The sequence below is a fragment of the Bos indicus genome, chromosome 8 (genome assembly GCF_029378745.1).
Source record: "Bos indicus isolate NIAB-ARS_2022 breed Sahiwal x Tharparkar chromosome 8, NIAB-ARS_B.indTharparkar_mat_pri_1.0, whole genome shotgun sequence".
Taxonomy (NCBI): Eukaryota; Metazoa; Chordata; class Mammalia; order Artiodactyla; family Bovidae; genus Bos; species Bos indicus.
In genome coordinates, this window is record NC_091767.1 from 69,187,810 (window position 1) to 69,464,566 (window position 276,757).

The 276,757-nt window shown below is 51.1% G+C and overlaps 14 protein-coding genes and 1 non-coding gene across 37 annotated transcripts; 9 read left to right on the forward strand and 6 right to left on the reverse strand.

Moving 5' to 3' along the window:
• The first annotated feature begins 510 nt into the window (after positions 1-510).
• XPO7 (exportin 7) lies at positions 511-36,924 on the forward strand. 2 transcript variants are annotated; one of them, XM_070794857.1, is made up of 28 exons: positions 511-571; positions 1,110-1,256; positions 3,679-3,772; positions 4,541-4,707; positions 5,671-5,763; positions 8,135-8,239; positions 9,685-9,850; positions 10,445-10,518; positions 11,827-11,946; positions 13,366-13,512; positions 14,332-14,504; positions 16,431-16,624; positions 17,056-17,161; positions 19,309-19,444; positions 19,984-20,057; positions 21,219-21,299; positions 22,515-22,578; positions 23,259-23,367; positions 24,258-24,364; positions 26,581-26,669; positions 27,386-27,493; positions 29,362-29,444; positions 29,686-29,900; positions 30,136-30,274; positions 32,009-32,169; positions 33,563-33,661; positions 34,164-34,291; positions 35,307-36,924. In XM_070794857.1, exons 1-28 carry the CDS (start codon positions 551-553, stop codon positions 35,398-35,400), a joined length of 3,294 nt encoding a protein of 1,097 aa, XP_070650958.1. In that variant the 5' UTR covers positions 511-550; the 3' UTR covers positions 35,401-36,924. The 2 variants fall into 2 exon arrangements, with proteins under 2 accessions (XP_070650958.1, XP_070650959.1); XM_070794858.1 differs by having other exon boundaries at positions 520-571; positions 5,671-5,736.
• Positions 36,925-45,778: 8,854 nt separating this feature from the next.
• NPM2 (nucleophosmin/nucleoplasmin 2) lies at positions 45,779-60,774 on the forward strand. 3 transcript variants are annotated; one of them, XM_070794861.1, is made up of 9 exons: positions 45,781-46,241; positions 46,441-46,520; positions 46,667-46,752; positions 46,919-47,044; positions 57,726-57,816; positions 58,923-59,077; positions 59,213-59,247; positions 60,416-60,445; positions 60,568-60,774. In XM_070794861.1, the coding sequence occupies exons 2-9, from the start codon at positions 46,463-46,465 to the stop codon at positions 60,587-60,589; spliced, it is 603 nt and encodes a 200-aa protein (XP_070650962.1). In that variant the 5' UTR covers positions 45,781-46,241; positions 46,441-46,462; the 3' UTR covers positions 60,590-60,774. The 3 variants fall into 3 exon arrangements, with proteins under 3 accessions (XP_070650964.1, XP_070650963.1, XP_070650962.1); XM_070794863.1 differs by lacking the exon at positions 59,213-59,247 and having other exon boundaries at positions 45,779-46,241; XM_070794862.1 differs by lacking the exons at positions 60,416-60,445; positions 60,568-60,774 and having other exon boundaries at positions 45,779-46,241; positions 59,213-59,251.
• Positions 60,775-60,887: 113 nt separating this feature from the next.
• FGF17 (fibroblast growth factor 17) lies at positions 60,888-72,174 on the forward strand. Its single transcript, XM_070794859.1, has 6 exons — positions 60,888-61,922; positions 66,556-66,693; positions 66,859-66,895; positions 69,842-70,019; positions 70,186-70,292; positions 71,341-72,174. Exons 2-6 carry the CDS (start codon positions 66,659-66,661, stop codon positions 71,632-71,634), a joined length of 651 nt encoding a protein of 216 aa, XP_070650960.1. The 5' UTR covers positions 60,888-61,922; positions 66,556-66,658; the 3' UTR covers positions 71,635-72,174.
• A 6,342-nt stretch (positions 72,175-78,516) lies between these two features.
• On the forward strand, positions 78,517-104,525 carry DMTN (dematin actin binding protein). The gene is made up of 16 exons (XM_070794864.1): positions 78,517-78,703; positions 90,403-90,609; positions 90,855-90,929; positions 91,668-91,823; positions 92,770-92,814; positions 93,154-93,253; positions 93,656-93,712; positions 93,964-94,116; positions 94,579-94,703; positions 95,796-95,901; positions 102,259-102,323; positions 102,483-102,531; positions 102,707-102,714; positions 102,898-102,963; positions 103,238-103,318; positions 103,444-104,525. Exons 2-16 carry the CDS (start codon positions 90,592-90,594, stop codon positions 103,555-103,557), a joined length of 1,218 nt encoding a protein of 405 aa, XP_070650965.1. The 5' UTR covers positions 78,517-78,703; positions 90,403-90,591; the 3' UTR covers positions 103,558-104,525.
• Positions 100,539-100,611, forward strand: TRNAG-CCC (transfer RNA glycine (anticodon CCC)). Its single transcript has one exon. It is a non-coding gene; the product is annotated as a tRNA-Gly (tRNA).
• A 6,244-nt stretch (positions 104,526-110,769) lies between the features above and the next one.
• FHIP2B (FHF complex subunit HOOK interacting protein 2B) lies at positions 110,770-128,227 on the forward strand. 8 transcript variants are annotated; one of them, XR_011568128.1, is made up of 19 exons: positions 110,775-110,915; positions 117,520-117,598; positions 120,263-120,435; positions 121,050-121,154; positions 121,470-121,592; positions 121,807-122,031; positions 122,135-122,331; positions 122,859-122,967; positions 123,191-123,267; positions 123,619-123,808; positions 124,395-124,540; positions 124,652-124,780; positions 124,943-125,033; positions 125,355-125,498; positions 125,837-125,977; positions 126,198-126,298; positions 126,533-126,903; positions 127,489-127,608; positions 127,794-128,227. XR_011568128.1 is itself a non-coding variant. In XM_070794869.1 (17 exons), the coding sequence occupies exons 1-17, from the start codon at positions 110,871-110,873 to the stop codon at positions 126,669-126,671; spliced, it is 2,214 nt and encodes a 737-aa protein (XP_070650970.1). In that variant the 5' UTR covers positions 110,770-110,870; the 3' UTR covers positions 126,672-128,227. The 8 variants fall into 8 exon arrangements, 5 of the variants coding, with proteins under 5 accessions (XP_070650970.1, XP_070650967.1, XP_070650969.1 ...); XR_011568126.1 differs by having other exon boundaries at positions 126,533-127,608; XR_011568127.1 differs by having other exon boundaries at positions 127,489-128,227.
• A 1,787-nt stretch (positions 128,228-130,014) lies between these two features.
• Positions 130,015-132,997, reverse strand: NUDT18 (nudix hydrolase 18). Of its 2 annotated transcripts, none has more exons than XM_070794872.1 (3): positions 132,492-132,997; positions 131,324-131,603; positions 130,015-131,021 (listed from the first exon to the last, which is right to left on the reverse strand). In XM_070794872.1, the coding sequence occupies exons 1-3, from the start codon at positions 132,651-132,653 to the stop codon at positions 130,426-130,428; spliced, it is 1,038 nt and encodes a 345-aa protein (XP_070650973.1). In that variant the 5' UTR covers positions 132,654-132,997; the 3' UTR covers positions 130,015-130,425. The 2 variants fall into 2 exon arrangements, with proteins under 2 accessions (XP_070650973.1, XP_070650974.1); XM_070794873.1 differs by having other exon boundaries at positions 131,390-131,603; positions 132,492-132,988.
• A 5,658-nt stretch (positions 132,998-138,655) lies between these two features.
• On the reverse strand, positions 138,656-152,969 carry HR (HR lysine demethylase and nuclear receptor corepressor). Of its 3 annotated transcripts, none has more exons than XR_011568125.1 (18): positions 152,358-152,969; positions 150,798-151,578; positions 149,410-149,560; positions 149,143-149,330; positions 147,016-147,183; positions 146,074-146,163; positions 145,780-145,895; positions 144,640-144,721; positions 143,930-144,093; positions 143,558-143,812; positions 143,047-143,212; positions 142,771-142,840; positions 142,488-142,618; positions 142,246-142,365; positions 141,937-142,146; positions 140,041-140,205; positions 139,488-139,616; positions 138,656-139,348 (listed from the first exon to the last, which is right to left on the reverse strand). XR_011568125.1 is itself a non-coding variant. In XM_019966293.2 (18 exons), exons 1-18 carry the CDS (start codon positions 152,967-152,969, stop codon positions 139,286-139,288), a joined length of 3,564 nt encoding a protein of 1,187 aa, XP_019821852.2. In that variant the 3' UTR covers positions 138,656-139,285. The 3 variants fall into 3 exon arrangements, 2 of the variants coding, with proteins under 2 accessions (XP_019821852.2, XP_070650966.1); XM_019966293.2 differs by having other exon boundaries at positions 142,031-142,146; positions 147,016-147,180; XM_070794865.1 differs by having other exon boundaries at positions 142,031-142,146.
• A 1,466-nt stretch (positions 152,970-154,435) lies between these two features.
• HRURF (HR upstream open reading frame) lies at positions 154,436-154,540 on the reverse strand. The gene has a single exon (XM_070794877.1). The coding sequence runs from the start codon at positions 154,538-154,540 to the stop codon at positions 154,436-154,438; it is 105 nt and encodes a 34-aa protein (XP_070650978.1).
• A 6,914-nt stretch (positions 154,541-161,454) lies between these two features.
• On the reverse strand, positions 161,455-165,512 carry REEP4 (receptor accessory protein 4). Of its 5 annotated transcripts, none has more exons than XM_019966299.2 (8): positions 164,987-165,508; positions 164,081-164,153; positions 163,625-163,701; positions 163,416-163,536; positions 162,885-162,998; positions 162,347-162,482; positions 162,040-162,194; positions 161,653-161,943 (listed from the first exon to the last, which is right to left on the reverse strand). In XM_019966299.2, the coding sequence occupies exons 1-8, from the start codon at positions 165,016-165,018 to the stop codon at positions 161,878-161,880; spliced, it is 774 nt and encodes a 257-aa protein (XP_019821858.1). In that variant the 5' UTR covers positions 165,019-165,508; the 3' UTR covers positions 161,653-161,877. The 5 variants fall into 5 exon arrangements, with proteins under 5 accessions (XP_070650976.1, XP_019821858.1, XP_019821854.2 ...); XM_019966295.2 differs by lacking the exon at positions 164,987-165,508 and adding an exon at positions 164,259-164,778; XM_070794876.1 differs by having other exon boundaries at positions 161,725-161,943; positions 162,347-162,511; positions 164,987-165,512.
• A 4,336-nt stretch (positions 165,513-169,848) lies between these two features.
• Positions 169,849-177,778, reverse strand: LGI3 (leucine rich repeat LGI family member 3). Of its 2 annotated transcripts, XM_070794878.1 has the most exons (8): positions 177,480-177,778; positions 176,585-176,656; positions 175,734-175,805; positions 175,345-175,416; positions 175,169-175,240; positions 173,746-173,915; positions 173,449-173,613; positions 169,849-172,532 (listed from the first exon to the last, which is right to left on the reverse strand). In XM_070794878.1, exons 1-8 carry the CDS (start codon positions 177,683-177,685, stop codon positions 171,715-171,717), a joined length of 1,647 nt encoding a protein of 548 aa, XP_070650979.1. In that variant the 5' UTR covers positions 177,686-177,778; the 3' UTR covers positions 169,849-171,714. The 2 variants fall into 2 exon arrangements, with proteins under 2 accessions (XP_070650979.1, XP_070650980.1); XM_070794879.1 differs by lacking the exon at positions 176,585-176,656.
• Positions 177,779-177,800: 22 nt separating this feature from the next.
• SFTPC (surfactant protein C) lies at positions 177,801-187,144 on the forward strand. Of its 2 annotated transcripts, XM_070794880.1 has the most exons (7): positions 177,801-177,912; positions 180,366-180,562; positions 185,030-185,188; positions 185,778-185,900; positions 186,139-186,249; positions 186,597-186,744; positions 186,944-187,144. In XM_070794880.1, exons 2-6 carry the CDS (start codon positions 180,482-180,484, stop codon positions 186,732-186,734), a joined length of 612 nt encoding a protein of 203 aa, XP_070650981.1. In that variant the 5' UTR covers positions 177,801-177,912; positions 180,366-180,481; the 3' UTR covers positions 186,735-186,744; positions 186,944-187,144. The 2 variants fall into 2 exon arrangements, with proteins under 2 accessions (XP_070650981.1, XP_019821860.2); XM_019966301.2 differs by lacking the exons at positions 177,801-177,912; positions 180,366-180,562 and adding an exon at positions 181,657-184,326.
• Positions 187,145-187,863: 719 nt separating this feature from the next.
• Positions 187,864-235,276, forward strand: BMP1 (bone morphogenetic protein 1). 2 transcript variants are annotated; one of them, XM_070794881.1, is made up of 20 exons: positions 187,963-188,157; positions 196,316-196,429; positions 199,452-199,622; positions 199,807-199,924; positions 200,227-200,405; positions 201,134-201,239; positions 202,895-203,019; positions 203,565-203,680; positions 214,565-214,667; positions 216,394-216,510; positions 216,758-216,903; positions 217,015-217,210; positions 218,874-218,999; positions 219,833-219,993; positions 220,621-220,801; positions 224,737-224,862; positions 229,403-229,530; positions 229,874-230,087; positions 232,100-232,350; positions 234,530-235,276. In XM_070794881.1, the coding sequence occupies exons 1-20, from the start codon at positions 188,004-188,006 to the stop codon at positions 234,662-234,664; spliced, it is 2,967 nt and encodes a 988-aa protein (XP_070650982.1). In that variant the 5' UTR covers positions 187,963-188,003; the 3' UTR covers positions 234,665-235,276. The 2 variants fall into 2 exon arrangements, with proteins under 2 accessions (XP_070650984.1, XP_070650982.1); XM_070794883.1 differs by lacking the exons at positions 224,737-224,862; positions 229,403-229,530; positions 229,874-230,087; positions 232,100-232,350; positions 234,530-235,276 and adding an exon at positions 224,057-224,417 and having other exon boundaries at positions 187,864-188,157.
• A 5,666-nt stretch (positions 235,277-240,942) lies between these two features.
• PHYHIP (phytanoyl-CoA 2-hydroxylase interacting protein) lies at positions 240,943-253,410 on the reverse strand. Its single transcript, XM_019966303.2, has 5 exons — positions 252,904-253,410; positions 249,250-249,443; positions 247,668-247,842; positions 245,251-245,368; positions 240,943-243,088 (listed from the first exon to the last, which is right to left on the reverse strand). Exons 2-5 carry the CDS (start codon positions 249,412-249,414, stop codon positions 242,554-242,556), a joined length of 993 nt encoding a protein of 330 aa, XP_019821862.1. The 5' UTR covers positions 249,415-249,443; positions 252,904-253,410; the 3' UTR covers positions 240,943-242,553.
• A 14,188-nt stretch (positions 253,411-267,598) lies between these two features.
• Positions 267,599-273,905, forward strand: POLR3D (RNA polymerase III subunit D). Of its 3 annotated transcripts, none has more exons than XM_019966304.2 (9): positions 267,599-267,726; positions 267,967-268,136; positions 269,060-269,103; positions 270,310-270,461; positions 270,626-270,750; positions 271,160-271,328; positions 271,885-272,150; positions 272,836-272,988; positions 273,146-273,905. In XM_019966304.2, exons 1-9 carry the CDS (start codon positions 267,705-267,707, stop codon positions 273,266-273,268), a joined length of 1,224 nt encoding a protein of 407 aa, XP_019821863.2. In that variant the 5' UTR covers positions 267,599-267,704; the 3' UTR covers positions 273,269-273,905. The 3 variants fall into 3 exon arrangements, with proteins under 3 accessions (XP_019821863.2, XP_019821864.2, XP_019821865.2); XM_019966305.2 differs by having other exon boundaries at positions 267,602-267,778; XM_019966306.2 differs by having other exon boundaries at positions 267,602-267,736.
• The last annotated feature ends 2,852 nt before the right edge of the window (positions 273,906-276,757 follow it).

The following is a 276,757-nucleotide window of genomic DNA, read 5'->3' on the forward strand; positions in this document are numbered from 1 at the left end:
GTCCTAGCTTAATGAAATAAAGTGATAATGAAAAGCCTTGGGCAGACTGGCTGTGTGATATATTTTAGGCTATTTACACAGGTTGGTTTGCCTAATTATTATTTTGGTTCTTGTCAGAATTGTCATTTCTAATAGTAGTAGGATCCCTCAAACTATTTAAACCAGATCTTACTTGCTGCTGTAGAAGTTCAAATTTTCTTCTTAAAGTCCAAATTGGTCCTTTAAAAACTTAACAGATGTTTGCCCACCTCTCCAGTCAGTGAAAGGTGATAGTTACATGAACTCTTTCCTCTTTGCTTTTAAACACCACACTAAGTGGAAGTGAATTTGTATCCCTTTGGGGTTTTGACCAAAGCACACACCCATCCCCTTCCTGCCTCCCTGGAACTGGTTCAAGATTTGGAAAGTAGGGTTTGTTGGGGGCGTTTCCCATGTCTTATCTCTGCCTGAGCACATGCTCAGGTTGAATTTATTTTGACCCTGCGCTTTAAATTTGGAACCAAAGCAAGAGTTTAAAGTACAACAGAAGAGAGTCTCCTGAACTTTAGACATGAGGGACCCGGGGAGGAAGGTGCGTACTTGCATTCTGAAACTTAGAGGTTGGCCATCTTTGCGTGTACACATAATTATAAGCTGATAGCTACAGGCAAAAGGAGAATATTTCAACCTATGTAAAGATCTCTGTGACGCTTACATTGTGTGTTTATGTGCTTAATTTTACAGTGATGACTTAGTAATCATAATCTTGAAATTGATGGATGAGCAAGTAAATTCTGCATTTTTCTTTGAAAACATTTTGGAGAAGCTTAGGATAGATATTTGCAAGGAAAAAAATGTATCATTTGTGTCTGAACTTTAAGCAAATGACTGAAAAAGTGTATAGATTTTAGGCATTCTGTCATTTTGTCTTCTAAAGCATCAAATGAAGAGGGCTGTATGTGGTTATTTTTAGATAAAGGTCACCCAGATTCTCCTCCACATTGAGAAGCAAGTCTCTCTTCATTGATTATTATTTATCTCCATCTAGTAATTTCAAGCACAGTATGTATGTAGTCAACTTATGTATGTAGTAGACTGGACTGATTTCTTTTTTGACTGATCTTTTCCAGAGCCTGGCCCAACTAGAGAATCTGTGCAAACAGCTGTATGAAACAACAGATACGACCACTCGACTGCAGGCAGAGAAAGCCTTGGTTGAATTCACCAACAGCCCTGATTGCCTGAGCAAGTGCCAGCTACTCCTCGAAAGAGGAAGTGTACGTAAGATTTGAAAAATCCTAAAGAGGAACAGGTTTAGGAAGATATAGTCTGGTTCTAAGTTTAGGGGTGGATTGGGATAACTTCTGTTCCTTGATTCTTCTAGGTATCTCTGCCTTCTTAATTTTCACTTTTAAAACAAACCAGACCTGCCACACTAGCAAAAAAGGCCTTCGGAGTCACCAGGAAAATCTCACTGAGCGTATATTTTTGTCCTATAATTTTTATTCTTGAATCAAATTTCTGGGACTCCTTTTCTGTTTTTTACACTTATGTATCACTTCACACCTTTTACAAAGAAGACACGGCTATATATAAATGGCCTTTCTTATCCACAACATTCTTGTCACCTTTCTGCTCTGTGTTTCCTCCCCTGTACCACAACTGCTGCTTTTTGTCTTAGATGTGCAGGGGAAAAATTTTCCTTCACAATGGAAATGACAGGAAGTTAGAATGTTTAAAATGAAATTAGAACTTCTTCCAGCTTAAAAATGGCATGCAGTGATCAAAATAATGCTTTCATGATACGTAATTTGATTAAGTTAATATTTTTGGCAGGATGGAGGTCTTAGGAAGGACAAGCATCCATCCAGGGTGTCATGAAAGGGCATCAAGAGAGTTTAGAATCCCAGCTAGACCAGCAGCCAGCACTCTGCCAGAGACCAGAAGGAAGTGTGAAACGGAGGAAAGCCATTAATTTATTGAGAGTATAGAATTCTCAATGGCTTCATTTTTAAATTTGCATTAATAGTGTTAGAGAATTTATGCAGTAAATAGAACAGACTACAGTTGGCTAAGTGATATCCTTAGTAGCTAAAGAAGTTGACTCTTTCCCAAGCGTCTGGAGGTTAAAGCATCATGGTCAGAGATTGGGTTGTGCTCTGTTCTGTTTTTGCATATAGTATTTTTATATTTCTTTTCCATCACTTGGTTCTGGTATTGAACAGTTTGGATTCGTACTGTGGGAGATTCACAACTAACTCTCAACTGACTGCCACCGAAGCCCCATTGTCATTTGTGACACTGTTAACTCCAGTTCCTCACACTGATAGTCAGCAGGCTGGAATAACACAGGGGTGGTGCAATAGTGAAAGACTTAATTATAGTGGATTCTTCCTCTTTGATCTCTATCGACTTCTTCATGATTTAGCAGATTTATTGGAGTCATATTCAGAAACCATTTTCATATTATGTAGTTTACTGTTATACACTGTGTTCTACAGTTATAGTAGCCTCTTGCATTATTAGTGATCTGACACACCTGCTTTAATCAGTTTAAACAATGTTCAAGCATTGAATAAAAAATCACATGTCAGAGTCACTTTTTTTGGTGTGGAAGCCATTAACATACAGTTTTTTTTAAGTGGAATGTAATTGCTTTACAATGTTGTGTTTCTGCTATACAGCATGAATCAGCTATATGTATACATGTATCTCCTCCCTCTTGAACCTCCCTCCCATGCCCTCCAAAGTCCCTTTTATAGATTTTTTTCATAAGCTTAAGTTATTTTTATATTTGATGGTATGATGTAATGCCTGTGAATAGCCTCTATAGATAGCCTACTGCCCTAAGGACTTACAGTTTCGTGGAAAATTATGTTCGACCCTTGATTAAATTATTTTGGTGATTCTGAGTCTATCCCTGTTATATGATGTTATATGTAACACAGCTGCATGGAGGAATTCGAATCTGCGTATGGCTCCTTCTTATATATTATGGTCAGATTGAATACTCTGCTTCTCCATAAGTTTAAAATTCATTAAAATCTACACTTGAGAATATGGTAATGCTATTCCTTTGCTTAGGGCATAGTTTTTTTTCTTTCTCATAAATAATTGTTATGAATTTACTACTAAAACCAGCATATACATTCCCCAAAGCAGTAGCTGATTGATAGTTGTACTGATGGAAAGATACAATTTGGGGATTAACTACACAGCATAAGGCGGTGGTTCCTTCTAATACTACTTCTATATTTTTTTTTTCTTCTTTCTAATGCTATACTACAGGAATATTATGAGGTGAAACTTTTTTAAACATTGTTATAACAAGGCTATTGGAGAAGATTTTTTGATTTTAATGAAAGAAGAGATTTGTCTTCTATAGAGCTTAATATCTTTCTGTAAAGATCTCTTCTAACTTCTCCTCCCTCAAAATGATACAGATACTTGTATTAGATTCAGTTTGATCAGGCATTCACTTTATCCTGCCCTTTATTCATGACTGAAGTCAGCTTAATGAGTACAGATGATGAATGGGCTCATTTTTCCTTAGTATGAGACCCTTAAAAATCCAGAGGATCAAATGTAACAAAGCTGATTAATTTTTTTAAATCTGAACTCAGATCTCCAAGTTAAAAACTTTGACTGACTAACTTAATAAAATTGAATCCTAAGCCCTTTCCCCCTCTCTTTTCACAGTCATCTTACTCCCAGTTACTGGCAGCTACATGCCTTACAAAGCTTGTATCGCGCACAAATAACCCTCTACCATTGGAACAACGGATAGATATTCGTGAGTAGAAAGTTGTCTTTTCTCTCTTAAATTAGTTTGTTTAGTGATATTCTAGTAATAGTTACATTTATGTTGCTTGTTTGATAATGTTCTGAAGTTACTAGGCATACAGAATATCTAGAATATAGTTTCTTTCCAGAATTGGGCTTAAAAGTGAAGAGGGCCCAATATAATTGTTCCTAGATAAAGCCCAAGTTAGCTGTTTTGTTTTCAGAAAGTTTCTTTTACCTGGTCTTCACCATCACTGGTAACTAAGAAAAACATTGCTGAAGATTTTGAATTCTGTGCCAACCATGCTATTTAACCATCAAGAGCTAGATTCAAGGCTCCCTTACTTCAGGTTCTTCATTGTGACTTGTATACAATTCTGAGCTGAAAAGTTTGGTGATGGTGGTTTAGTTGCTAAGTCGTGTCTGACTCTTGCAACCCCATGGACTGTAGCCCACCAGGCTCCTCTGTCCATGGGATTCTCCAGGCAAGAATACTGGAGTGGGTTGCCATTTCTTTTCTCCAGGGGATCTTCCTGACCCAGGAATTAAACCAGGGTCTCCTGCTTTTGCAGGCAGATGATTTACCAACTGAGCTGAGGGAAGCCCTAATAGTTGGAAAGTTTAGTGAATGTTAAATTTAAAGTCCTGTTTCTCAGTAGTGTGAATAATTAAGGAAGTTTAGGGTAAAGAGTCTAGATTTACCACTTCTTAGACATTTAACAACACACACCCTTCCCTGGCAGAGCCATCTCCAATGTAGACTATTTCTGTTTTATAGGGAACTATGTGCTCAACTATCTTGCCACTCGGCCAAAGCTGGCCACTTTTGTGACGCAAGCACTTATCCAATTATATGCCAGGATCACAAAGTTGGGCTGGTTTGACTGTCAGAAGGATGACTACGTCTTCAGAAATGCAATCACAGATGTCACCAGGTTTTTACAGGTACGACATACATACTCGATGAAAGAAGTGAGGCAATATATGCTTGCTTAGATATTGATCTGCAAATGGGATTGTTTGGTACATTTTCTTCCGTATCTTTTTAATTCTTAATGTCTTGGTTTCACATGTTTACATGTCAGCACAAACCCTACTTCATTCTTTCTACTGCTTACATACTATTCCAGTTTAAAACACTATAATTCATTTAACTCTTCTAGGCGAGTATTTAGTTAGTATCTATATCTACACTGGTAAATAAATACTTTGGTGAATATTCCTTGTGTGTGTGTGTTTGTGTGTTTATACTTTGAGCTAAGTGTGTTTATAGTGTGAATTCCTAGCCTTTGAATTATTCAGTGAGAAGACATGTGTATTTTGGGTTTACATGGATATTCCAAATTACCCTCAAAAAAAGTTATTCCCTCCAACAGTTAATATGTCTGTTTCCCTGTACCTCCACCCTGTGAGCTCAGCTTTCTTATTTTTCCAGTTTCATAGGTAGAAAGAATTGGTAGCTTAGCATTTGAGTTATGAATGAGACAAACAAATTTTCATATGCTCATTTACTACTTATTTTTGCTTTTTGTGAACTTCCTGTTTATATCTTAGGTACATTTTTTTAATCAGTTCTTTGCCCTTTTTTGTATACAGCCTTTCATATAAATTATTTTACACATTCATTTGTCTTTTATCTCAGATGTGATTTGCTAATTTCTCTTCCTACAATATGTATAGTGTAAAACTTGTGGATATTTTTAACATACAAAAGGTTTCAATTTTGATGCAGTCAGATTTAGCAGTCCTCTTATATATCAGTTAGATTTTGTGTCCTGAAAAGCAGCAGTTTTAAAATACCAATTTCTCATACCTTGTCTAGGCAGTTTAAGTATGACTGCATTCCAGATGCTGAAATCAAGCTGCACAGGCCAACTCTTTCTGCCTTACCTTTTTTTTTTAAACCAGGATAGTGTTGAATACTGCATCATTGGTGTCACGATTTTATCGCAGCTAACCAATGAAATTAATCAAGTAAGTGCTACAGCCTTCCTCATTGAAGTAAGTGCCATATTTTTACTTAGTATTGGTGTTTTCTGCCTGTGTGTGGGATGATCTTTTTTGGCAGTTGTGTGCTTTTGCGGTAAGTGATTAATGCCCTTTTGAAACAAAATAGTTCCATGGGGTTTTCCTCTGTGAGTGAGGTCCGGATGCCCTTCCATCTCCAGAATATTTTTTCTCTCATCTCAGCTTTCCTCAGTGGTATTAATGTTTAATGTTAGAGAAGAGCGCAATGATCCTAAGTCAGAACTTAGGAAACCCGCATCACTGGTGTGCTCTTTCTGCTGTATAAGTTAATGTATTTATAATCATTCAAAAATCAATTCTCATTTGCCTTTATTAAAGATTTTGCTGATAATCTTTTCAGAATGCACAAAACATTCTGCTAAATATCAAATAATTTGTTAAAATAGTCATCGATGTCACAGATTACTACAGAGGAAACACCAGTGGCTTTCTTTTGCTCTGGCTATAATATTTTTTAGTCATTTACTTTTGTATCCAGCCAAAATGTTGTAATTATTGAACAGGCCTGAATTAATTGTAACAGCTCACCCTTCAGCTGTCAGCTATTAATTACATTGCATCACTGTTGCTATTGCTCATACTTATGCAGACTTTTAATTAACCCTGAGAAATTTAACTGTGAGTTGGTATTTTAAATACACTCACTAGCTTAGAGCCTATTAAAATCCGGAGTCCATATTGTATTCTCTGTCACATGCAATCCACACTACGATTGGTAATTATTAAAATAATAATTTATACTTTTGAGTGATTTCTGTGTGGCAGGCACTGTTCTAAGCACTTATATTAATTTTATTCTCACAGTAGTCCCGTGAGATAGAGACTCTGGTTATGCTGTTTTCTGGATAAGGAAACCAAGGCACATAAAGATTAACTAATTTGCCTATGATATCACAGTTACCAGGCGACAAACAGTGTATGAATTCAGACCCGCATAGGCTTATTGCAGAGCCTATGCTCTTAATTTGCTTATTATTTAACCACTGCTGTCCTTGTAGTAACTGGAATAGGAAATGGCAACCCACTACAGTATTCTTGCCTGGAAAACTCCATGGACAGAGGAGCCTGGCAGGCTACAGTCCATGGGGTCGCAAAGAGTCGGACACGATTGAACACACACACAAACACACACCCTTGTAATAAGAGAGCATGCATTAATTACGTACAGATTGTGGGGTTAATGCTCTTCCTTTGGAAGCTTGGCTCCACAAAATCCATCAGTGTTGGTATTTTAGAATCTTTTCAAAATTTTGTATTTATCTTTCTTAAGAAAGCAATAGAAATATGTGTGATGTACTTAAGATGTAATTATTCTCTGGATTATGATCTGTGTAACAGATTGTATACGGCATCTAGTATATAATCTAGTGATACCTTTTTATCTAAGACATTTGTAACACAGTGACACTGAGGCTAAAATCATAATATTTTTAACTCTGTGCAACTGAATTTTCTATTGGCTTTTTTTTTTTTTTTTTTTTTTGCTTTAGATTTAAATTAGAAAGCATATTTCTGTTATCATTCCAATTTGAACTTAGAAATAAAATTGGGGGGTGGAGGTTCCATAATGTGCCAAAAGGAAGATGAGCTCCCTCCTGCATGAGTTGATCAGTATATAGAAGTGACTTAAGCTTACAGTAAGTGGTTGGACTAAATATTGTTGGCAACCTTGAAATTCCTTTAACACTCTTATTGAGTATGTACTGTGTGTCAGCTATAGAGGACATACGAAAGAAGTAAGAGATTTAATCCCTGACCGCAAAAACCTTTAAAATATGACTGAAAAGACAAGGACAGAGGAGTGAGAGACCAGTACAGCCCCTTGATTGAAGTCCTCACTTCTGTGGAATAGACTGCATGTTGAAATAGGTGAGAAAAGAAAGGGAGTATTATACAGGCTATTGCCATTTATCTTAAGTTCATGGCTGTAGTAACTTCAGCTCTGACTGGATTATTTAGCAAAATTCAAGCCTTACGACTGTCTGTTTTTGAGACTCAGCCTCAAAAGAGCATGATAATAATTATTAACAAAGTCTTGCAACAGTTTGTTAAATATTACCTCCTTAAGTGCAGAGGAAAGGGAAACCTTGCAGTGGAGTCACTGTACTTTCTTCCTATCTTCCCTCTGTAAATGGTAGAGACATGATGTCCTGCGGAGCTGTTGCCGCTTATCGTCATCCTCATTCTCTCACTAGAGTTTAATAGTAACTTAAATGTTTAAAATGTATTTTGTTATTTTTGTTGATCTTATTGAAAAATCTTTCTACTTTATTTGAAGTCTACAAGAAAAATTTTTTCTTTGCCATTAATTTTAAAACTTGTGTTGGTTTGTTTTTCTGCACAGGCAGACACCACGCATCCTTTAACCAAGCACAGAAAAATAGCCTCTTCTTTCCGAGATTCATCGTTATTCGATATCTTCACACTTTCGTGCAATTTACTAAAACAGGTGAGATTGTGTGTTGGTACCTACTTCCTGGTTCCTTTTGAAAGAATCAGAGTAACTGGAGACTTGTTAGATGTCAGCTCTTCACTGACCCGTGAGAGTTTATGTATCTATTTAATTATCATCTCTCACATAATATATATGTCTGAGATGTTGATGACCTTCCAGTCTGAGAGAAAGAATTATTTCCTGATTTCTCATCTGTTCCCCTAGGTAAGGAGCCGAAAATGAACACTTATCCCATTCTCCTATTTTAAAGAAACTAGTTTGCCATGAAGCTTGAGGTTTTTGTTGTTTGGTCTTTTTAATATCCACATAAGACCTTCCTATATGGAGTTAAAGCATCTTCCTTTTATGGTGTTTGATTCTCAGTGCTCTGAACACAGGCTCAGACTGCATTGTTAGCACATTAAAACTAGGCTGGCTCCCCTGTCCCCTGCTGAGTTACAGGCAGCAAATAAACAAGCAGCATCTGTAAGGAAAAGCAGATTTTGAATTTTTAACATCCATTTAGATTTCATAACCTGAAGGGGCAGACAGTATCACCGAAGGAAATTAACTGTTTTAAAATAGAAAGTTGGTATTTCAATTCATATATTGATAGTCTTGAACTAAGGAAGAAATGTTAACCTGTAAATTGTACACATTTATAGCTGTGTTTGGATGTTTTGTCCATATAGAAAGCCAAATGGAATTACCCTCTGATTTTGTGTTCATTTGGGGTTTTTGTTTTATTGTTCTTGTTCTCATTTTCCAGTGTGTCTCAATTGTAATATGAGAAGCAAGGTTGGATTTTTCTTTTGTCCCAGTAAATGATGTCCATCCATCTTTTCCTTCGGCTACCTAGTTTTATTTCAGAATTCCCCAAAAGTCCTCAATTTGGGCAAGCTGCCTTGTAAAAACTGTTGTACCCTCTAGAGGGGGAAAAAGCTTGTGAGAAAACAGGATTGAATCCTCTTCTGATACTGATGCTGTCAGAAACGAACCAGCTAGTCCCTGAGGTCACAACTGGTAGAAACTTGAATCTCATAGTCACCATAGCTCTGGGGCATTACTGAGCTGTAGGCAGGTACACTGCTGATGAATAAATAAAAAGGATCTAACATGGAAATGAAGTAACCATTCATCCCATATTGCTTCAGAATTATCTGCGGCCACAATGTCTGCAGCCTGTAAAGAGTAAATGTCAAAGAGGGTGTTTCTTAAATACTAGCTTCATGTTTTTATGCACATGAAACATGTGTTAATAGTAAATAAGGAGCCAGGAGTTTCATGGTGATGGAAGGACTTTAAAGGTACTAGAAGTGCTGCATCCCCTGGCAGAGAACCACCACTCGACTGTGCTGAGCCACCTCCTTTTCTGGCTCAGCAGCCTCCTTGTAAGTCTGGTAGCAAGCTTGGAAGAAAGGAGTGACTGTTTGGGGCTCATTATGTGGTCATTTTTACAGGCTTCTGGAAAGAATCTGAACTTGAATGATGAAAGTCAGCATGGCTTGCTGATGCAACTGCTCAAGCTCACTCATAACTGCCTAAACTTTGATTTCATCGGCACTTCCACTGACGAGTCCTCAGATGACCTGTGCACGGTACAGATCCCCACCAGCTGGAGATCAGGTAACATGGCCACACCCTCGCACCAGGCTGCTGCTCCCCTCTACCTGGAGTCAGCAGAGTGGGCTCAGGATCCCCTGGCAGATCCCCTGCTTGCTGTCAGAGAAAACTTGGGAGACTGGTGTGGGTCTTTATAAAGTTAGGGAGCTGCACTTGGGAGGATCCCCCAGCTGGGGCAAACTCTTGGTTACCCGGTTTCTGATGGATGTGAGTTTGACCTTACATTTCTCACCTAGAGACTTCTGCTTTCTTGCTCATTTGAGAGAGTTTCTAGCTTTAAAAACAAAGAACCTGTGCATGTGCTTGGTCCTGTGTTCCTAAAAGATAAAAGTTCTTTCTATGAAGAATCCTGCTTGTCTTACATTGTTTGAGAATCAGAAAAAATGAATCCATTTCTTAGAGGAACTAAAAACTAATGCTTTTGTAAAAAAAAGAAAGGAAAACAAAAAGCCCCCATTAGTTTGTCACTTTCAAAGGAAATAAACATTCTGTAAGATAAGAAAGCAGGAAGATAACACTCCCCGATGACTATAGAGCGCCGGAGTGCACCGGCCCCAGTGTGCAGACAATTCAGTAATGTGCTCTTTTCTCTTTCAGCGTTCTTAGATTCTTCAACTCTGCAGCTGTTTTTTGACCTCTATCATTCCATCCCTCCTTCATTTTCACCTCTGGTGAGTCAGGACTACAGTGTCTGTTTCTGGAATGTAGTAGTGGCGAATGAGCCTTATGTTCATTGTGTTGTACAAAATCATAGAAGTAAAGTTTCTTCCTAGGAATACTAGGGTTAGTTATCTAGCCTGTTGAGATAAAGCTTGTCAGTTAAAGGTTCTCACTATAAAGCCTTGATTCCTTTTAAACTGTTCCTGTCTAATAACAAAGTGCTACAGGTGTCAAGTTCTTTTGGTCCCCTTTGTGTCTGACTTTGTACTGTACCTCGAATTGCCACAGGCTAGAATATAGGGAATTCATCTTATATGGTCTAGTAGAAGATTGTCAAGACTGAGATTTCTGAAAATCCCTCAGGCCTATGTTATATAAGTGATCAATGGAAGCTGTATTAGAAAGGCAGATTTGCATACTTGTCCTTAATAAAATTTGAAAGCTCTTGGGAATGCTGCATTTCTCCTTTAAAGCAATAATTAACCTCAAATCCCAAAATTCATTTGGGTCCTAAAAAGTCAGTGGTCTGATACTTCAGATTGTTGGTGTAAAATGTTGTTGTACAAAACTTACAAAGAAAGTAAAGGAATGTCAGTGGGTGTTTTGCACAGTGTTTCTGCGTAGACTGCTTTCCGGGTCACTGTGTCACTTTTCCAAATTAATGCGGACTTTCACTTTAGCAGAAACATGAATTTGTGTTGCTTGTATCATTACATTTACTCCTGCTGTTAGTCAACAGAGGTCCACCTCCCGGAGTAGAAAGTAGGGAGAAGAAGGGCAGAAAATAGATCAAGAGGGGCTAACAAAATGTAAATTTCTAGTGCAATGGGGAAAGGGGAAAATGTTTTCATTGTAAAACCTGTTTTCTTCTGAGCATAGCTCTGACTTGGTTATTTCATGATAGCACTACATAGCAAAACCTGATAGCCAAAAGGCCTTAATAAAACAGGAAAAAAAAAAAAAACCTATGTCTAAAGCATTGTTTACTGTCAGTTTCTTGGTATTTTCAAGTTTAAATATGTATCTTAAACACAAAGAAGCCATAGGGGTGGTTGAAAAATAATACCTGTATGAAGTTCCAAACTGTGGATTTAACCAGTTGTTATGCTCACTGTGAGTCTAATGCCCTTTATTTTTCTTTAAATAAAGCTGTTTCAGATATCCTCAACTACACCTTCCTTGATCTTTTTTTTTATATCATTATAATGATAGCAGAGGGTGACAAAACAGAGAAGAATATTTATAGCAAGGGAAAGAGTAATGAAAAGAGCTATACCATCTTTTCTGCTCATTTGTGTTTTGGTTGTGCCCTGCTCTAGGTGTTATCCTGCTTAGTACAGATTGCCTCAGTTAGAAGATCCCTATTCAACAATGCAGAGAGGGCCAAGTTTCTCTCTCACCTTGTTGATGGTGTTAAACGAATACTGGAAAACCCACAGGTATGACTTTTGAGAATTTACTTTTATTTTATGTGTATGTGTGTATAAGCATGTATGATTAGTATATACCTCTCTGTTATCATGCAAAAAGCTCAATCTAGAGGTCACACATAGCAAAAACCCTAGAAAACAGTTCAATCTGTTATCCTTCAGAAGATTTAAGTGAATGTCTGTACATAGATTTTTAACATTTACCCAGAAAAGGAGCTTGTCCCTAGATTCAGGAATGTTGAAATTATTGAAAGGGTCACTTCGAAGGAAAATAAGGAGAGAACTAGTCATTTTGTGTGTTTTTTGTTTTTGTTTCCATGATTTTGAATGTAAATTATTTGCCTAAGTGAACAGAGCTACTTTTAGCTAGGAAGGGAGATTTCTCATTCAAATATTATTCATTCCATAACTCAGTTGTCCTTCTTGTCTTTTTCAGTCCGAAAGATTCAGCTAACACCTCCTTTTTTTAAGTATCACTTCCCCACACTAGGAAATATCATAAATAAGACCCATTCACTTTTAAATATACTCAGTTCTGGGACTCCCGTGGCAGTCCAGTGGTTAAGACTGCATGCCTTCACTGCGGAGGGCGTAAGTTCGATCTGGGGTCGGGGAACTAAGATCCCTCATGCCATGTGGCGTGGCCAAAAAAAAGAAAAGAAAAAGAAAAAAAAAAACATTACTCAATTCTTTCCTTTTTAAAAAGTCATTTTTTCTGTCAGCAAATTGTATGGAGTCACCTACCACGGGCCAGAGATGTACTGACAAGCAGAAGAACCACCCCCCCCACCCCCGCCCCCACCCGCCTGCCTTCTCTAATGTAGGAGAACATGTGTAAGGAAGCAAATATACTGGTGTAGTGTGCAAACAAAAGTGTCTGATACAAGTAGATAACAAGATACATAAATGTACTAATACAGTGAGTTTGTTGTCATGAATGTGGGATAATAAAATACATGAAATATTTGTGTAACTTTGCCATTCTAGTTGTGCTTAATGATAAATTAGACAGCTGTGAAAATGAAAATTTCATTACTTTTCATTCGATCAGTGGGAAGCAAACAAACCTGTTAAATCTGAGATTGTGCCCCTTTCTGCCATTAATCAACATTACAGCCCTGGCAAGTAGTATGGTCCTTCTGGGCTTCTGTTTCAGACTCTGCCAACTGAGGCCAATAACCCCATCTTCCAACATGATTATTGTGAACAGATGAGATAATAGATGCAATAGTCCCCTTTAAAAGTGACTTTTTTAAAAATTGTTTTTTAATCATACAAATGTGTCGTTCAGAATGATGGCCAACATCTCAGAAGTTAAAGCACATCTCCCACCGCCTCCCCATCCCCCATGCCATCCCACATGTCCTTTGGGAAGCAAGTTAGTGAGTCATGTTTTACATTTTCTTTTCCTCCCTGTACTGTCACCAGAGTTTGTCAGACCCAAACAATTACCATGAGTTTTGCAGACTACTGGCCCGCTTGAAGAGTAACTATCAACTGGGAGAATTAGTGAAGGTGGAAAACTACCCCGAAGTCATCCGATTGATAGCTAACTTCACGGTGACCAGCCTACAGGTTTGTCGTGGATTGCTTGTCTCTTTCTTCCTAAACATTAGAACCTCTTCCCTTGCTTGTTGGTTTTATTTAACCTTATGGCATTACAAAGAGTGTGGTTAGGAGAACATGAGGGAATTGCAAGAATAATACTTAGATTCAAGGCTGGGAGAATTCTTTCATAGTCCCCCTAAAAAAAAACAGGCAGAAGAGTGAAAGGAGACTCAGCACCCTCTCTTTCTTAGCCGTGTGTAGGCAGGGGTTCTCTAAAGTGATGGCTTGTATCAGAATCATCCAGAGAGCTTGATGAGAAATGCAGGTGCTTGGGTCCTATTCCCATCATTTCTGGTTCACTCGGTCTAGGGGGGGAACCTTGGCACCTCTATTTCTAACAAGCTTCCTACGAGACTATCTTACATACTGATGTCTGAGAGCCACTTACTCAACCAGCTCAGGACAGCTCTTCTCACTGGACGATTAGTCTCTGAAATACCAGTAAACACATTAGACTGGTTCCAGTACATAGGACAAAGCCCATCAAAGTTTATCCTTTTTTTTTTTTTTTAATCCTTTATTCTTTATGTCAAGTGGCTTGAGACTAATGTACTGTGTACACAAATGAGAGCTAACATCTGATTCTACGGATCCCTTTAATAGACTTTGCTGTGTCCATCCACCCACGATTCTTTCTCCTCTTCCTTCCTTTTAGAGCATCTGTGGTTTGATGCTTCTGGGACGTCTAGGAGGTCACATCAGAGCATCTTAAGAGATACTAAATTTAAGATTGGACCTCTAGGCGATATGGTGGTAACAGAGGCCTACTCTCTTGGTTTTCTTTAGCATTGGGAATTTGCCCCAAATAGCGTGCACTATCTCCTGAGCCTTTGGCAGCGGCTGGCAGCCTCCGTGCCATATGTGAAAGCCACCGAGCCCCACATGCTGGAGACATATACTCCTGAGGTCACCAAAGCCTACATCACATCCCGTCTGGAATCTGTGCACATCATACTCAGGTAAGGAAATGGACAGCCTTCCTTTTTCCCTACACATGGCTTGGTGTCAGACTTGTGAGGGACCCGACACCCAGTTGGTAGACGCATCCTTGATATGAATCTTACTGGAGCTAACACCAGAATGGATATTTTTTCCTGTCAGTACAACAGCTGATGAGAGCATAATGTCTGAAAGAAGAGTCTTTTTCTCTTTAACATCCTGTTCACGTATGTCCCTTCTTCACCCACCATAGCAGCATCTTGGAATATGAAGCATATCCACTGATTTTCATTAAACATGAGAGAAGCATTTCTAAGCTGTAGGTGACAACAGTTATAACGTGTAACATATAGGTGCTTAATGTGAACTTCTCAAGAAATAAGTGGATAAATAAAGCATGCTGTCCAGAGCTTACTAGAAGATACAAGAATCCCAGGCAGCTGGCCACTGATTGCGTTAACCTGACACATGGGTTCTGTCTTCTTGACTGCCAACTGGACCAGAACTCTATAGTAAAGAAATGTCAGACCCTTTCAGAAATGACCTATATAAAATACAGTTATTCTTGGTGTAGAGACCTTTCTTATATATTTTTTCATTGGCTGTTTCTCAGGAGAATTTACCTGAACTCTGACGGTCTGGTTGTTTTTTCATTTTTAAGTTGCATGCATAATTTGCTCAAATCAAGTAAATTTGTCATAATAATTATAGTCTCAGTTGTGTATGACTTGAATCATTTCAGAATCTGGGTATTGGTGAAGCCTACTGGAAAGCATTGTTCTGTTAGTGGCATAGCTTTTATTCCTAAGGACTCAGCAGGTTTCAGGCAGGCCATGTTGGGGAGTGGGGATATGTATGGGCTCTGGGCCCAGTTACTCAACTAACAGCTGTGTGCTCTTGGGCCACATTATAATGGAGATTAAATTACTGTGTCCTGGCCTAGTGTATAGACCATGGTTAACACACAGCTCTGAGCTGCCCGTTGTAGTGGCAGTGATGCTGCTGGATTGTCATATAACCTTGTCGTAACAGTAGACAGCTTAGGATATGATCAGATTTTTAAGTCTAGGAAACCAGTGGATACGACAGGACATGGTATAGATCCACAGTGCCTTGTCTGCAGTTCTGAAACTTAAGATGTGAATGTTTAATTTTCTCATAAGTTTGACAGAAAACTCATTTGATGGCAAAACTTGACCTGTGCTGATATGAGACCACTTAATCTCAGGTGGTGCCAGTGGTAAAGAATCTGCAGTTCAATCCCTGGGTCGGGAAGATTCCCTGGAAGAGAGTATAGCAACCCACTCTAGTATTCTTGCTGGGAAAATCCCATAGACAGAGGAGCCTGGCAGCCTACAGTCCATGGGGTTGCACAAGAGTCAGACACCACTGAAGCAACTTAGCACACACACATAGTAGTGTTTTTAAAACTTTTATTTAGTGTGACTATTCATAATATTTATATATTTTGATGCAGGAATATTGTATATGACATGCCACAGCCCATGGAGGGTTCATGTCACAGCCCATGGAGGGTTCATGTCACATGTAGAAGCATACAGTACCTCCCTAAAATCTGAAGATTTCTGAATTCCAAAACCCATCTGATCACAGAACAAGTGGCCTCACAGCAGGGATAGGCCACTTGTAGTCTTATATAGTCAGGACCAAACGAGAGGCTGAGAGCTGGGAGCTTTCAGGGTTGAGAAGCATAGGACTGGGAAAATCACTGCAGACAAATGTTACAGGGCTAGGGATTGAAAGATACTTCAGGAGACTGATGCTTGGGTGAGACCCCTGCCTTCAGCCCGTTCTTACCTTCCTTGGTAAAAAGTTGTGTTGGGCCTCTACGATGGCACGTGGTGGCAGAATGGAGGAGGAGAGCTGCTGTGACAGGGAAGTCAGCAACACACTTTAAGAGGGCTCCTTCCTTCTGTTGGGAGTAGAGATGGACTGGAAGATCCCCTGGAGGATACGGGTCTGGTCCAGCAGCAGTTGGACCAGCTGTCTACCATCGGGCGCTGTGAATACGAGAAGACGTGTGCACTGCTCGTGCAGTTGTTTGACCAGTCTGCCCAGTCCTACCAGGAGCTGCTCCAGAGTGCCAGCGCCAGTCCCATGGACATCGCAGTGCAGGAAGGTAAGTGGACACCCGACTGCCGTCAGTACCCTTTCACTCACTGTCACCTCCCTTTCACCTCCCCGCTTCAGAAAACTTTCCATCCTCAGTTAGCTTCATATAAACAAGAATATTTGATAATAAATGCCATCGGGAACTAGGGAAGAGCAACTGAAGTCGTATCTGTAGTGGATGTGTTTAAGGAACTACTGCATTCTAAAACTAATGACCCTGTCTGATAGGGGAGCCTTGGTTATACTGAGTTTCGCCCTTGGTATCACCCTTACTAAAGCAGAGGAGTAGCTGTTCTCTGAAGGAACAGTCTGACTTCAGGGCCTTTTCGCTTTCTTAAGATTAAGGGAGTTCAGAGTAAGAAATGAACCTCACAGTGAGGAATTTCTTCTTGCAGTGATGACAGAAGGTGACACTAATGGGCCTTCTTCCTGTTGCAGGAAGGCTGACGTGGCTGGTTTACATCATCGGTGCAGTGATTGGTGGCCGGGTCTCTTTTGCCAGCACTGATGAGCAGGATGCTATGGACGGCGAGCTTGTCTGTCGGTAAGTGCTCGCACGGAGGCATCCCGTTTCACTGCTCTGACCCTCCCACCCCCTTTTGGGTCCTGAGACCATGGGAATTTGATATGCTTCTGTTAGTGCTTTTCTTCCCATTTACAAAGTATAATTTTATGAAGCTGATTGCCGGTGAAAATGAAAAACTGTTACAGGTCCAGATTCTAAAGTTTTTATAAAAACAGCAACAGCCATGCCTACAATCTTTACTAAAAAACCGTCTGCAGTAATTCAGCTAGAAAATAAATTGTGGATATAGAATTAAGAGTATAAGTAGGATACAGAGTGGAGAGTAGCTTTTAGTTCTGTTAAGTGCAATATCTGAGAGTTAATGAAAACGTGGACTGCTTTTGCCTTGCCTAATAGTCTAATAGGAAGTCTAATAGGAAACTTTGGGTCTTCAAATATCCCTAAAGATGAATTACAGAATTTCTACAGCTTTTCAGATGTTTTGACATACCCTTTTCCATCTATAGGATTTCAAGTTATTTTGTGTCTGTGTGATTCTCATCTTACTAAAAACCTGTAAATGAGCATTTAGTGATTTCTGAAAGTCTACTTACCGTTGAAATAAAAAGACAGGATTTTTAAAAATCTTTTTAAACCTCTGCAGCAGAGATTCTCAGACCTTTTTCTTTAGGACTCTTTACCATCTTAAAAAGTATAGAGGTCCTCAAAGAACTTGTTCATGTGAGCTATATCTATCAATATTTAACTATATTTTTCAGAAGAAATGAATGAGAAGAGTAGCTTTGTTTTAATGTCTGGCACAGTAAAAGTCAGCTGGATTCTTCTCTCTTCTGCATTCAGACTGTAGTGATATCACACGGCTTATAGCCTCTGGAAAAACCCCACTGCACCCTCCTGTGAGAATGCAAGTGAAAGGGCAAATAATGTTTTAGTATTTTTATGAAGGGCTTTCCAGGTGACTGACTGTAGAGAATCCACCTCCCAAGCAGGAGACTTGGGTGGAGAGGATCCCCTGCAGGAGGAAGTGGCAAGCCATTCCAGTATTCTTGCTTGGGAAATCCCATGGACAGGGGATCCTGGCGGGCTATAGTCCATGGGGTTGATAAAGAGTCAGACACGACTGAGCAACTAAATAACAACAATTTTTATGAATGTGGTTTGTGACCTTGCAAGGAACTGCTACCCTGAAGGGTTCTAAAGTTTCAGATGCTCTCCTTAGACATATTGGTCCCTAGACATTTCAGTCCATAATTTTTATTCTTATGCTGAAAATCCCCATTTGCCTCTTTCTACCCCCACCTTATTTATCAGATGCTCATCTGCCCTAACTGAACAAAGATTAATAAGGATGAAATCCAATACCTTTCTGATTCTGTAGCCTTGTGTAATACTGTGTGTGTGTCATAATATAAATTGAGTTTAGACAATTTCTTGTATACTGGTTCTCAACTTGAGTGTTCCAGAACAGTGACTGAGTCCAGTGCACTCATGATGTCACAAAATGTTGAATAGTTTGTTACCTATTTTCACATTATCAAAATGTCAGATGACTCACTTGTAATAACATCATTCTTACTCACCCAGCATCCACTCACTTGCATTCCAATATGCTTTCTTTTGGGGGAATGGGTGCAGGTGAAAGGGATGAAGTCACAGGTAGCATATCAGCTCTTGGTCCCTGGAAGTGTTCCCTGCCTGTGGGCATCGTCCTTCACTTGTCTCCTTTCCTTTTATGGCTCCGTGAGAAAAAAGATTGAGAGCCACTGGCTTAGTCCTGTCACCCTCATTTTATAGCTGTGGAACTGGGGCTAAGAAAATAAAACTGCTGTACTTGAGTTCTCACGGAAGTTTCAGGGATGACCATTACCCTAGTACTAGTATTTTTCCCCACTGTTTTTAAGCAGTTAAGAGTTCTGCCTCCATCTATAGAATCTCAGGGGACTGGAAGTTTTAAATATCTAGTCATTCATATTCCTTGGCTGTGGTTCCTGAGGCGCAGAAGGGGAGAATTTTGTTCCCTAGTGGAGCTTAGAGCCTGCAGAGAAGGCCTTTCCAATAGGATGATGGGTGAGGGGAGGGGGCGTGTGCCTGTTTCAGAGAGGTTGGTTTTCTGTGGTGACCAGGATATCCTGCTGTTGAGAGAATCATTGCTTTTCCTCCTCCAGGGTGCTCCAGCTGATGAACCTAACAGACTCTCGCTTGGCTCAGGCGGGTAACGAGAAACTAGAATTGGCCATGCTGAGCTTTTTTGAACAATTTCGTAAGATCTACATTGGGGACCAGGTGCAGAAATCCTCTAAGGTAACAGACTCTGAGTTGGCTCCATTTAGTGCTCACTTCTGCTTGTGGAGTTTCTGAGTAAAAGAAATGGCTGTTAACAGTTTAGATATAGTCTCCATTATCAGAATAATCCAAATAGTTCCTCTTGGTCTGCAGAATTTCAGAAAGACTCCTCAAAGACTCATGAAAGAGTAGAAGTCAGCTAGATTCTCCTCTCTGCTTCGCATTCAGTCTTCATGTGCTTAATAAATGACCAGTCACAACATCCATTGGTCTCCCCTAAATTGGCATTCTTAGTCCCTATGTACATGAATTGGATGTTCAAAACAGCAGAAGGTTTTGACAGTCTTTTTATCATTTTAGGATTGAAAATAACATGTACCCAGTATTTAGTAGTACTCAGAAACTAGTTCATTCCGTCAGTAAAGACTTCCCCAGGATTGTTGTTCATATTCTTCTTATGGTTTTAACCTCCTGCATGAAGACAGAAACAGTATTGGGATATGGTTTTTCTTATCTGTATTTTCTGGTTACTTTCTCTTCCCCAAACACACCACCAGCTGTACCGCCGACTCTCAGAGGTTCTGGGCCTGAATGACGAGACCATGGTCCTCAGTGTCTTCATAGGAAAAATGTAAGTGTTCTGGCTCGCCCTCAGCAAGAGCCCCTTGCAGTCCTGTTGCAACTGTAAAATGTGGTCTTGGCATTGTGCTGCCAGTGCCTTGGTATTCCAGCATTGATCGTTTGCGTCAGAAACTTGTGCATTTGAGTGTGTGACAAGCTGTGCTTAGAGATACGGCCCGGCCCCAGAGCATTCCAGGCTTGAACAGGCAAGGATTTCATTTTGTCCATATGGAATCTCATCGGCAGCCTCTGGAATCACGGGGAACCTGTTGGGGTGAACCTGTTGTGACATTAGCAAAATAGACCTTCCTCCCCAGCCTCTCACCAGGTCACCCTCCTGCCCAGAGGCCCCGATCCGGCTTTCGTTTTCTGAATCTGATTGCTACTAGGTGTGCCCCCAGGAGGGGAGCCCCACTCTAATTGAAATGGGCTTACTCCTCTCAGGAACCATCACACCCTTTCAGAGTCTTGAATCGCAAAAATCAAGTGCTGTTATATGAATTATCTTCAAAGTTGGAGCTCCTGATTGGCCCTTTTTGGTTCTTTTATTTATTTTTTTTTTTAAGTTATGCCGCTTTGTTTACATTTCGCCCTTTTTTAAGAGCTCAATTTATCAATGCACACAGTAGTAGCCAAATAAATATATCACCCAGGGCTGTGTGCAGTGCGCCATTTTGCCTCCTTCCAACCATCCTGGACCTAAACACTCGTATCTGTGAGCTGGTTAATCACTTAAGATGAAAAAAACAAAGGGGGTCTAAAGGACTCTGCCAGCCAAGAATCCAGAAGCAAGGGCTACTAGAATTCTGCAGCTGACAGTGGATGGTGCAGTTGCAGAATTGCATACGTCTGCATGTTATCACTGCCGCAGAAATCTCTTGCCCTTGCTGCAGAAATCAGCCCTGGAGTGCCCCAGAATTCCAAGGGCCTGGGTATGGGCCAGTGTAGCTTTGGAACCAAGTAGTGAAGATTATCTGAAGGATAATTTTTCTAGTCAACCAAATGTAAGTACGGAGATTTTATACCCATTTTTTGTGGTTGTGATGTCTGTGAATTGGTGATGCAGGTGTGTGGTGACTCGTGATGGATGATTTTCTTCTTCTCCCAACTCTCCAGAACACCAGGCATATCAAAAGTGTCTCCTGCTTTTTCTTTTCTTTTTGTCCTCCAGCATCACCAACCTGAAGTACTGGGGCCGTTGTGAACCAATCACCTCCAAGACACTACAGCTTCTCAATGACCTCTCCATTGGATATCCTTTTCTAAGCTGGCTTCTGGGTGAAACAGGGACCATGGTGTTACACAGTCTGAGAAATCAGGGCCTCTTCCATTTCTACCTTAATTTAGCTTTATGTAAACCTAAGTATGGGCTTGCCAGGTGGTACTAGTGGTAAAGAACCCGCCTACTGATGGAGGAGATGCAGGTTTGATCCCTGGGTTGGGAAGATCCCCTGGAGGAGGACATGGCAGCCCACTCCAGTATTCTTGCCTGGAGAATCCCATGAACAGAGAAGCCTGGCAGACTACAGTCCATAGGGTTGCAAAGAGTAACTGAAGCAATTTAGCGCACACAAATATTTAAGTATTTTCCATTCTCCTCAGAACCAAAGGCAATGCCCACGTACAATCCAGGACTAATTCCAGACCTTAAAAGTGAGCCAGCCGACAAACTAATCGTCTGTTGTTGTTAAGTCGTTTAGTTGTGTCATAGTCTTTTGTGACCTCATGGACTGTAGCCCACCAAGCTCCTCTGAAATAGTCTCCCAAAGATTTATTCCTGGCTATCTCTGAGATCTAGAAATCCCCAACAGGTCTTTCTGATAGGTACACACTCTTTGAAGCCAAGGTTTTAGCATAGGTGGCAGTAAAGTCCTTCTGGATTTTTCTATCAGCTTATAGGTAGAAGCAGCCTGATCATAAACTTTGCAGTAAAAGTAGTGGCTACACACCCTCTTGACTTGGATTCAGTCTACTATAAAGGTTGAATTGCTCCAAAACAGCTTATCACACCAGGGGTCTACAAGAGAAGTAAACCCTATAAAAATTACTTGGATGGCTTTTGTCATACAGAGCTAGTCTCATTCTAAATGCATAGGAGAGAGGTTTATTCACACCTACAGTGGGTGCTGTACACAGGCTTTAGCGCTTAATTCTCTTTCAGAAGCCCCGTTGAGAAAAGCTACTCTAGGATATCATGATTCTTGAGGGAAACTGCTGGGTTTTAGCTATTTTCTTACACATAGACTTCGAGATGGGTATTCTTTGATCTGTCAGTTAAAATGCTGTTTAGAAGAGAATTCCTTTTTCCCCAATTTGGCAGTGTCATATTCAAATGGTTAAGACAAATAGACTATCCAGGCATGGGATTCATAGTACAGGAAGAAACTGCTCTCACCTAGAAGGTGCCCATTCTGCAGCAGAGGTTCTTACTTTGCATCACACTTTCCTTGACCCTCTTCCTCCTTACATACAGTAGTGTAAGGAAGCTAGTGAAGCTGAGTGCGGTACAGTTCATGCTGAACAATCACACGGTGAGTGGTTGAGCCCCTTTCCTGGTCCTGCTCTCCAGCCACCTCCCCTCCCATATACTCTCAGCAGTGGACATGTTCACATTGAGCTCCTTGGTGCTCAGTCCCTCACACTGCCTTCATACTGCCAGATGATGCTTAACTGTCATCAGAGCTACTCTTTGGGATCCAGATAATCTGAGTTATGGTGAAGTCACCGACTATTGGAGAAGGCAATGGCAACCCACTCCAGTACTCTTGCCTGGAAAATCCCATGAGCGGAGGAGTCTGGTAGGCTACAGTCCATGGGGTCGCTAAGAGTCAGACATGACTGAGTGACTTCACTTTCACTTTTCACTTTCATGCATTGGAGAAGGAAATGGCAACCCACTCCAGTGTTCTTGCCTGGAGAATCCCAGGGACAGGGGAGCCTGGTGGGCTGCCGTCTATGGGGTCGCAGAGTCGGACACGACTGAAGCGACTTAGCAGCAACAGCACCAACTATTACTGTTACTAAAATAACTTAGTTGTAGGTAACAGTAACAGTTTAAAAAAAAATTTTTTTAATACTCCTCATTTACCATTAAGGAATGATGATATGGCCATTAACTTGAAAGGGCTCAGTAATTCTAAAATTACTGGCTTGCATTCCGCTTCTAACCCTGTGTTTTTATTTTTGTAACTTGTTTTCTTTTTTTCAATAGAGCGAGCACTTTTCATTCTTGGGTATTAACAATCAGTCCAACCTGACAGACATGCGGTGTCGAACTACCTTCTACACAGCACTTGGGCGTCTCCTCATGGTGGATTTAGGTACTGCAATAAACCCTAGTGGCTAGTGAAGTAATTTGGCATTGTTCTCAATTTTTACGCGAGGATAGAAAACTAAATGTTGGGAGAAGTCTTTGCTGTTGTTTCAAAAATGTCTGAAATTACAGTTTGATTTCACCAACAACAGATTGTGGTATCATGATCCCTGTAACTGGAAGAAAATTACAGTATGTGTCTGAAGTTTTCATCTGATAGGTTTTAAAATTCTATTCATGATTCTCATCTGTAAGATAAGGGAATTGAGAATTGAGATTCCTAAATGCATCTCATTGGCCAGATAATCCCTCCTGCCACATTGGGGTGCAGCCCACCTGAGACGGCCAGTATTCCTCAGCACCCGCTTCCCTGGCACAGACGTACCAGGAGAGCTTATGTATCTTTCTGGTTCTGGTTGTGATATTAGCAGTTTGGGCTCAGCTTACAACCTGAAGCTTAATAGTATCACAATTTTTAGCTGTTTAGGTTTATTCCTCCTACTAGACTTACAAGGTAAAACCTTCTGTGTTTATGAAGAATTACTTAAAAAGGGAGGGGGGTAATAAACTCCTCCACGTATGCCTAATTCAGGTTCAGGTCTCATCTAGTTCTCATACACCAGACTCGGTCATTTCTCATCAGAATCTTTGATATTGAACCTCATTGGGGCATTCCTGAGTTAGATGATTTCTGCTGTGATGATTTTTCTAGTTTAAAAAATTATCTCTGTACATAATTTTATTCTGAAATTACTACTAGTACCTACTGGGATAATCAAGAGACTGCTCTGAATTATCCCTGGATCTGTACTTCCTTTATAGCAACTTACTTTTCACACATACCACAGCCTTGCACGTTTTGTATTGGGGTCACAGCCGGGGTTATTTTCCTTACAGGAGAGGATGAAGACCAGTATGAGCAGTTCATGCTGCCGCTCACAGCGGCGTTTGAGGCTGTGGCCCAGATGTTTAGCACTAACAGTTTCAACGAACAGGAGGCAAAGGTAAGTCCTTCACACACTGATTGATCAGCTTCTGGTTGAGGGCTAGTCCCTGAGAGAGACTGGATTGGATAGCACTGCAGAAAATAGTGTTTTATCTGTAGATTTTCTACTGATACAGCTTTTTACTCAGTCTCTTGGATTCCTGGGATTTTTAAATAGAAGAACGAACATAAGTTTATAAACTCTTAAGTGTTTATGTTCTTAAACAGTTCTTAGGATTTTTTATCTTTAAGTTTTCACATGTGTTAGCATAATATTAACATGTTTTCTCATTGCCTTTTTAATCTCTGAAGTATATTTGGTCATGTCTCCTTTTCATTTTTAATACTGCTTATTAGTGCTTTCTTTCGTTTTTCTAGATGTCTTGCGAGAGATTTGTTAGTTTATTAGTCTGCTCACAGCACACAAAAGAATTCTTTCTTTTTTCATTTTCTTTGTTTTATTTCTGTTTTATCTGTTTTCTATTTCATTCATTTCTGCTCTTAATCTTTATCTTTATACCTTTTACTTGAATCTTTTCTGTGGTTGCCACTTCACTTTTCAAGCTCTTCTTTCCTAATACGGTCATTTAAAACTATAAATGTCTCTTTAGGTGTATTATTTCATAAATGTTGTTTTGTTTTGTTTTTTTAATTAGTGTAAAAAAAAAAAAAAAACATAAAACTTAACATCTCAGCCATTTTTAAGTGGTTTAGTAGCAGTAAGTTTTCACATTGTTTTGAAACGGGTCTCCAGAATCCACAAGCTATGATATATAGCATCTTTCATTATCATTCAGCTTTTTGCATTTTATTTCCATTAAGATTTCGTCTTTGACGCATGAGTCATTTAGAAGGGTTTGTAAATTTCCATATAAATGGAATTTTAAAGTTACCTTCAGTTATTGATTTCTAGCTGTCAGAATAGCCATCTTTTTTTTTTGCTTTCCTCCTCTTCTTGTTTCTTGCACACCTGCTCTCTTTACCTATAGATCTCTGTACCAAAACCAGAAACAATGGACTATTAATATTTGTAGGACTTTTCTGTAGTGTTCATGGCACTAATACTGAGTTTTAGAGCCACCAAATAGCCCAGTGATACTGCCCTCTAAAATGCCATACTTTACCTGACATTATAAAATTCTCCTTTTTCATCTCTAGAAAGCCTCTTGGTGTTCTCTCTTCAAATTAACAAGGAAGTCAGAGAGCAACGCCAGTTACCAGACTCTCTCGTCTTTACTCTGGTGTACTGGGGTCTGAGATGGGTACTACTATCAAGGATAACTGAGGGATAGCAGCCCCTTCCCCGTCACATTAGTTCTGTACAAAACAAGTAAAATTAATGAAACAACCACCTTGGCCATGAACTACAACCATCACTATATCTTTGTCATGTCTCATGTAACAAGCCCATGTCTTAGACTTAAAGTTGAGCTTATGGTATCAGTTTAGGAATAGAGCTGTAAGCAGACCATTAGCAAAAATGCAGACATTTTTTACAAACGAATCAGGATACTCAGTGTGCCTACTCATGGCTGTTAGCTTTTGGAAAGTGGTTTCATTGCTCTTCAGGGCCCACTAGTCAATATTCTGTTCAGAAAGAGTGCTTTGGATTTGGAATCTTGGTGTCCTAACCCTGGCCTCTTGCTGCCTACGGCAGGACTGTAATTGGGTCACAGGCTCTTATTCTGTAAAGGCATAGTATTAGTACTTTATAGATCCAAGATCCATCAGTCTTCTTTCTAGATAACCCAACCAAAAGGCAAATAGTCTTGCAGACTTCTGTCTTGCTCCTGGCAGGGTCTGCATTTGCATTCCTGTGGTACTGACCCCTTTGTAACTAGATGTGGTACCAGACCTTTAGGGATATGACTCTTCTCCGTCTTCTTGTATGTGCTTTTTTTGCTTTTTTCTCCCCCACCTTTTCTTGAATAAGCTTTTTTGCTTTTCCATTTTTTACATACAATTTATCACATTAATGTCTTAAAATCTTATCATCCTCTGTTTTTGCTATGATGGGCCAGGAAACTATCCCTTTCTCTGGATATAAAAAGCATCCAAAACTAGTTTTTTCAAGAGAAGAGATTGCATTTCTCTCTCTAGTATGGGAGAGATCGAGTCAGAATACTTGCGAAGGAATATTTGTTGAATGATGGGAGAAGGAAGATGAAATTCCCATCGGGTGGTGATAGGTTTGGTGTTTCTTCCGTCTTAACATATTTTTGCCTTCTACCACAGCGAACTCTAGTTGGCCTCGTAAGAGACCTGAGAGGGATAGCTTTCGCCTTCAATGCCAAGACCAGCTTCATGATGCTGTTCGAATGGATGTATCCTAACTCAAAGCTAGGCGTGCACCTCCACAAGCTTTACCTGGAGGGTGAATGGGTGATGGAGTCACTGGAGAAGGTGGGAGGAATGAATTGTGAGGCTGAGAAGGTGGAGAGTTACCCAGAAGGCAGCCATATCTTTCGAGTTCTCATTCCTCAGTGATCTAATAATGTGAAGCTGCCTGGTCATTGAGATTGAGGAATGAGTGAGGTGGGGCTCCTCAGTTTCTGTTTGGGGTCCCAGTTATAAATCCCTTTGGAATTCTTGCATGTGAATTTTGCTACACTGAGAAAAGAGACTTTTCAATCTACTAATAAATAAGACAGCTGTTCTAGGAGTTAGAAAGGCTAACCTTACTAACTTCATAATCTGTAACAAAGCACTTAACATCTAAGTGCCTCCGTTTCCTCAAAGTTATGTACAGTTATGCTTCCCTGTCACCCCACAGAAGTGGTAAGAGGACAGATAACAGGATGAAATGCATTGTGCTTCTCAGAAGAAAGGCATTATGTAAGTTAAAGTGTGTCTTTAGATGCCCGTTAAAAGGTAAAGGACACACAGTTGCTCTAGAACCTTCTGTTGAGAAAGACGCTAAGATTAGCAAGCAGGAGACAGGGGATCAGAGAACTGTAATTTGGCAGTTCGTGCCTGACCAGTGCTGAGAACTTCTGTACCTTTCTGGATTCAGAATTCTCCCTTAGCTTTTCATTTACAGCTACCCCTCCTACATGCCCATCCTGCAGCGGGCCATTGAGCTGTGGTACCACGACCCAGCTTGCACTACACCTGTGCTCAAGCTGATGGCTGAACTGGTCCACAACAGGTAAGCAGGGAGAGTCTCAAAAGGCCCCGCCGCCCTTCATCTGAGCGGGCCCTACGGTTGTTTGTTTTATCTAGTGTTTTCAGCAGATTATAGAGGGTACGAAGATTCACTGCTGTCAAACTTTGAAAACCTCTGATAGACTGTGTTCTGTTTTTGTTTGTTTGAAAGAAGGATGTCCCCACCCACACAAACCCATAGCGGCTTGCAGGAAGTAAGTCACTTTTTAAAAAGCGTCTCAAGATACCCACTCTTAAGTGTGACCAAGAGTCTCATTTATAAATTTCTTTTTCATTTATTTATTTTTAATTGAAGGATAATTATAACGGATCAGCCATAAGTATACATATGTCCCATTATGTGTTCATTGTTCGGCAGATGACAGCTGAATCAGTGAAGGTTTATCTTAAATTAAGAAAGATTTCCAAAATACTACGTTTTAGATTTGCCCAGCAATTTAGGGGCGTAAAGAAAAGACAACTTCAGCACCTTGACTGCACTAGAGCTTCAGCTCTGCATCTGCCTTGCATCTGTACCAGCACACCTGAGAGAATTAGTCATTTTTACAACTACCTTAGTGAAGAAGTGGGTGATAGTCACAGAAGCTGTAGCCACCTGTGAGGCTTATAGTTAAGACTTACTTATAAAATAAACCCTGAAGAACATCTGCTCTTTGCCAGTTAGGCACTTTGATACTGATCGTGCCAGACAAAACCTCGCCCACTTAGATGTTACATTCTGGAGGGACAATAGTCAGTAAAACAAGTGTGGAAGATCATTTGACAAAAGTAAGATAATAAAACAAGGGAGCTGAAGAAGAGAAGGATTCTCAGAGACAGTAATATAGATGGACCAGAAGCATTCTGGTATTCCCTGCAAGGAGAGGGAAAAAGCAGTCAAAACAGAAAAGAACTGCAGTGGTCCTGAGACAGAATGAGCTTGCTGGCTGAAGCCTAGGGAAGGAGGGGAGACCATGGTGGGCGACCAGTCAGACACATCGAGCAGCAGCTCAGTACAGCAGTAGTGAAGCATGGTGTGTACTCTCAGTATATGTGGGAAGCTACTGGAGTATGTTAAGCAGGGATTAAAATGATCTCCTTGACATTATTTAAAGGTGTCCTTCTAGCTTCACGTGGAGAATGAGACCCTAGGGGCAAGAGCGGAAGCAGAAGGACCTCACAGCAGGCGGGTGGGTTCAGGACATATTGGAGAGCTAGATCTTGACGGATCTTGACCTTCTCTGTGGCGGGGGGTGGGGGAGGAAGAATCAAGAGGACTCGTGTTGGTCTGAGGCCTTACCAGCCATGAGGTCAGCGACCTCATTAAGCAGTAGAGGAGCAAGCCAAGGAGGAGAACTCTGGCCTAGGGGGCAGTCAGGAATGCAAAACTCAGGTTGATGACGTTGTTTGCCTTCCCGGCTTGACTCCCCAGGTAGCGCTTTCAGTCCCTTCACAGCTTTTTTTCAGAAGTAGGGACGATGCTTGTACTCCGCCCGCAGTTGCCAGTGAATCTAGAGAGGTAATATGTAATAGATTAAAGTCTGCAGGGCTGTGAATGAGTACAACCAAGCAATGACTGTGCTAGAACCCATACTTTAAATCAAATTGAGAATTTTTTAAAATAATTTATTTCCAGCTTCATTTCCCTTGTTTCTTTTAAATGTTTCTGGTTTGAGCAGCAGAACTTGAATGTATCATGTTTTTCTTCAAGATACAACAAGCTACATCACTGGTTATCTTGTATTAACTTGGTTATTTCACATTAGGATAGGTAGTCTGTGTCTTCAGGCTAAAAGTATCACCTAAGGTACTCAGGCAAGAGTAAGTCTTCCAGCAACATCTCTGACTTTTATCTCCTCTGTGTTTGCTCAGATCCCAGCGACTCCAGTTTGATGTCTCATCCCCCAATGGCATCTTACTCTTCAGAGAAACCAGCAAGATGATAACAATGTATGGTAAGCAGTTAAGAGGAGCAGAACCCTGGAAGTGAATTCTAGCCCAGTCACCACACTCCGCAGTGTGGGTCTCAGGCCAGCCCTGGCAGTATCCAGGACAGCACTGCCAAGGCATGCTGTGTTGTTCATGCACTCGTGTTACAGCGCCACCCGGTGCCAAGGGCTTTTGGACTAATAGGTTGGGTTGGTGTGTAAACTGTCAGCTACCACGTGATTGAATAAATGTATCTTGTCTACTCAGGCAATCGCATCCTGACACTAGGAGAGGTCCCGAAGGATCAGGTCTACGCACTGAAGCTCAAGGGCATCTCCATCTGTTTCTCCATGCTGAAGGCTGCTCTCAGCGGGAGCTACGTCAATTTTGGAGTCTTCCGTCTCTATGGGGATGATGCCCTGGACAATGCTCTACAGACCTTCATCAAGCTGCTCCTCTCTATCCCCCACAGCGACCTCCTGGTAAGCTCTGAGCTTCATCATTGACCGAATCTGAGCCCCTCATCATGTCAGTCTTTTTTTTTTTTTTTTTTGGCTGAGGCCATGATTGAATGTTTCTCTGAAGAACTAGAAGCTAGCTCCACTGGGCCCTTCTGTCTTCCCATCTGAAGGGCACTAAGCTGTTTATTTCTGATCGTGCTCACACGTGCTGAGGTACCCATGACCTCCTCTGACTCTAACCCTGCTTCTCCCACAGGATTACCCCAAGCTCAGCCAGTCTTACTATTCACTACTGGAAGTCCTCACCCAGGACCACATGAACTTTATTGCAAGCCTGGAACCTCATGTCATCATGTATATTCTCTCTTCCATTTCTGAAGGACTTACTGCACTTGGTAAGCACCTGGGTGGGTGGGTGGGCTGGTCAATTGGCTTTTACCACCTCACTAAGCAAAAGGGAGAATCTTGCCTCAATAGGATTACTGCTTTGGGGAGTTGTCCCTCACACCAGAGTATATAACTCTTGAGAACATTCTCCTCCAGCACATACTTACTGATGCCCTCCTACAGACTAGGCACTAAGGACCTAGTAATTAGTCCCTGTCCCTTGGGAGCTTTTCATCTGGTAGATGAAATAGACTTGTAGACAGATGACTGCCTGTTCCCGCCCTTACCTGTGTAAGCACAGCAGTGGGGTGAGTACAGAGTGTGTAGGAGCACCCCGGAAGAATACCTGAATTCCTGGCCTTGAGGAGGGTGTCCTGCAAGGCGCTGAACGGGCATCATCAGATGAATTGGGGAAGAAGCCTGGCAGCAGGAACAGCAAGTACTAGCCCCCAAAGGCAAGGAAGAACCAGGAAGTCCAGATGGCAAGAGAGGAGTGAGGCGAGGCTGGAGGGAGAGAGGAGGCAGGGCAGATCTGGAGGTCATGGAGGCTGCCCTTCAGCTGGATCAGGGTGCTTGGATCCTAGCCTTAGGGCAGTGGAAGCAGTGGGGCATTTTACTCAGCGTACTCCGTAAGTCTTTTCATCCTACTCCACCTGGCTCTGGTCAACCATTTTGTTACCACACTGCCCGCCAGCCACCTGTCTTAGTTGGTGTGTATGTGTACAGAGAATAAAATACATTTTTAGACTAAGCTGAGCAAAACATAAGTCAACTAAAAAATGATCATAATTTATTGCAAATGCATAGAGAATGACTTTTGAATTGTCTGCCATGGTGAGTTAGCCACACTTCTGTGCCACTTCCTTGATATGCACTTACCCCTAGCAGGGTGCATAACCATATCTAGAACCATCCAGCCAGGTATCAGATCCTGCTTTAGAAGGCTGTTTTTTAGCTTCTTGAAAAACCTTGGCTTGCACAGAAGCAGCATGGTTTACTCGTTTAGGCCTGTGGTCTGAGCCTCACCAAGTCAGTGCTGTCTGCAGGCTGCACTGCAATGTCCCCTTTATAAATGCACAGACACCTGCAGCTTTACACCACACACTTCCCCAGAAATGCCAGAGAGAAAAGAATGTTTCAGCATCCCACTCTTAACAAACCGTAGTGTCGATAGGCTGTACTAAGCTGGGTTCAGTGACATCACCCAGGTAACTCGGAGCACAGGCTCACGTCGCGTGCTTGGATTCTAATCATTGCTCTTCCAATTACTTGCAGTTACTAGACCTTAAGGCAAGTCACAGAACCTCTACACACTTCTGTTTACTCATTGGTAAAATGGAACACCTACCTCCTGGCGTTCTCTAAAGGATAAAATAGAGATAAAGTCCCTAGCACAGTATCTGACACGATAAAAGCACTTGCTCTACTATAAGCTATTTGTTACTTTTTATGAAGCAGAAGACATAAATCCACATCATATGAAGTCAATAATTTCAGTAGTATTTCTATTATTAGCTATTATGAAGAGCTCATTTTCAGATTTGGCATTAAACCCGGCTGTAAGATGAGGGTGAGAGGTTAACAGACAGCATCCCCATTGGTAGTCTTGGCTACACCAGCCACGTCCCCAGTCCAGCTAGGTGCCTCTGAGGGGTCTGAGCTTGGCACCTCACATTGAGCTGCATTGCCAGTGGCAGCTCAGTACCCCTGCTCTGTTCCATCCCTGCCCTGCTCTCTTCCAGACACCATGGTATGCACAGGTTGCTGCTCCTGCCTGGACCACATCGTGACATACCTCTTCAAGCAGCTTTCACGCAGCACCAAGAAGAGGACGACGCCCCTGACCCAGGAGAGCGACCGCTTCCTGCATATCATGCAGCAGCATCCAGAGATGATCCAGCAGGTGAGGAGTGTGAGGGGCAGGAGGTGGCATGGGAGAGAGAACCTCTCTGAGAGGGGGAGGCCCAGCAAGATAATGAACTTGACCAACATCTCACCTGGTTAATGCTGCCAAGGAGAATTTTATGCCTTAAAATGACAGCAGATTTTTGAGTTTGCTGAGAAATCACTGAATGTGGATATAGAAAATCCGAAAAAATCAGGTTTTGAATTTTTCTTCTGAGTGTCACACCAGCCCCCGTGCCTTGGGCCTGTCCCATGAGCACCGTCCTCCTTCCATGGCAGTGGCTTTGCTCATGAGTACCCAGCTGTAAAACTCGTGCTGCCACTTGCAGAATAGAAGAGTGTAGGACAGGGAATTCCCGGCAGTCCAGTGGTTAGGACTCCAAGCATTCACTGCTGAGGACGTGGGTTTGAGAGTCCCTTGGACTGCAAGGAGATCCAACCATTCTGAAGGAGATCAGCCCTGGGATTTCTTTGGAAGGAATGATGCTAAAGCTGAAACTCCAGTACTTTGGCCACCTCATGCGAAGAGTTGACTCATTGGAAAAGACTCTGATGCTGGGAGGGATTGGGTGCAGGAGGAGAAGGAAACGACAGAGAATGAGATGGCTGGATGGCATCACTGACTCGATGGACGTGAGTCTGAGTGAACTCCGGGAGTTGGTGATGGACAGGGAGGCCTGGCGTGCTGCGATTCACGGGGTTGCAAAGAATCAGACACGACTGAGCGACTGAACTGATCTGATCTGATCTGGGAGACTAAGATCCCTGCAAGCCACACTGTGCAGCCAAAAAACGTACATGTTGTTCTACCTTTCAAATAAAGCTCTCGGTTTAACAAAAAGAAAAAAGAGCACATGACAAAAGGAGATAACTGACCACACATGGAGATCAAACCGTATGCCTACCATTATTTAATTTGTATGCAACATATTTTCAAAAATAAGATTTGCAGAAATACACCAGATAAAAATAGATAAGGAAAAAGAATGGAATAATTTAAGATTTTAGCCAATAATATTTTAACCAACCTCATCTTTATCTATGTTTTTCTCTTAAGAAATCGTGAACATCCCCAAAATGTTATAAATCTCTCTCTTCTGATACAAGATCCTGAGAGCTTTAGTGCACGGTGATTTTGCTTATTATAATCATTTACTTGACCGATCCCATTACCCACAAAAACCAGAGTTAACTGGAAAGGTCCATTTTTAAATGAATGATCAAACCAATTCCCTGGAAAGGGAATATCTTGTAACTCACCTTATAATAGATTTAAATGAAGTTTCATGAACTCAGAAAAGGCTTTAAGCCTAATAAACTCTGTCTGGGATCTGTAGTTCTGTTTTGGGTAGCCACACACCAGGTCACTGCCTCCGCTTCTCTGTTTCCAGATGCTGTCAACGGTGCTGAATATCATCATCTTTGAAGACTGTAGGAACCAGTGGTCTATGTCCCGACCCCTACTCGGCTTGATACTACTTAATGAAAAGGTAGGAGAACCAGCTCCTTGGTATCCAGGGCACTGTGGGAAAGACAAAAACACCCCCACAGTGGTGAGAGAGAGAAAGTGGCCCATTTTCTGAGCATATCCTGTTCATGCGCTGAACAGAACATAATCACTTAAACATTAGAAGTGAGCACCTATAGCAGTTCAGACAGAAGGGGAAGGATGAGGAAGTGTGACAAGGAGAGAAGCCTCTGGAGATCCGAGCACCTGAGGCCTACATTCTAGTTCCAGTTCTGCCATAAACAGACATAAATCTAAAAATTCTTACAAAAGAAGAATCTGCATCAGGTGACCCTCGTAGCATTTATCACTTTAAGATTCTAGATTTTTAAGTAAGATAATGATAGCCTACAGGTGCTTGCATGAACTTAAAAAAAGTATCCAATTTTGTTTCTTCTAGAACACTCCTGTTCTTCAGGTGATGAGGGGCTAGTCAGCCTTTCTGCCTCTTCTCTCCTTACCTTCTCTCTCTCTCTGCCCTGCAGTATTTTTCTGACCTAAGGAACAGTATCGTGAACAGCCAGCCACCAGAGAAGCAGCAGGCTATGCATCTGTGCTTTGAAAACTTGATGGAAGGCATCGAGCGAAACCTTCTAACGAAAAACAGAGACAGGTGAGTGTCGAAGGCTCTGCCAAGAAATCCTGGGCAACTGTTAGTTTTCAGATCATTGAAACATAGGAGACTCCTTCAAAGTCTTCTAGAGGCCGTCTAAAAAGAAATGCTTCCCAATAGAAAAGCAAGCCACAAAATAATTTTAAATTTTCTAGTTGCTGTAAAAAGAAACAATATTCATTTTAATATCTTTTATTTATTTAACCCATGTGTCTAAAATAATGTTAATGTGTAATCAGTATTTTTAAACTGAGAATTTTAACATTCTTTTTATTGTGCTAAGTCTTCAAGATCTTGCGTATTTTACAATTAACAGGACATCTCAATTCAGATGCTAAATTTTCATCGGAAATACTTAATTTGTATTTAGATTTCCTAAGATTTACAGTTGACAAAGTAGACTCCCATACGTAAGTTGTTCTAGACATACTTAGTTATCCAATAACTGAACTTATTCAGGTTTTTCTAAATTGATTTTTTAAATTTTCTTTCATTTTAATTAATTTAAAATAGAGCTTTTAACTTCAAATTAATTAAGGTACAGTTGGGGAACTGAATTTTAAATGTCTTTTCATTGCATTCAGTTCCTCAGTTGCTCTGAGCACTTCAAGTGCTGTACAGCCACCTGTGACTAATGGCTACCATACTGGACAGCACAGGTCTCTTGGCATTAAGACATGAGACAGCCTCATTCTCGTCAAGCCCTCACCTCGTGAGGGTTACTTCCTATCTGACAGAGATGAGATTGAGATTCCTTTTGTGCTGCCATGAGCCTGAAATGATCCTCAGAGCCCTGAATTTAACCAGATCTTGAGCTTGCCTTGAAGTTGTCAGGGAGAAAGGGGTGCAAAACTAGCCCAGCTTCTCCTTAGTTTTAGGACTGAAATAAACTGACCTGAGAACCTATTGTTTCAAACATTCTGCCTCTCAGTAGCCACTTGCTTGCTAGAAACATTTTCGGCAAAGACCTTTTCCTTCCACTCTGCTCCCCCAACTTACATGCTCCTCTCTGTAGGTTCACCCAGAACCTGTCGGCATTCCGTCGAGAAGTCAACGACTCGATGAAGAATTCCACGTATGGAGTGAATAGCAATGATATGATGAGCTGACACCTCCTTGGACTCTACCTGTACAGAGCAGTGCCCCTTTGGTCTGACCCAGGGGGCGAACAATTACAATGGAGAGGGCTTGGCTGATCCTGGCCCCCTCCTCCAGGGGTATGGGGAAAATGGCAGAGGTCAACTAGCTTCTTCCCCAGGGAATAGGGGTGTGCGTGCACTCACTCGGGGGGCAGGGCGCTGCTGGTTCCTGGGGGATTGGGTGGGAAGGGTGGTGGGAGGAGATACGGAGATAGAGGCACAAATGTGTGAGTCTCCAGCCCCTCTCCTCCTGGGGCCACCCACGGGGAAAGAACCCCCAGTGTCCTGCCACAACCTGCCTTGTATAAACATGTACATTTTTTCATAACATTTTGAACAAGGTTTATATTGACTCAAGTTTAAAAACAAAGTGTGACTGAAAAATTTTTACAGAGTCTAGTGCACCAATGCTGATGTGAGGGGTTGTGTATGCGAGTGAGGAAAAAATGTGTATTCTGGTGGCCTGAAGCTTTACTGGACAAGGATGTGTGAACGTGCAGAGATATATTTAGTGACACAGTGTAGAGAGGCAAAAAGAAAAAAAAAGTAAAAATTCCAAATGTATATTTTTTCTTATTGCCCTTCCCTTGGCCCCCAAATTATCACTTCCTGTTACTATATTACCCTTGTTATTAGGAACTCTAAGCCATGCGGAGCACCACCCCTCTTCCCCCGTCAGCCTAGATGCCGCCCTCGGTTCCATGGCCTCTTGCAGTGACCGTCAACTCCAGCTAAAAGTGTTTGGTGTTCTTAGCTTCATCCTCTTTCCCATTTTGCCGATCCCCCATCCTCAGACATATGCCTCTTGCTTTTAAAAGTCAGATGTAACTCTATAATTTAGGGTTCTTGGTCTCTGTTCAAAGTGGAGACCAGAGAAAAGGAGTTGAGCCAGTGGCTCTCCTGTCGAGCAATTTGGATGAGTCCACCAGAGGCCCAGTCACGTGTGGCCAATAACTTTTAGTCTTCCCCAGCCCTCGAGGCAGTGTGTGTGGATGTGTGCGTGTGGATATTTATATATGTACCCTGCACTCGTGAATGTATGAACTGGAGGACGTTACTACAGTGGAGGGGTTCTTAATAACAAGGTCTGCCTAGCATGAAGTATTTAACATTCTCCCACCCCTTTAAAAATATACATTTTTATAAAATGAAAACCATAATAAATGTTTTGAATATTAAAAAAAATTAACCTACAGAGGAAAATTAACGGAGAAAGCTATTTGCCTTGTACTTTTTCCACAACTGTTGCTGCTAGTTGTACGCATCTCTAGTTCAGCTCTCGCCCATGGGACACTCATCAATTAGGTTTTATTTTTATTTTTCTCCTCTACCCCCAGAAACAAGCCTGTTAATTTTTTTTTTTTTCCTTCTCCTCTGGCGACTGTGTGGTGAATCCTTTCTTGCGTGATCAGGTTGCGGATAGACTTGTAAGGGTGTTTGCTGCATACAGTGTAAGCATTGTGACCGCCAATAAACTTCAATGGTTTCTACTGACCTGGTTTCAGCAATCAAGTCTAGTGTGTTGGCAGGGACATGTCTCATTCTGAACACATGAAACATGCATTCCTGAAAGCCAGTGGGTGACAAGGGACCCCTCAACTCTGAAATTAGCTTGTTTCTCATTGGATGAAGTCTGAGTCTCTGTCTTTTTAAAAGCAGGACTCTTAGTCTATATATTCTCTATATAAAAAACATGCTGGGCCCACAGCTATAACAGGTGAAACCTCTCTAACTCTTTATGAGCTTCCAGGTAACAACAGGGTACCCAGGAGAGAAGTAGTAATTGCAAAGACCCCAGGTATTGTTCTGACATATATGCTCGTGGGCTGGGTGTCACTCATAGACCCTGACAAGTTCAAGGATAAATATTATCCCCCAAAATATTTGGCAGATTTCATGAGCCAGAATTGTCAAATGAAGAACAGAACTGTCGTAAAAGGGACTATTTCTCATCCCCTTTGCTATGTAGGACCCAGATGTAAAAGCATTTAGTTTCCAGGAACATTGGAAAGTATTAAAGTACTACAATATCTTCCTGTAGCTTAATGCAGAGTGACATTCAGTAATCACAGGCTCTAGAGAGCCACTCTAGTCCACTAGATATACCTTTGTCTGCTGTTTTGGTCTCTGGTCCAAAGTTATTTCACAGGCCAAAATATATATATATTCTAATACCTAGAAGGCAAGTAGAATTGATTCATCTTAGTCAAGTCTGTCTCTAAGCCTAATAGAAAATGGTCAGCCTTCATTAATATGCAGAACACTCCAGTCACATGCTCCCTTGACCTGGACTTCTAATTCTGCAGTAAATAAGGCAAAAAAATAACTTTCTCACAGATATTTGAAGAAGAAACCCTCTCTCCCAACTATCCTGAAATTCTGACTGATCAGCAAAACCCCATACCCCTCCCTTTCCTTCCACAAAAACAATTTCAGAGGCAAGAACCTCACTAGAGATGGTGTCTCCCCAGTGCAGTCCTAAGCCCAGTCCAATCATTACCAAGTGCCACAGTTAAAATTTCCCCAACCACATCAGACTTTTTAAACAGTGAAGCTGCTCCTTTCTTGATAGTTGTAAGAGGGATACCCCCCAAAGAGCCTTTTTTCCTGATCAGTTATCAGCAATTTCACATGTCAACCTAATAAATGCAAAAGCCAGTTAGTTATCTTTAAACTTTGATTTCTTCAAGAAATCTTGTGGAGCTTTTATTCAGTTGAAGAATGAATTTCTTTCCAGGCTATCCTAGGCATCAAGTCAAATGTCTCTGGACAGTGTTTCCTGACACAAAGTTACCTTACATTGACAAAAACACCTAGAATCTTTACTGCAGATCATCAAACTGTATGTCTGTATTTGTTGTTGGCTCTGCCAACAAATAGGGTTATCCATTTTCACTAAAGTATAATTCAGACAAAGGAAGAAAGGTCAAATTTAAGTTTTTAGATTTTAAGAAGTACTTTCGGCCAAGTACCAATTTTCTAATAACAAGTGACAGCCTACTAAGAAGTAATAGTTTTATGTTCTGCAAACTCAAACTTATTAAGAACTTGCTTTTTTCCCTATCAAGTGGTAAAATGTTCTAGTAACTTACAAAGTTTTAATCAAGAGTGGAAAAAGGACCACTTTTCAAAATACCCATGGTTGTGGGGTAAGATGAATTAACTCCAGAGAGCCAAAACGCTTCTCTGTATCTCAACTACCACCAGCCAACCCGTCCTCCACCCAAGATTTTTAGCTAGATCTACAGCAAACCTACATTGCCACATGAAGTGTTACCCAAGTGCTAAAGCAGAAAGGGAAAGCAAAGATGATTACAGGGAGACTGCAAAAACCATAACCGATAACAAGGGCTGGAAAAAATGTAAATGAGTGTTACTTTAAAAGTCTTAGTTCTTTAAACCTTTCATGTTTAAAATATACTCACCAGCCATAATTAATACAACAACCAATCAGGTGCTAGATAATGTCTAAGAAGCTTCTTGCATCAGTAGCGTGTCTCCTGGGTCGTCTATATTTATCTTGGGTTTCTTAGATAACTCTGGAATTCACTAGTCAGCCAGTTTGGTTTATTTCAGGATCAATGGGTCACTAAACAAATGAGCCGCCAGATAGTGGGACATCAGATGATCAAAAGGGAGGATGAAATCAAGCCTCGGATATTATCCTCTTCCTCAGAAAACCTTAGGGTTCTCAGGACTGTCTCACCACTGCTGCTGTCTGTTCCTTCATCAGAATCTACTCTAAGCCATATACCTTTTTGAGGGTCAGCAACAGAAAAGGAAACTAAAAAGGAAAACACATCATTTGCAAGGCAAATTGGTACAAACTCACCCCAAAACAATGTAGTGAACGATACTTAACACAAGTACAGCTATACTTGAGATTCTTAACAATCAAGACAGACCACTCAATAAACAGGCATAACAGCACCACATGTATGGGCCAGAGCATCCTGTTATTGGGTTACAAATGAATGAAGAGTGTCAAGTGGGAAATCTAACCCCTCCTCAGTTCAGTTCAGTCACTCAGTCGTGTCCGACTCTTTGCGACCCCATGAATCGCAGCACGCCAGGCCTCCCTGTCCATCACCAACTCCCGGAGTTCACTCAGACTCACGTCCATCCAGTCATTGATGCCATCCAGCCATCTCATCCTCTGTCATCCCCTTTTCCTCCTGCCCCCAATCCCTCCCAGCATTAGAGTCTTTTCCAATGAGTCAACTTTTCGCATGAGGTGGCCAAAGTACTGGAGTTTCGGCTTTAGCATCCTTCCTTCCAAAGAACACCCAGGACTGATCTCCTTTAGAATGGACTGGTTGGATCTCCTTGCAGTCCAAGGGACTCTCCAGAGTCTTCTCCAACACTATAGTTCAAAAGCATCAATTCTTCGGTGCTCAGCTTTCTTCGCAGTCCAACTCTCACATCCATACATGACCACTGGAAAAACCATAGCCTTGACTAGATGGACTTTGGTTGGCAAAGTAATGTCTCTGCTTTTTAATATGCTATCTAGGTTGGTCATAACTTTCCTTCCAAGGAGTAAGCGTCTTTTAATTTCATGGCTGCAGTCACCATCTGCAGTGATTTTGGAGCCCCCCAAAATAAAGTCTGACAGTTTCCACTGTTTCCCCATCTATTTCCCATGAAGTGATGGGACCAGATGCCATGATCTTAGTTTTCTGAATGTTGAGCTTTAAGCCAACTTTTTCATTCTCCTCTTTCACTTTCATCAAGAGGCTTTTTAGTTCCTCTTCACTTTCTGCCATAAGGGTGGTGTCATCTGCATATCTGAGGTTATTGATATTTCTCCCAGCAATCTTGATTCCAGCTTGTGCTTCTTCCAGCCCAGCATTTTTCATGATGTACTCTGCATGTAAGTTAAATAAGCAGGGTGACAATATACAGCCTTGAGGTACTCCTTTTCCTATTTGGAACCAGTCTGTTGATTGGACAACAAATTAAAGGAGTTCTATGTATATCTGGATTCAAGGTCTGGAGAACAACCAAACCCAGAATACAAACTGATTAACTGGACAATGGACTTGGCCTTTTATGAAGATCAAAGGGGCCACGCCAGTGTCTGATAGTGAAAGGGGGGGTGAAGGTAAAAGCATGTCTCCCCTCAGCTCGGAAAGACCGATGACAGGGCAATGAAGATAAAGCTCTGCAAGGCTCCATTAGTTGAGCCGGAAAATTAGTGGAAATGAAACCATTCTTTGATCTAAAAATATGACAGGACTTCATCATTTCTCTTTAGCAAGAAATCAGTTCCACACCCTTTAGTCTGGGACATGTGTCACAAAACCAAATCATAAACTACCAGTCAAGCTACAAACGCTTCAAGGAAACCCTTCTACTTATAGAGGACTGCCACTGCCATCTCTTCCTCCACATTGTACCTTGTGCCTTTTCCGAGTCTGCAGGGCTCTCTCTTCTCGGTGTAAACTTTTTTGTTCTTTACCCACCTTTTCAAACTCAGAGTAGAGCTCTACATCCTCTTTGAAGTCCCCCTACTGTCCCTAAGTCTCACGGGATTATCTGAGGCATTGCTAACCCCACTCCCGCCCTGTCTCAGCAACTAGAACGTGCTCCTTACAAGCCGGGCCTGACAGAAGAGATTATAATACAGAAGAGATCATAATGAACGAAGGGATGTATATCAGGGGCGTGGGAGCGTCTGCAGAACGGGGGAGTGGAGGGTAGTTGGACCTCCTTTGGGTGAAGCCCCTGCGGAGAGATCCCGGGCTGCCTGCATTGTGCGATTAAGCTCACATCATTACCATAGGCCTCTACCGAAAGGAAAAGGGAAGAAGCCTCTGACACTAGCCCCGAAGCTCTGCGAAGGAAAGCGGGAAAGAATTCACCCCTGACCCAGCACGACTTCCCAACAAGCCTCCGCGCCCCGGAGGCGGTTCGGTGCTGTCTTTCGGTCCCCGCCGCGCCTGCGCACAGAGGCCCGTTCCACGGGCGCGTGCTCTCAGGGCCGCCGCTCACCCCTACCTCCGCCTCTCTGCGTAGGAGTAAATCGTGACTCCCCGCGTCCGCTGGCTGCGGTGGCGGCTGGGAGCAGGGCTGGGCTGCTCTATGGTTGCAGAGCGTTCCTCTTAGGGAAGGCCAGAGCTGGGCACTGTACTGGGGAGAGGTATCCACAGTGACAATCACAGAGGCACTGTTCAAGGACTTGATCCCTGGCTGGGAAGAACTCAGTGGAATGGGCAAACAGGCTGAAAAGGATGATTACTGCATGCTGTTTGCTCTGGGATACAAAGGAGGAGCCTCCAAGAAGGGCAGTAACAGAAGCGAGTTCATCGAAAGAGGGCAAGGGAGAACATTCAAACGGCGTAAAAATCCTGAGGCACGAAATGCCTTGTACCTTTGTGGGGGCTGCAAAAACAGCATGACTGGAAAAAAAAAAAAAAAACAGCATGACTGGAGGGAGAGTGCAACCCTAAACAAGTCTGGATGAAGGGTGGAGCACAAGAGGTTGGGATTTGATCTTAAAAACCATTAAGTTTGAAAGCAGCCTAGTGACCAATCTTTAACTCACCACTGGTGAGTAAAAGCCTTTAATTCACACTAGTGAGGAGCCTGGCATGCTGCAGTCCATGGAGTCACAAAGAGTTGGACATGACTTAGTGACTGAACAACAAATGAGATACGGAGTTCGAGAAGGTAGGAAATATTGGAGGTGAGGGGTGGACTCAACAGGGCTTTGGGAGGGTAGAGAAAAGTAGATTGTAGTATGATTTCCCCCCAGGATCTGGAGTAGGACAGCAATTGAGTCAAGGCGGAGGAACCGTGGGACATTATGGGAAAGAGTGCTTGGTGAGCCTGAATGGAACTCTGATCTAAGGAGACTTCCCTGCTTTTGCAAGCAGAGCACTTGGAATTCAACAAGAAATTAGAAAATAGAAGAGGAGGGAACAGTACTCAATCATAAGATATAAACAATCAAATCCAGGAATATGTCAAAAAGCATAATACATCATGACCAAATAGGATTGGTCCTAGAAATGCAAGGTTGGTTTAAAACATTCAAAAAATCAGTAAATGTAATTGACCATATAAACAAAGGTGAAGAAGGTGAACCGTCCAATGAAGAAAAAGCGTATGACAAAAATTCTCACGAACTAGAATTTAAAACATTTTTAGTATGTAGAAATATGAAATATTTCATAAAATATGAAAATCAACTATATACTAATTTTGAAATATATTACTATTTGCTATCGCATCCAGAAGTATAAAATACATCAGTATAAATTTAACAAGATATGTGCTGGATTGGAACACTAAGATCTCTAAAACATCACTGAGGAAATTAAAGATCTAAATAAATTAGATTAAAACATGTTCATGGACTGTTGACTCAAAACTGGGATGGCAATTCTCCCCAAACTGAACTACATTCTACAGGATCCAAATAAAAATCCGAGAAGGCTTTTTTCTTTTTTTAAGAAACTGGCAAGCTGATTCTAAAATTTTTATGAAAATGCAAAGAACCTGGAAGAGCCAAAATATCTGTGAGAAAGATCAGCATTGGAGGATTCAACTGCCTGATTTCAAGGTTTACTATCACGCTACAGTAGTCAAGACAGTGTCGTATTGGCACTAGGACAGACAGACCAGCGGAACAGAATAAAATCCACAAACAGACAAACAGATATGGCTAGCTGACTTTTGACAAAAGTGCCAGTGTAATTCAATAGAGAAAGAACTGTCTTTTCCAGAACTGGTGCTAGAAGAATTAAATATCCACTTGAGGGGGGAGGGGAATGAACCTCGACCCTTACCTAACACCATGCACAAAAATTAACTTCAAATGGATCACAGATGTAAAAGTACAAGCTAAGACTACAAGGCTTCCAGAAGGAAACTTAGGAGAAATTTTTCACAACCTTGAGTTAAGCAAAGATTTCTTAAAATATCAAAAGCATGATCCACAAATGAAAGAAAACTATTTGACTTCATCAAGTTTTAAAATTTCTGCTCTTCAAAAGATACCATTTGTTTTTTAAATGAAAAGGCAAACCATAGACAGGAGTGAAAAATAATGTATGCCTAACACAGTCATCCGAGTATAAAGAACTGCAATAAGAATAACTGAATTTTAAAATAAAATATTTGAACAGATTTTATTTCAAAAGAAGATATACAGATGACCCATAAACAATTGAAAAAATATTCAACATTTTTTGCTATTGAAGAAATATAAATAAAAACCAGAAGAGATGTCACTATAGACATCTACTAGAATGACTAAAATTAAATGACTGACAATGCCAAGTGTTGACAAAGATGTGGAGCAACTGGAATTTTCATACATTTCTGGTAGAAATGCAAAGTGGTACAGGAAATTTGGAAATAGTTTAACAGTTTCATATAAAATTTAATATATGCATACCAAATAACCCAGCAATTACACTATGTATTTATCCTAGAAAAACTAAAACATATTTCCATGCAAAGACTTGCTCTCAAATGGTACAGCATTTTTATTCATAATAGTCTACAACTAGAAACTACCCAAATATTCATCAACAGGTTTATCAGTCAGGGATGTAGCACAGGGAATTGGCTAATGCAATCTTGAGCATTGGCTAGGCAAGTCTGAAATTGGTAGGACAGGTTGTCAGGAAGAGCAGTCTGGAAGCTCTAGCAGGAGCTGAAGCTGCAGTCCAGGCAAAACATCTTCAGAGAGACTTCAGTTCTGCTCTTAAGGACTTTGAACTGATTGTACCAGGCCCACCCATGGTATTGAGGCTAATCTTGACCTAAAGGTAATTGATTGTGGATGTAAATCACATCTATAAAATACCCTCAGTAGAAACTGCCACATAGAAGGTGTCAGCCACACCCTCATTTTGATCAAATAACTGGTTGCAATAACCTAGCCAAACTGACACCTAAAACTGACCAGCAGGTGTCTGCATATACAAATTATGGAGTATTACTCAACAATAAACAGAAACAAACTACTGATACAGCAACAATATGAATAAATAAATCTCAAACACATTTTGCTCAGCAAAAGAGGGCAAAAATACCCTGTATGAATCTGCTTATATGAAATTCTAGAACAGTCAGTACAAATCTACAATGTCAGAAAGCAGAGAAATGTCTAATGCCAATTAGTAAGGGGAGGATATTGACTGCAAAGGGAAACAAGGAAATTTGGTGGAGTACCAGAAATTGGAGAAGGCAATGGCACCCCACTCCAGTACTCTTGCCTGGAAAATCCCATGGACGGAGGAGCCTGGTAGGCTGCAGTCCATGGGGTCTCGAAGAGTCGGACACAACTGAGCGACTTCACTTTCACTTTTCCACTTTCATGCATTGGAGAAGGAAATGGCAACCCACTCCAGTGTTCTTGCCTGGAGAATCCCAGGGACGGCGGAGCCTGGTGGGCTGCCATCTATGAGGTCGCACAGAGTCGGACACGACTGAAGCGACTTAGCAGCAGCAGCAGCAGCAGAAATTGTAACTTGGCTGAGGTGATGGCTACCTGGTGTGTTGGTGGTAGTGTTGTTGTTTAGGCACTCAGTCGTGACCAACTCTTTTGTGACCCCGTGGACTCTGGCCCATCAGGCTCTTCTGTTTATGGGATTCTCCAGTCAAGAATACTGGAGTGGGTTTCCATTTCCTCCTCCAGATCTTCCTGACCCAGGGATGGAACCCTCGTCTCCTGCATTGGCAGGTGGATTCTTTACCACTGAGCCTGGTGTATACATCTGTGAAAATTCAAATTATATGCTTTAAATGAGTACATTTTTGTATATGAGTTATTTCTCAATAAAGTCAGTATTTTTAAAAAATAAGCTCTTTCCTGCACAGTAGAAGCTCCACTCTAATCCAGGTTCCAGAGGGATTCCTCCAGCACCATTTGTGGAAAAGACTATGCTTTTTCCTTGATGCCTTTGTTGAAAATCATTGAAGCTTATATGTAGATGAGAAGTTTCCAGGATAGAAGTGATGTAAAAGAACACAATGAGAGAGGTTCCTGTAAGTAATTCTGACTCCCAAACAGAGGTATCACTTGGAGGAGGGGGTGTCAACCAAAAACCTGCCTCCTGTTCACTACCCCCACCCAAACATTTCAGTGCTTCACTGTGCCATGTGAACTGATGTTTGTTAAATGAGTGGCCCTCGTAGTCACGTGCCCCATGGTGTATTGCTCACCAGCTGCGTCTGCTGTCCCCTTCCTCATCCCCACTCCTTCCTGGCCTTGGGAGAAGTAAGCCTTTTGGAAACTGGGCTCTTCATCTTTGGGGACCACAGCCCTGGGGGTCCGGCACTCTGGGCCTGGGGAGAGGGCCACACTTGGCATGGAGGGAAAGGAAACAATCAAACAAACAAGGCAAAGGAAGGGCGGACAAGGCTATGCTTCCTACCGGGTGGCAAAGCGTCTCCATGGAGGGCGCGGGCGGGCTCCCGCAGCAGGCCGCAGTCAGTCCCCATTAGTCAGGACCGCGGTTCTCACGGTACGGTCCTAGACCCGCAACATCCACCTCACCTGGGCACCTGTTTAGAAATGCTAATTTTCTGGATTCCTCCGTAGGAAACGGTGGAGGTGGGGCCTAGCGCTTGTTATTTTAACAAGCTCTCCAGGTGCTTCTCAGGCTCCAAGGGGAGGAAAGAGTGGAAGAACGGGATGGGGGCTGATTATACCCCTCCCGTGGCCCCTTCCCAGGCTTCATAACGACCCGCTGTGGGCCGGGCCCTCAGGTGAGGCCGCGATAAGGCCGGAGTAAGGAAGCCAGAGAGGGAAGCGATCTGAGGAGGAGGCGATGAAGTGACTGGAGTTAGGGACGGTGAGCTGGAGGAGAGGTTGCGAGAGGGCTCGGTCCCGCGGTAGGGTGGACCTGAGGCCGAGCACCGAGCCGCCTTCCCCGCAGGTGCCGGGCGCTCCACCTCGGGGTGCTGGGAGGGCCGGCGGGGCAACCCTTTCGCACGGGGCGCTCCGCGCGGGGGTCTCCAGCCAGGGGATTGTAATGGGCCTTTCCTCGGCAGCTGCTCGGCCCCCGCCCGCATCATGAATCGCAGTCCCATTAGTAGCACCTCCGAAAAGGAGACACTAAGCCTGCTCTGGGGTGAGTGAGGCCCCAGGGTGTCCTCGGAGCAGCGGGCGTCCTGGTGGCGGGGGAATGTCTTGGGGGTAAGAGAGAGGGCTGGAGGGAGAGAGAGGACGCCTCTCTGGAGCCCGCCCTCCGCCATCTGTCTCCGTCTCCCTTCGCAGGCTGTGAACTAAACCAGGAGCGGCCGACTTGGACCTTCAAACCCCAAAAGGTGGGGAAGCAGGACTGTGTGCTGTTGCTCAGTACGGTGGGTACCGCTCTTCCGAGGAGGGGAGAAAGGGTGGGACAGGGAGGAGCCAGACACGCAGGAGCAGGTGGCATTGCCTGGTCCCCACAGCTGGAGCCAGGCTTCCCTCCTCCGCCCTCGCCCTGGGGGTGAGGAGGCGCCCTGCCCCTTTTCCCACCCCGCTCAGATTTCCCTGGGGGAGAAAGCCAAAGAGGAGGTGAACGTCGTGGAGATCCTGCCCTCGGCAAGCCCGGACGACAAGAAGAGGAGGCCCCTCACCCTGGCCTCGCTTCGGGCCTCGGTGCTCCCCATGGTGAGCTTCCCCGAGGGCCTAGGAAACCCTGGCTCCAGCCCGCGGAGGCCCTGCTCAGGCCTCACCCCTTGTGTGCAGACGTACACAAAGGTGAGGTACAGGCTCCTGCAGACCTACGGTCGGTGCCGGAGAGAAATACTTTTTGTTGTTTAGTCGCTAAATCGTGTCCCATTTATGTGACCCCATGGACTGTATGTAGCCCACTGGAATTCCCAGGCAAGAATACTGGAGTGGGTTGCCATTTCCTTCTCCAGGGCATCTTCCCAACCCAGGGATCAAACCTGTGTCTCCTGCATTGGCAGGTGAATTCTATACCCATGAGCCACCTGGAAGGCCCTAGAGAGGCATATAGCCCAGCACTAAAAGCCTGGACTCAGGAGCAGGGAGCCAGGTTTCCATCCTAGTCCACTCCCTTTTAGGGGGGGAGAGGGGTGCTGTGCGCATTGAGTCCTAACCACTTGACAGCCAGGGAATTCTAGTCCACTCTTCACTAGTTGTGTGACTTTGGGCAAGTTAAATAACTTTTCTTCAAATCCCATTTTTCAACTGTTTACTGCTGGTGATCGTATACTGTTGGTAATTTACACACTGTTTATGTATCCAGAAATCCTCACTTCTGGTCATTTGAGTTTTCTGTGTAGATCTTTGTGAATAATGGCAGTTTTTGTATTTGTTTTTTTTAATCTGGTACACGGGCTAGGACCTCCAGTATAATAATGGATAAAATGATAATGGTAGATATCCTTGTTTCATTCCTTTAAAAAGGAATGCTTCTCACATTTCTCCATTCAGTATCAAGTATGTGCTAGATACCCTTTGTCAGGTTAAGAAAGTCTCTGTCTAATCCTACTCTATTTTGAAAAATTGACTTTTCTTCTTTTTAATCATGATTGGTTATCGAAAGTGTTTCTATTCATATGATTAGGGCACTCTCTCCTTTAATCTGTTAATGTAGTAAATTATAGTAATAGAATAATATTAAACCAACTTTGCATTCCTGAGATAAACATTACTGATTGTATTATAAACTTCTAGATTTGCTGTGTTAATAAGACACTTTTTTAAAACTTACACATACTCATAAGTGAGCTTGGCGTATAATAAATTATCTTCTTTGAATGTCAAAGCATGTTAGCCTTATGAACAGAGGCATGAAGTGTTCCCTTCTTCTCTGTGGACAACAGTGATTTGAAGACCAGGGTTATCTGCCCTTAAAGATCTGGGAGGTTGATGTGTAAAACTGCCCTTAAACCTATTTTTTTCTCTATCAAGATCTCCCTAGATCTATCCATTCCCATAGTTTTACAGACCACCTATACAAATGAAACTTGGAAATTTATCCTGTAAACCCAGCCTCTCTCGTGCTCCAGATACTCTGTCCAGCTCAATACGTTAACAGTTATCTGATAGTTATCCCTGGTGGGTCAGCCAGTAAAGAATCTGCCTGCAATGCAGGAGACCCGGGTTCGATTCCTGAGTCAGGAAGATCCCCTAGAGAAGGAAATAGCTACCCACACCAGTGTTCTTGCCTGGGAAAATTTATGGATAGAGGAGCCTAGTGGGCTATAGTCCATGAGGTCGCAAAGAGTTGGGCACAACTGAGCAACTAACACTTCAATAGATATCACAAACTTAACCTATTAAATCCAAATTCTTAATTTTTATGTATGACCTCTTCCCCCATCCCCAAATCTGATATCCTCCCAGTAAATAGCTATTTAGAGTAGCCATAGCTAGGACTTCAGAAAACTATATTGAATAAAAGTGGTGAGAGTGGACATCCTTGTCTTGTTCCCGATCTTAGAGGAAATGCTTCCAGCTTTTCACCATTGAGTATGATGTTAGCTGTAGGTTCAGAAATGGTATTTTAAATTTTTATTTTATTGTTCAGTACTAGCATATAGTTATATAAGTGGCTTTTGTACTAACTGACCTTGCTAAATTTGCATATTAGTCCTAACAGCTTTTTATGATGCCACCGAATTTGCTATGTGCTTATTCATGCCATCTGTGAATAAAAGCAGTTTAACATCTTCATTTTCTATCTCTATACCTGGCATTTCTTTTTCTTGTCTTACTTCACTGACTAGGACAGCAAGTACAGTGATGAATAAAAGTGGTAAGAGCAGGACTTTCCTTGCCTTTTTCCAGAGGGCAAGTATTCAGTCTTTTACCATTCGGACAGATAAAAGATTTTTGTAGATACCCTGTGTTAGGTTTAACAGTTGTATTAGTCTTTTTCAAGACCCAGATCTTGGCTTCATCAGTCTTTCTCTATTGTTTATCCATTTTTGTATTTAATCTATCTGTTGTTAATTTCTTTCTTCTGTTTTAATTTGATCTTTTTCTGGTTTCTTACAGCATAATCTTATATTATTCATTATGAATCTTATATTATTTTTTAGACCTTTTTTGGATATAAGCATTTCATGCTGTGATTTCCTTCTGAGCATCTTTCTGGCTTCATCCTACCAATTTTGCTAAGAATATTCATTTTAATTTAGTTCAAATTATTTTCTAGTTTTATTCTTCACTCCCTGGGGTACTTAGAAGTATGTTTGCTTTTTAATTGCCAAATAATTAGAGATTTTCCATTATTCATTCTTTAATTGATTTCTATTTTAATTTGATTGTGGTATGAAAATATACGTTATTCGATTTCCATCTAAATAGGGTTGTGACTTATTTTATGGCCCCTAATATATTCTGTCTTGGTGAATATTTATTTATACTTGAAGGACATGTGTTCTCCTGTGGTTGGGTATATTGCGATGTAAATGTTGATTATAATCATCATGTTGGTTGATGATTTTGTGTGAGCCTTCTATATCCTTACTCATTTTCTGTCCACTTGATCTCTTAGTTCCTGAAAGAGGAATATTGAAGACTTCAACAACAATTGTGTCTTTTTTCTATTTCTCTTTTTGATTATCAGTTTTGTTCCATGTATTTTGAAACTCTTTTGTTAGGTACATCCTAATACATTCTGTGTTTCTAAGATTATTAAATCCTTTTGGTTAATTGATCCATTTATCATTATGAAATGTTCCCTTTTTCCCTGACAAATATTTTGAAGTCTACTTAGTCTGATTAATATAGTCAGTCTAGCTCTCTATATTAGTGTTTGTGTATTTTTCCTATTCTTTTATTTTGTTATTTTACTGAAACCTCTGTATCTGTATGTATAAATTGGATTTCTTTTCTATAACAGATAATTGAGTTTTACCTTTTGTTTTTTTTATACTTTGATCATCTGACTTTTAGAGCATTTGCAAACTTTTGAGCATTATTTCTTCATATATTTTTTTTCTGTTCCATCTCCTCCCTCATCTCTACTGAGGAATCCAATTATCAATACCTGCCCCACACTTCATTTCACTCTGTGTTCTTAAAGTATTTTTCCTGTGTATTTCATTTTGGATCAGTTCAGTCCAGTCGCTCAGTTGTGTCCGACTCTTTGCGACCCCATGAATCGCAGCACGCCAGGCCTCCCTGTCCATCACCAACTCCCGGAGTTCACTCAGACTCACGTCCATCTAGTCAGTGATGCCATCCAGCCATCTCATTCTCTGTCGCCCCCTTCTCCTCCTGCCCCCAATCCCTCCCAGCATCAGAGTCTTTTCCCATGAGTTTTGGGTAGTCTTTATTTCATTTTGGATAGTCTTTATTCAATGTCATTTTTCTTTTCTTACACAGTACCTAATTTGCCGTTAATCTCATTAGTGTATTTTCATCTAATTAGATGATAAATCCACAGATCTAAGAAATTCTATGAACCACAGTGTGTCTTATAATCAAATTGTTCAAAACCAGTGATAAGGAGAAAAATCTTAAAAGCAGCCAGAGTTAAAAAGGCATCTCACGCAGGGGAACGAAGACAAGGATGTGAGTAGATTTCTCCAAATAATGCAAGCTAGAGGACAATGGGAAAATATTTTCAAGTGTTTGATCTTAACTATCTGTTATTATATTCCTCTTTTTAAAATTGTTAGTAGTGCTTATCATCTTTCCTTTTTTCCCTTTGTTTCAATCACTGGGTATTATCCTTTTTTTCCTTTTCGAAGAATAAGCTTTTGATTTTGTTGATTGTTTTCCATTGTTTCCTTATTTTCTATTTCATTAATTTCTCTGGTTATCTGATTTTTGGCTTGCTTTGTTCCTTTTTCTTACTTCCTGAGTTAGCTATTTAGTCCATTCATGTTCTAGCTTATTTTTTCCAAGTACATTTTGTTTATTTATTTTGAATACTATAAATTTCCCTCTGAAGATTTTTTAACTGCATCGTTTAATTTGTGTTTTGTGATATTTTCACTATTTTATTTTAAATGTTTTCTGATTTCCATTATGATTCTTTTTTGTTTTGTTGGGGTTTTTTGTTTGTTTTGCCCATGCCTCAAAACTTTCGGAATCTTAGTTCCCTGACCAGAGATCAAACCCACACCCCCTGCAGTGGAAGCATGGAGTCTTAACCACTGGACTGCCAGGGAATTCCCCCCGTTACAATTTCTTATTTGATGCATGAGTTACTTAGAATTTTTAATTCCCAAAGATATATATATATACATATATATATATATGTATATATATAAATTCTGTGGTATTTGAAACTTGATTTGTGGTCTTACTACAAGGTAGTATTATAGGATTATATGTATGTCCATTAAATCAAGCTTATATAGTCAAACCTATATATTTTTTTTCTCCCTGATCTGTTGATTACCAAAAGAAACGTGTTAAAACTTCCTACTGTGATTGTGAAGTTTCAGTAGATTCTTCTCATAATTTTGTTTACTTTGTATATGCTTATTCTTCAATTGAAAAAATTTTTAGATAATTACAGATTCACATGCATTTATAAGAAAAGATACTGAGAGATCCCTGTATGTTTTGCCCAGTTTTCTCCAGTGGTAACATTTTACAAAACTGTAATATAATGTCAGAGCCAAGATATTGACGTTGATACAATGCATGGGTATTGTTCTATACTACTTTATCACCTGAGTTTCTTTTTTTTAATTTTATCTGTCTATTTTGGCTGCACTGGGTCTTTGTTGCTGCGTGGGCTTTTCTCCAGTTGCAGTGAGTGGGGTTACTCTCTAGTAATGGTGCACAGGCTTCTCATTGCCATGGCTTCTCTTGTTGCAGAGAAGCCTGGGGTGCACAGGCTTTACCCTAGGTAGTTCAGCTCTTGGGCCGTAAAGCACAGGCTCAATAGTTGTGGCCCACAGGCTTAGTTGCTCTGCAGCATGTGGGATCTTCCTGGACCAGGGATCAAACCTGTGTCTCCTGCATTGTCAGGAAGGACTCTTCACCACTAAGTCACCAGGAAGCCCTCACCTAAGTTTTATATCCACTATCGTAGCCAAGATACAGATATCATAGCCAAGTTTCAACAGCCCAGAGATCCCTCATGTTTTCCCTTTATAACCACACTCACCTGTCTCCTGTTTCCTCACCCACCCTCAATCCTGGCAACCACCAGGATTTCTAAAATATGGCCATTGAAACATAATCAGACATATGTAACTTCTTAAGAACTGGGTTGGGTTTTCCCCCCTCCTCAGCATATTTCCTGGAGATTCATCCAAGTTGTGTGGTATTTTTTATTGCTGACTGGTATTCCATGGTACAGAAGTACCACAGCTCAACCAGTCATCTGTGGAAAAACTAGTCTAATTCCAGTTTGGGGCTCTTAAAAATAAAGCTTCTATGAACATTTGTATATAGGTTCTTATATAAGCCTGTTTCCATTTTTTCCTGGGATAAAAGTCCAGGAGTGCAATTGCTGGGTCATATGGGGTGGTTGCACATGTAATTTCTTAAAACTGCCCAACTGTTTTATAAAGTGACTGTACCATTTTGCATTTCTACCAGCAACGCATGAGTGACTGAGTTTCTCTGCATCCTTACTGACATTCATGTTGTCACTATCTCTTATTTTAACCATTCCAATATGTGGGCTTCCCAGGTGGCAAAGAACCTGCCTGCCAATGCAGGAGACACAAGAGACATGGGTTCAGATCCCTGGGTTGGAAAGATCCCCAGGAGGAGGGCGTGGCAATCCACTTCAGTATTCTTGCCTGGAGAATCTCGTGGATGGAGGAGCTTGGTGGGCTACAGTCCATAAGTGTGCACAGAGTCAGATACAACTGAAGCGATTTAGCATGCAATATGTGTGTAGTTATGTCTCATTGTACTTTGATCGCATTTCCTGATGGCTAATGACGTTGATGGTCTTTTCATGCAGTTTTTGCCATCTGTATGTTCAGTTAAATGTTCATGTCTTTTGTTCATTTTCTAATTGTATCGTTACTGTTGAGTTTTGCTAATTCTTTACATACTGTAGACCCTAATCATTTGTCAAATACATGGCTTGCAAATATTTTCTCCCCAGGTTACAACTTGTCTTTTCATCCTCTTCATGCAAACTTTTACAGAATAAAAGTTTTTAATTTTGATAGGGCCCATTGTATTAATTTTCCCTTTTATGATTTTTGATGTTAAGTCTAAGAATGCTTTACCTAGTTTGAGATCATGAAGGTTTTCCATGCTTTTTGTCCAAAAGTCTTACAGTTGTACGTTTTACACTAAGTCCGTGATTACTGTCACATCTGCCATGAGGTTTCGGTGAAGGTGCATTTCTTTGCCTGTGGACGTTCAATTGCTCCAGCTCCATTTGTCAGAAAAGCTTCCTCCCTTTCATTGATTTCGCACTTCTGTCAAAAAGGTTGCAAGTATTTGTGTGGATCTATTTCTAGGTCTTATGTTCTCTTGGTGTCTGTGTCTATCCCTCTAATATCACACTGTCTTGATTACTGTAGTTTTATGTATGTCCAGACTATGTTGATGCATATAATTTACAGGTTTATCTTTCTTGTAAAATTGTTACCTTCCTTGTATAATTGAAAATATTTTCCTCATCTAATTCTTTTCTTTATGTGGTGATCTTCTTTATCCCTAAAATGCTTATGGAATTAAAGCCTGTATTGTTGTTGTTGTTCCGTTGCTAAATCATGTCCAATTCTGCCACTCCATGGATTGCACCATGTCAGGCTTCCCTATCCTTCACTATCTTCCCAACTTTGCTCAAACTCATGTCCATTGAGTCAGTGATGTTATCTAATCATCTCATCCTCTGCCGCCCCTTCTCCTCTTGTCCTGAATCTTTCCCAGCATTAAGGTCTTTTCCAAAGAGTCAGCTCTACCAGGAAGAGAACCCTCACCAGAAACTGAAGTGGTCAGCACCTTGACCTTCCCCTTTAAGACTGTGAGAAAAAAAATTTCTGTTGTCTAAGCCCCACCCAGCCTATGGTATTGGGTTGACCAAAAATTTAGTTTGTTTTTTTTTCCATAAGATGTAAAAAACAAAACAAAACAAAGAGTCAGCTCTTTGCATCAGGTGGTCAAAGTATTGGAGCTTCAGTATCAGTCGTTCCAATCAATATTCAGGGTTGGTTTCCTTTAGGATTGACTGGTTTAATCTCCATGCTGTGCGAGGGACTCTCAAGAGTCTCCTCCAACACCACAAAGTCTGTATTGTCTGATAATTATTTTGCTTCCCGGGTACCATTAAAACATTGACAATGTCATTCCATTCTTCTGATTTCTGATCTTGCTGTTGAAATCCTCAGTCTGTCTGATTATTGTTTCTTTTTTGAAGATGTGTCCTCTCTAGTTGATGTTAAGATCATCTCTCTGTTCTTATGTGTCATTTCACCATGATATGTTCAGGTGTGGGTTCATTTTTATTTACCTGTTCATGGCTGAGGATCTGTCTTTGATTGTTTCTGGAGAACTCTTGGTTGTTATTTCTTGGAACACTTCCATCCTCTCCAGTCCCTAACTCTGATTGGATGTACAGTGGACCCTGTCATCTGTCTGCCATGTTCGGTTCTTCATATTTTATTCGTCTCTCTCTCTCTCTCTCTCTCTGCTGCATACTGGGCTTTCTATCCAGCACTTCTCCAGCTTATCAATTCTTCTTTCAGCTGGTTTACTCTGCTTTTTAACCATTTGTTCACTTGATTTCAATGCATATGTTTTTTTATTTAAATTTATTTTTAATTGGAGGATAATTACTTTATTGTGTTGGTTTCTGCCATACAGTAACATGAATCAGCCATAGGTATACTTATGTCCGCTCCCTCTTGAACTTCCCTCCCACCCTCCTTGCATTCTGCCCCTCTAGGTTGTCACAGAGCACCAGATTTGAGCTCCTTGTGCCATACAGCAAATTCCCACCAGCTATCTGTTTTGCAATAGTAATGTAAGTGTCAATGCTGGGCTCTCATTTCGCCCCACCCTCTGCTTCCCCCACTGTGTCCGCAGTCTGTTCTCTCTGCGTCTCCACCGCTGCCCTGCAGTATTTCAGTGCTTACGATGTCTAGAAGCTGCTTTTGGTTCTTTTTGTTTTTGTTAATATCTTGTTCTTATGGTTCTGATTCCTATTTTACATTTATATAAATATATTCCTACTTTATATTTATATTGGTTTTCATCAAACTTATCTCATGTTGCTTAGGTCGTTATTCTTTCTCAGATTCATGATTGTACTAGGCCGTCATTTTGTTTCCGTCTGGTACCTCCAGCAGCATTGTTCTTCGTGTGTTTTGTAATTTTAGATGGTGAACTCATCTTCCGGTTGGGTTTGGTTCTGTTTTCTGAAAGAATTCTGCATGAAAAGAACTCAGTCTCCCAAGAGACGGGTTTCATTTGCATCTGCCATTTGCCCCAGATATATCACAAGCCTAGGATTTTTATACAGCTCTTTTAACTTGGCAGTCACCACCAAGTAAATTCAGACTTGGTGTAAGTGAGAGGTACAACCGCAGCTCCTAGCTTCTCACAAGAGACTCTGTTATCTCACATAGGAGTTCTTGCTTCCCTCCTTTGATGGTGGGTCGTTCCTTGTTGGATGGCTTGGGGTCCTTCAGTCCACTCTCCTCAATCCTTTACTGAGATGTAGCCATTTGAGGATGCCAGCCTGCATGAGGGGGCTCCATTACAGCTCCCCTCTTGAGCCCAAGCCCTTTGTCTCCTGTCCACACGAGTGTTACAGCCCAAGGACGTTTTCCTCTTTTGGGAGCCTGTGCTGGGTCATCTTTCTCTAGTTGTGAATGGAGGTGGCTACTCTTGGCCATGGTGTGCGGGCTTCTCATTGCAGTGGCCTCTCTTGTTGCCACTTGGCTCTAGAGCACAGGCTCAGCATGGGCTTAGTTGTTCTGTGGCATGTGGGATCTTCCTGGACCAGGGATGGAACCAGGATGCATTGCAAGGTGGATTCTTGACCACTTGACCACCAAGGAAGACATCTTCCCTTCTGCTGCGGCATCAGCCCCTACAAGGGCTGCTCTTCTTTCTGACCATGGGGAGCCTCTTTTCTGTCTTACTGTTCAGGCAAGCAGCAAAAACATCAAATTACATTTTGTCCACCATTTCTAGGTGTTTGTGGCTGCAGAGTTTGTTTTCACTTATCTGCTCCCTATCTGAAATAGGAACTCTAATTTCTCTAAGCCTCAACTTCCTTCTCTGTAAAGTAATAGCACCTCCTTTCTGGGCTCCTTGTGAAGATTTAAATAAGATAAATGAGGTAAAATGCTTAGCATGGGGCCTGGCTCATAGTAAGAACTCAAGGAATTTAAGTATCATTATTGTTACTCTAGAAAACTTGCAAACTTTGGAAAAGTAGAAAGAAAATCAATACAGTATTGTACTGTGCTTAGTCACTCAGTCGTGTCCAACTCTGTGATCCCATGGACTATAACCTGCCAGGCTCCTCTGTCCATGGAATTCTCCAAACAAGAATTCTGGTGGGTAGCCATTCCCTTCTCCAGAGGCTTTTCCCAGCCCAGGGATCGAACCCTGGTCTCCTGCAGGTGGATTCTTTACTGTATGAGTCATCAGGGAAGCCCTTTAAGACAATAGTAAACTATAACATAACTTCGCATCTGCTTTTCTCATTCGATCAGTGCTTTAGTCAGCTTGGCTACCATCACAAAATACCAGAGTAAGTGGTTTAAACAGCAGACATTTCTTTCTCACATCTCTGGAGACTAGAAGTCTGAGATTGGGGTACCCACATGGTTGCTTTTTGATCAGGGACCTCCTCCTGGCTTGTAGATGGCCACCTTCTTTCTGTGTCCTCACACAATCCAGGGAGAAAGCAAGCTCTCTGGTCTAGCCTTCTAAGGGCACTAATCTCATGATGAGGGCCTTGCCCTTATGACCTCATCCAACCCTGATTATGTCTCAAAGGCTTCATCCTCAGTTACCATCACACTGAGGGTTAGGGGGCTTCAGTGGGAGAATTTGAGGGGATGCAGTACAGTCCATGGCTATAAGATTTCTCTGTTTAACAGCTGCCCCCTAGCTTGGAAGCCCACCTATGATCTTGGCAGGAATGAAATGATCAGATCCATGTTCTTCTCTGACAGAGTCCACCTCAACAGGGAAGGCCAGGGGGTTTGAGAGTGCAGAAGGGTTCAGGGAACCCCTGAAGTGTGTTGGGGAGGGGAGGGAATAAATCGAGTATTTCTGCCTGAGGCAAGCTCCCCCACCCCCCATCTCAGGTGCCAGGTCTCAGTACCTTGTCCTGTCTCCCCCTCCTCCCCTCGCCCTGCCCCTCTTCCTCCCCCTTCTCTGCCTCTCCTTCCCTCCCATGCCCCTCCATCTCCCCCTGCAGGTCGTTCTGGGGTTGGAGTTTTCCCCTCCAGTCACGTTCCAGCTCCGGGCTGGCTCTGGACCTGTATTCCTCTGTGGCCAGGAACATTACAGTAAGTCCAAGCTTGGACCCTAGAAAGGTCTTCGAGTACAGTGCCCAACACAGGGACAAGGACAGATGTAAGAGGTCCTCAAACACTTGATAGATTCTTGAATGGTTAGAAAAGATTGCCAAGGCAACAGGATCACCAGCAGCCTCGACCGAAGGCGTGGGCACAGGTCTTAGCCCTGGTTCTCCTTTACCTCTCCACCACATCCTCTGTGGACCACGGACCCCTCAGCTGTAACACCAGGGAGGGTGGGGGTATACTTGGTTTCATCTTCCAAGACTAGTTGTAAGGAATACATGCCGTATTCAGGAAAAGCACTCAACATAATTCCTGGTAGCAGCACACATTTAAACATTACCTGCAATGAAGTATTGTTGTTTAGTCCCTGAGTTGTATCTGACTCTTGGTGACCCCATGGACAAAGCCCACCAGGCTCCTCTGTCCATGAGATTCTCCAGGCAAGAATACTGGAGTGGGTTGCCATTTCCTTCTCCAGGGGATCTTCCCAACCCAGGGAGCAAACTCACCTCTCCTGCATTGGCAGGCAGATTTTTTTACCACTGAGCCACCTGGGAAGTATTGAGCTGGTCAAAAGTTCCTTCAGGTTTCCTGTATGCTGTTATGGAAAAACCCAAATGAACTTTTGGCCAACCCAATGTGGAGCTGTAGCAGTACCATGGTCCCCAACAGATGGCTTTGTTTGTCACGTCCCTTTAACTGCCTTCTTCTCTGTCCAGTGGTGCCTCTTTCATCAGGGTTCTCTCCTGCTCCAAACCCCAGGCAGGTTCCACCTCCCTCAGGATCAGACCTGAGCTCCTTGGCTGCTGTGTCCCCACCCTCCCCCTCCTCCTCTCACATGCTCCTTCCTGGCATGCATCCCCTTCCTGCCACCAGAGCTGTACCTCACCCCGTTCCCCCACCCTCCTGCCACGGCCTCAGCCTCACCCACTTGAGCTGCGCTTTGTCAGGGAGGCCAGAGAGTGTCTGCGGGAGGCGGGTAGGCAAATGCTTCCCACTCCCAAACTGGGAGATCTGGGAAGGGGAGCTGGGCAGAGATCCCAGGGCCCCGAGGCCCTGCCCCATCTCCCATGCCATCACTGACATTTCAGATCGATTCTGGGAGGAAGTGGAAGAGGAGGATGACGACCTGGAGGAGGAGGAAGATGATGATGACGACGATGAAGATATTGATATGTTCCTGGAGGAGACGCCCGTCAAACAAGTGAAGAGGCTGGCGCCCCAGAAGCAGACAAGTGCTGCCAAGGTGAGGGAGGGGTGCCCCAGGGCTCCCCAGAAACCTGGGCAGAGGCTCCAGGCAACCCCTGCCAAGTGCTCAGCCCGAGTCTTCTCTGGCCCTGGCCTCGCCCAGACTCCCCCTAATGCTCGTGTTGGTTTCCAGGAAAAAAAGGTGGAAAAAAAAGAAGAGGCAGTAAGGTAACTCTTTCCATCTATTAAATTAGCCACAATTAGTATCTCTTTTAACTGAGATACACAGTGCTTGAAAGAGAATGCTACACGTGTGTGCAGGTGTGTGGTACGCGGGGGCACGGTGGGCTGCTACTGTCGGTTGGCAGAGCCTTTTTGAAAGGATTAGCAGTTCTCTTCTGATTTCATTCCACTTATGGCAGTTCCTTCCAAAGAACCCCATCTGAAATATGGGGGAAATTATTCCCAGGTGGCTCTGCCTGCCAGTGCAGGAGATTTGAGTTCCCTCCTTGGGTCCGGAAGATCCCCTGGAGAAGGAAATAGCAACCCACTCCAGTATTCTTGCCTGGGAAATCCCATGGACAGAGGAGTCTGGAAGTCTACAGTCTATGGGGTCACAAAGAGTCCAACACAACCTAGCAGCTAAACAACATATGCACTAAGAAACTTATCACTTCATTATCCTAATAATAGTATAAAATGGAAGCATTCTAACATCCGTCTATGTAACAATTGCTTAAACTGTCGCGTCTTCTCAATGGAATGCAACATAATGCCCACGAAGAATATAGCAACCTGAAAAGTGTTTATGGAATTCAGAGAACAGGATATTATTTTCATTTTATTTCACATGTTTTCAGAACAAAAAAGTTCTGAAGGGAAACAAAATGTTAATATTCGTAGGAGGTAAAGAAAATTATAGGTAGTTTATTTTCATCTCTATTTGCTATATTTTGTGCAAGGTGGTTAACATCTTTTATGATAAAGAAATATTTATGTCTTATACACAAATAAAGTAGATAGAAGTTTAAGAAGAAAAAAAAAACATCCTGTTTGAAAAGAGTCAGGAACTTCTACTGGTGGTCCAGTGGTTAAGACTCCATTCTTCCACTGCAGGGAGCACGGGTTTGATCCCTGGTTGGGGAACTAAGATCCTGCATGCTTTGTGGCACAGCCGAAAAATAATTAAAAAAAAAAAAAAAAAATAGAGAGTTGGTCCCTGGCAGGTGACAGGTGGAGAAGTGAACCTCTAAATCACAGTCCCTGCTTCCTGTAAGTGTCCAGGGCTCAACTCTGCAGCCTGGGCTCTAGTACAAGGGCCTGAGGCTATTGGCATGGAGCTGAGTCTCTCTCTGATCCATATTCCCACTCCGTGTCCAACCCCACTCCATTCCAGACACCATCTTAAAGGGAGCCCTGCTGGAAAGTGAGTATTGCTAAGAGGCTGTCCTCCTGGGGAAGTGGGGATGGTCTCTGGGAAGGCGCTAGGATCGGGAGGGGGTGGGACACTGGAGCCCCCCTTCTCTCCTATGCCAAATCCACACCCAGACCTAAAAAGCCAGGACGTTAAAAAGAGATGAGGAGCCAGGAGCGCCTGACTGCAGTGACCAAGGGAGGGCCCGTGAGACCACCGTGCTGAGTCTGAATGTGATGGACACAATGGGGGGGGGCAACTCAAGAGCCTCTCACCCCAACTCTCGGCTGCTGCAGGAAGAGCCCTGACTCACAGTCACAATAAAGTTTGCTTTGCTAGGACCTTGTTTCTGCAGTGTCTCCCTGTCCTGAAAGTGAAGTCGCTCAGTCGTGTCAGACTCTTTGCGCCCCCATGGACTGTAGCCTATCAGGTTCCTCCGTCCATGAGATTTTCCAGGCAAGAGGGCTGGAGCGGATTGCCATTTCCTTCTCCAGGGGATCTTCCCGACCCAGGAATCGAACCTGGGTCTCCCGCGTTGCAGGCAGATGCTTTACCGTCTGAGCCACTAGGGAAGCCCTCCCTGTCCTAGCCGGCTGCAATGAGCCCACATGTCCAGCAGAGGGAGGCCTTGTGCCAGCACACCCGGGCATGCCCACACCAGCCAGCTGTGCTCTGCTCTTTACCTTCCTGTCTCTCCTTGGCATCACCCCCATCCCCACCTTTGGGGGGAAGAACCAAGTGCCTCAGTCCCTTCCCTAGCTTTGGGAGAAGGAGCTAGAGCTGGGGTGGGTCTTTCTGCGTCCATAGTCCCTTCTGGCAGGGCCTGGCTGTCCAAGATACACAACTGAGGGGTGATAGCTGCCCACCACCCCCCACCAGGAAGGGGCCAGCCTGCATCTCAAGGGCCCGGCCTAGACCTGCTCTCCCAGGTCTGCGTCCTGTTTGAGGGGAGCTGCTCACAGGGTGAAGGTCTGTGTCAGTCTGCACCTTCAAGGGAACCTCCCAAGTAGGGAGACAGGCAGGCTTCCTGAAGCCTATAGAAAGTCTCTTCCAGAAGGTGGGCATTGAACACTTTCAGCTCCCAGGCTAGCATTCCCTGAGGGCAGCAGCCAGAGCCACAAGAACAGGGCTCAGTAAATTGCTGGCTTGAGGCCAACAGAGGATTGGAAGGGGGGTGAATGACTCATTGCCTGGCTCTGGGCTTCTGCTCCCAGCAGCCTGCAGAGCCACTTTGGAGCCAGGTTCAACCATGGTGACACGCAGGTGGCTGTCCCGTTGGGGCCTACTTGCACAACCTCTCTGAGCTGCTCCCTGCCTCAAATCGGCACCCCACTGGCCAGGCTGAAGTGGACCAATGGGAAACTGGCTCTGCCCTCCCTCCCTAGGACCCCCCAAGTATGGGTCCCAGGAGGCTAGAGGTCTCTGAACACCTGCATCAGAAGGACAGGCTTCAATCTCCCTATTCAGCTTCTCTTGATGCCAGAAAGAGGTAGAGGTGGGCAGGGCTGGCGTTGTTTTTTTTGGCTGTGCTGGGTGGGTGTTCAGTGCTGTACGGACTTTTCTCTGGTTGCAGCCAGTGGAGGCTCCTCTCGTTGCCCTGCTCGGGCTTCTCCCTGCAGTGGTTTCTCTTGTTGCAGAGCGTGGGCTCTAAGGCATGTATGCTTCAGTAGTTGCTGGTCACAGGCCCTAGAGCACAGGCTCAGCAGTTGAGACACATGGGCTTAGTTGCTCTGCAGCATGTGGGATCTTTCCGGACCAGGAATCAAACCCATGTCCCCTGCATTGGCGGGCAGATTCTTCTTCACTATACCACCAGGGAAGTCCAGGGCTGGCATTCTTGCTTCTGCTTTCTACACCCCATGAGGCAGATGCGAATTTTGTCCTGCCTTCTAACAAGGGAGAACAGGGCACTGACCTCAGTCACCCAGAGTGACAGGGGACATCAGGTCTGGCTTCAGGTAGGCAGCTGGCACTGACTGTGGCCTCATGCCACCAAGATATGGGGTGGGCAAGACAACTTCCTTCAAGTGGCCTAGAGTCTAGTGGAAATAAAGAGCCAACAATGTAATTTCAATGACCAACAAGCACTGTGGAGGAAGTAGAACAGGCTAATTTCTATGGTGGGGGTAGGCTGTTTAGTTAGATCTGAGAAGGTGCCTCAAAGGAGACCATGGACAGGAAAGGGATGATGGGTACATGTGGAGCTGGCAGAAGGACATTCCCAGGAGCAGAGGGTGCAAAGGGCCAGAGGCAAAACAAGCACAGAGATATGGGCAGAAAGAAGGCTGATGTGATTGCGGTGATGACACTGTTAGCTGGGCACTGCTCTGAGTGCCTTCAGTGGATTCATGCCTTTAATCCTCACTACTCTGCCCAGAGGAGGGTATTATTAGCCCCATTTCTCAGATGTGGAAAGTGAGGTACAGAGAGGTTAACTTGCCCCAAAGTCACACAGCCAGGATTCAGGCTCAGATAGTCTGGCCCTGTTTTTAACCACCCTGTGGGTGAGAGGGAGACATGAAACTTGGAGGGCATTAGGAAGTCTCAAACTGAGAACAGGGGTTAGAGTTGAGTCCGTGCGTAACTGGAGCCCAGGACGGGCAGCTTCAGAGCTCAGTTATAGCAAAGCCCATGTTCCCCTCAGGGCCTTCTCCCCTGCTCCAGCCTCAGGCAAGTGCCCCTGTTCTCCTTTCCTCTGACTCAGCCACAGGCAGTCAACAGCTAGACTGCTGATATTTGATTTCCACGTGCTGGCTGGTGGTGGGGATCAAATAGCAAAGATGGGGGGATCCGCATTGCTGCAGAGGCCTTTGCCCTTCACCCTTCCTCAGCCCAAGCTCTTCTGTTTGTCAACAGGAAAGGGGTGGGCTGAGGTCGAGCAGGTGGTGACGAGGGGCAGGCCTGCAGGTGGCCGCCTGTCTGCACAAGCTGGGCTGCTAGTGGCAGGCGTGAGACGTCCCCGCTGGGGGGTGTTGAACTTGGCACTAGGGGATGGGATTAACCACCAGGGCCCAGGCTACTTCTCACTCCCCTTAGCACCTCCTGCCACCCCCCATAAATGTTAATGAACTCTACCCTTCTGGCCCCTCCCAGCTCCCTCGCATTAGGGGAGAAAGTCAAAGTTTAGGTAGACTCAGGCTGGACTACATAAGAGGGTCTCTGCCTCTCTCTCCCTCATTCCTGTAGCTCTTGACCCTTTGCAGGAAGTGTCCTTCCTCTTAGCTGATGTGATGGATGGTAGTTTTGACATCATCGCTTGTGGCCATTTCCTTTTGAAAAATTAGGAAGCTGAGACCAGAGAGGTGAAGGAACTTGCCACAGGTCACACAGCCTGGAACGACCTGGGCCAGGGAAGAGGGACAAAATTCAGAGGCTAGGCCTGAAAGATTCCTCACTTGGGGCCCATCACTAGGGTTCCCATGGGGTAAAGAAGCAAACAGAGTCAGAAACCAGGCCTGCAGGTGCAGAATAGGAAGGGACGAAGAGCACAAACAGGCTACCCAGCAGTGCCCCAGAGTCCCTGGCACCAGCCCCCTGGCTGAGCCCCAAGGCCAAGCTTGACAGCGGGCATCTGTTACCATGGAGACCCAGGCTGGGCTGGGGGCTGGCCAGTTAGAGCAGGCCCTTCCCCCACTGACAGGAACCAGGCTCTCTGGCTCAGAGACCTTGGACCTGGATGGAACTCCTCACACCCGGCTCTCCTCACTGCCTTCCATTCCCCGAGCTTACCCCACCACCTCAGACCCCAAGTTTAAGCCTCTCCGCTCTTACCTGTGAGTCCTAGGGATTGAGGTCAGAAGAAAGTAGCTCTTAATACTCTTCCAGGGAGTAAGAGCAGGTGAGGATGAGGGCATGGCTTCCATAGAGGGAGCCGGCACCAATCACAGTGGAGAGTTAGAATCGGGATGTTGCCGTGGGAGAGACAGAGTTTAAATGGGGCCCCCAGTGATGGTGCCAATGTGGAAAATGGAAATAACCAGGGGGACTATTGGCACCTTGTCTAAGGTACTGCGCTGCTAACTAGCTGGGAGACCCTCTCTGGACCTCGCGGGTGAATGAGGAGGTGGGACCAGATGAAGAATCTCTTAAGATCCCTTCCAGTTTTGACATTCTTTCTGATTGCTTCCAGGGCTTCCCAGGTGGCACAAGTGGTAAACAGCCCACCTCTCAACACAGGAGACATAAGAGACATGGGTTCCATCCCTGGGTCGGGGGGAAGATCCCCTGGAGGAGGAAATGGCAACCTCTCCAGTAACCCTCTCCAGCCTGGAGAATCTTACGGACCGAGGTGTTGGGTGGGCTACAGTCCATATGGTCACAAAGAGTTGGACACGACTGAGGTGACTGAGCACGCAAGCACTCATGCTGACTGCGTCCAACCCGGGGCACATAGTTAGAGACATCAGGGCCGGGGACAACACTGCACCACCCAGGCCAGCTCAGGCTCAACTCACCCTTGAGCCCCCAGCGGGGTGCCTGGGGTGGAGCTGGGAGTGAGCATGGAGTTGGACCCGAGGTGTCCCTGCTTGTTGGTGAGTGGGGAGGGGTGGCAGACAACTTTGTGGATTGTTCCAGCTCAGGAAGGTGAGAAGGAGGCCTGAAGGTGAGAGTTTCTCCCTCTGCCTCATCTCTTTAGGTAAATAAATCCCCAGCCAGCACTTCCCCTTCTCTTCCCAACCTGGGGGCACTGTGACTTCCAGGGAGCCTAGAGCTGAAGTGTGAGCTTCCCCCAGAGATGCCCCCTAAGCACTAGCCCCCTCCCACAGCCACCATCAGCCAACTTCTGCAGGGAAGGAACCCTGGTGTAGAGTCCCTGCTCATCAGCTTCCAGGACCGGGGATATTGGGTCATCTTGAATGGGTGCTGTGCTGGGCCGGGAGGGCGTGGACACAGTAGAAAGAATGCATGTGGAAGAGAAAGAGCAGGGACTTTGGAAACCTGACCACATCATTTGCTAGATGGGTATGTGGATGCATGTTAGTCGCTCAGTCATGTCTGACTCTGAGACCCCATGAACTGTAGCCCACTGAGCTTCTCTATCCATGGGATTTCCCAAGAAAGAATACTGGAGTGAGTTGCCATTTCCTTCTTCAGGGGATCTTCCCAACCCAGGGATTGAACATGGGTATCCTGCAGTGCAGGCAGATTCTTCACCATCTGAGCCACCAGGGACTAGCTGGGTGATCCTGAACAAATGACCTATCCCTGTGCCTCAGTTTTCTCACCTGCAGAATGGGGTGATACTTGGCATGGTACTGGGCAGTGTGGGACCACTGGGAGGTTGCTGGGCACTTTATCCCAGACAGCTGCTGGGGGATGAGAGGAGGAGGCAACAGGCTCCTCTCAGCTCCCAGAGGCACTAGAGATGGCTTCTGGCCTGGGGGGAATGCCAACTGGGGCCCAAAAAATATATCTCTGGCTTCTGCTTAAGCGTGACCATCTCACTGGGTCCTCTAACATCCCGAGGCATCACTGTGCCCATCTCTCAGAGGAAACTGCGGAGACCCAGAGGCAAGTGGCTGATGCCTGCTCTCCTCCAGGGGATCCACCCAGAGCCCCAGCTGTGCGGTCTCCCTGCCCCTGGCTCCCAAGTTGGAGCACCCCCTATTTGCTGCTAGTCTGGAGAGCCTTAACCCCTCCTTCCCCGTGACCAGACAGCAGATAGGGGGAGCAAGGGGTGACAGAGGCAGTGGAAGCGCCTAGCCAAGCCCACCTCCTGCCCCCTGGAGGGAGGTTCCTCCTTTTAAGGCTGCTCCTGGTAATTTCCACCCAGAGAGCCAGAATCAGCGACCCCAGGCCTGGACTGATTGATACCTGTGGCTCACCCTTGGGGAGGTGGGCCAGGAGGAGGAGAGAGGAGGAGGGGCCCTGCCGTTGAGGTCCTTGAGGGTCTGGAACAACGCAGGAGCCTGTCTGCCTGATCCAGGAGCCCCCATCAGCTCCATCCTCTGCGCTTGGGTAGCCCCCCCAGAGGCTGGCAGCGCCCCGCCAGTGGCTGCTTTGCAGGGAAGGTGGACTCCTCACACCTCAGTCTCCCAATTATACCCTCCTCCCCCTCCCCTCTCCGCCCCTCTCTCCTCCTCCCCTCCCTCTCCTCTTCTCCACTGAAAACCTGTGGCTAGAAGAGACCTTGGCTTCTCTGGGACTCTGCCCCTGGGGACTGCCCACATCTGCTCCTGACTTTGGGGGCAGGAGGGCAAACGGCCCCAAGAAATCTCTCCGGCAATGGGAGCCGCCCGCTTGCTGCCCAACCTCACACTGTAAGTGCACTGCTCTCGACCCCGCTGTCTTGTTGCCATTTCCAGCCTTGGGGGCAGACTTAATGGTCCCGGGACTGCCACGAGGACTGCGGGGTGGGCACCTGGTGTACCCTTGGGCTGGCTGTTTTGGCACCCACAACCAGGTCCACCTTGTCTCCCACACAGGTGCCTGCAGCTGCTGATTCTCTGCTGTCAAACTCAGGTAGGTGGGCATCCCCCCACTACCCCCACCTAGCTTTTTCCCATCTCTCTCACCCTACCAATGCGGGGGTGGGGGTGCAGTCTCCTTTCGGTGGACAGAGGCATATCCTAGCCTCTTCCCGGTGCAGGAGTCTCTGAGGTTTGGGGGGCTGGAATGGCATGGGGTAGGAGATTTGGGTATTGACAGACGTTTTCATTTCAGCCCAGTTCCCCTGGGGTCTCTTCCGCTCCCTCCATCCCTCCATCCCTCCACACTGGGTTCCCCCTAAGGCTAAATGCACAGGGGCAGCCAAACCTGAGGGATGGAGCCTGGGAGTGGTCGGAAGAGGGCGGAGGTGATGGCTCAGGTGAGGCTTGTATCAATACTTGCAAGTTCCCCAGAAAGGACAGGTTTCCGTGCAAAACCACCTGTGTGCACCACGCACCCCACCCCACTCCCACCAACACAGATGTCCTGCCAGTCATAGTCCTGGGGGGCATCTCGTGGGCACTCAGAATGCCCAGCCAGGGCAGGCGACTCCTTACCTATAGGGCAATGAGGTCAAGCCCAGAGGTTTGTATGGCACAAGATTCAAGGGTTTGCTTCTCCACACCCCCCAACCCCAAGTCAGCCTCCCCCCAGCCTCAGCCCCCGTGCAAGGCTCGGTCCCTTTTTGTGATCCTCCATAAAAGTGCAGCTATTAAAATGCACTGGTCCAGAACCGCTCTGGGGAGACATCTCTTGGCTTTCCCAGGCCAGAGGCCGGCTTCCCTTCATAGCCAGTGGGGACTTTTTTTGAAGGTAAATGCCTTTTCTCTGAGCGAGGGAAAGGGGCTGCCTTTGAAGCGGTGGGGGGGTGGGAGAGAGAGAGACACCCCCCCTTTTCCTTCCCCCTTTTGCTCTAGCCCCCGTTCCAGGCCTTTTGCTTCACACATCCAGGGAGAGCAAGAAGAAAGCCCCCAGCCCAGCCAGGAGGGGGCTGGGGGTGGGCCCAACCTGTTCAGGAGGGGGAATTAGCACAATGGTGCGGCTGGCCAAGGCGTTTATGGCCTGGCTGAGGCCCCATTCAGGACTCCAGGAAGGTGGCAAAGCTGTCCTTTCCCCCTTGAAGTGCCCCCTCGCCCCCCTTGGTGGGGGGCCAGCAGGCCGGACCACAGCCATGCTTGAGGAGCCGTCTGACAAGCAGCTGTCTGCGGCAGGGGAAGGGGAGGTCCCCCACACCCCCACCCTGCAGCGGGAACATGAAAGGGACAGGCCAGGTCCCACGGGGAGAGCGACTTGTGGGCTGTGGGCTGTTGGGGGGGCGTGGGGCTGCTTTTGTGCAGGGCTAGAAGGGGGATGGGGAGAGGAGGGGGTTTTGGGGAGGGGGCCCCCTCTCTGCTCCTGACCTGGAACAGACAGACAGAAGGAGGCTGCCCGCCAAGAGGGGCGGAGGGTCTGAACCTGGGCCAGGAGGCTGGGGCTGGGGACGGGCCGGACCCCCTCCCCCTGGCACGGAAGGCAGGTCCCCCACCCCAAATGCTGGCCTCAGGTTTTCTCAGGGCCGTGGAGAAGTGGGATGGGCAGACCCTGCTCTCACGGGCTGGGGTCGTGGCAACACTCCCGGGCTGTGGGGAGCTGGGGTCTGCCCTGGGCAGTGACACACACACATGAAGGGTTAACCCTGCGCAGGTTCCCGAAGGTTCCGCTGTCAGCCTGGAGCTGCTCCCTCACCTCCCGCTTCCTCCAAGCTGATACTTCCCACCCCTTCCTCCAGGAGATACAGGCCCCTTACAGATGCGGGGGCTGGGGGGTCTAGCTCTGTCCAGATGGTTGCGATTGAGCTGGGATCAAGGTGGACTCAGGAATCGGGCATGGAAAGGCTGTCCCAGCACAGGCCAGCAGGATCCATGTGGAGAAACATTTTAGAGCTAGAGCCGGAGCTGTCAGCTGGGAAATGTCGTCCAGGTGTGCACCTTGCCGGAGAGTGAGCAGGCAGGAAGTGGTCTGCTTCTCTCCCATTCAGCGCTGCAGATGGATAAGGAGAGACCAGGCTGGAGAAGGCACTTGTCCTGGCTTTGTATGGAGCACAATGCATGGTGGCAACAGCCCCTTTCCCCGCTGGGGAAGCAGTGGGAGGCAGTATCACCCCCGCCTGGCAGGCGGCCTCCCAGAACATCCCCTGGGCCCCCACTGATAGTACCTCTCTGCCTTCTTCCACGAAGGAGGCCTCTCAACCCTAGAGCAGGGAGGAATGCTGGATGGGGCAATGGCTTCTCCAAGGGCCCTGAGCACCCAGGGGGAGTGCCAGGGGAGATGGGTGTGAGCTCAGGAGTTCTTGGTTAGCAGTGTAAAGAGGTGTAAAAGAAATGCTTCCAGGGGCCCAGCAGGAGCTACAGAGAAGAGTCTTAGTGTCCCCACAATGGTCCATAGACCAGCTGCTGTGTGTGCACATACATGTGTGGGAGCGTGCACACATCTATGTGTGTGCATGTGCTAGGCATGGGCTGTGCAGAGGACTGGGGAGAAATCTGGTCACCCTGGCTAACAGAACCAAGCCCCTGACATTTTGGAAAAGGGACAAGCTCCCATCCTAGAGGCAGGGCAGGGGTCTGTCACTAACCAGCTATGTGGCCCCATGCACCTCCTCCCTAGATCATGGAGATCATATAGCACCAGCTTGAAGCTTCCTTCCAGCTCCCAGGGTCACCATTCCAGACCTGAACTGTGTCCCCAAGTGTCCCTTGAGCCTGGGCAGCTACCAGTCCTCTGCTTCAGGGCAGATGAGGACCCAAGAGGTCATGATGACTGGCTTACACACTGGCCTGGGAAGGTCACGGCCAAGTGCCCCCTTCCCCCACCCCCCCTACTTCACAGGGCAAATGACCTGCCCCCACCACACTCACCTCCGCACCCCTCCCCCGGATGGACCTGCGGTGGTGTCACCCAAAGCAAATTGACACTATTTTTCCCTTGGTAACCGCAAAGGGGGAGAATCACCCGTCTCCTAATTTTAACCAGTACGTGAGGGACCAGGGCGCCATGACTGACCAGCTGAGCCGGCGGCAGATCCGTGAGTACCAGCTCTACAGCCGGACCAGCGGCAAGCATGTGCAGGTTACCGGGCGTCGCATCTCCGCCACCGCCGAGGACGGCAACAAGTTCGGTGAGACCCAGCCCTCCTGGGAGGCCACCCACACCCCTGTCTAGCCTCGCCTGCTCCAAGGGCCTCCCCATGCCCCTCACCCCCACCCAAATTCAGAAGTCAGGCCCCCTGCTGCACCCCTGGGCTGGCAGCCCCAATGGACGGAGGTTTCTCCCCCTCCCCACAGCCAAGCTCATAGTGGAGACAGACACGTTCGGAAGCCGGGTGCGCATCAAGGGGGCTGAGAGTGAGAAATACATCTGTATGAATAAGAGGGGCAAGCTCATCGGAAAGGTGAGGCCTGGGGGACAGGGAGTAACAGATGAGTCCGTCTTCCTGGGGTGAGGGCAGGCCGGGTCCCGCAGCATCCCACCACCCTCTGCTGGGCCCCACCCAGGACTGTGACTTCTGCTCTCACCCCACCATTCAGCCTCTCTCTGATCCCTTTAGTCCCTGTGGGTCTAGAAGCCCTCTGAGAACACTGGCTGATCCATAAGGATCCTTGGCTCTGGTTTATGAGGTAATTTCTCAGTATAGTGAGGAAGAATTTTAGCACCTACATCACGTGCCAGCCCTCGTGTTGAGGGCTAAGGGCTGATCAGTGTTGAGAAGGCCAGAAGTTCCCATCTTAACCCTCGCCCAAGGTAAGTGCAGTCCACAGGCTCCAAGTGGCAAAATTCATACTAACCACCTACTAGTGTAACCGCTAGTCACTCTCTCTGTAATGGTGGGTCCAGAGTTGTGCAGGGAGAATTCCATTTCCTTTTGCATCAGCCCATCCTGCATTCTGATTCTGGCTGTTCTCAAATATTTGCTTATTTTTGTCAAGTCTCAGTCTTCTCATCTGTAAAATGGGCATAGTGTCAAGATTATCTACAGAGCCAGATGGGTGGATGCCTGGTTCTTGACATGGTGTTCTACACACGTTTACCCCTTCTTTCCATCACACTGTTGCCTACCCTCCCTCCACCCACCAACACCATTCACCCAGATCGAGGACTGTTCTGCTTTAGGAGTGCCCACTGAGTATGCACTGAACTGCATAGTTACCTTGATCATTACACCCAGCTGGATAAACCAAGGCTCAGTCTGGCTACATACCTTGCTCAAGGTGTACAACTTAAAGGACAAGGTTGTATTTAAGTTCAGATCCAACATCAGCAAAGTTTGTTCCTCCCTCCACCTCTGCCTCTCCATCAAGGGTGCCCACCTCACCAGGCAGACATTCTTGGGCTCCCAGTCTCTGTGGTTCTCTCCTTGGTCCTATAACACAGGCCCATAAGGCAGACGCCAGCCAGGGTGGGCAGACAAACTCCCCTTCTCTCCTTCCTACCCCCGGCAGCCCAGCGGGAAGAGCAAAGACTGCGTGTTCACCGAGATCGTGCTGGAGAACAATTACACGGCCTTCCAGAATGCCCGGCACGAGGGCTGGTTCATGGCCTTCACACGGCAGGGTCGGCCCCGTCAGGCCTCCCGCAGCCGCCAGAACCAACGAGAAGCTCACTTCATCAAGCGCCTCTACCAGGGCCAGCTGCCTTTCCCCAACCACGCCGAGAGGCAGAAGCAGTTTGAGTTCGTGGGCTCGGCCCCTACCCGCCGGACCAAGCGCACGCGGAGGCCACAGCCCCTGACGTAGTGGGGACCGGGGCTACCGCCCCTCACTCTCGGGCTTTCCCATTCCCCTCCCTTCCTAATCCAAAGACTGGGCTGGGGGTGGGGGCCGGGGAGCCAGAGCCCCCAAGGGGGATGCTGAGGACCACCGAGCATCACAGCCACCCTCCCACCCCACCCCCGCTGGAAAGGGGCAGGACTGCCACTAACTAGGGCGGCTCCCCGAGGCCCACGCTGGAGTCTCCCCTGAGGGTGGGGCGGGCCCCCGGGAAGGAAGGTAGAAAAGTCAGGCTCCCTGAACCGAATGGGAAAGTCAGCGGATTCAAGGCTCCTCAAATTCTCCTCCCCGCGTCTCCCTCAGTCTGCCCCCAGCCTCCGAATTCCTCCTGGCCAGACGGTAGGAAGAAAAAAAAAGAGGGAGAAAAAAAAAAAAAAAAGAGGGCTGGCCATTCTTCACATTCCACTACCCAGGCCTGCACCCCATCCCTCAACTCTCAGCCCCGGAATAAAACCATTTTCTTGCAAACAGGTTATCTGAAGGGGCGCGGGGGAACGGCAAAACTGAACTGGGGACAAACTGGGACAAACTTCTCTCCGAGAGGAGAGGAGGCGAGCGCACAGGCCCGGGCGTGGTGCGACAGGTGGAGGCCGGCTGGGCCCCACACGTCCCCGCAGGGGCAGGGGACACGGACAGGGGCAGCCAAGAGGGAGGGATGGCCTGCAGGCCCCGCACCTCCACCCCGCGGGAGGCTGGCGGCCCACGGCGCGCCCCTCCTCCGCGGGCTCGAGTTTCCTGGCTGGCACCGCGCGTCCTGTGCGACCTGCTGGGGCGCAGAAACCCCAATCCTGGGGCCGGCCGGAGCCACCGGGGCCCGAGGCCGCTGGCCGGGCAGCCGCGGGCGCTGCAGCCTCCTCGCCGGGCGCCAGATTGCTTTTTTCCGGTGAGGAGGTCGGGTGGGGGAGGAGCGCGGAGGGGCAAAAGGGGAGGGAAGGCGAGCCCGCGTCCCGAGCGCCCAGGTCCCCGCGGGGGGCAGGGCGGGGGCCACACCTGGGGGAAAAGGCGATTAGAGGCTGAGGCTAGAGAAGGCGGGGTGTGCCGGGCGGCAGGGGCAGTCCTCCCCCGCCTTCCTCCCAGCCCCGAGCTCCTCTGGTGGGCTTTCCAGACGCCTCCAGGTGTGCATTTGGGGAGTGGAACTAAGAGGCCATAAAACCCGCCCCTTTCCTCTTTTGCCACGGCTTTTAATCTTGTCAAGGGGGGAGGCCCTTCCTAGCTATGGCCCCTTCTCTGCTCTTCTCTCGGAACACTTCCATGAGCCTTCTCTTCTGCGGATGGACCCTCCCCCCCCCCCCCCCCCCCCCGCGCTCCGCCAGCCTCAATTTCCCTTCCCTTTCTGCGAAAATGTTAAGAGGAGAGGGGGTGTGGATTTTGGGGAGAGAAGAAAGGATGAAAGACATCCCTTTTTCCCCCTCTTCTCCCAACAGTGGCCTAAAAATAAGGAAAGAATGGAAAGTGGGTGGGGGATGGGAGCTGGTTTAGTCAAAAGGGGAGGTGAGTGGAGTGTGGTCCAAGTGGATGGGGGTGGGGGGGATCAGTCACCTTTCCCTGGGTGAGAACTGGAGCCCAGGCTGACACCCCCAACTCCTGGGGAATTTAGACTGCCATAGCCAAGAGGGAGGTCCCCAAGCCATTCTCCCTCCAGCTTGTCATAATTGCTTTTCACTAGGTTGCTTTTTCCTCTTCCCCCCCAATCACAAAGAGTCTTAATCCTGGCGGGGACTGCGGGAAACGTGTAGGGGTCGTTTTCTGCGGGGGAGAGTAGGGAGGGTGGTCTGGAACTACTGCACTAACAGGCGAGTTCAATGGGATTTTCAGGGAAGGGGCAACGCCCCGCAATTACCTGAGGACAAAGGGTTGGGGCCCCAGGTGTGGAAGACTGGATTTGGGGGGCTGAGGGAGGGGGCTGAGAAGGAGGTGTGCTGGGGAGGGGGAGTTCTTACAATCCCTCTGATTTCCGCAGGAATTTGAGACATTCTTTAAAACTCTGGACCATTTCCCCCCAGCCGGGCTCTCAGGCCCACCCCCACCACTCCCTGGCTGGGGTTAGAGAGAGCTTCAAAGGTGCACGGGGCCCTTTGTCTTGCCTCCCCTTTCTTCTCTGCCTTTCTCCGGCCCCTCCCTCCCTCTCTGTGACCTCCCCAGCTCAGACAGGCCTCTGGGGGCCGGCTCCAGAAAGCCCTCACTGTTTCCTTTCTTGCTTTTTGAGGTGGTGAGACCTGACGGGGAGGGACAGGGAACGGGGAAGGGAGAGAGAGGAAGGCAGCTGGGGAGGCCTGTACCACCTCAGACAGTGCCCTAGCCCCACCCCCACCCCAAGCCTGGCAGGTCTCGCCCCCACTTGTGGTTATGAGTCCCCGGCTGGCTGGGCCCTTGGAGCCATCTCACCACACCTTTTCGTGCCTCTGCGGAGTGCAGGCTCTGCACTGGCGGGGGGTGGGGGGGGCCTCTTCATGCTCTGTAGAGATACAGAGAGTGCGGAGAAAAAAGAGTATGTTCAACTCATTCCCTCCTACTTGGCAGTGATTTCCAAGATGCTAAAAGGAAGAAAGCAAAGGAATAGGTCTCTAATAATGGGACCTGGTGTGGGGGCGTGGGGGGGGTTGTAGAGGTGGGATTGAAAGTATCTGTGACTGTGGCAGGAATTTGAAGGAGAATTCCCACAGACCTCCGATGGCTGCAGCAGCTCTGGTTGCTTCTGGGTGCGCTAAGTATTCCAAGCCAGTGTGAGGGTTGGAAGACACTTAGGGTGAGTTGAACACATCCGCTTCAGGGAGGGTGTGGCAGGAGGGGGTTGGTGGCAGCTGGCCTCAAATCCTGTGCTCCGTTTAGGATGCCCAAGAACTCTGGCTAAGAATAGCCTACCTATTGATCTCACCTTTTCTGTCCTGTCCTCCAAACAGCCAGCTGAGGCAAGAGGGCAGCTGAGGCAGGAAGTCAGGGCAGAGATCCTCTCACGCTTTAGCCCTCCAAGCTGGTTTCTAACTAACGTCTGTCTATTCAGTCTCTCTGACTCCCCTGGCTGTGACTTCCCAGTCACCCAGCCCCAGTCTCACTACCCTGGACACCTGGAAGGATCACCTGTCCTGGAAGCTCTTTCCTCCCCGGCCCCTCCAGACCTTCCTTCCTTCCTTCCTTCTCTCCTTCTCAGACTGTTTCTTTCCTGGCCCTGCTTCATAGAAACGTGCCCTGAGATTTGCGCCACTCTCTTATTCCCCTGTCTCTTTCTGAGAAAACCAGTGTGTCAGCCTTGCACCCAGCTGCTTTCTCCACCAAACTCTGCACCTTGGCTGGACTTCCCAAGGTGCAGAGACACTGAGCTCTGTCTCAATGACTGCAATGGCTTTCCACATGGTCTCTCTCCTACACACACGTTCCTCAGGACATCACATAGTTTGTTCAACTCGCCTTGCTTTCTCTTACACCACAGCTCTGCCTCTATCACACCATCTCTAGCAGACTCAGCATGGCTTGCAAGCCCCTGCCCAGTCCTGCCCAGGCTCCCCCTTCAGCCCTATCCTTCCAGCTCCCCTTCAACAGTGCTGGCAAAACTACAACCCTTGCCATCCAACAGGCACACTGAGCCTGTCTTGTTTGGTTTTTTTTTGGCCATGCCACGCAGCTTGTGGGATCTTAGTTCTCTGACCAGGGATCAAACCCTTTCCCTCTGCAGTAGAAGGGCAGAGTCCCAACCACTGAATTGCCCAGGAATTCCCGCTGGACCCATCTTTGCTCATGAGTTTCCCATTGCCCAGGATACCCTTCGCCAGCATGCTGGCATGTCCAGACCACAGCCATCTCCTCAGCTCCACAGATGCCCTTCACTCCCCCAGGGACAGTGGCCATCTCTGCTGTCCCTGGTTCCTCTGGCCATAAACTTGCCCTGGCTTTAGGGCACATATCACTGCTTTTCCAGAACTGTACTTACTATGCTCGTGTCATGGTTCTGCGGGACAACAAGGGACTCCGATGTAGATTTAGTCAGTCTTTGGCTCCCCCATAATACCCAGCACGGTATGTCACACAGAGTATTTATTGAAGAAATAAACCAACTGGAGACCCAGAAAGAAGTCCAGCACCTTGTGGTCCTGAAGGTGGAGGTGGGATGAAAAGTCAGAATCCTGCCTCTAAGCTCCATCCTTAGGTGGACTTGAGCAGGAGGGGCCCTAAGCAGTTAATCCAAATATTTATGTATTTCCTACAACATACAACCGCTGTGTTAGTCCTTCAGTTACTAAAAAGATGGACAGGACAGTGTGTCATCCTCTGTCAAACTCAAGATGCTGAAAATTTAATTGAGGCGGTGGTGAATAAACCTATGGGGCTTCCCAGGTGGCCGGAATGGTAAAGAACCCACCTGCCAATGCAGGAGATGTAAGAGATGTAGGTTCAATCCCCGGGTTGGGAAGATCCCCTAGAGGAGGTCATGGCAACCCACTCCAGTATTCTTGCCTGAGAAGTCCCGTGGACAGAGGAGCCTGGCGGGCTACAGTCTACAAGGTCATAGAGTTGGACTCAACTGAAACAACTTAGCACATAGGCTATACCTATAAAAAGGCAGTTCTTTAAGGACTGTGGGAATCTGTCTCTTACCCCTAATGGATGTACCAAAGATTGCAAAGTGGCATTTGGTACATTCGTGGGAATTCCCTAATGGTTTAGTGATTAAGGATTCGGGCTTCCACTGCAGGGGCGTGGGTGTGATCCCTGGTCAGGGGACTAAGATCTCACATGCCAGTGTGCCAAAAAAAAAAAAAAAAGGTGGTACATCCCCAAAGAGTGAAAGGGGAGGAAGTAAAGACATTGATGGGTACTGAACTCCAGAGATGTGCCAGGCAGCACACAAGGCCAGCTCACATGGAACCCCTCATTTAGTGGGTGAGATTATTCCCATGTCATGTGTGGGTGGGCTCAGATTCCGAGATGTTAACTCACCGACGCCCGCAGCCAGGGAGGAGGACAGTCCAGATTCTCTCCTGTCTGTGACATCTATAGTGCGATGTCCTCCACTCCTTGGCCAGGCACAGTGGCTCCAGGGATGTATACAGGGGGCCGGTGCTGGGAAGGGCTGGGGTTTGCATGATCTTGAAGAATGAACAGGATCTCTCTTAGCAAAGAGGACCCGCAAGGGGGAAATATTGAGAGTGAAAACAGCAGGGGAAGAAGGGCTTCAAGACAGGGAAATGTTGAGATTTGTTACAGGGCAAGGAGGAGCTGTGAGCAGTGAATGGGTTTGGCTGGCACTGAAAGTTTGCATTCAGGAAGCAGCAGGAAAGGATTGAGCCACAGATTAGGTCTCTGCTGCGGCAGGAGGAGATGGTGAGGGGCTTTGAGAAGGGAGGTGACCAGGTGCAATTGTGGGGTAAGGGACTGGAGGAGAGGGGCTGGTCTGGGGCAGCCGCTGGGACTAAGGTTCTGGGGTCTGACAGTCAGTCCAGTGCTTGGAGATAGGGGATGTATCTTCCAAACTGATGAGAAAGGCTCACTCGGAGGCCCTTGTCTTTCTTTTTGTTCCACTGGTCCAGTTCTCTGGCACTGGCCCTTCTTAGCCACCTCGGGGCCCAGCTAGCCTCTCCAGGAGTTAATGTTTAGACCTCCTCAGCAGGTCATGCAGAGGGCGGGGCAAGGGGTACTGGAGTGAGACCAGAGGAGGGCATAGGCCCCAGGGAAGGGGCAGGCTGCAGGGCCAGCATCCAGTCAGGACAGCTGGCACCAGTGACCTTGCTGGGGAAAGAACCAAGAACTAGGTATCTTGGGCCTGGGACCACCCTCCTGAGAGGGGCAGGAGCCCCCATCCCCTTCTGTGGACTCCAGCACCCATCCTCAAGGCCTTGAGGCACTGCTGAGCCTAAAGGTAAGCTTGCTCCTCCTGTTAGCAGCCTCCTGGGTGCAGCGCAGAGGTGCCCAGGAATCCTGCCCGGGCCCAGCTCACAGGTAACCTGGTGTTCAGGGGTGCTTGCTTTGGGATTGAAGCTTTTGCCTCCAGTCTCCTCCCAGCCTGATGTGGTGACCAGCAAGCAAGGGGGAAGATTGGACCATTCTGCTGGCCTTGAGGAGTCTGGGGCCTCCCCAAGAGGAGAGGGCTAGAGGCAGAGCAAGTCTCCCCGTAGGGCAAGACCAGAGATGAAGGGAGGCAGACGAGGGAAGGGCCTTCTGGCCTGGCTGTGCCCTCGCAACACACACACACACACACACACACACACACACACACACACACACACACACACACATCAGGATCCCTCAGCAAGGAATGACCTTGACAGCTACCAAGCCTCGGGTCGACAGAGGGAGCCCTAACTCCGCAGTCCCCTCGGCTCCAGGGCTGGCCCTCGGGAGAGTTTCACCCATGGTATTGGCCTGCCCCTGGATGGACATTCCTACGGACTGAGGGACAGTGGGGATGGGCCCTTTGGGAATGAAAGAGCTCTCTTTCTAGTTCCGACCTTCCTCTCAGTCGGGGGAATGAGAGGATCTATGGCTGGGAGGAGGTGCTCAGAGACAGTGGAGGGGTGGCACCGGGAGGCTTCTGAGCCCCGTGGCCTGCGTGCCCAGCCCCACCCACACCCAGGGCCTCTCCTTCCTGCCAGAAGCCGCCCTCTGACCCTTCAACAGAAGCCATCCCTCCCTTGTTCCTACCGTTCTTCCCAACTCCAAGCTGAGCTTTCTCCACTGGGGGATGTTGCCCAGTGCCGTCTCCCTCCCCAAGACGGGCCTGTTATCTGGCCCTGAATTAAGGTTCTCCTGAGGCCGCCCCCCGGAGCCAATCCCAGAGCCTTATGGAAGGAGAGGGAAGGGGAGAGTGGTGGGGCTCCTGAAGCTCTCCCACCCCCACCCCAGCACTGAGGCCCCCTCCATCACCGAAGAGGAGGCAATAGGAGTCACAGCCGCCTCCTCCCCCCTCCCTGCCGCTGCTGCCTCCTCGGCTGAGCTGGCAGGTTGTCTTGGCAACGGGAGGCGGAGAGGAGATGCGCCGAGGGATGGAGGTGTATGTCACCGAGGAAGCCGCTGTGCTCCTGCCCCAGGCCCCAGGCCCTTGAAGGTACCAGAGACCCCCCCATCCCCTCCCCCTCCCCCTGCCCTTTCCCCTCGGCCCCCCTACTCTCTATCCAGTGTGCTTTTTTTCCCTGGGGAATGCTCCACTCCTATCCATTCCTCCTGAGCCACCTCATTCCAGGCCCCTGGCCCCAGCTGTCTTTCCTGGCGACAGCTCATTCCAGTCCTACCTCTGGGGACCCTGGCACCGGAAGGCGAATCTCCTGGAATGGGGTCTGGGGGAGGGGGTAGCACATGAAAACAGAGAAGGAGCCGAAGTAGTGGGAAAAAATGAAGAATTCTAAAGGGCTATCTGACATTTGGTCTCCTGGAGTGGGAGATGGAGGCTGTGCAGGACTAGGGTGGGGCCAGGGCAGTAAGGGTGGGGCTGCAGGGTCAGAAAGCTGAGAGGCCAGGCTGGCTGTCTAGAAAGGCCTGTTCCCCTCTGCTGGGTGTGTGGCCTGCTCCTGCCACATCACAGGTGCACCTCTTCCTGCAGCATCTCCTGGTCTTTTTCTCATGGTTCCATGGATCCTGTGTTTCTCCCTGTCTTCCCATTCCGCAGTACATCCAACAGCTAAGCCCAGATTCTTTCCACTCTTCCTCAGCCACTCAGCGACCTGTCGTCTTAATTTCTTTCTTTCTGGAGCCCATCCTTCAGGATTCTTTCTTCTCTGTCTCCCACTAACCCAGACACATCTCTCCCTTCCTGTCCCTACCTGTCCTCTCCTGCCCTACTCTCTTTGAGAAAGAAGTCCCAGAGCACACTCTCACCTGTCCCCTCACGACCCTCCCCCTGTGATTTTTCCATTCTGTTACCCCAGAGCCCCCTCCCCAGATTCTAGATTTCCCCAAGGACAGCTGATAGCATCAGCTGAACGGCTGTGGGCAGTGGTTACCAGGGCAACGGTAAGGCCTGCCTAGGTACGCAAGTGCACAGAGGTGGGGAGGGGGCAGGGCTAGGGCCAGGGTCAGCTGGCAGGTCTCCCTCACCTGCTCCCGGGGGTCACACGTGAACCAGACTCTGCGCTGAGCCCAGAGGGAACCAAAAGGCCAATGACAGGGTCCCAGAGTGGGGGGTGGTTTTCCCAGTGTCTCTGTTCCCACAGTTCTACGCAGGGGCCTGGGCATGCCCTAGCAAGAACTTCTCTTTTGAAGACCCTGCCCTGGAGAGAGAATTGCTTACTTCCCACGAACCACCGCTGTGCTCTATCCCCCAGAGATTTGGGTTATGGAAGGGCCAACCTGGTCTCTTGTCCTGAGGACCTGGTCTCCTGAATCCTCCCATTCTGTCCTCCCCAGGAGAGGGTTAATCCTCGGGTAACCAATTCTGGCATCCAGCCCACACACCCCTCCCCTTCGCCATCTATGGGCTTTCACACCCTGGGGGGTGGGGGCGGGGAGGGGGAGGCTGGGACCCCAGAGGCCAGGCTGGTGGTGGGTGATGAGTGGGAGAGACAGGTGCTTGGAGAAACCAAGTGTCATCACCCCTTCTGTGATCAGTAGAGCCCCCTCCCCTGTCCCCCACACAAACACTGGCTGTTTAGGAGGCTTGAGGGGCTGTGTGTGTGAGCGTGAGTGTTGCTGGGCAGGGGGTGGGTGTGGGAAAGGGAAAAAGGCCAGCGGTTGGCCGTGTCTGCTTCCGATTCTGCTTCGTCATGATGCCTGGTTAATGCTCCTCTTGTCTGAAATGGATTGAGCTGCAGCGAGCAAGCGAGGTGGAAGAGCCGACACACAAACACACACCCGCAGGCCAGCGGCCACACGCTATCAGCTGGAGGTGGGGAGGGTGCAGGAGTGGGGAGCTGCGGCCCGCCCTGCCGCCGTCTGCCTGGCCTGCCCACCCGTGCACACGCCCTCTTGCCTGGCCAGGGATCGAGATCCGGGATCAGCGGAGGAGTAGGGTGGGGGTGAGGGAGTGGAGGCCCAGAGGGTAGGTCCCCTCCTTCACCAGCTCCCCACCCACTCGCCCACCCCAAGCCGGCTTTTATCTGGTTATTTTTACTCCGGGAGAGCACGCTGGGTTCCTGGAAGAGTCTCCTATTACCTGAACTCTGAGCAAAAGCTGCAGCCCCGGATCTGCGTCTGCCCCGGCCGGCTTGGGGCCTCAGAGCATCTGGGCCTCAGTGTCTGGGAAGAGGTAGGTGGCAGGACCCCCGACATCTCCCCCGCATTCCCCTCCCCGCCTCTCTTCTCCTCTGTGGGCATTTTGGCCACAGCACCTGCCTAGAAGTGAGGTTCTGAGTGGGGGTAGGAGTCCCTGGGGAGGGGTCAGCTGTGGCCCCTTGTTCAGTGGGAGAATGGGCTGGACCCCAAGGCTAGCCGGGTTTGGTCTGATCTACCTCCTTCTGATTTGAGGGCCTGGGGTGAGCCACGGTATCACTGAGTAGCCCCCTTCCCCTATCTATGCTGGCCAGAAGTCCCAATGATGGTGGGTTGTAGGGGGTGGGGTGTCGCCTGGTTGGGTTGGAGAGCTTTCTGTCTTTGCTGAATGTTGGGAGGGGAGTGGGAGTTGCCGGTCTGCCAGTCTCCTGCCACCTTGCCGCAGATGCTCTTGAGAGGGGAGTAGTTCACTCAGAGACCTGAGTGCCATTGGTGTAGGGCCTGCTCCTTGGGGGAGGGGCCCAGGGAGCCCCCTTCCAGCCCTTAGCTGGCCAGACTAGGTGGCAGGGCGTGGCCACAGGCCTGACTATGGTGCTCTCTCGGTGGTGCTCTCTCAGTGCGGGCTGTAGAAATGCTTGAAGGGGAGGTGGGTGCGGGGGAGCTGAGCAGATGCAAAGGCACCCAAGGAGGATCAGAAGTACCCCCTTGCTAGCTCTGCCCCTCCCTCTGCCTGGCAGGCCAGGCTCCCTGCCCTTTAGGGGCAGAGTGTTTCCTTCCCAGGGGACTGGGTTGCCAGGATGCGAGAGTCAGGGGAGCAAGGACAGGTATGGGAAAAAGCAGGCAGTCTTGCTTTGGGAAGGAGGGGACGCGGGGAGTGCCCATGGGATGGGTAAGTGGGGGCTCTGTGTGCCTTGCCATGCACATGCTTGGGGAGGGGGTGTCAACCCATGGGGCGGGTGACTGTGAGCATGGAGAACAGCAGACAAGGTGGGGCGTGTGAGCGGGTGTCAGAGGTACCGCATGGCAGCGTGGGGGGGCCTTGCTGGGAAAGTGGGGGCGTGATCTTGCAAGCAGCGTGTGTTTGCTTTGCAACTGTGTTTCAGCGGGGGCTGCCTGTGTAGGTGAAGTGCCTGTGCCCCTAAGCGGGGGTCTGCGCTCCGTGCTGCCAGCCTTGCCATGGCCACATGTCCAACACCTGAGCCAAATTGTCCACCTGGGGGTGCAGGTCTGAGGAATTCCTCCTTCGGAGCTTATGCGTGTATGTAAAAACCAGAATAGGGATGCCCCCAGGATTCAGGAAACTGAATTTGGGAGCCCATCTCCCTTGCATCTCCCCCAGCCCTATCCATCCAGCTGGTTAAAGTGACACCACCACCTGCCAACAGGACCAGCTATAAATAGAGGCCAGAGCAGGAACAAGCTGAGGACCAAGCAAACCTGAGGGGCTGGGGAGCATAGAAAGAGGAGCCTCTTCAGAGCTGGGGGTGTAGATTGAGGATACAGAAACCCAAGAGAGAGCTAAAAGAAACCGGAAGATGAGATGCATATTTAAGGGAGGAGGAGGAAGGGGGAGCCTAGGGCCGGGCCCTGCTGTCATCAGAAGTAAGGGGCAGCAGGACCTTGAGCAGATGGGTTCCCAAGACGGGACCCAGATTTTGGGCCCTCCTGCCCCCGTGTGATGATGCTTCACCAGAGTGTGAGAGGGTGTTGTTGGGGGTTGGCATTAGAGGAAGCTCAACCCTACTCCTAGCAGATAGAGCAGGGCTTAAGAATAGGGTGGGGAAGAAGGATAAAATGAGAGGAGGGGAGTGGGGATTCCAACAGTCTTAAAAAGGTGCAGGCGCAGGCTTGGCCAGGATGTTTCTGTGAACCACCAGCCCAGGGTAGGGGGATTTGAGGGGCGACTGTGGGTGTCCCGCGCTACCCAAACACAGACACAGACCCCAGCCTCAGGGCCTCCCCTGTAGGGCCAGGCTGCTCTGGCCCACCCTTCCCCTCTCCACCCTGGGATGCTGTTTTGGAAACTGGTGACCTAGCTGGATCCTGCCTTTATTTCTGGCATTGAGTTGTTGCCACAGTAACTGCGGGGGTGGGGCCGGGAGGGGGAGAGGGTGAAAGGGAAACAGAGCCAAGGGAAGAAAGATGAAGAAAGGAAAGAAAAAGGGGATGGAAAGCAGAAAGAGCGGGATGGGACTCAGAAATGGGGTGAAGCAGGCAGGGACACTGTAAATGAAATTGGTGAAAAAGGAGAGGAGTAGAATCATGCCCACCTGACCCCCAACCTACGGGGACAGCCTGCCCATTGCGTAACCTGTTTAGCCCTTTACTGTCTGCACAGCCAGCCTCTAGCCTGGCTTCTCCCTGCCCCAGGGCACAGAGCCCGTAGGCCAACCTCCTCCCCCAACCCCCATCCTCTCTGTTCCTTGTCCACAGGCCAGTTCAGCGAGCCGGATTTTGGTGGCTCCGCAGTATAAGGTAGCGCACGGGACCCCAAATCCCAAGTCCATATTAAAGTGGGATCTTTGGGGACCCACGGAAAAGAGCATTCATTGGCTTTGACGCGAGATAGACCTGGGTAGGAATTCCAGCTTGACTTTTATGGGTAGGTGCGGGGGTAGGGGCGGGGGGAGTTGGCAAGTCAATCTCTCAGCCGTATTCTCATCGCCTAATGGGGAGACGTAAGCGTGTGTGAAGCTAGAGAGGATGGGTGCAAGTCCCTGGCCCAGAGCAAGTGGTGGTTGGTTTAGAATGTGGGCGGGGGAAAGCTGACTAGAGGATCCAAACCTCGGGTCGAGCCTCCGTTTCTCAAAGTCCAGGGAGCCGAGGCAGGTTCAGCTACTACCTGGAACCGGCCCCCGCGAGGATGGGTGGGCGGGCCTTATCACCCAGGCCAAGCGGCTCTAGTTGCTATGGAGACGGGGCGGGCGGTGTGAGGTGGAGCCGGGCTGGGGGCTCAGATAAGGCGCAGCTGCACAGCTTGGGGAGGGTGGGGCGGAGATGGAAGGACTGGGAGCCGCGGCCCAGCTGAGATGGCCCTTCCGCCACCTGGGCTGGCCTTCCTCCTCGGCGCTTTCCCTTTCCTCTCATTGCGCCCTCCCTTCCTGCTGCAGCCTGCCCTCTTGGTCTGTACACCAGAGGCAGCCCGGACCTGGGAGTGCACGTGCATAGACGAGGGGTGTGCACCGGTTGGGAGCAGGCGCCGATCGAGCAGGGGCAGCTGGTGCGGACGCGCGAGGAAACTGGCTTTGGGAGGGGCTACGCGTGGGTGGAGTAAGCGGTTCGCGGTCATAAAACGTGATTTGAGAGAAGCTACGAAAACACTCCCTCCGTCCCTCCCTTCCCCCTCGCCCTTCCCTCCCCCCACGCCCCTACTCCACCCCGAAACATTTTCTCTGCTGGCTTAATATTTCACTAGTAAGACCTTCACTCCTTCAGGTTAGTCCCGAATTAACATGCCAGGTTCCCGAAAGGGTAAGATATTAACCATTGCCGCAGGGTGCTTTCCAACACACCAGGCGCTGTGGAGAAAGAAGGTGACTCAGAGCAGAAAGCGAAGAGACCCAGCCCAAGGGATGAGGCGGATGCTGTGCAGAAGGGGCTGGGGCCAGAGCGGGGACATCGTTATTCTGAATCATTTGAGTGGCTGCGCCTGTAGGACCGTGTTCGTGCAGGGGAGAGTGGGGCGTCTCAGTTCAAGACCTTGTAACCTGTGACCTGGTTCACGGTGGCCCTCTTCCCTCCCTCTCTGGGCAGTAACCACTCTGATGGGCAGTCACTGCCCCATGCTGTAGCCACCCGCAAATGGTGTTCAAGGGAAGGTTGCCTGGGCCACCCCCAGCTTCAGCCTGAGGCTCCAGGACACGTAGAAGGTCTGTTCTCCCAGATGCTCAGCTGTCCACAGGCCCCACCATGACCCTTACAGTCCTTTCTACTCTCTTCAGCCTCTGTCTAACCCACCTGGGCTTACCTGGTGGCTCAGATGGTAAAGAATCCTCCTGCAGTGCAGGAGACCAGGGTTGCATCCCTGGGTGGGGAAGATCCCCTGGAGGAGGAAATGACAACCTACTCCAGTATTCTTGCCTGGAGAATCCCATGGACAGAGAAGCCTGGCGGGCTACGGTCCATGGGGTCACAAAGAGTCTGACACTACTGAGAGACTAACACAACTGAGAGACTAACCCTTTCACTTTCAACCCTCGTGTTGGGTCTACATATGGCCTTCTCTCAATTTTCTTGGGAAAATAGAAGCCTCCTGATTGGGATCTGCTACTGCTACTGCTAAGTTGCTTCAGTCGTGTCCGACTCTGTGCGACCCCATAGACAGCAGCCCACCAGGCTCCGCCGTCCCTGGGATTCTCCAGGCAAGAACGCTGGAGTGGGTTGCCATTTCCTTCTCCAATGCATGAAAGTGAGAAGTGAAAGGGAAGTCGCTCAGTCGTGTCCGACTCTTAGCGACCCCATGGACTGCAGCCTACCAGGCTCCTCTGTCCATGGGATTTTCCAGGCAAGAGTACTGGAGTGGGTTGCCATTGCCTTCTCTGATCAGCTCCCTCTAAATGCCCCTAGGTTGCAGTTACCAACTTCCCTTTCTTCTCCTTTCAGAGGAGCCATAATTTCTTTCTCTCTACTCTTCACTCCCCACTGAGAGCCTTTACTCCTCACTCCCCACTGCTTACAAACCTTTTCCTGAAAAACCTTCAACCAGGCTCACCTCCTCCATAGTTACTGTCCTGCCTCCTGCCTGCCTATCACACTTCTCAGAACTGCCCCTCCCTGGCCTATGCCTCCTGGCCACCTGCACCCCTCCACCCTGCACCCCATTACTAACAAGGAGGCTTCACGCTTCCTTTGCGGATGCTCTCAGAGGCTGCCAGGCCTTGACAGCCAAACTGGTGAGCTGTATCTCCTGTACACACATCTTCCCTTCTCTGGGCAATGGACTCTGGGCTTCTCAACATTCTCTCTCTTAAAAAAAAAAAAAAAAAAAATATATATATATATATACACACACACACACACACTTGGCTGCACTAGGTTTTAGTTGAAGCATGCAGGATCTTTAGCTGTAGAATGTTCCCTGACCAGGACCCCAGCTTTGGGAATGTAGAGTCTTAGCCACCAGACTACTTGGGAAGTTCCTTCATGACATTCTTTCTCAACCCCTCTTTCCCTCCCCAAATGCCTTTCTTTCCAGGTGGCACAGTGGTAAAGCATCAGCCTGCAATGCAGGCAACTTGGGAGTCAGGGCTTCCATCCCTGGGTCGGGAAAATCCCCTGGAAAAGGAAATGGCAACCCACTCCAGTATTCTTGCCTGGAAAATTCCATGGACAGAGGAGCCCGGTGGGCTACAGCCCATGGAGTTGCAAAGAGTCGGGCACGACTGAGCACAGCACACACCACCCTTTCTCTCATATTTTTTGTACCTTCACTGTTTATTAGGTCCTTTACTGAAAACAAAGAATCACTAGGTATACCCCCAGCCCTCGTCTTCGCCCTCCCTTTCAGGCCATCTCCAGCTCCTTTTTGCTTCTAGTCCTCTAGGTACTTCCCAGAATGCTATTTTTGATCTTCTTTCTCCATTGGCAATCTCATGTGCAGACTACCACCTCTAGCTAAAATGGCTCCCAAATTTGTGTTTCCCGCTACTGCCCCCACCTCAATATCAACCTGGCAAGAAGTGAACTCATTGCCTCCCCTTCTCCTGTCACTGCCTGTCCCTCCTTCTGGTGGGGTTTCCAGATCCAGTTCTGTTTTGCACATTCTGCCTCTTCGGCCCCAGGCCCAAGTCTAGCGCCTCACCATCCCCTGCCTGGACTACTGCCATAACTTCCTGGCTGGTCTCTCTGTGGACCTGTCTAATCCATCTCCCAGTCTGCAGCCAGACTCATTTCCCCAAAGCACTGCTTAGATCTATCACTTCTTCATTTTGAAAAAAGTTCCTAAGCATTCCATAGCCCCAGTTGCCCACAGAATATATTCGGAATCCTCTAGTCTAAACTCAAGGCATCTACAGTCTGGTTCCCAGCCTCCTGCCCTAAAACTGTCTCAACCTCTTGAGCTCCACAGTTCAGCCATGTTTGCTGTCCCCAGACAGACATAGTGCTTCCCCGTGTCTCCAGTTTCCATCATGCTGCTATCTCTTCCAAGGATCCCTTTTTGGTTTTTCCAGGATCTCCAATTAGGCACCTTTCAAGGCCTGCCTTAAATACGTCCTCTTCAAAGAAAGGATTTTCTTTGTGGCTCAGTCAGCAAAGAATCTGCCTGCAGTGCATGAGATGCAGGTTCGATCCCTAGGGAGGGAAGATCCCCTGGAGAAGGAAATGGCAACTGACTCCAGTTTTCTTGCTTGGAAAATCCCATAGACAGAGGAACCTGGTGGGCTACAGTCCATGGGGTACCAAGAGTCAGATGTGACTTAGCAACTAAAACCACCAACACGTCTAAGAAAATTTTTTATTCCCCCCTCTTGATACTGATTTGTCTCTCCTGTGACCTCTCACAGCCCCTTATACCATCTTTTTTTGTTTTGGCTGCACTCCATAGTTTGTGGGATCCTAGTCCCTCAACTAGGGATTGAACCCTGGCCCTCAGCAGTGGGAGTACAGAGCTCTAACCACTGCATCACCCCTTATACTATCTTATCTGGCATATGTAACTGTTTGTTTGCAGGGGTATTATCTACACACATGGTCTCATTTCTAGAGGGGCAGCTTAGCTTCTTTGACTTATCATTCTATTCTCCATAAGACCACAATGGTCTGTGGTCATTGAAGAATAGGTGCTCAGAAAGTGTTTGGTGAATGGATGGATAAAACAATACACAACCCAGTGGGTAAGTGGATGTATGTATGTATGGGTAGGTGGATGGGTGGATGGATGGATGGGTAGGTGGGTGGATGGGTGAGTGCTTGCCTCTAGGACTAAGTCAAGTGTATGGCTATTTTGATACTGTCTGTTAACAAGGTAAAGATGAAAGAGGAGTGAGAGGGAGCTAATAGCTCTTTGAATATACACTAGAGTTTATTCTGGTCCTCAGACACCTAGTTAAAAGCATTACAAAGTAAATGTTAAGAAAGCAAGAGAAAGATGAAGCTCTGGAATGGAGTCTTTCCATGGGCACCAAATACCTAGTGTAACCCTGATGGTCGAGTCTCGTCTTAGAAACCCTTGACTCTAAAATTCCAAAAAGACTTAAGAAATGTGACAAATGCTAGCCTGTCCACACCGTGAACCTGACACAGTACTGGGAAGGCACTATGAATCATGCCAGTGCTGAAGACACAGTCATTTTCACCTCCACGATGCTGGACAAGTTTTTAACCTCTTTGAACCTCTGCTTTCTTATCTGTAAAACAGGTCAACCTTATAGGGTTGTTAGGGGGATGAAACAAAATAATCCTTGTAAAGCGCTTGTCAAAATACCCAGCTTGAGTATTCAAAAAAAATAATAGCTATTATTATTGTAGAAATTAGCAGTCATTCTATTTGGCAAAAATACATGTCAGGCAACATATAATCAAGGATTGAGATACATGGTCTCTTTTTAAGTTCCACTGGAATTCAGAGTAGAGTTTATCAGTGAGGACTAGAATAACTGGGAAGGTCTCCTAGAGGAGAAGTGTTAAGGATGACCCTTGACGGATGGGTGGGATCTGGGAGAAGAGAATAGTTCAAGGGCATGCACAAAAGTAGCGGAGTGGGAGTGAGCTGCCTATGCTCCAGGAGGCAGTTTGGTAGTGGAGAGACAGTGAGAAATAGAATGGCCTGATATAGAGTCACAGATAAGACTGGGAGCACTAATGACCTGTCTTTCATGACCTTCTGTGGCAGAATGGCTATGAAAAAGCCATCTAAATTCATCAGTCTTCAGGGAGATGGACATCATGCTGCTGCTGCTAAGTCGCTTCAGTCGTGTCCGACTCTATGCGACCCCATAGATAGCAGCCCACCAGACTCCCCCATCCCTGGGATTCTCCAGGCAAGAACACTGGAGTGGGTTGCCATTTCCTTCTCCAATGCATGAAAGTGAAAAGTGAAAGTGAAGTCACTCAGTTGTGTCCGACCCTCAGCAACCCCATGGACTGCAGCCTTCCAGGCTCCTCCATCCATGGGATTTTCCAGGCAAGAGTACTGGAGTCGGGTGCCATTGCCTTCTCCAATAGACATCATAATAGTTAACATTTTACATAGAATTTATATTTCAAACACTTCACATGTTATAACTTGCCTAATAATCAGAGCAACCCTATAACACAGATATTGTAACTATCTTCCAGTTTACAGATGAGAATATGAGTCACAGAGAGGGTAAGTAACTTGCTCAAGGTCACACAGCTTCTGAGTAGCCGAGTCTCCTCTCCCCAGTCATTCCAGTCCAGAGCCCACACTCTTAACCACTACGTGATTGCTGCCTCTTCCCTGTACCTTTTGTAGCCATCAGCTTTCTTCATTCTGTGGCTTACTGCCAGCAGCTGGAAGACAGTCTCACTGTCACCATCACATTGGAAACTCAGCCAGGCATTAAATGAATGGTTATTATGTGTTTGGTCCAGGGATGTGCAGGGAGGATGGGAAGATTGCTAAGAAAGTTACTGAGGAAGCAGATCTGGGCTGTGCCCCCAGGGGAACTCCTAATATTTGCAACAGATAGGACCCAGCTCCCCAGGATCCAGCCCAGAGGCCTTCCTGCTGAACCAGGGGGCTCTGGCTTGCAGCAAAGTAGTACCTCAGAGGGCAGCCTCAACTCAGGCATTCCAAGATGGTAGGCAACTGGGATGTGGCCTTGGTCCCCAGGCTGCTTTACCAAATGCCTGCAAGTGAGATTTTCGCTGTACCAGGACAGGCACAGGGGGCTGTGGCTCCCCTCCCTTCTCCACTGGTCAGGGATCCTACCCAGGGCAGAGAGACAGTTCCCAATCAGTGACCTGACTGCTTCCCATCAAGTTGCCTTGGCTCTGTCCTTCCTGCCTGCTGTAGCCACCTCATAGTATTACTAAGACCTTCTGTGTTAAAGCTTTCTGGGGTGGCAGGGGACTTCCCTGTCAGTCCATGGAAAGTTAAGCCTCTGTGCTTCCAACACCCGGGGCATGGGTTCCATCCCCTAGTGGGAGAACTAAGATACTATATGCCATACTGTGGGGCAAAAAAACAAAAACAAAAAAATCACCACACCTTTCTGGGCTATGAGAGGGTGTGGTACCTTGGACAGTAGGTTAAGAGGGAGAGGGGCAACGGCCCAAGAACAGAGCCAAGGAAAGGCCATGGCAAGGGAGTGAGACCCTGGGCCTGAAATTGACCATAGGCCGGGCAGGGCAGGTGTGAGGAAGAAGGGATGTGGAGACTGCCTTGGGAATGGCTGACCCCTGCCGTCATTTCCTTTCCAACCAGAGAACAATGGCTTAAAAACAAGTGCAGCCCGTCCGCTTTCCCGTCTCGCCGCCGAGGGCGACGGGCGGCTGGATGTCCCCGCGGGCTGAGCAAATGAGAAAGCCGAAGCCCTGCTCCCCGGAGATACGCTGGGCCAGAGGGGGCTGTCCTCGCCCCCGCCCTCGGAGATTACGGGTCCGACAGACCCGGCTGGCACGTTCTCCCTCCCCTTCCAGGCCCTGCACTCGGCCAGCAGCCTGGACAGTCACCGAGGGATGAGGGCGCCACAGCCCGGGGGAGCGCCCTCTCTGCTCTCGCGGCCCCAAGCGCGCAGCGCCCAGGAACCGGACAGAGCCTGACGCCTGCGTCGTCTCCCCTCGCGCACAGGATCCCGAGAGTGATCCGGCCGTCCACATCCTTGCTGCATGGAACGACTGCAGAAGGTGCGCGGGGCTGCACCCACGCAGGGGCAGTGGGATGCTGGAGACAGAGGGGCACGCGGTGGGGGCCCGGCTCCCTGCAGAGGGTCAGGTCCGGGAGTCAAGGGTGCCACCTGGTGGTTGCCCGTGGCACCGCACCCCGGAGCCCCGAGGCCTAGGGAAACCCTCCCCTTCCCCAGCCCGCTTGCTCCAGCCCGGCCCTGGCACCCACGCACATTCCCACCTGCCTGCCTTCTCGCTCTCCCCAGCAACCACTTACCTCCCCTGGGAGCGTCAGCTCCTCCCGAGACTCCAGTGTTCCCGGCTCTCCCTCCAGCATCGTGGTGAGTACCCGTTGGCCACCAGCGTCCTAAGGCTGGGAGGAGGGAGGAGTCCGGGACAGGCTGTGTGCTGGGCAGCTTCACTCAGACGACGATGGTCCTGCCAGGATGGCAAGCAGAGAAAGCCCCAGATCCAGAGAAGATTCCGCGTACCCCCTCCTGCTGGTCTGGTCCTGTCTCCTTGTACCCAAAGTGCTAGGTGAAGGATTATCATTGTTTTAAGATCACTCTAGCATCACCGACTAAATGGACATGAGTTTGAGTAAACTCTGGGAGTTGGTGATGGACAGGGAGGCCTGGCATGCTGCAGTCCATGGAGTCGCAAAGAGTGGGACACGACTGAGCGACTGAACTGAAAACCCCTTAGGGGCTGCCCTGGTGGCCCAGTCGGTAAAGAATTCGCCTGCAATGCAGGAGACCCAGGTTCGATTCCTGGGTTAGGAAGATCCCCTGGAGAAGGGAATGGCAACTCACTCCAGTATTCTTGCCTGGAGAATCCCACGGACAGAGGAGCCTGGTGGGCTTCAAAACATGGGGTCAAAAGAGTCGGACACGATTGAGTGACTAACACTTTCACTTTAAACCCTTAGAATGAAAACAATAGAAATGTTAACTTATAGGAGCTGATCTCTATCTTGGCTGCCCATCTTCTTCCTAATAAATTGCAAATCGGGCTCATAAGGTCAGTATTCTAGATAAGGCTTTTGGCTCCTCTGTTCCATGGGTACCATTTCCCTTCAGGCCAAGATGGACAATCAAGTGCTGGGCTATAAGGACTTGGCTGCCATCCCCAAGGACAAGGCCATCCTGGACATCGAGAGGCCTGACCTCATGATCTATGAGCCCCACTTTACCTATTCTCTGCTGGAACACGTGGAGCTGCCCAGAAGCCGGGAGGTAAAGGGTGGGAGGGTCCTCTTGGATGGGACTCGGGGCAAGGACTCCCCCAGTCGCACTGGGTGGGGGACAGAATCCCTCTCACACTTTCTTTCCTGGAGGCCAGATGCCAAAACAAGAAAGAGAACCTGTGCACGGGAATCACCAGTCAGCTGGTGACTGAGTGTTTGTACTACAAAGCAGGCAGAGATGGACTGGCCTCCAGCCGGTTCCAGGTAGAGAGCAGGAGAGGCCATGTTTGAGTGGTAGCAGCATGGAGTGGGGTCATGTAGGAATGGGGCGCGAGTGGGCAGAAAGTGAGCACATTTGTGGAAAGCATGCAGAAGCCAGCAGCTCAGAGGCCGAGTTTAGCAGCCTGAACTTGGAGGCCGGAAGTCCTAGCTGAATGTGACCAGTGGGATGATGAGGTCTCAGTTTCCCCTCCTCCAAAATAGAAGTGATACCTTTGCCGGTCCACCTCACCAGGTAGTCAATGCACGAGATAACTCGGGACAGGTACTTTGCAAACTGTATTGGAGAAGGGGACTGTGTCATGGCTGAGCAGAGAGAGAAGGCCAGGCTATGGGGAGACTTAAATGCCTGGTGGGGGCCCTGACTCCATCCTGGATACTGTGGGTCTTGTCCCTTCCCGTCGTTGCTCAGCTCTGGGATCAGGGCCAGAGCCACCTTCAGCTGGCCTTCGGAGCACACGGACACTGATCCAGAATCCTCAGCTTCTTCTGCTTCTTCATGGGTCCTCGGGAAAGTTTTAGGACCCTCTTCAGGAAAGAGAGGGTGGAGGGCCAGCCCTGAGAGCTGCCAAGGACTGAGAGAGAAGAGGTGGCCCAGAAATCAGCGGAGCAATTGCAGGATTGGGCGAGGGGGAAGAAGTAGCCCATGTGGGGTCCTAGGGACGAGGGTTTAATCCCACCCTTGTGGCTCTGACCAGCCTCCTCTCCATTCACAGCGCTCGCTGTCACCCAAATCCACATCCCCCCCACCATCCCCAGAGGTGAGTCTGCCCCGCGCCTGACACTGGTCCAGCCCTGCTCTGATGGGGCTAACCCCTGCCCCACACACATCCAGGCTGGGCTCGGCAGAACCTAGGGGGTGATGGAATCAGTGGACCTTGTCCTGTCACTGGCCAGCTCTGGGTTCATCTGTGTCTGACCCAAGATCTCACTTAATCCTTTCTTCTGGATCAGGCACCATTAGTAGATCAAGTCCTTGGACAGCCCTCCTCTGCCCTGGGGTTGGGGGCGTGTGGGCTGCTAGGGTGGGAACACCAAGATAGTGGAAGGGGTGGGGTGGGGGCCTGGGAGCTGCAGTGAACCACACTTCTGCTCTGCAGGTGTGGGCAGAGAGCCGGTCTCCTGGAACCATCTCTCAGGCTTCAGCCCCGAGAACTGCTGGGACCCCCCGGACCAGCCTGCCCCATTTCCATCATCCTGGTAGGTTTTACTATTAGCGTGGCTACATCCTTGCCCTAAGACCTCTTTTTTTCCTTCAGGAACCCAATTGCCTTACTCTTAGTCCCCTATTCTCTGGAGTATATGCACACCAGCAGAACTGGCTAATGCTGGAACCCAGGCAGAGCTCCCAGAGAGGGTGGACCTGTTGCATTTTCCCTCCCACCCAGACAGAAAAGTGTGAAACGTCCCAATCCCTGAGGGAGAGACGGTTCTAGGATCTCCAGTTCTGTCTTGGCTCTTGGCAGGCCCCTGAGAACTTCCTACCTCCTCCCAATCCATGTCTCCATTCCCTCCTCTGACCCAGCCTTCCCGTCATCATCACTAACATCCCTCCCAATCATCACCGCCTCCTTCTCATCCACTGTTGCTCCCTCTCCACAGAGACCACTCGCCCAGATTCCAATATCTACAAGAAGCCCCCCATCTACAAGCAGAGAGGTGAGGGTTCCCCTGACAGACCAGCACTCCCTTTCCCACCACCTGCTGGGAGGCTGCACTGAGGGTGGGAGGGCCATAGGAGCGGAGATGTTCATAACATGCCCTGTGCTCTTCCTCATGTATTGCTGTTGTATCCACGATCTTACAGGTGTGAAGAGGGAGATGTGAGCGAGTGGGGAGCTGGGGTGGGAGGTGGCCTGCTGGGCGGGGTATGCCCGGGGCTGACCTTGACCTCCCCCTCACCCCAGCAGAGTCCACAGGAGGCAGCCCTCAGAGCAAGCACCCCATTGAGGACCTCATCATCGAGTCCTCCAAGTTCCCCGCAGCCCAGCCTCCCGACCCCAACCAGCCAGCCAAGATCGAAACGGACTACTGGCCGTGCCCCCCATCACTGGCTGTTGTGGGTAGGTGAAACTGCTGGAGAGGGGAGAGGGAGGCCCAGACACTGCCTCATAGGCCCGGCTGAAGCCCCAGGAACCCACTCCCATCCCCTGCATGAGCCCTCCAGGCTCCTGCTCCCCCATTCCCAGCATTCCCATCCCTCTCAGTGTAAATGACCCTGCTTGTTAGTCATTAATTCACTTTGCGTTCATTTCTTTCACTGCTTAACAGATATTTGTTGAATTTCTACTGTGTCCCAGGCTCTGTGATGAGAGCTCTGGAAAGAGAAAGAGAAATGAGACAAGGTCTTGGTCCCCAGTGACTTTTAAGTCTCGTGGGCATGTGTGACCTACCCAGCTTCACTACAAGACTAGAAAACATTGCTTTTAATGATTTGCAGTGTTCCCTTCAAGGTGCAGCCCTAGGGAGCGGCAAGTTGAGTGCGTGTTGATTGACTGATGTGCCTGTTTCCCTCTGCTCCCCAGAGACAGAATGGAGGAAGCGGAAGGCGTCGAGGAGGGGGGCCGAGGAGGAGGAGGAGGAAGAGGATGACGACTCCGGGGAGGAGATGAAGGCTCTCAGGGAGCGGCAGAGAGAGGAACTCAGTAAGGTAGTGTCTGGAGACCCCCACCCGCCTCCCTGTGTCATCCTGGGCTTCCTTCCAACATGGTGGCTGGAGAGGAGCGAGGCAATCTGAGAACCCCAAACTGGAAGCTACCAGCCCTCTCAGAGCCTGGCCTCAGAAGCCACGGGGCATCCTTCCAGTGTCTTCTGTTCTGATCTGAGTGACTTCATGTCTGAAGAGTATGGTGGTCAGAACATGTGAGGAGCTCCCCTTCTTTGCCAGGATGTCAGGCTATGCTTTGACAGGGACACGGGGATTGCATGTCACTGTGGGGGATGCCACTTATGATTAGGAGCAAAAGCACAGAAAAGGGTGGCGTGGACAGTGCTAGGCTTCAGCAGCCACAGTAGTTCATGGGACGAGGAGAAAGGAGTGAGGAGACTGCTGGCCTCCAAGCAGAGAGAGGGGGTCCAGGGAGTCACAGAAAGACCACTGTTGGTGACATGGGCTTGTGCTCTAGGCATTGTGGCCTGGGATGCAGAGGCCCCTGGGGCAGAGTTAACACCAAGCAGCTCTGACTCCTTGCTCTCAAGGGTGACCAGACCCAATGTGGCAGAGCTTCCCACAAGAAGGACAGGCTCCATGGGCTCCAGGCTACCACCCAGCCCCTCAGGAACTCTGTCCCCACTCCTGCCTGTGCTATCAGATCAGATCAGTCGCTCAGTCGTGTCCGACTCTTTTCGACCCCATGAATCGCAGCGTGCCAGGCCTCCCTGTCCATCACCAACTCCCGGAGTTCACTCAGACTCATGTCCATCGAGTCAGTGATGCCATCCAGCCATCTCATACTCTGTCGTCCCCTTCTCCTCTTGCCCCCAATCCCTCCCAGCATCAGAGTCTTTTCCAATGACCCAACTCCAAACCTTTTGGAGATGAGAAACAAGTCCAGTATCAGGACTTCCCTGGCAGTCCAGTGGTTAAGACTCCATGCTTCCAATGCAAGCATGGAGTCTTAAGTGAATCCTTGGTCAGTGAACTAAGATCCCAGATGCCATGCAATGCAGTCAAAAAAGTTAAAAACAAAAAGAAACAAGTACTGATGCCGCCTTGGATCCATCTTCCTCTCTCCTTCCCCAGGTTACTTCCAACTTGGGAAAGATGATCTTGAAAGAAGAGATGGAAAAGTCATTGCCTATTCGGAGGAAAACCCGCTCTCTGCCCGACCGGACACCCTTCCATACCTGTGAGTGTCATCAAGGGGGCTCAGAATCACCTGGCTAGACCCTGAATCAAATACTCCGCTGAGTCTGTCACATGCCCAGCCCTGTGCTACTGTGGGTGTACGAGATGGAGAAGATTCCGGTGCTGGCCCAGGGTGCTCACACCCTCCTTAGGGCAAGAGCACCAGCTATGGAACAAAATTAGATGACAAATAACGGCATCAGTTAAAACAGAATTAGCATATTTCATTTAATTCAACAAGCATTTATTGGGTGTCTACCATGTTCTTAGGGCTTCACTGGTGGCTCAGAATGTAAAGAATCAGCTTGTAATACAGGAGACGCAGGAGATGCCGGTTCTATCCTGGGGTTGGGAAGATCCCCTGGAGAAAGGAATGGCAACCCACTCCAGTATTCTTGCCTGGGAAGTCCCATAGATAGAGGAGCCTTGTGGCCTACAGTCCATGGGGTCACAAAGCATCGGACACGACTGATTGAGCAACTCACGCTTCACCATATTCTTGATCCCTGGGGATATAAAGAGTAAAACACTATAGTGCTGCCTTCTGGTAGCTTCAGGGCATGGGGGAGAAGTAACATGGAAACTGGGGTTTTAGCACAGCATAGCAGGTGCTGGGAGATGAGAACTACATTTGAAGTGCTTTGAAAGGATGCTGACAGGGCCTGGGTTCCAGAGTTGGAGTCTTGCAGAATGAGACACAGTGAGTGGGGGGGGAGGGCAGTGAAGATCCTAGGGATGGTGTGGGAGCAAAGGCCAGGAGCAGCAAACATCCAGCCAGTGGAGAGGGCCTCTGGAAATCTGGAATTACAGAGCACAGAGCCTGTGGTAGAGTGGCCAGGGCTTTGGTGCCACGGTGCTCATCACCAAGGCTAGCCTGGGCTTCCTTCCAACACAGTGGCTGGAGAGGAGGGGGGCAGATCTGAGAACCCCAAACTGGAAGCTTGAGGCCTCTCACTGCCTGGCCTTGGAAGCTGTAGGGCATCCTTCCAGTGCCTTCTGGTCAGAGCAGGTCATCAGGCCCCCCAGACACAAGGGAGAGGAAAGAGATTCTGCTTCTTGATGATAGGAACCACCCAAGGGCACACAGGCTCAGAGATGATGTTGCAAGCCATCTTTGGAGACAATCTGCCACCCTTTCCAGTTGTGTGGTTAAAGGCTAAAGATATTCATAGGCCAGGGAAGAGGGAATGAGTTTGAGAATTATATAGATACAGTCTGTATAGTAATAACCCAGAACTTAAAAATTTTCAATTTTACAATGGTGCAAAAGCAATATGCATTCAGGAGAAATGTCCAGTTTTGAATGTTGACCTTTTCCCAGGCTAGTGATGTGCAGTATGATGCTCTCTCTCTTTTTTTTTTTTTTGCCACATTGTGCAAAAATGGAGATCAAACCCACGCCTGTGCCCTCAAGAAGCCCAGAATCTTAGCCACTGGACCACCAGGGAAGTCCTACAGTGCTTTCCTGAGATGCTGGGCAGCATCAGTGAGCCATAGCTCCCAGTCAGTCACACCATCAAGACAGGAAACAAACCGTACACTTAACAACCATTCTGTACCCAGGGAGCTGTTCTGTTTCTCACTTTCAGTACAGTATGCAGTAAACTACATGAGAGATTCAAAACTGTATTGTCAAATAAACTTTGTGTTAGAGGATTTTGCTCAGCAGTAGGCTCCTGTAAGTGTTCTGAGCACGTTTAAGGTTGACTGGGCTAAGCTCTGATGTTTGGTGGGTTCAGTGTATTAAATGCTTTTTTTAAAATTTATTTTATTTTTGACTGTGATGGGTTTCATTGCCATGCAGGCTTTCTCTAGTTGCAGCGAGCTTGGGCTAATCTGCTTGTGGTGGAAGGGCCTCTCATTGAAGTGGCTTTTCTTATTGTGGAGCACAGGCTCTAGGGTGTGTGGGCTTCAGTAGTTGTGGCACATGGGCTCAGTAGTTGAGGCTCACGGGCTCATCAGTTGTGGCCCATGAGCTCAGTTGCCCCGTAGCATGTGGGAATCTTCCTGGACCAGGGATTGAACCGGAATACCTTGCATTGCAAAGTGTATTCCTAACCACTGGACCACCAGCAAAGCCCTGTTAAATGCATTTTGACTTACGATGGTTTATGGGCTCGTGACTCCATCATAAGCCGAGGAAGATCTGTAGAGGAGTTGGAATCAACAGGACTGAGTGGCTGATTGGATTTGGGCAGTGAGGGAGAGATGAGTGGGGGTTTTGCCTTGGGTTCTGGGTAATGACAGACCTGGGGCAGGTGTCAGGGGAAAGGCGAAGACACTGTTTGAGATATGTTGGGTCTTAAGTGCATGTAGGTGGGATGCTGAGTTTGACTGAGTTGGAAGCTTGAGGGGTGAGTCAGGGCTCAGGTAGAATCTTCAGCTTATATGTGGTAATGGGACCATGAGAAAAAGTCCCATTGTGTAGAGATAGAGGAGAGAAGGACAAGGCACTGAGGGCTTAACAAGGTTCACCAAGGGCTTAAGTGCTTGAGGAGCACTTAACTATGATCCCCTGGGAGCACTGGCTGGGAAGAAGTGGGGAAAGAGACCCAGTCTTAGGATGCAGGAGGCTGACCTTGAAAGGGTCTGGGACTTGGACCTGAGAGCAGGCCACATGAGAAATTGGGCAAAGAATCCGCCTGCAATGCAGAAGACCCGGGTTTGATCCCTGGGTTGGGAAGATCCCCTGGAGAAGGGAATGGCAGACTGCTCTGGTATTCCTGCCTGGAGAATCCCCATGGACGGAGGAGCCTGTCAGGCTACGGTCCATTGGGTCGCAAAGAGTCAGACACGACTGAAGTGACTTAGCCCACACGCACGCTGAGCTCAGGGTGAGGCTCAGTGAGAGTGGTGAAGGTTCAGAACAGTTTCTGCTGGGAATGGGGACTGGGCAGAGGGTTTAGGGTCTGTAGTGATACTCACCCACACGGGGTGGTGCTTCCCATAGCCTGTGGGCTGAAGGGCAGCGCAAGGTTGTTGCAGATTAGAGTTTTTTGTTTGTGTTTTAACAAGAGTTTTTTCTTCATATTAAATGTTTAAAGTATTTAATTAATTTATTTGGCTGTGCTGGGTTTTAGCAGCAGCAGGCAGGATCTTCGATTTTCATTGTGGCATGCAGGATCTTTAGTTGCAGCATGTGGGATCTAGTTCCCTGACCAGGGATCGAACCCGGGACCCTTGCATTTGGAGCATGAAGTCTTAGCCACTGGGCCACCAGGGAAGTCCCAGGGTTAGAGTTTTGTAAGGCACGTGCTGAGGGACTAAGTGGCCAGAGGAGCTGCTAAGTGGATGGAAGTGTGAAAGTAGAAGTGTTAGTCTCTCAGTCGTATCCGACTCCTTGGGACCCCATGCACTGTAGCCCACCAGGCTCCTCTGTCCATGGGATTCTCTAGACAAGAATACCAGAGTGGGTTGCCATTCCCTTCTATAGGGGATCTTCCCAGCCCAGGGATCGAACCTGGGTCTCCTGCATTGCAGGCAGAGTCTTTACCATCTGAGTCACCAGGAAAATCCAAAATACTCAAGGTTATATGCCCAGTCCGGAGAAGGCGATGGCACCCCACTCCAGTACTCTTGCCTGGAAAATCCCATGGATGGAGGAGCCTGGTGGGCTGCAGTCCATGGGGTCGGGAAGAGTCAGACACAACTGAGCGACTTCACTTTCACTTTTCACTTTCATGCATTGGAGAAGGAAATGGCAACCCACTCCAGTGTTCTTGCCTGGAGAATCCCAGGGACGGGGGAGCCTGGTGGGCTGCCGTCTATGGGGTCGCACAGAGTCAGACAAGACTGAAGCAACTTAGCAGCAGCAGCAGCATATGCCCAGTCACAGGTTGAAGGTCAGGGGAGACTGGGGAATGCAGATGCTGGAGGCCCCATGAGACTGACCAGCAGACATGCCAGGAATGTGGCTGATGGAAAACTTCAAACAAAGAAGGGCACTGTGACCCCAAAGTGGGATACCCAGGCTTCAATGTCAAGGTGAAGCCGCTATGGACAACAGGATCCAGGAACTGACCATTGGAAGGGGTTGCCTGCTGTGGAGCAGAAGTGAAGGTCACTGGGTTGGGGGACTCAAGGAACTGTTAAGGCTCATAGATGGCTGGGACATCCACCTGGTCATCAAAGTGATATTTCAGCTGGATGATATTTCAGTGTGGGTGGGAAGAGTTATGGTAGGCTTTTTTAGAGAATGTAGAATAAATAGTTAAGGCCTGAAGAATGAAGCAGAAAGAGAGAAATATCCCGGAGGTTGGATTCAGCCCTCATGCTCCACCAGGATTAACTAGTCAGGCAAAATTAGCTCTTTAATGTGCATTCAGCCTTGCAGAGTTGAGTAGCGAAACGCCTGCGTCAGCATCATTGTTGGCATCCCTGAACTTGTATGGGACCAATGGTCACATGATCGAGTAGATTACGAGCATAGCTGATCAGCCTTGACAGTTGCAGAATTACGAACAGGCTTGTCATTCTGACTTAATGGTAACATTGAAATTAATGGTCACTTTCAAACATAATCTATCTAGAAGTAATTAGGAGTGAAAACCTTATACTTGAAATTCTACTGGTCCATCAAGGAAGAAGTGCATACTTATTATCACAAAGGTGAAGTACTTCAGTAATGAATGAAGGACTTCTCTGGTGGTCCAGTGGCTAGGACTCCACACTCCCAATGTAGGGGCCCCAGGTTCGATCCCTGGTCGGGGAACCAGATCACACGGGCCATAACTAAAGCCTGGCACAGCTAAATACATAAATATTATTTAAAAATAATTAATGAGGGTTGTTGGAGAAGGCAATGGCACCCCACTCCAGTACTCTTGCCTGGAAAATCCCATGGACAGAGGAGCCTGGTGGGCTGCAGTCCATGGGGTCCCTAAGAGTCAGACACGACTGAGCGACTTCACTTTCACTTCTCACTTTCATGCATTGGAGAAGGAAATGGCAACCCACTCCAGTGTTCTTGCCTGGAGAATCCCAGGGACGGGGGAGCCTGGTGGGCTGCCGTCTATGGGGTCGCACAGAGTCAGACATGACTGAAGCGACTTAGCAGCAGCAGCAGCAGCAATGAGGGTTGTGAAAACAGACAGTTCTCTATATAAAAGTAAGAAGTATCAAGAGGAAAAAAATGAGGTTGCCCTAAACGCATTTTATTCTCACAAATTTCCAAATAACATATCCTAGAAGAATGTTTGAAGAAAACAATTATTCCTCACAGTTTTGAGTCTATCCAGGTTAAACTTTCACGCACACACACACAAAAAATGCTGGTCAAAACAATTGCTATAGAATGCCAGCAATGTCTAGCCTCTGGAGATGAAGAAATTTTGACATTAGCCCAAACAAAGAAGCTTTCTAGGAAACCTGTTACTGAAAACCAATTTTCCTGAATTATAAGCTGTAGTTCTTGAAAGCTTAGTGATGTTGAAAGTGAAAGTTGCTCAGTCATGTCCCACTCTTTGTGACCCCACAGACTGTAGCCTGCCAGGCTCCTCTGTCCATAGCATTTTCCAGGCAAGAATACTGGAGTGGGTAGCTGTTCCCTTCTTTAGGGCATCTTCCCAAACCAGGGATCAAACCCAGGTCTCCGGCATTGCAGGAGGATTCTTTACCATTTGAGCCACCAGGGAAGCCCTTAGTGATACTATTAGAGGTCTAATTGCAAGTGACATCTGACTTGGGAATGTCAAGCCTAAGCAACTGCGGTGCCATCTAGCAGCTGACAGTGCTGGGAGAATGACTGCTTCTGTTTTATGACATCAGGCATTTGAATTTGATTACTAACATTGCTAAACATAAAACTGTAATAATTTGATTCTTTGGACTTATTTTAGACTTATTTTTGTATCCCAGAGGTTCATCGTATGATGGTGAGCCTCATCACCTGGGGCTTCCCAGGTGGCGCTAGTGGTAAAGAACCTGTCTGCCAATGCAGGAGAGATGTGGGTTTGATCCCTGAATTGGGAAGATCCCTTAGAGAAGGGAATGGGAATCCATTCCAGTATTCTTGCCTGGAGAATCCCATGGACAGAGGAGCCTGGCGGGCTACATTTCACAGGGTCACAAAGAGTCAGACGTGACTTAGCTCATCATCTGACTCTGAATTTGAACACTTGGACTTTTGACCCAAATGTCTATTTTGCGCACGTCCGTTAAAGAGAGGGGAGGTGTCAGGGGCAGTTCAGAACTGCAGCATGCTGTCACCTGCTGCAGGTAACACGCAGGAGCTGGAAACCAAAAGAGGTCCACTGGGTTCCCCTAAGTCCCTTCTCCATGGCCCTGCCCCTGGCAGGGGAGGCCAAGGAATGACTGTCAGGCCAAAGGGACTGAATCGGGGCCTCCTGCTCTCTTCCAGCCTTGCACGCAGGAACGTCTAAATCTTCTTCCCTCCCCGCCTATGGCAGGACCACCCTGAGCCGGGTAAGGTCCCAGCACCGAACTCACAGATTGCTAGGGAAGAGTGGGCATGTGGGGCCTGTGAGGGACGGGGTACTCGGGCAGGCGGGGCAGCGGGCAGGGGGTGAAAGGGAACGATGCAGTACACTCCCATCTCCTCTGATCCTTTTGTGTCCTCTCCAGCTCCAGTCTACAGACTTCAGCCCATCTGGGAGTGAGGCTGAAAGCCCAGGTGAGAGACAGGGCTGACTTGATGCTGGGCAAGGGGCTTGAGCAGGCTCCATGGGCAGCCTGTGTGTGCGATGTGGGCAGGGCTCTGTGGCTGGAGGTGGGGGAGGCTGAACTGGCAGGTTGGAGGCCTGCTGACCTCAGAGCCACCTCTGAACAGTGACTCTTCTCTTCTGCAGGCCTGCAGGTGAGTGCCCTCCGGAGGGGAACATGTGGACCACGGAAGCCATGGATGGATGGGGAGACGGCAGTGCTGGGGGAGGGGGTTGTGGGGCCACGGAGTCACCTGGTGAGGCCGCAAGAAGCACATGAAAAGGCTGGGGAGGTCTCCTTGCCGCACTCTGGCTCACTGCGGCTTTGGTCTCCCCAGAATGGAGAGGGCCAGAGGGGGAGGATGGACCGGGGGAACTCCCTGCCCTGTGTGCTGGAGCAGAAGGTGAGGGGCAGGGGCAGAGGCAGGGGGTGGCGGGCAGGGGACAGAACCATCTCTAGCGGGGGAGGGCCAGCTTGGGGAGAAGCCAGAGAAGTGAATGCACTGAGGGGTCCTCTGGGCTGATGTTGGGAGGGGCAGCACGGAAATTGAATGGCAAGATGGCATGAGCCCCCACGGCCCCTTCAGGCTGATAAGGGGGCCTGGGGAACAGCAGGGGTAAGGTTGACAGGCACCTCTATGAACCTAATACTGCCCCCCTCTCCTCCCCAACCCCCAGATCTATCCTTATGAAATGCTGGTGGTGACCAATAGGGGGCGAACCAAGTTGCCTCCAGGTGTGGATCGGATGAGGCTGGAGGTATGCAGGGACAATGTGCAGGGTGGGTGAGGGGCTTCCTGCTGGGGAGGACCACCTCCTGGTCACTCGGCCCAGTCCCACCTGTGCCTCCTCCCCCTAAACTGCCACCATGTGTCCCCTCGCAGAGGCACCTGTCAGCAGAAGACTTCTCTAGGGTCTTCTCCATGTCTCCTGAAGAGTTTGGCAAGCTGGCTCTGTGGAAGCGGAACGAACTCAAGAAAAAGGCCTCTCTCTTCTGATCGCCCTCACCCACTCCGTGACTGACCCTCACCCCTGCCGCTTCAGGGCCCTGGAGCTGGGGTCCCAAGACCCCAAAGCATCATCTCTTGGTGGGGGGAGCAGGGAGGTGGTGCAGGGGTGGGCTTGGCTCCGTCACCCAAGTTGAGAGGGAGCAAGAAAGACCTCTGCCATGTTGGGGTTGTAGGATGTGGACTTTCTTTCCCATAATGAGCCAGGACAGGGGAGGGGGGGTCTCCTTCTCTCATCCCTGGTCCTCACAGTACAGGGCAAGCGCACGGACTCCAGCACACACAGAGTTAATGTTTGCATCCTCTCCCTGCCCCATGCCCACATGAATGTCCCAGAAGAGAGTGATGAGAAATGAACATGGCACTTAGTGGTCAGGCCTGTCTGCTGGGTGGGGAGATCTCTTGGGCCTGGTAGGAGGTCCCGTGAGGGTGGGGAGCAGCCAGGTAGGCAGAGAGCACCCCAGTACCCCATGTGTACCCAAGCACTCCTCTGCAGCTCACCTGGGACAGGTTCCCCTGCACCTGGGCCTCCCGTCTCTCAGCCTCCAGCAGGGAGGCCACCTGGTCTCCAGCTCACGCCCTACCCTGCCCTTGCGACCCCCAAGCTTTGAAGCCTCTTGCTCTAGCCCCGTGGCTTCCCCAGAAGCCTGTGGCATAGAGTGGAGATGTCGCCTATACAGACCCCCAGCCCACCATCAGCCTGCAGGCGCGGTTGGCTAGAATGCTGCCTTCTAGCATCCAGGTCTTGGGCGGAACTCATCTCCTTCGATGGGATGAGGAGCCAGGCTGAGAGTCCTGGCCATCGCTTCCGCCCATGCCCGTGCACGCCCCACCATGCTTTCTAAAGAATGTAATTTATTGGGGCACCCCCAGCTGCTTTCCTCACCTTACTTTCCGCCCTACCCTAATCACGCTCCCAGGTTTTCTTCTCTCCAAATACACATGTGTATATAATTATATATATTTTTTTGCCCGGGTCTGGGTTTTGTTCCTGCCCAGACCCTGAGATCCCTTTCTGCAGTGTGTGTGTGTGTGTGTGTGTGTGTGTGTGTGCGCGCGCGCGCGCGTGTGATCATGCTGAGGGAGGGGGACTCTGCTTGGAATTAAAAGGTTGCATTGGGGCCCCAAATCTATTTGTTCTTTATGAGCTTCCACATCGGGGTAGGAGGGACAAGTGATGCCAGGCTGAGAAAAGCCACGGAGCAAGGGTTCAAATGGGGGAAGGGGGAGGCAGAGCTGGAGGAGGGAGAGAGACGGCACACATACTACCCGCCCCCTATCAGGAAAGCGGGGGCAGGCTAGCAGTTCCTGTCTGCCTCCTCTCCTTCAGGGGCTGAGTGATGGTGGCATGGACAAGGGGCCAGCAAGTCACACTCTGGAGGGTGAAATAGAGGCAGCTGGGGAAAAAGGCTCTGCCCTCCACTGAAGCCCTAAGTGTAGCCTTTGCGAGTCAAGCTCATCAATAGTCAACATGGTTGTACCCTTCCGGGCCTGTGATACCCACAGTTTAATGGGGAGGCCAAACACCCAGGAAAGGTCAGCGGTATGTGAGTGGGCAGTGAGCTGATTGTCAAGGGTCAGGAGGGAAAAACTGGGGGGTGTTGTGTTTAGTTGTGTCCAACTCTTTGCGGCTCCATGGACTGTAGCCCGCCAGGCTCTTGTGTCCATGGTGGGATTCTCCAGGCAAGAATACTGGAGTGGGTTGCCATTTCCTCCTCCAGGGGATCTTCCCGACCCAGGGACTGAACCCACAACTCTTGCATCTCCTGCACTGGCAGGCGGATTCTTTACCACTAGTGCCATCTGGGAAGCTGGGTGAAGAAATGATGGGTGAAATCTAGCAGGAACAAGGGTCAAGCGGAGGCTGAAGGAGCAGGGGTAACTTGGTTGATTTGGCAGGACCGCCCAAGGCAACTGGGCAGAAAACAGGCCTGTTTGAGTGGGTGGAGGGGGTGAAGACTGCACTGGAAGATTAGAAAAAGGACTTTGGCTGTGGGTGCTGGTGGGGGCAGGCCCAGATCACCCAGCAGGATCAGAACCTGGGTTTGGGCACCTGAAGAGGTATGCAGTCTAGAGGACCCGGTGAGTTGGAGGAGGGCCCGAGTGTGAACCCAAGACTGTACCTGATACCTGAATCAACTCTCCTGCCCCCCTGAGTTTCTAGGCCCTTCAGCTGAAAAAAATCAAAGTGGGTAACAGTCACTCAAATGGGAATGATTACTTCTTTTTTTTAACTTTTATTCTGTAGAGTATTTATTTATATTTATTTCTTTTTAGCTGAACCATGCAGCATCAAGATCTTGGTTCCCAGGCCAGGATGACCAGGGATCAAACCCCAGCCCCCTGCATTGGGGATGTGGAGTTTTAACCACTAGACCACCAGGGAAGTCCCTGAGTGATTCCTTTAAATGGTAGCAGTTCTGTGACATCCAAAACGTTGTTTGATCCTCTTAACAAACTCATGAGGTCAACAACACACACAGGTTGTTTTCATCCTTTTCCAGGATGAGACAATTGTGGAATAGAGACATTTCACGTGAAGTTTTCGCTAGAGGCTACAAGCAACTAATGAATGCAGACTGGAGACACACATCCCAGTTTCTTCACCACTAAGCTGGGACCTTCCCAGTACAGACAGTTGTCTCTCCAAGGGCAGCAGAGAGAGGAATGGGTATTTAGTGAATGTTTGGAAGGCTTACCGTGTTCTAGCATGATGGACAGGAGCTCCCAGGATGCTTTGCACCAAGGGGTGGGAGGAATGTTTGATCCCAGGGCACTCTGGGAAATGTTTATGGTAGGGCTCAACTGGACTTGAGGTCCTAAAGGATTTGAAGTTCCCAAGAAATTTAAAGCAGCTCAAAGTGGAATGTGTTAGCCCAGACCCTCAGTCATTTCCAACTCTTTGCAACCCCACTGACTATAGCCCGCCAGGCTCTTCTGTCCATGGGATTCTCCAGGCAAGAATACTGGAGTGTGGTGCCATGCCCTTCTCCAAGGGATCTTCCCAACCCAGGGATTGAACCCAAGTCTCTTATACCTTCTGCATTGGCAGGCTGATTCTTTACCACCAGCACCACATGGGAAGCCCTCAAAGTAGGGATCTAAAATAAAACCTAAAATAAAACTTTGGTGATTATATAGTCCAGTGGTTTCCAAACCTTTTTAGTAGCCAGTCTTTTTTTTTTTAATTAGATCTTACTACTAGTAATTAGAATACATTTATAAGTGAATTTTATAGTCAATTATTATGAAATCAATCAATGAGAATAAGGAAGCTATTTGATGGGTATAAAAATTTTAAGCCAGGGATTATATATGACCACTGCCCTTTCAACAAGTGCAGGACCTAAATTACTCTTGTTTTTGGTTGCAAAGTATCAACAAAATCCTGATTCACATAGATTCAGATAAGGAGCTCAGTCATGTCCAACTCGTTTGAAATCCTGTGGACTGTAGCCTGCCAGGTTCCTCTGTCCATGGGATTTCCCAGGCAAGAATACTGGAGTGGGTTGCCGTTTCCTTCTCCAGTTTACATAGGTAAGTAGTTACAAAATTTCAGTGGTTTAAAAATGCACACAAGAGACTTCCCTGGTGGTCCGATGGTTAAGAATCTGCCTTGAAATGCAGGGGACTCCTAGTTAGGGAACTAAGATCACACATGCCCCAGGTGACTAAGCCTGTGTACCCCAGTGAAAGATCCTGCATGACACAAGGAATACCCATCATGCTACAGCCAAGACCCAGTGCAGCAAAATACATAAATAAATATTTTAAAATAATGACACACACAAATGGGAACAGCCACATTCCTAGTGTTGAGAGACAGCAGCTAAGTCCCTTCTCTTGAATCTGGGCTTAGTGACTTGCTCTTTCAAGCTGTTTCTTTTGCAACAGCCTTCTACCTTCGTTTACATTGACAGAAGGGGAGGTTTATTCAAACCTCTTCTCAATAAGGTAAACTCGCAGCAGAAGTTAGCTGCATCAGTAGGCTCTAGCACATACACAAGTGTGTCCACTGACTTTTATTAGGGCTTTTAAAATTAAAATTTTTAAATTAAACCAAATAAAATATTATGAAGTTCTTATAACTTCCCCTACATCCTACATTTCCTTGAAATATCTTGAAGGAAAAAAAGTGGATTTAACCTATCCAGCCTGCTTCCTTTACCTACGAGGAAGAAGACCCAGAGAACAATGTTGGACTACACTCTAGATTACTTCTGTTTTAATTTTTTTTAAATTTACTTATTTTGGTGGGATCCAAATACTAGCGCAGCCCGGGCTTGGCCGAACTCTAGCCTCTGCATTGCTGCACAGGCTTTTCTCTAGTTGTGGCGAGGGGAGGCTACTCTCTAGTTATAATGTGCGGGCTTCTCGCTCCGGTGGCTTCTCTTGTTGCTGCAGAGCACAGGCTCTATGGTGCGTGGGCTGCAGCAGTATCTGTTCCTGGGCTCTAGAGCACAGGCTCAGTAGTTATGGGGCATGGTCTTAGTTACTCTGACATATGTGGTATCTTCCTGGACCAGCGATCGAACCCTGGTCCGAAAATACTAAAGATGATCTTATTTGCAAAGCAGAAATAAAAAGACAGAGAACAAATGACTGGATACCAAGGGGGGAAAATGGGGGTGGATGGTGTGGGAGGTTGTGACTGACGTCTATACAATACTATGTATAAAGCAGATAACTAACGAGAACCTGCTGTATTTAGCACACAGAACTCTACTCAGTGCTCTGTGGTGACCTAAATTCGAAGGAATTCCAAAAAAGGACATTCCAAAAATGTCTCATGCATTGTTGTTGTTGTTCAGTCGCCAAGTTGTGTCTGACTCTTCGTGACCCCAAGGACTGCAACACGCCAGGCTTCCTTGTCCCTCACCATCTCCCAGAGGTTGCCCAAGTTCATGCCCATTGAATTGGTGATGCCATCCAGCCATCTCATCCTCTCCTGCATTGGGAGGCAGATTCTTTACCAATGAGCCACCAGGGAAGCCCTAGATTGCTTCTTAATACACAATACAGGCTTGTTTCTTGTCTTTGTTCTTATATTTTATACTTTTTAGCTTAAAAAGCCTCCTCTCATTTCCCATAGGCTTCTCACCAGGGACCAATTGTAGATGAACTGTTTGAAACATCTATTTTTCCCCAAGCAGCTGCCGGAGAACTGAGATCCAAATACTAGCGCAGCCTGGGCTCAGGGGAACCCCGGCCTCCCCATGACTTAGTCTGGACTTCAGGCTCCACAGCACACAGCCACCTCTGGGCAGGCGCTGCCTCTGGGGCCTCAGTCTCACTGGTGAATGGGGCCCCCAGGGCACGGCTGGAACAGTGAAGCTCCAGAACCCCACAGCTCCAGGTCCTCAGATCTGTGACAGGGGCTACCCCCTTCCTTCACAGAACCCCTGGTGCCTTACCTTCTCATCAGATGGTGTCAGGGGTCAGCAGGAATACATTCTGAACAGACATCAGCCCTGTAGTCGTGAAGAGTATCTTTCCATTCTGGGGAGGTGGAGGGGTGAGGCGGGGGAATGGGCTTTGACCTGGCAGAGCTGGCTGCTAGAAAGCCTCCTTCTTAAGGGCCCAGCTTTGGACATTATGGGAAAGTCTATTCTTGTTGAAGGTTCTGCCTGTGTGACTCTGGGGTGTACTTTTCCTGTGTGGCCCCCACTTTTCCGGGAGACCCACCATCTGTATCTTTCCTTGGTGTGTCTACAAGGGCAAAACGGGGCCAGTGTGACTTACTTGACAGGAAATATGGACCAGCACTGTAGCCACTTAAAGTAACAAGCAACAATGAAATTAATTTTTATAATGTACTTTGGTTAACTCAATTTACCTGATTGCATTTGAACTTGCAATCAACCTAAAACATCATTGTGTGTGTGTGTGTGCCAAGTCACTTCAGTTGTGTCCAAATTTTTCCGACCCTATGAATTAACTGTAGCCCTCCAGGCTCCTCTGTCCATGGGATTCTCCAGACAAGAATACTGGAGTGGGTTGCCATGCCCTCCTTCAGGGGATCTTCCCCACCCAGGGATAGAACCTGTGCCTCGTATGTCTCCTATATTGGCAAGCAGGTTCTTTACCACTGGTGCCACCCGGGAAGCCCAAAATACCCTGTGACTATTTTTTAATTGAAAAAAATTTTATTTATTTACGGCTGCATTAAATCTTCTATGCTGAGAGGGCTTTTCTCCAGTTGCAGCAAGCGGGGGCAACTCTGTAGTTGCAGTGTGAGGGCTTATCATTGCAGTGGCTTCAGTGCTGCAGAGCACGGGCTCCAGGGCATGCAGCAGGTGGGCTCAGTAGTTGTGGCACATCTGCTTAGTTGCTCTGTGGTATGTGGGATCTTCCCATACCAGGCATCAAACCCACGTCTCCTGCATTGGCAGGCGGATTCTTTACCCCGAGCCACCAGGGAAGCCCCGTTAGTGACTATTTTACATTCTTTCCTTTGTCCAACATGTCTTCAGCATGTGTCAGTTAGGAGTAACATTTTTCAGCTCCATAGCCACAAGTGGCCAGTGGCTACTGTGCTGGGGGATGGGGGGAAGAAGTCACCCTGGCTTGGTTCTGCCCTTCTGGACTCAATAGGGGAAGAAACAGTGTCTAACTTGGGGAAGGGGATAGCACACTGAGAAAATCAAGGCCAAGGATTACATAGGCAGAACCTTCAACCACGCAGGGCTTCCTGGAATGTTCAAAGTTGGGCCCTTTGGCAGGGTGCCTTCCAGCAGCCAGCTCTGCCAGTTCAAAGCCCATTCCCCATCTTCCCCCACAGCCCCCCGCCCCAGCCCCCCAGGAATGGAAAGAGATTCTTCATCACAAGGCAGTCAACCGTTCAAAATGTATGTCTGCTGATCCCTGACATCGTTACGATGCGGGGGCGGGGGAGGCGGGGGGGGGGGGGGGGTAGGCATAATGGGATCCCATGAGGGACGTCTAGAGACTTCCAGATCCACGGGTACCTTCTCCTCCCTCATGGGAAAAACGTGCTTGGTCCCACGCGCCCTTCCCTAAGGGTCGTTCGCTCGCTGCCTCCTGGCTTCCCCAGGGGCTCCGGAGGACTTGACCTTGTCTTTCTGCTGCCGCGGCGAGCGGCGGGGACCCCCAGCCTCGGGGCCCCTCCTCGCTGCCCGGCCGGGCCACATCGGCTGCCGGCCTCCTCTCCGACCCCGCGCTGGGCCGGGCGGGGGCTGCGGGGCGGGGCGGCCGGGGCCCCGCCTCCCTCGCTGCGCCTCCGGGTCGCCGCCTGCGCCCAGGAGCTCCGCCGCTGCCCCGGAACCGGGAACCGGGCCGCCGTCATGCTGAGCCGGCTCGGGGCGCTGCTGCAGGAGGCCGTGGGGGCGGTGAGGCCGGAGGGGGGCCGGAAGGGCGGACTCGGGGCCAGGAGAGGAGCCGGCGGGCGCGCGGGCGGGCGGAGGGCGCAGGCCGCCTCGGGGAAGGGACCCCTACCCGGGCCGCGCGGAGCCCTGTCCCGGGCCTCTTCGCTCCCCCACCGCGCCCCCTCCTGGACCCCTCCCTCTTCCCGTTTCCAGTGGCTTCTTTCTTGATTCGTCCCTCTTCCTAGCTTTTCTTCAGGTCGCTCCAGCCCCTAACCCTTCTCCCCGAATTGCTTCCTGTTTATTTTCCCTGCTCCCGGAGTCTCCCAATTCCCAAACTCCTCCGTGCCGAGTGCTCCCCTGTTACCCAATAATTTCTTCCCAAAATTCCCCCTAAGTCCCCTCCCCCAGCCTGTGGGCCTTCCTCTTCCCCCGCGCTCCTCCCTTCCTGGTCACCTGGCCTTAAAAAATAGCTGCCCCTTCCTCTGGTTCCTTGCCCTCCGACGCCTCCAAGACCTCATTCGCGCGGTCGGCCCTCTCACCTTCGACTTGGGAAGTGCAGGCCCCATCTGCCCAAGTCCCCAGGAAGGGTGCAGATACAGTCCAAGTGTGTGTGTGTGTGCGGGGGCGGGGGGGGGGGGGTGGTGGTGGTGGTGGTGGGTATTGTGGGGAGGGGTGGGCCTAGCCCAGGAAACAGTCTTATCCTGGATACAAGTGCCGTTTCCAGAATGTTATCTCAATCCCAGGCCACCGCAAGCCCCGTTGACCTTGAGTCCGGAGAGGCCAGCTCTGGTGGTGCCTGGGGTGGCCAGGGGGCCAAGGAATTTGTGTTTCTGCCATTTTCTGTTGGGTTTGAAGGCTGGTCAGAGGCGCCCACAGTTCACTCAGCAAGATAAAAGTGTGGGTTTAGATAGGGTAGGCAGGATGCCTTCCAGTCAAAGTAACCCTGCCAAGAATCTGCCTGTGAAGTTAACAATTCTTTTGTCCATAGTCTAAACTCTCCTAATTGATCAGTTGAGTGTATCAAATGTTCCCAGGAGAAGCAGCCTTGGTTTCTATCCTTTTCCTTCTCAATGCATGCCTGGGTGCTCAAGCTCTCAGTCCAGTCATTTCCTACTCTTTGCGACCCCATGGACTGTAGCCAGCCAGGCTCCTCTCTCTGTGGGATTTCCCAGGCAAGAATATTGGCGTGGGTTGCCATTTCCCTCTCTAGGGGTTCCTGGACCAGGGACCAAACCCACATCTCTTGCATTGGCAGGGAGGTTCTTTACTGATGAGCCACCAGGGAAGCCCCACCTCCCCAACACACAGCCCAGATCAGGGCTTATGAATGAGAACAGTCTCAGCCTTAAGCAAACTTGTGAAGAAAGTGAAAAGTTCCTGCTTTCTCAACTCTTTCACCTGCCCCAGCCCTGCCCTTGTAGGCACCTCGGGTCATCCTGCCTCCGGAGGGGGTTCCAGAATGATCTCTCCTCCCCTCCTCTCTGTCCCCAGTCAAAATAGCTGTCATGTTAGAACATAATCTGACACTCCTTCATACCTGTCTGGGAAAGCTCCAGACACAAGGTGGGTGAACTGGACAGACAGGACCCTAGCCCTGAGGAGTGAATTTCTAATGCTTCCTCTGTAGAAATGTTAGTGTCTGGCTGGAGGCGAGTTGGTGGTCACGGGAGATATTTTTAGGCAGGTGTCCTTAGGCCCCTCAGTATACAATATATAGTTGATGCCCTAGGAATTTGACTGGTCCCATGTGACCACCAGGGGAGATGGTCCCCTCTCCCTCCTCAACCCCAAGCTTGAGCACAGATATTCCCAGGGGTGGGTCACCAGGTTAAAACCGCCAGCAAGTGGCTTGACTGAACTTGACCCAGCAAGTGTTAAGGAGAAAGAGTGCTCTTTCCTGCCCTCTTCTGACAAAATAGAATAGCAATCTTTACAGTTATTTGCTAAAAAAAAAAAAAATATATATATATATATATTATCTTTAAAAAGAAATCATTTGGTACAGTTTCTTTTTTCTGGAGTTACAGTAGCTAACAATATATTCAGGTAAAGATTATCTAATGGGTTTTTTTTTAGCTCTAACGGTCTGTTTTGGCTAACTTTTGTTCTGTTTCTCCTTTTTTTTTTTTTCCTGGGTTGTTCTTTTTTTTTTTTTTTTTTCTTTTTTTTAATATATTTTATTTTATTTTAACTTTACAATATTGTATTGGTTTTGCCATATATCAAAATGAATCCACCACAGATACACATGTGTTCCCCATCCCCCTCCCTCCTCCCTCCCCATACCATCCCTCTGGGTCATCCCAACACACCAGCCCCAAGCATCCAGTATCGTGCATCGAACCTGGACTGGCGACTTGTTTCATATATTATATTATACTACATGTTTCAATGCCATTCTCCCAAATCATCCCACCCTCTCCCTCTCCCACAGAGTCCAAAAGACTGTTCTATACATCAGTGTCTCTTTTGCTGTCTCGTATACAGTGTTATTGTTACCATCTTTCTAAATTCCATATATATGCATTAGTATACTATATTGCTGTTTTCCTTTCTGGCTTACTTCATTCTGTATAATAGGCTCCAGTTTCATCCAGCTCATTAGAACTGATTCAAATGTATTCTTTTTAATGGCTGAGTAATACTCCATTGTGTATATGTACCACAGCTTTCTTATCCATTCATCTGTTGATGGCCATCTAGGTTGCTTCCATGTCCTGACTATTATAGACAGTGCTGCAATGAACATTGGGGTACACGTGTCTCTTTCAATTCTGGTTTCCTCAGTGAGTATGCCCAGCAGTGGGATTGCTGGATCATAAGGCAGTTCTATTTCCAGTTTTTTAAGGAATCTCCACACTGTTCTCCATAGTGGCTGTACTAGTTTGCATTCCCACCAACAGTGTAAGAGGGTTCCGTTTTCTCCACACCCTCTCCAGCATTTATTGCTTGTAGACTTTTGGATCGCAGCCAATCTGACTGGCGTGAAATGGTACCTCATAGTGGTTTTGATTTGCATTTCTCTGATAATGAGTGATGTTGAGCATCTTTTCATGTGTTTGTTAGCCATCTGTATGTCTTCTTTGGAGAAATGTCTATTTAGTTCTTTGGCCCATTTTTTGATTGGGTCATTTATTTTTCTGGAATTGAGCTGCAGGAGTTGCTTGTATATTTTTGAGATTAGTTGTTTGTCCGTTGCTTCATTTGCTATTATTTTCTCCCATTCTGAAGGCTGTCTTTTCACCTTGCTTATAGTTTCCTTTGTTGTGCAGAAGCTTTTAAGTTTAATTAGGTCCCATTTGTTTATTTTTGCTTTTATTTCCAATATTCTGGGAGGTGGGTCATAGAGGATCCTACTGTGACGTATGTCGGAGAGTGTTTTGCCTATGTTCTCCTCTAGGAGTTTTATAGTTTCTGGTCTTACGTTTAGATCTTTAATCCATTTTGAGTTTATTTTTGTGTATGGTGTTAGAAAGTGTTCTAGTTTCATTTTTTTACAAGTGGTTGACCAGTTTTCCCAGCACCACTTGTTAAAGAGATTGTCTTTAATCCATTATATATTCTTGCCTCCTTTGTCAAAGATAAGGTGTCCATATGTGTGTGGATTTATCTCTGGGCTTTCTATTTTGTTCCATGGGTTGTTCTTTTTTCGTTTAAGTCAAGCTTAAAGCTTTAGGAGACTATAAGTGAATTTTAGGGTTAGATGAGACCCCATCACAGGCTTGTGAGACGATCATAGTGTGGTTAAGGGTCAGAGGGTTTTCCCAGAACAAGGAACTGTGGGCAGGGCTTAAGGAGGCTTTTTTTTTAAGATGTATTCACTTGTTATTTATTTATTTTTATTTTGGGCTGCACTGTGTCTTCGCTGCTGCTGGCGGGCTTTCTCTAGCTTCGGCAGGTGGGCCTGTTCTTTGCTGCAGTGCTCGGGCTGCTCATGGCCGTGGCTTCTCTTGTGGAGCGCTGGCCCTAGGTGCTCGTGGGGCGCCGGCCCTAGGTGCTCGTGGGGCGCCGGCCCTAGGTGCACGTACTTCAGTAGCTGCAGCACTTGGCTCAGTAGTTGCGGCTCTTGGGCTCTTAGGTGCATGGGCTCAACAGTTATGACGCTATGGGTTTAGTTGCTCCACGTATGGGATCTTCTTGGACCAGGGATTGAACCTGTGTCCCCTGCATTGGCAGGCAAATTCTTAACCACTAGACCACCAGGGAAGTCCAGGTTTAAGGAGTTTGCTGAGATATTTTAGTAAGTATCAATGAGTAGTCACTCTGTGCAGAGCCCTTTAGGGACTCTCAGAGATAGAAACACAGAACCCTGGCCTTGAAGGAGCTCACAGTCTCCTACAGAGATGATTGTTCACCCAACAATAATAGCACCATATAGACCGTGATAAGATACAGTCACTCCATATGGCCCGTGCGTTTGGAATGACTGTGGGAGGTGCCACTTCCATGAAGGTTGTGGCCCCCACAGCTAACTCTGAAAGAAGACTGCGCAGGCCGCCAGGGCAAGGGGCAGTATCTCTGATTCAGTGTCATTTCTTCCTCCTCTTGTCATAATGGCCTGCTAAACCTTCGTTCTGCATTTGTCTCCTACACACCCACCAGATGACTCTTCAGGAGCTCAGAAGATGTCACTGACCTGCACCCAACTACCTGCAAAGGAAAAAAAAGGGACTTCTTGGTTTTGCCAAGAAGTTCAATGCCCCACACACTCATCTATCCATCCCTGTGCTGGACACACTTTGCAAAGATCCTTCTGCAGGAAACATCTCTCCTGCGTCCCTTATTGTTGAAATCAGACCCAGCTCTTCGGGTTTTAGTTCCCGCATGACCTCAGCGTAGCCTCTTCATTTCACTTGTTGGAACTGATCCTTCTTCGCCCAAAGGTCACTGTCCACCTCTCCTGTGTTCTCACACTACTACTACTTCTTTTCTTTTATTTGACTGCCCTGGGTCTTAGCTGCCACATGCAGGATCTTTGATTTTCATTGTTGCCTGTGGCATCTTCTATTTGTGACAGGGGGCATCTAGTTCTGGTCCAGGGATCAAACCCAGGCCCCATGCATTAGGAGCATGGAGTCTTAGCTACTGTACCAGCCACTATCTCACACTTTGCTGTAGTTGAGTGCATTTTCAGTGCGTTTTATATTCTCTTCAGTGCATTTTATATTCTCTTCTCCATGGCACGTTTCTGGAGGACTGGCTCTTAGACATCCTTGTGTGGCTCATAGCATCAGGCATGGTTTTCGTACACGGTGGGCATCAATAGATACCTGCTGAGGGAGTTATGGAAGAAGAAGACACCCCGTCCTGTGGTGCAGTAAATCATGAAGTTAGAGAGAGGTGCGTCCAGGGACCCCGGAGACAGCTTTGTGGAGGTGGTAGCTTTGAGCTGGACCTCACTGGGGACTGCTAGGACCTAAACAGGTGTAGGGGGATATATAATGTCTCCGAGGCAGAGGAGCGGCTAGAGGAAAGACCATAAGGTAGGGATGTGGGTAGGGACTACTGGAATATGCATTTTTCCCCTGGGAACATTTACTGTGCAAGAAAAGAGAAGAAATGCCCTTTTTGGAGAAGTTTTCAGAGGTAGTGGTTGTTACCAGTTCAAGGTTAGTTCCAGCTGGGGCGTGGGAATGGAGAGGTTGCTTTAGGAGAACGGGAAGGTTCGAGGGCTGCTCATGGAAGATCAGAATTTCTTGGGGTGATCAAAGGAGCTGGAAGTGTGGACAGGAGCAGAACTGAGAGAAGATGGGGTGCACACCCTGCACTGTTAACAAAAGATGGCACACGTTATAAGGTGGGCCTCCCAGGTGGCACAGGGGTAAAGAACCTGCCTGCCAGTGTGGGAGACCTGGCTTCAGTCCTGGGTCGGGAAGATACCCTGGAGAAGGAAATAGCAACCCACTCCAGTATGCTTGCCTAGGAAATACCATGGACAGAGGAGCCTGTCAGGCTATAGTCCATGGGTCAGCAGAGTCGGACATGACTTAAACCACCACCATAAGTTAGGTACTTTTTGGTGGGTGCAAGCCACATGGCACATGGGATCCTAGTTCCTGATCAGGGATCCAGCTGGTGCCCCCTGCATTGGGAGCACAGAGTCTTAACCACTGGACCCCCAGGGAAATCCCACTTGCTTCATATTCTAACATACCCACCTAGCAACTGAGTTGTGGTGGCCTTCAGCCCAAATTTTCAGACTCTCAAAGTGAAACGGACCTGACTGCTTTGTCTCTGCCACATTTTCCATTTAAATTTTGTTTTTTGGGGGGTGCTTTCCTGTTTTCCTCTACATCTATTGTAGCATAACCACGTTGTACAGAAATGATCTGTTTCTGTGCCTGTTTTCCCCACCAACAGTCTTAGCCACTCTGGGATGGGGGACAATCATGACATGTTTCAGGACCACAACATCTCAAGGAGGGAGGGGGTGTCTGGGGAGAGGACACAGTAGATTATTGGCAGATATGAAGACAATGTGGAGATGTCCTGGAGAAAATGTGTTACTAATTCAGTTTGAGAACCCAGGATCCCAAGTGCCTCCTCCAGGGCCCAGCAGCCATCCAACACTTAACAGATGGTAGAATGTCATAGTGGCAGCCACTTAGGTTGTCTGCTCTCTCCACAGCGGGAGCCCAGCATTGACCTGCTGGAGGCCTTCGTGGAACACTGGAAGGGCATCACGAACTACTACATCGAAAGCACAGGTGGGGCCTGGTCTCCTTCCCTGCGGGGATCCCTGGAGGGTTTGGGGAGCGAGGGGTGGGTGGGGGTCACCCCACAGCTCAGAGATGCAGGTGTCCTGGGGAAGGTGACATCCACTGCCCACTTCAGAGTGGGGGCTGCCCCACCCTGACCTTCCAGGAAGGGATCTGTGTGAGTAGGAGTAGGGGCAAGGAGGCTGGGTCTCACTGGCCTGACTCTGCATCCCAGATGTTGAACTCCACTTGCCCTTAGCTGGGCAGAGTGTCCAGGCCTTCAGTCCCCAGGTACCTGTGCCCAGGGCTTACTGACTAAAGAAAAGAAGTGGAATAAATTCCTCTTTTCCTTGAGCCAACTCAGAGGGCATTTCCCTTGCAGATACCTGGCACAGGAGGAGAAAAAACCAAGGCACATAGCGTGCCCGGTCCTTCTCCCTCAGCTGACACTCTAGCTCTGGTTCATCTGGGCCCATCAGGATCCCTCACTGAGGGGGCAGCGTCTCATTGGCTGCTTGGTAATCAGTATGCTGGGCTTGGTGGAGATGCACTGGTTGCTAGGTAACCCCTGCATTCCTAGCCTTCCACCTCCTAGAGCTCAGACTGGGGATTGACTCCAGTCTTGTTTGTTGTTCAGTTGCTCAGTCCTGTCCTGTCTGACTCTTTGTGACCCCATGGACTGTAGCCTGCCAGGCTCCTCTAGAGTTTGCCAAATTCATGTCCATTGAGTCAGTGATGCTGTTTAACCATCTCATCTACTATTGCACCTGCCATATGCCTACACCTTTCCTAAAGGCTTTACTTGCAGCCTGAGCCAGCCCAAAAAATTAAAAGTGGCCTTAGGACACTCTGAGGGACCCTCTGAGTGTTCTGTTAGACCAAGGTCCCCAGTCTTGGCACTGGTGACATCTGGACTGGATCGTTCTTTGTTGTTGGGGGTTGGAGGGTACACTGTATGTTTAGCAGCAACTCTGACCTCTACCCACTAGATGCCAGTAGCACCCCCTCCCCATTGTGATAAGCATAAATGTCTCTCCAAACATTGCCAGATATCCTGGGGAGCAGGGGCGAAATTGCCCCCAGTTAAGAATAATTGCTTTAGGTGGTGCAGTGGTTAAGAGTCCTTGCTTCCATAGCAGGGAGCAGGGGTTCAATCCCTGGTTAGGGAGATAAGATCCTCATGCTGCACAGCAGCAAAAAATAAAATCCTCATCCATACCAATAGGTCATTTTATGGGATTAATATAAATGTAAAATATATAATATTTTATATAACCTAAAATAACAAGCAATATTTTTAAAAATGAATGCTTTAGACTAACAATCTCTTTTTTTAAATTGAGATACAATTGACATATAACATTATGTTAGATTCAGGTGTACAACATACTGATTCGATTCATGGATATGTTGTGAAATGATCATCACAATAAGGTCTAGTTAACATCTGTCACCACCCATAGCTACAATTTTTATTTTCCTGTGATGAGAAATTTTAAGAGCTTCTCTGTTAGCAACTTTCAAATATACAGTATTATCAACTCTAGTCTCCATGCTGTACATTACATTAATCCCCAGGACTCATTTTACATCTTAAATTTTGCACCTTTTAGACTGAAGATCTCTTCTCATGGAGTCACAAGCAGAAAACTAGGAAAAGTTCTAGAACTGCCTCAGGTCCACTTGGGGCTTCCCCTGGCCCAGTCCATTAACTACCAGATGGTCCCTGGACCAGAGGTGCAGGGATGGGTGAGGTGAGCTGCCTTGCTCAAGAGCCTGTGCTTTCAAGAAAAGCTAGGGGGTGCCGCAAGGCCAGTCCCAAAGTACCAGAACTTTCTTTATAAAAATCCACTCTGTGAGACTGACTAAGAGAACTCCACTAACCAGCGGGACCTGGGCATCAGGCAGTGAGTTCGAGTCTGAACCCATGGTCATAAGTGGATTTTTTTTTCAGCTTTTTTTTTTTTTTTTTTTTTTTAAAGAAAATAGAGTACTGCCTTCCATGAGTATAAAAGAGACATAAATAGACCCCTGGAAGTTATCTGTTAGGAAGCTGAAGACAGCTTCTAAGTTATAACAGAGACCCCTGAGCCCATAGCTTCTCACTCAGGCCCAGAGCTGGCCGGCAGCCCACCAACTGTCCTTCCCCAGGGTTCAGAGAAAAAAATGCTGCTTGCTTTTCTCTAATAAAGTGCTGGGACCTGTACACGTGCCCTGTCAGATAGCTATATCCTGAGCTTCATCTAAAAGGTCTCGTCTTTTCAGCTAGCACATGCTAAATCAGTTCAGTCATGTCTGACTCGTTTGCAACCCCATGGACTATAGCCAGCCAAGCTACTCTGTGCATGGGATTTTTCAGGCAAGAATACTGGAGTGGGTTGCTATGCCCTCCTCCAGGGGATCTTCCCCACCCAGGGATCCAACCTGTGTCTCAGTCTCCTGCACTGGCAGGCAGGTTCTTTACCACTAGCACCACCTGGGAAGGGTTAGCTAGAGAGGTATCAACTGTAAACTTCCCTTTGCTGTAGTCTTTGAAGAAAACAGTTAACCTGGCCTTCTCCAGGTTGTTCTCTGTCTACCCCCCCACCTCCCCTAGACCCTGTGGCTTGACCCTTTAAGCCACATTGTTCCTGGACTTCACCCCATTTACCTTGTTTCCTGGATCTCTGTTAGATGAAAACACCCCCGCCAAGAAAACAGATATTCCCTGGCGGCTGAAGCAGATGCTGGATATCCTGGTGTACGAGGAGAAGCAGCAGGCAGCAGCTGGCGAGACCGGGCCGTGCCTGGAGTACCTGCTGCAGCACAAGATCCTGGAGACCCTGTGCACGCTGGGCAAGGCTGAGGTGGGCCGGACCTCGGGTGCCTTTGGAACCTTCCACCTGAGCCGGGGCCCCGGGGATCCAGGTCTTTCTACCTGTGCTCCTCCTAGTGCCCACGCTGGGGCGGGGGGTGGGGGTGGGATTAGGGTAGGGTGGGGTGCAGTGTGAGCTCGGTGGGGACGGGATCACTTGGGATGGCTCAAAACAGCCACCACCTTCCCCAGGCTTCAGGCCCTCACTGCTTTGCTTTGGTGGCATGTTCTCGCTGTGTTTGGGTTGAGGACATGCTCCCTTTCGTTCAGTCCGCATTCGTTCATCAGTGATGTACTGAGGACCAACCATGTACCGGCCGTGGCCTAGGCGCTGGGGACCCGACAGTGATTGAAACAGGCGAAAATTCTAGTCAGGCGCATCAAAGGAGCCCACGGATAGTATGTTCAATAACGATAAGGTTAGGGACAAAAATTAAGCGAAAAGGGGGCTGGGCAGCAGCAGGAGGCCAGTTTCCTGGAGTGAGACGAGGAGGCGCTGGTGGGTGGAGAAGGCACCAGCCCTCCCAAGCAGTGAGGGGAGGAGCGGTCCAGGCGGGGGCATTGCCTCGCCGACTGACTGACAGGCGCTCTGTCCCTGCCCCTCAGTACCCACCTGGCATGCGGCAGCAGGTGCTCCAGTTCTTCAGCAAGGTTCTGGCCCAAGTGCAACACCCGCTCCTGCATTACCTCAACGTCCACAGACCTGTGCAGGTGAGGGGCTCAGAAGCTAAGGGGTGTCCGGAGGTGAGGCCTGTGCTTTCAAGCAAAGCTGGTGGGGGTTTGGGTGGGGTTGCTCCAAGGCCAGGCCCAAAGCACCAAAACTTTCTTGACAAAACACTCCACTTTCTGAGACTCTAAAAGAGCGCCCCCCCCGCCCCAGCTTCTCCATCAGGCCCTGGGCACCGTGCCGCAGGACTTGAGTTTGAACCCATGGTCGTGCACAGATTCTGTTCCCTGCTGCCCCATTCTTCCATCTCTTCCTCGCCACCCCATCCCCCTCTTGTCTCTGTCCTGCTCCCCTTCTAGAAACTTCTCCGACTTGGTGGGACAGTTCCTGGATCCCTCACAGAAAAGGAGGAGGTGCAGTTCACCACTGTCCTCTGCTCCAAGATCCAGCAGGACCCAGCCCTGCTCACCTACATCCTAGAAGTGAGCGCCTCTGGGGAGCAGGAGGGGGAGGGCCCAGACCCCAGGGCAAGCCCCCCGTGGCCCTGCTGAGGGGGCAGAAAGATGGAACAGGTACTGGGGAGGCACTTGGCAGGCTCCCCTCCAGCTCTACACTGAGGCCCCCTTTGGACTCCCAAGGGGCTGTCATGGAGAATGGTCTGCACTGCGGCCTGGCCTTACCTATCCTCCCTTGCAGGGTAAAAAGACTATTGGTAGGAAGGCATCCAGAGAAGCCACCGCCCCTCTGAGAGAGGCAGCCAGTGTCAGGGACAAGGACCGCCCGCACATCAAGGCTCCCGACAATGGTACCTGCGGGGCCTGGGCCTCAAGCGCCCAGCTGCCTGCTGAGACCGAGGAGCCAGATGGAGCGATTGGGGAGAGCAGCCTCATTACCACCCTGATTGGCTTGTGCAAGAGCAAGGTGCTGGCAGCCTCCAAGACGCAGGGGGCGGGGATGGGGTGGGTGAGTTGCTGGGAGGTAGGGATTAGCCACAGGTCTCTGAAGTCCTACCTTTATCCCCTAGAAAGGTCGGGTGGCCCTGAAGGCCCGGGAGAACCTGCTGCTCCTGGTAAGCGTGGCGTCCCAGGCGGCCGCCACCTACCTGGTACAGAGCAGCCCTTGTTGTCCTGCCATCATCGAGTACCTCTGCCAGCTGTACCAGTCTCTGCCCAGCTCCCTGGACCCTGCAGACATTGCTGCTTTAGAGGGCATCAGCTGGAGGTAGGCGCTTAGCCAGGGAAGGCAGGTCTACATTTTCAGTGGCTGGAAGCCCTACCTGGCATATTCCTGGTAGCCTCTCTTGTTTTCCAAGGAGGATGGGGACCCCTGCTGGCCACCCTCCTCCTGAGGTTATAGCCCATGCCAGGGGCCTTCTCACCCTCCAGGAAAGCATCACTCTGGTTTCTGCCCTCAGGAAAAGTGTTAAGTTGCTTCAGTTGTATCCAACTCTTTGCGACCCCATGGACTATAGCCTGCCAAGCTCCTCTGTCCATGGGATTCTCCAGGCAAGAATACTGGAGTAGGTTGCCATTTCCTTCTCCAGGAGGTCTTTCCCACCCAGGGATTGAACCCAGGTCTTCTGAACTGCAGGCAGATTCTTTACCTGCTGGTCTGAGCCACCCATCTGCCCTCAGAGCCCCCTGTAGAACGGCCCTCTGGCAATGGAGGTTCCAAGGCAGAGGGTGAAAGAGCCCACTTCCTGGTTATACCTGAAGCAGGCCTCACACACCTCCCTCGCTCTCGTGCAGGTTACCCAGTGCCCCGTCTGATGAGGCTTCCTTCCCCGGCAAGGAGGCCTTGGCTGCATTTTTGGGCTGGTTTGACTACTGTGACCACCTCATCACAGAGGCACACACGGTAAGCAGAGTGGGTGCTCCACACCCCCTCCAGCCTCATGCTGCTCTGTACTGTCTCTACCTGGAGGACCCAGGGGGTCTCTTGGGAGCTGGGCGAGGCCCAGGATCAGCAGACCCCCCTCTACTTGTTACTTTAGGCTCTGTGCAAGGACACAGCTATTTCTCAGTGGAAAATTGTTGGTGGTCGGTAAAACGCATTTTAAGACGTGCTCTTTGGCACCCAGGTGGTTTCGGATGCCTTGGCAAAGGCTGTGGCTGAGAAGTTATTTGTGGAAATTCTGCAGCCCCAGCTCCTACACGTGTAAGTTCTATCTAGTTCCCTCCAGGTGTGGCTATGCTCCAGGTGAAGCGCCCACCCCACCAAGCCCCTTCCTGTGCTTGAGGCCAGGGACCTCCTTGGCCAGTCATGGAGTCAGTGGGCTCCATTGGTTGATGTTCCCCTTCACACACTTGTGGCCCAGAGCCATGTGGGCTAACCAAGGCCTCCCATCCTCAGACTCCAGGACCTCAGGTGGAACAGGGAATGAGCAGAGAAATACCAGCAGAAGATGCAAGAGAACCAGGAAGGGGTTCTGCGCCTCTACACCCTGTCCCTCTCCGCTTCTCCTCTGCTGTCCCCTGCCTGGCATGGCTCAATGCACTCTCCCCATAGGTCCGAACAGAGCGTCCTGATGTCCACTGCCCTGCTCACAGTCATGCTGCGCCAGCTCCGCTCCCCGGCGCTGCTGCAGGAGGCTGTGGCCTTCCTCCTGGGCATGGACCAGCAGCCTGCAGCCCCTGAGGACAGCCCCCGCACCCTGTGCACCCACCTCATCAGGCACTGTGACCACCTCTCTGATGAGGTGAGGCAGGCGGCCCTCCTCTATTCACCTGCACCCCACCTTGCCCACGGGATTTCCAGAAGCTTCTTCCCATTTTCATTAGCTTTCAAGGCGGTTCTACCTTTGAGGCATTGAAACCCAGCTCCCTCTCCCCTCCAAGTAAAGAAAAAGACAGTGACCCAGTGACTGGGAGCCAAACTGTTTTGTCCCGCAGTAATTTTCTGTGATTACATACTTACGATGACACTTTTTATTTTTACAAAGTGCTTTTCTTATATTATTTGGCTTGTTGGAGGCTGACAGCTGCTCTGTGAGGTAGGCGAGGCTGGTATTCCATTTTTCAGACATGGAAACTTAAGGTGCGGAAGAGCCAACTGTCTTGCCCAATACCACACCTCAAATTAGTTAATGGAACCGAGACCAGCCATTCTTGTGGTTCGTGGGCCAGCACCCATTTGCTCCCCTTGAAACCTGCCACCTGAGCCCCCGGCCAGAGGAGGCAAACTCCCATCCTAGGGGACCTCTTCTCACCTGGATGAGCAGTTTCCAGGCACCCCTAGAGGCCCGCATGGGGAAGGGGTGTCCCGCTTATTCCTTCTTGCCCCAGATCAGCATCGCCACACTGCGGCTATTTGAGGAGCTACTGCAGAAGCCCCATGAGCACATTGTCCGGAGCCTGATCCTGTGCCACCTGGAGGGCCGTTCTTACGTGGCCCGTGGCTCACCTGAGCCCGAGAGCTATGAGGACACCCTGTAAGTGAAACCTGGTGCCTTGGAGGAGGCCTTGGGCCACTCGGAATCCCCTCCCCTGGCCCCCTACTGGTTCCTATGTTCACTGGTGCTGTGCTTTTCTGCCCGGCACAGAGATCTAGAGGAAGATCCCTACTTCACCGACAGCTTCCTCGACTCTGGCTTTCAGCCCTCCGTGAAGCCTCCCCCGGCCCCTGCCACCAACCCCGATGGCAAGACAGCGGTGACTGAGATTGTCAACAGGTAGGGACCCATCAGGAAGTCCAAGCCACCTGAGCCTTGTTCTGTCTTTGGCCACAGCCCTGATGGGGCACAGGCTGGGATGGAGTGCTCCCGGAGGCGGGAAATGGAGCAGGGCAGCCCAGGCTGGGCCCTCCTCCCCACATCTAGGGTCCTGTCCCTCAGTTTCCTCTGCCTCGTTCCTGAGGAAGCCAAGACATCGGCCTTCCTGGAGGAGACGGGATACGACACTTACGTCCACGATGCTTATGGACTGGTGAGTGTCGAGGCCTCTGCCGGTGCTCCGTCCTTGCCACTCAGAGTGTGGGGTTAATGCACTCTGCCCCTGTGATCTCCAGCCCAGTGCTCCCAGCTCTGGCCAAGTGCCCAAGCCACTTCTGCCTGTGTGGCTCTCCCAGTCAGCTGGCACCCCTGACAGCTGGCGTGTGTTAGTCACTCAGTTGTGTCCGACTCTTTGTGACCCCATGGACTGTAGCCTGCCAGGCTCCTCTGTCCATGGGATTCTCTGGGCAAAAATACTGGAGTGTGTTGCCATTTCCTCCTCGGCCCATGTCCTTAACGCTCCCACCTCTTTTAGTTCCAGGAATGCAGCTCCCGAGTGACACCCTGGGGCTGGCCACTGGCTCCCCCACCCCTGGACCCCCATGAACCTGAACGGCCTTTCTTTGAGGGTCCCTTCCTCCAAATGCTGTTTGACCGCATGTCCCGGATTTTAGAACAGGTAGACAGCAGGGCTGGGCCCTAGCCATGGGGTGAGGTCTCTGGAGTCCTTCGGGAGAGCAGGGCCCAGCCCTGGGGGTCCAGTCATCTTCCCTTTTCTGACTCCACGACCCCCCTCAATCCCCACCTCTCTCCAGCCGGGAAGCCCCGTCTCACCTCTGCTTCACACGCCCTAACATGTCCTCAGCCCCAGGGAACCCATGACACATACATCACGTGCATCTCCAACCCCCGCACACGTTCACACTGGCCAGGCACAATGCTGGGGTGGAGAGGGGCCGGGGGTAGAAATGCTCAGCACCTCTGCCAACCCTTGCTTGTCCACTGCGCTCCCTGCAGCCATACAGCCTGAACCTGCAGGTGACCTCAGTCCTGTCCCGGCTCGCCCTCTTCCCCCACCCCCTTATCCATGAGTACCTCCTGGATCCCTACACCAACTTGGCCCCTGGCTGCCGAAGCCTGTTCTCTGTGCTCGTCAGGGTAAGGGCGCCCGGGCCGGGCCAGAGGAAGCATGCCAGTGCTGGGGGCAGGAAGGGAGGGCAATGGGATGGGGGCGGGCTGGGGGCTGTAGGTGTGGGCACCCTTGCCAGCACCAAGCGAGAACACGGGTACCACCCACCCTCCCATGGTATGACCAGGCCAGGGACCCCACAGCAGGGTCTCTGGTCTCTTTGTCAGTCCCCTCTTGTTCCCACACCAGGTGATCGGGGACTTGATGCAGAGAATTCAGAGGGTGCCCCAGTTCCCAGGCAAACTGCTCCTGGTGCGCAGGCAGCTGATGGGCCAAGTCCCTGGGGAGCAGTAAGTACCCAAGGGAAGTGGGCACCCAAGGAAGAGCCCTGGGGTGGCATGGCGAGGGCTTCTGGGTAGGGGAGGCACCAGGCCAGGGGCAGAGGAGGGCTCTTTGCTGAGGCCTGTGGTCCCTCACAGACCCTCAGAGGTGGCTGTCCCTGGGTAGTCCCTCAGATACTGGGATGTCCCACTGGGCACACTCCTCACACTTCCCAGCTGTAACCCCTGTGCTGTCTCCCTCAGGCTGGACCACCAGACCTTCCTCCAGGGCGTGGTCGTCCTGGAAGAATTCTGCAAGGAGCTGGCTGCCATTGCTTTCGTCAAGTTCCCCCCACACGGTCCTCGCCTGCACCCCTCCAAACCCCCAGAAGGGCATGTCTGAGTCAGGAGGGGAGACTCCTGTTCACGCCTCTGCCCAAGAGCTGCCCCCTGCCTGGCAGTGGTGCTGCGACTGTCCTGGAGCAGGAGCCCGGGGGCTGGCCTTGGCTCCATCTCCTTTATATCCCAGGGACTTCTACCTGTGTGGAGGTCTGGCCTTCCACTCTTGGGTTGACTCAAGACCACCTTGGCCTGTTGGCTGCACCACACTGGATTTCAAGGAGTGGGTCTCTGAGGTACCAGGAACCAAGGAGCCAAGGAGGTGGCTTCCTGGGCAGCATGGGGTCCTTGGGGCCCTCTCTGGGGACTTGGGTGACAGCCAGGTGAGCCCCCAGACCCAGAGCCTCGTTTGCTCTGTGCTTGTCACCTGTGTCCATGGGTCTTCTCTGGTCAGAGCCAAGACCTGAGACTCAATTATAGGGGTACAGTGGGGAGTAAGTCAGTGGCTCTGAGGCTGGTCACGCCCCTAGGCCAGAGAGATGGGGGCACAGCCCTGTCTCTGTCCCACTAGGTACCACAGATGCTGCTGACACTTGATGTTTTTTCTCCTGCCTTCTCGGTTTAACCCTTGGGGAAGGGGCCATGGATGGCAGGGGAAGCCCCTCTTCCAGCTCACCCTCCTAGAGACTGTTGCAAAATTCCCAACAGCCTCGTGGCAAATGCCCAAAGCATGTTCCGCAGCCAGGCGGGGGCAGCTGCTAATGAGAAGCTTGATGCAACTGCAGCCAGGGCGGGAGAGGGCCTGGGGAGCTGGGGGGCTGGATGCCAGGCTCTGGCTCCAGCTGGTTTCTCGCTGGCGCCTTCTGAACCCGTCTCGGCAGGTCCACAGCACCTGGGCAGAGGGGCTCAGAGACCCAGGGAGGCCAGGCCTCACCCCAAGCATTCGGCTGGGGTTCTCCACAGAATACTGTTCTCAGCAGAGCCGGAAGGTCCGGGTCCAGGTGAGGCCAGGGTGCCCACCGGACCGCAGCCTGCCCCCACGCCCCTCCCCGCCCCCCGCCCCGACCCCAAGGCCTGGCAGGGTGGGGCTGGGGCACAGGCAGTCCTTTGCGGTGCCGTTCTCCCAGCGTGCCCTCTGCGGCTGGGGCTGCAACCCCACCCGGCCCAAATCTGTCTCGACCTGCAGGAACACACAGGCGGCGCCAGGCATTACCTCACAGCAAACTGCAGTTGCTGGCTTGACTCCTGGGCAAGGAGGAGCAGGCCAGAGCCCCTTTCGCTTCCTTTTCCTGCCCATGCCGCTTCTAGAAGCTGGCCACAGGTTGCCAGGAGGTGACATGAAAGCAGAGGAAACTCAGTGACCTCTACCTCTCTTGCATTCCTCCAAGCTGGGGAGGATTTAACTGCTGTTCCCGAGGACACCGTGCAAGTCCCTGCATGTGCGTGTGCCCACGCATGGGTGTTAGCATGGGACGAGGGGGTGAACTGGGTCTGGACTCTTCAATTCAGAAAGAACATTCGAGCATCCGGGAGTCAGACCCTCCCCTCCTCGATGCACTTGGGCATTCGCACAGCGTCTCTCCAGACAGCATGGCAATAAATGGTGTGGTTGCGTGGTCACTGCTGCCCCATTCTTCTCTGCCCTCCCCGTGTCCTTCTGCCTAGGGCTCCACTGCTCATTCAGGCACACCTTCCTCCCTAAGGAAGACGAATTCAGTTCCTCTCCCAGCACAGGAGCAGAGGGAGGGGAGTGTGTGTGTGGTTGGGGCTGGTGGTAAACAGGGGCAGGCTCTGGCAGCGCAAATGTGATGTTCCCCCAGCGCCTGCCAGAAACCGGGAAACCGGCCTCTCTTGGGCAGGGAGCTCTATTTCTGCTTGGCCTGCCTACAGCTGAGAGCCAGCAGCTCCAGAGATACTCTAGGGAATGGGCCACCTGGGGCATCCGTGCACAAGTCTTCTTTGCAGGGTTTGTGTCGTGAAAGGTATGACTGCTTTAGTGGTGAACAGTGGGCCTGATTTTTATTTTTTGCAGCACTGTGCAGTGTGTGGGATTTAGTTCCCTGACCAGGGATGAAACCCGTGCCCCCTGCATTGGGTGTGGACACCAGGGAAGTCCTGGGCCTCAAATTTAAAAGAATCTAGTCCCTGAGTGCGTGGAGATCCTCTGGGGAGGAGGGTCACCAAGAGTCCTCTAGGCAAGGCAAGAGGGAGGGCTGATCAGTGGCTTTCACCTCCTGGCATGTTCCAGTCACTTGGGTTGCTTTTAAAAATACCGATGCCCCGGTCCCACCCTCTTATCAGTTAATCAGATCTCTGAGGGCGCACCCATAGTTGTTCTTTTAAGGCTCTCCAGGTGATTCTAGTGGGCACCTGGGGTTGAAAGTGCAAGAGTTAGGTGCTCAGTCGTGTCTGACTCTTTCTGACCCCATGGACTGTACCCCGTCAGGCTCCTCTGTCCATGGGATTCTCCAGGCAAGAATACTGGAGTGGATTGCCATTCCCTTCTCTAAGAGATCTTCCCGACCCAGGGATCGAATCCAGGTTTCCTGCATTGCAAGTGGATTCTTTACTGTCTGAGCCACCAGGGAAGGGTTGAAAACTACTATTAATAATAGGCTAAATAATGGAAGTAAAAGTCACTGTCCAGTGTGCTTACAGACCGGTGGGTCCCTCAGACACTAAGAGAAGGGATCCAGGATAAAAGGGTTTGATTCCTTCATTTGGAAGACAGTCTTTGGAGGGAACAAGGGTTCCTAGCACAGCTCTAGAGGTCAGAAAAACAAGATGGCAGCCCAGTGAGGCAGGGCAGGGGGCTTCTGAGGTTGTCTTGGTCCTTGGGCGTCAGAGTGGAGTTACTTCAGAAGGGAAACCCAGCCGAGTATTTTCCCTGCTCAGAACCAAAACTGTACATCCAGTGATGCGTGTATAGCAGTCAGTACATATTCCTTCATTTCCTTTGGTTTTCCCTTAAACTTCAGTAAAGTTCTTTAAAAAAAAAAAAAAATTCCTACCATGATTCAGCTGAGCTAAGGGGAATGAAGAGAGGGTTTTGGTCTGGCTTTGGGCTGGAGTTGTACCAGGGCAGAGGCAGGAATGAGCCTGGGGGCGGAGTGACTCTGATCCCTCAGAGAAGCTCAAGGAGAAAAGAGACGGGCAGCTCTCACAGCTCCTCGCCCACCTGAAGTTTCTGGGTGTCTCACTGCTCAGACTCTGGAGGGGATGTGCCCACATCCCACCTGGCAGGCCTGAGCCAAGCTGTGGTGGACAAAGGAAGTCTGCCAGCCGGTCACCTGGTGTCTGGGAAGGCCTGTGTGGTTTACATGGGATGAGCGGAGGAGCTTCTCTTGATAGCAGCTCCCCCTTCCAGCTCAAGTCTGACCCACAGAAACATAGGTGGGAATGCAAAGTTAGTAACACCTATTTACTCAGCCAGGGACCCACTCCCTTGGAATGACCTCCCCCACATCCATTCCATGTTCTAAGTGCCTAGCATCTGGCAAAGGCACAGAAAATGAGGAGATGCCACCTCAGGTCCCGAAGGTCCTCACGTCCCCTTAGGGAGTCCTGCCCTCATCAGAACTTCAGGGCAACTGGGTCCCCAAGCTCTGGACTCCTTGTTCAGTTGAAGGCACTGTCCCTTTGGGTGCTGTGCAGGGACCTGCTCCGTGGTGACAAGAGAGGGCAGTTCCCCTGGGAACCAGGAGAACTGCCCAGGTCCCCATGCAAGATCTCTGACTGCCACGCCCCTGCCCCGCTCCAAAGCAAAAACTTCCTCCGGAAGCAGGAATTCCCCACTCCAGCCCACTGACGGCCTCCTCCTATCTGTTGATTGGGACGACAGACGAGTCCCGAAGCCTCTGTAAAAGCTGGTTTTGCAGGTCTTCCTCCACCACCTTCCACCAAAAAAAGTTCTCACCCCGAACCTTTGGGGGCTCATTTTGGAGGCCTGGATTCCGAAAAGCCACGGTGACCAGCACATTCATGCAGATACCATCCGTTAGGTCTTTGCCCAGATGTTGCAGTCCAAGCAACCCCTGGGTCTCTACTGCCAAGTGGTGCAGGCTCAGACACTCCTGTAGCAGCCGCAGGACGGCCATCTTGATGCCGCCCCTCTGCTCCATGGGAGTGAAGCCACAGGCTGTGACAGGCAAGTGAGGCGTCCCCACTGTGCCCACCAACACCCACACTGTCTGGACGTTGGTGAAAGTGGCCACGAGCCGCTGGCAGACCAGACTGCAGGGAAGCTCTTGGGGAAGGAGGAGAGGGTGCCTGGCTCGCTGGCGATACTGGGCAGCGAGGTCGACCAGATGAAGAATGTCCTGGGCCCGCAGTGGGGTAGGCAGTGAGGTTCGTGGGTACCAGCCAGCCTGTAGGGACTCTGCATCTGCTTCCTTGGAAGTCTTGAGAATTCCACCTGGGGGAGATGCAGGGGATGTGCTCAGTTGTGTCCAACTCTGCAACTCCACAGACTGTAGCCCACCAGGCTCCTCTGTCCATGGGATTTCCCAAACAAGAATACTGGAGTGGGTTGCCATTTCCTTCTCCAGGGGACAGGGAGGGAGAAAAGGTCTATGTTGAATGAAGTGCTGGGCCTGGTAGAATAAAGGGCTACCCAGGGTTCCAGCTGTGACCCAGCGGGGAGGCCCAGGATCAAGTGTTCAGTCTGGAATCTGGAGATGCCAGGGTTATACTAGCCAGACAAGGGGCTCATCTCACCTGAGTACAAGCCGGGGGACCGGTGTCTACTGCCCTCAGCCCACGCTGCCACCTGCTGGGCCATACCTGTGGGGCGGGTGAGGAATGCGAAGCGGATCCAGGAGGGGCCCCGCTCCTCCACAGACAGCAACGTCAGAGGCTCACACTGCAGCCCAGCCTCCTCCTTCACCTCCCGCTGCAGCGCCTCCACAATGGTCTCCCCAGGCTCCATCCGCCCCGCAGGAAGGTACCACGACCCACGGCACTCCTTCTTGGCCTCCTGGACCAGTAGCACCTCATCCTGAGGAGGAGAGAAAGGGTCCTCGCCCACCATAGCTGGGATGGGAGCTCCAGGCGGGCAGCAGAGCCAGCAGCCTTCACTTGCTCTGGGTTCAGCTCCAATCTCAGATATAATTGCTCAATACCCACATCCCAGGGGCCACCCTAAAATTGCTGAATTCTCCAGGGGACTGGCCCTGGGTTTGGGGACTGCAGCGGTCTCTGCAGTTCATCTTTCTCTGCATTCAAGTTTCCATTTTAGAAAAGGGTTAAGAATCCTGGGAGCTGCTTCAGGGGCTGGAGATTAGGCCTCCAGGGAGGGTTACACTGATTCGCGTCTGCACAAGTCACAATATATCTCTCACCTCCCCTCATGGTTTATAAACTCCTTGTGGCCTGTCTAGGCTTTGAAACACACCCCAAACAACTCCTACCTATGGCTCTGACCCCTTCTAGCTGATGTTACCGCACCATGTACAGGGATCAACACCAATCAGAGCAACAAACAGGGGGTCAGAGGCCTGGGTGTAAGCAAAAGTTGTGCACTTACTGCCCATGGGGCCCAGGGGAGGCCTCTGAAGCACTGGACTGGTTTTTAAGCCCACTCTGTGGCGGGCACCGCGCTAGCTTCCGGGGAGAATGGAAGAAGAGTAAGACAGCCTCCCCTCAAGAAACTGAGGCCTGGTGGGGTTAAACAGGTTCGTGAACCTCAGTTTCCTCCCATGTACGTTGGGAGGATCGCAGGGCTGCGCTGCGCAAGACTCAGATGTTAAGTGCGAAAGTGCTTTGCAAAACTGGGAAGAGCCACACACCAGGAGGCTGTGGCTGTTGCCGGTACGTCCTCTGTTCCCTACCGGGGCTGGCTGCGAGCCCGAGACCTGGGCGGTGGGCCCGACGGGCGGACGCTCACCTGCTCGTTGAGAAACACGGCCAGCACCACGTAGCAGACATTCCTCCGCAGCCGCACCGGCGCCGGCGGCTCCCCAGCCGGCCCCGAATCATAGTTCTGCACGAGCAGCCCCCGGCCCCCCAGCACGGCCGTCAGCGCCCCTCTCAGGCCTTCCGAAGCCATAAGGTCTTCCGAGAAGCGGCGGGCCGGGAACCGCAGATCTGCCGGGCCGGGTGGGATGTACGTGGGTGACAGTGGGGCCCGTCGGCCTCGCCCCCTCCCCCTGAGGACTCGGGTCGGGTGCACTCGCGAACACGGAAGAGCCCGGCGTGTTGTGGACGCTGATAGGCTGCGCGTCACAGCGGCCGGCTCGGATTGGCTGGCGCGCAAAGGTCACGGTGGGGGCGGAGCCAGTCCATAAGGGGGCTAGGCGCCCAGCCCTGGCGGTGCGGACGCCCCACCGCGTCTGCCGTTGCATCGGTTCCTCCCCTTTCCCGGCATCTCAGGCCGCCCGCATAGCTAATTCCTCCAGCGCGCAGTTGTCTGCACGGGTTCCGACGGTGACGTCACCTGCCCGCAGGCTGCGGAGTGGCGCAGCAGCCAGCGACGGTGACATCACAAACCCGAAGACGTCACCGGGCCCGCGGCGTGGACCCAGTGTCCAGCACTTGTAAACAAACCACGGCATTGCCCTAAATGACACTTCCCAAATAACCTTATTTCTCTACTGAGAAAGTACTGGCTGTCACGTGGCAGGGAGGACAAGAGCTCCTGCCTTGGAGGAGATTCTGATCTAGTTGGAAAGGTGGACGTAGACAAATAATGGAAAGCCAGCTGACTTATAAGGCGAGTTACAAGACTGGTTCAAAAAACTGGTTCGGGCATGAGATGCTGCAGGCGCTCAGAGGAGGGAGGTTGCAGAGCTGGGATGGTCAAGGTGTGCCTGGCCATAGAGGCAGAACTTGGGGCAGAGATCAGTGCGCCTAGCCGTCATCAACCTTGTCTCGGTCCCCAGTCCGCTGCATGTCCTAAGCAGAGTCAGGTCCCTCTCCCCTTCAGGGGATGGGTACTGCTCCTTCAACTTTGTTGTTACCGCCCCCTACCCCCGCCACCACCACGTTGGTGGGGTTCTGGGCTGTTGAGAGTAGGGTGTGGGTTGATTTCAGGAGCTCCTTCTCCCCCAGCCTGACCTTTCCTCCTTTAACCTCTTCTCAGGACAGGAAGGCAAAAGCTGAAACCAGACAAGTCTGAGCTCCTCAGTCCCAGTGAGGGCTCCTTTTTCCCTCCTCCTGGCTTTGGTTATGTCTCTTTTTGTGGAGACAGTAGCTTGGTGGAGCTAAGCATTGGACTTGGAGTTGGATGCCCAGCCATTGCTCCCTGGTTGATTCTGTGCCCTAATAGTGCCAGGGACTTGTTTGTGGGTCCGTTTTGTGGGCCTGTTTCCTTATCTTTCTTGTTGTCATTCAGTTGCTAAGTCATGTTCGACTCTTTGTGAGACACGGACTACAGCACGCCAGGCTTCCCTGTCCTTTACCATCTCCCAGAGTTTGCTCAAACTCATGTCCGTTGAGTTGGTGATGCCATCCAACCATCTCATCCTGTCGTCTCCTCCTCCTGCCCTCAATCTTTCCTAGAATCAGGGTCTTTTCCAGTGAGTTGTCTCTTCACATCAGGTGGCCAAAGTATTGGAGTTTCAGCTTCAGCATCAGTCCTTCCAATAAATGTTCAGTGTTGATTTCCTTTAGGATTGACTGGTTTGATCTCCTTGCTGTCCAAGGGCTTTTCAGAAGTCCTCCAATACCACAATTTGAAAGCATCAGTTCTTTGGCATTCAGCTTTTTTTATGGTCTAACTCTCACATCCATACAGGACTACTGGAAAAACCATAGATTTGACTGTATGGACCTTTGTTGGCAAAGTGATGTCTCTGTTGTTTTCTACAATAAGCTGCTAACAGCTCTTCCTTCCCAGGACTGCCGGGAAGGTGAGCCATCATGAGAGGAACTCTGTGGACTGTCCAGTGTGGGTCACCACCACTAAGCAACCCAGCAACGCTCCAGGCTGAGCTCTCCTGGCCACAGCATTTGTGGCTACCAAACAAAGGCTCACTTTTATGAAATGTGCCTACAGGGCCACCATGAACTAGACCTTAGTCTAGGGAATTCCAGCCACACCAGATAAGCCTCCTTAGGCCCTTCTCAAATACTAAACTGACTGCAAGGTCCCTGGAGGCAGGGCACTGGATTAAGCTATGGGTTATCCCTGGGGGAGCTGCAATCTTGTGAGGCACTTGTGAACGCTGCCACCCCCACCCCATCCAAGACCTCGAACGTTCCAAACAACTGAATTCACAGGGCTGAAATCAGGCTCCCAGGACTGCAAAGCAACTTTTCCACATATTTGCCGGGCACACATGCATGTATGTGTGTGTGTGTTTAGACCTTTATTTTCACGTCTGTGAAATGGGGACAGCATTCATCCCAGACTCCCTTCTGCCTCCCAGGGATGATTTGAGAGAGAGTGAGATCATGTCTGGGCAGGGCTCTGAAAGCCTCAGAGGCGGCCTAAGATAAACACCAGACAGCCTAACTGCCTGGAAGAGCAAAGGCTGTGGCAAACCGCGGCTCCACTCTCCCCATTATCACTGGGCAAAGCGTTCCTCGCCAGTTGAGTGGACCTAATCACCCCTGTGATGGGAAGCACATGAGAGAAACTTGAAAACCAGCTATAAACAGTGAAGGGCCCCATGGGTGGAAGGTCCTAGAGGGGGTTGTGCTGTGCCATGCTAAGCCATGTCAGTCATGTCCGACTCTTTTTGCGACTCCATGGACTGTAACCCGCCAGGCTCCTCTGTCCATGAGATTCTCCAGATAAGAATACTGGAGTGTGTTGCCATGTCCTCCAGCAGGGTATTTTCCTGACCCAGGGATAGAACCCGCCTCTCTTATGTCTCCTGCATTGGCAGGAGGGTTCTTTACCAGGCCTTCAGAGATGCTGAGAAGGACAACAGAAAGTGACTGTCTCCAGGTGTCAGAGGGCACACACCAGATGGAGATAGGAGAGGCCCCAAGGCAGAGCTGGAAAAGCTGAGGGAGGGAGAGGGGCTGAGATAGAAGCCTCTAGAACCTGAAACCAAGGTAGGGCTCCATCAAGTGTGCTCTGCGTCCTCCATTCCCACAGAGGCTAGAGCACTGGCTTGTGTGGGTGGCTGCATGCAGCCCAGTGGACAGAAGTGGCTGAACTGGTTGGCCCTGCGGTGCAGTGCTTCCAGTGCCCACAGGAGCCAGGCTTGGGCCAGCCATTTCAGGGCCTGTGGACACGCATGTGCATGTGAGCACGTGTGCAGAAAGACAGTGTAGGCAACCTCAGAGTTGGGCGGGGAAAGCAAGGTGGGGTAAGGGTGTCTGTAAAGTTAGTTCTTTTAAGGAGCAGCAGCCCTGGCCCTGGACAAAGCAGGAAGAGTGAGGAGGGCAGCAGGCAAAGGCACTGGGACGAGGAGGCCCAACTTCAACCTGTGCCTTGCCACTAGCTTCCTGAGTGACCTTGAGGGAGCCACATCTACCCTCCAGGCCACCTGTAAGGAAGATGGGTGGATCCTCAAACAGAAAATTGGTGAAAGCCCAATAAAGTCTGTTGCTTAGTTAATAGAGTTGTATCAGTATCAATTTCTTATATTTTGATCACTGTACCCTGGGTACATGGGCTTCCCAGGTGGTGCTAGTGGTAAAGAACCCACCTGCCAATGTAGGAGATGTTAAGAGACAAGGGTTCGATCCCTGGGTTGGGAAGAATCCCTGGAGGAGGACATGGCAACCCACTCCAGTATTATGCCTAGAGAGAGGAGCCTGGCAGGCTACCATTCATAGGGTTGCAAAGAGGTGGACACGACTGAAGCAATTTAGTACCACCACCACCATGGTTATTTAAGATGTTACCATGAGAGGAAGCTAGATGAAGGCTAACTGGGAACTTTCTGTAGTATCTCTGTGACTCAACTGGAAACCTCAAATCATTTCAAAATTAAAAGTCTAAAAGGAAAAAAAAAGAAGAGACTTATCACCTTCACTGCCTAGGGCTTGGCTTCAGTCTTTGTTGGGGATCTAAGATCCCACAAGCCACAGAATACAGCGCCCCCCCCCTAAAAAAAAAAAAGCCTAAAAAATGTATTTGATAAGACAAAAGAGAAAGGCAGAGTTGGATATGTACATTCTGACGTCACTTCCAGCTCTGAGGTTATGAGATCTGGGCCAGTGAGCAGGACTAGAGCAGGCAGACCACAGGATGCTGGGAGAAACAAAGGCCCAAAGGACAGGGCTGGACTGAGGGTGGCCCACTGAGCCTCCTTGAGGAAGAGGGCCACCAAGGGCCCCAAGTTGTTTCAGGGTCAGTCCCCACCTGGACTGGCTTCATTCCCAGGTGAGTCCTGGAACATTTGGTCCACCTTCTGTTCGCTAGGAGCCCGACCCAATATGCCCTCAAGGCTGCTACAACCCGCCACGAAAAGGGAGGTGGCAGAGAGGTCTGGAGGGGGGAGAGGCCCTGTCACGAGGCCTTCCCCGTCTTCCCACAGGAAGGGCCCCCTGTGTAGGGGGTTCTGGGGTGACATTAGGACACGGCATTGCAAGGTGAGATATAGGTAAGGACAGCTCACTCTGTGCCACTTGGAACACGAGCGGCTGTGAAGTGCCTGTCTGTACTGGAAGGAAGAGGACAGAGGAGACAGCAGCAAGGCCATCTGCAAAGGCCATTAAGTCTGAAGACTGTAATATAAATAAGGTAGCTCGAGTCAGGAAACTTGGCTCCAGTCCCAATGCTGCCAATAAAATTGCTGTATGACCTTGGGTGATGCTGTGTGACCTTGGGTGTGACTTAACCCTGGCCTGCCTGTTTCCTCTTCTGTAAAATAGAATTAAATAATATCGACCCCAAAGTTATGATAAAGGGTCTCAATGAGATCAGTTAAAACACTGACACATCAAAGGCAGTAGTTCCTTAATTTTCTCTTCTTTTCCTATCCCAGGAAAAAAATGAAAATAGCCTAGCTTTGCATACAAAGAAGAAATCTAATTTTTTTTTAAATGGGCGATGTTTATGTAAATCACTGCCAAGCCTAAGACAATATAAGTGACCATTTAAAATAAATTGGCTTCCCTGGTGGCTCAGATGGTAAAGAATCTGGAAGCAATGCAGGAGACTGGGGTTTGATCCCTGGGTCAGACAGATCTGCTGGAGAAGGGAATGGCAACTCACTCCAGTATTCTTGCTTGGAGAATCCTATGGACAGAGGAGCCTGTGGGCTACAGTCCATAGGGTCGCAAAGAGTCGGACACGACTGGGCGACTAACACTTTCTTAAAATAAAGGTTAGAGCCCAGAAAATGATGATGATCAGTGTTAAAGAAAGAAACCTAATGCAAAACACCCCCAATTCAACCATGTGTAAAACAGATCCCTGGAGAAAAAAAACTAAAGGAAATACACCAACATAAGAGTGGTTGGATTGAAGGTGAGTGGAGGTAAATAGTATACAGGTTTCTTTTTCTTATTTTCTAAAAGTTCTGAAAGTATATTAAATTTATAATAAAAAATTTTTATTTCATAAAAAAAAAAAATAACATTCCCAGAACCACCACAGGAACAATTGTAACAAGAGTCAGAGCGTGTTGGGGGTGAGAAATACGAGGCCGGTGGGCGGGGGGGGGAGGTGGGGGGAGAGCTGGAGCCACACCAGAGGGCCCTGGGGGTGGGGAGGGGCTGTCAACTGTCTCCAGCACCAGCCAGTGGGCATGGGGCTGGCCATGGGCACCAACGGCAAAAGGCTGGTCAGGGGCTTTCTGGGCCCAGACTCCCAGAGCTCCAGTTCAGACAGGAGAGATGGGGTGGCCTTAAGTTTGCAAGGAGAGTTAGGGATTCTGGGTCTCTAGTGTCACACAGGGAGATGCCATGCTGCTGTGACCGAGACCTCCTCCTTGCCTGCTGTCAGGAGCATCCTCAAGGTCAGCCCCCCTTTGCTCCTCTGTGGGAGGGAGGGACACAGTGCCCCCGCACCCTAAGAGGAGCAGGCAGGGGTGTCTGAGGTCTCTGTCACCACTGCTTCAGCCCCCTCCCACCCTGCTCCAGTTCCAGGTGTCCCCCTCCCTCCCCATCCACGTGGCCTGCAGGAGCAGGGCCAACCACAAGGCAGCATTCACAAAACAACAGCCTTTAATGGAAATCCAGAAGGAAGGAGGTAGAGGAGGGAGCAAGGATGGGGCCTTGCCCATATCGCCCCCTCCGGCCAAGCCTAGATGGTGACCTGAGGCCGTCCCCTCCCCACACTTCACAGCTCTGTGGCAGGAAGGCGGGATGTCAGTGACCCCCTTGTCTAGCACACCTGCAGGGCAAAGGGCCTCTGGGAGCCCAGGAAGGTGTGGGTGGTATGAGCAGAGCTCAGGCACAGGAGACAGCAGGAGGTGAAGCAGCAACAGAAGGTGTCGCTTAAGCCAGAATGATGCCTGAGGTCCCCCAGTGAAGGGCTGTTTGTCTGCTGGGTTGGGGGGCAGGGGTTAGAAGGAGACAATCACCCCCTAGTCTGGGTCTGGTACCTTGGAGAAGGGCTCAGGGGCAAAGCAGGTGCCAGTATGCAAAGGGCAGGTGTAAGCTTCAGTGGCACTGTGGTTGTTGGCATCAGGGCTCAGGTCAGGGGCAGGGAACCTGGTGCCTGCTTGTGTCCAGAGTGCGGAATTGACCCAAAGTCCCCAAGTTCCCCAGTGCCTTTCTCTGCTGAAGCCGTGCCTGCCCCTGACCTCCACCACAGACACCTGGGACCTCCCACCCCTATTTAGCCTCTTGCAATGTTCCCACAGCCACCTTCACTGCTTGGAACACAGCCCAGTCCATCTAGGAGAAAGAGAGAGGACAAGGAGTTTACAGTCATGCCCCGGGGCTCTCCCTGCCAAGAAGGCCCTCCCTGGACCCAGCTCTGCTTGATGGGGAAATCGAGCAGCACACCCAGGCTCCTGGCCAGTGTCCCACTCACCTGAGCATAAAGCAGGCGGTGGGCAGTGGGCAGGCTGGGCCCCTGGTGGCAGAGCTGAGCAGAGAGGGCAGAGGTCTCAGGGGACAGGAAGTGCTGAGTGACGCTCACTGTGCTTACCAGGCACTGCACCTGTGCCGGGGAGGAGACAGGTGAGGGGGGCGGTCAACGGAGACTCAGGGCGATGTATCCTGCCCCTCTGATCCCTGAGCTCTACTCCTCGTTAATGAGCCCCACCCAACCGGCTCTCAGAGAGTGGACGCCCTGGATCCAGCAAGGGGCACCACAAAGGATGTGGCCAAAAGCAGCCAATGGGATGCCAGAGATGGCGCAGGCAGAGCAGACATCGAGGGACAAGCTTGATGCCCGGTAAGCTTGATGCCCAGTAAGCTTGATGACTTCAAGACCACAGGATTCTCCTCTTCCCTACAGTGGAGGCGTGACTTCCTGTTCTGCCTAGCTCCGCAGGAGGAACAGAGGGTGTAACAGCCTGGGGACTGCTTCTGATACTCTGAGCTCTCTGCAGAGCCCCCACTGGCACGCGCTGGGGAAGCACCTGGTGGGGAGCCCCCGCGGGGACCAGCACGGCTTCTCCGGGGGCCTGTAGCAGGGTCCAGCAGCTCACACCCCACTCCTCCCGCAGGCGCCGCCGCAGCCCTGCGTCCAGGTAGCACCTGCCAGGGGTACCAGGCTCCAAGTTTCCTGCCCCAGTGGGGCACACCTCAAAGAAGAGAAGGAGGGATGAGCAAGTGGAGTAGGGGAGAGACTAGGGTAGGGCTGCAGGAAGATGGGGCGTGGGCTTCCCAAAGGCCAGAGACACAGGTAGGAGCTGTAGAGTCTTGAAGGGCAGGTAGGGGAGGATGTAGGGGTGGGTGGGACAGGACCCAGCTAATGGGGGCTGGGGCCGCTTAGGCCGGCAATCTGGCTGGAAGAAGATCAGAAGGAAGGATTAAGAGGCAGACGGTCCAAATCTCCGCTTTTCCTGGGGCTAGATGGCTTGAATAGCCTCTGTGTCTCTGGCCCTGGGCTCTCTGCTCCCTCCTCCAAAGGTACTCCTTTCTCCAAAACCCAGGAAGACATCCTGCAGAATCGCAACTCATAAACCATCTATGCCAGGAGCTCTTAACTTGGTGGAGTCCCGGGACATCCTGAACTGCATGCTAAATTGTGGGTGAGTAGGTAGCCATATGTCCCTAAGGAGACAATTTGAAGCTTTCGTCAGATTCTCCTAGGATCTCAGATCCAGACTCAAGTTCTGACTCTCAGTGGATGAACCTAGACTGTCTAGGCTGAGGCCTCTGAAGCAGGCAAAGCTCTGGGGGGCCTTCACCTCCCCTCCCCTCTCCAACCAGAGCAGGGAGCTTCTTGTGCAGACGGGGGCTCATGGAGGCCAGGGGCCAGGGGAACCCAGCCTTGTGCTCCAGGTGCCCACCAGCTCCTTCCAAGCCCTTCAGTTAGGACCTCAGCCATTATCTCTGGGCTCAGGGTTCAGGCCTCCAAGACCAGGCTGATGAGTCAGGCTGGACCGAAGGCTGGACTATAGGGTAATCCCAGGCAGGTGCCAAGGAAGTCCGACCTGGAACCTGAGCAGTGTCACCCAGGCCTCTCAGTGAGGCTATGCCCCTCCGACCCTCCCCATGAATCACTGGGTTTGGCCATGCAGGACTGCCCACATCCGGCCACATCCAGCCCAGACAAGGCCATGTGTGTGTGAAGGCGTACTGTGGTCTGCTCCGCTCTGTGTGTTCCAGCTCATGTGAGTCCACCCACCCTTCTTCGAGTGTAGGTAGGGGGGTGGTGATGGACAGCTGCGCTGACACTTGCGTGTCTGTGTGTGCGTGTGTGCCTGAGCAGGGGTGACCCTTGGTGGGCGTCCCTTCCCTAGGACAATCAGGGCTCCGCTGGACTTTGGAACCACAGGGCCTCTGCCACCTCCTGCACAACCACTCCTCTTCTCCTTCCCTGCCCCTTCTCTAGGTCCCATCTCTCCCTCTGCCTACTACGGCTGCCCCCCCTCAGCCATTCCTTGCTAGCACCCCAAAGGGCACCTCTTCATAAAGTGTGTGGGTTAGTCGCTCAATCCTGTCTGACTCTTTGCAATCCCATGGATTGTAGCCTGCCAGGCTCCTCTGTCCAGGTAATTCTCCAGGCAAGAATAGTGGAGTGGGTTGCCATTCCCTTCTCCAGGGAATCTTCCTGACCCAGGGATTGAACCCTGGGTTTCCTGCATTGCAGGCAGACTCTTTATCATCCTGAGCCACCAGGGAAGCCCTATCGAATGTGGTATCTGTGACAATTAATGAAGATGATAGACCCAGGGCCCAGCTTGTGGCAGCTCTTTCCTCATTTCATCACTAGGTCCTGCCTCAACCCCTCACTCTCTGTGCACCCCAACACACACCTCTCCCAAGGGCCCCGTCTGCCTTCTCTGCACTTGTCGAGTCCAGCTCACCTGAGGCGAGGGAGCGAGCACACGGGGCACACACACAGAGCGAGAGCTCCTGGGGCTGGGAGGGGAAGGGGAGGGTCCCCGGCTCCCTCCTCACCATCTGGAGAAAGCGGCGGATGCGCTGGGCGTCCTGTGCCCGGAACACATGCCACACGGTGCTGACCTGGCTGCCTGGGGACCACAGCCCCTCCCCGTCCAGGCCTGAGAGGAAATCTGGGAAAGAAAGACAGCTCAGGAGGACCCCGGGGCCAGCAGAGACACCGCTTCGCCTCAGAAGCTCGTGCCCACCCCTGATTCCAGTTGAGGACGCACCTTTCTGTGTCCGGCGCCAGGTGGGCAGGGGGGCTTCAGCATGTACCAGGACACTGACCAGGTCGGTCACCTCCACACAGAGGTTCTTGGTCCCCAGGTGCCCACGATGTGGGCTCACACCTATGTGGAAGTGGAGAAAGGCTAGTTGGGAATGGGCCCCAGGACCTTGGCACAGACTCATGGGTTCTTGGGGATGATAGGTAGAGGGGTAGGGACTGGGCAGGAGTAGAGTGGACACTCACCATAGGCTGCCCACAGCTGGGGCTCCAGTGGACGCAGGACAGGGCCCGGAGGGAGGTAGGAAGCCAGATTGAGTTTCCCATGGTGGGCACAGTACTCTGGGAGGGGCAGGCTGGCAGCCAGGTTCTCTACCCTGTGTGTGGGGGGGGGGGCAGGGGGGAGGGTAATGTCATGCCCAACAGACTCAACTCAGGCACCAGGGACCCCATCACAGCTCCTGAGACTAGGGTAACCCCCCCAAACAGGAGATGCAGGGAGGCCCGGGCAGCCCTTGGCACCATATACCTGCTGGTGTCCTCGTCCCCCAGAGCTCTATGCAGTAGGAACACCGAGCCCTCATCTGACTTCGGGCGACCTAGTGGGAAGACAGAATAGCTATTGGCCCAGGGAGAAACCTCATTGGCCCAGAGGGCCCTGCTCCCATGGTGGTGACAGAATCTAGTTTCTGCAGGGGGCTCTGCTTCTAGCTGCCCCCAGGTCCACTTTGAGACTCCACGGCCTTGCCCACTGCCACACCCCAGGCTCAGGCTCCCTCCTCCTCCTCTTTTCTGGGATACTCACTCTCAGGCTGGGAGAATCCCTCCCAGAATGTTGCGCTGCCCAGGCTGGTGGGCTGGGGAGGCCCAAGGGGGGTCAGTGCCTGCACCTGGCCTCCAAGTGCCCCGAGAGCTTCTGACCCCCACAGGTGGCCCTGAAGTGTCCTCTGAATTCCTGACACCAGCACAGGCTGCAGTGGGGAAAGAAAGGGGAACATGGGGAGAATGGAGGGGGTACCCAACGGGGCCAGACTGTAGCATGTTTTCGGGCACCAGAACGGCATGGGGACCAGCCTTGTTCCCTCTGAGTGACTGACCAGGTCTGCCTTGGCCTCAAGATCAAAGGCCCTGTGTGTATTGGGAGGGGGGTGGTCATGCCCAACAGACAACCCAGACACCAGGGACCCCGTCACAGCCCCCAAGACTAGGGTAACCCCTCAAGGCAAGCACAGAGCACTGAGGATCACGGGGCCAAAGAGAGGGAGGCAGCCTCCCTCAGGCCTCTCAGGCAAGGCCATGAGAGCTGGGAGCCTCACCTGGCCCTGCCTCCAGTGCTCCTGGAAGAGGTGGAAGCCTCGCTGAGGCCTGGGCTCCTGCAGCCACAGCAGAGCTCCAGGGGGAGGCAGCCGGGGCCGAACGGGGGAGAGGGGCAGGCCCAGGCCCTTGCGCAGGCCTGGCCCGGCCCGCAGCCCTGGCCCAGCCCGCAGCCCCGGCCCCAGGGCTTTCTCCTGGATCTTCCGCTCCACAACCTGCGCGATGATGCTGTCCAGGATGTTGGTGATGCGGTCATCCTGCGGGGAGGGAGGTACAGAGGGGAGGGAGTACTCAGGACCCACTTGAGCCTACAGGGGAGGCCAGCCCAGCTTGGGTCCCGGGCCCCCAGCCCTTCCCTTCATGCCCTTGCTCACGCTGGGCAGGGCCGGAGTGACAGGGGCAAAGGCCATGTGTATCCGTTCATGCCCCAGGCAGAGTTTGACAGCGGTGGAGGCAAGCAGTTCACACAGAGAGGGACAAGGCAGGGGCCCTCGGCTGGCACGGTCTTCTGCCGGGGTCTCTGTGGAGTCTGGGGTCTCTGTGAAGGAGGAGAGGGGTGAGGGGCTTCACCTTTCTGTAGAGGTTCCATTGCCTACAACGTGCTTCCCTCATCTCCTGGCTGTGCCTGCTCAGCCTTTGCTGGCCTTGCCCATTTCAACTCTGCCCTAGATGTACTCGCCTCCCACCAGCTTTCCTGGCAGGGTCTCTAGGACCTCTCCAAACGAGGGACTCAGATCAGGGGCTTGGACGGAGAAGAGCTAGAAGTCTTGTCCTAGATTCTACTGAGATTGATTTTCTTTAGATGGAGGAGGGCATGGCAACCCACTCCAGTATTCTTGCCTGGAGAATCCCATGGACAGAGGAGCCTGGTGGGCTACAGTCCATGGGGTCTCAAAGAGTCAGACACGACTGAAGTGACTTCACACACACACACACGCACACACACCACTTTCTTTAGGATGACTTGAGGACAGAAATGGTGATGGGGGTGGGGATGGCTAAAGCAATTCCAATCTCTCCTGGGGATTCCAACCTGACTCAGCTTCCCCGACACAGTCTGAGTGAGGGACAGGGGGCTGCTCACCCTCTTTAATGTCCTTGGTCCTGTTGGTTTCCCCGTTGCAGGAAGGTTGTGGAGTTGGGGGAGTTTTCTCCATTGGCTCCTTCTGTTAAACCCAGTCACCACCCGCCCCCCGCAATCCAATCAGAAATGTAAATACGGCAAATGCAGCTCAATCCAATTCAACCCCCAAGTATTCACAGTGGACCCCTGTAAGTCCTAAAATGGTGTTTACAAGGAGCAGAATGTCATATGATAGATCATTAGGTGGAGAAAAGTTGCCCATGGACTCATGCATGCAGCCAGATCCAAAGTCTATGTAAGAGAGGCTGGAATATACATGGAGACAAGTGATTGGAAAGAAATATGTCAAAACGACAATGGTGACATTATAAGCCATTGCTGTGTTATCTATATCTTTCACATTTTCCACAGCTGGAATGTATAGAGTATCTGACAGACAAAAACCGTTCTCTAAACTATTTATTGAATATATGACTTTTATAGTAAGTACATGAACTTCGTTAAAAAAGAAAAAACAACTGAAATGCATATTGAGCACCTGCTCTGTATTAGGTGCAGGGAATACTAAGAAGAGGACTTCCCAGGTGGCTCTAGTGATAAAGAACGCATCTGTCAATGCAGGAGACATAAAAGACATGGGTTTGATCCCTGGGTCGGGAAGATCCCCTGGAGAAGGGTGGCAACCCACTCCAGTAATCTTGCCTGGAGAATCCCATGGACAGAGGAGCCTGGCGGGCTACAGTCCATGGACTCGCAAAGAGTCAGACACAACGGAAACAAGAGAAAACGCATGCGCACGCTGAGAGGCTGGGCGGACACTCTGCCTGCAGGCGCGTGCTCCCAGGAGCGGAGAGAAGAAACTCTAGCAGTTACAGAAAGAACACACACAAAGAAGGCGGGAGCTCCGGGCAGGCAGAGAGTGAGGACTTCTGGGGCCTGGGTGGGGGCAGATACTCGAGCTCACTCCAGGGATCTTGGTCCCCAGGGGAAGAAGACAAGTGTCCCAACTTCACCCAGCTTCCACGTCCCTCTTCATTCCCACCAAAGGACCAAACCCTGCCGAGGTCAGGGATTTGAAGACACACTGCCTTATCCTGGGCCCCACAGGCTAGCGCCCTGTCCCATGTCCTGCTTTCTTACCTGCGGGCCCCCATCCCCAGCGGTCCACAGTCGGGCATCAGCTTGGCAGGGGCAGTGCCCCCGGATGTCAAACTTGACCCAGACCTGGTGCATTGCAGCGCTTAATTCTGCCAAAGCTGTAAGGGGTAGAGGGGAGATGGAACTTGCCAGTGATGGCAGACAGGGGGCCACTCCCACACTGCTTGGCCTCACTCACCAGGAGGACATAGGATAGGGCTGAGGGACATCCACACAGGAAGCTGGTCTCCCCCTGGACCTGCCCTCTGTCCACCCCACCCCTCCAAGAGAGCTCACCCTGACTGGAGACAAACTGGGTGAGCATCAGGGAACTGGCACTGTGCCCAACTTCCTGGCCACACTTCTCCGTGGACTGTCCCTGAGAGCCTGTTGGGGTGGGAAGGCAGAAGCTGTGGGTCAGGAAATCAAGGTAATCCCAGGTTAAGGTCAGGGAAGAAGGGCAAGGGCGTGATATTTCAATCAGGGACCTTGACAATCTATAAAACATGGGCCTTCTGGGAAACTTGGGTTCCATAGTGACACAAGATCCTCTGCTTGCAGAACACAGAGCCTTTAATATGCTGAGTGCATTGCAAGATGATCATGTAGAATACGGTGTTCCGAAAGGTTTCTGACCCTGGAACTCTTTTTGGCCATGTCTGTTGGAACACTGGGAAACTTCAAGTGTTGAGGTGGCCGAGTTGAGCCAAGGGAGAGAAAGCTGAGAACCATGAACATAGCAGGACTTGGAATCAGAAGACCTGACTTTAAATCCTGGATCTAACACTTACTTGTTGTGTGACCTTGGGCAAGTCACTTAACGTGAGTTTTTCTTACTATCTGGAACATGGAGGCAATAATACCCACCTCACAGTGTTGTAAGGTTTAAAAAGGTACAAGCTGAGCAAAGTGAGGGGCAGAGAGTAGGCATGTGACTTCTTTCAAGGGTGGGCTAGAACACAGGCATGGCCCTCTGATCTGGAGAGGAAACTGTCTGGTCCAAGGAGCATTGAGCAGGCTGGGGAGGAAGACTCTTGGGGAGACTCAACCAAGAAATGGCCCTGAACTCTTTTTTTTTGGCCCATGCCTTGAAGCATGTAGGATTTTAGTTCCCTGACTGGGGATTGAACCCGTGCTTCCTGTAGTGGATGCACAGAGTCTTAACCACTGGACCACCAGGGAAGTCCCTGACCATGAACTCTAAAGCAGCCCTTCCAAGGCCCCCGGCTCCTTTCCTACCTGCTTTCTCCCTGGTCCTCCCAGCACCTGCCATGCGACCACAGGCCACACACAGCCGGTGGCTGCAGCGAGGGCATCGCCAGTGGGTATTGAACAGTCCATGGTGGCAGTGGCTGCAGCAGCGTGGAAGGCTTGGGTCGTCCTCAGTCCCGACTGGTGCCTGGCCTGCTAACCACAGGAGAGAACAGGGTCAGAGGGGCCTCAAGCCAGTGGCCTCTTTGAGGACCTCATGTGGGAGGGATGCACAGACAGGGGCAGTGTCCACTGAGGGGCTACCCCCAAAGGGAGACAGGCCTCTTGCAGTCACCCTGGATTACTCAACAGCCCCTCTACCGCACCACCATCTGCAACCAAGGACAGCTTGGACAGCTCAGGACAGCTCAGTCAGTGTGCCCCTTCAACGCCTGTCCCAGGGCTTCCAGATCCACCCTACACAACCTTTCATCCCCTCATCCTCCAGAGCAGTGGGGTCTTCTCAGGGGCATGTGTGCTAAGTCACTCAGTCATGTTCGACTCTTTGCAACCTCATGGACTGTAGCCCACCAGGCTCCTCTGTCCATGGGATTCTGGAGTGGGTTGGCAAGGATACTGGAGTGGGTTGCCATGCCCTCCTCCAGGGGATCTTCCCAACCCAGGGATTGAACCTGCTTCTACTCCATCTCCAGCACTGGCAGGCAGGTTCTTTACCACTAGTGCCACCTGGGAAGCCCATTTCCTCAGGGACTCCTCTATATCTCAGAAGAGGAAACCTTACTCCCTCTCTCACCCAGAGTTTCAAATTAAGCACTTGCTGGCAGGTGGGAGATCGCTGGTGAGCAGACATTCATACACCCATTAGACACACTTGTCCCATCTCGGACTGGGTGCCGGTAGTTCAAAGCTGGTCAGAACCTGGTGCTTGGCCTCCCAGTACTCACATCACAAGGCGAGAGATGAGCCCACAAACACAGCAGTGATCATGGCATCACGGGGTGGCTGCTAGATTATGAGTGGGACGGAAGGATGAGGGTGGGGACAGCTGCCCAAACGGGCCCCGAGTGATGAGTAAGTTTTCATTCACCAGGTAGGAAGGGAGGAGAAGGGCATTCCAGACGAGGGAACTGAGGGTGCCAAGGCCCGAGGGAGCAGACAAGCTCGAGTGAGCTGCGCAGACAGTGATGCGGTGTGCTGGGAATCCAGGCAGAGGGAGTGGTAGGGTGGACAGGAGCTGGCTGTGAGAGGGGAAGGGGCTGGACTTTCTGGGTAGGAGGGAGCCACCGCTGCCTGGTTGGGGGGGAAGTTTGAGGGAGAGTGGATACATGTATATGTATGGCTGAGTCCCTCTGCTGTCCACCGGAAACTATCACAACATTGTTACTTGGCTATACCCCAGTACAAAATTAAAAAAAGAGGGAACCACCTGTGGCCTCATCCAGGGAGTGACAAGGCCGAGGGTGTGTGTTTCCCAGGATCCCATGGAAGGGAGCCTGGAAAAGACCCTGATGCTGGGAAAGATTGAGGGCAGGAGAAGGGGCAACAGAGGATGAGCTGGTTGGATGGCATCACTGACTCAATGGACATGAGTTTGAGCGAACTCGGGAGATGGTGAAGGACAGGGAAGCCTAGCGTGCTGCGGTTCATGGGGTCGCAAAGAGTCAGACATGATTTGGTGACTGAACAACAACAAACAGGAGGGAGAGGCTGGAGCCAGAGGCACTAGCTGAACACCTCGCACTCTGCTCACCTCTAACCTTGGCCCCAGTCCTACCAGCCTCCCAGGGCCTGACAGCTGGCCACCCCGGAAGCCTTCCCTCCATGCAAAGCCACAGGGAGCTCCCCCGCCACCTCCTGGAGCTCTTACAGACACTTGGCATTCAATCTTTTTTCCCTAGCAAGCCCAAAGCTCTAGAAGGGTTGGGCCAGACCAGGTTTTACACCTTCCCAACATCCTCCACCCAGGCCAGAAACTTCAGAATACAAGTTGACTCAGAGCCTGAGCTGGAAATATGGGCACAGCAAGGCAGGAGCTCCCGAGCTGAGCTGGGGGCAGGATGGGCAGGCAGTACTGGCAGGGAAGGAGGCCCCACGAAAAAGCACTGACTGCAGGATCAGGCCCTCGCAGAGTGAATGCCCCATAGGCACACTCACCTTCCTGGTGCGCCCAGGCCAGGGCCTCCCGCTCCCTCCTCAGAACACGGCACAGGCGGTCTCCCAGTGCACTGAGCAGGTGCTTGGCGAGGCCCACGCTAAGCCCAGCCTCCAGGCCAGACCCTCCTCCCTCCTCGGAGCTGGCTGCCAAGTCTTCCTCCTGTGGCTGCTCCTCTCCCAGTGGCAATCTGGAGACAGGGTGGAGGCAGGTGAGCAGGGAGCCTCCACTGGGAGGGTGCTGGGGGCAGCCAGGGGCAACAGGCTCACCTGGACAGTGGCTGGGAGTAGCGGGCTGGCCCTCCTGTCTCGCCAGCTGCCTGGGCACAGCCTTGGCACTGAGTGATGCCTGCCACAGGAGCCACGCGAGGTGTTTCCTGGAGCCCCGGGGCCTGCAGGCTGGCCCCGTCGTCCCGGGTTCCTGAGGAGACATTGCAGCAGGTCGGGCATCTGGGCCTCCTGGGCTTTGGTGAGCCCCAGGTCCTGCCTTAGCACCCAGCCCACCCCCATGTGGGGCCAGCGCAGCTCCTAGGCCCAGGCCTATGAGACCTGATTTGGAGCAATGGAAGCAGGCCTCCAAAAACTTCAAAAGAGCTGAGCCCTGACATGGACTGATGGGCCACGAGGTGGGCTCTACGATACTAGGGTAGCTGGGGCTCCAGATACAGTCGGTGTAGACTTGGGATGGCTCTGCCTCAGGCTCAGTGATGCCACTGGCTGTGTGACAGCGTGAAGAGGCAATCCCAACGTGGACGGAGGGCGCTGGAAGGTGAGAAGGCCGCAGAGTTTCAACACAGGCCACAGGTGCAGTAACCCAAGAAGGCGGTGGAGGGGCCAAGAGCTTCCCACCGCAGGCAGAGGTCTGGGAGAGTGCAGACAGACCCATGCCAGGCGCAGGGGTGCAAGGCCAGCGAAAGAGTCCTGATCCAGGCCCAGCTTCCAGGAGGCCGAGAAACTGAGGTGGTCCCGAAGAACCGAGGCTGGGTCAGCAGTGCCAGCCTCTGTGAAGGGCACTGCGTAACATAGGGGTCTGAGACGTGCCCAAGTCCTAACACCAGCAATGTTCACGCTGACTTTCCATGATCCAGCTGGCCTAGAGAGTGGTCATTTGTTCCTGGGGCAGGACAAGGGGTCCTTCAGGAGAGGCAATTCTCCAATTGGGTTTGTGGCCCAGATAATCACAGAGATGCCTGTTCATGGGGTGCTTACTTAGTGTCCTTCATGTGAATGATATGGTTTCATCCCTGCAGCAGTCTTTACGAGGTAGGTGCTGTCTTTATCCCCATTTTATAGATGAAGAAACTGAGGTCCAGAGAGGTGAAGTAACTAGCCCAAGGTCACACAGCACCGATCAGTCAAGTCAGGACCCAGGTCCTTTGACCCCACGCGCTGAACCCTGTCATTATATTCTCACTAGTATGCCATGACTTGGGAGGAGGCACATGAAAATAGGAACCACTTGCTGGAAGGCTCTGGCCTGTAGATGCTAAGGGACTCCCAGTGAGCTATCCCATCGAGGTGGACAATGGGGCAGCTGGGTGTAACCCACTCATAAAGGACTACTGACCCCACCTCCCTGGAAAGCCCCTGTTCCGGTGGCGCCCTCCCAAGTAGGGCCCCCAGCAGTCCCCGCTTCTACCCCACCTCGGTCCCCTTACCTCTGTGGTCACCACACTGTTCTGTCTCCGCCTTGTTCCCAAATAATGAGTCCAGCACTTCCTGCCGGCCTCTGGCCCCCTGCCCCACACTGCCCGGGAAAGGACCGGTTGGGCGCTTGGCAGCTGGGCTGCTCGCTGTTCCCTGGACCTCGGGGCTGCTTGACCTCTTGTGGGCTCGCAGCTGGGCTGCCGGGCTCTCCTGCTCCCCAGGGCAGCTGTCTGGGCACCCAAACTGCTCAGAGTGTCGAGTGAGCCACGTCTTCTTCAGCTTGGTGTGATGGCTGGGCGGGCAGGCCCTGGGACCGGGAGTCTTGCAGGCTTCCTCGCTGGATTCACTGGGCTCACTGGTGGCCCCCTCCAGGTCTTCCTGGCACTGCCCACAAGGGTCATCTCTAGCTGGTGGGTGAGATGAGCAATAGCCTGCCTGGGTGGTAGTAGGTCCAGGAGACGGGCACCTTGTTGTGGCTGATGGCCCCAGCTGGTACCCAAGGCTCCCACCTCCGGGGACAGCCCAGACATTGCCAAGAGTATGAACCAAGCCTGGGGAACAAGTGGGCCACGGGGTCCGGGGCACAGTGTCTGGATGTCCCAGGAGAAGGGGGCAAAGGTTCGGATGCCTGCCAACTCCTGTCTCTCCATCCCTCTGGTGGAGAGAAGGGTGTTCCACTTCCCCAGTTCTCTGGAGATGTCCACCAGGGGCTGAGCCCAGCAACCCAGGTTCCACAGTTGCCAATGGGTCCTTTGCCAGCCTGAGTATGCTTGGATCCTTGTGGTAAAAGCCCTAAAGAGAGGAGAAGGGATTAAGGACAAGAACAGGTGTGTGCCTGTGTGGCTTTAAGAGTTGTGAAAATACAGAAGAATGTACTGGTTAATAGGCACTGGATCTCTAAACGCCTACTCCACAGCCTCATAGTCTTGGATATCCCAGATCCTTCCCCAGGACTTCTCAGGTCTCCCCATAATCCAGCAACTAAAGGGTTAATGCCACGCACAGTCAAAGGGCTTTCAGGATCTATTCAGATGGTGTGATGCCCTGTACCACACTGGATTCAAAATATTTGACATCTCATCCCCAAGATGACCCTGGAGGCCACGTGGGGGAGAGGTGCCATAGGTACAGGCCATAGGACCACCAGCACATCCCAGAGGGCCTTGTCTGCCCCTCCTCCCAGAACAAGACCACACATTCTGAGGCCCCAGTTCCCGGGTCTCCTTCTGGGTGGACAGTGGGTGAGTCAATTCCTGAAATGGCCCAAAGGCCACAGGGTCACTCTTGGGACGGCCACCCTTATGCTCAGGAATCAGGGGGCTGTAGCGAGGTGGGAAGAATGCCAGCGGATGGGTAAACATCACCTAATGAGAAGGCTATGCCCAGAAAAGGAATTGCTTGTTGTTGACTCTGTCTGAGCTGATAGCCTCCTCCCCCACCTGGGTACCACCTTATCTTTTCATCAGAATGGATTGACAGAGTGGTTTGACCCCGCCAGTGTTGCCCCCGGGGCCTGCTGAGCCCCCATGTGTGGCCTGAGCCCCAGGTACCCTTTCTGCTCCAACACTCACCTTGCTGCCTAAGCTGAAGGTGGAGGGCACTTTGGGCTGGCCTCCGGAGTACACCCAGGGGTGTGGGGCCAAGGGCCAGTCACATGGATGCTCTGGGGGCAGGCTGGACACTAGGTAGGGTGGCAAGCAGGTGGGCATCCAGAAAGGAGCTCGCTCCAGGATCTTGGTCTCCAGAAGGAAGGGGCAGTGCAAGGGCCGGAAGGCCACAGGTTCACTCTTGGGATGGCCACCATTATGCTCAGGAACCAGGGGGCTGTAGCGAGGTGGGCACGATGACCCACAGAATGCCAGTGGACGGGTAAGCATCGCCTCCTTCCAGCGCAGCCCGTCCTTGCTGCTTGGCCAGCCAGCCTTCCTCTCTCCATTCCGGGGACCTTCACCCTCCACCAGTGGGAGCGTGTCCTTGGGGCCCTGAGGGAAGCCAGGGGGCAGCCAGGAGCCTGGGGTGCTCAGGACACCCCTCCAGAAGGGAGCGGGCTCTCCCAGGCACATTGCCGCAGGGCGCAGGCCATCTCGCGGTGGGGTGTCTAGCTCCCGTCCTGTGATCCCGTTCTCAGGGGCTGTCTTCTCCCAGGCTGGGCTGTCCTTCAGGAAGCTGGGCGGACCCTCCATCACTCTCCTGCCCTCATGGGGCTCTCCCAGAGGGGGTCCCTGGAGCAGAACCATGAAGGCATGAGTTGCTTAGAAACATGCTTCAAGCACCCCAGTTCCTGGCACCGCCCTGGCAGCACCAAGGCACCCCAAACCAGTAAGGCAAGTGGCAACCTACAGCTAGGTTCCATGCTACCTGCCCATGTGAGACTCGAAGGACCTGCCTGGGTGGGATGCCCCAGAAGGGGAAGGTTACCCTTTCTCCCAAGTGCCTGGAACCTGACAGCCCACCTGGGCCAGAGCCCCTCGTCAGAGACTACCATTTTTAGGGTGACATGTCCTGCCCTCGTTGAGTCTGGAACCGGTCATGAGCCATGGGGGAGGACAGAGGGTGAGAACCCAAAAGATGAGCTCTGTAGAAGGCGCTGCCCTGGGAGACAAGAAGGTTGGATCCTGGCCTTGATCCAGTCCCCTGCTGTGTGACCTCGGGCAAGTCAGTTCACTCCTCTGGGCCTCGGTGTGCCCTTGTGTCAAACATGGTTGGGAGATGCACAGTTTCAGAAGCCTCTTCCTGCGCTGCATCTTTGGTTCCTGGGGTGCTGCCAGGCCACCCCAAGCCCCACCTGGGCTTGTTTGGGTGGGCAGTGCAGGCAGGGCAGGCTGGAGTCATCGGGAAGAACAGGGCTGCTGGCCCGAATTTGTCTCTACACAGGGGCAGCCTCTTAGCGGTGCTTTACAGTTTCTTGGCTTCTGAGGTAGAGCCCAGGACAACTGCTGGGGGCTGGGGTCCCCACCGCTGCCCCAAGGGAAGGAGTGAGCCAATCTGGGAGAGGGGAGTTAGAGGCCTCAGGCCAGATGGGTCTAGATACCCCTGTCTAGCCCGCAGTGTGAGGGCGGCTGTGGACGCTGGTAACTGCAGCCTGGCCGGGGGGAGGGAAGGAGGCGGGGAAAGCAGGCTGGGCCCCAGAGAGAGGCAAAGGAGGGAAAATTGAACGTGCGTGCAAAGGACCAGGATGACAGGTGGCACCGGAGCTGCTGCACTCTCCCAGCAAGGCGGCATGGCCCACTGGGGGAAGCCCCAGGAAAAAGGCGAGGGAACCCAAGGGGAGCCGTGATATAGGGCGCTTGGGTTTTCTGAGGCCACTGCTCCGACACGGTCCAGCCCTGTCGGGCATCCTAACTTTCAGAGTTGTGTGGCCCAGCCCAGAGGAGCAAGCAGAGCTCGCTCCCTGCTTGTGGCCGGCTCCGTTCGGAAATGCCGGGCTATGGGCGTCCCCAGAAGGCGCGAGTCTGGCGCCCGTCTCTGCGCTTACCTGGGCTTCACGGGCCCGGCGCGGCGCGGGCGGCGGCGGTCGTGGGGGCCGACACCAGGCGTCCTCTCCCCATGGGCCGGCTCCGGGGCCTCCTGGCCGGCGGGCGAGGACTCTTTCTCCCGCTCTCTGCTCAGCGCGCTCGCGCTCTCTTTCCCCCGGGGCGGCGGGGGCGCTCTAGGGCCGCAGGTTGGAGGGGTCGGACTCCGGGATCTGCAGGATGCGGCACACGGCGCGAATCGGCCGCACCAGCTTCTGGGCCGAGGCCGTGGGTTGCGCCATGGGACGCCGAGACTCCGTGCTGCGCCGCGGGGAGGGCCGGACCGGGGCTAGGGAGCGGGTGCCCCCGGAGGGAGAGAGGGAGCCGGGCCGGGGGGAACGCGCGCCCCGGGTCGGAGATGGCGGAGCTGGGGGGAAAGGCCGGGGGGCCGGGGGGAGGGGGTCGTGCCTGGAAGGGGGGCCGATCCCGCGACCCAGGAGAGAGGCACCAGCGAGGGCGCAGCGCGGAGCGGCGCGGCTAATGGAGGGAGAGCCCAGCGGAGAGGGCAGCAGGACCTCTGATCGCCATCGCCAGACGCGCAACTGAGAGTGGGGAAGCTGCTCCGCCGGTTTCCTCCTCCAGCACCCTGCGGGAAACAGGAGCCCGTGATTCGGCGGCCCCGCCTGGGCCTGCCCCCTCCCGGGCCCCGGGGGCTTCCGCCAACGCCCCGGCGATGCCACCGGCTGCGCACGGGGAGAATGAGCCCTTTGTTCCCCCCTCCCCCCCGCGGCACCCGGGCGCCTGCCGAGAGAGGCTCCCCCGGGGCAGCGTGCCAGCTTCCCAGCCGCCCCACCCTCCCGTGGGCCCGGCCCCGGAGCCTGGCAGGCGGGCAGCACCCCCACTATAGGTGCCAAGCCCGGGAACTGGAGCAAAGGGCGGGAGGGGCCGGACCAGGCCACCGATGGGGCGGGGTGCCCCCAGGGGTGTCAGGGCAGGGCGACTGGGAGGGGTCAGTGCCAGAGCTGGCAGGGGCAGTCGAGTTCTCACGGGTCAGTGATGGGCGCTCTGACCCACGCCAGCCACCCCGTGCCTGCTGGACCACTGGCTCCTGGTCGTCTCCAGCTCTGGCACACGGGCACACTCGCTGGCCCCACTCTGCCCAGCCTGGTCCTCATCTGGCCAAGCTGCTGTCCACCGTTCCAGACCCAAGCCCCCTTCCAAGGCGGTGTCCTGCACTAGCCGTGCTAGAAGGGTCTAGACTCTATTCTGTTCTTGGTTTAAGGGTCCCGGTTTCACCAATTACCCAAAGAAGAAGTGGGACCAGATGCCCTCCCACCCTGTGTTCTAGGGGTCGGCCCCTGGCCTGGGATGTCAGTGTCTCCAGGCCCAGCACTGGAGAGGAGCCCATGGGAGTGGCTCCTGGGAGGGAGCAGAGAGAAGGAGAGGAAATGGGAACGCAAGGCACCCTCCACCCGAGGAAGCATCCCAGCTCCTCTGCGGGGGTGGTTCCAGAGCACAGACACAAACAGACAGATTCAAACACACACAGACAGATTCAGACACACACAGAAACCCACACGCCCAACGGGCGCTTCCCTTCCCCTGGGGCACCCACCACCCACCCCGCACAACTCCCCTGCCTCCTTGTGGAAGCCATCCTTGCCCTGCCTTTACCCAGCCTTGGACATGGGCAGTGCCACCCCACCCACCCCCGTTCCATCGAAGGGATGAGTTCACGGATGTGGCCAGCCTTGTCCCGGGTCACCGCACCATTCCTGAAGAAGGGCGCCATGAAAGGCCTGAAGGGAGCCTTCCTTGAGAGGCCAGAGGGGAGGCAGGGATCCTTGGACCAGCTGAGAAGAGGAGGGGTCCTGAGGAAAGGAGGCTTGAAGGGGTCAGCACCTGCACGACTTAGGTCATGTTGGCATAGATTCTCCGGACTTTTGCCTCCCCCCAGAGGCTGGCTTTGTAGCAGGGCAGGCTGGTAGGGGTTGTTTACATGACTGAGTTGTTAACACTCCCTTCCTCCCCTGGCTCCCCTGAGGGGTGGCCTGGACCTGAGTGTGCCCGGGGAACTGATCACGGAGGGTCTAACCCAGATTGCAGTTCCGAGGCCCCCAAGCCCCATCCTCCTGTTCCTAGGCTGGTTCCGGGATGCGGATGGGGGCCGGGGTGTGCCCGTGGTCCCCCATTTGTGTCCTCTGGCAGCCGAAGCTTGTGGAAGAGTCCAGGGGGAGATTCCTGCGGCTTGAGGCCTAGAAGAGGCTGGGCAGGCTAGGGTGGGAGTCTGGGCTGTCGGGGGCCCCCGAGGGCTGGTCACTATCATGCCCCAAGGGGATGGGGACTGTCCCAGGGGAGTGGAACAGACACCCATCCCACCCCATTTGCCAGTCTCTCAGGTCACTGGACTAGACCAGGACTCTCAGGAAAGGCTCCTAAAAATGCCCAGGGGGTCGTGGGGGGGTAGTGGGGTGGGGAGAAGGAGCCCCTTTCCACCCTCACCAATTTTCCATCCTGCTCCATAGCCCATGCCACAGGCCCAGAGCCCTTGTAGCCGGCTGTTCTGAGCCTGAGGACAGCAGGTCTGAGGAGACACACAAAGACACAAACACAGAGGGAAAACCACGCAACGTGGGGACACAATGCCGGCTCTGGCTCCGTGGACAAAGGCGAGCTGACCAACACCCTCCCCCCCACGCGCAGGCCGCTCCTGCCCCACGCCGACCCCTGGAGAGCACTTACACACACACACACACACACACACTGAGACACACGTTCCCGCTGACACGCGCAGCAGCACTCACAAGCCAGCTGACCTCACGCTGTCCCCAGAGCCCCTTACCTGGGCAAGCACAAGTGCCCCTCGGGCGGAGCAGCCCCCTGCCCAGGGGAGGGCAGCAGGCGGGGGCGGGGGAAGGAGCCCCGGAGAGTCAGGCCAAGCTGCCACTAATCCGGGCGGGGAGAGGGGGGGGCACCCACGTCAGAGCGGGGACTGCCGGGTGGAGGGCATCTCAGGACATCCCCTCCCACACACGCGGCCGTCTGGGCACCTAGCCCTGCTTCCCCAGCCCCTCCATCCTTCAGACAGCTGAGGCCGGCCTCCCCCCCCCAACCCCCCACCCTTGTGGCAACGCCTGGGGCGGGGGTAGGGGGGAGGGGGAATACCGGGGAGATTTCTCCCAGGACGCTGGGGGAGGGGCGGAGGAAGGGAAGTGTGGAGATGCTTTGGGAGCCAGGAGGAAGCTCTGCGGCTGATGCCCCCTCCCCTCTGACCCACCCACCCACCCACATCTCTACCTATTTCCTCTTCTACCTCCCCAGTGCCCCTCCCCCGCAACCTTCCCTCCCCTGCAGTCTAGCCACCCCGTAGAGAAAGCCACCTCATGCTGCCCCAGACTCACTCAGGACTTTCTGCCTAGCAACCCAGCTCTGGGCCCCCACCCTGGGATTTCCCCAGCAGGGCATCATCCTCTTGCCCAGGCTTCTGCCCCTACCCAGCTACGGGGCATCCCTGATACTGGACGGTAGGGGGGGATGGGGACAAGGGATGAGTGCCTGAGAGTTGTCTCCTCAACCCTCTCAAGGGTGGGGCCGTGTCAGCCAGGACTCCCCAACTCAGCCTGGGCCCGGGCTGTGTTGAAACAAGAGGCTAACCACGCTGCCGCCGCCCAGAGTAGCACTGAAAAATGCAACAGTGAGGCCAGGGCACCTGGAGGCCAGAGGTGGGGAAGGGGGACCAGGATCCAGAGGGGCCAAAGAGGCAGGGAGAGAAAGGAGCTGCTGGAAAGGTCCAAGGGACTGTGGGGGCGGGAGGGGGTTGCTGTAGGGAGGAGGGAGTAGGAAGACCTGAGAATGAAGGACCACCTGCACTCGGGAACTTGGAAGCATTGAGGGGCATCCCTCAGAAGCAGGCAAGGTGGATGGGGAGGCCGGAGTGAGCTCAAACCAAACAGAGCTGGTACCTGGGCCAAGCAGAGGTGTATGCTTCCAAGGGGACTGGCCTAGGCTCTTTATCTCTGTACCCATGCTCGCAGCAGCGGAACCTGGCCCATCTGTGCTCCAGGCCAGTTGGAACTCTGGCCAGCTCTGATTCTGCCTGGGGAGGCAGTGGGCACGCTGGTGGGTAATGGGGATAGGGGTGTGGGCAGGCCAGGGCACAGCCCAACCTTCCCCTAGGGGCCAGGCCAGAGAGGTGGCGGGTTGGGCCAGGAACCCCATGCAGAGGGAGAGGGTGCCAGGCAGGTGTCTCCGTGATTCCCAGAGGGAAGCCCAGTCTGCACTCAGTGCTGCAGTATCTGTATCCCATGTGCTGGTCCAGAACTTGGGTTTCTCCTTGCCCCTTCCCCTCTGGCCCCAGGAGGTCTTGGAACCCATACAACTACAGCAGACATTCACCAAACATGTATTACAGAGACTCGGGCATTTTCAAGGCTCTGTGATGGGCACCCAGGAGATTCATGATACAAAAATGAACATACAAGGTCATCCCCGGCATCGAGGAGCTTCTGCTCCCTTGATGCGTGTTCTTTTACCAGCAAACATTTGCTGAAGACTCTTAGGTGTCAGGCCCTATGTTGGGTGCTGTGGGTGAAGACTGGGGTCAGGCATGTTAACAGACTATTAAGGTGTTTCTGGTCCCAGGCTGGGAAAGTCAGGGGAATGTCACAGAGGGGGCGATGCTGAGCTCAGAAATGAGAGAACAAGTACTTCACCATGAACCACGATATGTCACCTGCTCTAACCACTATTTGCTCTGGGACAGGATTCAAAAGTAAGATGTAGATCTGTTCATTATGAAGCCACAGTGCAGTGTGGGAGGTGTGGTCTGGATGAGCAATCAACCCCAAGGGGGCATGGGGAAGACTCACAGAGGGCTTCCTGGAGGAGGTGATTTTTGAGTAAAGTTCAAAGGGTACATAGGAATAGGACAGAGCACAGGGGGCTGGGGGGAGCGTGTAGAGGGGGACAGGAAAAGAGCCTGGAGTCATGAGTCCAGATTGATAAGGTGGGGAACAAGAAGCTATTGGCATCTAGTGGGGCAGGAAGCAGAGCGGGCGATGAGCATGCAAGCACAGCCCAGAACAGGGTAAACTGGCCAGAGATCAGGAGCTTCACAAGGGGCTAGAGTCAAGGAAGGCTTTTAGGTGACATCTCATCATGAAGAAACGCTGTGACAGCCTGGAAGGAAGACCATAGGAAGCACAGGAGATTCATACAGCGGAGCAAAGGCCTAGAGGCTGATGCTGGAATGAAAGAGATGCTTCCAGAGACAGAAATAGGAGCAGCGGGGGCAGCCAGGCTAATGGGAAGACTGGGGCTAAGGTGGCCATCAGGGACCATCTCTAATTCAGCCCCGGGGCCCTAGTGACCCTGCCACTCACTGTAAGTTACCATCCGAGGAATGAGGGCAGGCGAAGCCCCACAGCTCCCAGGAAAGCTCCCTTACTGGCACACACTGTCAGCCTTCTGCAGCTGCTCCCTGCTTTTGAGTTTTTATTTCATTTTGACAATTTATCACATGCTCCTCTGTTTTGTTCTTTCAGTACAGGGCTGTGGATCCTGCCATTCCACCCCTACCAAAGCAACCTCTGGGCAGACTTGCCTCAGGAGACAGTGCTCTGACCCAGGGGCAGCACAATCGTGGAAAATTGCTTTATTTTTCCAAGTCTCATCTTTCCATCTGTAAAATGGCTATAACTCCCACCTGACAGTCTTGTCAGGAAGATTTGAGGAAATCACCTCTTTAAAATGTACAAGGTCCAGGACACAATCAATGTTTCATCTCTGCTAGTTTCCTTCTCCTTTTCTCCCTGGCAAGAAACTTTCTCATTTACTCTAGTTCTGCACAGTGGTTAAGAATCCTGACTCTGGAGTCAGACTACCTGGTTTTCAAGCCCAATTCTGCCACTTACTAGCTGTGTGACCTCAGGCAAATAACTTGCCCTCTCAGTCTCTGTTTTCCCTTTTGTGAAATGGAGATTATAATAATAGTAAGTGCTTTGTAAAGGTTGTTGTGAGGAATAAATTAATACACGTTGGGGGCTCAGAGCAGCCCCTGCTGGGGCAGCCATGGTCTAGATGCTAGCTATCAGTAGACTTTGCACCCCAAGTTTCTTGACACATGCCTGGTACCTGGCAGATGCTCAATAAAGATTTTTTGAATGAATAAATGAAGAGATAAGGCAACCCCATGATGCAAGGGAACACCAAGATAGGAAATCACTGAACACCAATCTGTGAGGAGCTAAACCACCCAGCAGATTAAGTACCTCTCCCGAATAAACCCGGATAATCCCCACACCAAGAGTTAATCCACACTCCTCAGGTCACTCTGGGTGACTACCCCATATCCCCTCTTCCCACCTGACACTCTCCCCCATCTCTCGACTTAATCAAAGGTGGGAAAGGACAGCAGGCATATGGGTGGGAGAAGGGAGAAGCCCTAGAACACTACAATAAGGCCAGGGCAGGAGAGGGCAGGGCTGGGCACTGGCTGCCCCAGGGATTAAAGGATGAAGTGGAGCCAGCAGACAGCCTGGGTCTCGGAAGAGATTCGAGGATGGGGCAGGCTGAGGACCAATGACCACAAGCAGCAGGGAGGGCCTTTGGAGGCAGGGCCAGGGTTCTTGTATCATCCCTCCAGCCAGCCAGCGGCCAGGCCCCTGCAGGGGCAAGGCTCTGCTCAGCCTCCAAGCCCCGCCCTCCTTGACCTGGAAGCTGAGGGCAAACCAGATTCTGGCAGCTGCTGCCCTCTCGTGGCCACTCCATAGAGGTGCAATGTTCCGTCCGTCAACCTGAAGGTTTGCAGACCCAGACACCCCTGGAGGTGCCCAGAGGCCTGGCAGGCCCTTGGAGGAAATCGGCCTCCCCAGGCCTAATCTGCGCATAGCTCAAGCTAATCCCCTGTGAGATTATCGTGCTACCTGAGGTCCACACCTTCACTCCCACTGTTTTCTACTTCCCACGAAGGCCTGCTTCCACCTCCTCCTGACTGCTTTGTTAGACTGTCCCCTTCCAGGGCTGTCCCCCAACTCTCCTATCTCTGAGGTCCCCAGGAGCTTTCCATGACAGTATTTTCCACACCACAACTATCTGTCAATGGCCATCTGGCCCTGTGGTCTCAGGCCTTTCAGCACTGGTCCTAGGCCCTGACTGGCCTGTGGCGGGCTGTTTAATAACATGTGCTGTGAGGACAAGGACTACAAACCAGAAGAGATGGAGCACTTTTATGAATTTATTTATCAAAACTTCCACAAACCTAGCCTCATTCACCAACACAAACCGTACAATCAGCAACCTCCCCAACCCCCCCCACACACAGGCCTTGGAAAAGGCTGTCAAGTACTTTAAAGGACAGGAAGGAAGTAACATAGCTGGGTGACCTTTGGGTTTCATTTTCCAGGGGTCTGGGGAGGGCTCTGGTCCCACATCTGGGAAGGTAGAGGGACGAGGAAGGCAATAAATAGAACCGTAAGCCCAGCCTGCTTTGGTACATCGTGGGTGCGGCCCTGCATGTGGCCAGGAACCGTCAGCAAGAGCCAGGAGGGCCAGGAGGGCTGCTGGTACAGCCAGAGGTCCCTAGGAAGGGCCCCAGCGCCCCGCAGGGCAGGAGGTAAGACCCGGCCTGGCTCCGCAGACCCTAGCTGTCCATGTCTGAGGGTGCGGTCTTTTTTCTTGTCCGAACCTTCAGGGAGCGTGAGGTGCCCTGTTGGGGGAGAGAAGGCAGGCACATTGTGAACAGTCGGGGCTGCGGCGGCGGTAAGGACAGCCCCCCCTCCCTCGTGCCTGCCTCACCACCGACCTCCCGGGCCAGAGGCTTCCTCTTGATCACACGCAGGCTCTGGCTGCGGCCCAGCGGCTTCTCTCGGGGCCGGGCTGGTGGCTGGGGGACCACTTCCGTGTCGGACCAACACTCATTATCAGTGTCACTGTCTCGCAAGCCCCCTGCCCGGTACCCTGTGTGGAGGAGAAGGAGCCAGGAGGCAAAGCTAGGCATTGACACAGTCTGAGGGCTGGGGGCAGGCTGAGCCAGGCTTTCCTCCAGCCCCAGGGGAGGAAGCCATTCCTCTCTCTGGGGGGCACTGTTTCGGGTCCCTCTGCCCACTCACCGATAGGTGGCCTGCGGTGGGGTACCTGGTCCTCCAGGTAGAGGGGATCCTGGTAGGTGGGGGCAGGGCCATCGGGGATGGTACGCAGGTCCTGCATGGAGAAGCTCCGCAGCTTCCCGGCCAGTGCACCCTGACTCTGCAAGGGAGCAGGAGCCGCTGCACCACCTGATGGAGGGGGCAGGGCTTCGGGCAGAAGGGGCCTCAGGCAGGGGAGCTGCCCAGGGAAATAAAGGCTGACCTGAGAGCAATCCCTGGGGCACAGGCCCAAAGGCAACATGGCAACCCTTCTAGTCCTGTGCCGGGGCGCCAACAGCAAGGTTGGGCCCAGAGACAAGGAGCCGCGGCTACAGTCAATGTTAGAGCGAGAAAGTCTGAACTTCAGCTCCATGCTCCCGCCAACACCCCAACCTGTCACCTCTCACCCTGGCTCCCTGGAATGGACAGCTGCTATCCCTTGGCTCCCTGACTGAGAGCTGGACCTGCCCAAAGGGCCCTGGGGATGGGGGTAGGGCTGTTGGAAGGCTGGGGCCCAGGGCACCTTGGTAGCAGCCTGCACAGCAGCAGAGGCGGCAATGTTGAGGCCCCGCTTCCCAAAGCTGAGCACTGTCTCGTAGCTGCGCTCCTTGGCTTGCACGATGTAGGTGTCGATTTCCTGCAGATGGTATGTTGGGGAGGAAAGCTCAGGCGGACCGCCCGGGTCACTCCTGTACGGACCCGGAGAAACCACTGGGAGTCACGGCTCCTGGTCCACCCCATCCACAGAGCAAAGGGCTCCCCACCCACTCATCCATTCTTCCACCTCAATGATCCGCCACGCTCCAGGCTCCCCACACCATCCCCAAACCAGCTTCCAGATGGTGTTTTACACCCTCCAAAGATCATTCACCTGTGTACCCATTTGATTAGCCCAGAAGAGGAAGAAGGCAAGGCTCTGTCAAGGTCCCACAGTTCAACAGCAGCAGGACTGGGATTAGAGCCCAGATGTTCCCCAGCGTCTCAAGCCCCAAATCCAGGGCTCCTCCCCTTGCACCCACCCCTACACTGCCCACCCTGCCTCCCCCTGGGGTACCTTCTCATGGCGAGACAAGGATGGGTGGACAAACTTTCGGTAAAGCATGCTGGCCCCCCTGGTGTAGGGCGAAAGCAGCCACAGCACAAACGCCATCTTGATCTCGTAGTAGAAAGGGAACCTGTGAGAGCAGAGGGGCAAGGTCCACCAGGGAGCCAGGCCAGGGAGAGCCAGCCCCTCCCCGCAGCCCACAGAACTGGTGCCCGTACCAGGAAATAAAGATGTCTGTGAAGGTCTCCACCGCCATGAAGAGTGCAAAGACGATCCAGTACATCATCCATCGGACCTGGATAGGGTGGGGTGGGGGGAGAGATCAGAAGCCAGAAGCTGAACCGGCAATACCAACTCCCCTGTCCTGGGCTGACCCAGTCCATAGATTCCAGAAAGCCCTTCCCACTGCATTCCCCTGGCACTTGGCTGGCCTTACAGAATTGCCTCTGAGAAACTGCCACTCATTCCTGTACCCACCCTCAATCAGCTTCACCCACAAGATCTTACAAAGAACCTCAACAGCCCACCCTCCACCCACGCCCATGCTGCTTCAGGATATACCACCAGATTATACCCCTGAAAAAGAGGGAGCCCAGCTTGGACCCCACATACCTCGCCAAATCCTACCACACCCCTCACATGAGCTGAGCCCTCCTGCCCATCCCCACACTCACATATTCACGAATGTTCTTGGTCTTCACAGCCTTGTAGGAAGCATAAGCTGGGTACAGCATCCCAAACACCAGCCTGAAGAGCAGCCCCCAAAACAGAGGAGAAGTGTGAGGGGCACCATTCCCCACACCCCTGCCAGGTGGCTGCCTCCCCCCCCACCCAGGTTCAAGGCAGCAGTACCTGCCCTGTTCTTCCAGCTTGGCTTGCACAACCTGTGCCTGAGTCAGTGCCCTGGAGGCCACCTCCCTACCCTGCTGTTTACAAACACCCCAAGCCTGCTCAGGCCTGCAAAAGTGGCCCATGGGTGCATGATGCAGGGAGAGCACAAGGTGGGTGGGAAGCAGGCTTCGGAGCTGTGAGAACACCAGGCTGATTCCACCAGGCTGATTCCTCCCCTGGACGTGTCATCAGGCGCAGGGCCATCAGATCCGGCAGTGCCAGGTGGCAGACAGAGATATTTCAGCCAGGTGCTGGAGTACCCAAAGGTGACAAGTAGGATTGAGTGGGGAGGCTGAGGCCAGGGTGGTGAGTCACGTGAATGACTACTCAGTTGGGAAGCGCCCACAACGTGCCACATCTTGTGTCTGCCAAGGGGCTGCTGGCCGGCCTGTGGTCCTCTCTCTCCCACGCACCTGCCTGCAATGCCTGTCTGACTGCAAGGGGTTTCGCCTGGCCGTCAGCCAAGTAGGCTTGAGGGTGGGGGTACCAGCACGCGCTCCCCCCCCCCCCGCCCCCCGCATGCCTTGTGCAGGTCCACAAATCCGTTAACCCTTGCAGTGAATGTTGGAAGGAGGGGAAAGGTGTAAGGGAGCTCAGAAAGCCCCCTTTCCACCTGACATTCCCAGTTTCCGCCCCAGGGGCAGGTTGAAACCCAGGGACAGAGGGAGTATTAGAACGGCCATACTCACACCACCAGGCGACAGATCATCCACGACACCATTCTGCAGCCTTGGGAAGGATGGGAGATCCCTCCAGGAAGACGCCCAGAGGGACGCTCACGCCACGGTGGAGGTGTAGGAACCACAGGGGCGCTAGGCTTGCCCCTTTGTGGAGGCGAAGCCCGCCGCTCACTAACTCCGCGGTGCGGAAAGCCTGAGGAAAGGGGAGATGAGCGGGCCGGGGCAGGCAGGACCGACTCGGGAGCCGGTACCCGCCAGCGCGCTCTTCCGCCCCGCCGAGCCGCTCTGACAGTTACAGCTCTGACCCGCACTTCCTGCTCCGGAGAACGAAGCGTTCGGCCCTTGCCAGGGGCGCTGCAGGTCCCGAGCCAGGGGTGGCTGGTCTCAACCTGCGCTCGTGCGGGTCCCCGGGATCTCAGTGCGCCGGGCCACCGGCACCGGCTTCGGGGCGGAGTTTGCAACTCACTTGAAAGTTGCACGGAACTGGGCGCTGCCCAACCCCAGGTCTCCGGCGCGGGGCGCAGGCGCAGAGAGGCTCCGGAGGGGGCGGGGCGAGGTCAGGGAGGCGAGAGGCCTGCCCCTTAAAGTGGCGATGCTCAGCCGTCTCGCGGCTGGGGCCCGTAGGTTGGCTGCTAAATCACTTCAGTCGTGTCCGACTCTGTGCGACGCCATAGACGGCAGCCCACCAGGGTCCCCCGTCCCTGGGATTCTCCAGGCAAGAACACTGGAGTGGGTTGCCATTTCCTTCTCCAATGCATGAAAGTGAAAAGTGAAAGTGAAGTCGCTCAGTCGTGTCCGACTCTTAGCGACCCCCTGGACTGCAGCCCACCAGGCTCCTCCGTCCATGGGATTTTCCAGGCAAGAGTACTGGAGTGGGGTGCCATTGCCTTCTCCACCATAGGTTGGAGTAGCCCTCGAAATGGGAAATGTGGAGGTGGGAAGCGGAAACAAAAAGGTGGGGCCAGGGGAGGAAGAAACTAAAGAAATTCGGAGACTTGACTTTCCGGGGATCTTTATTGGCTCCCGTCTTTTACCTCGTTTTCCCGCCCTCTGTAAGATGGGAATGGGAGTGAGATGGGTGGAGGTCCCGGGTTAGAGGCTCCGTCGAGAACTAAAGGAGGTTTGGCTGAGCGCCAGCAAATCTGGCTCTTAAAAGCACTAGGCCAGGAGATGGGTAAGCGCTTCAAAGATGCTGAGGTGACCTAGACAGAAAGCGGAGAGGACTCGGAGGAGAGGGAATCTGAGGGACTCATCACCTCCATCCCAACTCATCCTGAAGGGTGGGCTGCAGGAGTTGACTTCTCCCACGTCCCTGGGCAGGCAGATTTGAGAGATTCTGGGTGAAGTCCTCAGTCCATCTTCCCCCAAAGTTTGAAATGCCACCTATTTTTGTGAGTCAAGAGCACAGATATCCCTGAGAGCTTTAGTATCAAGAATCGCCACTTTGTAGTGCATTTTTGAGCTCAAGGCTTGAACTTTACAAGACCCCTTTTTACCATTTAGGAAGTAGGCTCAATGGTGGAAAGTAACTTGCTCAAGGGCACCTGATGGTGTTTGCCGGTGGACTATAAACAAATGTTTGGCTCAGCCTTCTTTTGAGGGCAGCTCTAAGAAGGGACAGGTAATGGGAAAGCTCCTCTAGGAGGAAGGTATATCTGGAAGAAGGTGGGAGGCTAAAAGAGAAAATTTGCAACATTGTAACATATATATTAGTATATATGTCACTTGACTGAGTGATATATACATATATATATATATATATAAGTGGTAGTCACTCAGTCATATCCCCCTCTTTGTGACCCCATGGACTGTAGCCACCAGACTCCTCTTTCCATGGAATTCAGGAAAGAATACTGGAGTGGGTAGCCATTCTCTTCTCCAGGGGATCTTCTTGATCGAGGGATTGAACCCAGGTCTCCCTCATTGCCAGCAGATTCTTTACCATCTGAGCCACCAGGGAAGCCATATATCTATTTCAATAAAAATTATTTTTGAAAAAACAAAAGGCAATCTTTGCTGCTTCTACAGCGTTGCAGGTGGGGTTACATTCTTGGTACCTCTTCTGCTAGGTGCCCCATTCCTCCTCCTGGACATGGGGAGCACGTCACCCACCCCCGACCCAGCACGGCCTCTTCACTGCCTCACAGAGCTAAAGTGAGGGTGACAGCGGAGCTGCCCAGAGCTGTGGGGGCAGGAAGCTTGGGCAGTTACTACTTTTTGTTACAGCCATAGTCAACCCTCACCATCTATCAGAAGGATGGAGTAGCTAATGATGGAGGCCAGGGAAAGAAGGCTTCTTGGGAATAAATAAACACTCAGTGATTATACAGTCATAATTATGATCATCAGTTTTATTGGTACTGTTGAGTAGGAGAGCTTGCAGTGAAACTGGCCCACAGGAGAAACTACCCCCAAGGCCCTGATGCCTCCTTCTCTTCGCCCTCACCTGCTCACATTGTTTGGAGCTCCCACCTAGACTGGAGGAACAAGAACCATCCAGGGCTAAGGTGCTGGCAAGAAGGTCCTGACCGCCATGCAACATTGTAACAAAGGTGAAAAATATCCTTGTCTTCTTGGGGTAGAAGGATGTGATTGATCCTCTGGACAGCCAGGAGGAGCAGGTTGGGGAAGTGCACAAAAGGGAAAGGACATTGATTCTTCTGGAAATAAAGCTGCCTGGGCTGACTATGTGCATGTGAACCTCCAGCAGCCTTCAGTACTTGCTGCAGATCTGCCTCTCCTCCCCTACCCTCGATGCCTTCCAGAGTCACCTGACCTCAGCATCACAGGCCTCGCTTTACCCCCATTCACTGGAGAGGAGCTCCCCCGTGCCCACTCTAAGCCAACCCAACTGGGACCATCTCTCAAAGGGAGACTCTTGGTCCCAATGACTGTGCTAGGAAAATGTAAGAGACAATATGCCAGAGGTCTGTGGCTGAAAGCAGAGCTCAGCAGGGAGGGGTGTAAGGCTGACAGCTGAGGGGGGTTACCCTCCTGGGCTTTGGCAGAGTAAGTGGACTCTGCCTCTCACGCCCTTTGGTCCTGAGCTGTTGACACAGTCACCCGGTTACACTAGGTTGCTAAGCAGCTCTCTGGACATACAGATGACCTGCCCTTGGCAGGTGACCATGCAGGCATATGGTGGGTTCCAGCCCTGCCTTGTGCAAAAAGCTGGTCATTCAGGAGGGGGAGTGTCTCTCATCCCCAGGAGGTGCCCTGGTGGGGGGTGGGGAGTGACAGTCAGAGTGATGTTTATCTTTCTGCTACTACTGCTGCTGCTGCTAAGTCGCTTCAGTCGTGTCCGACTCTGTGCGACCCCATAGACGGCAGCCCACCAGGCTCCCCTGTCCCTGGGATTCTCCAGGCAAGAACACTGGAGTGGGTTGCCATTTCCTTCTCCAACGCATGAAAGTGAAAAAATAAAGTGAAGTCGCTCAGTCGTGTCCGACTCCTAGCGACCCCATGGACTGCAGCCCACCAGGCCCCTCCATCCATGGGATTTTTCAGGCAAGAGTACTAGAGTGGGTTGCTATTGCCTTCTCCGGTTTATCTTTCTACTGGGTGACAAAATGCCAACATGTCTAGAAGACTCAACCCACTTTCCCTGGCAACCTCTCCCCTGGCACAGGATGAGACCCCATTTGAAAAAGTAGGACAGGCATTCCTAGGACAGTGTGGCTGGGGGACCCGAGAGGTACCTGCTAAGCCAAGAGCACGTGAATGTGGTTTCAGAAGGTGGAAACCCAGACATATCATCTATGAGGTTCCCTGTTGTGAGAAGTGGGCATCTGAGGCTAACGGTAAGATGTAGGGTACAGGGGCTCTGTGAAGATAGAGAAGGACAGGGAAGCCTGGCGTGCTGCAGTCCATGGGGTCACAAAGAGTCGGGCATGACCTAATGACTAAACAACAACAGGGGCTCTGAGACTGAAGATGGGTAGAATCCTAATCCATAGAAAGCAGGTCTCCTCAAAGATCAGCCTTCTCCCTGCCATTAAACAGTCTTCTGTGAGACACTTGGGTATCTCATAGAGTCCTACAACCAAAAAAGTCTTAGCTTTGTGCCAGACACACGATTCTAAGCGTCATACACACATTGTTGTTGTTCAGTAGCTCAGTTGTGTCCGACTCTTTGCGGCCCCATAGACTGCAGCATGCCAGGCTTCTCTGTCCTTCACCATATCCCAGAGTTTGCTCAAACTCATATCCATTGAGTCACGGATGCAATCCAACCATCTCGTCCTCTGCCACCCTCTTCTCCGTTTGCCTTTGATCTTTCCCAGCATCAGGGTCTTTTCCAATGAGTTGGCTCTTCACATCAGGTGGCCAAAGTATTGGAGCTTTAGCTTCAGCATCAGTCCTTTCAATGAATATTCAGGGTTGATTTCCTTTAGGATTGACTGGTTTAATCTCCTTGCTGCCCAAGGGACTCTCAAGAGTCTTCTCCAGCACCACAATTCAAAAGCATCAATTCTTTGTTGCTTAACTTTCTTTATGGTCCAACTCTCACATCGGTACAAGACTACTGGAAAAACCATCGTTTTGACTATATGGACCTTTGTCGGCAAAGTGATGGCTCTGCTTTTTAATATGCTGTCTCGGTTTGTCATAGCTTTCCTTCCAAGGAACAAGCATCTTCTAATTTCATGGCTGGAGTCACCATCCACAGTGATTTTGGAGCCCAAGAAAATAAAATGTCACTGTTTCCATACATACATCAACATATTATAAATCTAATGCATTCAAATCTCACACTAACCCTGTCAGGTAGGTAGCATGGTTAGCCACATTTTTTAGATGAGGAAACTGAGATTCAGATAGGTGAAGGAACATGCTTGAGACCTCCCAGCTAGTAAGTGGCACAATCAGGATCAGGCAAAGTAGGTTTTATTATCTACTTTACAGAAAGAGACGCTCAGCTGGGGGAAATCAGTCCACTTGCTTGACATCTCACACCAGGTCTGAGGGTGGCAGCCATGATGCATGTTTGTCCAGCAGAGGGGGATGGAGAGGAGACCAACCACTGAGCTGGTCCTTAGCCCTATTGGTTGGACTTGACCTGACCGAGGGACAGACAATGGGCCCCAAGACTGTGATCTCCAGGAAGGAACACTTGGCCGTGAGTCAGCCCCAGGTGATCGAGACTAGTCATACTGGCCCAGCAGCTGAGTGTCATCAGCGTGAACTCCTGACCCCAGCACCAGCTGACCCTGGGATGCTTACTCCTTCCTTAGAGGGAGGGGAGCAGGGAGGAAGGGGGTCTGACATCTGATGCTGGCCCCCTCTAAGCATCAGGGACAGAAAATACAGCTTTGTTCTTAAGGAAATAGGAGCTGCAGATCATCGTCATTGATACCTGAGAGCCGTCAGTGGGGTGGGATTTTTATTTGAAACAAGTGAATCAGATCATTGCCCCCAAGTGCCTCTGGGCATCTTGCTACCTGGGGGTCCTCACACCATCTGGGCACAGGGAAGAGCCTCCCCACCCTGTGCCTCCCCCACCAGTTCTGCATCTCAGAGCCTTCTATTCCCAGTGTACAGCAGAGGGCAGCAGAAGCTTGGCTGTCAGGAGCCGCTTCCTCTGGACCCTCCTTCCCTCTCTCCCCACTCCAAGACTCAGCTTGCACTGAAAGGCAGTGCTTTTGGGGTGTGTCTCTGTGGTTCAGAGGGGTGCCAGGGCCCCCAGGGTGCTCTCCACTCCTGGCACCTGCCCAGATACCTCAGGTGCTTGGCCAGCCCTTGGACACACTCAAAGGAGCCCATACAGCACAGGGTCCATGTCCCAAAGGTAGGGCTGAACCCAGAGGGTGGTCAGAGGCAGGGGCAGCTACAGGAAAGAAAAGCAGAAGGCCTTTACCTGGGTGGTCTCCTGTCCCCCAGTGAACCAGATTCAGGGTGAGAGAAGGAAACTCCAGTGGGAACAGAGACAGCGCTGGGAAGAAGTCAGGGTCAGCTGTTGTTGTTATTGCTTCAGGCGGAGGGGTTTTGCCCCCCAGGAAGTCCGGCTGGTACCCAGAGGCTGGTACCACCATTCCCATCATTATCAGCCATGGGGTGGGCACACCAGGGGGTGAGTGGAGGAGGACCGGTACTATGAGCCCCTCCAGGAAGAGAGGCAAGGTCACAGAGGAGACCCCCTTCAGGCAGCACTGAAGCTGTACATGTGCACACAGAGATGGGCGTGTAGACAGATGTGTGTGCATGTCACTGAAGAAGGGTGTCCAAGTCCACATGTGCCTGCGGAGGGCGCGTGGCGTGGGAGAGTGTGCCCGGCAGCAGGAAGGATGTGGCCACGGGCTGCAATGCGGAGCACGAGCAGGTAAACAGACACCTGGAGCACCAACAGGAAAGACCAGAGGGTAAGGATAAGCCAAAGAGCAGGAGGGAGCAGTTCAGCCTCCCTCCCTCCCAGGACCCCTCCCCAGGCCAGAGCACGTGGAAGGCAGCAGAGCGAGGGCGGCTGCGGGCGGGGTCAACAGGCGTCCATACGTGGGAGGGCACTGGGCGCTGGGTTGCCAGGTGCGCGCACAAGTCTTCATGCTGATTCCAGTGAAGATGAAGGGGCATCCCTGGGCTATAGTTCATGGTGCGGCCCGTGCTCAATGGGGTGTGTACACGTGAGAGACGTGTCATGGATGGGCTGTGTGTGTCTTCCCACAAGCGCATATGTGGCTCACCTGGAGGCTCCCACCCAGCCTCCGGTGTTGCCCGAGGAACCCCGAGGCCCCCAAAGCCCCCTAGGCACTGAGGTCCACCACCACATGTCGGTACACCAGAGTCTGTCCCTTGAAGCTGGGCGCCAGGAGCAGCTGGGCATCCCCAGCTGGCATGTAGCAGAAAGCCCGGGGGGCCTGCACTGCCAGCTCTTGGAACCGCACAAACTTCTGCCGTCCCTCATCCCACTGGTAGATCTGCGTGAAGGAGAAGTCGCTGCCTAGTGCCAGGTAGCGGCGGCCGCCCACCAGGAAGGGTTGCAGGGCCAGCGAGCCCCGGGAGGGCAGGGCCTGCACCTCGGAGAAGCGGGCACCCTCCCAGCGCAGGATCTTGGAGTCACCAATGTAACGGCTGAGGCACAGGTAGCTATCGCGGCCTGCACGGAAGTGTTTCACTGCCTGGGCATCAGGCACCTGGGTCACCTCACCCTGAGCCACAAACTGCTTCTGGGTGCGACTCCACTGATAGATGACGGGAGCCTGCGAACTGCTGGACACGATCAGACGTGGCTTTCCCTCACCATCCACGAATTCCAGGTCGGTGTCACGGTGCCAGGGGTGCAGGGCCTGGTGGGAGTAGAAGCCGTTCTGGTGCCAGCGGTAGAGGCTGGTGGCACCCGCCTTGGAGCTGTCAGCCACAGCGAAGTACCAGTCGCCGTCGATGCGGAAGGCCTCAAGGTCGTTGGGCTTGCGCACACGCTGAGGGTCAATGTCCTGCAGCTTGGTGAAGCGCGTGGTGTTGGGGTCCCAGTGGTAAATGTAAGAGCCCCCAAACAGCTGGGCCACCACCACATACAGCTGGCTGTCCACCACCATCGGCTTGCAGTGCACTGCAGAGGGGGCTGCGGGTGGAGGGGAGTGGTGTTAGGGGCCCCCCACGCCACACCCTCAGAAAAGAGGTTGGGCCCTCCGAATAAGGCTCTCTGCTACAGCATTCTCTCCCTGCTGAATGTCCATCGTGTGCTCAATGCTTTCTAATTGTCTCACAGCTAAGAATCCATCTCACCATCACCCTCCCTTTGCCTTTGACTCCAGAGTTCCAATATAAGCTTACACTGAGCACAAAATAGGTGTTGCTAGATATTGACCAACTGAATAACCATCATGTCAGTTTATTGTGTACAAAGGCTCAGTGGTAAAGAATCACCTGCCAATGCAGGAGACACAGGTTCTATCTTTAATCCAGGAAGATCCCACAGGCTTTGGAGCAACTAACCCACTGCACCACAGCTATTAAGACTGTGCTCTAGAGCCTGGGAGCCGCAACTACTGAGCCTACCCGTGCTGACCCCATCCGGGCCACACCTGCTGAAGTCTGCGTGCTCTAGAGTCTGTGCTCCACAGTAAGAGAAGCCGCTGCAATGAGAAGCCCATGCAGCAACGAAGACCCAGCACAGCCAAAATTTAAATATAAATAAATAAGTAAATATATATATATATATATATATATATATATATATATATATATGATTCAGCTTAGGCATCCCCTCTATCAGGAAACCTTCCCTGATTGCCCAGGGTAGGCCTCTCCTTTGGCCCCCAGAGCATTGTGGTCATATCTTCCTCCTGGCACCTATGTATTACGTGGATGTTATCTGTGTATGTATCAACCTCCCCCCTCGCCAAAAACTAGAAAAGTTCCTCTTGTGGACAGAGACCATGTCTCATCTATCCTTCTACCTGTAGGAACTCAAGGAAGAGAAACAACAGAGCCCACCCCACCCTCAGGGCCACCACTGCCAGGCCAGGCCTAGATACCTGGGATTCTATCATAGTCTCGAAGCTGCCTTTCAACATAGTCCCACTTGAGGATGGTGCAAGCGCTGGCTCCTGGCTGGGCCAGAGCCAGATAGAGATCGCTGGAGTAGAGGAAGGGCTCGGCTGACACTGCTGGGAAGGACAGCGTCTGGTACAACACGAAATCTGCAGGGATGAGGGGTTAGGGGTTAGGGTTAGGTTAGGGAGAAGGGTTAGGGCTACTCGACTGGCAAGGCAGGGCACAGGGAGCATCCCAGGGGAGACCCAGCCTGATGGCCAAGGTCGGGCATCTCCTACCTGTGGTGATGCAGTCGAACTCACGCAGCGGTAGATCCTGCACCTTGTGCTCTTGGAAACGGGGTGGGCTGGCGCAGTAGATGGGCGCCACCGTGGTGTTGGTGTGTGCCAGCCACTCCACCAGCCACTTCACCTTGCAGTCACAATTGAGCGAGTTGCCCCGCAGGTCCCTGGATCATGAGGGTGATGGAGGAGGCACAGAGAGGGGCAGGCTCTCAGCTGCTCTGCCCACCCAGGCCCTCTAGGTTTTCAGTAGATGTTGGCAAGGCTGCTGCTGGTTGCTCACGTGGCATCTTTGTGCCGGTCAGAGAATGGTCCCCCACGGGGTGGGCTCAGCCCTGCAGACACGTGCTTGACCAGGAGAGTACAGGCTGAGTTTCAGCCCCTACTTGCCTCCTTGGCCAGGTGCCTTTTCCTGTGTAAGACTTCCACATCTATCTGTTTCATCCCCGTTCCTCCAAACCTTCCTCAGTCTGGGGCTTTTGTTTTCTTGTAGAAATACTGATCAATGACTGTGGCTATGCTACTGGACTTTAACACAGATTCAAATCAAACATATGTTCTAAAAGCACATATTCAAAAAGTACATCGTAGGAGGGAGGCTCAAGACAGAGAGGTGAAGTGAAGTGAGGTCGCTCAGTCGTGTCCGACTCTTTGCAACCCCATGGACTGTAGCCTATCAGGCTCTTCCGTCCATGGGATTTTCCAGGTAAGAGTGCTGGAGTGGATTGCCATTTCCTTCTCCAGGGGATCTTCCCAACCCAGGAATCGAACCCTGGTCTCCCACATTGCAGGCAGACACTTTACCGTCTGAGCCACCAGGGAAGTCCCAAGACGGAGAAGACATACGTATACTGATTGGTTTCCCAGGGGTTGCTAGTGGTAAAAAAACCCCTCTGCCTATGCAGAAGACGTAAGAGATGAGGGTTTGATCCCTGGGTGGGGAAGATACACTGGAGGAGGGCATGGCAACCCACTCCAGCATTCTTGCCCGGAGAATCCTATGGACAGAGGAGCATGGCGGGCTACAATTCATAGGGTGGCAGAGTCAGACACGACTGAAGCAACTTGGCATGCACAGAGCTGATTTGCGTTGCTGTACAGCAGAAACCAACACAACGTTTTAAAGAAATTATCCTCCATTTAAAAATAGATTAAAAAATAAAATACTTACCAAATTGGAAAAAATATACACATAATGTCTTGCATGCATTTTAAGAGGGTCCACAAATGCCTTGAAGAACCTCAACTTGAAAGGCTACCAATCTCTGTATAAATCAACCTAGCCTTCTCCCCCGCCCAAACCTAAACCCTCCCAGGCTGTCAAGACCTTATGGTCTTCCAATTCTGGCTCCCACACTGCTCCCTCCAGGGCCACGCCCCTTTGTGCCATTGTCAACAAAAAGTAGGACTCAGGCCTTACAAGTCACTCAGGATGTCCAGGGGCCGAAAGATGTCTCTAGGCAGTGTCTGCAGGTTATTGTTGGCCAGTGAGCTGAAAGAGAGACCTCTGGGTCACCTACCTGAAGGTCATGCCCAAGGCCAAAGGCCACAGGAGACAGGGGGCTTTGGGCCAGTGTATGAGCGTGATGTACTCACAGGTGTGTCAAAGACTTGAGTCCTCGGAAGGTAAACTTGGATAATGCCCAGATGTCATTGTTCTCAATGAAGCTGGAGAAAACAAGAACTTATTTCAGCTGCCATTCAGCATCCCAGACCACTTCCCCCAACCCCAGCTGCTTCCCTATGGCCCTTCTAGATTCCATCCCATGACCCTAAGGCAGGCTTTCATTCTGAATCTGGACATGAAGCCTGTGGTGACAGGCATTCAGGTGGGATGGTTTACGCAGAGGGATGGATGAAACGACCTTCTGCTCGGGCCCTGCAGTCAGAGGATTCAAGGGCTCTCTTCCCACCTCACCCCCAGCCCTCCCCTCTCCATCTCTGTTCTCAGCCCTCCTCCCAATTCCCCTTTCCTTCCCACGCACAGATACTGCAGGTGTGACAGTCCTGTGAAGGCATTGTCTCCAATCAGTGTAAACTTGTTGGAATTGAGTAACCTGCAGAGACAAAGGCGGATTAGCGTTTCCAAGGGCACTCCTGCTGTGCCAGCTCCCAGCCAGTTGCCTCACCCCCAAGCCATGCCTCCCACCCTGGGGACCCTAGCAGAGGGTCCTGGAGCAGCCTGGGTGTCAAGTCCAGGCGGGAATCTGCTCTGGTCCCAGAAGCTCCCAGGGCCCCCATTTGCTCCTAGGGTATATCTCTCCTGTCAAGTTGGGTCCTTCCCCACAGCTCTGCCTCCCACCCTCACCCAGCTCACTCCAGTTCGTCTCAGACCGATGGCAACTTTGAGGATAACCACGTTTATCTTTTCTTGTGACTGGGGCTTCAAGCATAAATAGCTCCCTTTGGAATTCCAGACCCTCCTGTCTTCCCTCCCTTTCAGCTCCAGGCTCTCTCTTCAAACCCTGATCCTTGGGGTCACTTGTCTCTAAGGTGACCTCTCTCACCTGCACTGTCCACCCTCTGGCTCCAGCCCGAACTATCACACCCAGTTCTTTGGGGTCTCCAGAGGACACAAGTCCATTCCTAACTGGGCCCCAAATATCCTCGTTCTTTGCTTTTGTGTGCAACCTGGACCTTCCTTCCCCAAACTGCTGCTCTCTGCGCCCCTCTGGACTCTGCACTGCTTCACTATTTGTGGCTTTCCCATTGGAGCAAGAGTAAGGGACACGTGCACCTTGACCTCCACAGGCAACTTAGGATCACTCTCCTCTCCCCTCCCCCTAGTCTTCCCTTCCCCTTCCGACCCTGCCCTTCAGCGAGGCCCTGTCCATACAGGAACTGCAGCAGTGGAAGGTGGGAAAACGCTCCATCCTGGATTTCGGAGAAGGCAGCATTCACCAGCGTCCTGCAGGGGACATCTGAGGGTCAGTAACCAAGGGGAGAATACAAGACTGTGCTGGGATGGCATGAAGTGGACAGGGCAATGTCTTCTGTATACACTCGCCTTGGAAACTCCCCATGTCACCTGGCTCCACCCCCCTCCCCCTCAACCTGAGGCTATCTTTCCCTTCTCACAAGCTCATTATCATCCTCCACTACTGACTCCCTGAGCACCAAGGCCAAAAGAAGATTCCATTACCCATACCTGCTTCATCATCCAAACACCCACAGTGTGCTGGGTGCTGTTGAGGGATGGAGCACTGGGATGGGGTGGTGGATTAGCATCTTGCCCTCAGGGACCAACCACACAGCCTATCTAGTCCCTTAGGCTGCTTGCTGCAAGTGATAGGCTGGCTGGCCCCGAGCAGAGCGCTGGCGAGACCAGTGGCAGGCGTCCACCAGGGCCAGGGCACGGTAGGGGTGTATCTCCCTTCCACCCTTCCCCCTGCTGCCACCTTCCCCCTCCAAGAGGCCTTCTGTCCTTGGTATGACATCAAAGGCAGGGGCCCCCATGCTCATGTAAACAACCCCCTCCCTCCAAGTCCAGTGCCCGCACACAGTAGGTCTCATTAATGCTGATGGTGGTGATGATTCATTCTTGGCCATAAACACTCGCTTTTCCAGCCATGGCTGCTTTCCCCAGCATGACTGCAGAACTCCCAGCCAGGCTGGAGCCCTCCTGGTCCTCACACTCTGTAGAGAGGGAGCAAGGGTTCTCCCCAGGGCAGGGTTTTTGCCTTCTTCTTTCCAGCCCCCCACCCAACCACACCCCAGTCCAGAGCACTCACAGAGAGATGACCTCGGAGGGCAGGTTCCTGGGTACTGCCTTAGAGTCCACGCAGAAGGCAGTGTCCCTAGTGCAGGAGCAACTCGGGGGACAGGGGGGCGTCTTGGGGGGTCTCTTGGCGCCGACTTGCAGCATTAGGCAGAGGCCCAGGGTAGACAGCGCCAGGAGCCGGAGCCCTGAGACCCGCCTGGCCTGCAGCCCCGCCATGCTGCCTGCGAGCTCGCGGCCCCCGCCCCACCGCTCCCGGCCACCCCGTGCGGGCGCTCCCGAGCAGCCGCTGTGACAGCTAGGGTCCCCCTGGCTGTCCTCTGCAGAGCTACTCCTCCGGCCCTCGGGCGCCGGCGGCCGTCCCCGCCCCTGCTCGCTCCCGCGAGCCGAGCACTCGGAGAGATGCAGAGATGCGCGGATCCGGGGGCCGAGCCGAGGGCTGACAGGTTGGGAGGACGCGGACTGCGGCGGGCGGCGGGGGCGCGCAGGGCGGAGCGGGGGAGTCCCCGGTGTGGGGAGGGGAGTAGCCACAGAAAGGAGTGGTTGCGCCCCGGTCGGCCGCTGCGCTCCCTGCAGGCGGTCTCCGGGGCCATCTGCTCACCGGCCTGGCACCCAAAGCGGCTGGGCGCGAGGGTGTGTGTGTGTGTGTGTGTGTGTGTGCGTGCGCGCGCGCGCGCGCAAGATCTCCTTGTGCAACCTTCACACGTGCACACTTGTCTCTGCACGGACATATATTTCCCCGGGGCAGGCATTGCTACGCTTTGAATCTATGTGCCTCTGTGCTTCTATCTTGGCCCTCAGCGGCCTGTGAGCAGAGTTCGTGGCATGCCATGTGTCATAAGTGACGTGCGTTTATCTGTTCACATCTCCGAAGGCTCGTCAACAGAATGTGCCTTTGTGTCTGTGCGAACCTAAAGGGGAAATATCACTGGAGTTGGAATGGGAATGTGTGGAAATCCAGAACATTCCTCATGAGGCACAGTCTGTGGTCGAGGGTACTGGGAACGGCCTTGGGCATTTCCAGTCCAGCCCTTGGTTTAACAAAGGAGGAAACTAAAGCCCCAGTGCAGAGGAAAGCAGCCAGCCTTATCACATCTACTAGCTGCTGTGTACTCTGTGTACTTAATCGCCTCAACCTTTTGAGGTCTTTGTTATTAAACACCTCTTGCAGATAAGGAAAGTGAGACCTGTAGTACCCAAAAAAGAAAGGGACAGAGCAAGGGTTTAAAACGCACTCTGCCTGACTCCCTGGGCTCCCTGGTAGCTCAGCTGGTAAAGAATCCGCCTGCAAGGCAGGAGACTCTGGTTTGATACCTGGGCTTGGAAAATCCCCTGGAGAAGTGATAGACTCCAGTATTCTTGTCTGGAGAATCCCAAGGACAGAGGCACCTGGCAAGCTACAGTCCATGGGGTCACAGTCAGACACGATGAGTGACAGAGAACACACGACCTGACTCCAGAGCCAACAACCGTTCTACACATGGGATTTTCAAAGTCTGGTCCAGGGAGCCCAGGGGTCTGAGGACCTTCCAGGGAGTCTTTGAGGTCAAAACAATTTTCCTAATCATGTTAAGGCATTATTTGCCCTTTTCATTTTCACGCTCTTACAGAAGTACCCTGGAATTTTTCAGAGGTTACAAGACATATCTTCTATGAAATTAAAGAAATTTGCAAAAATGTAAAACAATGACATCCTGCTCCATAATTTTTTGTTTTGTAAAGTAGTTAATTTCATTACATAATTTATGTTACGTGTGCTACAAAACATTGGTATTCAGTCGCTAAGTCGTGTCTGACTCTTTGCAACCCCAAGAAGTGCAGCACGCCAGACTTCCCTGTTCTTCACTAGATATCTGCCTGAGTTTGCTCAAACTCATGTCCATTGAGTCAATAATGCCATCCAACCATCTCATCCTCTGTTGTCCCCTTCTCCTCCTGCCCCCAAATTTCCCCAGCATCCCAGGTCTTTTCCAATGGGTCAGCTCTTTGCAACAGGTGGCCAAAGTATTGGAGATTCAAATTTAGCATCAGTGCTTCCAATGAATATGCAGGGTTATTTTAACTAAATTAATTCAGTTTTTAAAATTTCTTAGTAAATATCAATATGGTAAGTATCGATAGCTGTAAGACACATAAACAAAAGCACTTTAGGGTTTTCACTACTTTTTAAGTGTTAAGGGTTCCTGAAACCAAGAAGTTTGAGAACTGCTGCTCTCTACTATGTTATTTCCCAGGGGTGTGTGTGTGGGGGGAGGATGATTGAGAGTTCACAGGTACAGTTAGGTGGATGGGCTCCCAGTTCAGTGCTCTTTCCATCAGTCCAGAAAGCCAAGATCACTGGATAGAAGATGCTTCCCCAGCTGTCCCTAGCCTCTGCCAGACAGGGATTCTCTGGTGTGATCGTTAAGTCCATGTTCTCCCAGCCAGGGATGCCCCTGCCCTTGGATGCTCACTTGCTACTGCCCGTCCAGCTGCCCGTGCTGCCCTCCCCATGCCAGTTTGTGGGAAGACAAGCAGTGGGGGTGGGGAGGGTGGCCTGGGCAGCTGGACAACTGTCCCCACCCGTCCCTGGCACGGCTGTGCCCAGAACACAAAGGGCAGAGTGAATCCTGTCCCTCCCCTGCAGCTGAGGGGCCAGAAGGAGGAAAAAGAGAAGGCACACACAGGAGTGGCTACCATGGGCTTCTCCATCACCCATGGTTCTCAGAGAGCTTTAACTCAGATACAGACAGAACGGGGCAGTCTGGGTCCTATTCTTAGCCAGTGAGAAGAGGTGCCCTGGGGGGTGAAGTCCATGATGATAATCATGACGACTGAACTTGCACATCGTGATGTCATTGGATCCTTACAACAACTTGGAAAGAGGAGCAAGATAGGCTGTATTAGTTCCCTTTCACAGATGAACACGTGGGTGCATGCGAAGTTACTTCAGTCGTGTCCGACTCTTTGCGACCCCATGGACTGTAGCCCGCTGGGCTTCTCTGTCCATGGGATTCTCCAGGCAAGAATACTGGAATGGATTACCATGCCCTCCTCCAGAGGATCTTCGTGACCCAGGGATCGGACCTGCATCTCTTATGTCTCTGGCGTTGGCAGGTGGGTTGTTTACCACCTGGGAAGCCCACAGATGAATACACTAAAGCCAAGAAAGGCAGAATGACTTATCCATGGTCCCAGAGCTGAGCTTATCAGTGAAGCACTGTGTCTTCTACATACTGAGGGAATAAACTACTGACCCCTCATTAGGAGCCCTGTCATGTTTGGTGACAGTCTCATTATCACCGAGTAGAGTTACAGGTTGGCTGCATGCATGTGCCTGGCCCTGTGTGAAGCCTCGGGAAGGCATGGTCTCAGGGCTGGTCCCAAGGGCTGGCAGCCTGGTTGGGAAGAAGGGCAACACAAAACACCCACAGAGCTGAAGGGGACAGCGGTGCCTGCTAAGTGGCAGGTGAACGTGCAGGAGGGAAGGGGTGCTGTGGGTTAGGGTGGGAGCACAGAGGGGGTGCCACTGGCTCTTGCCTGGTCTTTTAGGGTGGGTGGTATTCAGAGAGGTAAAGAGGCATTGAAGGTACGCTTCCCAGCAAGGAGAAATGGCCTAAATAAAGGCCAAAAAGTGAAAAGCCTATAGCGGAGGGCTGGGATAGTGTGGGGGGAGGTGAGGTGACAACCTGCATGCTCAGCTGAAGGTCCCTTGACCCTTTCTGGAAGGAAGAAAAGAATCCCAAGACCTTCCATGTCAGTGCCAGCATGTAAATTTCCCTTATGAAACTTGAGAACACCCTTCCTTCCCCAACTTCCAAAAAGGCAAAAATGAATTAATAAAGAAAGGGATAAAAACAAAGTTGTAAGAACCACAGCCTAACGGCAGCCGGCAGGGGAGACTTTCCCCAGCAGCCAGAGATGCTGGCAAGCTCCAGGCACAGCGCCTGCTCAGAACCAGAACAAGCCCCACAGCTGGATCATGCCCCACCCACCCCCAGGATGCCCACAGGGACCCCCAAGATGCTTGCCATTCTCCTTGGTTCTCCCGCTGGCCCACTGCCCATCTGGCTCAGGTCCAGTACGTGCGAGTCAGCCAATCAATCCCAGTGTTGCCAGGACAACCGGGGTGGGAGTGGGGGCCCTGGGGCCAGCAGGGGTGGGCACGGCAGGCAGGCTGTCTCCTGCATCTGGCACCTGCAGCAGCTGAGGCTGCATACAATCCCCAGAAGGATGTTTCTCCTCCCTCCTTCTTCCTGGACTCCCATCCCTTTCTTTCCCTCCTCCTAGGACACTTGCTGCTAGAGGCTTAGGCAAATATTTAAAGCAGCAGTTGGAGGTGAGGAGGGTGGTGGGAACAAACACTTCTGTCTCTCCTTTCCGGAGCTTCTCTTCTGGGACTCTCAGCTCAGATGCCATGCCGTTGTGTAACCTGGAGGCTAAAGGCTCTCCAGCTGGAGAGGGGGTCCTTGTGGAGACAAGGGAACCTGCCAGGGCTGGAGAGCTGGGCCAGCTCGTGACTGAAGGGCAGGGCCAAGGTGGGAGGGGGTGCCCAGCAAGGGACAGGAATTGGGGTGAAGTGTTGGAGTTCAAGTACAAGAAGAATGGGGTGAGGCCAAGAGAGGAGTGAGGTGTGGGGCTCTGACTTACACTCGAGTTAAAGTTCAGAGGTGAAGGCAATGTAGAGACCACTTGGCCCAGCAAATAGAGGGAGCTGGAGAGAAAGGAGGCAGTCATTAATTGATGTGGTTTATTACTACAAAGCAACAGAGACGACTTTGGGGAAAGAGACAGGAAAGGGGTAGAGAGGAGAAGAAGAAGATCCAGAAGCGGTTCAGATCTGAGTAAGAGCATCCTCAGGGCAAATGCAGGAACAGAGGATATAAAAAGAAGAGTGTTGAGAGGGTAGGGCGTGAGGCAGCACTAAGCAAGTGGGCTGATTCAAGGACAAGGAGATGGGGACCCCCATCAGACACCACCACCAGCCCTGTGCAAGGCTGTCTGGGCATAACTGTCAGGTGAGGAACTGCTATCAAAAGCCTCTAGCTTGGGACTTCCCTGGTGGTCCAGTGGCTAAGACTCCACACTCCCAATACAGGGGGCCCAGGTCCAATCCTTGATCAAGGAGATAGATCCTGATGCCACAATTATGATAGAAGGTCTCAAGTGCCCAGTGCAGCCAAAAAAAAAAAAACCCTCCAGCTTGATCTCTGAAAATGGTTTGCTCCCTTGATGCAGAAAACCCACAGAAACATGCAAATCCAGAAGTTCAAATCTTCGTGTTCACTTTAGGAACATTCATGAAACGGCACAGGCTATCAAGGGTGTGTATATCCCTAAAGCCACCAAGTATTTGAAGGATGTCACTTTAGAGAAGCAATGTGTGCTGTGCCCTTGTTCCAACTGTGGAGCTGGTTGATGTGCCCAAGCCAAACAGCGGGGCTAAACATAGGGTTGGCGACCCAAAAAGAATGCTGAGTTTTGCTGCACGTGCTTAAAAATGCAGACAGTAATGCTGAACTGAAGGGTTTCAATGTGGATTCTGTGGTCAATAAACCCCCAAGATGCCGCACAGAACTTTGCAGAGCTCACAGTCGGATTAACCCCTGTGGGACTCCCCCTGCCACACAGAGATGATCCTGACTGGGAAAAGAGCCAGTTATTCCTAAACTTGCACAGGAACTTGCGCAGAAGAGAAAGCTGTCCCAGAAGAAACTGAAGAAGCAAAAATGTATGGTCTGGAAAATAAATTCAGCATAAAATAATTGCAGGGACTTCCCTGGTGGGGAATCTGCCTGCCAATGCAGGGAACACAGATTCAATCCCTGGTCCGGGAAGATCCCACCTGCCCTGGGACAGCTAAGCTGGTGTGCCACAATTACTGAGAACTCACTCTAGAGGCAGTGCTACGCAACACAAGACGTCTCTACAACAGAAGCCTATGCACTGCAACTAGAGAGTAGCCCCTGCTGGCTGCAACTAGAGAAAGCCTACAAGCAGCAATGAAGAACCAGCACAGCAAAAGTAAACAAATAAATACAACTTAAAAATAAATGCAAAAAAGGTAAAACCAAGTTAAAAAGAAAAACCCTTCAGCTTACAAACAAGTGCATACAAAGAAAGAAAAACTGCATGTTAGTAAGAATGTATAACTAGAAGGGACAGTTTTCAGGATTTGGGAAAGAATGACCAGGGGCATGTCTGAGGTTAGGTACAAGATGTGTGGAAGTAGGCAAAGCAGGTATACTTGAATTGAAAATCTGACACTCCCAGGAAATTTATGAACCATTTATGAAATCCTGCACTGATGCCAAAGCACCTCGTGCCTTTGGTACTGTCCCTGTGGGTCCACAAGATTTCCCCTTCCTGGAGCTTAGGCTCCAGGGGCAATTTCGAGGCAAGTCTGGGGGCAAATCTGTTGGGAAGTGTGCTGGACCCATTGAGTCTGGCCCTTGGTTGCTGAAGAGGTTCAGCCTGGCAGAAGAACAGGAAAAGCCATAAGATGGCAGGGGCAGGTGCCAGCAAGAATGGTAGGCACGCCAGGAAGACACCCACGGTGAGAGGTGTAGATTTCTCAAGGGCAAGGTTGCTCAGCTCACCCAGCTTTGCTTTCCCTGGGGCCAACAGGACTCACGCGCCAGGGCCAAGGGCCCTTAGGCGCTCTTGCAGCTGGCTTATCCGGCCCTTGGCTCTGAAGGGCCAGGAACAAACAGGCTTCAAAGCTGAGGGCTTGGTTGGCAGACAGGGACTGGGTCTTTTACCTCTGTCCTGTGTCCATGCTGGCACATATAAGACCCTCGTCGTACTCAGAGATGAGGAGGGAAGGTGTCTACAGCAAGATGGATGTGGGCAGCAAAGAGGTCTTGATGGAGAGCCCGCCGGTGAGTCTGATCGTGTGTACATGTATGTGTGTGTGTGTACATGTGCAAGAGTGTATCTGTGTACGATGGGCTCTACCTCCTCCAACCTCTCTGGGCCTGTTTCCTCACCCAAATTCATTCACTCAACTAACCTAGGACTGTGCTAAATTAAGACAGGGACACCAACCACTCAGCAGCCACTAATTCCCATACAAGGGGCTGCGAGCCATCAAAGGGGTCCGTGGAAAAGACTGTAGAGAGCACGGGAAAGGAGCCACTATGCAGGAAGTCACAGGAAGCTTTGCAGAAAAACTAACATTTGAGCTGGCTCCAGAGGAACAAGCTGGAGCTCACCAGGTGGAGAAGGAGGAAGGCATTGCTGGAAGAAGGGATCATACGCCTAAAAGCATGGATTTGGAGGGGAACTGGAGGGTATGGGTGTGGCTGGGATGTCAGAGGTGTGCAGGAAACAGCAGGAAGTGAGACTGGTGAAACAGGCTCTCTTGGATCTGTTCAAGCTAGACCTCACTTCTAAGCATCTATGAGTTTGTTGGAATCCAGGCCCCCTCCTCCAGGAAGCCTCTAACCGGCTCAGCCCTCTTCTACACGTCCATGGCATTGGTTGTTCAGTCCTGGGAGAGAGTGGGAGGGTGTCTCAGTTGTGCAGGGAGAAGGGGCATCTTCATGACCTCATACCTGTCTCCCCGCCTGCCCCACATGTCAGGACTACACAGCAGTCCCTGGGGGCCGGCTCCTCATCCCTTGCTGTCCCGTGAACATCAAACGCCTTCTCATCGTGGTCGTGGTTGTGGTCCTTGTTGTCGTGGTGATCGTAGGGGCCCTGCTCATGGGCCTTCACATGAGCCAGAAACATACAGAGATGGTGAGTAGGCTTGGGATGGGGTGGGCAGTGGATACAGGGCAGGTCAGATAGAGGCCCTGGGATGGGGTGGGCAGAGAGCAAATTGCCCATGGGGAATGAGGCGAGGAGGCAAGTGACACCTCAGGGAAGGACAGAGGGAAACAGAGTGGCAAACTTAGCCTGGGCTTTTTCACCAGCCCCCACCCCACAGTTGAACAATCTGTTTCCTCCAGTGCCTGGTTTCCCTGGGCCTCTCTGAGCTCCCAGGAAAGAAAGAATTGCATTTGAGTAAAGAACACTGGGGCTTCCCAGGTGTGCTAGTGGTAAAGAACCCGCCTGCCAATGCAGGAGACATAAGAGATGCAGGTTCCATCTCTTACGGGTCGGGAAGATCCCCTGGAGGAGGGCATGGCAACCCACTCCAGTAATCTTGCCTGGAGAATCCCATAGACAGAGGAGCCTGGAGGGTTACAGTCCATAGGGTCTCAAAGAGTTGGACATGACTGAAGTGACTGAGCATAGCACAGCACAAAGGGAACTGAGGGTGGGTATGAGCTGCTGGGATGAATGGGGAAAGAGGAATGCCAGGCAGCACGATGCCCTCCTCTAGGTTCTAGAGATGAGCATCGCAGGCCCAGAAGCACAGCAACGCCTGGCCCTGAGTGAGCGTGTGGGAACCACTGCCACTTTCTCCATTGGCTCCACTGGCACTGTGGTTTATGACTACCAGCGGGTGGGTATGCTCGGACCTCTTGACCCCAAGGCTAGGGAACCAGTGATAATTCTGTGCTAGACCTCTTCAGGTTTGGCCTTCCTACAGGTTCATCTCTCCCCACCCCCAGCGCTTTTGCTAAGCCCCAGATTCCAGTATGACTCCTTCCATTGCCCAACCTAGAGGGGGATGGCCTAGAGTTGGGAGTGAGCTAGGCAGCACCTTACTAACTGACCCTCTTGTATGTCCCCATGCCCAGCTCCTGATTGCCTACAAGCCAGCCCCCGGAACCTGCTGCTACATCATGAAGATGGCTCCGCAGAACATCCCAAGTCTCGAGGCTCTCACCAGAAAATTGCAGAACTTCCAGGTGGGTGTATGGGTAAGAGGGAGTGGGTTGGCTTTTCCCAGGGCTGCTGGCAGGAGCATTTTAGATGATGATTTTGTCACCTGTAAAACGCTGCTCCTCGTGGACTGCCAGGTGAATGTCCTCCCTGGATTCCCCTGCACTGAACCTTTCCTAGCCAAGTTCCCCATCCCCACCCTGCAGCCAAGCTGCTGGCTTAGCTGAGCCCACATACCCCCTGGGGGCTCTGATTCTAGCACAACACCTTCTTTACACAGAGAGACTGCCTGGCACACCTGAGGTCCCACGATAAGGACCACAGGTGAGACAGAAACTCAGTTCCCAGGCTCCAAACCAGATGCTCTTTCCAGGCCAAGCCCCAAGTGCCTTCCTCGAAGCTGGGCCAGGAGCAGGGCCATGACGCCGGCTCAGCATTCTCTGGGGACCTGGCCTTCCTGGGCAGGACCGTGAGCACCCTGTGTGGCGAGGTGCCCCTGTACTACACCTAGGACTGGTCAGGTGAGCAGGTGTGGCCTCCAGGGCACGGGAACAGACGCAGCCCGGGACGGTTTGGGCCACCTCTTCATGTCAGCTGACCAGGCACTGGGGGACCCAACAAGATGGGGTCACCTACAGAGCTCCAGGGAGGGAGGGTTTCACAAACATCCCCTCCAGTCCTTCTCCCTCACATAATAAACAGTGTTTCTTCGCTTCCCAGGGCCTCAGGAAGCCCCAGAGGGACAGCGGAGATCCAGGAGCAAAGGGTCTTGTGCAGACTGGCAGGAAGCAGATCCTGTCGACACCACTGGGACTGGCCCTGCAGAAATGGGACTGTGGGAGGAGGTGGGCAGAGGAGAAGCAGCTCCTAGGGCCCAAGGGGGCTCCTACCACCAAAGATTAAAGCATCCTGATTGCAAAACGAAGGGTGTACCTCGTCTGTCCTCTCACAGCCCGGCTCTTGGTGGGGGCCGGCCAGGGGAAGGCTAGAGCCTTGGGGGCGCCAAGCCGGCTTTCCCGTTCTCCCCCGATCCCAGGGTGAGGAGACTGGGGAGCAATCCGCGGGCTCCAGGCGCCCTCCAGTGGCGTCTCCCGAGGGAGGGAGCGAGACGGAGACGGCGAGAGACCGAAGGACCGAACTAGAGGGACAGGGACCGAGATGGGCGAGAGCGAGGGTCCGAGAACCGGAGACAGCGAGAGCCGCAGGCGGGGAAACGCAATCCGAGACAAGGGGGGCTAGAGCGGGGCGGAGGCTGCACGATCGACCCGACGGCGTGTCCGGAAGCCCAGGAGGGGGCTCGGGCCGGACACCCCGGGGACCGGCGCCCCCTCCCCGGCCCCGCCGCCTCGCGCCCCGCGCCGCCCGAGCCCCCTCCAGGCCGGCCGGCTCCGTGCCCTCCCCGCCTCCGGCTGGCGTGCGTCCCGGCCCGGCCGATCGCCGTCCCGGCCCCGAGGGGGGCCGAGCTCCGGGCGAAAACCCGCCCTCCAGCGAGCTCATTTCCCTAAAGAGGGGGAGAGGGAGGGAGGGAGAGAAGGAAAGAGACGGAAAGAAGGGAAGGGAGAGCGGAGAAGCCGGGCCGGAGAGGGGGCGGGAGACAGGAAGGAGGGAGGGCGAGCAGAGGGAAGGGGAAGAGGTAGGGAGAGCTCGGGGGGAGAGCGGGCGGCCGGGAGCGCCCTCCCCTCGCCGCCAGTCCTCCGCTTCCCCTCTCGCCCGCTCCCGCGTCCGGGTGCGACCCGCCGCCGCCGCTGCCGCCGCCGCCGCCGCCGCCGCGCCCGCCAGCATGCCCGGCGTGGCCCGCCCGCCGCTGCCGCTGCTGCTCTGGCTGCTGCTGCTCGCGCGCCCCGGCCGGCCGCTCGACTTGGCCGATTACACCTATGACCTGGGGGAGGAGGACGACGCAGAGCCCCTCAACTACAAAGATCCCTGCAAGGCGGGTAGGTGCCCCCGACTCCGCCGGCCGGTCCCCGGGGCGCCAGGGCCGGGCGCGGGCGGCCCGGGGCCCGGAGGGAGGCGCCGGCTGCTTGAGGGTTCGGGGGAGGACAGTCCGGTGTGGGAAGCTGGGAGCTGCCTGGTTGGCAATGCAGTGGGGAACAAAAGAAAGAGGGAGAGAGTGGAGGGGGGAAGTTTGGGGGAATTGTAGGGACTGAAGTTTTGCTGCGATTGGTGTGAGCTGCCCAGTGGCTACCTCTGGTGTGACCCCAGGAGGGTTCCTCCCGGGATACCGGGAGGAAACCTGTGGCCAAGGAGGCTTTTCCTTCTACTGGAAACTTTTCCGGCCAAACTCCTGTGTGTGTGTATGTGTGTGTGTGTGTGTGTGTGTGTGTGTGTGCACACGCAGTTTTCCCTTCTGCCAGATCCGGGGCTCCAGCACACTGGTGTTTTCCATCCTGTCTGTCTGGGCTGCCCTAGGGGCTACACATCTGTCCGGCTGGGTTCAGGGAGGCCTCAGTCTCCAAGCAGGTCTACTGAGACCTACCCCCACCCCCCACCCACCCAGTCCAAGTGGAAGAAAGTTTTTTTCAAGGGATCCTCTGAGATCATGCCCCCTGGGGATCCCATTTCCCCACCAGCAGCAGCAGTTTACTGAGACCTCAGAGACAGCTGTCAAAAGTCAGAGAAGCCAGCTCAGGACTGGGACTGACTTCTGTCCCCCTGTGCCAGAGGCCCCTGCCAAGGCCAAGTGGTGGTGGAAAGGGGGAAAAACGGAACTTAGGTACTGTATATCAGCTCTCTCCATCCTGCAGACACTGGAGGTTAATTAGCCCAGGTCAGGGCCCCAGAGGGTGTGTGTGTGTGTGTGTTCTTTGTCCATGAAGACCTGGTGTAACCCCTTCACTCCTGCTGGGCCCAGAGGGATTCCCCCCCTCCCCCCTACCAGAGTGACCAGATGGTCTTGCACTCCAGCCATTTGCCTGATCGGATGACCCTGAACAGGCTGCCATGGACAAGAGAACACACAGGGCATAAGATATCAGAACCTTTCCTCGACTTCCAGCCTCTGATTTCAGACTGTCTCCAAATAGCCAGGGCCAGGGGAATGACTCGGGGTGCTTGGAATTCTAGACATACCTGTGGGTGGCACGGGGGACAGGGGGTCAGGTTGCTCTGGTTCTGACCCAGGGGACCCCTCTTCGGGTGATGGAGCAGAGCAAACTACAGGCATAAGGGACCTTCCAGTGGGAGCAGGAGAAGCCGAAGCCGAAATCCTTCCTCCTCCACCCGTGCTGGGCTGTGAGCAAACCAGACGTTAGCCTCCATCTTTCTCACTGGGCTTGGGGTGGACATAAGGCTAAGTGGCCAGAGTGTGGGCTTTGCAGGCAGGCAGACATAGCTCTCAATCCTGGACCCACAACTCATTAGCTGTAGCATCTTGGGAACAGTAATTATCATCTCTGGACTTTGCTTTTCTCACCTGTAAAATGGAACTGATAATACATTTCTCGGTAGAGTTGGTGGTGAAGATTAAATGTGAGAACACATATAAAATGTGTATTAGAGCTTAACACTCAGGAAGCACTAAATAAACATTGGTGGCTTACCCCATGTTTTCTGTGCCTCACACACTTACTTTTTTTTTTTTTTTCCTGAGAAAATGGGCTTGGTTTTCAGGAAAAGAGAATAGCTTCCTAACCCCGTCCTGTGTCATTTTCATTCAACTGGCCTGCATTTGGGCTTCCCTGGTGTCTCAGACAATAAAGAATCCACCTGCAATGCAGGAGACCTGAGTTCAGTCCCTGGGTGGGGAAGATCCCCTGGAGACAGGAATGGCTACCCCTCCAGTACTCTTGCCTGGAGAATTCCATTACAGAAAGGTCCCAGGCCATGGTCTTGATGTTGTGAGAGAAAGAATTATAAGCCAGGCTCCCTGCCCTCAAAGAGCTTACAGTCCAAAGGGGGCACAAGACATCTGTGGATGAACCAACTGCACAAACCAAGATATCTTATGTGCCACCTTGGAGGGAAGCCCTTAAAGGCTCAAGGAACCTCTTGCCCCATGGTGGTGGTGCTGGCAGAGAAACAGTGATCACAGCATGCCGGGAAGGCTTGGGAAATCTTCATGGAGAAAGAGAGCTGGACAAGGCCTTAAAGAATAGGAAGGAAGCCAGGCTGATGTATTTCACTACCAGTTGGAAATTGGAGCGATTTTTTGGAGCAGGGAAGGTTCAGGGCTCCATCCCAGTCTCAGATTTCATGCTGGCTGGGTGGGGCTAGCTGAGTTGGAACTTCAAACGAAGGCTTTGGAGCAAGTTCTCCACTAGGGTGAAGTGAGGCTTGTGGGGAGCTGGGCCAGACCTAGGGGTGGCCAGGAGAGCCTGACAAGGCCAAGACTTGGGGTTGGAGCGGGCTTCCCTCCTTAGTGTGACTGGTACAGCCCTTCCTCCCTCCTGCCTGACTCCTAAGACCCCATATCAGCACCCTCGGGCCTCAGGTCCCCAGATTCTTCCCTCTGTTTGTGTTAACTTCTCCTGCCTGCCGTCACCTCTTGCCCCAGCTGAGCCCTGACCTCCAGATGCTGGTGGCAGATGGTGTCTGACTTGACTTCCTTTGAATGCACCTGGCTGTACCTGCTTGATGCTCTCCAGCTCCCTTCTCTTCCTTCTCCTTCTTCTGACTGTCAGAGTTGGGGTTACTGTTGGCGGTAAGGACAGAATTAAGACCCTTGAGACCCTGGAGAGGTTCTGGCAAGACCAGAGCAAAGGGCAGGAAGCCAAAATAGCCTGTGTGTGCTCAGAGCCGTTTCCACCAAGCCCTCTTTTTCTCTCCCAGGGAGATTGCGACTCAGCCCTCATTTTTTGTATGTTGGGATGCCAAACCATCAAGGAAATCGTTTCCCAAGATTCCCAGTTCCTTCTGCTCCAGATGACTCAGGGCTCTGGGAGAGACCATAGAGGCAAGAATTGGGACGCAGCTGCTCCATTCAGCAGAGAAGCCCACAGGATGCTCCTGAGCCAGCAAGGACCTTAATTCTGCCTCAGTTGGCAGCTCAGAGATATGCTATGGGGAGGCCAGGTGGTCTAGTAGCTCACCATCCTTATCCCAGGGGCTTTGTAACCCAGATTTGGACTTCACAGGGCCTCAGAGGAGTAGATTATAGGCTCTGGAGGTTGAGAAGCAATTCCTTCTCCTTCCAGACCACTTCCCCCCTCCAGACACGCTGCATGAGTCACCCACCCACCTATACCCCTGCTCCATGAGTCACCTTCTCTTTTCGGTGCCCCAAGGAAGGAGGAAAAGTCTTATAATCTTCCTGGACTCGGGATGAATGGGGAAACATTGGGACTCCCCTGGAAGAAGAAGCTCCAGAAATTCTAGTTTCTCCAGGGATTTTGGGAAAAGATATTGGGGGAGGAGGGGATGCAGTAGAGTGCATCACTCCTCAGGCCACTAAAGACCTCCTAAGGATAGCCAAGGGATTCAGCTACTCTCCCTTTCTCCTCTCCTCTCTCCATTTCTAAAGGTGCCCCTCTCCTTCAGTGAGGAGGTGTAGCCTGTGAAATGGGGTGTGCACATACAGTTCTTTGTGTATTTGAAAACACTGGGACTTGCACAGGGAAGCAGTTAGTGTGTTTTTACACGTCTGTGGGTGTGTCCCTGCTCTATGGGCAAGTCTATTCAACTGTGCGTGTGGGTACTCCTGAGTACATGTGTATGTGCTCATATGCCCCTGTGTGTAAATGTATGGCTGTGATTAAGTACATGCAAACACTTGCAGGGGGGCTTCCGAGTGACACTAGTGGTAAAGAATCTGTCTGCAATGCAGGAGACCCTGGGTTTGATCCCTGGGTGGGGAAGATCCCCTGGAGGAGGAAATAGCAACCCACTCCAGTATTCTTGCCTGGGAAAATTCCAAGGACGGAGGAGCCTGGTGGGCTACTATCCATGGCACCACAAAAAGTCAGACATGACTGAGTGACTAAACACACACACAGACAGTTGCAGGAGCTTAAGCATGTCCTCCCCCAGCTAGAAGCTTGCTAGAAGCCTGCATTTGTGTGATGGGTGGGACCTGTGTAGGACGCCTGGTACACATGGTTCTGTATCACACCAGCCAGGCTCCTCTCCGTCCTTCCAAAAGGGGAGGCGACTCTGTGGAGTCCCAAGGCCAACCGAAGGATGTGCTCAAGGGATGCAGCTTGATGTCTTTCATATCCTGCTTGAGGTCAGGGGACTGGCTATGGAGCATTCATAAATGCCCCTGGCTGATTTATAGCCTGAAAACAAAACAAAACGTTTGATTCCATGTTGAAAACAACTACTACTCTGACCTTGACCCTTCCTTCTGGGTGAGGAGGGGCTTCCTGGACTCTCCAGAATCCAGTTTCCCTAACTGCCCTGGAGGGCACTGCGCATGGTCAGGGCCTTCAGCTCCCGGCCATAAGGGTCTCCTGCCCACCCCATCAACCCTCCCGCCTTGGTTCCTTCGCATTCTTCAGTCATGACATTCACACCACTGGCCGCTGCTGACAGTGAGTGCTCCACTTCTAGCCTAGCCCAGGACTGGTCCTGCCTTCTGCTCAGCTAGCCCTCCATACTGCCTTGCTCCCACAGGCCAGCACAGTTCTGTGGCCTCTGTACTTGGAATGAAATGTTCTGCTTCTCAGGGGTTTCAATGAGCCCAGAGGCCTGTGTGGGTGAAAACTGTATGGCCTTGAAAGTAGAGAGCTGACCTTGAGACCATGGGGCTCTTATTGGGGTGATATTAACAGTGGCCATTTAGTGGGTGCTTACTATGCTCCAGGCTTTGTGCTGGATGCTCTCTTTACATGCTTTATTTTGTGCAGTTATCCTGGGAGACAGATTCTTTTATTAGCTCCTTTTTTATGTAGGGGAAAATTGAGATTTAGAAGAGTTTTTGTGACTTGTCAGTGAGAGGGTAGTCACGCAGATTCAAAGCAGATCTGTCTGACTCCAAAGACCTTGTTCTTCGCTGCTGTGTCCGAAGATGAGTTTAAATATCCAGTCACATTGTATCCTTGTGATGCCTATGGTTGTGGCTGTGTGAGCCTGAGGGTACAGTGTCCGTGTAGAGGTGCAAAGAGAGCAGAGGTGTAGGGGCATTCATGTGGCACTGGGTGCCTGTGTAGACTTTAGCACATAGGACCCGCCACCACCTCCGTGGGGTGTGTCTCCCATCCCATGTCCTTGCTCAGACCACAGCTGAGAAGCACCTTGTATTGCTGTCCCATCAGTTGCTGAGCCAAGGCCACCAAGATGTTTTCAGTAAGAAAATCTTTCCCATGTGGAGGAAGAAGTTCTGGGCCACTTACCAGTTGGTGACCTTGGCCAAGTCGTTTCCCATCTCACATTCAAGTGTTCTGATCTCTCAAGTCAGGGCTGGCGTGAGCGCACGTGCTAAGTCACTTCAGTCGTGTGCGACTCTTTGCAACCCCATGGACTGTAGCCGGCCAGCCTCCTCTATCCATGGGAATTTCCAGGCAAGAATACTGAAGTGGGTTGCCATGCCCTCCTTCATGGGATCTTCCCAACCCAGGAGTCAAACCTGGCTCTTGCATTGCAGGCAGATTCTTTACCACTCAGCCACCGTTTCCCAGCCCACTCAAGTCAGGGAGGAGGGCTCAAATCTAACCACTAGGTTATTTCTCCAAGAGTTTGTAATGGGATGCTCCTTGGCAAGTGTATGGCTGGAGTTTGGCTTATTGGGAATATCCCTGGCGGGCCAGGATTAATGAATTCATTAATGTGAGAGCACTTTGTCAACAGGAAAGCACCAGGCAAATTTCAACAGATATTTACATAAGGTGTCATTATTGCTACTATTACTGGCTTAAAGGGTTTGGAACTTGCTGTTGGTTTGTGTGTGTTGGAGCTTCTGCATGTGTTTTAGGACTGTCTGTGATGTGTATATTTTTTGGTGGATGTGTGTTTCTGAATGAGTATTTTTGTGTATATGTATTTAGAATATGGGCCTTCCCTGGTGGCTCATTAGAAAAGAATCTGCTTGCCAATGCAGGAGGTGGGAGTTTGATCCCTGGGTTGGGAAGATCCCCTGGAGAAGGAAATGGCAACCCATGTCAGTATTCTTGCCTGGGAAATCCCATGGACAGAGGAGCCTGGCGGGCTGCGGTCCATGGGGTCGCAAATGAGTCAGACATGACTTAGCAACTAAACAAACAATTTAGAATGTGGGTTCTACAAGCTGACGAACTCGAGTGCAGTGAGCACTGGACTGGGAATTGGGAGGCCTGAGGTATAAATCCAGCCTTGGTAGTGACTAGCAGCATGATCTCCATTAAATCATTGCCCTTCTGGGCCTCAGTTTCTGCATCTATAAAATGGGACACTGGCCTAGACAACTGATAAAGTCATTCCACATTCTGCCCATCCAGTTCCAGGTCACACCTGTCGAAGAGTGAGTGTCTGTTGGCACATGTTTGCAAGCCCGAAGTATGTCAGCATGACACTTGACTTGAACAAATGTATATCGAGTGCCTGCCACTACCAGAAGGGGTGGTGTGGGTGCTGCTCGTGTGTGCAGGAATGTCTGTGTGACTTTTGGAGCTCTGTTTTGGATGGCACAGGTGTGGATGTTACCATGAGTCTGGCGGAACACTGACCCCTGTGTATGATGCTGTGGTGATGACTAGAGGGGTGTGTATGTGTGTGTCCACCCAGTGGGCCAGCTGGTGAGGAAAAACCTGTGTGCAAGGCCTCAAGGTTAGAACAGTTTGTGTAATGCTGCTCTCCAGGCCTCTGTAGCACTGGGGATGAGAAGCAGATGTCGCTGTGGGTGGGTCTGCGGGAGGCTGCTCTCTGCTCCACCTCCAGTGCCGCCTCCTGCCTCCCATACCGCAGCCCAGCGTGGAAGCTTGCATCTGAGCACCTTCCAAAGGGTTCAGCTCCCCCTGTATTTTTCAGAAAGCAGACTGTTCAGTCCATCCCTCTAGAAACCTCATGAAAAGATGTTCAACATCACTCATTATTAGAGAAACACAAATCAAAACCACAATAAGGTGCCATCTCACTCCAGTCAGCATGGCCATCGTCAAAAAGTCTACAAACAATAAATGCTGGAGAGGGTGTGAAGAAAAGGGAACCCTTCTACACTGTTGGTGGGAATGCATACTGGTACTGCCACTATGGAGAACAGTGTGGAGATTCCTTAAAATAAGTTGGGAATAGAACTGCCATATGACAAAGCAATCCCACTGCTGGCTGGGCATACACCCCTCAGGAAACCTCTCCCACAGCACCAGAAATCAAAACGCTGTGGGGTGGGGGACTCTTTTCCCCCAGATCTTTCTCCCTCCCGAGAGGGGACTTGAGACTCAGACTGGAATCACTGTTAAACCTTTTCCTCTGAGCCCATCAGGTGTCCTGACTTCCCTACCACACTTTCCTGCTCCCATTTTTATTCATAGGGTCCCCCTCAGTGTAATTGAAATGGCAATTGTTAAGCGAATTCCATATGCCCAACACAATGCCAAGGTTATGGACCCCCAAAGTAGACACTCTGTCCTCTTAACGCCTTTGATTTTGTTGGGAATACCCATCCCCTCCTGGAATTCTCCAGCTCTGTTTTTGTTTACTTGTATATCTTTAAGGTCAGTTTCCTACAAGCGAGTGGGGACCACTTCTGTCTTGCTCAACAGTAGAGTAGCACCTGGCCCACAGTAGGTGCTTACTGTGTGCTCAGACTCTTTGTGACCCCACGGACTATAGCCCACCAGGCTCCTTTGCCTGTGGATTCTCCAGGCAAGAATATTGGAGTGGGTTGCCATTTCCTCCTCCAGGGGATTTTCCTGACCCAGGGATCCAACCCCCATCTACATCTTCTGCTTTGAATTCTTTACTGTTGAGACATTACTAGGCATTTGCTAAAGAATGATGGAATACATGAAATGACCCTGTCTTTGAGGAGTCTGGTGAGGCTGAGCATCAGCTTTGATGAGATTTCAACTGAAAAATGAGCTTGAGTTTCCCAAAAGATCCGCAAAGCTGGCCCCCCACTACTCTTCTTCCTTAGAAGGCATTTGAGGATTACAGTTGCAGTGAGGGCCGGGGCAGTGGCCACAGGTCAGGCAGTCAGTGCTGCACAGGGCGACTGACTGTCCTTGCCTCTTCTCTCTCCAGCTGCCTTCCTTGGGGACATCGCCCTGGACGAGGAGGACTTGAGGGCCTTCCAAGTGCAGCAGGCTGCGGACCTCAGACAGCGTGCAACCCGCAGGTCTTCCATCAAAGCTGCAGGTACACTGGGTACAGGCCAGCCCTCCTCTGTCCCAGAAACGGGTTCCAGAATTGGAGAAACAGGGAATGCCTCTGTTCTCAGCCAGGCCCTCCCAGGACAGAGGTGGTGAACTTGAATCCAGCATAAGGGCTTGTCTTCTCCTAGTGTATCTTTATCCCTTCCCCAGTACCGTGGCAAGTGTAGACATACCCAAAGCTAAGCACCCATGTTGTTTTTGCTTACAGTTTATGAAGTACTTTCAAAAAGTACTTTTTTCTAACTTGACTGTCCCCAACCACCTTCAAAGGTAGGTCAGGACAACTCCCACTTTACAGACACAGATCTTCCTCACCTTATGATTGGGCTGAAAGTGTGAAAAAGTCAAAGTGTGTTAGTTGCTCAGTCATGTCCAACTCTTTGTGATCCCATGGACTGCAGCCCCGCCAGGCTCTTCTGTCCATGGAATTCTCCAGGCAAGAATACTGGAGTGGGTAGACATTCCCTCCTCTGGGGGATCTTCCCAACCCAGGGATCAGACCTGAGTCTCCTGCATTGCTGGCAGATTCTTTACTATCTGAGCCAAGACGGGGTACATCCTGATAAACCCATCATAAATTGAAAATAGGTGAAGTTGAAAATGCTTTTAATACACCAAATCTACTGAACATCATAGCTCAGCCTAACCTATCTTAAAGGTGCTCAGGACACTTACATACACCTATTATTGGGCAAAATCATCTTAACACAAAGCCTATTTTATAATAAAATGATGTATCCCTCATGTAATTATTGAATACTGTCCTGAAAGTAAAAATAGAATGATGGTCTGCGTACAGAATGGTTGCAAATGTGTGGGTTGTTTCCCAGCACGATGGTGTGGCTGGTGGGGAGCTGCAGCTTGCTGCCACTGCCCAGCATCTCAGGAGAGGATACTGCCTATCACTAGCTCAGGAAACTTAAAAAACAAACTTTGAAGTGTAGTTTCTCCTGAGTGTGGATCACATTCGTCCCATCATAAAGTCAAAACACTGTAAGTCAAACCATCGTAAATCAGAGACTGTCTGTACAGAAACCAAGAGTCACAGAGGTGAGGTGGCTTACTCAAGATCCCAGAGCTAGTCAGTGGCGGAACTGGGACAGGAACCCAAGCCTTCACACTCTAAATCCCAAGTTCTTTGCTCAACCCCACAATCCCTCCTGGCCTCTCCTCCTGCTCCCATTTTGCAAGCCTCTACGCATCCTTCATGGCCTATCTCAAGAGCTTCTCTGATCTTCCTGATCAGAGAATCTTCCCTGATCGTCTCCCAGGCATGACCAGGCCACCAGTTGCTGTGCTCTCTCTGCTCTGGGCTTACACTATTAGCATCTCACAAGTCAAATCACACTGCAATGACTTGTTTATACTTCTCTCTCCCCAGCTGGACTTGAAGCTCTTCAAGGTCAGCGGTGGGTCCAAGCACCTCCCAGCCAGCCTGGCACTTGTGAATGGGGGAGGGGAGGGTGGGGTCGAGGCCCTGGGCTCTTTTAGTTCTGTCCAGCCTTCTCACTGCTCTGCACCGTGGTCCTGCTCACAGATAACCCTCCCCTTGCCAAAGTGGGGGATTCTCAGTGGGGCCTGTTCTGGGCATACTCTGGTGGTGCTGGGTAGTTGTCCAGTCTGCATGAGGGAGGATCTTCGCTGGGCAGTCCATGGAGTAAAGGTCAAACTATGCCAGTGAGCAGCTGGCACTGGAGGGTGACCTGGTAGCCTGATAACTGGCAAGGCTTATTTGACCTTAGTGGGGGGACTAGGAGACATGGGATAAGGGGAAAGACAAGGGGAAAGCTGAATGGAAATTTGGATCACCTGGACCTGCCACTTACCATCCGACTTTGGACAAGTCCTAGGCTTTAGTTTCCTTATCTGTCAAATGTAGGTAGTGACACTTGCCCAGTCCAGCATGAGAGCTACTGTGTCAAATGAGGACCTGTACTTGGGAATTCTTAAAGAAGACATTAAGTTCTGTATGCTCCACAATTATGAAAGTTCCCTGGTAGCTCAGGCAGTAAAGAATCTGCCTGCAATGCATGAGACTCTGGTTTGATCCCTGGGTCGGGAAGATCCCCTGGAGGAGGGCACAGCAACCCACTCCAGTATTCTTGCCTGGAGAATTCCATGGATAGAGGAGCCTAGTGGGCTATAGTCTACGGGGTCATATAGAGTCAGACATGATTGAGCGACTAACACTTTCATTAGCTGAGCAGGAATGTTTCCTAGTCTCAGGTTCCCTGTAGGTCCAGGGAAATGAGTACACCTCTGTTCTCTTATTTACTTGTAGTCTATTCTTATTGTTCATGGCAGTTACAGTTTATAGTTATAAGGTTATAACTATAACCTTATAGTTAGTTTCCCTAAAGTCACTGCAAACACTGAATTAGTGAATTCTGAGCCATTACTCCTAGGAGAAATACAAGGTTAAGTTCCTACAAGCTTCTGGTCACATTTTCATCAACTTGTTAACACATAACCAAGTCATATATGTGTTTCTATTTAAAGACATCTTATTTGCTATGTCATTGATTTATTAACACTGAACTCATGGTCAACAGCACTGTAAGTCAAGCCTGAATGAAGATTATCTAACACAGGTATTTTCCCTATATACATCCCAGCCCTCTTGCACTTGGGAGTTAGGGAGAGGGTCATTTTAGACAGTGAAATCACCAAGAAAAGGCATAAAAATGCAAAAAAAAAAAAAAAACACAAAAAAAGTGGCGCTAACTAAATTATGAAGAAGATACTTACCTACAGAATGAGCTGAAATAGGGAGGCAGCCTGTCCTCTTGTTCAGGCTCAGCCCAGGTCATATACATTGGGTGACTCAAATTTCTCACTGCTCTGCATCACAGCCAGTGACCATGAAAGAGCTGATGGTCTTGGTTTGGGGGGTTTTACAAATTTTAGGGAGTGGGCAGGTACAGAACCCCTAGACAATGAGGATCGGTTGTCATTTGCTTCCTCCTGCCCTTCATGCCCTTGCTACCAATGGCTTCCTTTTTTAGTTTCAGGAAACTCCTCTACCCTCAACAGCCAGAACACTAGTATGAAGCCTCAGAGGAGAAGCCGTGGGAGATGGAAAAGCCGGTCCCGGAGCCGGCGGGCAGCAACGTCCAGACCAGAGCGGGTGTGGCCTGATGGAGTCATCCCCTTTGTCATTGGGGGCAACTTCACTGGTGAGCATGATGTTGGGGGCTGTGGGGGCGGTTGGGGGTAGAGGCCCCCCCCCGCCCCAGCAGCCTCACACGCGGTGGTGTGAGTGGTGCCTTCTGCCTGTCTGATGAATGGCTGACTCTTTAGCGGAGGGTGGAGGTGAGCCCCCTGGACATTGTGACAGCCTGGCCTCCTTTGTCCCCGCAGGCAGCCAGAGGGCAGTCTTCCGGCAGGCCATGAGGCACTGGGAGAAGCACACCTGTGTCACCTTCTTAGAGCGCACGGACGAGGACAGCTATATAGTGTTCACCTACCGACCCTGCGGGTGAGCAGGGGCCCCTGGGCGCTGTACCCTCGGCCATCGCCCCAGCCCGTGTTCGGTCCTGGGTACTGCAGCCGTCCCCCCGGGCACGGCCCTGGGTCATGTGTCCCCTCCTGCCATGGGAGCATCTCCCCAGGAGCTGCCCCAGATGTGGCTCAGACCCCAGCACACAACCCGGGCATCCCGCGCTCGGGCCCCTCCTCCACCCCTCTGCTCCTTGACCCCCCTGGCAGCCACGCCCGGCCCCTGAGTGGATGCACTCCCCCAGCTCGGGACCGCCCCCCTGAGCTGGCCCCGCCCTCCAGGTGCTGCTCCTACGTGGGCCGCCGTGGCGGGGGCCCCCAGGCCATCTCCATTGGCAAGAACTGTGACAAGTTTGGCATCGTGGTCCACGAGCTGGGTCACGTCATCGGCTTCTGGCACGAGCACACACGACCCGACCGAGACCGCCACGTCTCCATCGTGCGCGAGAACATCCAGCCAGGTACAGACCTCTCTGCCTGCCCTTCCAGGGTCTCTGGTCAGGGTGGGAGCTGCTCCCTTAAGCCATCACCTTTGCTCAACGTGGTATTACAGTCCCAGCCCTGCCTGGGGTCCAAACGCTTCCCCTGAAGCATCTTTTCTGGGTCAGTGGCAGCTCAGGGACCTCAAATCCATTGTCAGATGGAGGCCCGGACAGGTCTAGGTCCTGCACACAGGGCTGCCTGGAGCAGCCAGAACCCACCTGGCCTTCAGGGTGGGGGTTGGGGAGGGGTCGGCCCTGTCTCCATGCTGCCTCAGCCTTTCTCTTCACTTTTACCCAGTCTTCAGCTCTCTGCCTATTCTGTCCTCTAAAGGGTTTTTTCTCTCTCCTTTCTCCCTACTATGCTCTCTCTTCCCTCCCTTCCTGCTTCCTCCCTCTCCTCCCCTCTTCACTGCTCTCATCTCCCCAGTGGTTCTAGAAATGGGCGCCTCCTTCCTATCGTCCCTTGAGTCATTTCTCCAGCACATCCTCACCCCACCTACACCCTGCTGGACAGACTCTTCTAGAGACCCGCCTCTCCCCCTGGCTTCCCTGGGCCACTGCTGGACCCCCAGGTAGGGGGTCACCTCTCAAGAGCAGGGAGGACCCCATCCCCAACCCTAAAGAGGTAGCGCTGCAACCCCCACAGACCTGCCCCCGCCCGCCCCCGCCCCCTCCCCTCCCACACTCCCTTCTCCTGGTCTTCACAGGGCAGGAGTATAACTTCCTGAAGATGGAGGTCCAGGAGGTGGAGTCCCTGGGGGAGACCTATGATTTTGACAGTATCATGCACTATGCCCGGAACACATTCTCCAGGTGAGAGATGGGGGCCCCCCTCTTCTGGGGCAGCCCAACCCTGCCCTCTGTAGACCTCCCACTTTGCACTAGCCTGCCCCACTGGGGTCATCAGTGAGGACAAGAGTGGGCCCCTGGGTGGCTGAGGCCCTGGAGCAGAGGACCCATGGGTGCTGCCTGCCCTGCTGCTCTCTTCCACGGTGGGTCGGTGGCAGGACTGGGACTCCCAGGGCCTAGGTTCCTCACCTAGTACTGGGCACAGTGGCCGCAGGAGGGTGAAACCCAGCTGCTGCCCAGGCACGTGGGATGCCAAGGCCCCGGAGCTGTATCAGCCCAAGGGAGCTGAGTTTTTCCCTCAACCATCCGCCAAAGGGGGCACATTTTTCTGGTGGGTCTGCCTTTTTGTAATTGATCTGTACAAAGGCTGGCTTCTGTCCTGGATCAGCCCCGCTCCCTAGTTCATGAGCACATATACACCTACTCTTTATCCTGAGCCCAGGCTTCCTGGTGGCTCAGACAGTAAAGAATCCGCCTGCAGTGGGAAAGACCTGGGTTTGATCCCTGGGTTGGGAAGATCCCCTGGAGAAGGGAATGGTAACCAACTCCAGTATTCTTGCCTGGAGAATCCCATGGACAGAGGAGCCTGATGGTATACAGTTCAGGGGATGTTGCAAAGGGTCAGACAGGACTGAATGACTAAGCATAGGTTCCCAGAAACCACAGGCAGAACCCCCAGCAGTCTTGGCCCAGCCTCCCCATCCCAGCTTCTCCTTAGCAGAGTATGGGACTCTGCCCCTCCCCCTCCTCAGGCTTTCCCTCACCCGCCACGCCTGGCCTTTCCCATGCCTGGCTCTGCCCTCTTCCTCCATCTCTGTTCTCCCAGACACTGGCCCTTCCCCTCTCCTCAGTCGCTCCTTCTAGACCCTCTCTTCCTGCCTCCAGACCTGAGGGAATAGACCAAGGAAGGGTGGTGAGGTCACCCCAGCCCCCACCCACAGACCACCCATTTCCCACCAATCCTACCCCATCTCCTGCTGAGGTCCAGCCAGCTGGGTGTGAGTCAGGGGCCCTGGGGAGGTGGAGGGCTGCCTGCTCTGCCTGCATTCTGATCTTCCCAGATGGAAACACCCGGGACCCAGCAGGCAGGAACTGGGGGGACAGGAGACACGATGGGTCAGGAGCTGGAGGGGCTGTTTTGGGGTCTGGTCTGGCCACAGTGGAACCTGCCCTTTGGCCTTGTGCCAGGTGCCATCAGGAAGAAAGAAGGGCTGGCCCTGGGTAGTCCTGGGAGGGGTGTCGGCAGGGCTGATACAGCACAAGGGGCCTCAGAAGCAGGGCTGAGACACGGCTGACTAGGGGGTCTGAGGTCTCCCAGGGTTGGGAGGTGGGCCAGACAGAGCCAGGGCACGGGTGGGTCCCCAGGGCCTCCTAGGTCTGTGTTCTCAACCTCCCAAGTGTTCCTGGGGCTCCCCCAGGCCCTGTGGCGTGGCTGCCACGGAGCAGGGTGGCAGCTGGTCAGTGGGCAGTGTAATGACAGGGTGAGATGTCTCCACCCGTCCCTGACCCTGCTGAGGAATGTCTGGGCTCTGGCAGGGTCGTGACCTTGGGTGCATGCAGGCGAGCCACCCTCCTTCCGTTTGATTCTCACCCGGGCCTGGGCTTCTCCTCCTCCCCAGGGGCATCTTCCTGGACACCATCGTTCCCAAGTATGAGGTGAATGGGGTGAAGCCCCCCATTGGCCAGAGGACACGACTCAGCAAGGGGGACATTGCCCAGGCACGCAAGCTCTACAAGTGCCCAGGTCAGGGCAGGGGTGGGGACGGGACAGAGTTGGGTGGAGGGCAGGCCCTGGGGCCAAGAAGGTTGAAGCTGTGAGACTTAGAAAAGTTAGAGGCAGCCTGGTTTCTGAGGAGGGGGCACCCAGGTAGGAGCAGTGTTCAAGTTACAGAGCCAAACTGGGGCTCGGTTCTAATGGGGAGATGCTGAGCCACCCACCTTCTGAGGGTCTCTGAGAGTGAGGGGCAGTGGGAGTAGAAAAAGCCAAGGGTTGGGGGGCGGGGGCGTGCAAAGCAATTCCCAGGAAGTGAGACAGAATGAGGCCCTCCCAAGGAGCTTGACCTTAACTCTGGAAGCCTTGTTGCCTTGACAACAGGGCATCCCTGGCACTAGATAGAAAAAGAGGAGAAGGAGGTGGATCTTAAAGGGACAGAACCATCCCAGACTCTTTGCTCTGCTCAACCAGTCTGCTGTCCCCCAAAGGGCACCAGGGCCCAGGATGAGAAGCCAGAAGGTTGGGGGGACTGGGCAGCTGCAGCAAGCAATCTGATCATTTCCTTTCCTTGACAGCCTGTGGAGAGACCCTGCAGGACAGTACAGGCAACTTCTCCTCCCCCGAGTACCCCAATGGCTACTCTGCCCACATGCACTGTGTATGGCGCATCTCGGTCACACCTGGGGAGAAGGTAACTGAGCATCACTTCCTCTGCCAGGACCCCCGAGTAGGAGAGCTGAGTCCTTGTGGCTGTGAATGACCTGCCTGGGAAATGTACTCATTCACCCCACAGGAGGATGGGAAAGTGTGAAAGTCGCTCAGTCGTGTCCAATTCTTTGTGATCCCATGGGCTGTAGCCCGCCAGGCTTCTCTGTCCATGGAATTCTCCAGGCCAGAATAATGGAGTGGGTGGCCATTCCCTGCTCCAGGGGATCTTTCCAACCTAGGGACTGAGCCCATGTCTCCCGCATTGCTGCTGCTGCTGCTAAGTCACTTCAGTCGTGTCCAACTCTGTGCGACCCCATAGACAGCAGCCCACCAGGCTCCCCTATCCCTAGGATTCTCCAGGCAAGAACACTGGAGTGGGTTGCCATTTCCTTCTCCAATGCATGAAAGTGAAAAGTGAAAGTGAAGTTGCTCAGTCATGTCTGACCCTCAGCAATCCCATGGACTTCAGCCTTCCAGGCTCCTCTGTCCATGGGATTTTCCAGGCAAGAGTACTGGACTGGGGTGCCATTGCCTTCTCCGTATTGCAGGTGGATTCTTTATCATCTGAGCCACTAGGGAAGCCCAGGAGGATGGGAGGCTTCTACTGATAGTTGTATACAAACGCTAACTCATGAAGAGCATTTATTATGTGCTACGCATTTTTCTACTTGCTTCTCAGATCCATTCACAGGCTTTTCACGTGGAGTCTGGATCTCTCACCCACCCTTGGGTCTTCCATGTCCTTCATATTTTTATTGCACCCACAGCTTTTCAGGGTTTATATCCCTTGATTGGAACTTGGTACTTAATGTTCTAGTGCAACCTTGAGCTGGGTTAGATTTTATTATCAGTCACATTGCTTATTCCAACAGGTTTCAAGATCATTTTGAATCAGAATTCTACCATCTACCAGGTAGCCATTCTCACTCTGTCATGAGCTCATTGGATATGCATGTCTTCTGGGTCTTCTAAACTCAACCTTTGATCAAAATGTTGAACAGGATATGAATCAAAGCAGATCCCAAGATCTCCCTCTGAATTGACATTGCCCCAGTAATCTGCAGGCTTCAGGCAGAGCTATTCCACTAACGATGACTACTTTAAGAGTCATTACCAGTCAGCCACAGGTCACCACTGGGTTGACCAACCACAGTAGGAGCCATTTCTGAGACCAGGCCTGTGTCATCTTTATGTCTTTGGCATAGGAAGTGATTAATAAATACCAAGTAAGTGGGTGGATTGCCTTAGCAAACATAAGTACTATTTCACCGGTTGGTAAAGCCCCTTTTTAAAAGGAAGTAAGATTTGTCTAATGTGTCTTATTTCCAGTGAACCCAAACTGGCTCCTAGCAATCAAGTGTTTCTTTTCTAAATGGTCACAGGCTATCTATTTTAAATGGTCACAGACCATCTGTTGAATTGGGGATTAACATTGAACTCCATGGTTTGCAATTCCCAGAATTAAACTCCAAACTCTCCTCCCCAAACACTCATGCGTACGTTCTCGCACACACCCCTTTTGAAAACTGGAAAGATTCTGTTCTGACTTCTCAAGATTACAGACACTGATCACATCTGCAAGTTATTTGAATGTCCTCTGATGTCATTTTTGAGTCTAGAGACAAAAGCCAATTTAAATAGGCGCTTGCTGACTCTCCTCCTATATTATTGAGCTTCTCTTTCCTTTTCAAATGATGTTTATTTTTTGTAATTTGAAGATCATCCTTTTTTACAACAAACTTTCATTGAGAGTTGAGTAATTCCCTATCTCTCTCGCTTAGCTTTCTACGTCGTCCCTCAACAGTGAACCTACCCCTTCCTTGTTCTTCTCCTTGTTCTGAATCTAACTTAAAAATTGTGGTCCTTTTTGCTGTCTTGTACTGACCTTGCCCTGGATTCTTTCATTCCTCTACTGAGGAATTTGGAAATTTCACCACAGATAATAACAACATGTAATGACTACTGAGCACTAATGATTGGCCAGGCACGTGTTAAATTCTTTGTGTTATGTCTTTTAGTTAGCCCCACAACGTTAAAGGCTGGGTGCTAATGTTAGCCTTATTATTATTATTATTTTTTGGCTGCACTATGCAGCCTGTGGGATCTTAGTTCCCTGACCAGGGATCGAACTGACCCCTTGGAGTAAAAGCACAGAGACCTAACCACCTGACTGCCAGGGAATTCCTGTTGGCTTCATTTTGTATATGAGAAAGCAAACTTAGAAAAACTAACTTGCCCAGGATCTCGTAGAACCTAGATTATGATATCCGAGTCTGCGATTGTAGTACTGTGTGTATTCCAAAGCCTATTCCGTTCTTTCAACAACTACTTAAGTGCCCTTCTGCAACAGTGTTGTCTGGCCACTTTGTGCCTGGCGCTGGGCCTGGCACCAGGGATGGACAGGTGCCCGAGATAGTCCCTGGCCCTGAGGAGCACTGAGGAGGGTAGAGCTTCCTTTCTTTCCTGTTTAGGAGGTTTGCTTTGTCAGAAGGCATAGGACAACTTTGTCAGGACCCACTTCTTCCCTTCTTGCTCTGCACTGACATGGGCTGGCCCTAGTCTCTAGAGCAGTGGTTCCCAACCTTTTTGGCACCAGGGACTGGTTTCATGGAAGACAGTGTTTCCACGGACTGGGGTGGGAGGGATGGTTTCAGGATGATTCAAGTGCACTGCGTTTATTGTGCTAATGATAGTATTTGCAGCCACTCCCTGGCGCTAGCATCACTGTCTCAGATCATCAGGCATTAGATTCTCATAAGAAGCGTGCAACCTCTATCCCTCGCGTGCGTAGTTCACAATAGGGTTCATTCTTCTGTGAGAATTTAATGCCATGGCTGAACTGACAGGAGATAAAGCTCAAGGAGTAATGTGAGCAATGTGGAGTAGCTATAAATACAGATGAAACTTCACTCACTTGCCTGCTGTTCACCTCCTACAATATAGCCCAGTTGCTAACAGGCCATGGACTGGCAATTAGGGTGGGGACCCCTGCTCTAGCGGACATATGGCCTTGCCTTAGAAAAACCTTGTATGCCTTCAGCCTGCTCCCTCCATATCTCCCACAAGACTCACCATCCTTTTTCAGCAGTGTGCCCAGAGCTCCTGGGAGTAGGCTAGAGATTAAAAAAAAAATTCAGATTAACCAAGGCACGATTGGAGAATTCCATGAACAGAGGAGCCTGGCAGGCTACAGTCCATGGGGTCACAAAAAGTCAGACACAACTGAGTTACTAACACACACACACACAAAACATACCCATGGTCCTGGTTGAAGCCATAGAATTATAACTGAATGAAAGATGGAACTGTAGGGGACAGAAACATTTAAAAGCTGGGGAGAATAGAAGAAGATGGCATCATAAAATTGTCACAGCCACTCCCTGTGGCCAATTATGTGCAAAGTATTGGCATTCTATATGCATGATCTCGTTATTCCTCACAGCAGTGTCATGATGTAGGTACTGCTATCCCTGCTGGAGAGAGGAGGGTCTCGAGGCTCAAAGGGCAGTAGACCTGGCCAAGTTTGCTCCGGTAGCAGTGGTGGAACCAGCACTCAATTCTAGGACTATCTAACTCCAAAGTCTACTCTTTCAACAGTAAACCTTAAATAAATCTAACGGCATTAGCGAATGGACTTTGACATCTGTTTGGCTCCTGAGAGGTTGTTTTTCACTTGCCTCCCAGTTCTCAGCTTATTGCCAGCAATGCACGTGATATGTGAATCTTATCTTGTACAATCACGCAAGTCTCGGTGATGTCAGATGAAAGAGTCACTTTGGAGGACTTCTCTGAGGATCCCTAAGCCTTGACGCTGCAAGTGATTAGCAGCTGCCCTGAAGAGTATTTACAGTGTTTCCCAGGCAACAAAGGGAACTCCTTTATGAGCAGGAGAGTGGTTTCAGGACACCACAGTCAATTGTTGTAGAGCAGCCAAGAAGATAAGAGTATACAATGTTTTTTGGATTTGGCGTATCCACCCTCCTTCCCATCCCTACTTTCCGACATCCTGACTCTTCCTCAAGGTCCAGCCCAAATTCTGCCTCCTCTGTAAGGCCTTCCCTGACCCCTACTTCCCATTCCCCAACTGGGCAGAGATGACCCATCTCCTCCCTGCTCTGCAAGGCCTGGGCTGAGTCCACTCCTAAGTCTCTCTTCTTGGGCACTGAAGGGCATGGGGCTCTGAGGATGGAGGGAAAGTTGATGCTCTTTCTTTGTACAGCTGTTGGGCAGAATTGATTGGTAGGCCTGGGGAGGCCACAGGGACTAGAGGTTAATGGCATAAGTTTAAGAGCCAGAGTTGAAGCCTAGGTTTGACTCTCAGCTGTGTTCTTTTTTTAATATATATATCCGTTGTTGTTCAGTCGCTAAGTCATGCCCAGCTCTTTGCGACCCCATGAACCGCAGCATGCCAGGCTTCCCTGTCCTTCACTATCTCCTGGAGTTTTCTCAAACTGATGTCCATTGAGCCAGTGATGCCATCCTGCCATCTCATCCTCTGTCGCCCCTTCTCTTCCTGCCCTCGGTCTTTCCCAGCATCAGGGTCTTTTCCAGTGAGTTGGCTCTTCACATCAGGGGGCCAAAGTATTGGAGCTTCTGCTTCATCAGTCCTTCCGATGAATGTTCAAGGTTGATTTCCTTTAGGATGACTGGTTTGATCTTTCTGTCCAAGGGACTCTCAAGCAGCTTCTTTAGCACTGCAATTCTAAAATTAATATATATGTTAATTTTTATTTATTTGGCTGTGCCTGGTCTTAGTTTCGGCATGTGGGATCTAGTTCCCCAACCAGAAATCGAACCCAGGCACTCTGCTTTGGGAACACAGTGTCTTAGCCACTGGACCATCAGGAAAGTCCCTCAGCTGTGCTCATTACTGGATGTATGATGTTGGGGAAGTTGCTTACGCTCTCTGAGCCTTTGTTTCCCCATCTGTAAAATGGGCCTGGTGATAGTACCTCCCTCATGGGGTTGATACAAGGGTTAAACAAGTTAATGTACATAAAGTGCTTATAGGGCACTGCCTAAACATAGCAGGAATTCAGTGTTAGCTGCTAGTATCATTCTGTGTGTGTGTGTGTGTATGTGCTCAGTCATGTCTGACTTTTGTGACCCCATGGACTAGCCTGCCAAGCTCCTTTGTCCCTGAAATTTTCCAAGCAAGAATACTGGAGTGAGTTGCCATTTCCTACTCCAGGAGATCTTCCTGACCCAGGGATCAAACCCATCCCTCCTGCTTTGGCAGGTGGATTCTTTACCACTGCGCCACCTGGGAAGCAAGTATCATTCTATAGTCCTGATCTATTAATGAATAAGCCCTAGTCAACGTCCCTGGGTGCCTCAATTGCCTCCCTCTATTTTCCTGGATGCTGGTGTGGACCATATTGTGACCCAAATATCAGACTATCTAAACTCAACTCTAGGAGTGAAATCCACATATATTGAGTGGCATACACTGCCATATGGACGTGTGACATGTATGTTTGACCCTGGTGTCAGACAAGGTCTTAAATTTTACATGTAATAATTCAATTCCCTTAAACTCTATGAGGCAGGTACTATTACCATTTGTTGTTGTCATTGTTGTTTAGTCACTAAGTCCTGTCCAATTCCTTTGTGACCCCATGGACTGTAGCCCACCAGGCTCCTCCATCCATGGGATTTCCTAGGCAAGTATACTGGGGTGGGTTGCTATTTCTTCCTCCAGGGGAATCTTCCTGACCCATGGATCGAACCCACGTCTTCTGCATTGGCAGGTGGATTCTTTACTGCTGAGCCACCAGGGAAGCTCACTATTACCATTACCATCTCACAAATAAGGAAACAGAGGAGTTCAGTGATGAGCCCGAGATCTGCCTGAGGCCAGCCGACTGGTCTCCGAGGATTGATGTGTTCTCCCAGCTCCTCCTTGAGACCACCCAACACGAATGAGGAATACTTCCCACACGCAGGGTTCACCTGGGGACTCTGCACCCCTATCACATTTTCCCCACGACTCCCCAGTGGAATCCTTATGATCGCCTCCATTTTTCAGACAAAGACAGTGAGGCCCAAAGTCAGGCTCCAAGCCAGAATCACCAGCTAGGAAGTGGCAGAGCTGGCCAGGTTTTCCTTGGCAAAGGGCAGTGCCCCTGCCACCAGAGCACTGCTGTTTCCACACGACAGAAGTCGTTACAAGTCTTAATTAGACACCTCCGGTCTCAATATAGCCACAGCTGCACCTCCCTGTGAGATGCGCCTGACTGCCAGCCCAGGTCTCTTCCTCCTACTTGTGGTGACCTCTGCTTCCTCTTGCCCGTGGAAGGTCTTGGGTGGGCCCTGTAGGGGTCTGCCAGCCGGACGCGGTTTCTTTTTGGGGGGCCTGAATGCATCCATCCTGGACAGAGTCACGGTTGTTTCCGGGGAAGAAGGGAAAGTGGCTGCTATTCTCCGTGCAGCTGCTGAGCGGACTTGATTGGCAGGCTCAGAGAAGCCACGTGGAATAGTGGTTAAGAGAGTAAGTTTAGGAGCCAAGAAGCCCTCACTTGGCCCTCTGCATTCCTTCTTCCATCCAGCCACTCTTTTTTTATTTTTTAAAAGATTTATTTATTTTCTTTGTTGCCGTGGTGGGTCTTCGTTGCTGCACAAGGGCTTTCTCTAGTTGCAGAGCGTGGGCTTTTCATTGTGGTGGCTTCTCTTGCTGCGGAGCACGGGCTTCAGTAGACGTGGCTCTCAGGCTTAGTTGCTCTGTTGCATGTGGACTCTTCCCAGACCAGGGATCGAACCCATGTCCCTGCGTTGGCAGGCGGATTCTTAACCACTGGACCACCAGGGAAGCCCCATCCAGCAACTCTTTAAAAGATATTTTTGTTGTGTGCTAGGTATAAAGATAACATATGCATGTTATTAAAATTTTGAGCAATATAGAAATGCCTAAGGTAAAAAATGAACTTTCTCCCCTTGATTATCCTCTGAATGCCACTCCTCAGAGATGACTAAGCATTGGTAACACTTGGGATGTCCTCCTTTTAGTGTGTGTGTGGTCTTCTGTAACTTGCCTTTCACTCAACGATAAATCGTGGTCATCGGTCTATGTCTGCACATATATTATCTACCTCAATCACTTTTGAGGCTGCTTGGCATCCCATCATCTCATTTTAATTATTTAATCACCCCCTGCAGGTCTCTTTTTAAATATAATTTTATTTTTATTTATTTTTGACTGTGCTGGGTCTTCATCGCTGCACACGGACTTTTCTCTAACTACAGCGAGTGGGGGCTGCTCTCTAGCTGCCATGCATAGGCTTCTCATTGCAGTGATTTCTCTCGTTGCAGGGCATGGGCTCGAGGTGTGCAGGCTTCAGTCTTGTGGCATGTGGACTCCGTAGTTGTGGTTCCCCGGCTCTAGAGCACAGGCAGAGTAGTTGTGGGTTCCTCAGCTTGTGGGATCCTCCCAGACCAGGGATTGAACCCATGTTTCCTGCATTGGCAGGAGGATTCTTTATGACTGAGCCACCAGGGAAGCCCACCCTGCAGGTTACTTGATGGATGCTGATCTAAGTTTTTCCAACCTTTTATTACTACCAAAATAAACACCTTGAAATTTATATCTTTATACACTTAGGCAAGTTTCTCTGTAGAACAAATTCTAGAAGGCAAAATTCTGGTCAAGAAATATTTACTAAGCAACAACTATGTGCCATGCACTGAGGATTCCATAATGAATGAAACTTCCTCTGTGGTCACATTTGATCATTTTCTGAAAAGATAAAATATTGGGTAATAAGACGCTGGCTCTAGAGCAAGAGCTGGAACAGATTTTCAACTTCAGTTTTTCAAAATGTCAGGACTTGTCTTTTTATCATAATGATACTCCCGATGATGATTAATTATCATCATCAAGAGTAATATAGTGTGCTTTTGAAGGGTTCCCTGGTAGCCTGGTTAGGGTTCCAGGCTCTCACTGCCATGGCCCAGGTTCAATTTCTGGTCAGAGAACTGAGATCCTGCAAGCTGTATGTGTGAATTCAGTCGTGTCCAACTCTTCGTGACCCCATGGACTGTAGCCCACCAGGCTCCTCTGTCCGTGGAATTTTCCAGGCAAGAATATTGGAGTGGATTGCCATAGTCTCCTCCAGGGGATCTTCCCAGGGATTTAACCCATGTCTCTTATATCCTCTGCATTGGCAGGAAGGTTCTTTACCACTAGCACCACCTGGGAAGCCTGTGCAGTGTGTCCAAAAAAAAAAAAACAACCAAAAAAAAGAGTAATATAGTGTACTTTTCAAAACATGATCTCACTTGATTACCTCTTGTAATCCCACTTGATTACATCAAAGCAGCAAAATTAATGAAAGCCTCCCCAACACAAACATATTTAAACTTAGGTATGAATCAAAAGAAAAGATAAAAGGTGGACCATGGATTCTAAGCTAGGTCAGGATGACATGTGGGGGTGAAAAGCAGTGAAAATATGATGGACTCAGTAGATTGAAGGTTGTAGTGAATTGGAAGGATTGGGCTGTATGCACAGAGGGAGTGAGTGAGGAAAGATTGGACCACATGGACGGAGAATGGGGTCCTTGGGTTTGAGATTGTGGACGTTAACAAGATTTAGGGCATGATGTGTTGGCTGGAAAGGGGCAGAGAGAGGGTGGGAGAGGAGGGCAGGGAATGCAGAGGTCAGGAAATGGCAAGGATCATGCAAGTCAATGGTGAAATCATGAGGAGTTCTGACGGGGTTGGTGCTAAAGTGACCATAAGCCAGGAGCTCTTCCTTGACCAGTGGAAGCATTGACCTTGGCTGCAGACAGCAGCTGCCGGCGCCTGCTGTGGGATCTTTTTCATTCCAGCCTCTACTCTGTGTTAGCCGCTCAGTCATGTCTGACTCTTTGCAACCCCATGGACTGTAGCCACCAGGCTCCTCTGTCCATGGAATTTCCCAGGCAAGAATACTGCAGTGGGTTGCATTCCCTTCTCTAGGGGATCTTCCTGACCTTCCTGACCCAGGGATCGAAACTGGGTCTCCTGCATTGCAAGCAGATTCTTTATCATCTCAGCCATCCTGGAAGGTATGGGATCTTTTTCATTCCAGCCTCCACTCTGTCTGCCTCTAACATTGCAGGGAGCCAGAGGGGAGACGGACTCCCTTGTCCCTTTCTCCTCCAGCAGGGAATCTAGTTCACACCTAACAGGTGGGCCCCTTGGAGCTTCGCATGCTCACTGCACACGCCTTGCAGATGGGCAGGGGGGCATTCTCTGGAGTCCCTGCTTGTTGGACTCAGAAAGTACAGCAAGCTTCAGGGCTCGCTCCAGAAGCTACTAAGCAAGAAAGTGTGCTTCTCTACCTGTTCATGAGCCCACCTACTGGGGAGACTCGGTACTTACCAAGGTGTTAGAGGTCCCTCCAGTATTGGGTGAACATTTGATGAGTTCAAAGGCAGAAATGAGTTTATGTGCAGAAGGTGCTTAGGGCAGTGCCTATACCCATGAAGGGCTGTGTCAGGGTGAGATGTCTTTCCTCATTTTACGTACTAGGTAACTGAGGTTCAGAGAGGTCAAGTGATTTACCCAAGGACTCACAGCAGGAAATGCAGAGATGAGATTCAAACCGAGGCTCAAATGACTGGGGCCTGAGTTTTTCACTCAGTGATCTTTTTAACATAATGCTTTTTTTTAATGATTTATTTGGCTGCCTCAGGTCTCAGTTCCCGCAGGTAGGATCTTTCACTGTAGCACACAGACTCTCTAGTTGTGGCTTGCAGGCTCAATTGTTGTGGCACACGGGCTCAGTCCCTCTGAGGCATGTGGGATCTTAGTTCCCCTGCCAGGGATAGAACCTGCGTCCCCTTTCATTGCAGGGAGGATTTTTAACCACTGGACCCCAGGGAAGGCCCTCATTAGGTGATCTTTTTATGCATGTCTTATTCTTCTAAGTCCTAATTTCCTTGATAGAGATGTGTGTGTGTGTGTGTGTATACTCAACTACACTGTATCATTGAGTATCTTAAACCCATTCACGGGAGGCATACAGACCTGATGTTCTCCTCAGTGGTCAGCATGACCCCCGCTCAGGACCAGCATTTAGTAAATATGTGATGATAGGTGACCTCTGCTCTTCCTCTCTGGACCCTGCATTCCCATTCAGACCCCCCCAGTGCCCAAATACTGTCTTGGGCCCTTCCTATCACCAAGGAGACCTCTTCCCTCTAAAGATGTTGTAATTTATATTATTTAAGTTGACCACGAGAAGAGCTAGGTTTGTGTAACCCTAAGCAACGGCTCCTTAACTAAGGAGATCAGTAAAATGAGACCCTGGGTTTCAAACATATATTCAGTGAGGTCGTGCATTTTAAGTGAGGCCTGGCCCGGGATGTCTGGGAAGAATGCTGACTAGAACTGGCAGATGGCTGGGGAGGAGGGACATTTCTGTGCCAGGAGCTCCTTTTTGGAACTCTTAACTATTTTTTTTAAATTTATTTTTGGCTTCGCTGGGGTCTTTGTTGCTGAGCACTGGCTTTCTCTCTCGTCATGGCAAGCAGGGGCTACTCTGTTGCGATGCCCAGGCTTCTCACTGCAGTGGCTTCTCTTGTTGCAGAGCACAGGCTTTAGGGTGTGAAGACTTCAGTGGTTGCAGCATGCAGACTCAGTAATTGTGGTGCACGAGTTTTTGTTGCTCTGTGGGGTGTGGGATCTTCCCAGACCAGGGATTGAACCCATGTCCCCTGCATTGGCAGGCAGATTCTTTAATCACTGGACCATCAGGGAAGTTCTTTTAACTATTTATAACCCATGGCAGATGGCCTTACAAGGCAGGCAGCGGTCATGGGACTGATGGGTGAGGTCAGCGAAGCATGGGCAGCAGTGTAACCTTCTTCCTCCCCCATTTTCCCAGATCATTCTGAACTTCACGTCCATGGACCTGTACCGTAGCCGCCTGTGCTGGTATGACTACGTGGAGGTCCGAGATGGCTTCTGGAGGAAGGCGCCCCTTCGAGGTACGGGCCCCAGCCTTGCCTTGCCCACTCCACAGTCAAATCCTTGGTGTAATTATTCACATCACAGCCTGCATCCTCCCTGACACCAATACCTGGCCAAGGGCAGCACCATGGCATGGAAGCCAGGAGTGCTGGTGTAGTCAGTGCTGCCAGCTCCATCGTGAAGTGTGTGACTTTGGGCAAGTCCCTTCCCTAGTCTGGACCTTGTGGAGACCTTGGTATGGGCTTCTGGGCTTCTCGCAGATGGTGGCTTATCAGTGTACATGGTGGGGAGTCACACCAGGTAACAGAGGGAGATGGACGGGCCCATCTTCTCAGCTCCAGGCTCTCTTGCTCATCTGGGCAATGTTAGAGGCTCTGTTTCTTGTTTGTGAGATGTGGCCTGAGGGTGCCCACGATGTAGCCTGGTGCATCACAGAGGCCTGCATTCCTGGCACAATGGCCCAAACTTGTTTGTACAGGATACTTTGTCTTGGGGTGGGGTGGTGGGGGTGGGGGAGTGGGTAAGTGGGGGGATGGCTGGGTCAGAACCACAGGACAGAAGATCCTGTAATGGACATAGAGCCTGAGAGGGTACCTGAATTTTCCTTCTCCGATCTGGACCTGTTCCTAAGTGGCTCAGGACTGCTCATTAGCTTAAGAACCTCTGCCCCATAGCTTGTGCCTGAAGCAGGCTGACAAGTCCTCACTAACCATCTCTTCCCCCCTCCCCCTAGTTTGTTTCTGATGTTGGCCTATTTCTTATTAGTCACCCAAAGCAGCTGTCTTTATGATACTTCCTGCTACGAAAGTGTGAATGTTTCCAAGATTGCAGTTTCTTTTTCACAACTTGCATTCCTAGGGCAGCACCCTCCGTCCCCTGCCAAAAGTTGGGAAAACACCCATCTTACTAGGAACACACAAATCATCCCAAGTTGATTCTCGGCTACAAAGGATTTCACAGATGGCCAACCTCACCCACTTACGTGGATTCTTGTCAGGTTTCACGTCAAATAAAACATTTTCTGCCCAGTTCCTGGATTCAGGGGTTTATTTGGGCTCCTATGGCACCCCCCGCATTTGAGCAAATGACATTTTGTCATAGCCAAAGAAAGCTGTGTTTGCTTTTGGTTATTGCTTGTTAGCATGGATAGCAAGTAAGAAAAGATAGGTAACGATGATAATGCTCTTTTTAAAAAGTGTCAATAAATAAAACACAGGTATCCTTGGTTATGGGCTTCCCTGGTAACTCAGCAGTAAAGAATCCGCCTATAGTGCTGGAGATGTGGGTTCGATCCCTGGGTTGGGAAGATCCCCTGGAGAAGGGAATGGCACCCCACTCTAGTATTCTTGCCTAGAGAATCCCATGGACAGAGGAGCCTGGCAGGGATATACTATAGTCCATGGGATCGCAAAGAGTCGGACATGACTTAGTGACCAAACAACAGCACCATTGGTTATGGTGAGGAATCTCTTTCCTCCTAGACACAGATTCCTTCCTATCCTTTCCCTCAAGTGCATGAAATCTTCTAGAGTGGCCTCTGGCTCTTCAAGGCCATACTGGACCTTGGATCAGATACAGGCCAACTGGAGTGTGTGCGGTCTTGAGAATGTGCGTCAAGGGCAGACCAGGGTCTAGCACCCGCCCGTGGAGATGGGGCGGGCTCCCTGGAGTTGCAGCCCTGGGGAGAGAAGGGAGGAGGCCTCACTGGAGCCTCACTGCCTTCTGTCCGCCCCATCTGTGCAGGCCGCTTCTGTGGGGGCAAACTCCCCGAGCCCATCGTCTCCACCGACAGCCGCCTCTGGGTTGAATTCCGCAGCAGCAGCAACTGGGTCGGGAAGGGCTTCTTCGCGGTCTATGAAGGTACTGAGGCAAGGGGAGAGGGGAGTTGGAAGTGGGGTCCCTGGACACCCTAGAGCCCCTCCCTCCTGGCACCCACGGGTGAGGCCAAGGCCCCTTGAGGGAGGAAGCAGAGATCTCAATGGGATTGGCCGGGGCCTGGGACCCTGAGAGGCTGGGGGATATGGGTGGGACTGGAAGAAGGAAAGAGGAGCTCAGAGCATTCTGACCAATACTCCCCTCTTCCCCACCTTGTCCCTTGTCCCCAAAGCCATCTGCGGGGGAGATGTGAAAAAGGACAATGGCCACATCCAATCGCCCAATTACCCAGATGACTACCGGCCCAGCAAGGTCTGCGTCTGGCGGATCCAGGTGTCCGAGGGCTTCCACGTGGGCCTCACCTTCCAGTCCTTTGAGGTGGGTCAGGGACCCCCCCCAGGACGGGGCCCACCTCCTGAGGGCTTCCAGGGCCTGGGTCTGGGCCGCCAGGGCTCCTCTTGCCGATGAGCCCCCCACTGCCTCCTCCAGATCGAGCGCCACGACAGCTGCGCCTACGACTACCTGGAGGTGCGGGACGGGCACAGCGAGAGCAGCACCCTCATCGGGCGCTACTGTGGCTACGAGAAGCCCGACGACATCAAGAGCACGTCCAGCCGCCTCTGGCTCAAGTTCGTCTCCGACGGGTCCATTAACAAGGCTGGCTTTGCTGTCAACTTTTTCAAAGGTGCCTCCTTCCCCGCTGCCCCACCAGGCCCACCCATGTGGCCAACCCATCCTCTCTGGTCCTTCTTTTTCTTAATTTTATTTGCTTGTGGTAAAAACACTTAGTATGAGAGCTACACTCAGAACACAACTGAGTGTACAATTCAGCACAGGTATGGTGCTGTCCAGCTCTATCAGCTTGACTGAAACTTTTTTAAAAAATGATTTTAAATTTATTTTTTGGCTGCACTGCATGGCATGGCAGATCTTAAGTTCCCCATCCAGGGATTGAACCCAACCCATGCCCCCTCCAGCAGAAACTTGGAGTCTTAACCACTGGATAAGTGTTATCACTCAGTCATGTCTGACTCTGTGACCCCATGGACTGTATAGTCTGCCAGGCTCCTCTCTCCGTGGAATTCTCCAGGCAAGCATACTGGAGTGGGTTGCCATGCCCTTCCCCAGGGGATCTTCCCAACCCAGGGATTGAACCCAAATCTCTTGCACTGCAGGCGGATTCTTTACCATCTGAGCCACTGGACCACCAGGGAAGTCCCTTGACTGAAAATTTATGCCTTCTGAGTTGTGACTCCCCACCCCTCAGCCCCTGGCACCCACCATTCCACTCTTTAATTTTATGAATGTGACTGTTTTTGATACCTCATGTGAATGGAATCATGTACATTTTAACTTTCTGTGACTGGCTTATTTTAACACCATGTCCCAAAGGTTCACCTGTGTTGTCGTGTATGGCAGAATTTCCCTCTTTTTTAAGGCTGAATAGTATTCCAGTGTGTGTCCAGATCAGATTTCCTGAGCCTGATCCATCAGTGGACACCTTAGCTATTGTGAATTGTGCTGCTGTGGCTTCATCCCCACCTCATTCATTCACTCAACACACTCCTAGAGATGTGTAGACCCTGGTGCCCTGTCCTTGAAGTTATGTCCTAACCGGGCAGGAAAGGTCCCAGTGAATAACTGCATATAATACCTGGTTGAGTAAATGCCACGCCTAGGTAAAAGTAGCCAATGCGTGGTAGGTGCTTGACTGAGAGTTGACATAATTGAAGAGTTGCTTTAAAGTCCACACGTTTGTGCAGAAGGGATATTGGTGAGAGGCGGAGGCAGGAAGTGCCATAGCAGCTCAGGGAGGAGGCAAGACAGTGTGGACTTTTTATCAGTGTGATTCTGGGCATTGAGGGCATTCTGCCCAAACTTCCTTTCCTTGTCTTAAGCTGGGGACAGCAACAGCCCCTCCATCACAAGCTTCATGTAGGGATTGAAGGAGAGATGCAAGAATAGTACTCAGCCAGGGACGGCGCAGGAGAGACACCAGTGAATGAAGGTGGCCACCAGCCCAGCTAGTGTGGTCAGAAGGAAGGCTCCATGGGCTCCATCTGTCCCTTCCTTCAGGGCTCTGCCTTTAGGGCTGTCTTCAGCTGGATGCCCTTGGGACCAAGTGGGGTTCTGAGCAGCCGTGGAAGGCTGGGTGGGGCAGGGAAGCCCTTGTCTTCGGAGCTGAGTGGACAAAGGAAGGTCACAACTGACTTCTTCCCCTTAGAATGGCTAAGAGTGGCCTCAGCAGCCTGAGGGATCCTGGGCTTGGCTCTCAAGCAGAGAGCAGGAGGAAGAGGGCCCCAGGTCCCAGACTGGGAGTCACTGACACCCTTGCTTTCTGACCGCAGAGGTGGACGAGTGCTCTCGGCCCAACCGCGGGGGCTGTGAGCAGCGGTGTCTCAACACCCTGGGTAGCTACAAGTGCAGCTGTGACCCTGGGTACGAGCTGGCCCCCGACAAGCGCCGCTGTGAGGGTGAGTGCCCCCAGACCACCCAGGACCCTGTGCCCTATCCCCTTCCAAACCCTCCAGCCCGGGTCTCATGCCCTTCGGACAGACCTTTTTCTGGAAAAACTAGGATTCTCTGGCACTTTGGTCACCACTGGTTGATGAGGAATACGTTGTATATTTCAGTCCCCCAGAACACACTGTGACCAGGTGTGATGTACTTCAGTTTTGTTTTGTTTTCATTCTTGTTCTTCTTTTAAATGCTGATCTTGATTGATTTCATCACCCACCAGAAGGTGGTGATCCACCATTTGGCAATTCTCGGATGGGCACTGAGTTTCGGTCTCTCATTATAAATGTTCCCAGGAGGCTAGTGAAACCCTATCTGGCTAACTGACTCCAGCTCAGCCTGATCTTGCTGCCGGCTTCTCTCTGCTCACCTCTGAGCAGCTCCTTCTCCCTGCCTCCTGGTCCCCACCCCCCAGCCCTCCCTGCTATCCTTCCAGTCCTCCCTGTCTTCCCCGCCCACTGCCAGTCCCCTCTACCTCCCTGCCAGCACTTTCTGCCCGCCTGCACTGCCTTTCTGGAGCCTACCCACAGCCCAAGCAAGTGCCTGGCCTGTTCTCTCACAGAGAAAATAGAAATGACCACACAACTCCTCAACTCCCTCTACTCTGAAGACACCCCCTCACCCTGCCTCCTCCCCCTCTACCCTAGAGAGACTAGACACAAGCCCCCACTTTGGGCTGGGGGAATCCACAAATCTTTCTCTCCTCCTTCATGCACCCCAGCCCATGTTCATGCCCTTTCTCTAGAGCCGAGACTCCTGGGGGGTAACACTGCCTTCCTTGTGCCCCCAGCTGCCTGTGGTGGATTCCTCACCAAGCTCAATGGCTCCATCACCAGCCCGGGCTGGCCCAAGGAGTACCCCCCTAACAAAAACTGCATCTGGCAGCTGGTGGCACCCACCCAGTACCGCATTTCCCTGCAGTTCGACTTCTTTGAGACCGAGGGCAATGACGTAAGTGCCCACCCCAGGGGCTGAGGAGGCTCAGAGAGGTCCGAGGTGTGGGAGCTCGGCTCAGTGCCTGCTTCCTACCCTCTGAAAGAAACACTCCAGGAATGTAGAGATGGAGAGCCCCTCAGGGAAGCAGTGGGGCTCAGGGAGGAGGGCCCTGAAGGCCATGGAGCATGTGGCATGTGGGAATGAAGGACATGGAGTCCGGATGCCTTTGGAGAGAGATGGGGCTAGGGGGCTTGTGTGGGGAGCACAGGAGGAACTGACGAGGTGGGAGTGGCACCATTTTTTAATTACTAGATGTGACAAAAGAGATGTGGGCTTCCCAGGTGGCACTAGTGGTAAAGAACCTGCCTACCCATCCAGGAGACACAAGAGATGTGGGTTTGATCCTTGAGTTGGGAAGATCCTCTGGAGGAGGGTATGGCAACCCGCTCCAGTATTCTTGCCTGGGAAATCCCATGGACAGAGGAGCCTGGCTGGCTACAGTCTGTGGGGCAAAGAGTCAGACATGACTGAGCACATACATAGCAACGGTGAAAGGACCCACAGAACAAGGAGCCTCCCTAGGTGGGGGTGGTCAGGAGGGGCTTCCTGGAGGAGGTGGCCTGGAGCTGTGCTGTCCCACAGGTGTGCAAGTACGACTTTGTGGAGGTGCGCAGTGGACTCACGGCCGACTCCAAGCTGCACGGCAAGTTCTGTGGCTCCGAGAAGCCTGAGGTCATCACCTCCCAGTACAACAACATGCGTGTGGAGTTCAAGTCCGACAATACGGTCTCCAAAAAGGGCTTCAAGGCCCACTTCTTCTCAGGTAACCCTGGACTGCCCCGCTTCAGGCCCCGCCTCCCCTTCTTACTGCTGCTGCACCCCCTGCACTCCCCAGCCCCTCCGGTGCCAGGCGGCACGGTCTGTCCCCTGCTCCCCCCACTAGCCCTCCACCACCAGGCCAGCCCCTTCCTGCCTGAACTCCTCTATTCCTGAGCCCTCAGAGCAGTATGGGAGCCACGCTGAGGCCAGACAGTATGTAGACCTGCAGAAAGGAAGGGAGAGGGCGCTCTAGGGCTTAGGAACCCTAACAGAGGGCAAGCCCTGGGAACAGGGAGCACAGTGAGGTGGACACTGCCCCAGGCAGAGGAGGAGGGTGTTTGTGTTGGACTGTGGGGCAGATTGTCTGGCAGTGGTTGGATCTTTAATCAGACCCTGCATGTGCCAAGTGGGGTCATACTGGGGGCTTCACAAGAGATGAGGAGCCCCTCCAGTCAACCCCAAAGCCTCCCCACTACCCCAAGGCCCACGGTGGGGAGATTCAGATCCAATCAGCACTTGTCTGTTGAGAGCTGCTGCATGTAAGGCTAGGGGTCAGTCCTTTTGATGGCCTCATCTCTGGGCAGACTCAATGGTAGTCAGAGCACCGGCCCAGCCTCTCCAAGCAGACCTCCAGGGGTCCCCAGACACCTCTCCCCTGCTTTAATAACCCCCAGTCCTTCACCCAGGGCTAGGCTGGGAGGAGGCTGGTAGTTTTCTGGAGGCAGTAGGACCTGGGGCACCGACAGCGTTTAGGGTGGTAGAGAGTGTGGGGGGCTGGGGGGCGTGGACTGGCTGGAGTGGCCCAGGGGTCCTTAGCACACCTAGTGGGCCAGGCATGGGTGGCAGAAAGGCCAGAAGCCCCCGGCCGGGTCCCTGCCGCCTTCCTTCTCCCCTCCTCTGCCCAGAGTCCTGCATCCTTGAGCCCCTGTGGCTGCCCTGCACCCCCGCCTACCCCACTGGATGCCATGCACTGCCCCTGTGCACTGGTTCCCCGCTTGGCACTGCCAGCCACCCTGCTCTGCATACAGTGTCCCCAGCCCTGGCCCCACTGCTGGCTGAGACCACCCCGCGATGCAAATCCCTCTCTTCCCTGGGGACATCCCCAGAACTCCTCAAGGTGCTCACCAGAGGGCCGAGGGGATGTAACATCTATACTCAGGGGTGGGCTCGGTGCCAGAGAAACCATTACCTGCTTACTCTTGTCTCTTCCTGCCCTTCTGTTGCTCTAGTCTTGGGGGGTGGTGGGGGGTGACCAGTACTGCATCTGTCAGACCTAGAGCCCAGGGCTCTCCACCCATGATTGCTGCCCTGCCCTGGCACACCACTGTGTGCACCCCACCCTCAGCCCTGCATAGATGCACGCACACACACACACTTGCACGCACACATGCAGTGCCCTTTTGCACAAGAAACCTGCAGAGGACCCTCGCCACTGGGCATCAAGGTTCAGCCCTCAGGGCGCCCTGGGGCACCTGACTCTGGCCCCCCAGGAGAGGGGCTGTTTGGACTTTGGGACACCCAGCAAGGAGACCATAAGGCAAGAAGAAGAGAGAGCCTGAAGACCTTCAGTGTGACCCCAGCCACCTTCCGGGGCATTTGGCACTGGAGGGTGAGTGCCATCTCCTTGTCCCGGCCTGTGTCCACCCCCGCTCCTGCCCTTCTTGCAACCTGCATTCTTGGCTCCCAGGAGAGGCCATCCCCACCACCACCGTGCCAGAGCCCTGCCCCAGGCACTGCAGCAGGCCCTCCTCGGGGCTCGCGGCTCGCGGCTCTCACTGCTGCACTCAGCCACACTCCCCCACTCAGTTTTTCACTGGGCAAGTATCTCTATGACCCCTGCAATGTGCCAGGCATCATACTTGGTATTTAGGGGAAATACGAGGAAGGTTTGAGGGTCAATTTCAGGAAAATCTTTGCTCATTCCATGTAGCTGCAACCCCTGAAGCTCCCAGCATAGGGTCACCAGTGTGTTCCTCAGTGAACTCCCAGGATGGGCTGTAGGGTACTCACCACCCCCACGTTTTCACAGGGCTTGTGCAAAGGCAGCTTCCACAGGGCCCTCGCTCAAGGCCCCCATGGTTCTCTAACTTAGGAGACCTGGGGAAGGACTTGGCGACTCCACCTCTTGACCTTGGGTTTTTCTGGATCCTTCTTGGCCTGAGAGGGGATTGGATAAGCAAGGCCACCTGCAAGTCCATGCTCCAGCCCTCAGGCCCTTCTCCCAAGGGAGACCAAGGACAGGGCTCCTGTTGTCACAGACCTCGCCTGGCCATGTGAGTGCCAGCAGGCATCTTTCTAGCTTGGGGTTCATCTCTGGAATCCTTGTGTTCATCTCACAACCCCCTTCCCTGAATGTCTGCCTCCATGCCAGGCACCCAGTGCCCAGAATGACTGCGGAGAGACTGGAGAACATGTGTGTGTGACGTACTGCATGCCTGTGACCACGTGTCTCTCTGTGTATTAGTTTCTGTGTTCATGGGAGTGTGCATGTTCAGACCCACCCGAGCCGGAGCAGCTAATGTGTGCGCCCTCTGCAGGTCGCTGATCAGCCCGGGGTCTCTGCATTCGAGTGTGTCTCCGTTTGTACCCACGTGCAGGGCCCTGAGGGCAGCTGTGACCCCTGTGTTTGCACCTGTGTGTGCTTCCTCACATGTGAGGAGTGAGCAACCAGCGTCTGTTTGCGTGTGCACATGTGCACAGGTGGCTGATGGCCGATGTGTGTGCGTGTGGTGTCTGTGTGAGAGGGGCTGGTATGTATCCTGTGCACATGTGTGTGTGTGTGTGTCCCTGTGGGTGGGTGTCTGTGCTGCCGGATCGGGAGGACAGTGCAGGGTGAGGGATCCTGTGTCTGTTGCTGTGTTGATGTGAGTGTGCGTCTGTCTGTAACACACTCTGTAGCTACAGCACCAGGAGGACAGAGCCAAGCTCTGGATCAGGCCCCTTCCCATGGACCGCTCCCCTCTGCCAGACTTCAGTCTCCTTCCCCAGCGTGCGGCCTCTTCCTCACACCCAGGCCTGTCCCTGCCGCAGGCTTCCTCCCACCCGTCCCCTGTTGCTGTGCCTCCCCCTACCCCGCTGCCCCTCCGTGGCCTGGCTGCGCCGGACATGGCCGTCCTGCATGTGTGTCCCGCTGCCCCCCGCCCCCTGCCCTGCCCGTGGACCCCCGCCTCGGAGCCAGGCCTGGTTTTCACTGCTCTCCCTCCCTGGCCCCCGCCCTCCACCCCCCTGGTCCCTTTTCTCCTTCTCTCTCTCGTTTCAGAAAAGAGGCCAGCTCTGCAGCCCCCCCGGGGACGCCCCCACCAGCTCAAATTCCGAGTGCAGAAAAGAAACCGGACCCCCCAGTGAGGCCGGCCTGGCCTCCCGGACTCTTTGTTACTCAGGAACCTCACCTTGGACGGAACGGGCTGGGGGCTTTGCGGCCGCCCACCCCCACCTCCGCTCGGCCTTGCCGGCCCACCTCCCTCTGGCCGGACAGAACTGGTGCTCTCCTCGCCCCCACCCCCCTCACATGGACAGGGGCCCCTCCTTGCCCCCCGCCCCCTCCCATTTTGATGGTGTCTGTGACATTTCCTGTTGTGAAGTAAAAGAGGGACCCCTGCGTCCTGCTCCTTTCTCTTGCAGTCTGCTTGTCCATGTGTCTGTTTTTCCACTTGTCCGTCTGTCCAGTAAGCAGGTAATGGTAGAGGGTGCCCATGCTGGTCAGCTCCAGACCCCAACCCTCCCTCCGTCCATTTCAACTTTCTCTCTGCACAGCTGGGCCCCCTCAGCTGGCTCTGCATGAGGCAGTGCCCCGGACCCCCACCATCGCCTTGACCTCCGCTCCCTGCCCTGCCTCCCCCAGGGTGGGGAGGACGCCCGGCCAGGCCCCCCACTTCCCTTGGGGTGCCACTGCCCTTGGCCCGTGCACAGACCCGTCCTCCCTTGCTTGCTCCCCTGCAGACAAGGACGAGTGCTCCAAGGACAACGGCGGCTGCCAGCAGGACTGCGTCAACACCTTCGGCAGCTACGAGTGCCAGTGTCGCAGCGGCTTCGTCCTCCACGACAACAAGCACGACTGCAAGGAAGGTAAGTGGCCCCAGTGCCCCGGCCAGCTGGCAGCCTGAGAACCAGGACTGCAGAAAGGGCTCAGAGACGCCATCTCCCTCGGCCTCTGGACTCGGGAAGCTGAGTGACCTCTGAGGTCACCTCTTTCGCCTTCCACGCTCCTCCCTCCACCAGCAACATCCAAGCCACACACACTTATGGAGGGGAGGGGCTTGCGGCTCCCCCCAGGCCCTGTCGTCAAGCTGATCTGGTAACTAGCGCTCGTTCAAATCCATGTTCAGGTGTGTCTCTTCGTTCCAGCCTCCCTCTGTCTGGGGGGAGGTGAGCTGGGACCGTGCTGAAGAGCTGGGCTCTGGAGCCAGGTACCTGGCCCAGCCCCACCTCTTAGCCAGCTGTGGGCCCTGAGCCGCTGACTCCCTCCCTCCACACCTGGATTTGCTTGTAGGTGCTGCCTGCTTGGGCAGCGACACTGTGACGTGCTCCGAGAAGTGCCTGGCTCATAGCAAGCACAATCACATGTGTCACCATTATTGGTCACATGCTCTGACCCCTGGGGACACCTAGAACAGGGCTGCTGCCTCCCTGACATTGAGGCTCTGCAGAAGCTCAAAAACAGTTCTTGTGTCCTCTCCCATATCACGTGATACCTCCTCTTTGTACACAATACAACCCTGGCCTGCTCCCTGTGGTCAATACCACTGTGGACCATGCCAGCTGGCGATGCATGGTCCCCAGCTACACAACGCAGACTCGCCTTTGACCTTGAGTGTCTGTGTGCCCTTGGGCCAGTCCCTTCACCCCTCTGAGTTCAACTGTCTCACCCATGAGATGGCCCTAAGCTTTCAAGCCCTTGCTTTGAGCACTTAGCACAGGGCCTGGCAGATGCCTCTTCCACACGGTCACTGTGTGGACAACCAAGGTGCCAGTAAATAAACTGCCAACTAGAATAAACATAGCTGAAGCACCAAGTGGATGCTCCAGGGCTTTTCAGCCCATCACTTCAGTCTCCCAGATACGGAGTTCCACTGACTCACAGAGCCCCCACATCGTTTAGCTAGGGGGAGGACCTTCTTCTGATGCTGTTTCTGAACTGCATGCCATCTCTGTGCTCTCTATGAAAATGAAGGTTTTGCTAAGGAACCTTCCACACCAGCGTCAACAAGAGAGCAGGAGCAGGTGTAAAATTCCTGGGAGGGTAGCCTGTGTGTGGCTCTGAGTCACTGGAGAAGCCCACATGGTTCCTTACTCAGTCAGTTCAGTCGCTCAGTCGTGTCCGACTCCTTGCGACCCCATGAATCGCAGCACGCCAGGCCTCCCTGTCCCTCACCAACTCCCAGAGTTCACCCAAACCCACGTCCATCGAGTCGATGATGCCATCCAGCCATCTCATCCTCTGTCATCCCCTTCTCCTCCTGCCCCCAATCCCTCCCAGCATCAGAGTCTTTTCCAATGAGTCAACTCTTCGCATGAGGTGGCCAAAGTATTGGAGCTTCAGCTTTAGCATCATTCCCTCCAAAGAACACCCAGGGCTGATCTCCTTCAGAATGGACTGGTTAGATCTCCTTGCAGTCCAAGGGACTCTCAAGAGTCTTCTCCAACACCACAGTTCAAAAGCATCAATTCTTCAGTGCTCAGCTTTCTTCACAGTCCAACTCTCACATCCATACATGACCACAGGAAAAACCATAGCCTTGACTAGATGGACCTTTGTTGGCAAAGTAATGTCTCTGCTTTTCAATATGCTATGTAGGTTGGTCATAACTTGTCTTCCAAGGAGTAAGCGTCTTTTAATTTCATGGCTGCAATCACCATCTGCAGTGATTTTGGAGCCCCCAAAAATAAAGTCTGACACTGTTTCCACTGTTTCCCCATCTATTTGCCATGAAGTGATGGGACCGGATGCTATGATCTTCGTTTTCTGAATGTTGAGTTTTAAGCCAACTTTTTCACTCTCCTCTTTCAGCTTCATCAAGAGGCTTTTTAGTTCCTCTTCACTTTCTGCCATAAGGGTGGTGTCATCTGCATATCTGAGGTTATTGATATTTCTCCCGGCAATCTTGATTCCAGCTTGTGCTTCTTCCAGCCCAGCGTTTCTCATGATGTACTCTGCATATAAGTTAAATAAGCAGGGTGACAATATACAGCCTTGACATACTCCTTTTCCTATTTGGAACCAATCTATTGTTCCATGTCCAGTTCTAACTGTTGCTTCCTGACCTGCATATAGGTTTCTCAAGAGGCAGGTCAGGTGGTCTGGTATTCCCATCTCTTTCAGAATTTTCCACAGTTTATTGTGATCCACACAGTCAAAGGCTTTGGCATAGTCAATAAAGCAGAAATAGATGTTTTTCTGGAACTCTCTTGCTTTTTTGATCATCCAGCAGATGTTGGCAATTTGATCTCTGGTTCCTCTGCCTTTTCTAAAACCAGCTTGAGCATCTGGAAGTTCACGGTTCACGTATTACTGAAGCCTGGCTTGGAGAATTTTGAGCATTACTTTACTAGCGTGTGAGATGAGTGCAATTGTGTGGTAGTTTGAGCATTCTTTGGCATTGCCTTTCTTTGGGATTGGAATGAAAACTGACCTTTTCCAGTCCTGTGGCCACTGCTGAGTTTTCCAAATTTGCTGGCATATTGAGTGCAGCACTTTCACAGCATCATCTTTCAGGATTTGAAATAGCTCAACTGGAATTCCATCACCTCCACTAGCTTTGTTCGTAGTGATGCTTTCTAAGGCCCACTTGACTTTCACATTCCAGGATGTCTGGCTCTAGGTGAGTGATCATACCAAGTGATGGGCTAGTAACAAATCAGTATTTCCTAACCCCCTGCAGAGGGTGCAGCACTGTACAAAGTTCTGTGGGGAATTAAAGATGGGGACCCCTCTGCTCTTGAGGAGACTGCTGTCTAGCTGGGAAGAGAAGCAGGTGTGGAAATAAATTAGAGGGCGGGGAATACCAGTAAAAGTGGGGAGACAGTGAGTGTGGACAAGGAAAGCTGAAGGTGAGTAATAGAAGCAGCTCGTAGCTCAAACATGGAGACCAGCGGCTCTGCACAGCCCCGAGGGCCCTGCTCCTCCCTGGACCCTGGTGACCTTGCATTCATCCTGTGAGCCTCTGACTATAGGTGCAGCTGTGTGGGCTGCACGCCACCCACCCCTTTTTCCTTCTCATCCCAGCAGTGCACTGGCTTTTCCTCAGAGGGACCTGTCAGATTGGATGATAACGAATAAAGAGCATCAGCGTTTCAGTTGGAGTTGTGAGGCTGTGCTTTTCCGAGGCAGAAAGCATGGATCAAGGAGTCATGAGCAGTGAGAACGTGACATAGCACGTTTTCTTGAAGAAAAGGGAGATAGGAGGGATGGTAGTCAGAAGGGAGTGTTGTTTTAGGATGCGCAAAGTGTAGGAAGGTTCGTGGGCTGGACGAGCTGGCAGAGAGAGCGAGCGTGGGTAACTGGTGATACAGAGGTCCCCAGATGGTGGGCAGCAGTGAGCTCCAGCTCGTGAAGGAAAATCTAGTCCTGCCTAAGGGGAGGGACACCTTCTCTGAGATGAGGCAGGAGGTAAGGTGAGTGGAGAGGTGAGTTTGCAGGTAGGGGTCGGGAAGTTGAAGTTGTTCATATTTGCAGACTCTGCCTTTCCCCAAGAGGCAAGAGGTGAGGTGGTCTGCTGGGAGGGGGAGCTGGGAGTTGAGGAGAGGGCCAAAAGTTTGGAGCCGTAGCTGAGGAGGTGAGAGATGGAGCTGGTAAAGGGTAAGTCCAAAGAATACCAAGCAGTGGGGGCCCAGCCACACTTAGAGACCACGAATGGGGTTTTCCAAGATGGTACAGTTCAAGCATGGCCATTGGTGAGCAATCGGGGTGATGGGCCATGTGGTCCAGCTGATAGAGAAGCAAGGTAAGTAACCCAAGGACGAAGTATTGGGAGAAATCAGAAGGATCAACACCGTGGAGGTCTCTAAAGTTGACAAGATGTTAAGGGAAATGGGGGAGGGGGATGTGCTGGCGCTGAGTGCCCTGGAAGAAGGAGAGGTGGCCACCAGCACCAAGAATTTGTGGGTGACGGCAGAGCCTTGTGGGAAAGGAAGTGAGAACTCATAGATCTGAGAAGGTCAGGAGAGGCCAGCATGCGGGTGGACCATCCATGTGTTTGCTGACATCACCTAGGATGGTGGCAGGAGTGGAGTGGAGAGAACTGAGTCAGGTGCCAAAGTCTTCTGTGAATATGGAAGCGTGGCAGGAGATCAGAGGATGCTAGCTTCGCAGGGGGCAGAGGAGGTGTGGCCAGATGGCCTCAAAGGTCCATGGGGTACCTGGGAGGGCTGCTTCCATAGATGCTGCCAGGCGAGGGCCAGCTTGGAACCAAGCAGCCAGATATCCCCAGGCTGGATGGCTGAATAGAAAACAAGCTGTGTGAGCCTTCAACTCATTTCTAAGTAGAAGATAAGAGAAGCAAGAAAGGAGCAGGTGGGACGGAAGAAATGTCTTCCTTCCTTTCTTCATAGGGGCCATTAGAACCCAGGGGTCCCCACTGATCCCCTTCCCTGCCTCACCTCCCCACAGCGGGCTGTGACCACAAGGTGACATCCAGCAGCGGCACCATCACCAGTCCCAACTGGCCTGACAAGTACCCCAGCAAGAAGGAGTGTACCTGGGCCATCTCTAGCACCCCTGGGCACCGGGTCAAGCTGGTAAGGTGCCACTCCCAGGCCTGCTCCTCCATGCCATCTACCCATCACCTACTTCCCATCAGCTCCAAAGCCTCACGTCACTCAGAGCACCTTAGGCTGGTGACTGGCTGAGCCCACAGGGCCGGCATCCCTATGGGAACTGCAAGTCTGGCCTGGACAGAGGCCCTTTCCCCAGCATCATGTTGGGGTATACCTGCCATTGCCCCATTCCTAGGTCCTCCCTCTCCCCATCCACCAGCAGTGGCCACTGTCCTAAACTGGGGTCCAGAGGTCTTGGTTTATTGCCCACGTCTCCTGCCCTTGGCCATATTCCTGATTCTCTGTTCTCCCTCACACCCTCCAGACTTTCATGGAGATGGACATCGAGTCCCAGCCTGAGTGTGCCTACGACCACCTGGAGGTGTATGACGGGCGTGACTCCAAGGCCCCCGTCCTGGGCCGCTTCTGCGGGAGCAAGAAGCCCGAGCCTGTCCTGGCCACTGGCAACCGCATGTTCCTGCGCTTCTACTCTGACAACTCCGTGCAGAGGAAGGGCTTCCAGGCATCCCACTCCACAGGTGAGCCCACTGCAGGCCAGGTGCCCTCATGCAGTCATTTGTCCTGGAGGCATCTGCTGATTCTGGTCTCAAATGCAGACCAGGGTCTTGGATGGTGGGTTTACAAATAGCTCCTGAAGATGGACAGACCCAGCCCCTGGCCACGTGGGGAGACAGCATGTCCTGAAGGCTACTAAGCTGATTTCTGCCTCAGGACCTTTGCACCAGCAGTTTTCTGGCTTGAAACACCTAAAATCATCTTCCCTTGAATCATTTCTCTATCTCATTATTTGAGACTCAGCTCAAATGCCTCCTCAGTATAGAGACCATCCCTGCCCATCTAATATAAAGCAATGCCCTCTTCTTTTTTTTTTTATATCATTCAGCTTTATTTTCACCAACGTGCTTATTTTCACCAACTGGAATTATCTTATATATTTGTTTACTTGCTTATTATCTACTCTCCTTGCCCCTCTAGAAGTAAACCTTCACAGAGCAGGAACTTTCTGTCTTGGCCCTGCTGTCTTTGTAGCAACTAGACTAGTTCTTGGCCCCAGTAGGTGCTCAAAAAATATTTACTGAATATTTTTTAAAATATTACTGAAAGCAAAGTAAGCCTCTGGGCAAAGGAGGGGAAGTTCTGATTTGGGGTATGAAGGTCAGAAAACAGGCCAGTAACAACAAGGAATAGAGAACCCAGAGATGGGGAGGGAATCTACGGAGTCCCTAGTGGCAGGACACTTGAGTGTGCAGTAGCCCACCCACATCCCACCCCCCAAATCCACTCATTCATTCATCCTACAGACATTCATTAACATGCAGCATGTATGTGGCAGCATCCTGAGTGTGGGTCATAAAATGAACGAAGCAGACAAACCTCAGTCCTTGAGGGACTTACTCTGCATCTGCTCGTTCATGTATTCAACAACTTTTTATGGAGCCCTGGCCCCCTGCAGGGGACTCAGAGGGGCATGGGGAAATGAATCAGCCATGAGCCCTTCACCTTGCCCACCTGGGAACCCACAGCCTGGGGGTGAGACGGGACCCAGACAGATAATTCCAACAGAAGACAAAACACGATCAGGGCCTTGCTCTGGGTGTGAGATGATGGGTCATTGCAGGCAGGGAAGGAGCCCAAGCACAGCCACAACTCCAGATAGCTCTGGGTGTACACAAGTGAATGCAGATCATGTAGTGTGGCTAGAGCAATGGGCATGTGATGACAGCAGTGAACTGGGGATGGTATGGCTACAGAGAAAGGCTATAGCCTGGTCCTGCGAGGCCTGGGATGTCAGGCCAGCCGTGGCCTCTGGGGGCTTGGCAGGCTTCTTGGAGTCTTAAGCTACCTGTTGGGGAGGTCCCAAAACTGATGGATCCACAGCCTCCCCTCCTTCCTTTCAGCTCAGGCCACGCCCACCTACTTCCCTCCCTCCCCTCAACCCCCACCGTGAGCCCAGGTGTCCCGGAGGCCAGAGGACGTTCAGAGAAGGTGTGGTGTACACGGATGGCCTTGCCCTCGTCTGCCCCTCCCAGCACAGGGTCACACACTGGAGGCCCGGAACTCCATATGGCTCTCAGAGTTGCTATGTTTGGCCCACATTGTGTTTTTTAAAAACCTGAGCCAACATTTAAAAATTAGGAGTTTTCACATAAAACCCAGATGGACATCTTCTCACTTAAGAACGGGAGCTCTGGCGTCACAGAGCCCGCATTCTTCCATGACAGCTATCAGCTGGAGCAAATTAGCAACGTTCTCTTTCAACAAGTGCATCCTCCCTGGGGCCTCCACGGAGAACGGCCTTTCACCCGCTGCGTCCCTGGGCCTCCGTGGGCATCTCTCCAGAGAAAGAGCAGCAGAGCACTAGTTCCAGGCCAAGTCCTGGGCTGGATCCAAACCCACCTATCTCTAGCCATGTGGCACTGTCCCAGGGCCTCCATCCGGCCAGGAGGGCTGCACGTGGGGAGGGACAGTGCCTGGGCCACGACTGTGCTCCGGGGCGGCAGCTGACCTTGTGTCCCCCTCCTCCCTCTAGAGTGTGGTGGCCAGGTTCGGGCAGAGGTGAAGACCAAGGACCTTTACTCCCACGCCCAGTTTGGCGACAACAACTACCCGGGGGGAGTGGACTGTGAGTGGGTCATCGTAGCCGAGGAAGGCTATGGTGTGGAGCTGGTGTTCCAGACCTTCGAGGTGGAAGAGGAGACCGACTGTGGCTATGACTACATGGAGCTCTTCGACGGTTATGACAGCACTGCCCCCAGGCTGGGACGCTACTGTGGCTCAGGGGTGAGGCCCCCACACTCCTCACACCTCTCACCCCAGTGCAGGGACCCAGTGCCTCTGTAGACATGTGCAGCAGCCCCTGCCTGGCACTTTGCAGGAGCCAGAGGTCCAGGCTGGTGGGTCTCCCAGCTCACAAAGGCCCACCCGGCCCTGGGCCATCCCCACCCAGGAAACAAGGTTGTTTCTGGCTGACACTGAGGTTCCTGCACCCTCTGGGATAGACCCTACCCTGACCCAAGCCTGCTCAGCACCACTTCAGTTGGGTCTCCAAGGCAGTTTGCATTGGAGTTCCCTCTGCCCCCTCATTCCCTTGCCCTGGTCCAGAGGCAGCTGAGCAGGGCCCAGAATGAGGGCAGAGGCTGGGGCAAGAGCCAGGGCCCAGGGCTGAGCTGAGCCGCGCTGGGCAGTTATCCTGGCCGAGCCATAACAATACCCTCATCTCTTCCGCTGCCAGTTTCTCTTCTTGGTGACAGGCCAGCTGGTCCCAAAGCATATTGGTGCTGCTGTCCAAGCAGACACTGAGCATCATTTCTTGGTCCATAAAATGGTACTTTCAGAGGCAGTGGGCAAGAATTTGCTTGATAGGGTTTTAACTAAGGTCACAGGAAAACCACAGAGGTGGATTTATTTTCCTCCAGGCAGAGCCTGTGAATTCTTTGGTGGTGGTTTTTTTTTTTTTTTTTTTTTCTGTTCTTTTTTAATCCTCGCTTCCTTCAGAGAATGCCATCTTCCTCTTCCCATTCTACATACCCACACACACTTTGGCACATGTACTCACACTCATATGTACACTCAGACATGCCCTCCTGCCTATCACTTCCTGCTCCCCTGCCTCTCATGGCCGTGCTCTAGGACAGCCTGGGTGCCCCAGAAAGGGTTAATCTTCCCAGGAGCTGCAGCAGCTGCTGGACCCAGCATTGGCTAGTGCAGTCTCCCTTTAGGAGCAGAGCTTCAGCCTTTGTCAACTGGCAAAGGATTGGGGGGACAGAATTGGGGGGATGGGGACATGGAGCACACAGCCCCCTTGCCAGCTGGGCTCAGCTGCTCTGGATCCCTGGGCTACCAAGCGAGTGCCCCCCTCACCACTTTGCCCTTTGCATCTCCCTTGACCTGACACCTTCGGGTGAGTCACACACCAAATTGGGTGTCCCCAGGTGGCTTCTTGCAGAGACTGCCATCAGGCTGGAGCCAGCAGGAGGGGACTGGGGAAGGAACCCAGTTCCGTCAAGGCTTCCTGGCATGGTTGCTGGAAATATCCCCAAGGTTCTCGGAAATGATCCTTTCCATGCCTCGAGGGCCAGGGCCTCCGTGTGCTGATGCTCCATGGGCAGCTGCTACTCTGAGCGCTGCACACAGAGGCGAGGAGGGGCTTGCAGGAGCCTCAGAAGGGGCATCACCTGGAGCCCACCATGGCCTGCATCTGAGGAGGGGAGGAGGATAGAGGCCAAGTCCAGATCTGGGGGATCCAGCTGTCCAGTCTTCTCCAAGAGACAGGCGGATTGCAAGAAGGCAGCTGACAAATTACTCCCTTTGCAAATCCCTTTGCAAAACTCTGACACATCCATCCTCTTATTTGTCTCCCCCGCCCCTGCCACCTCCACCCACCTTTCTAGACTTGGAGAGCAGAGAGCATTTGCTCCTTCCTGTTTGCTTTTGAGGGGAGTGAGGCCCAGAGAGGGTCAGTGCATTGCCTGAGACATCACAGCTAACTAGTTAGGCACTGGGTACAGAATGGAAGTGTGACTCTGAACTTAAGACCAGCCCCCTGTACCTCCCCTACTCCAGCATGCATGCTAAGTCACTTCAGTCATGTCTGACTCTTTGTAATGCCATGGACTGTAGCCTGCCAGGCTCCTCTGTCCATGGGAGTCTCCAGGCAAGAATGCTGCAGTGGGTTGCCATGCCTTCCTCCGGGGAGCCTCCCAACCCAGAGATCATACCCATGTCTCCTGCATTGGCGTGCAGATTCTTTACCACCAGAGCCTGCTGGGAAGCCCTCCCCCTACTCCAAATGCCCCATTAAACTCCAGCTCACAAGAGTCCTCCTCCTGCTTCAAGGCACTGGGGGAACCTGGCGGGAGTCTGGAGCCACCCGCCTCCTTATAGCAGGAGAACTTGGGGAGGGAAACAGCAGTCCCGGCCCCCGGTCCTCAGCCTCATGCCCACCTCTTTCCTCTAACAGCCTCCTGAGGAGGTGTACTCGGCAGGCGACTCTGTTCTGGTGAAATTCCACTCGGATGACACCATCACCAAAAAAGGCTTCCACCTGCGGTACACCAGCACGAAGTTCCAGGACACTCTACACAGCAGAAAGTGACCGCTGCCCTCACACGGCAGGGATGGGAGACCTGCTGCCCTCGGTCACCTGAGCCGGACAGCGGGGGGCGGGCAGAAAGTGGGTACCCCGTCTCTGTCCCCCCTGGTGCCAGGACCTGCGGGCTGATGGTCCTGGTGAAGCTGTCCTTGGGAGGTGGGGCACTGGACTCCCACATGAGCTGCTGCCCCTCGATCCCTTCCTCCCTCACCCCCAACCCTGGGAGTGAGGGGCCAGGGCCAGGGTGCCAGAGCTTGCCCTGAGACACTTGAAGTGGCCATTCCTCTCTGGGGCCCAGCCCAGTGTGTGAGGACCCGCCCACCTTCCCCACCCATCTCCAAGCACCCTATTGTGTATAGCCAGTGGCATATCTTCATTGTAATGTATGTTTCCCACCCCTCCCCCTCCCCCTCCCCGGATTTGGTTTTGTTGGAAGCCCCCACCTCCCCGTTTCCTGGGGCGCGAATTTCCGTGCTTGTCCCACAGGAGCCACATGCGGCGGCAGGAGGATGAAGGGGAGGGGGTGGGGGCATCAAGACAGGGCTTCTCTCAGGCCCAGCGGCTGGTCAGCCACACCAGGGCACCCCAGCCAATAAACCGAAAGTGTTACAGCCAGTGTCCTGTGCCAGAGGCTGTCTGGGATGTGGGGATGGCGGTGGAGGGGGGTGGTGAGGGCGCACATCTTCCAGATGTGAGTCTGGGGCCGGCGGATAGCCAGGACACCTGGCCTCGCCGGCTGCCCTTCCTGCCTTGATTCCAGGGCCCCTGAGAGTGTGATTTCACACTGGGGCACACACAGATACAGATGCCTTGCACACTTGAGCCTGTAGACGCCCCCGTACCTCATAACTCTCCCACACAACCCAAGGGGCAGAACAGAATGTTCTGTAAAGCGGCTGTACAATGGGAAGGAAGGAGGTATGTCAATGGGATGATGGCGTGTGTCTGTCTAGACGGTGTCCAGCGGGGTCTTCTGTCTCTGGGTCTGGGTGGTAGGCTAGAAGAGCCCACCACCCAGACCCAGAGTACCATCATGGGCCAGAGCAGATCCATCAGTCAGCTCCCAGTACCTTCCTTCCTGAAGGTCAGACCCCTGAGTGCTGGCCCCTTGGGACCATCTCTCTTCCGGGAGACAAGAGCCAGACACTAGGCAGCCACAGAGCAAACATTCCAGCTCTGGCTCCCTCTCCCGAGGCAACCCATGGCTGTGTCATGTCTGGCCTCTCCTTCCTGCCTCTGCCTTCTCCCTCCCCAGCCAACCGTGAGGTACAGACCTCAGACCTGTCTCCCCAGAGGCCAGCAGGAGAGAAATCACATCCCTGCTCCTTCCTTTCAAAGGACCCTCTCTCCCTACTTTCCGTGGATCTCACAGGGAAAGAAAACCCAGAGAGGACCCAGCTTCCCTGCCTAGACTGGCTACTCCCAGATTCCAGAGCAAGCCAGTGGTCTGCTCCAAGCCTTGGGGCTCCCTGAGGGCCTCCAGTGGGACTGTGGGTCTTTTCCTGGCCCTAGACTTCTCCCTATAGCAGAGTCAGATGTGCCAGATACTAAATCTGGACTCTGGGGTGGGGGGACCCACCCTCAGGGAACAGTATGGAGTGTTGCATCCCATGCTAAGTCACTTCAGTCGTGTCCAACTCTGTGCGACCCCATAGATGGCAGCCCACCAGGCTCCCCATCCCTGGGATTCTCCAGGCAAGAACACTGGAGTGGGCTGCCATTTCCTTCTCCAATGCATGAAAGTGAAAAGTGAAAGTGAAGTCGCTCAGTCGTGTCCGACTCTTAGCGACCCCATGGACTGCAGCCCACCAGGCTCCTCCGTCCATGGGATTTTCCAGAGTACTGGAGTGGGGTGCCATTGCCTTCTCTGGTTGCATCCCATACTGGTCCTTTAAACAATGGAAACCAGGCACATGGCTAGTGTCCCATGTGCAAGTAGGCTGATGTGACCCCATGGCCAGGCTGCGGCCCTCTCTTCTAGTCCTGACTGCAGGTGAGGGAATAGGTGATGGTTGGAGGGCCAGCTGGGTCCCAGGCTGTGATGTCATGACCAGAATGTTCAGCACAGCCCAGAGGACCATGAACAGAACAGAAAGGCCCCCAAACCATTTGGAGCCGCCCGGGCATCTCATCTGGACACTTTGCCAACCAACCTGGGCTCAGCTCTGCAGCAGAGTTCATCATCAGTGGTCCCAGCTCCCCTCACCAGCACCCCTGGGTTGCTCTGAAGCTCAGAGGACCACACTCTTGGTACAAGCCACATGTGTGAAGGGAGCCAGGATCCTAGCCCAGGTCCAGTCTGTAGGGCAGAGAGTACCCCATCCTCCCCCCAGGTCAGCACAGCCAGACGCAGGTCAGCACAGCCAGACGCAGGTCAGCACAGCCGGACGCAGGTCAGGACTGACCCACACAGCTGCCCAGGGGACCCATTCCTAGGCTCCATCACCGCCATAGACTCGGGCCCCTCTAATGAGCCAGGGGCCTGTGCTGGTTGGGCCCTCCATCTTCCCTGGGCCCCTCTTCCCGGAGGCTACCTCTGGGTAGTGAAGGCTGCTTGGGAGCTGGCAGCAGGCCATTGATACACATTCCAGAACTTAATGAATGATTCTCCAGACCCAGCCCATCCTCACCTTCTGGCTGCTTGCAGGCTTCAAGACTAGATGAACCTCAATGCAGCTGCCCAATCGTTCAGGTGATTCCACGTCAGAGGACAGAACCCTTCCAATTCCAACTGTCCCCAAGCCCTTGAGATCCCCCTGAGGTCCCCTGGTCCTGAGTGTGTGGCCAGCAGCAGAATAATTAGAATGATCCTGTCCCAGAGGGTGCTTCCAGCCTGGAAACCCAGGTGGAGATAACCCCAAACCCTGGAGCCCCAGGCTCTCCTCTCCGGGTGCACTTCTCTAACCCCTGGGGGACATAGCCAGCCCTGGCCTGGCAGTCAGGAGACCTAGCTCTGCCTTGCTTCGTCCTGTGATGTTGGCCAGTTTGTCCCCTCTCTGGGCTTCTGCTCCCCAGTCTGTCATCTTTCCCCAGCAACCCTTCCTGTCAGGGTGTAGTTTCCAAGAGTCAGGCTCCTGAGGCAGCTGGGGGCTTCCAGGGCCAACTGTTGGCTCAAGTGCAGATGAAGGAAGGTTGGATACCCCTCACTGCTCCCTCACTCCTTTTTGCCCCTCTGTTTCCCTTTGCTGCACTCTAACCCCATATGCTTCTCGGTCTTGAATGTAACACAGCCAGTTTCTGGACTTCCTGGGCGGTCCAGTGGTTAAGACTCTGCGCTTTCAATGCAGGGTGTGCAGGATCAATCCATGGTCAGGGAACTAAGATCCCACGCGCTGAGAGGCATGGCCAAAAGAAGTTTGAAAATAAATAAAATATGATAAAATAAGAACATAGACGATTTTGAATACAAGCTTTCCCATTTGGTGACTGTGTGTCCCTGGATGAGTCATTTAACTGCTCTGAACCTTGGTTTCTTCATCTTGACCCAAAGGATGATAACAGAGAGAAAGGAAGAGATACACATTGAAGGGAGCCTGTCAAAGCGCCTAGCAAATAGGCACTCTGTAAATGGGTCTTCTTTTCCTGTCATCCACCGAACAATTCTCCAGTTTCCGGATGACGTGTTTCCTGCGCTAAAAGGAAACGTCTGGGTTCACCAGTCTCCAGTCGTGCTTTAGGAGTTGAGCGCAGAACCGCATCTGTCTGCCAGAAAGGGCAATGCTTATGCCACAGCAGGGCGGGGCTTGCAGGGCGGCAGGCGACATATTTCTTTCTAAGCTGGTAGACTTTCTGGGCACCTCCCAAGTCACACCCTGTGCTTGACTGTCCCCACACACAAGACTGATTCTAGAATCTGTGAAGAGATCTGCTGTCCCAGTTTGCAAAAATAGTAGTGCCTGACTCGGGAGCAGCTAGATGTTTCTCCCAGAGTCAGGAGGCCCCCAACCCAGGCCCCCCAACCCTGCTGACCAGTCTGCTTCTCCTGCTCCACCTCCCTCCCACCCTCCCAACCCTCCCCTCCCCCATCCCAGGAACATCTGGTTCCAATCTCTTCCAGATGCTGTGGCCAAGCTGTTTTATGGCCAATCACCTCAGCTCAGCTTCCTGAAGGCCTCCCTCCATTTCGGGGAATGGTCCCTCCTCGTCCTCTTCCTTGGAACCCCTACCACCTCTTTTCCTAACATGGAGAAGAGACGCATGTCAGAGCCAGACGAAACTGCGAGGGTCCTCGGAACTGGCGCCTTTTCTCCCACTTCCTTGGAGGGGGCCTGTCATCCATCCAGGATTAAAAAAAAAGATGCTACTCCAGGGGGAAAGGAACAGATAGGAAATTATAGGTATATGTCTGGGCAGAGGAGACTGCGTATGTGTGTGAGTCTCTGTACGTGTGTATGTGTGTGTATGCATGTGTGTGTGGTGGAGGGTTAGGAGTGTGTGAGGCCATGTCCATGTGTTGGGTGTGTCTGTGTTTATACCTGCACAGCAAAATCCCACCTGTAACCTGGAAGTGCCCTTTGGTGGCCAGCCCCCCACTGTCCCTCCCTGACTGCACTGGAGCAGGGCTAACTTGGAGCCCCTCTGCTGGACAGTGGTTGCTGCAGTCTAAGGTTGTTCTTCACCTTGCAGCTCTCTGTGGTCACCAAGGCTGTCTTCCATATCCAGCCCAGGGAAGCAGTGTGTGTGCGTGTGTGAGTGCACATGTAGACCTCTCCTTCTACCAGGTCAGATTAGAGGGACACTGATCAAAAGGGACCCCAGGGCAGACTATTGGACAGGTGCCTGGAGCAATGCCGGAGTGCCAGAGAGTGGCCATCTGGGGAGAACCAAGAAGAGGCTCTCCGGAGGAAACCTATATGCAACCCCACCACCACCTCTGCTTCACCTGGCTTCTTCATCTTCCACTAAGAGGACCCTGAAAGCCAATCTCTTCTCCTAAAAACCCACAAAGGATCTGCAAAAGGAAGATTGAAGCCTGTCCCTCTCGGGGACACTGAAAACCACTCAGGTCCTGCCCAGAGGTGGAAGGATGGACCCTGGAGGTCACCGCCCCATCTTTAGAACCCTGTGCACGCCAAGTCACTTCAGTTGTGTCTGACTCTTTCTGACCCCCATGGACTGTAGCCTGCCAGGCTCCTCTGTCCATGGGATTCTCCAGGCAAGAATACTGGAGTGGGTTACCATGCCCTCCTCCAGGGGATCTTCCCGACCCGGATCAAACCCATGTCTCTTATGTCTGCTGCCTTGGTGGGAGGGTTCTTTACCACTAGTCCCACCTGGGAAGCCATCCTAAAACCCTGGGCTCCGAATATTCCCCGCTACGCCTTTAAAATGAGCTTCCTTGGCACTTTTGACTCCACAGTGCCCCCTGGTGTTATCCAGGAGCTAGGCATGGTCTTGATAGACGAGAAGCTCTGTGGAGACCATCCTGAAGGCGGCTGTGACAGAGATCTGCCCCACCCCTGTCTTACAGTCCCAGGGGATTCCTGGCATACACTGGGGAGTCAGGCAGTGAAATAGGAAGATTCTAGCTTCTAAATCAAATCCAGGGCATTGCTACCTACTGGCTGTTAGACACGGGCAAGCCTTTTAACCTCCTTGTGCCTCAGTTTCTTCATCTGTTAAATAGGAATCATGGAGGGTGGGGGACTAAAGGAGTTGTGTGTGAAAGCACCTGGCTGGATGCCTGGGCACATAGTAGGCCCTCGGGAAGCGGCATTTACCCTTCAGCTTTCCTTCCTGGTGTAAGGAGGCCAGGCCCCAAGCTTTGGATGACACATGTTCATTTAGCCCTGAGCCAAGCAGTGTCACGGAGGTGACTCTAATTTTTCTGGAGCTTTTCCACTCCAGCAGAGGATCATTTTAATAAGTCCATAATAACAGACACAGAGGTGACTCAGATCCACAAACGAGGAGCCCTGCTGGGGAGGGGACACTTGGGCTCTGGGGGAGGGGAACTCAGTGGCTTGTGGGGCTGATGCAGTCCAGGTGGCTGCAGTGGGAGGGGCTCCAAACAGGGGGCCTGTGGACCTGCGTCACGCTTCCAGATTGCTACAGGTTCTCCCCAAAGAGGCCTCAGTTTTCCTATCTGCAAAGTGCAGAGTAGCACCACACTGACCTCCAACGTCCTTCCCAAGCTGGAGATGTGGCTCTGCTTTCAGAGCCCTGGCTCCCACAGTGAGTCCGGAACACCCTTGGAAAGGATTCCAGGTGGCCTGTCCGAGCTCCTCTGACTTTACAGTTTGTCCACCCCTCCCTTCCCAGAGCCCAAGGAAAGGCAGGGCTCTCAGGCCATGGTGGTTTATTGATGCAAGCACAGCACAGGTGGGTGTGCCCCCAGCCCAGGGCAGACACAGGGCCAGGGGAGGGGCAGCGGGCCACCCCCTCAGCGAGGGGAAAGGGCCTGGGGCCCACGTCCTCTCCTCCATGCACCTCCCACGGCCCCCAGCCCTGATCCAGGCCACAAAGACAGATGACCACACCATTCCCTGTGGCTACAGAAGAGGCCACCAGCTGTCCCATTCGCCCGCTCACTGAGATATGGCCTTGTTGGCCCGCTGCCCCCTTCTGTCTTTCATCACAGAAGTCCGCTGTCACTGTGGAGGCTGCTCTCCTTCACCTGGCATCCTTCTGCCATCCCTCAAACAGCTGGATGCATTAGCTGACACCTCTCCTCATCACCCACCAGGTCTGCTGTCTCCATGGTCCACACTCACTGCTCCCATGACCCGTACAAAAGTAGGAAAGAGGTGAAAACACTGAATGGCCCGGGAAAGACTTCACCAAGAACTCCCCAGGGAAGGGGCTCTCCGCCAGGAGGCTGGCTTCGCGGTGAGGTGAGGAGCCAACAGTGCCGGGGGGCGCGGGCGCGAGGTGGGGGGGCGCAGGGAAGCCACGGTCCAGATGACACGCAGGCACAGTACAGTGGCGGCGCCCCGGCAGAGTGAGCGAGCAAGCGCGCAGCCAGGTAGGGTACCAGGGCCCTGTGGGAACGCCCTCGCTTCCAGTTCCACGCCGGGACCCCTCGGCGTGAGGCCATCCACTCCCAGCTGAGGAAGGGGTCCCTCTGGGTCTCAGGGGTCTCTGGCCCCCTCCTCGACCCCAGTGGCTGCCACTGCACACCCCAGCACTCTGAGCAAGGGAGAAAGTCCGCTGGGATTTACACCATCTCCAGGCAGAAGAAGGGGAACCCCCCCCAGCAGCCAGGTACCCCCAAAGCCAAGAGAAAGAGGGCCCTTTTTTAGAGGGCAGGTGGAGAAGGAGAGGGACGGCTCTCCCCATGCAGGAAGAGGGTGTTCCAGGGCAAGGAATAACTGGGTGGAGTTGGGGTGGGGGGGTCACAGCTGTGCAGGAGACTATTTATAGAGGGAGAGGGTGGGGCCTGCAGTAGGACGCCCCCAAAGCCCGGCTCGTGAGGGAGGGGGCATTCTGTGATTGGCCCTGAATGGGGTGGGTGGGGCTAAGGAAGAACACGCCCACAGCTCTCGGCTCACCTCTGGAGGCAGGCAAGCTACAGGTGAGTCTTGCGAGGGAAGGCTTCCGTGGAAGAACCCTAGAGGGGCAGGTCTCCTGAGATGGAGACCTGGCATGAGGCAAGAAATAACAGGGCAGGGAAACCAAAGGAAAGGGGAAGTCTCCAGAAATCCACCCGCCCTCCCCACCAACCTGCTGAGGCTAAGAAGCCTTCCCAATTCGGCCAGGCATGGGCAGGCCATGCCTGCCAAGGGACCACCCTCCGTTGCTTCTAATGCCCTGGGGAAGGGAAGGGAAGAGGGAGATGGATGGCGTGGAGGGAGCAGGGGGGCAAGGGAGAGAAAGCCAGCTCCCTGCGTTTATGCCACCCATCACCACCCTGCTTGCCATCTCTCCCTAACTCCCTGGCTCCCCAGGAGTCCCTAGCGGCCCACGCTGATGTTGCAGGTCTTGCAGCTGGGGTCTTTCTTGGCGTCGGCGGTGGACAGGCTCATCAGCTGGTGCCCGCTGATCTCCCCCAGGGTGCCCAGGGACAGGTCAACCGGCTCGGTGTAGATGATCTCCAGGATGAGGTCCTGGGCATGGCGGAAGACCAGCTCCCCATCCTCCACGCTGCAGGTCAGGAACTTGTTGCAGGCAATGTCCAGGAGAGGCAGACGGTCGCGGCAGAAGCGGTCCCCCAGAGAACCCTTGGGGGCCAGCACCAGGATGGCATAGTGGTAGGCCGTGTACATACAGTAGAAGTCCGCAAAGTAGAGGTTGGTGCTGGGGTTGAAAAGGCGCTGGGCGGGGATCTGGAAGCGCCAGCGGCCGTAGGGGGAGTCCTGCGGGGGCTGGCCAGTGTTGAACTCCGTATTGCAGCTGAAGAAGACACCGTGGAGCATGCCGCTGGTTGGGGAGCCGTGGCTGCCGCTGTTGTCCTTCAGGTAGGGTTGCAGCATGTTCCCGCAGTGGGTCCTGCCCACCGCAGGGGGAAAATAAATGCCAAGAGGAAGAGAAAGTGCTTTTGGTTAGCTGGACTGAGGCTTGGCCGCTGTGGTGTGACCAAGAAGGAAGTCAGCCCAGCTCTCAGTTCTCCCACCAGCTACCGCCTCCACCAGTCACAAATAGAACATTCCAGAAGGCAAGAGAAGGGATGGGGCTGATCCAGCCCACTCCTTCACGGAGAAGAGATTTGAACCTGCCACTCCCCAGCTTAAAACCCTTTTGATGGGGCTTGCACAAAAAAGCAAGATCGGGAAGATCTGGTCTTTCTTGTCCCACCTCCTACCACCCCCACACTCACAGGTAACACCCTCCAGCCATGCAAGAACCCCACCCCAGGTCTTTCCTGCCTCTGTACCTTTGCAGTGCTCTTCCCTCTGCCTGAACTGCCTTTTCTACCTTTTCCCACCTGGCCTGGCAAACTTCTAACCATCCTGCAAAGTCCAAAACAGGTGTCCCCTCCCTTCTCCTCTAAAACCTTCCAGGGACTTCCCTGGTGGTCCAGTGGTTAAGAATCTGCCTTCCAGTGCAGGGTGTGTGGGCTCAATCCCAAGTTGGGGAACTAAAATCCCATGGGCCTCGGGGCAACTAAACCTGTGCACTACAACTAGAGAGTCTGCACACTGCAAAAAAATATCCCACGTGATGCAACTAAGACCCGAGGTAGCCAAAAAAAAAAAAAAAAAAAAAACCTTCCAGGAACAGCAAACACTTGTATTCAACAAAATTTGGACTGCTTACTGTGTGCAGGGCACTGACCTTTACTCAGCAATCACACACACTTACTACATTCCATCCGGCTGTACTGTCCCCTTGATAGACTCAGGTTTGCAGGAGCGGGGGCTATGCCTTTATTCTTTTTTTTTTCTTTTGGCTACACTCTACAGCATGCAGTGATCTTAGTTCCCTGACCAGGGATTGAACCCTGCAGTGCTATCATGGAGTCTTAACCACTGGACCACCAGAGAAGTCCCTATTCATCTTTATATTCCAGCATATATGGATGCTCTGCGTCTCTCCCTTGCTTGCTGATAGAGGAGCCCAAACTGGGCCAGTGTCCTCCCCACTCACCTACTGCCTCCCTTCTTTAGTATAAACACAGAAGACCCCCTGGGGTCAGGTCAGAATGCCCCACCCCAGCAGACTGCCGTGATAAAAACAGTAACAGCGGCAGCTTGCCCTGGCCCAGCCTTAGAAGGACTTGGAGCCGTATCAGGCAGCGAAGAGTGGATGGGCAGCCCCTGGCCCTTCTGGCCCTCTGGGCCTCAGTCTCCCCATTTGTAGGCTTAGAGTGTTGGATCAAATCACCAATTTTCAGATATGTTAAAAATACTTCAAACATTCAAGCAGAGCCCCTCTTGTATCCCCCAAGGAAATTATACACAGGCAGGCAGAGGCAACAAACCTGAAGCTGCCCTGGCTGGATGATGGGGGTGGGGCTCACCCGGCCTCATCCTCTGAGTTCCTCACTAACCCTTCAGCACCACCCTAGGATGCCCTGAGATCCTTCCCCGGAGCCTCCAGGCTTCCCAGCACACAGTTTGAAGATCACGACCCTTCTTGCTCAGAATCCTCTCACTCTGTGTTCCCCTCACCACCTCCCTTGAGACCAGGGCCTGAATTGGAGGGACAGCTGACCTGTAGCCTTGTGTGCATGCGTGCTCAGTCACGTCCAACTCTTTGTGAACCCATGGACTGTAGCCTGCCAGGCTCCTCTGTCCATGGGATTTCCCAGGCAGGGATACTGGAGTGGGTTGCCATTTCCTTCTCCAGGGGACCTTCCTGACCCAGGGATCAAACCCACATCTCCTGTGTCTCCTGCATTGGCAAGTGAATTCTTTACCACTGTGCCACCTGGAAAGCCCAACCTGTAGCCTTAGAGCTCAGCAAAAGGGAGGATTAAACCCAGGACCTCATTCACTCAGGCTTGTTAGTGCAGTGCCTCCAAGCAGCCCCATTCTGAAGCCCCTTTCCTTCTCTGGAGCCCAACACCCCCCCTCCCCCCGAACCAGCCTGGGATATAGGGCGATGGTGAGGACACCAGAGGAGGGTCTGGCAACTAACAGGGTGGAGGTAACCTCAGAGGGCCAGGGTAGTGGGCAGAGCCGCGGCAGGAAGTCCAGAGCTGGCCGTACCTGGCGTGCTGGAAGTACTCCTTGTGATGGTTGCGGTAGAAGACAGAGAAGCGGAGCATGCGGCCTGCAATCTGCTCAGCCTTCTCCTGTAGCTGGGCCAGGTGCTCCTTGGCATAATCTGCAAGAGTCCAGGTGGGTGAGCTGAGGGCCAGGCGGGGGATCACAGCTTCCCCCTCAGATCACCCACTGCCCCCAGGGTGCAGGGGAAACCAGACAGTCACAGTACCTGGGACCAGAAAGGACTACCTGGCCTGGCTGGGAACTTGGGCAGCTGGAAGCTGTCTGTCCTGTCACCTCAATGCCCTGTGACCAGAGGCTCAGGGCTCTGCACTAGAAAAGGGCAGAGGGCTGCCCAGTTATACAATCATGTCGAGGGACCCAGAGACTGTAATCCCAGACCATTTTCATGTGAAAAGAGAACCAAGAGGCAAAAGATTGAGAGGAAAGAATCTGAGGTCCTTTGGAGAGAGCCCCTCAAATCCAGCAGGTATGAGCCTGTCCACACCACTATATGGAAGTCAGGGGTAATTTCAGGACAGCAAGGAGATCAAACCAGTCAATCCTAAAGGAAATCAATCCTGAATATTCATTGGAAGGACTGATGCTGAAGCTCCAATACTTTGGCCACCTGATACGAAGAGCCGACTCATTGGAAAAGACCCTGATGCTGGGAAAGATTGGAGGCAGGAGGAGAAAGGGGGGACAGAATGAGATGATTGGATGGCATCACCAGCTCAATGGACATGAGTTTGAGAAAACTCAGGGAGATCATGAAGGACAGCGAAGACTGGCATGCTGCTGTTCTTGGGGTTGCAAAGAGTCAGACACGACTTAGCAACTGAACAATAACTGAGGGGAAACTGCAGACAACTGAGGGAAAGAAAGGGTTAGGGGCAATGACTCTGCCTCAGCATCCCAGGAGAAAGGAGGAAGGCTGGAAACAGAATGGTAAAACTAGACTGGATGGGCCAGGCCAGAGGCTAGGGCTGTGGGGTCCAGGCAGGGCTGCTGCTCATCTAGACAGCACCTTTGAACGAAGCAGGAAAAGCTGCCCTTTCCTCTTTGCTAATGCAGCCCTGGCCAGGGCGCTGCATTGACAAGAGAAGGAGGAACTGGATTGCAGCCATCCCCAGCTCCCAAGTTTGAATGAACTCCCACTGCATGTAGAGTTCTGGGGTACACCAAGAGACTTTCCCTGCAAGGTGCAGGAGTACCTCCAGAGAGTGGGGTTTTGAAGCCAAGTTAAGGAGAAAAACAGCACTCAAAAGAGAAAGGCAGGTCAAGGAGAGCTGGGGCACAGACCTTGGCAGAGGATGGAGTCAGCAGCTTCTGAGGCCTGAGGCTAAGGATGTTCCTGCCCCTTCCTTGTGACAGGGGAAGATCTGGAGCAATTCTCACGTGGACAACAAAAGAATAGAAGATTGTGGGGCAGATCCTGGGTCACCAGTGACTCAATACGCAGAAGCCCCAGTGTCTGTTCATGTTGGAGTTTGCAAGTTAATAGGCAAATTTGCGGGGCCGTTTTCTGAGGCTGAGTGGAGGCTCAAGACAAACAAAATGTGATGGTCCCACCAGTGTCCATCAACCAATGATCAATAAACAAAATGTGGTCCATCCACACAATGGGGTGTTATTGAGCTTTAAAAAGGAAAGAAATTCTGACACATGCTACAACACGGATGAACCTTGAAGACATTTTGCCAAATGAATAAGCCAGTCACAGAAGTGCAAATACTGTATGATTCCCTTCATATGAGATACTGGACTGTAGCCAGCCAGGCTCCTCTGTCCATGGGATTCTCCAGGCAAGAATACTGGAGTGGGTTGCCATTCCCTTCTCCAGGGCATCTTCCCAACCTAGGGATTGAACCCAGGTCTCCTGCATTGGGAGGCAGATTCTTAACTGTCTTAGCCACAGGGAAGTCCCATATGAGATACTGAGAGTTGTCAAATTTACAAAAAGAGTAAGGGTGGTTTCTGGGGCATTTAATGAAGGGGAAAGGTAAGTTGTTTTTTAAGGGGGCATAATGTTTCAGCTTGGGAAGATGAAAATTTTCTAGACATGGATTGTGTGCCAACATGAACATACTTAATCCTGCTGGACTGTCCATTGAAAAATGGTTAAGGTGGTAAGTTTCTGTTATGTGTGATTTCCCACACTTATGCTTGCTCCAGGCCAGAGAAGTACCTCCATCCCTTTCCAGAAGTGGTATGGTCAATGCAATTAGCAGTGCTCGCATCTGCCTCCTGCATCAGACTGCAGGCTTTGGGGTGGCAGGAGTGGGTCTCATCCACCGTGTCAGCCAGAGCATGGTGCCTACATACAGCAGGAGTTGCTAAATGCATGCTGGGTTAAGAGGAAGCCCCCTCCTGACCATCGCTAAATCAGCCAAAGCAGCCGGACAGCAGAACCTCACCCCCAGTGCAGAACTCGACCGTCTCACTCCAGCCAGACACCAGGTACTCCCCGTCGCTCTGCTTCACAGCAGTCTGCACTGCCACACTGTATTCAGTGCGGGGACTCAGGAACCAGTGGCCTCTCACCGTCATAGGCAGTGGCACAGCCTTGGCAACAAGCTTGGTGGGGACATCCTGAGAAGTGAGGTGCAGACAGAGAGCCAAGAGTCAAACTGGAGGTCACATCCACCCTTGGCATTCCCCCAGGCCTCTCACTCCCCCGATGGCCACCTTCCTGTTGAAGATAGCCGGAGTCTTAAGGACTCAATGGCTCGGTGCCCTGGCCACCATTTTCCTGCAGAAGCAAGCAGTGGCCATTGGGAAGGCCGTACAGATCCTCCCTGGCCTCCACCTGCTTAACCCCTGATGCCCGTTCTCTTGGGAACGGAGGAGAAAGGCCACTGGGGTGGAGGCCTGCAAAGTTGAGGGCGGTGAGACCTTCATTTTCGAGGGACACCTCGAGAGCGCTGCACACTGCAGCGCCGTCTCCACGGCAACGGCAAATGCTGAGAAGCCAGGGAGGAAAGGAAAATATGCCTTCTTCTTTGGGGGGAGGAGGGTTAAGGGGGTGGTGTTGAACATTCACGTCACCGTGGCAACTGGCCTGCCAAAAGACACCCAGATTGGAGAGCCAGTTCCAAAGAAAGAGAGGGTGAGTAACCCACACGATGCGGTCGTCGTGGGAACCAGCTCCTTCCCACCTCACTCTTCCCCCTGCCTCTCTGCCAGCTCGCCAGCTCGAGAAGATAGAAGCCTTCCTCCTGCCCACCCCCACACTAGCTCTAACCCAGGGAAAGGACACCCCAGCCATCAGAGGGCTCACCACGCCATCTCTTTTCTAAACCCAGTGAAGGATAGCCCAGAGGGGGAGGGCAGAGAGGATCACAAGGGCCTGCATGCGTGTGTGCTCAGTCACTAAGTCGTGTCCAACTCTTTGCAACACCATGGACTGTGGCAGGCCAGTCCATAGGATTCTCTAGGCAAGAATATTAGAGTGGATTGCCATGCCCTCCTCCAGGGGATCTTCCCCACCCAGGGATCGAACCCGCCTCTCTTCTGTCTCCTGCGTTGGCAGCCAGGTTCTTTACCACTAGCGCCACCTGGAAAACCACCCCTCAGGGGCCTGAGAACCAAGCAATGGGCCCCACCCCTGCCCAAGGCCCACCCCATCAAAAACAAGGCTGTTTCCTGAGTTAGGGGCTTTGTCAGACCCCTGAGACATCCCCAGGTGTGACGTCTGTGGCCCCACCCTGGCTTTTCCCACCCCGTGTGAAGGTCCAGTCACGATGCTGATAGTGCTCTTCAAGGTATGCTGGGCCCAAGTCGAACACCACACAGACAGTTACCTCCATGAAGCCTCTCACAAGCTGGCATTATTATTATTATTATTATTCCCTTTTTACCGGGGGAAGAGAGAAGTTAAACTTTCCCAAGATTCCCCAGGAGGAGCTGGGCTGGAGTCGGGCCCTCTCTAGGCATTCTGCCGGCCCGCCTCCTTGGAGAGCAGCCTCTGGGAGGAAGCACTCTGGGCGGTGCGCTCACCCGGTGCTTGAACTTGTTGGAGTTCTTATTCTCCTTCTTGTTCAGGTCGATGAAGTAGTGGGTGACCCTCTCCAGGTCACTGTTCTCCATGGTCCAGGAGATGCGGAAGGAGTCGCAGGTGATGTTGCTGACCTCGATGCTGTGGGGCGTGGACAGCAGCTCCATGCTCCCCGCTGGTTTGGCTTCTGTGAGGACTGCGGAGGGGAAAAGAAGCTTCAGTACCTCCCTCCCTGCCCCGGAACCTCCTAGAATGTCTTGCTCCCACCATCCCTTGCCAGGTGGAACCTTGAGGAGCCTTCACTTGTACCTGCCTTGTCGGATCTGATAGGAAGATGGCATGGGGAGGGCTGGAGGGGTGGATCTGAAGGTGGGCTGGGGGGCCCCTTGGCGGGGGCTCTTGGCTCTCTCTTCGGAGGGGTCTGCAGAGCAGACGGCACCTGACAGGTGGCGGAGGCAGTGGGAATGCTGCAGACACAGGGCGGGACAGATTTGCAGCAGATGGAGCCGCGGAGGGGGCCTGCAGCCAGCAGGCGTGAACAGAGAAGGGGGGTGCCGGAGGTGCAGGAGTGGCGAGAAGATGGGCTGAGGGCGCAGCAGGCAGGGGCACCGGCAGCCCAGAGGCCTGGGTGCCAGGGCTCTCGAGCCCAGGCCCCCCTCCACCCTGGGGGTGACTCAGCAAGGATCACCACGGAGGGGCTGGGAGCACAGGCACCATGGAGATGACACGGATCCACTGGTGGCAGGAGGGGCAGCAGGCCGTAGCTCTCTTGCACCTGTAACTTTTCAACTCCATTTTTTTCTTTTTCTTTCAGCAGATCCTGTGGTTACTTGACTCTTCAGTGACTAGTTTTTAACCTTTACATCTCTTGCAGGCCAACTATGTGCTAATAATTTCACAAACATCATCTCGTGCAAGCCTCACAATTATTATTATTGTCCCTATTTTACTGATTAAATAGCTGAGGTCGGGGGTGGAGGGTGGTACTAAGATGCCAAAGGCCACTCAGCTGGAAAATGATTGGAATGCAGGTCTAATTCCACAGTCTAAGCTCTTTATCTTTAAGCTAAGGTTCTGTCCTCTTGTGTGTGTGTGTGTGTGTGTGTGCACGCGTGTGTGTGTGATGCGTGATACATGTGTTATGTGCTTGTGTATGCCAGGTGCTCATGGTTCTACTGCTATTTATTTTTCCTCTTTCCATCCTTCCCTTTCAAGGAATTGCCTTCTCTCTCACCTCTTTCTATCCCTGGCTGCTGTTCCGGGTTTGAAAGGACCACAACATCATCACTCTCACCTGTACTGTAACTGGGACAAGCTGGCTCTGGCCTTGACTTTGGCCTGGCTCAAAGGACCTCTGAAGAACAGGGTGGGGAACTGAGAGGGAGGAGGAGGTGGCGGAGGGGTGCTGTCTCTGGGCCAAGAGCACATGATCAGACTCTGCCCTGGGGTGTGTTCTCCGTCCCCCACAGAGCTCCTGCCTTCCTCAAGCCCAGTGTCAGCACACTCAGATTTCTGGGGTGTCATCTCCTTTTCTCCCTGTCTCTCTCCCTCACCCAGGCGCTAACGGTGAGGGTACCTTGTACCTTCGAAAGCAGGTACTTCTAATTATAGCTCTCATAAGATCCAACCCACACTCTCCTGTCAATTAAGCCTGCTCGGGAGCCTGGCACCTCTAAATTAACCCATGGGCTGCCTGGGTAGCAGGCACAGGGTGAAGAATATGGGTGGTGGCTCCCACCAGTCCTAGGATGTCAGCTCAGTCCTTGCTTCATCTTAGCTTTCCACCCTAAAGTGTGTGCCTGCCTGTGATGAAATGCAGCCAAATGCCGGTGGCTCTGTGTATGGGAATCCTATGGTAAATAAGCACGGTGTTGCTCCCAGGTCCACCCCCGAATCAAACAGAATGGGATGGGCGTCTAGAAACAACTGCGTGGTAATAAAACAGTTGGTAATTCATGGGGACAGGTGTGTAGCGGGGGGCAGTTGCCATCCCTCGGGCTACCAGTGAGGAGCTCCCTGGGAGACACACGTGCCCCCTCAAATGCACCCACACACATGCACCCACACACACCAACGCAGACACACACAAACACATCCCCCAGAGGGCCCAAGTGGCCGTCTCCCACCCACATGGGATGCAGTCTACGCTGACCCCGAGGGCGGACACCCACCCCTGCTCCCTTACTCCTGTTCTCATACTCTTCCCAGAGGCAGGGGCAGCCGTGTTTGGTGGTGGGATCTCCAGCACCTGGCTCTTCCTTTCCTCTCTCCAGTTCTAGAAGAGCTCAGACCTAGCTTTGGGGAGCCCATACTAGCTTTGGGGGTTGACTGTGAGTGACACTGGGAGAACAACAAAGCCAAGAGGACCAAGGATGGGTGTGCACCCAGGTCTCTAAGCCCAGATGATGGGGAAAGGCAGGGTTTGATGGACAGGCTGAGATAGCACCTGAGAAACACCCATGGTCCCATGTAATCCACCCTAAGACAAGCATTTACACACACCCACACGCAGAGGCACACGCACTGGATCTGCCCACCCACACCTACCACACATGGCTGCACACACCTCCTCAGACATCCTTGTCCTCCTCACTCACCTATGCACTAAGGTCCCCTCCACCACCTTCTGCATTCTAAGAATGTCCTACAGCTGGCTCTCCACAAGCTGTCACCTCCACACAAACCCACGCATGTTCACATCCGCAGGCTCTCACACACACGTATGCACACACGCCTTCCCACAAGCCATATTTGGGGAAGAAAGGAGGCCACAGGCACTAACATGCATGCGTGCCACCTCCGCCTTCTTGCACACACGTGTGCATTCACACACACATCAACCTCTGCCCATATTCTGGTATTCTCGCTCACGGCTCCTCCGGGCTCAAAGCCACAGACTTGGAGAATGCGTTTGTCTCTGCCAGGCTCTGCCAGCCCCATCCTTCTCATGCCAACAGGTTTGCGCACCTACGCAGGTGGACCTACCCATGGACAGAGGTTTCTGCCCACTCTCTCCACCTCCATCCCTCCTCCTGCTCCGGAGTTGTGCCTCCCCACCTAGAAACCCTCTCTGGTCGCATGCATTCCCCTCCCCCAACAACAAGCACTCCCACACACATGACAAGTGATATGTCCATCCCAAAAATATACTGCCTCACATCACCCCCAGCCCACACAGCCCCCAAGCTACTCAGATAACTGGTCCCCCACACATGGACCTTACATGCGAAAGAAACGTATGTTTCCAGACACAACACGTGTGAACATAAGTGCAGGCAGACAGAACTATGTACGCAAGCAAGCCTCTAGTCCCCTGACAAGCAAGCACTCAAGCTATACACACTGATGACTCCAGGCCGCCCGTGCCTGTTCAGAGCAGCCACTGCATGCCAGAGGGAACGCGTCCCCCCCACCCTGTCCCCAGTGGCATCGCTGACTGCAGCAGAATGGTCACGGGGTGACAGTGGTGCCCCAGGGACTGAGTCCAGCTGTGAACCCCTTTGCTGAGCGCCCAGGGAAAGGGGGACAAGGTTGTCGTTCCTGGCACTCCAGGTGGGCACCGCGGGCAACGGCGGGACCCTGGTGCCCCCGGCTCCTAGCCCCTGGCCACGTCTCTAGATTGACAGCAGGATGTTCGGGGGAGGAAGAACACTCACCTGGCTCCACCGGGCTCTGCAGAGGGAGATCTGGATGGGAGGGAAGGGAGAGACCTCTGTGTGGACGTGCTCCTCAGGCAGAGGGGCAGCAGCCGGACGTCTAGGTCACAGTCAGCAGCACTCGCTTGCTCCCCTAGCTCCTTTTGCGACTGTCAAGGAGGCTTCTTCCATGCCCCGCCTGACTCTGCAGCGCAACGCTTCTGCCCCCGGAGAGGCAATGCTCCTAGCCAGGAGAGAAGCGAGAGCGAAATCAAAGCGGCGTGGAGGAGAGAGAGGCAGAGAAGGCGAGAAAGAACGAAAGAGCCAGACCGAATCTGGCTCCACCAATGGGATCAGTGGCTGCCCAGCGTCAGGTGACAATAAGCAAGCTTGGTCCCTGCTCGCCTGGGCTGCTGGGAGGGGGGAAAGGGCAGAGGGTCTCTTAGGGAGCTCAGTCGATGTCCTTGGAGACGGTGGCAGGGATCACCTTTCCCACATGCTCCCAGGACCGGCCGCCCCCAGAAGTCTCTCCAACACACCCCTGCTTGGGAATCTCTCACTTGAAGCAGCCCCTAAACTTCAAGATGCTGGGAGAGGGGTGGGGCTTAGCCTAAGGGCTCAGGAGCTCCGAGGCCTGGATTGTGATTGGGGGATGGGGAGGAGGAAGAGTACAGGGTAGAGTCCACCGGGAGTATGAGAGCTGCAGGGGGCAGGCATAGGGGGTCTGTTTACAGTCTGGATTCTTGCTGATCCGTTGCTCCATTTTCTTACCAACTCTATCAAGAGCTATCAGACCTGCAGCTCCAGGGCCCCCTGATCATCTAGAGAGAATGTCTGGCTGCGTAAGTTCTCCAGGGAAAAAACAAGAGAAAGAAGTTGTGGGGCAGTGAAGGGATAGCAGAGACGAGGAAACGGGGGTAGGAGGAGCTCACAGAGCTTGGCGTGTTCCCATCTCAGCCAACTCCCTGGGCTCAGAAGAGCCCAGCCCTGAATACCTTGGCCAGAGAGATTATCATCTGCTCTCTGATTAACAGGAAGGTTTTCTATCACTGAGAAAGGAGGACCCCAAGGATGTCATGGTGAAAACACTCAAGGAAATCTGAATCAAGCAACCAACAGTGACAAAGAGTATGCAGGGTGTGAAAAAACACAGACTTTGCAGTCAGACAGATATATATGGGCAAAAATTCTTGCTCTGTCACTTTCTAGCTGGGTGACCTTGGACAAGTTACTTACCCTCTCAAGGCTTCAATTTCTGCATCTGTTAAGAGGAATAATGACACAAGCTTGTTGTCATCACTGATGAGAAATTTTGTAAATCATGAAGCTGTGGCTGGTCCAGGAGATGTGCCCAGTCACCCAGAGTCATACTGATGCCCAGTCACATCAGAGCTGTTATCATCAGCATCATTGTTGACAGTGCCTGCCTGCAACGAGCCCACAGCCTTGTATGGGAGAAAAGATGGACATCTAGAGACCCAATTAGAGAACAAGGAATATACGGCTAAACTGAGGGTATAGATGGGGATTCGAAAAAGGAGGAGTGGGGACCAGCTCCAGAGAACAGGTGGAGCACAGCCCAGACAGTGGAAACAGCAGTGTGGTGGGGGTGGGGAGGGCTTGGTGCAGGGCCAGCAGACCGACCAGGCGGGCCCTGGGTGAGGGACTCAGAGAGCCACAGGGGGCCTGAGCTGAGCATAGGAAAACTCCCTGAGAGGGACTCAGAGACTGCAGGCATCGGCCACAAAGGTTAAAGGAGTTGACAGCAGTTAGAAAGTGAACAGTTTACTGAAAGTGAAAACAAGCAGAAGCCAATCCTACCTTAAAGGGGTGTGGAGAACCAGGGCAAGTTGGGTCAGATCCCGAACCTCACAGTGAGATGTGTAGTGTTACATGGAGGCAGGATTAAGCACTCCCTTGGCCAAACAAGAGGAGGTCCTTCCCCTCATATACCTACACGGAGATGTTGAAACTCCAATGACATGCAACGTGTTGTCTCATGATTATGGCCAGCAGCAGACATCTGGACCAAAACCTGGCCCTAGAGCCAACCTACAGACAGCAACTCCCCTTTAAAGGAAGACTAGTTTAAGCACATCCCTGCCTCCCACCTTCGCAGGATGGCATGAGATCATGCGTCCCAATCAGAGAACAATAGCCATCTGAATGAGCTTTTGTGGAGCTTGGTGCTGGCTTCAGGTGAAGGCACAAACCCTCAGAGCTCCTGCCCTTTCTCGCCTCAGAGAACTTCTCTGCAGATCACATGAGGAGACGCATGGTAAGAAGAAAGCATAACAGGCCAAATATAACTAACTCCGGATGAAACCAAAACGGCCGCCAAGATGCACTTCTGCTGCATTTTTATTTTTAATAACTTTTTATTACACAACTCATACGTGAAAAAGAAAAATTAATTCTAAAATTTGAGAGCATTATAATTGCTTGTTTCCTTACCATTTAGAAATAGGCATATAAGATACATATTTTATTAGCAAAAATAGAAAGTATAAATACTGTTTTATACCTGGTTCTTCCACTTACCAATACCTTTTCTGTTCATCACAGTCTTTCTACAGCATTTTTTTTTCCCCTTTGGCTGCACTGCTCTTAGTTCCCTGACCAGGGACTGAACCCAGGCCAATGGCAGTCAAAGTGCAGAGTTCTAACCCCTGGGTGGCCAGGGAATTACGTACATTACTATTTTAAATTTAAATATATTCTATTTCTTTGAAGCTTATCTTTTCTATAATTAACTTATTTTACTTTTTCTCCATTCTAAACAACACTGCAATGAACATTCTTACAGCAAAATCCCTTCCCACACCTTAATTATTTTTCCAATAAAATATTAAGTGGTATAATAAATACAAAGGGACCTTAACTGGATACTGATTTAAACAAACCATTAAAAAAAAAACTTATGTAACAACTGGAAAATTTGAATACTAACTGGATTTTGATAATATTTAGGAATTGGCAACCCATTTCAGTATTCTTACCTGCGAAATCCCGTGGACAGAAGACCCCGGCATGCTACAGTCCATGGGGGTCACAAGAGTCAGACACGACTTAGCAACTAAACAATAACAAGGAATTATTAGTTCTGATCCTCCTTCAGGGTTATTCTTTTAAAAGAATATCCTTCAGAGATACATATTTATGGATGAATGACATGATATCTGTGATTTGTTTCAGAATAATCTCAGGGGGACTCAGTGGGATGTGTATATGAAAGATCAGCATGGGTGGATAATTGCTGAAGCTGGGCACTTTGAGATTCAATAAGCTATTTTCTCCATTTTTGTGCATGCTTGGAAGTTTCCCTGTTAAACATTATATCTAAGCTATGATTACAATACAGTCATAACAAAAGCATTTATTAAGCATCAAGACCCAGTGCTAGGCAGGTGATTCTCATAACAGCCTTGAGGGGTAGATCTAGCAATGCTTTTTTTCGAAAAGTGGATGGTGGAAAATGAGACTTGGTCCATAAGAAGTCAAGGTAGAGTCAAATTCAGGTTTGAGTACAAAGACTGGGTTCTTCATGGTAGAAGGGCATAGAGCAAGTATAAAGTCTTAGGTAACAGAGAATGAGGCTGCACATGAAAAAAATCTACAGTCTTAACATTGCTTGTGCACTTTTTATTTTTTGAAAATTATTTTATTATTTATTTATTTTTGGTTGTGCTGGGTCTTTGCTGCTGCCTGAGGCTTTCTCTAGTCGCAGTGAGCAGGGGCTGCTCTCTAGCTGTGATGCCTGGGCTTCTCTTGTGGAGCACAGGCTCTAGGCCCCCGGGTTCAGTGGTTGTGGCACACGGGTTTGGTTGTTTCTTGGCATGTGGGATCTTCCCAGACCAGGGATCAAACCAGTGTCTCCTGCATTGGCAGGCGAATTCTTAACCACTGGACCACCAGGGAAGTCCCTCATGCACCTTTTAGACTCAAAATGTTTACATGTGTTTCCTCATGGTTGAAGTAAGTATGGAGATTTCAGAGGCCAATGAATGCAGACACACCCAGATAGCCCATAAAACCCACCTTGTTCATTCACAAGTGTTGACAATGACAGGAGTGGGCAGTGACTGTTTATGAGAACTCTGTGGATTTCTCAGTGCTTATTTACTTTACCTGTTTGAAATTATGTTTAGGCCTCCTACAACCCCCACCTATTTCGAACTTATAAAGAATATTAATTCTAAAAACTGGACACATTTCTGAGTATGGACTCAACTAAAGAATATAATACACTTTAAAGCTTTTTGAAAACTTAAATATGTAACAATTTTAAGGCGTGGAAAAATACCAAATTATATTTAAGGAGACTGAAAAGTTATTAGAAGAGACATTAATGAAATGTTGGAGGAGTTAAATTTCAAGGGAAGAAGATCAAAAACAATAAAGAAAGAATCACAAGTGAAATGAGAAGGGGAAGAACTAATCAGATAGAACCATGGTGCTGGAATAGTCACTAAACTATGCCTGAAGTGGACCAGCATAAAGTTGGGACTATGGAATACCTCTGGGCACTGCATGGCAAGATACTGGGGTAACACTTAGACATATTGAATATCAAACTCCTACCATGCTGCAAAGGCTTTCCTCCACAATAATTCTATTTAGAGAACTGCATAGAGAAGAACCTACAGAGAAGACATAGGAAAAGGCAACACAAAGATGGCTTTTACACCAATGGTGTAAAAGTTAAATTACTGATACAATCTATCTGGAAACAATCCATCCTTATTTTTCTAAAGCACATAGGGCTGCCTGGCCTCGCCACAAACTGAAATCCATTCATTCATTCAAGAAAAATTTATTGGATGCTTCACTATGTATCAGGCATTGTTTTAGGCAATGAAGATATTGTTGTGGGAGGAGAGAGAAGAATCCCTGCTCTTGGGGACTTACTTTCTGGCAAGGGGAAGACAGACAGTAAATAAACTCTATATTAGGTGACGCTCAGTGCTATGGAGGGACTTCCCTGGTGGTCCAGTGGTTAAGAACGTGCCCTCCAATGCAAGGGACGTGGGTTTGACCCCTGGTTGGGGAACTAAGATCGCACATGCCCTGGGGTGACTAAGCCCATGTACCACAACTACTGAGTCCATACTCTGCAACTAGAGAGAAGCCTGCATGGTCTCAATGAAAGATCCCAAGTTCCGCAACTAAGACCTGACGCAGTCAAAAATAAATAAAGAAATATTAAGAATAAGAAGAAAACATTCAATATTTCAAAAAAGTGCTATGGAGAAAAATAAGTCAGATGTAGGGATAGGGAATGTCTTGGGGGAGTCCATGTGTGCTCAGTTGTGTCTGACTCTTTGCAATCCCCTGGACTATAGCCCACCAGACTCCTCCTCTGTCCATGGGATTTCCCAGGCAGGAATACTGGAGCTGGTTGCCTTTTCCTTCTCCAGGGGGTCTTCCTGGACCAGAGATCAAACCTACATTTCCTCATTGGCAGGTGGATTCTTTACCACTGAGCCACCTGGGAAGCCCTCCAGGCAGGGAGAGTGGGAGGTTACAGTTTTAAAGAAGACCATCAGAGAAGGCCTGGGAAAGATGACTTTGGGCAAAAAAAAAAAAAAAAAAAATCCAAAGGGAGGGAGGCATGCAGAATTATCAATATGTGGGGGAGGAGCATTCCCATTAGCGGATGGACGTAGAGGCCCTGAAGCAGGAGAGAGCCAAATTGTTCCAGATACAGCAAGACCAGTGCAGCAGAAGCAGAGGGAGCGAGGAGAGGGTGGCAGAAGTTGGGGACAGAGAGATGGTGGGTGGAGGGACAGATGATGCAGGGGTGTGTAAGCTGTTCTCAAACCTCTGGTTTGTACTGTGAAATGGGAAGCCATGGGGAAGTTTAGAGCAGAGACTGACCTGATGTGAAATATGTTAATTGTGCTCTCCCAAGGCTTGGCGGAGGGGGCTCAGCTGGAAGCACGAAGGCTGTTAGAAGGCCCCTATAATAATCACAGCCTCCTCACTAGAGGTGGCCTGGACCTAGGTGGGGTGTCAGTGAAGCTGGTGAGAAGCAGTAGGACTCTGGCTATATCCGGGAGAGCTGACATGTTAGATGCACCACATGAGAAAAAGAGGCAAAAATAACTAAGATTTTGGACTTGATCTCCTATGAGGGAGGAGTTGCTGGGTACTGAGATGGGGAGTACTCCGGAGTAGTTTGAGGAGGAAAATCAAGGGTTTGGCTGTGGATATAGGTTTGAGATGCCGGGCAGACATCCCCATGGAGGTGTGGGATAGGCAGAGAGATGTAGCTGGAAAGCAGAGAGGTCCAGATGATAAGCCCTGAGGAGTTGTCACATACAGCACACAGTTCAAAGCCGAGAAACTGGACCATTGCCGAGGGAGCAAGTATAAGAGAAAAGGGAAGCTCTGAGAACTGAATCTTACAGCTCTCTAGTGTTTTGAGGTCACGGAGATGAGGAAGAACCAGAAAATGCATGGCTTCAAAATGATGTAAACAAATTAGGATAAATTATTCATAGATAATATGTAATAACTTGAACTCGGATAACATTTCCAGACCACATATTCCTTTTATTCTACTGATATGTATTCAGAAGGGTTCTTTATTCATTTAGCATTTCCATTGCCCATCGAGAATTCATAGACAGAATCCATTAAACCTTCTGAAATCTGTATTTAGACTCCAAAAATCCCTTCTTGAAGACGTTTTAATTGTAGGTTAATTGCTTTACAATGTTTTTTGGTTTGTGCCATGTAACTGTGAATCAGCCATAGGTATACACATGTTCTCTCCCTCTCGAATCTCCCTCTCACCCCCTACCCCATCCCACCCCTCTAGGTTGTCAGAGAGCACCAGGTTGAGCTCCTTGTATTATACAGCAACTTCCCACCAGTCATCTATTTTACATACAGTAATGTGTATGTTGAAGCCCAAGTGGTGGTAGTGGTTTAGTCTCTAAGTCGTGTCCAACTCTTTGTGACCCCATGGACTGTATGTAGCCTGCCAGGCTCCTCTGTCCATGGGATTCTCCAGGCAAGAATATTGGAGTGGGTGGCCATTTCCTTCTCAGAAGCCCACGTGGCACCATGGTAAAGAATCCACCTGCCAATGAAGGAGATGCAGGTTTGATACCTGGGTTGGGAAGATCCCCTGGAAAAAGAAATGGCAACCACTCCATTATTCTTGCCTGGAAAATTCCATGGACAGTGGAGCCTGGCATGCTACAGTTCACGGGGTCACAAAGAGGCAGACATGACTTAGTGACTAAAGAACGCAAAGTATAGGTTTCAATGCTACTCTCTCAATTCAACCCACACTCTCCTTCCTTCACTGTGTCCATACGTCCATGATTATTAATTTCAGACAAAAATGAGAATGAAATATGTAAATTTTTCATATTTACTATGAAATATGTAAAAATAAAGTACAATAAAATGTTCTTAGTAACAAATTAAAGTCTGTTTGGCTAATAATAACTTACAACTTTTATCTGAAGCTAGATAAGAGAATGAACCCTCCTCCAGAGAAAATAAGGGAGGGGTGGAGCAAATTAAGAAAGACAGCAGAATGGTGCCAAAAGTATATCAGCCTAATTAGAGGGAAAACTGGAGTGTATTCTTAATGGGGAATTATAGTAATTGTTGTTAGGAAATAAGCCCCAAAACGTAAAAGGTATTAATAGAAGGCTTGATTTAAGCATTCTCTCCTCTTGTCCTTTAGGCATGAAAAATGCTGTGTAAATCCAACAAGCATTGCAGTAAGAAAACTGGTTAAACAAAGCACGGTGTACAAGAACAATGAGGAGTACTATTTAGCCATTAAAAACAGTAGCTTAGAAGAATATTTAATAACTCAGAAAAATGTTTATAGTACATGGTGTGAAAAAAAGCAGATTATAGAACCACATATAAAATGTTTCAATTTCTCATTTTTATACAATTTTTAAAGGTTACTTTCCACTTAGAATTATTACAAAATATTGGCTACATTCCCTCTGTTGTACAATACATCCTTGAGCCTATCTTATACCTGATAGTTTGTACTTCCTGCCCCGCCCCCACTGGTAATCACTACCTTGTTGTCTATATCCGTGAGTCTGCTTCTTTTTTTGTCATATTCACTAGTTTCTTGTGTTTTTTAGATTCCACAAATAAGCGATATCATACAGTATTTGTCTTTCTCTGTCTGACTTTCTTCACTTTAGCATAAAGCCCTCCAAGTCTCTCCATGTTGCTGCAAATGGCAAAAATTCATTTTTTTTCATTCTTATTTATGGTTGAGCAGTATTCCATTCAATATGCTACTGGAGATCAGTGGAGAAATAACTCCAGAAAGAACGAAGAGATGGAGCCAAAGCAAAAACAACACCCAGTTGTGGATGTGACTGGTGATAGAAGTAAAGTCTGATGCTGTAAAGAGCAATATTGCTGTAAAGAACCTGAAATGTTAGGTCCATGAATCTTAAGGCAAATTGGAAGAGATCAAACAGGAGATGGCAAGAGTGAACGTCATCAACGTTTTAGGAATCAGCGAACTAAAATGGACTGGAATGGGTGAATTTAATTCAGATAACACTTATATCTACTACTGTGGACAATAATCCCTTAGAAGAAATGGAGTTGCTATCATAGTCAGTACTTGGATGCAATCTCAAAAATGACAGAATGATCTCTGTTTGTTTCCAAGGCAAACCATTCAATATCACAGTAAACCAAGTCTATGCCCCGACCAGTAATACTGAAGAGCTGAAGTTGAACAGTTCTATGAAGACCTACAAGACTTTTAGAACTAACACTCCAAAAAGATGTGCTTTTGATTATAGGGGACTGGAATGCAAAAGTAGGAAATCAAGAAACACCTGGAGTAACAGGCAAATTTGGCCTTGGAGTACAGAATGAAGCAGGGCAAAGGCTAATAGAGTTTTGCCAAGAGAACACACTGGTCATAGCAAACACCCTCTTCCAACAACATAAGAGAAGACTCTACACACGGACATCACCCGATGGTCAACACAGAAATCAGATTGATTATATTCTTTGCAGCCAAAAATGGAGAAGCTCTATACATTCAGCAAAAACATGACCAGGGGCTGACTGTGGCTCAGATAAGGAACCCCTTATTGCCAAATTCAGACTTAAATTGAAGAAAGTAGGGAAAACCACTAGACCATTCAGGTATGACCTAAATCAAATCCCTTACAATTATAAGGGATTTGAGAAATCTATTTGAGAAATATATTTAAGGGACTAGATCTGATAGACAGAGTGCCTGATGAACTATGGACGGAGGTTCATGACATTGTACAGGAGACAGGGAGCAAGACCATCCCCAAGAAAAAGAAATGCAAAAAAGCAAAATGGCTGTCTGAGGAGGCCTTACAAATAGCTGTGAAAAGAAAAGAAGCCAAAAGCAAACGAGAAAAGCAAAGATATACCCATTTCAATGCAGAGTTCCAAAGAATAGCAAGGAGAGATAAGAAAGCCTTCCTCAGTGATCAGTGCAAAGAAATAGAGGAAAACAATAGAATGAGAAAGACTAGAGATCTCCAAGAAAATTAGAGATACCAAGGGAACATTTCATGCAAAATGAGCTCAATAAAGGACAGAAATGATATGGACCTAACAGAAGCAGAAGATCATTAAGAAGAGGTGGCAAGAATACACAAAAGAACTGTACAAAAAGGATCTTCACGACCCAGATAATCACAATGGTATGATCACTCACCTAGAGGCAGACATCCTGGAATGTGAAGTCAAGTGGGCCTTACGAAGCATCACTACGAACATAGTGGAGGTGATGGTATTCCAGTTGAGCTATTTCAAAACCTAAAAGACGATGCTGTGACAGTGTTGCCCTCAATATGCCAGCAAATTTGGAAAACTCAGCAGTGGCCACAGGACTGGAAAAGGTTAGTTTTCATTCCAACCCCTAAGAAAGGCAATGCCAAAGAATGCTCAAACTACCGCACAATTGCACTCATCTCACATGCTAGCAAAGTAATGCTCAAAATTCTCCAAGCCAGGCTTCAGCAGAATGTGAACCATGAACTTCCAGATGTTCAAGCTGGTTTTAGAAAAGGCAGAGGAACCAAAGATCAAATTGCCAACATTTGCTGGATCATGGAAAAAGCAAGAGAGTTCCAGAAAAACATCTATTTCTGCTTTATTGACTATGCCAAAGCCTTTGACTGTGTGGATCACAATAAACTGTGGAAAATTCTGAAAGAGATGGTAATACCAGACCACCTGACCTGCCTCTTGAGACACCTGTATGCAGGTCAGGAAGCAACAGTTAGAAATGGACATGGAACTGGTTCCAAATAGAAAAAGGAGTACGTCAAGGCTGTATATTGTCACCCTGCTTATTTAACTTATATGCAGAGTACATCATGAGAAACGCTGGGCTGGAAGAAGCACAAGCTGGAATCAAGATTGCTGGGAGAAATATCAGTAACCTCAGATATGCAGATGATACCACCCTTATGGCAGAAAGTGAAAAACTAAAGAGCCCCTTGATGAGGGTGAAGGAGGAGAGTGAAAAAGTTGGCTTAAAGCTCAACATTCAGATAACAAAGATCATGGCATTTGGTCCCATTGCTTCATGGCAAATAGATGGAGAAAGAGTGGAAACAGTGGTAGACTTGCTATGGTTTTGCCAGTGGTCATGTATGGATGTGATAGTTGGACTATAAAGAAAGCTGAGTGCCAAAGAATTGATGCTTTTGAACTGTGGTGTTGAAGAAGACTCTTGAGAGTTCCTTGGACTGCAAGGAGATCCAACCAGTCCGTCCTAAAGGAAATCAGTCCTGAATATTCATTGGAAGGACTGATGCTGAAGTTGGAACTCCAATACTTTGGGTACCTGATGTGAAGAGCTGACTCATTTGAAAAGACCCTGATGCTGGGAAAGATTGAAGGCAAGAAGAGAAGGGGACAACAGAGGATGAGATAGTTGGATGGCATCATTAACTCGATGGACATGAGTTTGAGTAAACTCTGGGAGTGGATGATGGACAGGGAAGCCTGATGTGCGGCAGTCCATGGGGTCGCAAAGAGCCGGACATGACTGAGAGACTGAACTGAACTGAACTGAACTGAGTATTTCATTGTATATGTATATATACATGTACCACATCTTCTTTATCCATTCATCTTAGGTTGTTTCTTACGACACTTAGGTTCTACCTCTTGGCATTTATAAATAATGCTGCTGTGAACATTGGGGTGCATGCATCTTTTCAAATCAGTGTTTTTCTTCTCTTCAGACATATACTCAGGAGTGGAATTGCTGGGTCATATGGTAGTTCTATTTTCAGTTTTTTGAGAAACCTCCATACAATTTTCCACAGTGGCTGCACCAATTTACATTCCCACCAACAGTGTACAAATGATAATCGCCTTTCTGACAAGTGTGAGGTGATATCTCATTGTGGGTTTGATTTGTATTTCTTTCATAATTAGTAGTATTGAGCATCTTTTCATGCTCAACATGTGCATTTCTTCTTTTGAAAAATGTTCAGTTCTGCCCATTCTTTAATCAAGTTGTTTTTTTGATATAGAGTTGTTATTAGACTCCATTTGCATTTATAAAATATTGGCTATATTCTCCAATTTGTATAATATATCCTTGTAGCTCATTTTATACATTTATACCTAACAGTTTGTACCTCTTAATCCCCTCCTCCTACATTGCCCCTTCTCACTTCCCTCTTCCCACTGGTAACCACTAGTTTGTTCTCATATCTGTGAGTCTGCTTTTTTGTTACATTCACTAGTGTTTTGTATTGTTTAGATTACATATACAAGTAATACCATACAGTATCTTTCTCTTGTCTTACTAATTTCACTTAGCATAATGCCCTTCAAGTCCATCCAGGTAAATGGTATGCAAATGGCAAGTTTTCGTTCTTTTTTATGGCTGAGTAGTATTTAACTGTGTGTGTCTTTCTATGTGTACATATACATATATACCCATGTGCTGTGCTCAGTCGCTTCAGTTGTGTCTGACTCTTTACAACCCCATGGACTGTAGCCCGCCAGGCTCCTCTGACCATGGGATCCTCCAGGCAAGAATAATGGAGTAGGTTGCCATGCCCTCCTCCAGGGTATCTTCTGAACCCATGGGTTGAACCTGAGTCTCCTGCCTCTCCTCCATTGTGGGCGGATTGTTTATCACTGAGCCATAAGGGAAGCCCATACACTTAATCCATATCACTATATATTTGGATGCTTCTTAAAATTTTCCAAACTTTCTATAGTGAATAAGTGTCTCTGTAAAAAAACAAAACAAAAACCTAGGAGCTGCGAGAAAGCTGGTGGACCTCAAAGCCCAGAGAATGAAATCAAAGCAGTTCTAGTGCCTCAGTGAGAAGCTAAGAGCTATTGTGTGTAGCTCTGTAGGGGACAGGAAGTGTTCTCCTTTGGTTAGATTTGCTGCTGCTGCTGCTAAGTCACTTCACTCGTGTCTGACTCTGTGTGACCCCATAGACGGTGGCCCACCAGGCTCCCCTGTTCCTGGGATTCTCCAGGCAAGAACACTGGAGTGGGTTGCCATTGGTTAGGTTTAGTTATCATGAAACCAATATGGAGAAAAGTTGAAAAAAGTCTGGTTTAGAAACCAACACAACAAAATTTTACTATAATATTATTAAATTGACGGGTTAAATTTTTGAAAGCCAGTACTCAAAACAATGTGGTAAAATGTTACGTATATTCTCATATATGATATATATTCATGTATACATTTTTATCAGTGATGCATATTGGCACAATCCTTTTTGAAAGTAATTCAGCAATATCTACGAACAACCATAAAATGTGCATGTTCAAAAGGGAATAGCCACTATGGAAACAGTTTGGCAATTTCTGATAAAATGAAGCATACAACTATCATTCAACCCAACAATTGCACTTGTGGGCATTTATCCCGGAGAAAGAAAAACATACAAAAACCTGTACATGTATGTTCATAGCAGCTTTATTCATGATGGCCCCTAACTAAAAACAACCCAGATGTTCTTCGAAGGATGAATAAATAAACCATGGAAATTCAGCAATACAAAGGAATGAACTAGTTATACATGCATGATAACATGCAACAGCTTGGATCATCTCCAGAGAATTATGCTGAGTAAACAAAGAAATCCCAAGAAGTCACACACTGTTTTCCGTCTTTGAATGATTTCCACTCTGGAAATAACAAAAGTGTAAAGATAGAGAACAGATTAGTAACTACCAGAGGGCGGTGAGAAGGAGGGAAGTATGGCTATAAAAGGGCACTTGAGGGATCCTTGTGGTGAAAGACTGTCTTGCATGTGACGATCAATGTCGATATTTTGGTTGTGATACTATACTAGTTTACAATATGGTGCCATTGGGGAAACTAAGTAAAGCATACTTGGTATCTCCACGTGCTTTTTTTTAACCTATTTATTTATTTGGCTGTGCCAAGTGTTAGTTGCCACACTTGGAATCTTCATCTCTGTTGAGGCATGTGAAACACAGTTGCCTGATCAGGGATCAAACCCAGACCTCCTGTCTTGGGAGCCGCAAGTCTTAGCTACTGAGTCACCAGGGTAGTCCCTCTGCACTATTTCTTACAACTACTCATGTATCTACTATTACTTCAAAGCAAAAAAAAAAAAATTAAAGTACATCTTCTTTTGACCAGTTATCTCAAGTCTGGAAATTTGTCCTAGGAATAGAACCCAAAAGACTAAAGTACTTTAAAGGCACCAGATGTTCAAAACAGTAGTATTTACAACAGGAAAAAGGAACCATTTTGTGTCCAAACAGCGACACAGGCAAATCATGACACAGCCACCCAAGAATTATGCAGTTGTTTGATACAGCCACAAAGAAATGTTATCTGAAAAGGGAGGATTCAAAATTGTGGTATAATATGAAATCTCTGTGATGGGGCTGGAATACATTGCAAAAGTTTTAATAGTTACTCTGTGTGAAATTATAATAAATGTTTCCCTTCCCTCAAGTTATCTCTAAAGTTACATGGTTTTTACATGGTTTGGGAGTGGAGGGAATGACAGTAAAGGACATTTTTTATGTTTAATTACAAACGTCAGAGTCACGACGAAACTTCTTTAAATCTGTCCCTCCCAGTAGAAAAACTTCGTTTTTCAGGTTCCAGGATTGGAACAAGCGTGTATACAAGGACCCACAGTCACGAGCCTAGGGCAGGTGCGATTGAGGCACCCGTTTTAACCGCTGCAGCTGCTCCAGCACTGTGCTCACGGCCCCATGTCCGCAGCCCCACCCCAGGACCCCACCAGGATTCCGACGAAGAGATCCCCTGAACAAGGGCGAGAACGCAGCCCGGAGGTGCAGTGACCACTCCAAGGTCATCATAAAGCCGGCAATCGAGGCTCGGCCGAGCCCAGCCTAGAGCTCCAGGACTCTGAGTCGGGGTCTCGCTCTCTGCCCCGCATCCCCGCCCCATCCCGAGTCTCGACCCCGAGGCTCCCCAGCGGCGAACTCCCACGTTGCGTCCAGATGGCGTCTCGGCCCCCAGACCTGAACTGGACGCCCCCACCTTATGCCCGGGGCCAAGACCCCGCGAACGTACCCCTCCCCTAGACCCTTCCCCTCTTCCTTTTTCGCCCTCTCAACCCAGCTTTTCCCGACTCCGGGAAGAACCGGGAAGAGAAGGCGGAGGGGAGCGAGACGCCGCGGGATAAATACTGTGGCCCGGCCCCGCCCACCAACATCACTTCCGCCTCGCGACAAGATGGCGGCGCCCTGGCCCTGCCACGCAGACTTCCGCCCGGCGCCGAGACTCGGAACCCACTGCGCGTCGCGTCGGAGGTGAAATCGGGACGCGCATGGTGTGGAACTACAGCCTGGGTGCGAAGGGGTGCGTCTTTGCCTCGTGCCTGGCCGGGGGCCTGGAGAGAAGGCGAGCCAAGGGCCCTAGCCGGGGTGTTCCGGGGAGTCCCGCCACGTGGGAGGGGGAGGAGCTGAGTCGCTGCCGGAGGGACGCGCCGACTGGGGGGGCGGGAGGCCACGTGGGTGGGGTTCCGCTCAGGGTCCGCGAGTCCTTCTCCCTCGAGTGACTTCGTTACCCCTTTTCGCCTCATTTCTCAGGCATCATGTCGGAAGGAAACGCCGCGGGCGAGCCCAGCGCTCCGGGAGGGCCCCGACCCCTCCTTTCTGGGGCGCGGGGGCTTATTGGGCGAAGGCCGGCACCTCCCCTCACCCCGGGCCGCCTTCCCTCCATCCGCTCCAGGGACCTCACCCTCGGGGGAGTCAAGAAGGTACCCGACTACGCTGAATTCCAGGCACTAGGGGGTTTAACTGAAGGGCCTACCGTGTGCCAGGCGTGATGTTGGGCCTTGCGAATCTTGTCTTCAGACTTCGGCCTGCAATTTCTGGGGAGCCTGCCCTACCTTCAAGTCAAGATACTGGGTCCAAGATGTTGACATGGCTCTCAGAGATGGCTGAAGAGCAGAGAATCCTAATTAGCTCAGAAGCAACTTGAGCAGGGTTTATTTCCTTTTGGTGTGTCTTGGATACCTTTCAGAAACCCATGAAAGCCACGCAGACATAAACTTTGCCTGCAATTTAAGAGAGTTCTGAATTTGCCCAGGATCCCAGTGTGCAGACTTCTGGTCCAAAATATTGAGTCTTAGGTGTGATATTAGAGCCTCTGTGTCTTCTATTATGTTTGTGACTGTAGATGTGAAGGGTAGACTGTAAAGAGAGTGGGTTTTTGAAGACCTCAGTTTCTCTTTATAAATTCTGGTGGCATTCTAACCCAATCATCAGTTTGTGAATGCTGGCAGATCTGTCTTTGCCATTTGAACCTTGCTGGTAGAGCTCATTCTCTATAATACTGTCTGGTCTTCATAGCAGTTTGAAGATGAAGTGTGAGAATAGGTAAATTCCTCTACTGTTAGAGTCCTGAAGGGTTGTCCTTTCAGGAGGCAGAAACTAAGGCTGCCATTTAAATGTTTTTTGATGCCCCTTTCTATATATAGCTTCACCGTTGCCTTGGCATGACATGCCTTCTTTTCAAGCACCTGTCCATTTCAGTAAATCTTTGACAACAGTATGGAATGTGCCGAAGAGAGCCATTTTGGTCTTCATCCATGGAAGATGCCCTTTGGAAGTTTTTCTTTTCCTCTGTATTTTGGGACCAGAATTTACCAAATCAGTGACTCCTGTATTTTACTTTCAGAAAACCTTCACCCCAAATATCATCAGTCGGAAGATCAAGGAAGAGTAAGTAGCTAGGCCTCCTGAATACTCGCGCCTTGTTTGTGCGTGTGTGCTCAGTCCCTTACTTGAGTCCGACTCTTTGCCACCCCATGGACTGTAGCCCCCCAGGCTTCTCTGTCCATGGGATTCTCCAGGCAAGAATACTGGCGTGGGTCGCCATTCCCTACTCCAGGGGATCTTCCCAACCCAGGGACTGAACCTGCATCTCTTGTGTCTCCTGCATTCTTTACCACTAGTGCCACCTGGGAAGCCTTACCTCTTTGTTTACATGCTCTGAATTTGGACCTTTGGGGAAATAACTAAGTAGGTGCCTCGGAAGTTTGAATTTGTAGATTTAGTTCTTTGCAGTAGTGATTGCTGACCCTGGCTCCCAGGTGATTCTAATGTGCAAGCTTTAAAAAAATACTGATGCCTGGGAATCCATCCTTAAAATTGTTTTAACTTATTTACAGTGAAACAGTGATTATCTTTTTTTTTAACTTTTAATTTTTTATTGAGGTATAACCATTTAACAATGTTGTGATAGTTTTAGATTAACAGTGAAGGGACTTGGCATTACATATACATGTATCCATTCTCCCCCAAACTCCCCTCCCATCCAGGCCTCCACATAACATTGAGCAGAGTTCTGTGTGCTATACAGCAGGTCCTTGTTGGTTATACATTTTAAATATAGCAGTGTGTACACGCAGCCACAAGTTCAATTTCTAAGTCTGTGAGTCTCTTTCTGTTTTGAAGTAAATTCATATGTATAATTTCTTTTTAGATTCCACATATAAGGGATGTTATACAATTCTTCTTCTTTGACTTACTTCAGAGAGAGATTATGTTTTATAGCCAGAGTTGAGAGCCAATAGTTTGGGCAGAGATGGATCAGGTTTTCCCTTAAACGTTCTTTTGCATTGCAACTTTCCTGCTTTCAGTCAATACCAAAAAAAAAAATATCCACATTTGGGGGCAGTCTCTATAATTCACCTTTTGTGTTATAGTTCTTCAAAAAGGTAAAGTACAGTAAACTGAAGGACTCTGCCTCATCAAGGAAGTGAAAGAGGTGCTAGACCACCCACACAGGTGGGTGCTGTGCTTCTCATGATACAGTTGTTGGCTCATAAACTCCCCTCTGGTGGAGCACAGTGGTGTGGGAGAGTGAGACCGGTTCTCGGATGCCGGCGACGTCAGTAGTTTCCTTTGACCCATTCGCTTTTCCAGGCCCAAGGAAGAAGTAACCGTCAAGAAAGAGAAGCGTGAAAGGGACAGAGACCGACAGCGAGACAGCCATGGACGGGGCCGGGGGCGCCCAGAAGTGATCCAGTCCCACTCCATCTTCGAGCAGGGCCCCGCCGAAATGATGAAGAAAAAGGGTACAAAGCTGCCGGGGCTCTGGGAGGAAGGAATCGGTGGATTTCAGTGCAGACTGCCCAAGAGAAGGACCAGGGTGCTGGTATTTCCCCCTTGCTCCCAGTTTAGCCTTCCTTGCTGTTGGCTCCTCCCTCACTCCTGGTGAACTCCGGGTGGTTTTCCACAGGGAACTGGGATAAGACTGTGGATATGTCAGACGTGGGGCCCTCTCACATCATCAACATCAAAAAGGAGAAGAGGGAGACAGATGAAGAAACAAAACAGATCCTGCGCATGCTGGAGAAGGATGATGTAGGTACCAGTGGACTAGGGGAAGGGGCTTCTTTTCTGATGAAAAGCACTTCCAGGGAACCAGGATGGGGGAAGCTCTCTAATGTCCTGCAAGTCTGGTGAGCGGCAGGAATCTTTGATTAGAAAAGAGCTAAGGTGGACTGTGGGCTTCCAGGTGGCTCAGTGGTGTAAAGAATCCACCTGCAGTGCAGAAGATGCAAGAGACACAGGTTCGATCCCTGGGTCATGAAGATCCCCTGGAGAAGGAAACGGCAACCCACTCCAGTATTGTTGCCTGGAAAGTTCCATGGACAGAGGACTCTGGAGGGCTACAGTTAGACACAACCGAGTGACTGGGCAAGGTGGACTGCCCTCCAGGTACGTGTGTATGCTGGCCCTGCTGTGTGACCCCCCAACTTTTCTTTGGCAGTTCATCGATGACCCTGGGCTTAGGAATGATATTCGAAATATGCCTGTGCAACTGCCGCTGGCTCACTCGGGCTGGCTTTTTAAGGAAGAGAATGAGGAAACAGATGTTAAACCACGGCTGGCTGGCCCCAAGGAAGAGGATATGGAGGTGGACATGCCTGCTGTGAAAGGTACTCTGTGTCAGTTAAGGTCTCGTCTCCTTTTCTCCAGCTGTTCCCGCAGGAGTGAGCCTGCCTGACTGTTTTAAGATTTGTTTATTTATTTTTGGCTGTGCTGGGTCTTCGTTGCTCCACACCAGCTTTCTCTACTTGCAGCAAGTGGGGGCTACTCTTTGTTGTGGTGTGTGGGCTTCTCATTGCAGTGACTTCTCTTATTGCCAAACACAGGCTGTAGGGCCTGCGGGCTTCAGTAGTTGCGGCTCCTGGGCTCTGGAGCACAGGCTCGGTAGTTGTGGCACGTGGGCTTAGTTGCTCTGCGGTATGTGGAATCTTCCCCAGACCAAGGTTCAAACCTGTGTCCCCTGCCATTGGCAGGAGGATTCTTAATCACTGGACCACCCTTTTTAAAATAAGTCACATGACTATTGGATCCCTCTTTCTAAGCACAAAGTTTCCCTCCAGCTTCTTGGCTGACTGACAGTGGAGCAGATCAGGTGGAAGGGGTGGGTGCAGTGAGATGGCCTAGAGGTGGCCTCTGATAGCCTTCCCTTTCTGTTATCTCGGGCAGTAAAAGAGGAGCCCCGAGATGAGGATGAGGAAGCCAAGATGAAGGCTCCTCTCAGAGCAGCCAGGAAGATCCCAGGCCTCCCGAAGGACGTGTCTGTGGCTGAGCTGCTCAGGGAGCTGAGCCTCACGCAGGAGGAAGAGCTGCTGTTCCTGCAGCTGCCAGACTCACTGCCCGGCCAGCCACCCACTCAGGACATCAAGCCCATCAAGACGGAGGTGCAGAGCGAGGACGGGCAGATGGTGGTAATAAAGCAAGAGAAAGACCGGGTATGCTCGTGAGTGCTGTGAAGATGCACAGGACCTGGAGGGGAAATAGCCACCTGGAGGGGGAAGCAGAGTGGTGTCGCCTGTAGTGAAATTCGAGAATAATACGCATTTGTTCTTTCTGCCTGCAAGGGGTTTGGGGCTCTGTGCTTCAGCCCAAATTGTGAGTGTGTTTATTTTTCACAGTGAACTATTTTGAACATATACAAATGAGAGAATATAAGTTCTCATGTACCATCACCTAGCTTCAGCAGTTACTGATATTTTGACCATTTATCTGTGATTTGGGGTTTTTTTGTTTTGTTTTTTGACCAGTGGGAGGCATTCCCAGGAAAAGGCCCTCTCTGGGAAGCTCATTCTTTGTTTCTTTTTTTTTTTAGTATTCTTCATTTTTTTAAAGGGCTTCTTTGGTGGATCAGACGGTAATGCGTCTGTCTGCAATGCAGGAGACCCGGGTTTGATCCCTGGGTTGGGGTGTTAGTTGCGGCATGCTAACTCTTAGCTGTGGCATGTGGGGTCTAGTTCCCTGCATTGGGAGTTCAGAGTCTTAGCCACTGGACCACCAAGGAAGTCTGGGGAGCTCATTCTAATCTTTGCTGCTGATGCCTCCCTTTGGGAAAGGGTTTGTTCTTGAAGGATGGAGGAGACAGCTCCTCAGCCAGCTTCCGTCCCCTTATCGTCCTCACAGGAAGCCAGGCTGGCAGAGAACACTTGCACCCTGGCTGACCTGACAGAGGGACAGGTTGGCAAGCTGCTCATCCGCAAGTCGGGGAAGGTGCAGCTCCTCCTCGGCAAGGTGACTCTGGACGTGACGATGGGGACCACTTGCTCTTTCCTGCAGGTGAGAATGAGTCCGGTCGGGGTGAAGGCTGTTCAGGATGTTGATGACTTGGTGCTGAGTACGGGGGAAGGGCTCTTGGGATCATTACATTCAAGTCATAGGACTGAGCAGTGGCTGTGTGGTCTTGTCTTTCATCTCCGTCTCTGTTGATTGGCAGGAGCTGGTGTCCGTGGGCCTTGGAGACAGCAGGACAGGTGACATGACAGTCCTGGGACACATAAAGCACAAACTTGTCTGTTCTCCCAACTTCGAATCCCTGCTGGATCACAGACACCGGTAAAGCGAGCAGATGGAGGACGGTGGTGACTGTGCCCACGACTGCTGCCTGCTCCAGACGTTTTGTTCTCAAATCTGTTCGACCCAGAAGGGGCCTGTTTAGCCCACCCACTCCAGCCATTGTCCCAGTTTTCCCCACAGGGCCCACACGTGGCTCCCTTCCACGGCGGCTGTGAACAGCACGATGACCTTCCCACAGTGAGGAAACCGCACACCCTCGCTGCTAGGGGGTTGGTCCCTGCTATTTATTTTTATATTTATGTCTTAGCTGTTCAGCGGACTGCACCCTCCCCAGGCGGAGAAGTGTCGGTCTGGGCAAGGACAGGCTCCTTCTCTGGGGATGTCTTGGTTCTCAGGGTAGGAGACGCTATTGCTCCCTCCTTCCTCCCAAGAGGCAGCGCTTGAGAGAGAACAGAGATGTCTGGAGTCTGAGACTCAACCTCAGTTCTGTCCATTACTAATTGTGTGACTGAACAAACTACCTAACCTTTCTGAGCCTCAGAGTCCTCATCTGACAAATCGAGGACGATACCTACCTCACAGGGTTGGCGTGAGGATGCTGTGGAATACTGTCGATGAAGTGTCCTTGCACAAGGCTGGACACACGCTGTAGGAGCTCAATAAATGTTAGTTTAGTTTTCCTTCGCCTGAGTGTTTTCAAACAATAGATTCCAAGGATCTCTCAGAAAAGGTGAATGGAACTGCTCCCCACATTCTTACTCCATGTCCCACCCCTCTGGACTGATGCTCTAACGGTTTGAGTTTGGGCCTCTCTGTGCCCTTTTTTCTCCTAAGCATCTTAGGCAAGCACTTCCTGTTCATTGCTGTGAGCCCCTAGCCATAGGTGCCATCAGAAGAGAGGAAAGCAAAGACTTAACTCCTCCCAGCCCTACAGGTGCCTTTGGGTGTCACGGTGGTCCCAGGACTCATTCCTCCCACCCTCACCTCTTCCAGCTCCACTTAAATTATTTCTCAGAAGAAACCTGTGACTGTTCATAGATAATTATCACCCCACCAACTCAAATACTGCTGAAAAACAGCCCTGGGTGAAAAAGAAAGTGGAGATGATTGAATAATGACCTCATCAACACTTGACGGATGACCTCTCACTTCAAAAGCTTTAAGTTTGAGAAGCCTGCCTCTGTCTCCTGTCCCGGCATCGGCTTGGATCCCGCTCTCCCTGGCCGCACTGGCCTTGTAGTTCATTGTGTCGTCTTGTTCCTTTCAGCAGCTCAGCACTCTTGACCCATCCAGTGTGTGGTCCCTGAGGAGCAGCGTCTCTTTGTTTATTCCTTGTCTGCAGAGCAGGATCATGGAGACACCTTGGAGGTTAGGGAAAGCCGCCTGCTGCAGTGTCTGTGGTCATTAGACACAGCATTGCAGCTCCCTTTGCTTCGAGCTTAGCAAACTGCCTCTGGAACAGTTGGGAACCACACAAGCTCCATGAGAAATGCTCCCTCCTGATATAGCTGGCCCTAGAGGTTTGGGAAGGATACTCCTTTCTTTAGTCTCCTTTCTGTTCTTGTGTTAGTTCCTGTGTTGTGTCTGACTCTTTGCAACACCATGGACTAAAGCCCAGACTCCTCTGTCCATGGAGTTCTCCAGGCAGGCATACTGGAGTGGGTTGCCATTCTCTTCTCCAAGGGATCTTCTTAACCCAGGGATTGAACCTAGGTCTGTCAGCATTGCAGGCAGATTCGTTTTCTGTCTGAGCCACCAGGGAAGCCCTTCTGTTCCTTGAGCCTGTTTTGAAATTCATCACCGCTGGGCTTTTCACTAAGCCCTTCAAGCTGCCTCACCAGCAGCTAGGATGCGGGATTGTCTATGTAGTCCCCACATTGCCCCTTCTTAGGTAAGAGCTCATTGAGCTCTGCTAGATGGTGCTGTTCTGGTTTCTCTCGTCACTGTAGAGGGCAGCTGAGCAGAAAGGGTCTTGAAGACGTGTGCCATGGAAGTCCTATTTGGTCTAAGACAGTTTTGATGAACCAGCTGCTTTTTTGTTCTCTGAGCTTTAATGTTTGCTCCTTTTCTACAGCTAATGCCTTGCCAGTAAGTCTCCATTGTAATCCTTTCTCTTGGTTTCGCGGGGCCATGCTGTGGCGTGTGGAAATCTTAGGTCTGTGACCAGGGATCCAGCCTGTGCCCCCTTCAGTGGAAGCATGGAGTATTAACTGCAGGACCACTAGGGAGGTGGTCCCTCTCTGGGTTTGTTTGGTTCAAGAACTCTTCTGCTTTTCTGGGCTAACTCAAAAATCCCTGCCTCAATAGACATTTGATGTTTCACAGCCTTTAATTCTCTGATTATTCCACAAAAACTTGAGGAAGAGCTTGTATTACTTTATAGCTCACTGTTGTGCCATTTCATGTGTAATGGGGATTGAACATTATGACCCTGAATCAGAGTCCCCATAGCCTGTCCTATATTCCTGATATACAGGTTGGACAGTAGAAGTGTGGGGAGAAGACAGGACACATCTGCTTTCTTGGACAAGCCTCCAAAGCATACATTTGTACTGACAAATAAATACAAGTAACAGGAGTAAAAAGCCCAAAGCCAGGTTCACGTATGAGTGAAAATGATGAAAATTTATTACAACCCGTGTATGTATGTTAAGACACGGAAAGTAAACTATAGGCTTGTTCGTTTCTTAACTATGTAAGTGACAGAATGTGGGCTTTAGAGTCCAGATTGAGTTTGAATATAACTCCACCAGTATAACTATGGATGGCTTTAGAGTCTGGATTGAGTTTGAATATAACTCCACCAGTATAACTTTGGAGGAAAATTACTTAAGTTCCCTAAGCTCAGTTTTACTCATTTTCTAAAAAATTGAGAGAATAGTACTTTTAAAAATAAAGTTTCTTTTAAATTACAATGGACACAAAGTTTTTCTTATGCAAGACAAAAGAGTGCTGCTATCAGTATGGGATCAGCACAAGTAGCAGAAAACTAGACTGACAGTGATGTAAGCAATGGGATGTTTAATTATCTCATGTAGCCAGCAGTCTGGAGATAAGATGGTTCCAGGGTCGGGTGGCAGCCAAAGCTTGCCAAAGCCAAGATTTTCTAGGATGCGTGTGTTCCACCATCTTTGGCGTTCTAAAGTGGCTAGAACAACTCAGCATCATTTCTTAAAATGAGAGTGTTCAGAGCCAAAGCAGGAAGCAAAGTACATAGCAGTAAAGGAACTTTCTCCTCATTCTGCTTATGTCAGGGAGGAATATGCTTCAGAGGCCCAAAGAGCTTTGGCCTTGTGTGTCTGATACAGCAGACCACATAGCCACCCTTGGCTGGGCACTGGCAAAAAAGGATGGGTGGACCCGTTTGTCCCTTAGCACTAATGCCTTGTTGCCTGTGAGGCAGGGTTTTGTTAGGAGGGAGGAAACAGGAAAGGCAGGTATAGATGGTTCATGATAAGTACCACCATGATAAAAAAAATGCTGTCTATTGTTAAATCATGAAGTCTATCTAGGTAGAATTTTTTTTACTGTT

Bases quoted from the DNA above. Each gene is read 5' to 3' on its own strand.
- XPO7 (XM_070794857.1), top strand. From the start codon at position 551: ATGAGGGACCCGGGGAGGAAG. The intron at 21,300-22,514 runs ATATCCTTTTCT...CTTCCTCCTTAC, and splicing joins CTCAATGACCTCTCCATTGG to ATACAGTAGTGTAAGGAAGC. The intron at 24,365-26,580 runs GTAAGTCCTTCA...CTTCTACCACAG, and splicing joins TCAACGAACAGGAGGCAAAG to CGAACTCTAGTTGGCCTCGT.
- NPM2 (XM_070794861.1), top strand. From the start codon at position 46,463: ATGAATCGCAGTCCCATTAGTAGCACCTCCGAAAAGGAGACACTAAGC. The intron at 46,521-46,666 runs GTGAGTGAGGCC...CTCCCTTCGCAG, and splicing joins GACACTAAGCCTGCTCTGGG to GCTGTGAACTAAACCAGGAG. The intron at 59,248-60,415 runs GTAACTCTTTCC...ACTCCATTCCAG, and splicing joins AAAAAAGAAGAGGCAGTAAG to ACACCATCTTAAAGGGAGCC.
- FGF17 (XM_070794859.1), top strand. From the start codon at position 66,659: ATGGGAGCCGCCCGCTTGCTGCCCAACCTCACACT. The intron at 66,694-66,858 runs GTAAGTGCACTG...TCTCCCACACAG, and splicing joins TTGCTGCCCAACCTCACACT to GTGCCTGCAGCTGCTGATTC. The intron at 70,020-70,185 runs GTGAGACCCAGC...CCCTCCCCACAG, and splicing joins CGAGGACGGCAACAAGTTCG to CCAAGCTCATAGTGGAGACA.
- DMTN (XM_070794864.1), top strand. The intron at 95,902-102,258 runs GTGAGTGTCATC...GCTCTCTTCCAG, and splicing joins CCGGACACCCTTCCATACCT to CCTTGCACGCAGGAACGTCT. The intron at 102,964-103,237 runs GTGAGGGGCAGG...CCCAACCCCCAG, and splicing joins CCTGTGTGCTGGAGCAGAAG to ATCTATCCTTATGAAATGCT.
- FHIP2B (XM_070794869.1), top strand. From the start codon at position 110,871: ATGCTGAGCCGGCTCGGGGCGCTGCTGCAGGAGGCCGTGGGGGCG. The intron at 121,155-121,469 runs GTGAGGGGCTCA...CTCCCCTTCTAG, and splicing joins ACGTCCACAGACCTGTGCAG to AAACTTCTCCGACTTGGTGG. The intron at 123,809-124,394 runs GTGAGGCAGGCG...TTCTTGCCCCAG, and splicing joins GTGACCACCTCTCTGATGAG to ATCAGCATCGCCACACTGCG.
- NUDT18 (XM_070794872.1), bottom strand. From the start codon at position 132,653: ATGGCTTCGGAAGGCCTGAGAGGGGCGCTGACGGCCGTGCTGGGGGGC. The intron at 131,604-132,491 runs GTGAGCGTCCGC...TCTCCTCCTCAG, and splicing joins CCGTGTTTCTCAACGAGCAG to GATGAGGTGCTACTGGTCCA. The intron at 131,022-131,323 runs GTGAGATGAGCC...CATCTCCCCCAG, and splicing joins GTCCCCCGGCTTGTACTCAG to GTGGAATTCTCAAGACTTCC.
- HR (XM_070794865.1), bottom strand. From the start codon at position 152,969: ATGGAGGGTCCGCCCAGCTTCCTGAAGGACAGCCCAGCCTGGGAGAAG. The intron at 151,579-152,357 runs GTGAGTGTTGGA...TCCTCTCTTTAG, and splicing joins CCTTCAGCTTAGGCAGCAAG to GGCTTTTACCACAAGGATCC. The intron at 145,896-146,073 runs GTGAGCTCTCTT...TACCCCTTACAG, and splicing joins CCAGTTTGTCTCCAGTCAGG to CTTTGGCAGAATTAAGCGCT.
- HRURF (XM_070794877.1), bottom strand. From the start codon at position 154,540: ATGGCGCAACCCACGGCCTCGGCCCAGAAGCTGGTGCGGCCGATTCGC.
- REEP4 (XM_070794875.1), bottom strand. From the start codon at position 165,018: ATGGTGTCGTGGATGATCTGTCGCCTGGTGGT. The intron at 164,154-164,986 runs GTGAGTATGGCC...GCTGCTCTTCAG, and splicing joins ATGATCTGTCGCCTGGTGGT to GCTGGTGTTTGGGATGCTGT. The intron at 163,537-163,624 runs GTACGGGCACCA...CTGCTCTCACAG, and splicing joins ACAGACATCTTTATTTCCTG to GTTCCCTTTCTACTACGAGA.
- LGI3 (XM_070794878.1), bottom strand. From the start codon at position 177,685: ATGGCGGGGCTGCAGGCCAGGCGGGTCTCAGGGCTCCGGCTCCTGGCG. The intron at 175,241-175,344 runs GTGAGTACATCA...TCTCTCTTTCAG, and splicing joins CTCAAGTCTTTGACACACCT to CTCACTGGCCAACAATAACC. The intron at 173,916-175,168 runs GTAAGGCCTGAG...CTCATGATCCAG, and splicing joins CTGGACATCCTGAGTGACTT to GGACCTGCGGGGCAACTCGC.
- SFTPC (XM_019966301.2), top strand. From the start codon at position 184,222: ATGCTGGCACATATAAGACCCTCGTCGTACTCAGAGATGAGGAGGGAA. The intron at 184,327-185,029 runs GTGAGTCTGATC...CCCACATGTCAG, and splicing joins TCTTGATGGAGAGCCCGCCG to GACTACACAGCAGTCCCTGG. The intron at 185,189-185,777 runs GTGAGTAGGCTT...GCCCTCCTCTAG, and splicing joins GCCAGAAACATACAGAGATG to GTTCTAGAGATGAGCATCGC.
- BMP1 (XM_070794881.1), top strand. From the start codon at position 188,004: ATGCCCGGCGTGGCCCGCCCGCCGCTGCCGCTGCTGCTCTGGCTGCTG. The intron at 203,020-203,564 runs GTCAGGGCAGGG...TTTCCTTGACAG, and splicing joins CAAGCTCTACAAGTGCCCAG to CCTGTGGAGAGACCCTGCAG. The intron at 219,000-219,832 runs GTGAGTGCCCCC...TTGTGCCCCCAG, and splicing joins CGACAAGCGCCGCTGTGAGG to CTGCCTGTGGTGGATTCCTC.
- PHYHIP (XM_019966303.2), bottom strand. From the start codon at position 249,414: ATGGAGCTGCTGTCCACGCCCCACAGCATCGAGGTCAGCAACATCACC. The intron at 247,843-249,249 runs GTGAGCGCACCG...CTCACTTCTCAG, and splicing joins CCAACAAGTTCAAGCACCGG to GATGTCCCCACCAAGCTTGT. The intron at 245,369-247,667 runs GTGAGGTTCTGC...GGACTCTTGCAG, and splicing joins GGTCGAGTTCTGCACTGGGG to ATTATGCCAAGGAGCACCTG.
- POLR3D (XM_019966304.2), top strand. From the start codon at position 267,705: ATGGTGTGGAACTACAGCCTGG. The intron at 269,104-270,309 runs GTAAGTAGCTAG...TCGCTTTTCCAG, and splicing joins AGTCGGAAGATCAAGGAAGA to GCCCAAGGAAGAAGTAACCG. The intron at 272,989-273,145 runs GTGAGAATGAGT...GTTGATTGGCAG, and splicing joins CCACTTGCTCTTTCCTGCAG to GAGCTGGTGTCCGTGGGCCT.